Here is a 263,048-nt window from a genome sequence, read left to right on the forward strand (position 1 = left end):
TTGTCTGAAAAGAGTTTCAGTTTGAAGAGCACCCCCTGCTCTGGTATCTGATTTTAATTTCTGTGTAGGGAGCGACGGGTTGCCCATCACAGGCAGCGGTGCTCCGTGATGGACAGCCGGCTCAAAGGAACGGCGTGCTTAATGGCGAGCTGCAACCGCCGAGAGCCACGGTGTGGCAGCTCCTGGTGGGGCAGCATTATCCACGTCCAGGCAGCCTCAGCTCGGGTTGGATTGGCCCGGGAAACGTGCTGAAGTGGCAGGACACGCAAAGGCCACGACAAACAGCTGAATCAGCCCCTTCGGGTGGAGCTGCATTCAATGGGGAAATGACGCCAACTCCAAGCTGGGACAGCTCCGCGGGCCACCTACTTAGATTGACCAGCTGGAGATAGTCATCGCATCAGATATGGGAGCGGTCAGTGAAAAGTTATTTTATTTGCAAGGCCAGCCGTAGCGAAATATTTTTAAAAAACATATCCTATCCTATCTAAGACTTGCCTTCAAATGGTAGCGAAAATATAATTAAAGTTCCTAAATCCAACTGCTGGCTGGTGAAGTGTGCGATAAGATTAGCTAATCGGCACACCGAAGTCGCCGCAAAGCATCGTTTAATCAGCCTGGTGCAAGATAAATCAGCTGGAGGTCGGGGACGAGAGGACACCAGGACACCAGGACGATAGGACGCCAGGACACACAGTGTGACTGAAGGATAACCTGCGGCTGCTGTCTGTCGATTCGTATTAAGTCCAGTGACCAGAGCCCAGAGCTCTGAGAGTTGATTCGATTTGCTGGACATCATGTTCATGGACTCTTATGAGTGCCAAGAGAGAGATGCGACCTAATGCGATGCAAGGGGCACAATGTGCATTGCATGGGCTCCATTGGGATCTCACACTGATTGCTCCTAAATCAAAGCAAGGATTAATGCGTTGGTCGACAGTGGCGGCGGCAACGACTGCTACTCCCAGCCAGACATATACAAATAGAGGGCCAGGACCAAACCCCCACACACACACATAGAGACATATACGCACACAAACGACGAGAGACAAAGTCGAGGCAGGAAGTGGGCTAAAACAAGCCTCACACATGGGCGGGGCAAAGACGTGAGGTGTGACAGCGCATGCAGCCGGATGGATGGTCAATGAGACACTTCCGGTGTAGGAGGCCACAGCAGCAGCAGCAGCAACAACAGTAGCATTGATGTAAGTGAAAGCCGTTTCGCTTAAGCCGGGCACAATGGACCGTGCGCACTCCGGAAGCACTGCATCCACGATGGGATTCGATGGCGGAAGCGGGTTCCTGCAGGATGGCTCATGGCGCAGGAAGGGGAATGGGAAAGGGAAATGGAAAGGGATGGGGGAAATGGAAATGACTGGCTTCACAAACCCCCGTCTCGCTGGACAGGATCGTTGAGCAAACTGTTGCACGCCTGTTGGACATTCAAGCAGCAATCCTTTGGGCACTTCGCTCCCCAGTGGGCAGTGCAACCAGTCTAGCTTTTTCTCGATATTTCTAAATTTTTTAAAATTTATATCTATACTACTTATATTTCATTTGGCTAGCTCTTGCAAAAGTCCTGATCCTGTTGAGCTGCAATTTAGCCCAGGCTATCTGTTTATTATTTCAACAAAGAAGAGATTAAAAATACAAAATACAATAAACTACAAAGGCAAACAAACAAACAAAAATGAACTGAAGTGTGTGAAATATATTTGGCATAGTACTGTACTATGCCACTGAAAAATTGTGATTTGCTTTTATTTTAAATGTTCGAATAAACCACGTTGGCATGAAAACCAAAAAAAAAAAAAAACATGTTTTTTGTTTGCCAACTTTAATATGTTGTTAATTAAGTGTTTTTAGGTGTTCCATGGCAGCAAAAAAGTACATTTTTTCCGACAGCTTCAGAGGCTGTGACCCTGGGCAAGGGATCCACCCACCAAATCCCAGTTTTGTGGCGAAACTTTGTGTGAATCGAAATAGCGAACGAATAACGACGAATCGTTGCGGTGTCAGTTCGCTTGGAAATCCGCTCGAAAGCCATTCACAAATGTAATCCGCTGGCCAGCTCAATATGCGGGTATGTAAATAATTGCCACCACCGTTAGTGATTTGTCCAATGCCCCAAAGGGGCACTTGATCCGATTCCGATTCCGATTCCGATTCCGTGCCGCCCATCGCAATGCTGAACGGATGGTAACCAGGAGGACTCTGGGTCTGCAAAAGGAATCGCGACAAGTTGAGAGTGTCGGCTCAATGAGCCGACGCGTTGATATCAAATAAATAAAAATGTTAATTTTAAAACTGCGCTTCGCCACTGGAAATTACAGTTATTCGCTGTACGTGTTTAATTATTTTTAAATCACGGTTTCACGGCTGGAGTCCTTCGACAGGACGAGAGGACAACTGCAGGACATCGACGAGCACAAGAGCACGGCTATTTTTGCAGGCTCATCACGTGCCGATTGTCAGCTCTTCGAGAGCATTCGATGGTGGCCCACAACAGTCCACTTAAAGTATTATTTCCGCAGCTGGATCCTTAATTACAAGGACTATTTCGTGTGGTTGAGTTTTGCGTGTTTTGTGTTGATTTTGCGGCCCCGAATTATAAATAGTAATTATGATTTCTTTGAGGGTCGGCAAACCGGCGAACTGCACATGACACAACTTCAATGCATAACAAATAAGGCAAGTAATGACTTTAAGGCCCAAGACAAAGAACTTTCGTTGGTTTCATTTGCATAACTCGGCGCAAAGTGAAAGGGCAACTTACACACACACACATGAGTGAGAAGTCAAAGGTCAAGCCCAGGAAGAGGCCGTAGCTTTGAGGACTTGAGCCGCAATTTATGTTTTCACACAAACAGAGAGACAGACAAATGGACACATTTTTGGCCGACGGGCAAATGCATTTGCCGTTATGCAAATGACGCACTCACTGACCAGTGACCGTAACCTGATGTCCGTAGGATGTCCGGATGTCCGGATGTCCTGATGTCCCGCTGTCCTGGTTTCCCGCCGTCCTGCTGTCCCGATTTCCTGAAGTCCGGACAGGAGTTGATTAATTTGCTGCAGCCCGTCGTTTTTGGGGGGCACTTTCTGTTTGTGTTTTCCTGACTGCATAATAATGAAACCTTTTGTCGAATTATGATTTCATTGTCTTTGCTATTTATTAATTAAAACGAAACGTTTTATTTGAGTTGCCCAAAACAGGAAGAGAACAGGATGAGGGTGGTTTGGTTTACATCATAGCGGTTTGGCATCCACCCTCTGTTTTTTGACTTTGCCCAATCTCTTTTTGGGGTTACTTTGCCAACATCATCATCGAATCAATCTCTTTTCGTTTTCAATCAAATAATTAATTGCAAATTTGCGGTCCAGTGCAATCAGTTTGCCTTTGACAGTCCCTATCCCCCGAATTTTCCCCCCATTTTCCCTCTTTTTTACGTTGGGTCCTTGTGGGCCTGCTCATTTCTTCCTTTTTTTTTTTTTTGGTTGGAGCGGCTGGCCAAGGCCAAGCTCCTTATGCAAACTGGGTGACTGTTTCTATTCTGGGCAAAAATATGTATCTCCGTGTACATATGTATCTCGTGTACATTCATTTCTTGGCTCTTTCGCATTTTCCACTCGACGGTGACGTCAATGGCAAGTCACTTGAACCAAATCGTAATCATGTAGAGCTCATTTGCCTTGAAAGCCGAGTGCAGGCAATTGAAAAGTGGAAAAAGAGGCTAACAGGATAACAGGTGAACGCCTTCGCTTTTGCCTTTGCCTCCGCATCTAAATCCCCAACTGCTCCTGCTACTCCTCCCACTCCGCATCCTCCAGCTGGTCGTCATCATTATTGGCAGCGTGGAACGTAATGGCCATTCGTGTATAATGTTGCCAGGAATCAATTGAATTATGGCGCTGCTCAAGGACTGCCAATCGAGAAACAGCCAGCCAGCCAGCTAGTCGACAAGACAATCGAGCAGCAAATTGCGTAGCCCGAAACCGAATGCTTCACTGGATGTGTCTACCTCCGCGCTCTGTTCCTCCCCAGCACCTGGCCCGCCTTTTGAGGATGCTCCTCCAATTCGCTCCCAGCCGCACTTATCTCGGCCATTGTCTTCCCCAAATGCAAACGCCATCCGAGCATATTGAGCATATTGAGCATCTTGAAGAGCTTCTGGCCACCACTCCTTCTATTCCTGTAAGCGCCTTTGCTTTGTTCGATTCTCTGCTCTACAGGTAACGCAAAACTCACAAGGATGCTGCAATTATATGATTATTATACTCTGAAGTGAAATACATAATGCAAAATGGGTAAACTAGAGGTAACTTTTTAATTATTTATATATTTCATTTATATGTATATTATTGAAAGTAGTTATAGTTTTCTATGGTTTCTCGCTGTGTACTGGGTACTGTCTCATAACGTGCATCCGTGTCCTCACTATTTGCATGCCACGCCCCCCGCCGCCCCTCGCTGCCCCTCGCTTCTTTGGTGTTGCGCTTCAATGGTCTTGTTGTCCCTCGCACCGGAATTGTATGTTAAATCCTTTTTGCGAACAAATTCAATTGTGCTTGTGCAATTTTTGTTTGATAACTGCAAACCGGTGTGTCTAAATCTTTGATTGCCTGTGCGAATATATATAGTATATAGTCGCATAATAGTATATATACTTCACATATATGTATGGACTAGGTCGCATTGTTGGAAAATACTATATGCGATTATGAAAATGCCTGATTGCACCTTTTGAACTGGCGTATTTGGAAGCCGGCCGAGAGCTCTAATGCTATTTAAAGATTACCCGCCTCCGACGATCGATCCCCAGGACTCCTCTCGTGTGCGAAGTTGGGCGAAAGTTTACAGCTTAAGCAGGATGTGCCAGGATGCGAGAGTGGATTGCCGGATTGCTGGATTGCTGGCTGTTGCCAACTTAGCCACAGTCAATTAAACGCGAAGCGGGGAAAAAGAGCGCCCGCAAGCGAATAAAACGAAATCTAAATAAATAGCTGGGGTAACAGCTCAGTATGAAAGTAATACGAGAGTCCTTGGGGTCCCTCCTGGCGCGCCCTGCACTCCCATGTCATTGCACGCGTTATCCTTCAAGGAGCCAAGCAGCCAAGGAGCACAGCAGCCATGGCGAGCAAAAGGAGTGAAGTTTCCGCCAGCAGCTGTAGCAAAATTAAATAGAAAACTGGAAACTAAACGAGATTATCGCCATGGCACAGCGATACTCGTATACTCTGCTGCGGCAAGGACCTCGCCTCACAGGATATCCGAGTGACTCAAAGAGCTCGTCCGAGCCAAAATGCTCGGACCCGAAAGCCATCAAAGTCGCAGCACAGATAAATGACGGGCGTCTATATATAAAGTGGGGGTATACACACACACACACTTACTTACTTACTTACTCACTTACGTATGTACTTGTGTGTGTGTGTGGATGGGCAAGTGTGTTGGCTGGCATCGAAGGTCCTTGCAAAGGCAAAGGGACATTGCTCTGCTCATTGAACTGCGGCTAAGAATGCAGGGCGCCAGCTCCTCCACTTGGTTATGAAAATGACAAATGTGCCGCAGCTCCAGCTCAAACGGGAACTGGAACTGGAGATGGAGTTGGAGCTGGAGTTGGAGCAGGAGCAGGAGCTGTTGCTACTGCTACTGCACTTATAATTAAAATATGCAAATGCTACCCGGTATGTCAGCGGCAGGACTGCCACATGTAAATATTTATGCAGCACGCCGCTGTTGCACATAGCGCATTTTATTGCCACAGAGAGAGAGTTGGCATAATTTGCATGTAAACGCGCCATTTTTCTTGAGGTCGCCCACCGCAGCTCGGCGTTTAATTATTTTGTTTGCCTGCTCCGCTTCACTCCACTCCACTCCACTCCACTCGCTATTTATGCAAATGCAAATGTTTTCACATCAATTTCCAAGACTGCGGCCCTCATTAAGCCGGCTGTCCTGTGATGTCCTGTTTCCCCCCTTTCCCTTTTCATTCCACTCCTTTCCATTCCACTCCTTTCCATTCCGATCCATTCCATTTGATGGTAAAACGCCCCCGACCGCTGCAATACAACGATTATAATTGAGTTCCGCCAAGTGTTTTGCCGCTCAATTGATTGCGCATACGCAGCGTGGTACAATATTTACGCAATGCCAATTTTTTGTTTTTCCCGCGGTTGATTTTGGTGTTGTTTTTTTTTTTTGTGCACCCGGCTTACCAACATGTGTTGTTGGTGGGGCATAAATTACGCAATTGACTCGTGCGTGGGCCCAGCAGTGGCCTTAATCAAATTAACCAGTACAGATGTAAATTAACTTTTCATATCAATTGCAATTCAATTAATTAGCATGAAACGCAGTCCTCCAATCTCGGCCGTGGGGTAACCCAAAATCAGGATCTGCATGGCCTTAAAGTGCCACACGGCCATGGAAAAGTCATTAAGCCCGGCTGTCAGACTCTCACAATTTTTTATGGCACGCACTGATCTTAAAAAAATAAAATATAAAAAATAAAAAAGGCGAAAATAAGAGAAAGAAGAATGGTAGCACGAGGAAAAACCTGCGAAACACCTTGCGACGTGCGGGCAGTGAAACGTAAATTACAATTAATTACATTTTAATGACGCTTGTTTAATTCAGCGTTTACAATTACATACACAATTATGGTGCCGGGTAGGAAGCGGGTAGAAAGCGGGTAGAAAATGGGTAGAAAATGGGCGTTAAGATGCAGGACACTCGCTCATTACCCCACTCGCACCACTGCACTTGGATGGCTGCCATTTTTATGCACTTGCCGCCATTGAATTTAACAAATTTCGCCAGCTTTCTCTGTTGGGCTCCTTCGACTCTCGGACACGCAGCCATATTAACGACTCGGGGAAATATTTTCAGCAACTGACCCCCAACCAACTCAGCAGCCACCCCAAACCTTACCATTTTCAGCCAGCTCTTTCATTCTCGTTCTCAGCGTAATTAACTCGGACCGGCACTTTAATTAAAGTGCTCGCAGAACAATCAAAGGGAATTTAAACGGGGGGGCCACACAAATAAATGACAAACCGAACTGGCGAACGACGACGACGAAGGAATGAGCCATTCAGCGATCCGGCAGCGAACAATTTCCCTGAAATATAAGCACATTAATTCACCGTGGCCTCGAGAGGAAGTATAGAGATGGAGATGGAGAGAGGAGCTTGGGCGAAATCAGACAACAGGCAAATTAAGGTGCGAATCCATAAACACACAAGTGCGAAGCTATAAAACGCCGGCATTCGGCGAACTGCGCTATGGTGTCTGCTTGCCAATGGGGCGTATGCGTAATGCAGCACCAGCTGATAGCGGCTGCCGGTCCTCGGATTCTCCGACCCTCCCCCTGCCGTGTGAATTGTGGCCATTGTGGCAGTGGCGATACACTGAAATAATTAATTGAGCTCATTATGCAAGGGGCTGTATTAATGAGATGACAACAAGGGGAAAACAAGGGACAATCTTTAAGTCTTTAAAACGATTAAAAACAGAGCATTTCCAAGATATAAGTAAGTACTACTTCTAAAGCAATACAGATCTCTAGGCTAGTGATTTGATATTACCCATAAAGCTATCTTAAAGTCAGTTAATTTTTGGCCTTTTGGATACATTTACCATATGTTGTTTTTATTACAGTGTACGCATCAAAGGAATGGCAACAAGGCATGGAGCGCCGGGAAGGGGAAACAATAAATACGCTTCAACTATTTGGCAATGGCGGCAGGCAAGTTTAAAATGAATCCAACAAGAGCAAGATGATGTTGTGGAGGCCACAGCGAGAGCAGACATTAAATTGCAATTTATGCCAATGAGTTCTTAATGTACAGCGGCGTACGGCAGAGCAATTGGTTTCCCCTAATGGCCGCCAACTCGCTTGTAATTTATTTGCAAATTATTATTAAAAGTTTGCCTTGACTTCTGCCACAACTGCTGTGCTTCCTCCGCTCCCCCCGTTCGACCCACAATGCCAGGACAGTTCCTAAATGATTCGCACTTAGTTTGCTGTCAGCCACAAAGGCACAACCGCAGCAATGGAGGCCATAAATCAAAGTGGAGGCCCAGGACTTTGCTGACCTTCACACTCGTCCTGTTTACACACGATACACGGGAATTCCCTGAGTTTCACTTAGAGCCCATATTACCGCACTCGCAATTAGTTGCCAATTAGTTGGCTCTGGGAGCGCTAATCCTTGTCCTCAAGTAAGTGCAGGTTTGGTTTTGTGGGCGGCAAGCGAGCCGATATGTGGGCGCTGATAGCTGACATCGTGCTTATTCAATTAAACGCTCGGCAGCAGCTCAATTTCAAAATCACATTTATCAAGCCATTAGTGTTGAATAATCGTACATTCCAATCACGGCGACTGACGGCTGCACAGCAAGAAATTAACTATGACTTCGGTAGCGTTTCATAAGAAAGGGGCCTATTAATACTTAAGAAATGCTCATAGATAGTCCCTCCTTTAGAAAGGACCTCCACTTACTCCTACTTTTCTGCGGTGTAACGAAATTGAAATGGAGGTAGGTGGTTGGCTTGGAAGGCACTCGCATTAAAAGCAGTTGCCGTTTTGCTGATAACAAAATTTGCCTACCATTATAAGCAGGCTTGCATTGCCATTGACAATCCCGCTGGCTGAGACACAGAAGCTGAAGATGGCCCAAAGGATGCGAATGCGAATGCGGATGTGGATGTGGTTGTGGCTCTGTTAGTGGCACCAGAGCACATAGATGAGGAGCTCAAGCACCGACGACGAGTGCACTCGAGGCTCGCAGACGAAGGGCGATGCGATGGCAGCAGAATAACCCAATAAGGTGGCACAGGATAGGGACAACGACGAGTGCGAGGCGCTGCACAAAAACCAATTGTTGGCCCGGCCATAATGCACGGCAGCAATCGCATTAGAAATAGTTGGGAAATCAAAAAGATTATCAGACCGGCTCGAGAAGAGCTAAGGAAGGAAAGACGACTGGCTGGCTGGATGGCAAGAAGAATGGAAAATGAGGTCCCATCCAGGCCACAATGGCGTGTGCCGCACAATGGAAGTCAATTTGAAGTGGTGCGAAATCCCTGGAATTTAAATTATATTCCCTACCTATGCCGTAGTGCATATATTCTTAATAGATTACAACTGGCGAGCTCAGAAAATGGTTACTTCCACTAGCCATATAACAAAACCACCGAATATAGCGAAATAGTTTGAAAAATAAAATGAATAGATAAATGTAGGCATTAGGTAAATTTGTATGTGGTAAGTCTCTTAATGAACACACCAAATAATTAAACAATTAAAAAGAACTGGCATATCAGTGTCCTAATTGTCCTGCGCAATCGGTTCTATGGAAATTGAACTAATGCGGAAAACAAATAATTGACCCGCTCGAAGTTCCATTCAAATCTGATTGGGAACTTTTCAGCGTAAAATTGCATTCGCAGCCATTGTGCGGCCGCAGATCCGTGGAGCCACCAGCGTTTGCCACCGACCGCCATTATGATAAATGCGCCCGGAATCAAATGATGCTGAAAAGTATGCTATGGTTTATAAGGCAGGCAGACAGCCGCCGGATCCGCAGGATGGGCTCTGGCCCATTCGATTGCCTGCCTGCCTGGCTGTGGCGGCGACTTGAACTCAGTGCCAGTGCCAGTGCCAGTGTTAGTGCCAGTGCCATTGCCACAACGAATTAGCGCCGTAAATCGCATTTAAATCGTAAAATTCCCCCAGCCAGCAAGTCGCTTTACATGCAGCCAGGCAGGATTGGAGAAGCGAGCAAGGGGAGTGGAGTATAAGTGCAAGAAAGAACGATGACAGGACGAAGTCAGAGACCGAGATATACTAGTAGATGGAGCATGGCAAGGCCCAAAGATTTTGATCCTATCAAGTAAATTGCATTTGGCAGTTTGCGAAAAAACTTTTCGCCACCCCGCACGCCATAATTTCAGTCAAATTCCCGCCGATCTGGGAAAACAATGAATCACAGACAGTGCTGAAAATCCAAGGATCCAAGGGGTAGAGGGTAATGAAAGTCAACGGCATCGACTTGGCCATTGCACGCCTCAGTTGGCCAAGAAGATGACGTGACATCGATATCGGGGCGATGTGTTCCGTAATTAGGTCGATTGCCAAAGCCCATTAAAGTTTACGACATGTCTTAGTAAATCGGCAAACACTTAAACTTGCGATTTAACCCAACAAGTACCTCTAACTTGAGGTTATTGGCCCTTAAGCTGCTTAAAGCAAATTTCAAGTCCGGTATTAAGGTACTTCAATTTTATTTAAGCTAATTTAATTGTTATTCGAGTAGATCAACACACAACAAATATTTTATTATTCAGCACCTAGAAAGGGTAATTTTCCATTTTAATTTTCTTTGATTTCTAATCAGTTCTTTCCTTACCAATCCCGGGCTCTTTGGTGGCTCTGCTGATTCAAAACTGGCCTTAACTGGCTGCTTCTGCTTTTGCAGCTGCAGCTGCAGTTTCCAATCGATTGCGCCATGTTCGCACTTCATACGATAATGTTGAAGTTTTGCAATTTGCGGCAGTGGAAAGTTGGTCTTTGTGCCTGGACGCTGCTACCTCAAGATTTATAGAATATTTTTTCTTCGCTGCCGTTCGTTGGTTTTGCCGGCAAAGTTCTCTTTTTAGGTACTTATTTTTTCTATTTTTTTTATGTTTTTTTTTTTTTGACTTTGGCAAGATTTATGCGGCAAAGTCGCCAGGAGTTGTGGAGTGTGCTTGCGCATGTTTCGATAATTTGCGTGATTTTTGCATTTATCCGGCCCAGAAACGAGCAGCGCGAGTGCATGTGAAAGTGGATTTGGATGGGGCACGGGTGGATTGTGGAGGATGGGGCATCATTAAAACTTGCTGCCACTACAAATGTGGGCCAGACCCATTCCCACTTCCCTCCCCCCCCCCTGCAGCAGCTTGCTGCTGTACACATTTTAAATAATTTTATAATGATTCCGTATTTATTTCAGCTGGCAATTAAAACCGGCTTGCCGCATAAAATATTTACTTGCAATTAGAGCAGCAGCCAAAGCCACTCAAGTGCAGCTCAGCCGCGCCTTCGCGGATGCTCAGAGGATTACGACGGAGGAGGTGGTGAATGAAGTGGGTGGCGATATGGGGACGCAGCAGGAGAAGGAGCAGGGGGAATCGAAGGGTGGCGGGTGTCCGAGGGCCGATGGGATCGAGGTTCGAGGGTCGAGGGTCGCCATGACAGACACTAATTATGGATTCTGCAATTTGCAACGTGCAGCTAACCGCAAGACATGGCAGCGACACAGGAAGGATGTGCCACAGGACACACCTCACTGCCATTCGCGTTGCCATTTTGCGGTTCTTCGAAGGGGATTGGCCGCCTTGCCCACCATCCCACCATCCCCCTCGCGTCTTGGTCACGGGAAGCCCCTGCAATGAAAAGTTTGCCGGGCTGCACGGGCATCGAGGTGCACGGAGGGAAAAACAAATAAATATTAGGTAGTCATCAGGGCGAGCTTTAATTGGCGTTTTTGAGGTCAACTCACTTTTCATCTCCGCCGTAAACGAGACCAGCTAGAGATTTCACTTTCGCGCTCTATGATTTACTATGTATCTATTAAGTATATGGGTATCTAATACTGTAGCTGTTTCTATAACTGCAGCTGTATCTATTACTGTATGTGTATCTATTACTGTATGTGTATATATTACTGCATTTCTATCTATTACTGCATTTGTATCTATTACTGCATCTTTATCTATAACTGCAGCTGTATCTATTACTGCATTTGTATCTTTTACTGCATCTTTATCTATAACTGTAGCAGTATCTATTAGTGCATTACTGCAGTTAAATGTATTGATTGTGCTGGAATTTCGCACAGTGCACTTAGTAAGAAAGTTCAGCGGCTGCCTGCTGGTAATAAGCAAATTGAGATGACAAAGTTTATTCTTGATTTTGTGTGGCCGCACACTCGCGAGTCCATGCTCGGTCCCTCTCATTCCCGCAGCTCCCCCGCTGCCATCACTTTCTCTTTCTGCCACTCCTCCGCTGGGGACTGGGCCCCTAAATGAGTTATTTAAGTAGCACTCGCGCCCCAGTTTAAATGCGCTCGTAATTTGCCTTTGTGCCATCAAAGTTTCCTCCGCATGTGTGTACATGTGGCATGGAAACACACTTGCACACTCCTGTGAATGTAAGCTATTAATGCGCCTCCTTGGGAGACGGCCTCGAACCAACCACCCAACCACCCACTGGTATCAGCCCACAAAATGTGGAGTGTACAAAATGTGCGGCGTACTTGTGAGCTGCTTTCATTTCGGGCTCTGTGCTTCTGGGTCTCTGCGCATGTATTTTACTTCGCTAAGTACGTGATTTGATTAGCGGCCCAAAATCCTATTCCTCCGTCCCGCTTCTCAGGCCAAATCCGGCGAAGTTAAGCCGGAGAAACATGAGCGTTCAGATCCGACGTGGATATTAACCCTTGGTTGGGCATAACTGCGGGTGTCCATTTCAATTCAATTGTATATAAGAGGTTGCAAAATTTACATTAATATTTCATAGTAATATATAATATAAGAAGTGAAATATTATCCTTAACATAAAAACAACTTTATTCGGAAACCACATTCAGTACCATTATAATACACACATAATTAAAGGCAGCATTAACTTTTGAAAGAATTTATAAAATGTATGGCCAACCTTTTTAATATTTTTCAATTGAGAGCATACAGAAACAGTTTACATGTTTTTACCTGTTTTAAAAATAATTAAATAATTAACCATAAATGGCCATGTAACTATGCGAATACACATGTTCACAACACTTGAGAGTGAAATAAAATTAGCGCTTTGTCTAGCGAGGGGTTAAATGAAAATCCTTTGTGATGTGCTGTCGGAAATCGCCTGTTGATGCTGCAAATTATAGCGGGCAATTTCCCATTTCATTTTTCACTCGGTCAGTGTCCGATATATAACACCCCCGATGTCCAATGTCCCATGTCCGGTGTCCTTAGTCCGATGCTATAGCTCTTCAGTGCAGTGGAATGTCAACAGCTGAATACGTGAGCAAACATAGAAATGGCTGCCATTGACATAACACACACAAATACACAAATACACAGATACACACACACACATGCAGTGAGAGTCCTGGGAAGAAGTAAACGAGACATTAATGCTATTACGCTTGTGTGTGGGTGAGCGTCGCTTGTGTAAAAAGCAACTAATGAAAACGGAAATAAAAACCGCTCGAGAAATGCTGATGACTCTCCAAGGATGGTATTTAATATGCGTAAATGTGTGTGTGTGTGTGTGTGTGTGAGCGAACTAAAGAGTGTGTAGCTGCTCGCTCCTTTGAATTGTGTGTGAAAGTCTCGTGTGGGCAGGAGCTCCTCCTCCAGCTGCAGCTCCTGATCGTCCTGGGAAGGCATGGGAAGGCACCATGCCAACCCATTTCGCACGCGCACCCAAGCACTTAGCATCAATTTGGTGGCTCGTCCATAAGACTCGGCAATCTGGAGTGGGGGAATATGGGCCAACTCGCCGCAGACAACTAAGTAAAAGCATAAGTAAGGCACATAAATCAAAAATTCAGTGCCGCCGCCTCGCAATGCTGCCTGTCAGTGTGGCACGCACAAATACTCACTCACTCACTCACTCCTGGCCAGCAATCCAGCTCCTGCTGAACCTCCTGAACCCTCCTGAATATGCCGCTCGTCCTGCGGAATTCCTGGCCATTGAAGCCGTAGTCCAGCCCTTGGGCAGAGCAATTACCAGACAAGTACAGAGGTAAGCCCACGGCAAGTCCAAGTCCGAGCCGAACACAATCGAAAACCCAGCTAGCGTGAAATATTAAGGCACAAGCGGAATAAGTGCACTGCTAGAAACTCAAATAACTTCCAAATAACTAGATAATTGTGAAATTAAAACAAATAAACATATAATTGTTTATTATTCAGTTTATCATTGGCCACAAACTGCACTCAAAGTGTTTGTGTACTGAAGAGATAAGCACACACATGTGTATTATTATAATGAAGTTTGCCATAAGCTCAAACAATATGCTAAATAATAATGTTAATATTCACAAAATTGGTATTCCTGTTTTCACAGACTGCTTTTTTGAGTGTAGCCAAGACCTCTTCCCTTCACACCTGCCATTATCCTGCAAAGGACTTTGACTCGGACGGCGCCATCCAACGGGACAGGACAGGAGGACCGCTCCTTGGCATCTGGCGGAGACGGCACCTGCGGAATGCCGCCAACGCTCGCTGGAATCTCTGTGAAAAATATTTCTATGCACTGCTCCAGTCTTAGCTCCAGCTCCTTGTGGAGCTCCTTTTACCCCAAGTCATGGCCATAACTCTGCCAATGCGGGGAGATATATAAATTTGCTGTGGCCAGAAAGGTGTGTAATTTATTGATTATTCCGCTAGATATGCCACGCCCACACTCCACACCCCACACACCCCACACACACACACACACATAGAGGCACACATACACTGGCTTACAGCCGAACTCCCACTCACTTGTTTAGACATTTTGTCATCTTCAATTTGTGTCTGTCACTCCGGGCCTCCATCCTGGCGGCATTGGATCGCTGGGGGGGAGGAGGGGGAGGAGGGGGAACTGGGTGTATGTGCGGTGCATTTCCGAAAGTGGATTACAAGCTGAAGGCACTTGTAATCGCTGTGTTAAGCCAGGAGAAGATGTGGGCTGGATTGGATGCTATTGAACCGAGCGCAAGTGCCAGTGGCAGTGGTGGTAGTAGTGTAAGTTCCTTCTTGCCTCAACTTAGCAGTGGATGACTGGCTGGCTGGGTGGCTTGGCATCTTCATTTATTTGCCCGGCTCTGGCAGGCGGCGTTTATTGAGTTTTAATTGGATAAGTTATAGATGCTCATGTTGCATAAATTCCGCAAACTCCTTTGTTTTGACACCACCAATCCGAAGGGCCCGGCGCAGCTGCAGATCCTTGGGCTGCTGGGCAAAATTGTGCGGTCGTGCGTCAAGTGCTGGGGAACGTGCAGCTCATTTACCTGACCGGCGACGCTTGAGAGGATGGGGGCCACCAGTTCCAAACCCAACGGGGGGACGACCACTGTCATCTGCACGTCAGCACAATCATTGAAAGTTGGCCGGGAATCTCGCTTAATTAATGCCAACTAAGAAAAGCGTTTGCCAAGCTCATTTTCATTATATAAACGCAGCCACTTTGATTTCCATATAGCGAGAAGCAAGGAGCAAAAAAAAAAAACGACACCAACAAGAATACAGCAATAAATACACAAAAGCTGCGAAAAACAAAAGCGGCGAAAAGGGAAAACAATGGGAAAACATTTTACTGGCTTGTCGCTGTCTTTATTGCCGCCTAATCGCAATGGACCGCGCCGAAGTTGTTCTTTTTGCCAGGCTGCACTAAGGCGGCATCATCAGTCATGCTACTTCATTATTATCGCTGACATTGCCACCCCATGGTATGCCCTATACCATACCATACCATCCCATACCATGCCATCCCATACCATACCATACCATAGCATCCCCCAAAAGGACACACCCACTCCTTAAGCATCCACTTCCGCGCCCGCTTGTCGCTTATAATTCATTTCTATTGTGCCCCGTCTCTGAAAGTCCTTTTTGATCCAGCAGACTTATTTGTCTTGAGGAAACTCGCAGTAAAATTGCTTTTCCTACTACGCGCTCACTTCCTGTTGCCGCTTGTTGCGCTCCGCTCTCGAGAGTCTGGAGCTGGAGCTGGATGCTGGAGCTGGAGCTGACGCAACTTTCCCAGTGCCATTGTCTTGCCGGCTTTGTGCGGAGGCCAGGGTCCAAAGGATCGGTGTTAATAGACGCCTGGCTGCTGCTGGCTGCTGGACTCGCCTGCAACACGCCGCATCAGCAACAGAAAACAGCGGCGGGAGCAGCGTCAGCATCACACTGCTCAAAAAAGCTATCTAACTACCTTTTACCAACAAATATTATTTCTTTTTCTATCACTTATCAAAAGGTTAGCACTTACTTAAAACAAACATTTACCTTTTAAACGGCATAAATTTATATAAAGGAAATCTTAAGGTACGAAAATCTTACCTTATACCTTTTCACTTCCAGCTGATTTTTCTCAGTGCAGCAACGTCGGCAGCGAACGCTTCAAGTTGGCTCTTCATTTGTCGCTTTGTGCTTATTGTCATTGCGCCCGGCTTCATTTTCTTGTGATTAATGTCGTCATTAACTGCAATTAACTTTTTTAGTTGCCGGCCGCGACAAATCTTTGCCGTTTTTGCCTGAACTTTGGTCGCCAACTTGACTGGCATGTTGAGCAATGTCAATTTGAGTCGTCCTCGTCCTCGGCATCCTTCACTGGACGCCATCACTCATGTATGCCAGTGTGGGCGAAACTACGGGCGACAACTTAATAGTTTTTCCCCTAATTATTTGTCAAGCATTCCGCTAATGGCCTGGGTCGACCTTCCACCTACCACCTACCACCTAAACACCCACCCACCCATCAGCATTCCCAAAGTTCTTCGGCAAGAAAACTGAAAAAAGGAAGCGCTAACGAATCTCACATGCACTCGACAAGTCATTGGGGAAATTGCTTCTGAACGGCGGCTTCAATGGGAATTCACACATGATTCAAGCTCGACTTGCTCCAAAAATAGAGAATGTTTACTAATTTTAGCTATTGAACTTTAATTTTTTCAATCATCATATCTTTGTTTAATCATATAATTTGTAATAGTAATAAATTGCCGAAAGCGTGTCTTAAAACTACAAATTCTTATGGGCAAAGTTCAAAGCAACTTTAAATGTGATACAGCCAAGTTTTGTGCCGAATCGCGAGCTCTACGCGAAAGTAATTCCGCTCGGGGCAAGTGCACGAAAATGTCCTGCTAAGTACGAAATAAAAGCGTTACGTGTGTGTCCTGGCGTGCACTTGCCGGAGCCATAAACTGGCCGACTTCCAGAGTTTCAGAGTTCCAGAGTCGCGGACTACATATGTATATACATATGTATATATATGGCGAAACTACAACTGCGACCTCGATGAACTTATGTATTTACAACGTGAACGCACGCGTGCTCCACTTGCTCGCCGGCCTAGAATTATGCTACAAATTTTATAATTTCACACCTAGGGGAAGCGGAAGAGCAGCCGGCAGCCTCCGCCACCCCCGAAAACGGAAATGGCTCGTAAAACAGCGGCAAACGGCATTGAGAAGTTTTGACACGGCTTTTGTTGCTCCTCCGCCTTCCCGGCCAGAAATTTCGCCACAGGATGGGTGCCTTTTTGGTTGTTTTTATATTTTTGGTTTTTTTTTTGGTTGCCTCCTCGAACACTCCACACACTCAGCTGGGACTAGTGGCTTGCATTTTTGTGTTTTAACTTTCTTACAATAAAGTGATGTTATCTTGGTGCCTGCCAGCTACTTTGCGGCTTAGGCAACAGGCATGTGGGCGGGCGTCTCTCGTGGTCTGGTGGGCGTGGCCAGGTGGGTGGAGGGCGGTTGACAGGATCTAGGGGAAATTACTCTGTGCTTTATCGTGCATATAAATCTATTTGCTCAGGTGTTTTTAGCTGCTAATATGTTTGTGATGACTTTATTTTGCGTTTACCGCCAGCTTTGCCTTCATCTGGCTTTTGCCTCCCGGCGTCGCCTTAGCCAGTTTTCTTTACTTTATTTTTCCTACGGCCCGCCCACGGACGCATTCTTCCTTCAGCCACCTTATTTAGATTGGTCTGGGCGGCACCCCAAAAAGCTTAGCCGCTTTTTTTTTTTTGTTTGTTGTTTTTTCTCTCTTGTGTTTGGTTCCACGAAAGTTGTAAAAAGGTTTTTTGAGCCAGGCCAGATGCGCTGGAGGCTTAGGGAGCCGCACTCTGTCGAAACGCGAAACAATTCCAAGGTTCGCTGTAATATTTCTACAAGCGGCCAATGCGACCAATGCGGCGTATGCGCAATTTGCGTAAATACGTGACGAGGCCCGAGCAAATTAAAAGGGTCGGGGCATTAAGCTAAATGTTTAAAGCACTTAGCCAAACGGCATGCATGTTGTCATCAGGCGGAATGAAATATTCATACTGGGCTGGGCCAATATACGTGTGCTTTGGTCCTTCAAAAGGCTCGGCAAAGCTCTTAAGCCTTTTTTTAATGCCTTAACTACAACTAGACCAGGTTGTGCAACCCATCATCCTTACGCCCATTTGAACACACACAGCACACACAGAAGACGCACCACACGACGATGTCGCCGCGACCACACAGCATTTGCTCAGGGGATTAACTCTAAAGATCTTAATGCCTCTATTTCGACGGTCTTAAGTAAACTTCCGACCAGGCCGTTCTCCCAACAACAATGCGTGACAAGTCAAGCAGTAGCGAGCCATCTCCTTACTCCTACCTCCAGTGCGTCCTTTTTTTCCAGGAGCAGGAGTAAGCCCACACCGTCGACTACCTCTTGGTTTTTGGCATTTTATTTGTGTTTGTATTTGGCCCAGTGTTTGCTTTGCCCACTGGCTCCACTCATGTCGCCTGCTCCAGCTGCACAGTAAATAAAAATGTCAGCAAATATATCTTCATTATTAAGTTTTATGCTTGTTAAAGAAAGCTGTAATATTACATCTTGGGATATATTGAAGTAATCTTATTTACAGCTTTAAATTTTCAGTTTTTTTGAATAACATAACTTTAAACAAAATATTTCTCTCAGTGCGGCTGTGATTCCAGCGCGGCTGCTTCTGCTGCTGCTAAGCCTCAAGCAGCACTTCCGCATCCTGGTTTGTGTGCGCTTCTGTGGCCATCGGGCCTGCTCCTCATACCGGGCCACATATGCACATTGTCATTGCCAAGTAGCACTAATATTATTTACTTTTCGTTAGGTTGTGTTGTGCCAGCTCAATAGATAAACACGTGTCGCCATCAGCCATTCCCGGCATGATGGGCCATGAAATGGGCTCTGGGGGAACCCCCCCACCTAATGCCAATGGCAACGCCTGTCATTCGATGAAGCTGGAAGCCCGGTGGCAACAATTATGCCGAATTAAGTGCTGGAACTTTGGCTGCATGCTCCATAAGCCAAACTTTTCCCAGATCGTAGGAACGGAAAATAATAAAACGTTAAAATTGAAAAATCATGCGCCAGTGCGGAGCAACAAGAAGCCAACATCCAGATGGTGCCCACGGCCAGCGGACGAGGCCGAGAGTATAATTGAAAAATATAAAGTATCGCCGCAATCTGATTAAAATTACATTTAAATAATAACAACAAAAACAAGGCGGTCAATTGGGTGGCAGAGGGTAGCAACGAGCGAGCCACAAGCGAATATTCTGTGATGTGCGTCAGGCACGAAACTTGCAATTACAGTTTGTAACGCGGTGGCAGGTAAAAAACTTTACAAAACTTTGCAATTGCTTTTCATTGAATTGTTATCGATAGTAAAGAGAATGGAAAAAACGCAGGGAAAAATGGGCAAGGAAAAAATAGAGGAAAATGGACAAATATACCTGGTTGAAAGCCTGAGGTAAGAAATTCTTCAAAGGACTCGCCAAATCCGTAGCATACTTTCCAGCGTTCCTTAAGTTTCATGCGCTGCGCTTTAACCAATTTAAGCTGGTAGTTAAGGGAAGCTTTGCTTCGTTTCCGCTGTCATAGCATTGTGATTTATTTATACAGTTTGATTTTACAAAATATGGTTAGATTAGGGGCTAAGGCTTTGATTTCTGATGGGCATGATATACATATTAACAGATGTATGTAATGCTTTTGAACTGAATGCCTGCCATGGTGCACGATGGCAGCTCAACTGATCTTGTTGCGCAGATAGTACTTGATGAGCTGAATGCACACCTCGGCATCCTCGGCACTGTCGTGGCCGGCCTCTGTAAAAAAGGAAATTATTTAAACAATACACATGAAGAAATAGACTCGACTAACTCACCATTCTCCTGTATAATCCGCTTTAGGTTTTCGATGCACAGTGTTTTCAGAGCTCGCTTCTTTGGCGGTCCCATCTTGTGGGGAAATAGCACCGAGGTGTCCACCACAACGTCGTGAATGAGTTTCAGTGCCTTCAGATCGCTTTCCAGGCTGTGGCCAACGAGCACGGATTTGGCATGAAACATGGACATCAACACCGCCTGCACGTCCCGTATGCTACGCGTCTCGTTGGAGAGCATCGCCTCTGTGATGCCCGAGTAGCTGAAGTAAAAGCATTGCAGATTAATACGAAACAATCGAAAAGCTATATTCACGCACGTCGTATTGTAATCCACAATCTGGTTGTCCGGCTTGACCAGAGCATCGTAAACGGTGCGGCCATTTATGTCCACCACCGTGACGCGGGTTAACTCTATTCCGTGTGTGGTGTAGCACATCTCGCAATCCAAGGCAAATATGTCCTTCTTGGTGGGCACCATGTCTTCACCCCGCTCGATTGTCTTCACAAAGCAGGTGAGCTTGTCCGGATCGTAGTAGTCGCTCACGTGGTAGTTGGCATAGGTGCAACCCGGTGTGCCCGCCGGTTGCTGGCAGCATCGATGCTGGTTGTCCGTGAATCCTCGTCGATATCCCGTGCTTTTCGGATGGTAGTTACACATGTCAAAGCCCTGGTGCTCGTATATATCCAAGCTGAATACCTTGCCGCAGCGGGAACAGTAGCGCTCACTCTGGTTGGGTCGACGGTTGGGCCGGCAGGCGCGTATCACTGCTGATCCGCGCTTCTCGCCCGGACGCGGATAGCCGTTCTCCACCAGCTGCTCTTCCGTCAGGCGCAGATCGAAGACCATTTCGTATGCTTTCTCAGCGTCTAAAGCATCGAAAGGCTCGCCATTGCCCAAGGAGCCAAGTTTCCTGCAAAAGATATTTATTTAAAGTTTTCTTAGCTAAATTAAAGACTATTTATATGCAATTGAGATGTTAGTAATACTTGCAAGTATCATAAAAGTTAACTTTTATGACTTCCCGATTCAAATGTGATGTCATAAACAGAATTTATGTTTATGCTTGTGCCCAGGGGCACAATTAATTTACAATTAAATGAGAGTCATCTTATAATGTGCATATAGATAATCAATGTAGCTTCAAATACAAACCCACCCCTTTTTCTCTACGCTCCAGGACGTAGTAAGCGCCCGCTTGCCGCCCAGCATCATCTCATGCGACACCGTCTTGCTGGCCACGCTCGGCCTGTTTCCTGCCTCGATAGCCTCCTTGCGGAGCTTGTTAATCGCCAGCATGCAGCTGTTCTTGTAGATGGCAGGCGTGTTGCACTTCTTGAAGACGGCTAGTTCCTCCACCTGGGCGCGCTCCCAAGCATCTGCCAGCTGCGGATAGATCACGGTGCAGTGCCTCACCATCATCTCGTAATACTGTATGCGCACGTTGTAAGATATTTTCGAGCTGCTGGGATCTAGGACGGTTGGCTTCTCCGCGTTGGACACAGGAGCAGCTTTGTCTAGCGCAGCAGTGGGCTTGTGCGCCACTCGGCCGGCGCCCTTGAAGGATTGTGCAGGCGTGAAAGCTGGCTTTTTCTCGGCCTGCAGCTCTTCGATCTTCTTTTTGGCCCGAGCGATGGCCACAATGTTGGCCACTGGTGCTATGCTGCGCGCTGCCAATAAAAATTATTAGATTTGTATATTTTATTATATATTTCAAATGCTCACCTGAACGCACTGGTGGTGTCAAAGCACTTCGCGGAATAAGCGGCGTGAGGTTGGAGTTGACCTTGGCCTGTCGGAGCTCCTCCTGCGCTTGGCGCACTCGCTCCTGTGCCTGACGTAGCTGCTCCGCAGCGGCTTCGGCTTGCAGTTTCTCCTGGCGCCGCAGTTCCGCTCGCCGGTCGAAGATCGCCTGCATGGCATTACGGATGTGATTGGGTTTGCGCATCGCCACCGAAGGGGCCAAATGTGGCTTGATCTTGTCAGCGTTCTCGTGGGCCACCCGGCGCTTCTGGAGAGCCGCTGTGGCCGCCTCTGTGAAGGTATCAATGTCGGGCGAAGGAGCTTTGCGCTTGCGAGAACTCTCCGGGTTGGCGTCGCCGCCTTCGTCCTTGTGCATCTGCGCGAATTTTTTTTCCATCTCGTCAAAAATCATCTCACACTGACGAACAATTTCTCCTTCCGAGGTGTCTGCTTCAAAATCGAAGTCCAGGTCATCTAGATCATCCTTTGGTTCCGTCGTTGCCAGCGCGGTAGCTTCAGCCTCCTTATCTTTATCCGCCTCCGGGTCGCTCTTCGAAGTGCTGGTGCTCTTGCTTGATGACGAGCTGCTCTTAGACTTGGACCGTGAACTAGAGGAACTGGATTTGTGATGATGACTCTTCGAGGCGGATGATGAGGAACTGCTCTTGTGTCTGCTGCTGGAACTTTTCTCGTCGCGGTGCTTATCGCTGCTGGATGACTTTTTGCTGGAAGAGGAGCTGGAGGAAGACTTGTGCTTAGAGGAACTTGAGCTCGAGGTGTGCCGCTCCTTGGAACGCTCTTTGTCGCTGTGGGATGACTTTCGCTTATCCTTATCCTTATCCTTTTTTTCCTTTTCTCTATCCCTGTCCTTATCCTTGCTCTTCTCTTTGTCTTTTTCCCGATCCCGATCCCGATCCCTGTCTTTGATCTTTTCCTTTTCCAGCTCTCTGACCTTTTCCTTTTCTTTATCCCTTTCCCGCTCCTTGCTCGGCTTATGTTCATTTTTGTGGCTGTCCTTGACATCCTTTAGCTGCTGTTCATGATCTTCCCCCTCGTTTTCAGCCACCATTTCCATTTTCTCTTCTTCGTCGTTGTTTTGGTAATGGTCCTCGATCTCCACCTGCATCTGCTCATCAATTTCCTTTTCGAGAATCGTCTGCCAATCGTCATCACCTTCACCATTTGCAGCAGATGGCTGGCCGGGAACATATTTGGGGGCACTGTCCACGACCGCCTCCGGCTTCTTCTTCGCCGGCGAGGCGTTCAGAGCCGGCTTCTCCGGGTGGTACTCCAGATTGGACTTTTTCCGGGGTGCACATAGCGTTATCTGGGGCAGTGGGAGAGAGAGCAGCTTGGGCGCCGGCTTGTACTCGGGCACGGGTGGGGGTTCAGCAGGCGGTGCGGCCTCCACCTCGTCTGTAAACCGGAAGGGAATAGAATTTCGAGTGAAATTAACTGGACGTAAATATCTCACCTTTGCGGGCATGCTTAAAGTGACAAAAGGGGCGCTTGCATGTCGCCGCATCCTGGCCGTCAAAGTACGGGCACAGGAAGCCCTTAAAGAGACCCGTGGATGGCAGCATTTCCACCTATTGCTGGGATTAGATGTTTATTAAAGCCGCTTAAGAAAGCAAGCGTCCCAAATTTCTTTCTTTTCTTTCTGCCTGTCTCTTTCACTCATTTCGTCAGATGTCAGCTGTTTCAGCTGCTGGCGGCGTTGCCAGATGGGCGGCAGCTTGGATGCTATGACTGGAATTAAATAATAAATTTGATTTTCATTTTTAAATAATTACAAAACAATTAATATCTAATTTAATTAATATCTTATTTTTTTTAATTCTCTTTATTTTTTGGCATATATTTGTGCATGTATAGCAGCTGATTGCATTAATTCTGCTTGATTATATTTGGCGGCTTGGAAATTAAAATCTGAACTTTGATTTTCAAAAGTTATGCTTTACAATGTATAATGTCACCTAAGGAGTTCTTGTCGTATAACGGTATACACAAAGAGGGCCAAAAGTCTGGCAGCTCCTGCAAACAGGTGTTCGTTGCGCAAATTTCCTATAGGGTCGTTCGCCGCTTGTAAACAAAAACGCAGCAGTTTAAAAATAAAAATAATTGATAAACCTAGTAAATCGTCTACTTATCTAGCCAAATGAACTTGATAGCTGCAGAATCGCCTTAATTTCGATCGAGTGCACCGCAAACCGAAGTTCAGGTGCAACATTCAACTGCCGCCCCATTGAAGGTTTGTGTGGGTGTGTCCGCTGGCATCTATTATCTAAAAATTCATATGGAAATTCAAATGAAACCCGAACCTTATCGGTGGCCGACTGTCTGCAGTTTGGGTTTGATTGGGTTGATATACTATCAAACTGAGTCAGTGGACGCGGGTGGCGGATCCCACGGTGCGATAACTCAAGTGCTCCTCCCCTCCGGCGAGGTGTGCTGCGATATGGAACCAACCTATGGATTCAGTCGTATAACGGCAGTCTGGCGGTTCGGTTGTCTCCGGCAAAAGTGAATTATCCATCGAGTCCAAAGGTCAGTGGGCTAGAAATTCGCCTATGATTTCACCAGTGCGCCCGGGAATATAAATATTTATAAAGCTCCCCAATCCGGACTTTGTCCCGCTCGTGGAGATTGGTGCAGATAATCGTCTAGTTGCAGTCCCATAAAGATTACATTCAACTTGGAGCATACTTCGCACATTCGTTGCACATTAAACTGTGTGATATTAAGTTGCACACCATTTTCATGTGTATCCTTCGCTGAGATTAATTGGTTTCCGATGTGAATGTACTCTGTAATTTATTGAGCGAACTTTGGACCCGATGAATGCTATTCCCGATATGATTATTGTACTAATCTAGCATAGGCCTATAGAAAGCAACCACACGCGCAGAATGATATCAACGATTCCAACTTGTCCCCCGCAGCTAAACCACCATGGACCGGGCTAGCCTATATTTCATGAGCAAAGATGATAAGAACACCTTCGACTTCGACGAGACTTTACCCTCGCTCCCGCTGCCGGAACTTAGGGACACCATGGAGCGCTACTACAGCTGCATCCAGCCATTCGGGACTAAGGAGGAGTTGGCCCAGGCCCGCAAGACTATTGATGAGTTCCAGAACGGCGTGGGCGTCGAGCTGCACGAACAGCTCAAGAAGCGGGCGGCCAGCATGAGGAACTGGCTGGGCAGCTGGTGGGAGGACTACGGATACCATCTGATTCGTATGCCGCTGCTGCCCTACCAGCTCATGGTCATGCCCGCGCAATTGGAGATGGTGGGCGTACCGGAGACACCCGAATACATGCTGAAGGTAAGTGGTCCGACATTACAAGCTCAATGGGAACACTTTATGTTATCATGTGGACTCTTATTTGCTTATCTGCAAGTGCAGTTGACTTTATACCTCTTGCTAACAATGTTTAAAGGGTTTCCTGATTGAGTGTATGATTTTCGCAGAGTCTGGCGCGGCACATTTACCACACGCTCGAGTTTTGGGAACTGACTAGAACGTCCAGCATCAAGCCTCTCTCCTCGAACGGCGGCAAAATAAAGTACTCCTCCGCGCTGTACAAGCACTTCTTCTCCACGTGTCGCGTTCCAGGCGAGGAACAGGATCGTATAGAGAAGCATTTCCTTACCAAGGATGAGGGTAAGACGCCGAGTCACATCCTTATTTCCGGCAAGGGACGCCAGTTCATCTTCGATTGTGTGCACGAGGACGACACTATCCTATCGGCTCCCGAAATCCTTGTGACTCTCCAAAGACTGCGCAGCATCCTCGACTACGAGCCGTTGGGCGATTGTGTGCCCACCCTGAGCCATGACGAACGTTCCACGTGGGCACGCAACCGCAACCGGCTGAGGGAAATCTCAGATGCGAACAAGGAGACGCTGCTGTTGGTGGAGAGCGCAAGCATGGAGATTTGCTGGTACGAGCAATCGCCCAAGGACTACGAGGAGTCCTCCCAGCTGGGTCTCTACGGCGATCTTCACTCCCGCTGGGCGGACCGCAGCAGCAGCATTATCGTCTTTCGCAACGGACGCTTCAACTGGGCGGGTGAGCACAGCTGCTACGATGGCACCGTCAGCATTAGTTACGCCACCTTCATGCAACTGAGCTTTCTGGAGGTGCCAGAGCCCGACTGGTCCGAGGCCGAAAAAGGCAATGTTATAGAGGTCAAGGAGTTGAACTTTCAGCTGGATGACACTCTCAAGAGCGAGATCAAGCGCGTACAGAAGGATATTGATGATAGGGTAAGATAGTCTAGATAGAAACCTATTGAACTAGTTAATCCTTCATGTGTTATCCTCAGGGTGTTGACGTTACTGTGACCTTCACTGCGTTCGATGACTACGGCAAGGAGTTTATGAAAACCCATCGACTGCATCCAGACTCCTTTGTTCAGGTTGTCATGCAGTGGGCCTACTACCAAATGCATAAGGAGTAAGTTCTGCTCTGGACTTACTAGACATCAATTTTACTCCATGGATATCCAACAGAATTGCTCCCACATATGAGACCGCTCTGATGCGTCAGTACTACAATGGACGCACGGAAACTCTGCGATCCTGCACCGGCGCTGTGGCGGAGTTCCTACGGGCGTCCTCCAACAAGCAGGTTGGCGATATGTCACTGGCGAAGGCTTTCCGTCGGGCAGTCGATGAGCACAAGCACTTCATGAACGAGGCGCGCAAGGGACATGGCATCGATCGACACTTGTTTGGCCTGTGGTGCGCAGCGTACGAAAGCAAAATGGACATTCCCGCCTTCTACGATGATCCGTTGTACACCAAGAGTGGCGGTGGGGGCAACTTTGTGCTCTCGTCCAGCACTCTGGGCTTCACCGCCAACGTTGGCTTCGTGGCGCCCATGGTCTTTGATGGCTATGGCGTCTTTTATTCCATCACCTCTGAAGCGTAAGCTAAATGCTTATCTTTCTTGAATTTGTTTTTTAATTTCTCTCATTGTAGTGTCTTCATTAATACCACCGCTTATCGCGATAGCCAGAAGACAAGCGCCCGCAAGTTCAACGACATTTTTAAGGACTCATTCCGCCGCATCAGCGTACTCTTGGAACAGTTGGCCAAGGAATCGAAGCTTTGAAGAGCTCACCTAGTATTAAGAAGAGATTAAATCTTACTTTATGTCGTAAACTGGAACCCAACTCTCGTTAGTTCCGATCAGAAAGTACATTTTTGGATTCTTTTACATTTTGTTCTACTATTTACTATTATTTTTAATGAGCACCATTAATAGATGAACTAGATTTTAACAAACAGCAATTTTAAACATTATTTCTTTCAAAATTGGATCCCTTATTCAACCCACCTTTGATCGGAAACTAAACGAGAACGCGGACTTTGTAGTTAGTTTGTAAGTTAGTGTGACAGAAAGGGTGTGCAGCATTTGTAACTTCGTGTTAAACGTTTATTTAAATTCAATGATCGATTAGTTTATGCAAATACATTTCTCTCGGTAATTCTTTTGTTTCAACTCTAAAATGCGGCTAAATAAGCTAAGCGCCCAGCCGCTTCAATACGTTCAACACTTGTTCACTTTTGACTTAATAAGCGAGCGCCGCAGCTGGCCCTAGATACTACGTACAAATTAAATGGAGCTTACGCCGGATTACAATATATATATTTATATACTCATCTATATACGAAAACTTTTCGTTAGTAAGTTCGATTATCTGGGAGCTAAATGCTAATTACAAATGGTTCTCACTGCGTGTCTACAATTTATGCAGTGCTTCGGTGTCGCGGACCCGAAGACAGAATGGGGAAAAAAAATCGTCGGATGAGCTGAGTTTGGAGCTGGGCCGTCCGCACTAGTGCGGCGGGGGCGGAGGTCGATAGTAGCCAGCGTGCGGCTGCAGCATTGAGTAGCCGGAGGAGGGCGGCGGTGCTATCCGTTGGCCTCGTCTCTGCTGCTGCTGTGGCGGCAAGCCGGCGTACGCCTGCACTCATTCCTGCCCAGTGGCCGGAACTGGCTGAAGGTTCTGTTCGGTAGCCGGTGGGGTGGCTGCCGCCTCGTCCTTTGCTCCCCCACCTGGAGTGGCACCCTCGCCGGTGGCCTGGAAGGCCGAAGGTCGCTGCACGAACATGTTGTCAATGATGTGATCTATGTTGTCCGAGATGCCCTCCTCCTTGGCTCCGCCCTTGGCCTTATGCTTTTCGGAGGGTGGGAGAATGGGAATCGCGTTGGTGGGACGACGCTGGGGCAGAGCTGATGGTCGGCTAGTGGTTTGAGCAGGCGGCACAAAGTAGGTGGTGCCACCGACTGTGTTGTAGTTCTGATACGGCTGAGCCGGCTGTGTTGCGGGCGGAGCCTGTGCCGGCGGCGGTGTGGGTTGTGTTACGACCGGAGGCCCTGATTGGGCGTACGCCACGGCAGCCGGCGTGGTTGGCAAGTAAGCGGCACTAGCCGGATTCACATAAGGTGCCTGGGGCACTGGCACTGGAACAGTCTCCGTTCCGGTTACATAGTAAGGTGCCGCCTGTGCTTGCGGATATGCGGCTGCCGGTGGGGCATGTGGCTTTGGTGGTGTTGGCACTGCTCCTGCGGCAGTTGGTGGTCCCAGTTGCATGGTCTGCAGTTGGGCCTGCAGCTCCTGTTGCTGATAGGCGATCTGCATCAGAACATGTGGGTCCTGAATCATGATCTGCGATTGTTGCTGCTGCTGCTGCTGTTGAAGATGCAACTGCTGCTGCATCTGCTGTTGCTGCTGCTGCTCCGCCAAGTGCTGTGATGCCTCCTGCTGGGAGCGACGCAGGCTGGAGTAGCGCTTGGGCGCATTTCGCTGTTCCTGATGCAGTGGCTGCTGCTGCTGCTGGGGCGCCTGACTTTGGTTAGCCAGCGAGTGCATCTGGACACTGCCCACATGGCTGGGATCGTTGCGTTGCTGCACCTGCTGCAGTCGCTGCGAGAGGTTCGACGTAGAGAGCGGCGTCTGTGGAGACTGCTGCTGCTGGGACGGCTGTCGTTGTTGCTGTGGCTGTTGCTGATGCTGAGGTTGCTGCTGCTGTTGTTGCTGGTTGGAGCGTGGAGTGGTTTGCTTCTGGTTACGGTTGTCCAGTTGGTCTGGGCCTCGCTCCCGCTCTCGTGGCTGCTGTCCACGGCTGTTCTTCTTGAACTCCATGCCATTCTGACGTCCGGGTCCGCCGTTCATCCGCCCAAAGTTGCGATTCTTGGGCTCACGATCACGTTCCCGCTCTCTTTCCCGCTCCCGCTCACGCTCCTGGGATCTGTGAGGATTGGAGCCACTGGCCAAGGGCTGTTGCTTCTCTGCAACCAAACCTCCAGCGCCGACGGACCGTCGGTTTTCCTTTTCTTCACGCGAGGATGACGTTCGTGGACCACGTGGCTTTCTCTCGTTGAGCGCCGGGAAGTCCTGTGGCCTCGGCGGCTTGCGCTCCTTATTGCTTGCTTTGAGGTAGGCCTGTTCGTCCTCCCAGTTTCTTGAGTATTTACTAGGCCCACGCGTATATCGCCGGCGACGTCTGGCTCTGGGTGGTGCGTCCTCGTTTCTAATGTCATACCCGTATGTCTGCAGCAACTCTGCCCGGGATTTGGGAGCCTGCTCCGCAGCCTCAAAACGATCGTGGGACCAGCGATCACCGCCTGACGCTGGCTGCCATTTGCGCATGGTCTTGGATGCCTGTGAGATCTGTGGCGGTTGGCCAGTGGGCGTGGCGCCGGCTGCCGCTAGTCCATTGAGTTCGCCATTTGGCTCCGCCGCCGCCTGGCCAGCACCGTTTTCCGGTTCAATTAGGATTTCACCCTCTGTCTCCGCCGTTCGGTCGTCGTGCTCGTAGAAAGTGCCTCGCTTGGGGATGTACTGTGGATTGCTGCGGTCCTCGTCCACCTTCTTCTGGGCTTCGCTGTCGGCGACGGAGCGGTCCAATGCCTGCTCCCCGTCGCCATCATCCGTCTCGCTGCCCACCTCCTCGTCCTCGTCGTCCGTCTCAGATTCGTCCTCGCTGCCACTGCCACTGGCGCTCCCGCTGGCACTCTCCTCGTCGTCGTAGTCCTCTCCGCCCTCCAGATCACTGGCCGTGTCGTACTCGGAGTCGTGCGGATGCGAATTGGAGTTGGGCTCCTGGGTGGGCGAGGTGCCCGGCTCTACGTCCACGGTGGCATCCGTTGTGGGCGTTACAGTCACTGGCGCCTCGCTGGCAGTTGGAGCCGTGGTCTGGGGGATGTCGGTCGGGGGCGTGGCCGCCGTTGGTTTCTCCACTTCGGCCATCGCGGGGTCTCTTCGGTTTTCTGCCTCGCTACTGCTGCTGCTTCTTCTGTGGAATGGAATAGAACGGGATTCTAGGTGTAACTGGGATAGTCGAGCCAGAGCCCCGTGTATCAACTTACGTGCGAATTCTTGACAAGGACTGACTACTCTAGTAAGCGTGCTCCTTGCTACGAGAAATTGTGCAGAAAAACCAATAATTTCGCTGAGTTTTCTCGACAACAACGCAATCAGAAAATAGAAAGTCTAGGGTTACCTTTCTCTCGCCGCAGAGATGCCACACCGCTGAAAACGTAACGACAGGGCGAGCTACGTATGCAATGCACATACGTAATGGGTATTGAAATACTGGCAGCTCTGGTAGTTACCGGTTGAAATAAGAAATATTCTTTTCTATTCTATTTATTTAGTTTAATATATTGGAATAAAAGGTTTAAAGCACTTATGAAATATGAAATCAAATCTCTAGTATACCTTTGAGTGCCTGTGCTCCATAGCGGTTATCGAAAACTCTATCGACGACTGGTCATCCCTGGCCAGCTGTTGGAGGGGAAAGAAAGAAAGCGCAGAGCGGAGTTCGAAAAGAGCGACAGACGGTTAATTAATATCACTTGGAATCTGAAATCGGACCAGAAGCAGAATCCGCAGAACAGGAAAAGATGTCGAAGTTTCTGGGCGTGCCGCTGAAGAAGCCGTCGGAGGTGGACGTGATCAAGCCGCTGAATAATCTCATCCAGAGCACCTACAACGGTGCGTCGGAGGAGGAGAAGGGCAAGTACGCAGAGGCCGTCAACGAATTTTCGAAACAACGCAATACGGCGATTTGGAAATTCTTCGAAAAGTACGAGGCTTCGCTGGAGATTGTGTACTCGTAAGTAAAGACCAAGTCTTTGTGGCCATTTCCCGGGGAACTCCGGATGAGTCACTCGCACAAAAGAGGCAGCTAATCACACCCGCTCCATTCAATTCAAACAGCACCTGGTGCTTCTGTATTAGTGCGGTCGGTAGTGGTCAGACGTAAACAAGCTCTCAGATGACGTAGTCGTTAACTAATGGATATTGTTTTGCCTCCGGGTTTTGTTGCCTCCTCTGTATTTCCAGCTATTATGACCAGATCTGCGCGCTGGAGACAAAGATATCGGTTAGCGAACTGCAGATACCCTTCAAGTGGAAGGATGCCTTCGACAAGGGCTCCATTTTCGGCAACAAGATCAGCCTGAGTGAGTGATACACTGCCATGTGCCAAGTATATTTCACCACTAACCTGACTACCCATCATCCACAGCTCACACCTCCTTGCTCTACGAGAAGGTATGCGTGCTCTTCAATATTGCCGCCCTGCAGAGCAGCATCGCCGCCAACCAGCCCCTGGATTCGGATGATGGCCTTAAACTGACCATCAAACTGCTCCAGCAGAGCGCCGGGATCTTTCAGTACTTGAAGGGAGCCACGCCGGCGGCAGTGCCCTCGGAACCCACGCCCGATCTCAGCCAGGATTCGCTGACCGTGCTGCAGGGTCTGATGGTGGCCCAGGCGCAGGAGGTCTTCATTTTGAAGGCAATTAAGGGTATGTAGAAGCTATTCAAATAAGAGCACAAACACCATTCATAATCAAATGCTTATCTATGAGCAAAGTTTCGCTGTTTACATTGGGCGATAAAACTATTTTATCAGTTAAAATCATCTAAGTAGAAGTCCAGTGTGAAGAAGTCTCATATACTTGGCATACAATGAAAGTCCTCAATGTAATGTGATTATTCAATAATATTAATTTGGTTTCGCGGGTACATGACCCGATTATTTCCGTTCAAATTATATGATAAGAAGAATTGGAATGAATCATTCAATTCAACAGAGATAAAGTTCCGATCACTGTCTCAAAAGAAATCGAACGTAAGTCTAACAATTTAAAGCATTTATATTCCGCCAGATAACATGAAGGACCAGATCATCGCCAAGCTTTGCTGCCAGGCGGAGGAGTCCTACGCCGATGTGCTGCGCGCCATGCAAAAGGAGTCTGTGCGCAGCCTGTGGGAGAAGGAGTGGATACCTACGATTGCTGGAAAGCAGGCTGGCTTCCATGCCCTCACCCAGCTTTACCAGAGTCTGGTGTGCCGTGCCGCCAAGAAGATTGGAGAGGAGATTGCTCGTTTGCGCAACGCCATCGATCTTTTCAAGGCAGCTCAGACGCGTGGCGGAAATGAGACCTACTTGGATGAATACTTTAGCCGCGCCAAGCGCAACTTGGCCGAGTCCACCAAGGACAACGAGTTCATCTACAACGAGATCATACCAGATCTGAGCACCTTGACCCCTCCTGGAAAGGCCCAGTTGGCTAAGCCACTGGCCATCGCTGTCCCCATGGCTGCCAACTTTAAGGATATATTCAGCAGTCTAGTGCCCGTGGAACTCCATCGCGCACTCACCGCATCCGATATGCGGCGCAATGAGATCGTCAACGTTGAGATCATGAAGCTGCGTGAAGCCACCCAAACTCTGAACGCCGTTTTGGCCAGCTTGAATCTGCCAGCGGTCGTAGAGACAGCTGATGGCAACAGTGGTCTTCCACCGTCGCTAAAGGAGAAGGCCAATGAAGTTCGCCAGAAGGGCGGCATTGAGAATGTGCAGACGCTGCTTAAGGATCTTCCCGAGCTACTAAACCGCAACCGCGAGATCCTCGACGAAACCGAGCGGCTCTTGGACGAAGAACGCGACTCTGATAACCAGTTGCGTGCGCAATTTAAGGAGCGCTGGACTCGCATCAGCTCCGACAAGCTAACAGAGATGTTCCGCACCAACGCGAAGAAGTATCGCGAAGTCATCACCAATGCCATTGAAGCCGACAAGGTGGTTCGCCAGAAGTTCGAAGCTAACCAGAAGGGCATCCAACTCTTGTCCTTGCCACCCGATCAAATCCAACAGTCTCTGCCCTCGGCCAGTGGCAGTGTGGATCCCAACTGCTCCAGCGTGCAGCGTCTCAAGAAGCTGATGGACGACGTGGAGACCATTAAGGCAGAGCGTGAGGCCATTGAGTCCGAGCTGAAGGGGGCCACGTTCAATATGAAGGACGAGTTTTTGATTGCCCTGCAGAAGGATGGTGCTATTGACGAGCCCGCCCTATCGTTGGCTCGCATTGGCCAAGTACTCAATCCTCTACAACAGCAAGTGCGCGAGAGTGTGGAGCGCCAGCAGTCTTTGGTCAGCGACATCCAGAGCGCTCATGGTGCCTTTGTCTCTGAAACGGGCAGCTGCGGCAGCTCGCGGGATACTTTATACCAGGAGCTAGCAACCGCTTTCGATAGCTACATCGAACTTTCTGGAAATCTACAGGAGGGCACCAAGTTCTACAACGACCTCACGCAATTGCTGGTTATATTCCAGAACAAGATTAGCGACTTTGTGTTCGCCCGCAAGACAGAGAAGGAGGAGCTGCTCAAGGATTTGACCACAGAGTCCAGTCGCCAGGCTTGTCCGGCCACCCCGGCCCTGCCCTCGCACTATGCATCCACATCGGGCAGTGGCAGCGGTAAGTGAAGCACCTAAACCTAACTAAACACGATATCGAAACCGTTCTTTGCTTTCAGATATTCCACCTGGTTCCGCACCCAGTGTGCCGCCTGTCGCAGCAACGGCCAACATTCCGTATCCGGCTCAAGTGCAAGGCATGCCCATTCCATATGGAGCCCAACCAGGTGTGCCCTACCCCGCCTATGTGCCCGCTCCGATGCCACAGAGCTTCAATCCGTACGCCACCTTGCCGTATCCTGGCAGTAAGTTACCGTCCTAGTTTTACATGACTCTTCAATAATGCTGTTCATTTTCTGTAGATTATCAGTACCAGGGATTCCCGCAGGGACCCCAACCCGGCCACTACGGAACATACCCAGGCAGTTATGCCAACCAGCAGGGCGGATATCCCAACCAGAAGCCACCTGGCTGGTAAACGGCGCTGTAGCTAAGCAAGTTCATGTCCACATGTGCGCAGTATGTTCCGCCCAAGAGTCAATCGCATGGCAGAGCCTCAGATGAGTCTGGATGGTGGGCAGACAAGATGGGTGGTATTCGGCATTTAATGCTCCGTGTTCTGGTTCTGTTTGGAAATTGTATCATACATGTTGATGGCTTATTGGATTTTAATCTCATATATGCAACCATATTATCACGTATCACAGTAAACGTTCTTACCCTACCCATGTGCGTTTAACTAGAGGGAGTTACATTTTCCTAGCCTGCGAAAGAACTCGCGCTTCATTGCGGCAATAACCCGTGGAGCACACATGCTGCTTACTAGAAGCTCCCAAGTGGAACTAATGGGAGTTGTCTCTGGTGGGCTGGCATCTTTTCGGAATCTCTTGGAGTTGGCGCTGAGGAGCCGCTTGTATTCATCATCAGGCATCACTTCCAAAGGGCGCACTGTGTGGTTGATACCATTCAACAAAGTTTTCCAATCCGCTTGGCTGATGTAGTCGGTATCGTAGAGCTTTCGGGTGTTCTGGCTACTCTCCAGATTCTGCACCGCCTGCTCGAACTGGGCGTAAAGGTCGCTGGGCTTGGTGGTCAGGTTACCCACCTGGTTGGGATTGAGCAGGTACTGTTTTATTTGATCGCTCTCGCCCTTGACAAAGCTCTCCACGATGTGCATGACCAGGAACTCGTCCAAAACCAGGTCCATGTCCACTTTAAGCGGCACCCAGTAGTTAACACTCAGCGACGTGGACATGGCCTCAGCGTAGTGCCACCAGTTGCGCGGCACGATTAGTACTTCGCCCGCCTGCAGGTTGCAGTGATAGGCCTGCCGGCCCAGATGCTCGTAGCTCTGCATCTTTGCCGGATCCGGGGCGTAAAAGTTCTCCAGGCAGTAGACACTGGACTCCTCGTACGGAATCCTGGTGCTCTGCAGCGGCGTCTCAGGCGGAAAGAGCAGCCACGACTTGCTGCCGTGCACCTGCACCACTATGTTAACGCCATAGGTGTCGTAGTGGCACGGCGTGTTGGCCCCTTCCGATCCCAGCCAGAAGCGAAAGTCGTCTCCGATGTCCGGGAAGCCGAAGCTGGAGAAATCGATGCCTTTCCGGCAACTGGGTGGCACTACATCGGCTCCTTTGTACTGGTACGCCGCCCAGTGGGTTTGCTCCTCCGTCAGGACGCCGTACTCCCGCAGGAATTGCTGCATGCTGAGCCTAGTGGCTTTGGTCCGCTTTCGCTCCCACTGCGGCGTACTGCTGTCCGCCGAGGCCATCAGCTCGAAGTCTGGAAAAGGGCTGGCCTCCTGGTCGAAGCGCTTGCACCAGTCGTGGAGGGATCCCTCGAAGCACTCCCATTCCAGCGGAAACTGGTCCAGGACCAGCGGCACGTGGGTGTTCAGGATGAGATCCCTAAGTTTGCAGTTCGCTGCCATGTTTTGTTTACTTTCCCATTGGCTAACAAATACATATAACTTTATTGCGCTATGGTCACACTGCGCCAAGAATGTTTTATGGCGCGATTATTTAAATTAAATGAAATACTCAGCTGCATAGTTTCTTTTTAGTAAATTCCTAATTTAATCTAAGGTTTGCTATTTCCTCTCTTAAAAATGGATTAAAAATTCAAGTAGCCTGGCTTTTTCAGCATTCAAGTTTATTTGATTTCCTTTAAAATCACATCCTTGGCTGGTGGATATCTCGTGGATCACTTGGTCATCATCCTTTGATAGTGTGTCCCCTCAGGCGTGCGGCTGCTGCACCCAATGTGGCTAGGAAGAGGATTAGTAACTTCATTTTGGTTAACCGAGTTTCGTTTGGCCGCCTTATATGTACATATATCCAATACATTGTAAGTGGATATAAATAATTCGCTATGGATTATGGTGCTGTGATTAAGATTGAGAACTAAGCTGTCACGCCTATTTATTATTTAATTACAAAGTAAATTATACAATGCAAAATTATGAATTTGTATTTAATTTACGTTTAAGGTTTCAAAAGCGGAATTCATTGTTCATTCAATAATCGCATCCAAGGGCTGTTTTACCCAGCCTTCCAAATTCGCTCTCTTGTCCTTGGGCTTCCTCCTCCGTCCTTGCCCGGATGCGACACTTGCATAGATGACCAGGACGAGCACGCAGATGATGGCCAGCCTCATTTTGGTTGGCTGTGGGTCCAAGTGCTGACTTTTAAAGGCGGAACACATTAAGTAAAACCAATCAATTTGATATTGCAATTTGCTTGAAATCGAATTTATATGGAATTTAGTTTTATATAATTAATTACCACCTGTGAATAATCGAATATGCATAATTAGAATGTAGATTATTTGTGCTTACAAATTTGAATTTTATTAAAAAAATTAACTATTTACTTACAGACACTCAATGGGCTAACAAATTTACCATACTTGACACCCTACAACGATCTTATTGATTTGTAGCGTGTTTCTAGTGTAAATGCGATTAGGCGAAATGTTGGTTTAATTAGTAGGAATTTCGAATTACATAATTGCAATCAAGATTGCGTGAGTAACTTGTTCTGCAGATCAAGTTGTCCAGTAGTAGTTCCCGATAGAAGAGCCCCAAACTGCTCCGCACGCAAACGAGTCTTGTTTTCAGATCGGTTTGGTATGGTTTTTGCTGTATTTCGTTGGATCCCAGGGATCTCCCGAGCAGAGCCAACACTTTGAGATAATTATTTTGATATGACGGGCGGAAATGGCGTTAACAAGTGGCTAGAACTGCGACAACGATGGCCCGGAATCTGTTGCACATTTGGCCAAACTGCTTTTGGCCAACATTTGATTGCCAGTATGGGAGTAAGGGAATGGCGCATTCCCTGATGACGGCCGTAAAAAATCGATGAGAAGGTACCATCCTCCAGTTGTCATAAAAGTGATTTACGTCTCAGTCGCAGAACCACAAGTCATTAAGTCCACTTAAGCCGCGCACTCCATGTGCCACGGATACGGAACACGAAACACGGGACTTGGGACATGGGATACGGGTGAAAAGTTCAACGCTCGTGAGTCAGCAGAGTTGCTGGCAGAATCGGAAAAGCATAAGCTGCAAAAACAATTATGCGCCAGAGTCGCCAAAAAATACACACAAATAAAAAAAAAGCGATAAAAAAGCAACGAGAAATGCGAACTCAAGAAGGGAAGAACAAACATACAACATTATTTATGCGGCAGTTTGGAGGTGCGCCATCGCCGTCGTCTGTCTGCCAGATTTGTTGTCATTATGGGGCTGTTACTTCTGGCGACTTGGTGCTGTCTTATAAAAATGTATCTGCATCTGTATCTGTATCTTTAACTGTAGCTGTATCTCTATCTGTATGTCTGCGGCTTTATCTGCCGAATGAGAAACTGCGCATGCGCACGCTCGCCCCGCTTCCGTTTTGCTTTTTTTCTTCTTTTTTTGAGGCGCAATCTTAAATCTTCCCATAGGGCTTAGTCAGGAACACGCTCGACATAGCCGCTTATATAATTAGCTGGCATTTTTGGTGTTTTTGTTATTTTTTGCTCCGCTGAATGGGCAGCCAAATTTGCCAGACACCCACCTTTCCACCTTTCCACCGACCCCTCCTGGCCACCTTGCTTCACCTTTGTCCAAGTCAATAAACTCGCAGCAGACAGTTCCGCCCCCCTATTTTGTTTTTCTTTTTTTGTTTTCTTTAGCTCTTTGTCTGCTTGCGACTATCAGCTCTTAAAGGGGATTGCACTTAAAAATCAGTCAATATTTATTTATCAAAACAAAACCGTTCATGCACTTAAACCTAGCTTGATTATGCCATAATTTATTGCTTGCCGCAGTTGCTTAGCTAAATGCAGTTTGGGCTGGTCCTTCGGCTGGGTGTCCTTCATAAGGTTCGGACTCAAGGATTTCAGATGGAAACGATATGTATGAAGGTCAATGTAAAGTCCACAAAAAATTATACTCGAGTATTTCAGACAGATAAACGTATAATCTGCCACAAAGCTGATTAAAATTTAGGTATAAAATTTAAGTGTAAAATTTCAATTAAAATTTCAATGTACAAGTATATAATCCGATTAGTTTCAACTAGTCAAATCCCAACTCAGTCTGTTCTGTTTTTACCATAGTGAATTTCTAAGCATTAAAATCTCAAATGAAAGGACAGCGTATTGACCTCTTTGTGCTGACATGGCTGACCATAGATTGAGATGAGGTGCACCCACCTTGGACCAGCCCACCTGTTATTGTATTCATTGCCGTTGTATAAAAATAGAACGCACCCATCGCACTTGTTAAACAGCTGCTCAGGATGCCATAGATGTCGCCAGGAAAGGAATTCGAGTGGAAACTGGACGGAAGAGGAGTGGATCTCCCCGCTTTAGAAGATTGAAAACAGAACGCCCGTCACCGCAGTCTTTCGAGGATGCAACCAGGTGCACCATGGCCGCTGGATTACGAGATGATGTTTTGGTAGTACTGCGGCTTCTTCTGGTGCTCCTTGATAACATAGAATCCCTTGGGCTTGCCATTGCCCGCAAAGTACTTGTGGAAGCTCTGCTTGCTGACCGCCTGTGCTGGTGCATAATATGTGGGTGACTTGGGCTTCAGAGATTTGCGGTACTTGGCCTTGCCGCCGCCCGCACTGAAACCCTTCTCGGCGGTCTCGTTCTCCCACGGCTGGCGCCAGGTGGGCACACTCTGGATGTCCAGCAGCCTATTGCGATCCGCCGCCGAGACGTGGGCGAAGTGGGGCTTCTTGGCCAGCGCCTCCTTCAGGACGGGCAGGTTCCAGTGGTAGATGCGACCGGGCCGGCCATTCGAGCTGAAGGGAAACGAGACCTGCAATTGAAGCGCACTGATTAGACAACATTATCCGTGCTCTGCGACTGGCGTCCCATAAATCAGCCGTGCTCCGGCGTCTGCATCGGGAATGCCACGCACTTGCTCTGCACAAGTGGATTCCAGTGGATTTGTGTCGAGTGGAGGAGAGTGGAGGGGAGTGGAGTGGGGTGGTGTGGTGTGCACTGGAGTGGGGTGGCTCAAACAAATTGCATTTTTAATTGAGGCTCGGACTTGGTTAATGGCCTGCATATTAATTTCTGGTTCAGCCGGGAATGGAGCAGCATTGGGGCAGCATTGGGGCAGCATTGGAGCAGAGGTGGAGCACCGGAGTCGTGAGAGCGTAATAATTTTCGTGCCACTGCTTGTCGGACATCCACTGACATTGACACTTGCCGCATTAATTCACAAAGGCCATGTATTACAGCTCGGAATGCTGTAGAGCACACGGATGGCACTGGACTCGCACTAGATACCCAATGCTCTGCAGGATGACCCTATCGAAGATCTATTTATAGGACAGCTGGCCGGGGCCGCAGCGCATAACCATTTTGGGGCATTGGGGGTAACACGCATATAAATAGCAACTGCGAGTAGTCGATCCCCCCTTTCGTGGCTACCACCAACTGCCACCATAAAATGGGTAATCCATTTCGCTTCCACTGCCACTTGCAACTTGCAACTGCCGCTCCTCCGCTTGCCAACGAGTGCAATTTTTGCAATTTGTTTTATGCGCATGCGCGGCGATGTTTATCGCGGTCTAGGTCCAAACCTGGCTGAGAGCCAGTTCTGGTCATGGCCAGAAGGGGCCAAGCAGCCAGTCAGCCAGCCCGCCAGTCAGCCAGTCAGCCAGACCCAGTGCATTGTGTGTGTCTATGGTGTAACCTAATGGAATCCCGTTTACCTTTTTCCCGTTAGCTTTCAACGCCGACGCCTCGGCAACTGGCGATGTTGCAACTGCTACGGATGCTGCTGCGGTTGATGCTGCTGCGGTTGATGCTGCTGCTGATGCGGCTGCTGCTGCTGCTGCGCTAGTTGTGGCTGTCGCCAGTGTCATCTTGCTGGGTGCGTTACCTTTGTGGGCACCATGGCCGCCATGGCCACCAGACTTGTCCTGCTGATCCGCGACGGAATTCTTCGCACCGGGTCCAGCATAGTAGTGCATATTTGGCGGCAATTTGATGATGAACATGTGTGAATCATCGCGCGAGGAATGGCGTCGTGACTCAACCGCCAGTCGCTTCCTGTTGTGGCTGTTGGGCGCCTTCACCTTCATGAAGCCCATCTGGCTGCAACGACCAAGTGGAGTTGGTGTTATGCTACGGTTGATAGTGTCTGTCTGTCTGGCGAACATGAATATTTCACTACACAATTTACGGCTTACCAAGGGGATTGAGTTGAATATGGGGCTTTAATTAGGCCCAAAATAAGGGGCTGTCTAACTGGGCAGTGAGAGAGAAGTGGCTTTAATCTTCGGCTCTTGCTATTCAACTATGCAAACTCAGATGTGCGTACCTAAGTTGGGCATGTAACCCCTATACCATTTCTAAGCCCCTGTAATCGTTTAATCAGACAGCTTAATTGGGATGCAGCTTGATGGCTTAATTAAAGATGCAATAGCTCAGCACTGAAAAATCTGTGCTCTTTAAATATGCATATGTAGTATTAATCATAGTGTAGTAGTACATTGCGTATGATTATTAAACATAGTGTAGTAGTACATTGCGTATGATTATTAATCATAGTGTAGTAGTACATTGCGTATGATTATTAATCATAGTGTAGTTGTGCTTTGCGGTGCTACCGTAAAATAGCCCTGATTTGCCCTTAATTAGCGCTATTAAACAAGGGTTCTTTAAGCAAATTATATTGAGGCTAATTTCATTAATATTTTATGGCTACAAACTGCTTAAGTTGTTGGATGTTGGCTCACCTGAGCAGCTTCTTGTTGAGCCCGTGAGCACTTCTGGCCAGTTGCTTGGGCTGTTTGATGGCCGTCAGAGGACTCGAACCCGCTCCTGATCGCCTGTCCAGCCTCTTGGGCCTGTGTGCCATGTGTGCCACATCCTTGGTGGATGCAACAGATGCAGCGGATGCAGCTGATGCAGTGGCTCCCGAATTGCTGGCACCCTGGGCCATCGCGGCGACGCACAGGAGGCAGTAGAGCCTGCGGAATGGAATGGAAACAGCTTTAATGGACAGCATTTTATGGGCCAGCACTGGCAGTTTTTATGTGCGAAATTCTATAGGGGATTAGGTAGCCTGCGGCTTTCGATTGGAGCTACAAGGTTCAGGGTCGTTGCAGCGGCACTCCCTTTGACAGGTGAGATGGCTCGAGGTCTTGATTTCGAGCTGGTTTTTTTCCTCTTTTTTTTTTGGTGTTGAGTTAGTAAAGTGCTGAACTTTAAATAGATGTTGCCCCTGCCCCTCCTGCACCCTGTGTGAAATTGAAAACCACTGAAAACTACACTCCGTTGCTCGAGTGTCAAGTGGTAATGAGGAAGAAAGTGGAAAACAAAGCAGATAAAAATGCAAATAGGCACGTACAATTACGGGTACCCATCCCCGTGTGTGTGTGGCTATCATGGGTGAAAGAGCTGGGAAACCCAAGAGCCATGGGAGCATTAGAACCATCTCCATCTCCAACTCCGGTGGGTTGTTGCAAAACCCAGAATGCCACAATACTGCTATTACAGCTCATTCTGCTGGACTTTCAGCAGGTCTTGAGGTCTCCAGAGAAGATCGGCTCTTGGACTTTGTCAAGCGAAATGCTATTGACCGACTAAGCCACTCAGTACACAAAGTTCCACAAAGTACCACATACTAGCAGTTCCTCATTGGAGTGCAGCCCCTTGGCGGTCCGGCGCTCGTTACAAATTATCATGGAAATTGGCCGGGCTTTATGCAATAAATGTAACCGAAGGCCAGCCGACGTGCCCGGCATTCTGAGCCAAGTCTTGGCCTTCCAGCTACCAAAGATAATGCATGCAAACAAAAATCAAAAAAAGGAAAAAGCGAAGCTCAAAAACCTTAGAAGTCAAAGAAGCTGCATAAATTTCGAGTGCAGGAAGGCAAGGAAACTACGCCTCCGGGCGGGATTAGAGGCCAGTCAGGAGCAGGAGCAGGAGCAGATGGAGGAGCTGGAGCTGGAGCTGATGGACGTTTATATGGGTATATGGGAATGGGGGCCAATCGATTTTGCGGATTGCAAATCCATGGGAGCCCAATCGAAAGCGCCCAAATCAACACGTACTTAGCAGTGGCCACCACATGCTGCCATCGTCTGGAGTGCTCCATCCACATCCGTGGAGCACACACATCCCCATCCCCATCCCCATCGCCATACCCATCCCCATCCCCATCGCCATACCCATCCCCAACCACATGGCGATGCAAGCCAAACAAACACCCCAGGCGGGTAGCTCCTACTCCTTTGTGTCCTCTTGTCCTCTGTGTGTCTGCGCTGTGGTTTTTGTGGCCATTTTCATGTTAACTCCGTATTGATAAATTGCAGAATAAGTGAATGCATTTTTTTTTTCATTTACGTTCGTATTTATATTGTAACTGCCGTCCTGGTGCTGAACACATATGCGGCATTTTTGAATTATTAATGAATTACCAGGCACAAAGGAGCCCGCAGCCATACAACATCCCATACAAGTGGCTGTATGTGCAACACGAGGTTGCGTGTTGCGTTTGCGACCAAGGACCAAAGACAAGGGTTTCGTGTGAAAATTTTGGCAATAGCAGCGACTCACATCATGCCACCTTCGATAAAGCTGAACTTGTGTTTAATAATTCAGAAGCTCAAACCTCAATCCCCTTGGAAATTACTGTACAGAAACGTTCTTGTCAAAATTATACGTTGTATAATATTAAAGGAAATATTGTAAGCGAAGATAGAGAGGCATACTTGTATTCAAAATGCGCTTTGATCTGAAGGAATTGCTGCTGGTTTCCATGTCCAGCAGTTCAAATGGAGCCATATGTCGCCACAAGAGATTCAAATTCGGCAAAGTGAGCTACCTGGTGCACTACGAGCTGCACCAGGGAAAGCTGATTATCCGCCAGGTGAAGAGGATTCGACGCACTCCCTCCTTGAGCAGTCGTCTGCAAAAGCGGCGTCGTCGTCTGAACGGAGGAAGTGCACCCACAGCGGTCGTCCAGCCACCACGGCAAGTTGCAGGAGAAGATGGCACCCATCGTAAGTCCATAGCCGTGGGCATGGAGCTGCTGATGCAGAGCACCACCAGCCAAACGCAGCACCAGGAGTGGTCCAGCAGCCAGGTGGACACCTCGGACCTGGTCAGCACAATCTCCAGGGATGCCCAAACCCATGAGCCCGTGCAGCAGCTCTCAAGCATAGCTGTGGGCACAGAAGTAGAGCTGGACAGCAGCGCCAGCCAAACGCTGCTCCAAGAGTCCACATCCAGCAATGTGGACACCACCGACTTGATCATAACCATTGCCAGGGATCAGCAGACCTTCCATCCCCACCATGTGACCCTTGCCAGCCAAACGGATACACACGACCAGCATTGCAACACCACCCAGACGGATCTGTGCACCAAGACCTCCAACACGCAGACCAAGCTGGCCAAGCTGTCCTGCCTGGGCACCCAAACGATGGTTCACTGTACCACTGCCACGGTGCAAACCAAGAGACATCGCGAACACATGGGCACACAGACCATCGACGACGAGGAGGAGCTAATCAAGCCCCATCTGCAGGCCCTGTACCTCATCCATGATTCCATCAAGAACCAGAGCAACCTCATCCAGAATGAGGTGCTGGAAGCCGTCAATCAACTGGTTGATATCAGCCTGCTCCAGGTGAAGCAAATGCGCGTGGAGTTGGACCTGCCCCGGGAGGCGTCCTTGGAGCCAATGACACCCATCCCGTCGAGCCAGATCGGGGATAATCCGCCAAAGGAGAGTTCCTCGGCCAAGAATGACTCATTCAAATTGGAGCCCAAGTACAGGATTATAAGGTAACTAAAATAACAAGCTAACTGAACTGCAATCCAAGAAACTTGCTTATACTAAATTCTTACATGGGAACTTCTAATATTGAGGAGAAAATTTGTTGTGATTCAGCGTGGAAATTAATTTACATATTCAGCATAATAGCCCAGCTGCACTTACTACATTTTCACAATTTTTCACATTTCAAATCACTTCAGGGCAATTTCGTCAATTCATTAGTTATAAGAATGCCTAGTTATATGCCATAAATGCCATAAAGAAGAGAAATATTTTTATAGATTTGAGAAGAGCTGCGCGTTTCTGCGTTGCAGTTTTGCCGAGCAAATAACAATAAAAGCAGCAATAATTTAGCAGCCAACTAAAAGCCAACATTCCTCGACCCGCAGAGTCGTCAAGGACAAGAGGAGTTCCGTGGGTCGCTCGTGGAACTGTACGAAGAAGTGCAAGGGCTGTGGTCTGCACATGCACCGCACCAGGCACCGGGTGACCAGCGAGTAGGTGACTCACAACTCCTCAACCAATACCTACATATATTTATATATCCCACCAGAAACCAAGAAACCCAGACGGAAGTGGAGACGAAGGACGCGGTGGTCAGGAGCGAGGTGGCGACGCAGACGGAAAGGGAGCGAGCACGCTGGACCATGAAGCGCATCTAGAGAGGATTGCGCACAGTCCTGGGCACTTACCCCAGCAGCCAGGCCGCCGTTCTCATCCAGCTTGGACTCATGTTGATGAACTGGTGCCTTCTGATTGACACTTTTAGCATGTGGCAAGCGACGATTTCAAGTAAACGCAATCGAATCACAATTGCAATGTCTTTTCGTTGTGGCGCCACACGTTGAAAAACTGCATCTAAACTCGCGTTAGTTACGTGCGCGGCTTTTTCAATTCGCAATTCGGTAGAAAAGATACTCGGATTCGGATTTGGATTTTCAAGTTCGCAATTCGACCGCAGTTACGTCCGCACACGATAAAATCTCGCCAAAGACTGAATGAAGCGGGCCGGTCGTCGTCGCAGTTTATGCCACAGCAACAGAACGAAGCCACCGATGGGATTCGGGTACTTCAGCTGGGTGCTGCACCATGTGAGTGGCCATGCCACTGACTAACCCACCACATGGGTTTGACCCGTGCCGAGTGCAATCACTCGGGTTCTCGGAAGAAAGTCCCATTCGGAAATTGGAATTTTCGAGTTGGTTTGCAAATATTTATTTACAGCTTTCGAGTGTGGGAATTACTAAGAAGTCTGCCATTCACTAAATTCTTCTGTTGTCTTACTTCCTAAATTACTTTAAAATTTTAAGCTTTTTTATTTTACATTTTATGATTTAAATAATAGATAGTAGATCTCTTTCAGTAACCTCTTAAATATTTTTCTTTGAATCAGTTTCTTTAAATTTTACAAAAAATAGGTAAGTTGCGAAAGGGTATTCAGCATTCAGTGCTTGCCGCACGATTCTTGGTTCTTTCTTCTCCGCCTTTGGTGATTCGTCGAGTGGCTTCGACTTCGAGTTTGGAGTTCGGCTTTTTGTTTACGTACCCATACCCCTTGCCTCACCATATTTTACCCATTTTTCCGACGGTATGCAAAAAGCAACAAACAACAATAACCAAAGTCACGCTTAACGACTGTGACGTCGCCGCGACTTGGCCTGGTCCAAAACCCCCTCCTCCTCCTCCGCCCTCCTCCACGTTGGCACTTTGTATGGACTGTGTCCAGTCTGCAGATCGGGACCGGCTTCTAAAAGCCAGGCCAAATAATAAACATGCAAGTGCCGCATGGCGTGGCATAGAAAAGAATAAAGAGTGTCGGCCGAAAAGTTGCAGTCGTCGTCGTCGTCGTCGTCGTCGTCGTCGTTTGTGGAGTTGGGGTGTGAATGTTGTACGGAGACATCTGTGACATCCCATGGAAACTTGGGAGTAGCCCACTGTTCTGCTGCTCCGCTGATTGATTGCCAGGATGGTACAGTGGTCCATCGTCCACCGTTCATGGGAAACGCCCCCGTGGCAAAGGGGTTGCAGTTTAATTGAGATTTATTTATGGTATGTGCGCGGTCAAAGACAAAAGAACCCGCTCTACCCAAACCCAACTTAAAACCCAACCCAACTCATCCCAGTGCCAAACCCAACCCAAACCCAATCCGAATCCCAGGTCAGGTTCCCATCAGGAGCCACGTCCATAATAACGAGCAAACAATGCGCTACGTTCCCGGGATCTCTGGCAATATTTGGACAGTGGGCAATTGGAGAACTCCAATTGTGCCCAGTTGGCTGCTGTTTCAGTGGTTGTTATCGATGATGTTGTATGTTGTATGTGGCCTTCCCGGCCACTTCACAACTCCGCCACTTCAGCGGGCCAAAAAGCAACGGTTTGGGTTCAAAATTGGGTGGACTGGCGTCCGCCTGCTTGTTATTGTCAATTGTTGGCTATGAGTGGCATTGGTTTTGCTTTTGCTGTTGGCCTTTCTTTTGCAAGTGGCAGCCTTTGTTTTGGACAAGTTAACAGATTGCATTTGCAATTCCAGGTGGCCAGTGGTCGAGTACTCGAGTGTGTGGGTGACATTCTAACATTCTAACTGTCTGGCTCTGGCCTGGAATTCCTAACTCCCATTGCCCATAACCATGTCCATAACCATGCCCATGCCCATACCCATACCCATATCTATCATCGATTGCCAGTTCGGGGCTAAGTGGCATGTTGCGGTCCACTCATACAGCAATTTTGGGGCAGCTTTAAGTGGTGCAGGCAAAGAAATGTGTGAGAAAACCCAACAGCTGAACGGATTGTGATCAAATGCAAGTTGCCCGAATTGTTTCCAGTGCAGAGCCAACTTCAAAGTGAACGCCCACCTCGAGTTCAGCTCGTTAAGCCCAATTAGGCATTCGCAATTTCTGGCTGGTCAGCTCCTCGTTCTATAGTTCCATGTATATCAGAGCACAACTTTCACTTTAACTGCGAACAATGGCCACAAATTCGCAGACATGAGCGGACAAAAACTTTGCCAAAACGAAGGCAACATGGCGTCTGTTTCCTTCCGGTCTACAGATTGAGTTGCCAAAAAAAAAAAAGAGAAGAAAGAAATGCAATGGAGAGGAGACTTTGGTTAGCCTTTTTGCCAGCTGAAATAGGAACCTGTGGCCTCTTGGCCGTAAAGTAAACCACCTACCATAAAGCTGCCATAAAAAAGTGTGCTGAGAGGCAATCATTTCCATTTCCCAGAAGTACCAGAACTACCAGCTATGCCAGGTACCAGGTACTTGCAAATTTCCGCAAGCGGCCGCAAATGATTAATGTCAATAGACGTTGGCCGATGGAAACGATGGAAAAGCGCTGGAATCATTCAAGAAAGCTGCCGGGTGCTGGGGAGCCAGTGGCCATGTGGGTCGTGAACCCAACGAATCGAGGACAGCGCCGATCCGCAAGCGTCGTGTGGGTGCACAAGTTCAAGTGGTGCGGTGGCCCAGGTGATTCAGCTGGTTCTCTTGGCTCTGCTGGATCTGTTGGATCTGTTGGATTTGTTGGATCTGTGGGTTCTGCTGGTCAGGTGCGGCGGTGGATAACCTCGATAAGTTGAAAATTGCCGGGCAGAGGCATAAATGGTTGCACTTGGAAAAGAATTCTGAACAAGATAATTCAAATTCAAAAGAATTGGTTTAAATTTACTCGTGTTTTGAAGAGTTTTTAAGCCGTATAGTTTATTTGAAAAAAACTCATGGGAAATGACATTACTCGATTTGAAGTTGGTGGCAAGTTCCTCATTTTTCTGAGTATATACAATATAGGTGTTGCAATTACGCTCGCCATGAGACAGCAATTTGGTGTGAGCGAAAATCGTCCACGCCTCCCAAGCACAATAATTAGCTGGGCGATCTAATGAGGAATTGGAAAGTAGCAACGCCTGCACCTAGGGATGTTGTTTTTTTCCTTTTTTTTTTTTTTTGTCTATCAACGTCGTTGTTTTTTCCACGCTTTTTTCACTGTTTGTTAGCCATGCCAGGCATGTCCAGCAATTTCACCGCTCGTTCAAACGGCGGCAGCGGCGGCATTTGCCTATGGCTTATTTTATTTGCCACGTCACTCGCGCCGCACATGCGCATTGCTCAGCTCAGCGAATGTGACAGGTGAGCCAGGGAAAACCTTTTGGCTGGGAAACCAGGGAAGCACGCGATCCAAACCCATCCGATCCAAAAGTAATGGAATGCTCAGCTTCAAGGGTCATTGTCATCGCATGCAGACTGGAGGGAGGAGTGACTCCCGTGTGGCGGCGATTCTCTAATTCTCCAATTCAATTCAATTACCGACTGCATTCTCGACGGCCCCACACGGCCACACACGGCGTCACCACCAACTGCATCTGCAACTGCAGACAATCCCACTCAGCTGCAATTTAGCTAACGGCGGTTCTGCATTAGGCCATATTTGGCTGGATCCGGTAAATGCTTTCAGACGCCTTGATTGACAGCCCAAAGAAATCGTGGCAATTGAGGTGTTGACAGAGTGTCAACCGAAAAGGATCTGGCGAACCCAAATTAATCACAGGGGTTCAATCTATTGAGCATGCAAGTGAACTCGCTAGCAAACCAGACGTGTAAACAGTATCGTGTTTTTTGTTAATTTTATGTATATGCATATGTGGGTATTTTACTTATTAAGTATTACTAATTTGTTCAACCGAAATAAAGGAAACTAATGAGATTAAAAACTTTAAGTTCTACGTGTTGTAGCTGAAAATGATTGTAGCACGTGTTTAACAGACTTTTTTGTATAATACAACATATTAATAATACAAAATAGTAATAATACTTCTCGATAACCCACAAAAAAATTTTCACACTCCTTAAACTTATGTTCTAAGTTTACTAAATCTTAGCTTAAATAGGGAAAGTTATACCATTCAAATGTGTAGGATTTATAATTATATAACGTCTCTTTTTTTAAACGCAATAAACTTATGTGCTAAAGTTATACCATTCAAATGTGTAGGATTTATAATTATATAACGTCTCTTTTTCAAACGCAATAAACTAAAAAACTTATGTGCTAAAAATTTTAAATTTTCGCGCCAAGCAATGAACTAAAATCTAAAAATACCAAACAAGAATACCCACTGCATTAGTTGTAAGGCCTTTCTGCGTGGTGGTATAATTGATCAACCCAAGTACGGTCACACTGCAAACTAATTTGGAAAATCTGAGCGAAAATTTTCTAAAAAGGGTTGTTTGTGTATTGAAAAGCCTCAGAATTGGTGTGAAAATGACGTCGCTGGACCCGGCGCCAAACAAAACGTGGGAGCTCTCGCTGTACGAGCTGCAGCGCAAGCCGCAGGAGGTGATCACGGACAGCACGGAAATCGCGGTGTCCCCGCGGAGCCTCCACAGCGAGCTGATGTGTCCCATCTGCCTGGACATGCTGAAGAAGACGATGACTACGAAGGAGTGCCTGCACCGATTCTGCTCTGACTGCATTGTGACCGCCCTGCGCTCCGGCAACAAGGAGTGCCCCACGTGCCGCAAGAAGCTCGTCTCCAAGCGCTCCCTGCGCGCTGATCCCAACTTCGACCTGCTCATCTCGAAGATCTACCCCAGTCGCGAGGAGTACGAGGCCATTCAGGAGAAGGTGATGGCCAAGTTCAACCAGACGCAGTCGCAGCAGGCGCTGGTTAACTCCATCAACGAGGGCATCAAGCTGCAGTCCCAAAACCGGCCACAAAGATTCCGTACCAAGGGCGGCGGCGGCGGTGGTGGTGGTAATGGAAATGGTGCTGCCAATGTCGCAGCTCCCCCGGCACCAGGTGCGCCCACTGCTGTGGGCCGCAATGCCTCCAATCAATTGCACGTCCACGACACAGCCTCCAATGATAGCAACAGCAACACCAACAGCATTGATCGCGAGAACCGGGATCCGGGTCATTCGGGCACATCGGCAGCGTCGGCCATTACCAGCGCCTCGAATGCAGCGCCCTCCTCGTCGGCCAACTCGGGCGCCAGCACTTCCGCCACCCGGATGCAAGTGGACGACGCCTCGAATCCGCCCTCGATGCGGAGCACTCCCTCACCGGTGCCCTCCAACTCGAGCAGCTCTAAGCCGAAACGCGCCATGTCGGTGCTGACTTCGGAGCGGTCCGAGGAGTCTGAGTCGGACTCACAGATGGACTGCCGCACCGAGGGTGACTCCAACATCGACACAGAGGGCGAGGGCAATGGCGAGCTGGGCGTCAACGATGAAATCGAGCTCGTATTCAAGCCCCATCCCACGGAAATGTCGGCTGACAACCAGCTAATACGCGCACTCAAGGAGAACTGCGTGCGCTACATCAAGACCACGGCCAATGCCACCGTCGATCATCTCAGCAAGTATCTGGCCATGCGGCTCACACTCGACCTGGGCGCCGATTTGCCAGAGGCCTGTCGCGTGCTCAACTTCTGCATCTACGTCGCTCCACAGCCTCAGCAGTTGGTCATCCTGAATGGCAACCAGACATTGCACCAGGTCAACGACAAATTCTGGAAGGTGGGTTTCGCGCGCTTTATTCTAAAAATTATTCATTCTAATAATTTTATGATTCTAGGTAAACAAACCTATGGAAATGTATTACTCATGGAAGAAAACCTAAGCCGTACGAAGCGTTTTTAGTATTAGACCGTTTATTTCTGAAATGGAAATATATCTAGCTGTAGAGCTTAATACGTATAAAGCATTCATGTAATACAAAATATATTTAATTGTAAGTAAAAGGTTTCACTATTGAGTTTTTCGGAATCCCCTGCATAAATCCTCAAATGATCAACATCAGTATCGGTTGCATTCAGCATCAGATTTATTTCTGAATAGAAAACAAATTCCTAGTGCGTAAAAACATTACAAGGCATACAATATGTAAACAACTATAGTTTTAAATTAAGTAAAGAGTTCCGTATCTGTGGGTTCGGTTTAGAGAATGTGAATGTTTGGTGAGCTTAGGCTCTAGCACGACTCGGAATCCACAATGAGATAGGAGGACGGTTTCCGTTTCTTCGTTGTATGACTAAGAGTTAACTGTGGTATTATATTTGTAAAATTGTGGAGGCCTGCAAGGCACTGGGATAGGTAAAAGGAGAAGCTGGGTCTAATGCGGTACTCCAGAAGGTAACCATGTGACTTTGGTTGGCGTTGCACAGTGCACACAAAAACATCCAATTGCACCGACTGTGTGTATCATTTTGGCACCCGACGCATCTTATCAGCAATGGCGTCCCTGAAGTCACGAAAGTCGCTGCTGCCCTCGATTTCGTTTCGACATTTGCTCTGGATGCGATAGAGCCCTCTGCTGATATCAGTCCGATCTGCACTGAGCATGCGCCTGGAGAGATCCTGCTCCAGGTCGCGGGGCAGGCCCAGATCAACCAGTTCGTCCACCTCGTCCTGGGTGAACGTGCGCTGGTGCTCCGCCAGGAATTCGGCGCACTTCTCGTAGATGTCCAGGTACTGCTCGGCCTCGTTTTTGTCGCCGGAGCGCCTCGTCTCCATGAACTTGCGTAGCAGTCTGGTGGCCTCTGCATCCAGCAGCGTCTCATGCACACTGTTCGACAGAGTGTAGATCCTTCGCACCTCGGCGACAGTCATCTCACTGCATCCGCAGAAGCACCTTATCGTCTGCAGAGTCTTGTTCTAGCGATAGGATATAAAAGACCAATGACTAAGTGACTTCCTGTTTACCTTTTCCTTGATTCTACACACCTTGCTCGACTTGCTGCCCATTTCGAATGGATGGTGTATCTGCGTCTAGAATTGAGTGAACCTATTTCTAGAATATGATAACGTGACGGCAGGTGCACACACCAGGTTCAGTCCCGACTTCCTATCTTACTTATATTGCATATAACCGGCAATACTCTTTTTTTCCACAAATTTTATTGGTCAACAAAATGGGCAGTGTGATTGCGCAGGGGTGTGCCGAAAATTCCACGATTCCCAGCCTTTGATGGACTAGCTCTGGTCAGTCTGAATAAGTTTGAACTGCGAACTTGTTGCCCGCGCTATTACAAAATATCATAATATCATAAATAAACAATATCATCTAAACAAAGATTATTCCCTATCAAAATTATTAAGTTATTTACCCCCTTTTTTTTGAGATAGCAACTATAGTAGTAATCAATTAATTATTCGATAGCTGATTGAACTTTTAAGGAATCTCATACTTTATTAGGAAAATACATACATAAATGAAACGCTTGTAAACAATAGAAAAGTCTGCCATTTGATGGCGCACCTACAGCTTGGACTTGAGGGCCTTCATTAGCTTCTCCAGCTTGAGGGCCTTTTGGAAGTCGCCGCTGATCTTCAGCTTGCCGGTCATGTAGGCGGGAGCCGCCTTCAGTTTTCCGGAGAACATGTCGAAGAAGTTGTTCGAGTTCATGGTGAGCGTGGCGTCGGGAGCGGCAGGTGGTGTTCCGGCACCGCAGGATCCAGAGCCGTTCTTCAGGTCCAGGAACCAGGTTCCCTGCTCAGCACCGCTGATATTGAACTGGAAGACAGCCTGCGTCTTGGAGACAATCTCTGGCGAGAGGAGAGATTCGATTTTCACGAACAGCTGGGGAATCTTGGCGTCTCCTCCACTCGCCGGCGCAGCAGCAGTATATCCTGCCGCATCGTCAGTTTCCACCGGAGCTCCCTTCTCCTCCACAAAGAAGTCAACCATCAGCTTGTCGGCGTTCTCGCGGAAGCAGGCGTAGTCCGTGAGATCGGTGATACCCGCCGATTCCAGCACCTCGTCGTCCACAAAGAACTGACCTGTGGACTGCCTGGGCTCACGGGTCAGGATTGCGTAGGCCGCATCGGCCATGATCTCCGGCTTGCGTGACCACTGGGCGGAGTCGGGACCCGTCAGCATCTCGATGGCCGCAGTGTGGATGGCAGTGCGCGGCCACAGAGCGTTGACGGAGATTCCCTGGTCCTTAAACTCGGCTGCCATACCAAGCACACACATGGACATACCGTACTTGGCCATGGTGTAGGCCACATGGGGTCCAAACCACTTGGCCTTCATGCTCAGCGGCGGCGAAATGTTGAGGATGTGGGCGTGGTTGCTCTTCTTCAGGTACGGCAAGCATACCTTGGACACCAGGAAGGTGCCACGAGTATTGATGTTGTGCATCAGGTCGTAGCGCTTCATGTCCGTGTTGGGGGTGTTGGTCAGCGAGATGGCGCTGGCGTTGTTGATCACAATGTCGATGCCACCGAACTTGGCCACCGCGGCCTCCACGGCGCTGCGCACCTGTTCCTCATCGCGGACATCCACCACGCAGGGATACGCCTTTCCGCCGGCCTTCTCGATCTCCGCCGCAGCCGTGTAGATGGTTCCCGGCAGCTTGGGATGCGGCTCCGCTGTCTTGGCCGCCACCACAATGTTGGCTCCATCGCGGGCCGCCTTTAGAGCAATCTCCTTGCCGATTCCTCGAGAGGCTCCTGTGATGAACAGAGTCCGTCCTGCTAGCTTTCCTGTGTTGATCATCTTGTTCAAAGTTTAAAGACCGTTCGCCGCGAGATCTGGATTCCCACTGGTAACGGTGACAGTGCTTGCAATCGCAGATCCCAAGAGAAAGTCCAAAGTGCAGATTCAACCGATTTGATCCATACAACAAGTTGCCGCTAGAGATGGTCCTATGTCGCTCACGCACGCGCATTTAAATAATTTATGACCGATTGTATATTTTGTTAAATTTAAAAAACCCTAATTAATTTAAAAATATTTTATATATTATTAAAAATGTTCAGTTAAAATCGCCAATATAAACGTAAAACTAACAACCATCCTTTGTGTCATCGAAAACACGACAAGTGATCACATCTCTGGCTCGATACCGATTGGCAACACTTATCGATAAGCAGTGTTATCAAACTTATTCAAATTCTGGCGCCACTTGTTACATCGTCAGTACTCATTATCAATTAAAAAGTGGAGCAACATTTAGAACGGCTACCAAGTACTTTTATTAGTTTCTAACTCTACCTATCATATACAAAAATGGCACACAATGGAAAACAACGATTCATCTATAAAACTCAACACCCAACAACTACCTTTTGCCTGTTTGACTACTCCTGACTACAAATTCCTGTTAAATTAGTGGAACCACTTGGGTTCTAAAGTTCGTAGGCCCGGTCGCCGTTCTGTGATTGTTAAATGAGCGTGTCCTCGTCCTGCCCCTCGAAGACCATCAGAAGCGAGTGCTGCGAGGGTGAGCGACCCAGGGTCAAGCCACCCAAGGATCCATCTGGCGAAAGCAGACCAGTCTGCAGACTGTTGTTGTCCCGATAGCCGGAAGTCGAGGACGTCTGCGAAACGGAGTCCCAGGATATCTCGCCCAGGGCCTTTGCCTGCGCCTGCGGTACCTGTTCCTCCTGCGAGGTGACCTATGAAGAACGTATGTATGAGGATTTCAGGGCCAAGTACATTTCTGCATCACTTACAATGCTCGGTGGCTCCATGGGCGTCAGACGACTGCGCTTGAGCCGGAAGGTCTTTCGACTGGCCGCCTTGGAACGCTGCAGGCGTGAGCGGGTATGATCCCCGGAACTGTCCTCCGCCGGGCTTTCCGGCGAGAGCGGTGTGGTGGATGTCTCCCCGGATGAGTGCCGGAACTCCACGGACGAAACGAAGCGCAGCTTGGGCGGCTGGGCCTTGAAGGGAGCCTGCTGCAACGACTGCGAATGCGAGAGATGCGAGGGCACGGCGGAGGCGGCACCGGTACCAATGCCACTGCCCGATCCATGTCCCGATCCGCTCGGCGTTGGCCCCACCAGCGTGGGCGCCGATCCTGCGTCCGCCTCGCCGCTCTGGCTCTCGCTGGTCGTCGTGTGCGGATCCCGGCCCGTGGAGCTGCTCGAGAGCGACTCCCGCGGCGGGTGCAGCGTCTGCTGCGACAGCGTGTCGCTGGGCGTGCAGATCCCGCCGGATCCGCTGCGCGAGTCGATCGGCACGGCGGAGACGTGGGAGTGCGAGGCCTGGCCCGTGGTGGTTCCTGTGAAGATAGATATAAGTGAAGGTCTTTGCTGCGACTTGTGTGCTTCAGCCGCACTAGTTGCCGCCGGAGTGTCGCTCTTCTTCTGCTCGGAGCTCTCGCGATCTGTGGAGACTGAAACATGAGTGGGTGTGTGGAGCAAAGATTGGGTTTCCGTCCGTTCCGGTCCCCTTACCGTAGCGTTTCTCCTCCAGCTCGTCGCGCAGGTCCCGCAGCTCCCTGGCCAGTTCCAGCAGCAAAGCTCCCTTGGACTTAATCCCGCCCTGCGGCGGAGTTCCACGCAATCGCTCCCGGATGATGAACTGCATGTGTCGCTCGTGATCCCCAATGGGTGGTTGCGATATCTGGAAGATATGAATCGTTAATGTGGTTCGATTTTTAAACGAATTTAGGAATATATTCAGAATGGCCAAAGGTCATAGGGGGGATTGCTTTTTGCGTATAAGTCATAGAAGTGCAAGTCGGAAAACTACTTGGTTAAGGCAGATATGGGTATCAAAGGATATTATAATCGGCTTACGGATATGCATCATAAGAAATTATAATATTAAGTAATCAAAAATGAAAACTTGAAATTCAGTTAGGGGAACTTGGGTTCATGTTACCCAGACACAACAAGCCTCTTGCCGCTCTAAATCACAATTTATCATCATTCGACTAGTTATCCCTTTAAATACGATCACTGCAAAGATGGTTAATATGTTTGGGGTCACCAGCTGTGACCATACACCCAAGGCAAATTCCATCGTTGGGGTCACCAAAGTATAATGGAATTGAAAAGACCCCGTTTCTTACCTTGTGCAGAATGAAGGGCAGCAGGACAATGTAGAGGGGCGTTCGGTGGGTGACCACAAACTCCATAAAGCTCCAGAGATCCGGGGCCGCCTCATTGCGCCTGCCGAGATCCCTCATCACCCGAACGATGCGGGGCCACTCGTTGGAGAGCCGGCTCTCGAAGCAGATACAAACGATGCGCAGGGCTAAGAAGGCGGCCTGGTAGAGGGACCCGGAGATGCGGGCTGGGCGCTTGGCATCCCGACTGCCGGTGAAGGTGAGTGAGCCGGCGCGTAGGTCGCCGGTAACCCGGTTGATTTGGGACACGGCCTGCCCGGTACGACCCGCCGGCGGACTCATCGCATTCAACACGGCAGTCAGCAGGAAGGAAACGTCCGACATCTTCAACTCGCCCACATCGGAAACGCCGCGGCCCGAGCAAACCTTCAGACACAGTGGCATTATCAGATGCATTAGAAAGCCCTCGGCCTTTTCCTGCGTGGCAAACTCGGCGCTACCGCCGCATATCTGGACCAGGGAGAAACAGTCCACGGGGCTGACCACCTGCAGGGCCACCAGACGCACCACGGCCGAGCAGAAAAAGGCCGGCGGATTCTGAGACATGAGCGCTGCTCCTGCGCTGGAGACGCCCTCGGGAATGCCGGGCTCATTGACGATCAGATTCTGCACCGTGCTGATGAGCGTTTTCATCTGCTGCCAGTGCAGCACGTACGAGTGCCGTATGATCGTCTCGTGGATGCCCTTCAGCAGTCCGGCGGCCGCCTCCCAGTCCGTATTCCTCCTGATCGATGGCTTCTTTGAGATCTTGAGGAACACCTTGTCGATGCGCCGTAGTATGGTGACCAATGCGTTGCGCAACGTATCGTTGGACCACTCCGCCCGTGGCAGAACCGCCTGCATATAGCGCTGCAGTCCACGACAGGCCATGGACTCCGGATCATAGGGCGACACCTTCAGCAGGGAGTGCGCGATGTCCGCCAAACGAATGTGGCACTTGGCGTCCAGCACCTCGGTGGGTTTCGTATCGCTGGGCATCTTCTTGGCCAGCTCTGCTAGACGCACGGTGGATTTCGTGAGGAAATCGGCCACCACGGAGAGTAACACGTCACGTGGCCTTCGGTACTCGGTGCGTATCATTTCCGAATCCTCGGCAGAGTCCATCATGTTCTTGGTGCGTGCGTCGGTCATGTATTTGGGATGTGTTTCCTCCTCAAAGTCCAGGCCGGGTGAGCAGGGAGGTCCTCGGCTGCAGTTGCGCTGCGAGGAGCCCTTGTGTTCCGGACTGTTCCGATACGGCCCGTTGTAGCTCTTGGCCAGACCCTCGCAGTTGTGCACCATGGTGCGTATGGCCACCGCCAGCTGGAGGATAATATCGCGCTCCGACTTTCCCTGCAGCGGAATATAGCTGGGCGACTGGATCTGTTGCAGATAGCAGGGCAGAATGGCCTCCAAAATGATCTGAAAGGATTAATGGTTAGTGGGATTTCTATCTAGATCATAAGTATGGACTCACTAGCATTTGGTATCCCCGTGTGCTCTCTGCGGAGTAGGACACGACCATGACACATAAGGTAATGCAATCCAATACCGTGACATCGTCATCCTCGTCATGGTAACAAAAGTCGATGGCCTTGAGGGGCTTGGGTTCCTTGACCAGCTCCGCAATGTTGAGAGGATCCGGCGAGGGATCTTCGAGACTGAGGAGCAGGTTGAACAGGCAGCTTGACTGCACTTTGTGAGCTTCACCATACGTGCCATCCTCATCCGTATCGAGAATGGCGGAAACGGAACCAAACATTTGCAGGATAAAGGGCTTGCGGTTGAGCAGATAGAACTGCTTTACCGCATACTCAATGGTGGTGGTGATCAGCTTGTTGGTCTGATGCAGGGAATAGACTTGCAGCAGGGTGGGCATAATCATAAAGTAACCGTTCGTGGAGAAGATGTTCTTGAAGTTGAAAGCGGCGTTGATGAAGGTAGCCATCACATAGCGCATGATGCACGAATCTTCGGCGTGCAGAATGGAGGCGCCGGAAAGGACGTTCAGAAAGAGTTGGATGTCCGCTGAGTACGCAAAATTCCCAGCCATGGCCTCGAACATGCGGGCGATCAGACGCACCCACATGAACTTGTGCAGGACGTCCAACCCGAGCAGCACCTTTCCGTACTCGCCACCATGGTGCAGATCCAGATCCACCTCGAGTGCCTTGCGCGGAAAGGAGGGCAGCTTCATCAGCTCCTCGTGCAGGAACACCACCCGCTGCACCACCATGTCCACATTTTTCAGAATGGCCCATGTCAAGTGCACCTTGCCGATCTCCACAAACTTCTTGGTGAGCTCCTGTTTCTGGAGTGCCAGGAAGGACTCCTCCGGACGCATAAGCATAAGACGCACCTCGGGGTATTGCGATCTCTTGAAGAAGTACAGATCACGGATGTACCAGTTGGGGTTGAGGATTTTACCTGAAAGATGTCAAGAAGTAACAAGTAACTTCCTTTAAAGATGATCTCACATCCAACTTACTGCTCTTGTAGTCCACTAGACAGTAGTGAGTGGTGTTCTTTTCATCGATGGGATAGTAATCCAAGGCCTCCTTGAGCAGCTGACAGAAGAGAGTATCCTCCTGGACGGGAAATTGAGAGGGTATGTTGTAGTCATCGTCCGCTGGTCCGTGCACAACAATCTTTTTGGCTGCGGGCACATTGGCCGTTAGCAGAATGGATGCATCGCATTGCTCCTTACGCAGAATCTGCTTCAGATCCTTGAACATAATTCCATGGACCGAGTGCACCACCATCCAAAGCACCGATAAAGCTGAGCCAACAAGCTAAAAAGAGATGTTTCATGAGTAAACCATTTATATGCATGAAATGCAGTGCCCACCTCTTGCTTCAGTTCGTTGGAAGATCTGACGTAGAACATGATGTATCCTATAATCGAGTTGTAGAGCGCAAATGCCGCCTGTTGTGGCAGACGGGGCACAAATCGGATGAGGTGTCGCAGGAGCTTGAACATCTGATCCTGGCGATCGCGCGTCAGACGCTCAAAGACATAGCGCAGGAACAGAGCTGACTCCTCCACCAAGCAAACCCAGATCACCTGGTAGGCAATCTCATATACCGCATTGCCATCCGATCCAATGGCCGCGTCGTCCAGGCAGCCAACGATCTGCATCACGGAGGAGCAGAGAACGGAGGGGAAGAGAGAGTGGGCGTGGTGCAAGTGCGAGGACATGCGGGTGCCATCGAGATCCTCCTCGATCTCATGGTCCTCCAGTTTCTCCATTCCGGGCTCATGAGATGCCTGTTGGCTGATAGGTATCATGGTGATTAGGAAACTGTGGCGCTCTGCCCGCTGTTTGTCCCTCTGCTGGCGCAGGGCATTCCGGATGGCCTCCGTCTGCTGCATCTTCCGGCTCTTGGTTGCGGTCACCAAAGATCGCTGAAAGGTAAAATGGCATTAGACCATTAACAAAGATACCCTCCCGACTAGTACATAACCCAGGGTCTCCGCGGCCTTCTCACTCACATGTCTATCTTGGTTCAGGGTTACGTCCATGTCCTTTGTCTGCTGCACTGGCATCCAGGGTGGATCCACCACCGGCAGACTTTCGATGCCAATCTTGGGCGAGGGCAGTGTGAATTCGATGCCACCCGGTGGCACCTTGAAGGTCACATCGTGGGCATTCTCCTCCATTCGTGGCCAGACATGGAAGCGGCACTTCCACAACACCAGATAGCGCTGAATGGCCCCAATCCTTATGTCCGGATCCTTGTGCTTCAAAGCCCTCTGCATGATGTCGAAGGCAAAGTTCTGGGCCTTCACCGAGCCCATCAAAAATACAGCGGCACTTGAGGTGGCCGTATCGTGATTGGTCTCCAGGAGCAGTTCCCAAGCGGCGGGCATTGCCTCGATGACCATCTCCTCGGTGAGCACAACTGCGCCCTTTAGCAAGGTGGCCAGCGGAAAATGGAACAAGTTACGTATATGAATGCGGATAAACTTCAGGATGGGTGGTTCCTCCTGCATCTTCTTCTCTTTTTCCTGTCGAAAAGCTTTGGCCAACTTCTCCGCCATTTCCAGGTCAGGATCATCACTAATCCTGTAAGCACTTAATTAGCAAAACATTCGGATTACATATGGATATCACCTACCGGTCTTTGCGAGACAAGCTATCCTTTCGCTTGGACGGGGATGTCTGAGTGGAACTCTGTTCCGATACCTTCCTAGTGGAACGAGCTCGAGAAGTGTGTGGCTTACTGGACGTGATAATTGTGGGCTCGACATTGGGATGATCTGCATCGAAGGTGAATCCAAACTCTTCGCCATAAACCTAGCAAATAGTAAAATGTTTTTAGCTCAAGTTAGACCTCCATCAAGGATCTCTTACCTTTCTGGTGGCTTTGACCAAGCGAGTGCAGGATCGCATGTGTCGTTTGTAGCAAAATGGATGGCAGTATCCTTTGTGGGTGCAGTAGTAGTTATAGCTGGACATAAGATCGATGATTGCTTTAAGCCATGGCATATTCTTGGCCGTATCATCGTTTTCGTTCGAGTCCGTGGGCGACTCCGGCTGCTGATCGTCGCTGAGAATGCCCGGAGATTCCTCGCCACCACTGATCATGCCCTGCTCCGAGGTGTCACTGCGATCGGAGAGCGAGGACACCTTGCGACGTGATTGCATATTGACTGTAGGTATTTAAAATAATAAGTTTAAGGTAAAATAAAATTATTTCTAAGAGTTACTTACAATCGGTTTCGATGTCCTTGCTGTCCTTGGTGTTGCGACGAAGCTTCAGCGAGCGGCGCTTGAAGGATCCTCCCGTTGTGGTGGCAGTGCCCCTTCTCAGCAGGAATGGACGAACAGCCGATGCAGTGGGTCGACGTGCTGGGTATAAAGAATAATATAAATGATTGATATATGCATTTAAAACTTTACAGATGTTACCTTCCTCCCCCTCCTTGGTGAGCGTTGTGTTGCTGCTGTTCTCCGACTCATTGTCCGGTTCGTGGAGCACGAAGGATATCTTTCGCTCCGACTGGCCGGCGCCATCGTTACCGGCCGCTATCGACTGCAGGCTCTGGGCGGAGGTCTGCGAGTGACCCATGGAGCTGAGGGCCATGGACCAGCGGCGATTGGCCTCGCGGTACACCTTCTCCCAGGGCGCCGGCTTGTCGCGATGGATCAGCTTCGATGTCTTTGGTAGCATCAGGTAGGTGTCCCTCAAAAACGCAGTGATCTCGAAGAGAAGCACACAGGCGATCAGCTTCAAGGAGTGTGGGCAATCATTGCCGTGGGGATTCACCGATGTTTCGTCCAGAAAGTCCTCCTCCTCGTCCTGCTGCAGCAGCTCGCGCTGCTTCTCGGGATCCGTGAGACTCGCATTGACCGCCTCGTACTGCAGTCGCTCCGTGAAGAGGATCTCCTCTAGCCGAGCGCCCACCATCTCTGCCCACTGGTGGAACATCTTGCCGGCTGCCCGTTGCAGGATGTGGGTGCGTCTGGCGCTCGTTTGGCTCACCTGCTGCTTCATCTGATTGAGATTGATGTTTGCACCCGAGGCCCGGTAGCTGCCCACGTTCTGCTTCATCCAGGCGGGCCACTGACCCTTGTTGCACAAGTGCACAAAGTGGGCGCACTCCAGCAGAAAGGTGGCCCTGGCCACGAGTGGAGCTTGTGGCTGCGGAACCAAACAGAAAGTTGATGAAGTGACACTCAACGAGGAGTGGTAGGCATACTGACCAGATCCAGAACGGCGGCCACCAGCTGGGGATCGGGAAAGGAGCCGGGGGCACAGGTCTCCAGCAGGAAGGAAAGCCGCAGCATGCCCACGCGCACCGGTTCGGTGGGCACCAGCTTGCGCTCCTTGAGGATGACCACCTCCGACTCCCGCGGACCGTCGCACATGTCCGAGGAGCTGCGGCGACTGAAGTCCGCCGTCTCCTCGATGCCGCCCACCTTCTTCTTGCCCTTCACAATGCCGCCGAAACGGTTCAGCCGCCGCTCGACGCGTCGCTTGGCGCGCTGAATGGACCGCCCAATGCCATCGCTCGACCGGCCGCGCTGGATCTTCAGCGAGGCGTGCCGCATGAACGTGGAGGAGATCTCCGGATTGAGCGACCCGATCTCCAGATCGATGGACGATGCCTCCTTGGGCGTGCCGCGGAACCAGCGCACCAAGCCGCTGAGCCGTCCCAGCGAATTGCGTTCCGAACTGGACGTGGAGTCGGATAACAGGGCGCGTTCGCTGTGACGCGGTGTCAACGTGGGTCGCACTCCGGTGGTCCTCCGTCGGAAGTTGCTCAGTGGCGATTGGCTGGTCTTGTAGTGCTCCTCGCAGGCCTCCGTCTCCAGCAGGCTCTGAAATGTACGAGGCGGAAATGAGCTTCAGATTGGGATTTAGGAATGCTGCTCACCACGGCGCAGGCGGACGAAGTGCTGCGTTTCTTCAGGAGAAGACGACGTTGCGAACGATTGTCGTCGTTCTGCAGACTCTGATTTGCATTGGCCTGCGGAATGTGTCTGCAAAGTATGGATTTGAATAAATGAATCTTCTACTATGTGATTTTGGTGACTTACCTGATCACACGAGTGGTCTGCGCGGAAGGACCCTTCTTGTGGGGCCTTGGAGTGACGGCCAGGATGCCACTGAGGGCCACCAGGCGAAACGGACCGCCATGGGCGCCCTTCACATAGGTGACCAGCTGCCGGATGTCGCAGTACAGGGCTATATTCTCCGGACCCTTCAGATCCTTGCTGGCCTCCACAAAGCGGCTGACCAGCGGCTTGAAGACCGCACCAACCACCTGGGCCTCGGCGCCGCCGCTCATGCCGCCGCTAAAATTGGTCGAATAGCCGCCCTGACCTGGTACGCCGCCAATATCGGTGTTAGCATTTTTAAATCCACTCTGTCGTTTATGAGCTATTGCATCATCATTTCATACATACATACATATATATATATATACAACGTATTGGTGGTGACAGTCAAAAGAATCGGGAGGTACAACAACTCAAAAGCATTAGCAAAATTCTTGGCATGCATAATGGGAAAATGGAACCACAAACAGCATGGGGGATGCGGATTCCGGGGCCGGAAGAGCAAATCAAAAGGCATAAGAGAAGCCCAACACAAAATGGCCAATGGAACTCATAAGTCTGGTTGGATCGAGTATTAAATATGGGGTTTTTTGGTGCGCCTACAATTGGTTGGCATCCAAGCCCAGCATTTGCGGTCTAGCCGTTCTGGCCAGCAAATAAGTGAACACTTACTCAGTGGCGACAGCAGCGAGCTGGGATCCACGCAGAAGGCCAGGAAGGCATGGAAGTAGTCGATGAGCTCCGGCAATGGGGATGTCTTTACCATCTCCTGCATGAAGCGCTTGGTCCTTTGACCAGCCTGCCGCAACATCCTGGACAGGATCTTCTGGCATTGGTTGCGCAGGAAGTCAGCAGGTGGCCCACGAACACCTAAAAAATATATTAAATATAATTAATTGATAGTGGAATTCATTTATAGCTGAGTAGGCTCGACCTACCATCATTGCAACCGTGTGGACATCCCAGGACCTGCAGAGCTCTCCTCGTAATGCTCATCGAGATCTCGTGGGCATGCTCACCCAACTTGAGCACACCCATTTCAATCAGCAGCTCGCAGATGTTCAGACCCGCTTCCAAAACGCGCAGTGAGCAAACCTGTGCCGGATCCCGCTTGAAAACATTGCTAATGGCCAGCAGGATAATCTCGTAGTCAATCCCACCATCGCGGGTTATGTAAAAGGAGGAACCCGGCGCCTCCGACTCATCCACGCCCGTATAATCGATGTGGGAGTCCGTGTGGGAGCGCAGCATTTGGCCACGGTAACGGGTGGTGGTGCTGCCCATGCCCGTACTACCATTACCACCTCCGTTTCCAGCCATGCCAGCTATACTGCCGCCATTACTCAAGGCATCCAGCTGGGAGTCAATGGAGCCCTGTACGAAAATAATTGGGTCTCAGCAGTAGTTCATTCATTATCACATCCTTGAGTGCAAACTTATTTTGCCAAGGACAAAACTTGCATAACAATGATGATGGCTCACCTGACGCTTCATGTAATCGGGCGAGGGTGTGGGCGTGTGCTCCGTAACCGTAATGATGGGATTCCGGGGATAGAAGGCCGTGGAGCGCGGACAGGTGGCCTGCGATGGCCGTGGGGCCTTGGGTGGCTCAACGTATCTGTAAAATCTTGTATTTTGTAGGATACGTGCGAGAAAGCGTGTGTGTGTCATTAGTCAAAAACGGCGTGCGGCAAGCTGAGGGATCAGGGGTGGTTACTAGTGGGATAGCCAGGTGAGATAGTTGGAGAAAGATAGTTGGGTGAAAGGTGAGAACGTAACAGGCTTGGACAGGTGCCAAAAGGTTAGCATACAAGAGGTGGTACTAGTTAAAGGAGGAAAACCCATCATGGGCATGGAGCACATAAAGCATAGAGTGTTTCTTCGAGATCCAGATACAAATCATAGTCAGTTAGCTTGGTAGACCGAAACTCACCCGCTATCAAGCAGACAGCTGGTTGTTCATTGGAGAAGAGTAGTACAAGGCATAGGGTATAGAATATATAGCATTAGCAAATAGCTCGACAGCAAAGAATGAGTCTCTGAAGAGTGTGGAATTTCGAGAATCGTTTGGCAGTGTCACCTGTATGGTATGCATGGTATGGCATGGTATGTGTGTTATTGGTGTCTGATGTTAGAAGCCTGATTAAGAGTCAGTCGTATTCTTTTGAATTTGGCTAGCTGGGTGATTTATATATTTACCTGAGACTGGGCATGGACTTGCCCTTGATCAAGTTACTGGCTGGTTCGCGACTTATCATCGAGGCCGATCGCGAGAGCTTCTTCTCACCCGTGTCCAGGCTGCGATGGTACTCCTATATGATAACATAGAACAATATTACTATCGATCAGTGTGCATTTTGGGTACATTTAGATAACATTCAACTCTCAAGCCAAACAAACACCATTTAAAGTGTAACATTTATATGGGGATTATAAGCGGGAGCCAGGCAGAAACACTTAAGAACATTAAACATAAGTTTTTGCTCCGCTTACTGCATGTTGCAGTGGTGTCTTGCCATTGGCTGAGTTTGTATCGAGGCCTACTTTTTCCAAATTCTTCTCCGACTTCGAGAACATCTTCGTCTCCACGAAAGCCCGAAGATCAGCCATCTTAACGCGTTTCTTCTTCTCACTGCCGCGTCTTTCCGTAGTGCTGGGTGCACTTTGAGGTTCCTCTAAAGAGTTGGGTTTAAAGTATATATAAGAAATGGTGATAGAACCAGTAGAACTTATAGCTTACCTGCCACACAGGCTGTCACCGTGGGCGATGGATCTGGTATTTCAATGTAATCCTTAACCACAGAGCTCCCTGGACTATCGCGACTATTGCTGCCGGGTCCCTGGTACAGTGAAATCTCGATTTGCGGTATGGGCAAGGAGTTCGAGCGCTTGCGAGGTTGATTCAAAGTGATGGCCGCCTCCTCGCCAATGTCACTGAGTCTGAAATGAAATCTAGGTAAGGTTTACCCTATGTGTTAGTTATTCTGAGATCCCACCGATTGTATAGATACTGCAGGCTCCAGAAGATGCCCTCCTCCTGCCAATGGGAGATGAAGAGGCAGCGGAGCACTGCCACATCCAGGAAAGTGGCCGCGGACACATCTGCCTTGATACTTTCCGACTTATCCGAGTCCGTCTCCTTTTCGATGGAGGCACTGCGCTTCTCCTTCATCGAGGCACCGCGCATGAGTTCCTGCTGATCAAACTCGAACTTGGTCGAAGGCATCTTATCCTTGTCACGGGAGTTCATCGACTGGCGACTTCCTCGGCGACTCTGCGATTGTTGCTGTTGCAGCAGACTGGCATCGGCCTGATAAACAAGATACTCTAGAGATTACTTACTAACATCGTTTATGAGCTTACCGTAAAGAATGAGTTATCCATAAGTTGCGGCGCCGAAGGCAGCCTGAATATGACCACACGTTCATCCTCCACGCTGGAGGCTTCTTCTGGTATGGTTTCGGGAAAGGCAAACTCCTTGGGCGAAGAAACCCAGGAACCCTAGATGTAAAACAAGTTCACAAACAATCAATTACTTCAAATTTGTTATAAACAAACCTCCTCGTCCTGCCTTCCATAGTCGGAGATACCGCTCTGTGGCGAATCCGGCTTGGGTGACATGGCATCCGCACTGAGTGAGTGCTTTCGTGCTGGGAAGACATCAGTGGATCCTTTTGGAGTGGGTGCACACAGCAAGTTGCGAGCCTTGGGCTTTACGGGTGCTGTAAAACATGGAGCTCCGGGTGCACGGTTATCCCACATTCCCTGCCAGAGCTTAATGCCATTCTCCAGGCGAAAGTTCTGGAAATCCGATTCCTTTAGATGGTGTATAATAGGTGCAAATAGGTACACAAAGAGCTGAAAGGAAAGGGTATTAATTACGTCTATATATTAGCATAGTTTTAACATACCGTTATAGTTGGCACAGAGAACAAGTACTGATCAATGGACTTCGACTTGGGTTCCGCCGCATCTCCCAAGCCCAGATCCTCGCCGCCTTCATCATCGGCACATTCCTCGGCGGCGTAGAGCAGGATCCACTGCATGGTGTAGAGTAGTTTGGTCTCCACAGGACCAATAGCCTGCATGTCCTTGACGCGATTGTAGAGCAGAGCGGCACAGGCATGCATAACATGTGGCAGAGCTCCTTGCAACAGGCGCCATCGAGGAATCACACCCAAACCCTTTGTGAGAGGCGGTGACAGCCCGAATTGTATGTTCTGCACAAGCACTTTCTCAAAGGACTGCCAAATGGGTTTCATAAATAATAGATTACAAACCTATTTATTCTTAGACTCACCTTGCAGGCTTCCTTTGACTCCTGAGCATCGAAAATAGGGCGGAGAAATTGTTAAATTTATAATAAAACACCTGAAGCGCATATGTTTTAAAGCTACCAAGTTTACAGCAAAATAAAGGGGTTTTCAGACAAACGAAAAACAATCTTAAACATAGGTACATAAAACATTTAACATATACAATATAAAGGGTACAAAGCTTTTAACCTCAATATTAAACATATTTTTCATGTAATATGCATTTAGTTAAACATTGAGCAAACAAGCTTGAGAAAAAAAAGGGGGGGTTACTCACTACTACAAACATTTATAACTTACATGGTGTCCCGGTGCATGTTGACAAAACTACATTCAGATTCAGACAAATTGCGAAAGATTTTACAATGTTAATTTGTACAGTTTGTCATTGTAGTTGTGGTTTTAGTTGGGTTGTGTATAAAGCATACTGAATGTACTACACACAAGCGCAGGAAAAGTTTCCAAGCCTACATTAAGCTAGGCAAAAAGTGTAGCATACTTTTTTGGGCGGTCATTAAATCATTATGTTCTTAGCTGTATGAAACTTTTCCTGGCCTGGTGGAAATGGAAGACAGGTCTGTTGTTCAGTTCGTGGAAGGTGGCCGTGTTAGTAGTTGTTAAAGAAAAATAAATCGAATGCAGGAAAGTATATAAAACATCAAACATCAAAGTTGGGGCTCAAATTTGGCTTCCAATTTTCCATGATTTTGGCTAAGTGAAATCAAAAGTAGAAGACATTGAACACAATTTTTTTGTTGGTCTTTAATACGAATTGCTTGTGCCAATCTGAATGCCAATTTGGTTTTGGGTTTCGTTATGTTACACAGTCCATCCTTACAACAAACACGCATAGCGAATATACAGCACCCATTCTTGTATTTGGGAAATTTGGTTCCTTATTCTTGGCCATCTTAGCTCTTTTCGTTTTCTATCTTTGGCAATTGACTTGGATGTTGTTGGCAAGCCCTGTTCAAACTCACCAGACAGGTAGACTCGTGCAGTTTGCCCAACTTGGGCCGGATGAAGGGTGCTATTTGCCGCCAGAGGAATGTTTGCACGGACACCGGCAAGCCGAGGTCCTGCAGTCCACTGTCCTGGTCAAAGTCAAAGTCATCGTTGTTGTTGTTCGCCGCATGGCTGTTGTTGTTCGTCTGCAGGTTGTTGTTGTTGGTGGCGTTGCTTGTTGCTGCTCCCGTTGCGGCTGTCCCCGCGGCATTGGTCACCATGGTGGCCAGCTGGAATGGCACAAGGACACAAATCAAATGGCGTGCAACAGCTGGCCATGCCAAGCCATTCATAAATCCAAGCTTCGCTGGGGGCATTAGCATATATGTGCAACAGGTGTTTGCGTGCGCAGGCCCAACACGCTGCTCCTGTTGATTTCCATTTTCTATTTTGCCCAGCGACTAGGTCAGTGCCACCCATGGCAACTCCCCCGCTGCCCAAAAAAAAGCCGACCAAGATTTCGGTCCTGGGACGCTGCGCAGAACGCAGACTCCGCATCCGCGGCGAGAACGAGGCGACTGGGTTATAGATACAGAACTGGGTTTCTGGTATACATGCTAATTTGGGGCAAAAAATTTTCACAGACTTATATAACCCGAGCTGGGATTGTGCAAAATTTCACTTTTTCCGCGTTTAATCGCTGTCGCACTGTCAATTGTTTGCCACTTGGCACACACTCAAATCAAACGTGGCCCACAATTCGCTTGATTGGCGCCGCACCCACTGGAAATCGCTTCTGGCCATCACTTCTTCACTTTTGCCAACTGGGCTGGGCCCCTTGGACAGCCACTAATTGCAGAGCCTTTCTGGCACACGAACCCTGCAGCACTTTTTGTTTGATTTCAATTTGTGTATTTTGGCCGTTTTTGCCCTTTTCTTCTGCACTCCAAACTGTTTTTTCTTTGTGGTCCTGCAAGGACTTACCTTGATTTGCGCGTAGCCAGTTGCGGATAACGTTTACTGCTGGAGCGTTCGGATGCAACTGAGACAAGCGTCGTTAACTGACGAGCACTGAGCTCCCCGTCGTTGTTATCCTCCGTTGGCCATCGTTTCCAATGCCGACAGCAGCGGGCCAGCAGTGCGTATACAGGATATTTTGCCGAGAAACCCACACACACAAGCGCAGAGAGTCATACCGCACCACCCGCACTCGGTATTAAGTATACGCACTGTATGGACGACAAAAAGGCTGCTCTCCGTGTACGGGGTGTCCTTGCACTTGTTAGGGAATGCCAGAACACAGTGTCCCATCGAGACACCCTGTTTCTGAAGCACACTTATCAATGATAACAAATGCCAGAGGGTGGGCATTGCGTATACGCCGCGGGGTGGCCATTAAACTCCTTTGTCTTCGAGCCTCTGGGGTGCGACTGCGAATAAATAGTGTGGTATTGAAGTAGTAATGGCCAAACATAAGTCGCTGTCCTTTCGGACTTGAGTGGAAATGAAATTTATAGCCTTGCCTTTGCTCCCTAATTAATCTGCCAGCTGATTAAGCACACTTTGTTTTACACTGGCTAAGTCCTTTCTAAAATGCTTTATACTCTTCCTATTTTGTAATTTAACATTGGTAAAAGAAATTTAATGCTTTCTAAAATGCGTTTCTATTTAGTAGTTTAAGCTTTGATATATATATTTAAATAACTTAATTACCAGCGCACAAAGCCCATAATCCAAAAGTTGTTTACAGAAACGAGTTCTATAAATACAAGCACATGATTTCAGTCTCAAGGGCCTATTTATCAATGACTTGCGCACATTAATCTGCGCAGATTCGTGACCACAATGGGCTGCTGATAGCAGCTGTTCAATCAAGGACCAAATCGGCCTAAATACTCATGCACCAGTTACTGCCCCGGCAACAGGTGGCCCCAAGGAGTAAACAATAACAAAGCCAGGGAGGCTGCGCGGCCAAAAGCCGAACCGAAGGCTCAATGGATTGAGAAAAAGGACGAGAGGCAGGATGTCTCAGAGAGTGGGTCTGATGAGCATCAGCCGGATGCTGGGCACACAGCTGGGCTCGAAACTGGGTCAAAGAAAGGCCTGTCTGAAGGCACAAACACGTACGTGTGTACATGTACATCCATATAGAATGTCAAGGACATGGGTACATGGAAATGGGATGTGCCGGTAGTGCCAATGGCCCGCCTGGCTTAATGGCCACTTCCTTGCCAGATTTGCCGCCTTTAAAGCACCTCGCTTACCCTTCAGGCTTGATCGGTCATTATATATGTGTGTACCTACCACCACCCATTTACCTATGCAAACAATTCGAGCATTCATTTAGTTGTTGCTGTACATTTTTGCTCTGAATACGCTTCGTGTATCTGTGTCATAGTTTTTATAAATAGCACGCATTAAAATGTTGTTGAGGCGGCCGCACACAAGAAGAACACAAGAAGGCGCCTGAGGGGCCAGTGGTGCGCCTTCTATGTAGATGAGATTGCCAACGAGGAATAGAGCATTTTGGAGCATGTATAATGTATAAATATTGAAAAGGCTTTCAGGTGTTCTGGCGGTCGGACAAACAAGAAATCGGGCATTTAACACCCCCACATACTGGCCGGCTGACAAAACATTTCGAATGATAACAGGCTAGAAAATACGTACACGGGGCTTGCCAAAAAGACGATCAGGGTCGATGAGTGTATAAATATATACATGTATAGGCCAAATTTATAGTTTAGTACATAGTGCCATCGAAACATCTGAACATCTAAACATACCCCGTAAAAATGCCAGCATGGAGGAGCAATCTATTGCGCAGCGCTAAACAATCAGTTTCCATACCCAACCCTCCTGAGTGTGAAATGTTGCCCAGAAAATATTATCTGCAAAATCATCTGTAACATCGAATGATATTCAACACTATCCGGCTGGGAATGCCACTAGCGATTATTATTTTGCCTTCACGAACGAAATAAAATAGAAGCTAAAAAAAAAATCCACAGAATTGCCGAAAAAAAACAAAATGCTTAAAAATAGACCGCCTAGAGAGCGGACAACAAATGGCTCTGGCTCCATAGGAGAGCCCCAATATCTGGTGGTCGGTCGATGGTCCATGGGATCCCAAAAAAAGAGAGAGGTGGCATTCGAAAAAGTTCCCCAAGATGAAAGTAAATTCTTGCCATCGCACATTCTACTGCGTATATTTTGGTGTGTGTGTATAGCCTTGCGCAGGAAAAGAGCGAGCGTTTCGTCATCCATTCGTTATCGTATTCGTATTCGTATTCGTTTTTGAATTCGTTTTTGAATTCGTATTCGTAGCTACAGCTGTAAATGTATCTGTATCTGCATCTGTATCTGTAACTGAGTGTTCGGCGATCGGCTGGTTGGCTTTCACCTCAGAATTACCTTGCCGTACTGCCGCTGACGAATAACGTTCAGTCGAGACCGAGCTCATCCGCGATACAGTTGATTTTCGCATCAAACAGACAAAATGGTGAGTGCCCCAGTCGGCCAAGGAATCTTCACACATCTTCCACCAATATCCAGTGATATATACTGTGTATATATGCATCAGTTGAAAACGCCACCCTTTTGCACACTCGAATTAATGCCAAACTCTCAAATCTTTTTCGATTCCGTTGACAGGCTGATGTTCCAAAGCGTGAAGTTGAAAGTAAGTTAAAAAAAAACCAGCACAAAAAGGATTATCTCTAACCTCAAACGAAATCCATCAAAGTTAAACCATTAAATCAAATTCAATGAAAGAGGTAACAGAAAACCTAGCAAAAAGGACTAAAAACCAGCGAAAAAAAAATATCCATAAAAATACAGATTACATAATGTGCGCGTGTGAGATACACAACAAAGAAGTACACAAAAATCGGTGAACATATTTCGTAATCACTTGGAATATATCGCATACATATACGCGTGCCTATATATAACACTATGCGGAAAATTTTCATTAAGGAATGCCATCGTCTATATGCATCGCCTGATCTATTTTCATCGATCGTCGGGCGACAGAAACCGGGACGGATAAAGGTTGCCAACACAATTCCGGTAGCGAAAATCTAGTGCAAAGTTAAGTTTATCGAGTTTATAGAAAAGCCGCGGAAAACAATGAAAATCGTGTGTGTATATGTCGCGAACCCGAATACGCGCGATCGTCATCGAGCCGAAATGCTGGTCGCTTAGAGATCTAATTTTGGCCAAGTTATTTCTTCAGATTTATTTTCGATCAAACGCACAGAGAAAGAGAGGAGAAAACTACGCGACTTTGTGTGTATATATGCGCCTATATACTCTATATACTGTGTATATAGCGCAGACGAGGGCGAAGGCGTTCGGTTCGGGTGTCGGATTACGTATACGTAGTGTGTTCTTGGGGCTGGCAACTCTCCCAGATCCCCGATCCCCAATCCCCACTCACGCATACACACACACACACCGAGTAGGCAATGCCCAGCCATGTCAAGATTTTCATGATGACCAAAAATGTGCGTACCAGAAATTTCAGGGTTACCACATCGACCCCGTTTTCGAACTGAAAAAAAGGGTGGTCAACACCCACCGCTGCTAAAGTATTTTTACAACAATTAACGAGGCAACCTAATCAAAATGAAAAAAAAAATATATAAAACAATAATTTAATGGGATTTACGTTTGATGACTTACGATCATGCAATGCAAATGCTAATCGAGTTCCTTTCGCGCAGATGTCGAATTCGTTTTCGAAGTCATGGGCTCCCCCGGTGAGGGCATCGATGCCGTCGACCTAGGTGATGCCCTCCGCGCTCTGAACTTGAACCCCACCTTGGCGCTGATCGAGAAATTGGGCGGCACCAAGAAGCGCAACGAGAAGAAGATCAAGCTGGATGAGTTCCTGCCCATCTACTCACAGGTCAAGAAGGAGAAGGAGCAGGGCTGCTACGAGGACTTCATCGAGTGCTTGAAGCTCTACGACAAGGAGGAGAACGGCACCATGTTGCTGGCTGAGCTGCAGCACGCCCTGCTGGCGCTTGGTGAGTAATCTACTTGGATATATAACCCCTAGGATATCCCGCTAAATTATTGTATTTCTTTACAGGTGAGAACTTGGATGACGAGCAGGTGGAGACCCTGTTCGCCGACTGCATGGATCCCGAGGATGATGAAGGATTTATCCCCTACTCTCGTAAGTATTCGTTCCTTGAACGACCCTGATTTGATGTGTTTTTTTTTATTTGTTCATATACGATTTGTAAACGCCGTTTGTCTATTCCACATGTCACTCTTTGTCTGCGCACAAACCAAAAAATCCCCACCATACTGCACTGTGCACTTTGTATCCACCAACTCGACCTGAAAATCAAACCAAAAAATCCAAAAAAAAAAACAAAAAACCAAAAAACCAAAAAACCCAAAATGTGTGTATCCATGTTTGCGTATCCATACCATCCAACTCCCGAATGTCAAACGTATGGTCTCTGCACGGTGATTGCGTCTTGTTTACCCACCGTTTGTCGTCGATCCACTTGAAATTGAATGCAAACAGAGTTCGTCCAGCGCCTGATGAGCGATCCCGTCGTCTTCGACTAAACAGTAAGTAGGGATGATGGCTGATGGATGATGGAGCCCCAGGCCCACTCTTATGATGTCCGGATGTCTACTTGTCCAACGAACTTGTAAATTCACATGCTGATAATGCCCGTTTTTACCCTTTCTAATCCACAGCATTCCTCGCCAGAATGTGTGACAGACCTGATCAGCTAAAATAGTTGAAAACAACAGCTTCAAACCAACTACAACAACACCAACAAACTTTTAGCGACAACCATTCTCCATAGATGTTATATTCATCGCTAACTCTCTCTATCTCTCTCGTATATTATTTTAATTAAAAATTACTTCTGCTACTACAACTGCAAAATTGAACTTCAAGATAATATTATTTTTTAAAAAATAAAAAAATTTAAATTATAAAATAACGAAAACAAACAAAAAAAAAAACTGAAAAATATTCAAAGTTTTGTGCACCATCATTTTTTGTTATGAATTATTTTGTTAGTTCAGCCAAATGCAAAGCAATAGTTAATGATGATTTTATATGAGACGTGAATAAACCACATAGCAAATAATATAATGTTTAGGCAAATTCAACATCCGAAAGCGCCCAAAAAGGCAGTTAACAAGTCAATTGCGGCCTTTTTAGCCTTCTCAGTTTACCATGTGAATGTGTGAAAGTGAAATAAGTCAAATGTATTTAAATAAACACTAAGAATAATTGTGCCGCCTGCCTGTAAGGTGTTGCACAATCAATATACAAGAAAAAGATCAGGGTGGTGGAAAGGTTGGGATAATCCTATAGAAACGGTCTATTTAGGGATGCAAATATTTATATATGATTTCACTTGCTTGTTGATTAAAAACAAGAGCATAGAATTGAACAAAGTATTTTACAATAATTTTACTCAAAAGGCTGATATTTAACATTGAATCCATATGTTCCGCAAAGAAGTATCTAGATATTTTCGCCGTAGACTAAACCGACTTGTTAGCTGGGACACAAACCAATGAGAAGCGGGCGGATAAACAAACGATTTAAATACCGTGTACTAAAAAAAGGTTTGAGCTTTTTCTCTAAGAGAGAGCTTTTGAAAGGTACATTAATCTCCGAGCTTGGTTGGTTTTAGTCCTTACTTTTTTATTAATTATTAATTTATTATATTTAAAAAGAAAGTGTGAAAAGGGTGGTGGTACTCGCATCCTTATGTCCGCCTTTCTCGTTTATTCAACAATAACAATTATTAGCTAAAAACAATAATAATTCGGGGGGTTGTGATTCCGCTGAGCTTTTGCGTCGACGGCGATTCAAAAAAGTGTCAGAAAAGTTTCGGTTAAATGCGACGACTGCGAATCAGTTGAAATCGAGATAACAAGCCGACAAGCCGACCGAGCGGGTGCTGTCTCGTCGATTTAAAATTTGCACTAGCAAAAATCCAAATAAATTAGCAGAGTGCCAGTGAAGTGAGTGAGCGTGAGTGCACCGAGTCGAAATATAAATATTGTCATTTACGCCGTTTCAAATTATATTTCTGCGAGCATTTTCTCAACGCTCTATTAACGGCCAATCGAAAGTGAACCCAAAATATATTATTTCACACGCTGAACGAGTGTGAAGTGAAAAGGACTAGCCCAAAAATATACACACACAGAAACATACCGACAGATCCTGAAGTCCTTTTCGAGTTTTTCCGTGAGTGCAACAAATACACACGCAGCATACATACACACACACACAGGCACACGCACACTCGCTCAACTTTCAATATGGCGGATGTCCTGGAGAAAAGCTCACTGCTGGATGCTGTGCCACCACTAGGCGACCCCCACCCACCGCTGCCCCACCAGCAGCTGCAACAGGAAGCAGCAGCACCACCAGCAGCAGCAAATGCCGCACCACCGCATCAGCAGCAGCAGCCACAACAACAGCAACTGCAACAGAAGCCAGCAAATGCGAGGGCTAATCAGGATCAAAAAGGTGAGGGCGATACACTTCATACACAGAAAGGAAATTGTTTACATCTAACAATATATAGAAATAGTTTATTAAAGTATAAAGCTAGTTAAATGATAAGAAATGATGTATAAACTTTTCTATCTATAACTACCTTCCATATGTGCACAGTACACCTGAATTTAGCACTTAAAGTGACTTCACAGCGCATTACGCATACGCCGTGTGTGCTTTAGAAAATCAATTAGGAAAGTTCAAGGCACGCCTCCGTAGCCCAGTTGCATATAGCTGGTGATAGCGATAGCTATGGCTCAATTAGGCAAATTATATTGCCGGCACACCCCAGGACATTGATGGTTATGTCAGGCGAGCATGCAGAAGGTAGACTCACGTCATGCCCCCCATTACATTATGCAAATGGATTTGGGCCGGTTCAGTGCTCTGTGTGTGATCTGTTTGAGTAACCGCTTAGACCGGCAAGTTTACGGCTCAAGGGGGCTCGACTAGCGCCGGCAGGATGTGGATGCGGCTTCATTGTGCCCCCCCAGCTCTCGGTGTAATGACCTGCAACTGTGGCAAGCCACCACCCACACGGCGACCGAGTGCAGCTTTTAATTGTTCCTTATGCCCGGTGCCTTTGCCTCCAGTCCGCTGCATTGGCTACGTGTGTATCTATCAGATACATATACCATATACTGTGTATGAAGAGATACCGATATGGCCGACTGCGATAAAAGTTATCAGCCATTTGAGCCTGTGCACTCGCAAAAAGATTATCCCTGGTCTTAAGGGTGTCATGCTGCACTTGTACCTTATAAAAATAAGCAAAGCTCCATAAATCGAACTTTAAGTCTTTGAATCTTCCTTGACAGTCTAAAAACAAATGCACAAAATATCTCATTGTCAAAACATAAAGTGGCTATGTAGCTCTAAGTATGCAAATTATTAATACAAACCGAATCAAGTGTGCTGATTAGCTACAACTATTTTTCTGAGTGCACTGCTGCTGTGGTTGCTCTGCATTTGACCTCGTTTCAATTCGAGCTGTGTGTGTACCTTTTCATACGGGGTCGTTCAGTCTGCAAAGTTCAGCAGCATCAGCTGGCTGAACTCTATATTGAATTTCCTGTTGAATAGGGTATGCCGCATGCGACTTGGCTCCATTTCGGACTGTTCTCTAAAACAGTTGACTTCATTAGGGCAGTGTGATGTGTGTGCAGCGAGAAGATACACCCCTGCCTCGTCGGGTGAATATTAAATCAAGTGTGTTCGAGTCAAGAGCAAACCGGCTCTGCTAAATAAAAACAATAACAATGCGCTGCTGCTGATGTAGCATTGTTTAGCGCTAATAATAAAAGTAAAAATATAGTTGTTGATTACTATCAGAGCTGTCAGCTACATGAAGTCACCCGCTCTACATCGGCATCTAGATTATATGAGCCACTCGTGTTGATAACAATTTCTACCTGACTGTTTTGCACTTTCTTTGGCAATCATATTTTCTACAAATAATAATATTAATCATCGTGTGACGTAATGGTGCTCAATTGAAAACAAACAAATGTGTACTGCGCTCAGCGATTTTATAAATAGCCCAGAATCGCTGCAATTTCTGTCACCCATTTCGCGGTGGCTTTTCAATTATCAGAAAACGCTGCCAGTTTCGTTTCTCATTTGCAGTTGGCGCTGCAATTGATTTTCTTCTCTCTGCCTTTGGTTTTTCCTATTGGGGGCGTGTGCCAGATACCTTTTTCTTAACGGAAAGCTTTTAAAACTCTGCTAATTGTTAAGGTTTCCGCTTTGTGAAACAATTACCAAATATTTGGAGCCATATTTGTGGGGCACACCCATGCACAAACTACTCAAGCAAGACGAACTTGGATTTTGGCTTCTGATTTTGTGACTTTGGGATACGCATGGCCTGTCCATATGGTCTTAATGATTAATTAATCAGTTCGCCAAGCGATTCAAGAATTTGTGTCCACCTATCAGTCGAACAGCCAACCTTATGGCTAATTTGTTCACTGGTTGTAGCTATAAAGTTGTTAATGTGTATCTGATGGATGCATCCGAGAATGCGGCACAGTTGGGGCTTGATTAATTAATTTCAAAATTAAAAGTTTGATCAATAAAGTTGGCAAGTGAATATTAATAAAGTACTGCCTTAGCACGGGTGTTTGCCTAATTGTTTTTCCGCGAACAAAGTGTCGCTAGACACGCGACATGCAAATCCCTTTCGATCCGTGTTACCCTCTAATTAAAGCCACAAAAGAGTTGTCAAATGGCTGCGGAGCGTTGGCACCTTCAATTCCAGTTCAATAAACTCGGCCAGGGAACTGAACTGGCTATGATTTCGATTTGCTGCAATCTGCCCGATTTTCCACGACAGTTTTCACTTTCCCCAGCAGAAGGTGGTATCTTCAGCTGGATGGGTTACCCAATCCAATCCAATCCGATTCAAACCCAATTCCATTAGCAATTCCCATCCCAGTTGGCTTATACCGCTTTGGGCAGACGCCGCATAATTTGTTGTTCTGCTGGAAGTTGTAGCCAAGTCCATATTTGGTATAGCAGCCCGTTTTGGGCGACGTATCGTGCGTGCGGCTGCCGCACTGACAATTGCCACATTTTGTGGCAGGCAATCAATAATCGAAGTGCGTCAAAAATACAAATGTTAAAGTTACCAAACCGCCTGCCAGTTTGGCCATAAATACGGCCATGTTCGACACGAAATGCGCGCCACCAGAGGTCCTAGTCAATATAGCCATAAATTTGGCTCTTGATTAATTGATAAGGTGTCGTATTCAGCATGGGAATATGAAAATAAACTGGTGCATATTTTACTTATTATACCATCAAACTGTAAAACGCATTTACCTGATTTTAAACAAAATATCCTTGCTAAGAGTGAGTAGGTTCTTAACTCAAGGAATATACACAATTTAAAAGGCATATAGAAATACTCGGTATATTGATCTTAGGGAAAAGTTTACTTTTCCATTACTTTATTTGTAGTAGCGAGAAGCGCGACCAAAACCGCCACGATATTCCACCTGTCCGCTTCCGGCGCCCACATCGCCTTTCTTGTCCACTCCATCGTCGAAAGGAGCGCGTCTGTAGTTGGATCTGTCCTCATCGACTTTGGAAGCGCCTCCAAATCCACGAGATCCCGATCCTCCAGGGCCGCCACGCGGACGCACTGTCTCCGAGTGAGCAGGACGCGTCAAAGTGGAGGGCACAATCTCCGGGGGCAAGTGCAGATAGGTGCGCAGCTCCTCGATGCCCTCGTTGGTCAGGCACCAGTAGAAGTGCCTCCAGGCGAACTGCTCCGTGACCCAGCCACGTGAGTGCAGCGACTGCATCACCTTGATGACTTGCAAATTTGGTATTGTTTCCAGATCCGGGTGCTTCTGGATGGGCGAGTCCTTCTTCGCCACCAGCACACCCTCCTTGAAGAGGTACTCGTAGATGGCGACACGATTGGCTTTGGGAATGAACATCTTGAAGCTATTCGATTTAAATTGAAAGAATTCCGGAAGAGCGAACTTTGCTTGGCGAAAAGTCACAGAAAAAGAGAGATGGAGTTTAGTGTGGCCAGCTTAAATTTGTATTTCGAGAAACTTCCGTTTTTAAGCACTACTTATTGGCACTAGTGTTCATTAAGTGTTAAAAGTTTAAAAAGGTGTCAAAACAATCGAACAGCAACTAATAAGTTATTCGTTTATTCTTTAATTCATGAACTTGAGGGTTGGGGTGCCATCATTCTTCTAAACATAATATAATTTGATTAAGGTTTTTTTAAAGTTTATGATCATTTTATTAGCACCCCTTCTGATTTAAGAAGCGAACCTTTTCTCATATCCTGAGGTTGCCGGTGGTTTAAAAACCCCATTTATGTCAAAGTGTTCCCTGCATCTTGCCGGATTAGATGCGCTTTAAGCTCTCGCACTCCTGAGGAGGAGCTGTGATTCATCTTTTGCGTCGCAGGACATTCTGGCCAAACATGCGCACTGCGAGCGGCGGCAAACCACATGAGGAATTCCTCCCCCGCAGGAATGCCGAGCAGAATAATCAATGAGCGAAACGCAGACACAAATTGACCAAGGGAAGCCAACCAAGAGGAAGGCATGCCGATAGATACAACGTGAGCACACCACCCACCGACCGGCTGCATCCCCCCAAAAAAAAGCTAAGCAAATGCCGGATAGAAAGGAAAACGAAAGCGATTAGGGGGTGGCAAAACCACCCCCTTCGAAAAGTGTCAACAAGACGCAGTCGACCTTGCTTAGCGTGCGTTTCCGATTAAATGCACTCGCTTTACATAACATTTGAGTAATTTTCTACTAATTAAAATGGTTACCAAATCGATTATTCTATTTAAGTAAGTTTGTATTAACTAATAAGCACTAATGTAAAAGCAGTGATCGGAGAATATAAAAATGTAAATGATTTTTATTAGTTAATTTCAAATTCGAAACGGCTGTTAAATGCAAGCAGTGCAGGTTTGGATACTAGCTTTACGCCGGGTGGTTGTATTAGCTTAACGTGGACAGCAACCAAGCGGCAAATTGCATGCAAAGTCAGGCGAATTCGTTTAAATTAGCAGGAAATATATTTAAATCAGAAAAACAAAGACCTAAAATCTACTTACTAAAAAATAAAATATTTAAGTTTTTTTTTTTTTTAATAAAAGTATTTAAGTAATTATCACTTTAAATTAAAATCAGTTTTCTATTCTTTTCCAGGTTTGTATGCCATATGATTTATGGAACTAACTTAATGAAAACTTCAAATGGCTTCACTTATGGGTATGTTAAATATGAATAAGCGCCAAGAGCCTTGTAAAATCAAACTAACCTAGGCATTCAGCCCAAGCCTAGGCACCCATAACCTTGGCAATCGAAATTAGGCTACAGAACTATGCAGACATTACCCCAGGACCAAGCTCCTTCCACGTCGAAGGATTCTAAGGATGAATCCGTGGCACCCTCACGTCAGTTTGGATCGTCGCTGGTTTACTTTTATGTCTACGCATTAGAGCGCTGGAGACTTGCGTGCTGGCTGCTTGTAAATAAATAGACAACAATTAGGGGAACCTATGACAACAACACCTGGCTAATGGAAAGGTGCGTGGCAAGCGGTGCAAGTTGGCCCTGTATGGATATAAAAATATCCGTAATATCCAACCAGCAAAGGATTAGGTCTGCAAAAAGCAATGCACAAATGCGCGTCCACATGCCTCCCCCGGTGGGGCCATTAAATTAATCAAGTCAAATGAAATCTGCATATAAAATCAGCGTTATAGGGCCCCACAATTCGCTCATTGTTGGCGTGTTGAATTTGCATTTTTCCCCGGCGCCCCACTAATAAATTTGTATGTCAATAGAATAGGGGCTGCTCCACCAAAAATATATCCTGGCAGCGCTTTGAACTGCGCAAGGACACATTCTGTTTATGCGCCCCGAGAAGTTTACGAGCGGCCACGCTCCGCCAGACCAAGTTGGCGGCGTATCAAAACAAATTCTAAGTATTGTAATTCGAAATTTTTCAAAGCAAATAAAAGCAGTCGAGTTTTAACACTCGCGCCAAACACAACGCAGTGCAGAGAGCTGCCATCGCAGCTCCACCAAAATAACACAATAAATTGAATTAAATATCAAAATAAATTTAAAAGAAATACAAAGAATATAAACAAAATATTATTAAGCCATTTTGTCACAGTTAAAGTGTGTGCTAGTCTTAGGTAATTTGGCCCCACATCCTTGTGCTCCCTACAAAGTGCAAAGTGCATTAGCCTTCTCAGACTGTACGTGGCCAAGTTATTGCCCTCTGGCTAAGGAAAATCGATACAATTGCATGGCGCTGTTGTTTTATGGCCAACTGCGACTGCAACAATTGATAGTCGTTGGACTGTGTGTGATACAAATCGCTAGTGCCACTGCAGTGGCGCGAAAATTCAATTGCCAAAGGACCAAGTTTTGTTAACCATATTTCACCGAGGGTGAATCTAATTGAAATGCAATGCAGCCCAGGCTTAGGAAACTTTTGTGGTTGCACCTGTGCAACTGTTGACTTTCCACCCAACCAGCAAACCAACCAGCCAACCAACCAAGCAAGCAACCCATCCCATTGGCTGATAATCAATTTGGCCAAGACCATTTGGCCACAAATGACAGTTGAGTTGAACATTGTAGTGCGGTTGACATGAACATTGTGTGGAATTTCGGTTGATGTCAGCCGCGGGTAAATCACAAATCATTGTGGCCCTAATTTGCAGTTGCTGCCACTTTTGCCAGGCCTACTTTATTTTTTACTATTATTTTTTTTTTTTTGCTACTGCCAGGAAGTTGGCGATTCCGACTCTGAGTCGGCACAAGTTGCAGTTGCCTCTTTAGTTGCCAGTCGGATGTGGCACGTGCTGAGGTTACAGCTCCTCCAGTTTAAAGGATCCCTCGTCGTCCTGTGCAATTATATCGATTCGCCCCTCAAATGTAACACACCCAAAAAATACAAAAAAATACAAAAAAACATCAGAACTTAATGCAAAGGTTTTCGGTTTTATTTTCCCGCATTAAGTTAATTGCCAGGCAGTGCCGAGAACCAGGCCATATAGCACATAGTACCCAATAGTATCCCAATTCGAACAGTAACCCACTCAGAGATGAGTGATACCGATGCGGTGAGTTTTCAAGTACCCATTTCGAGTATATATATTTTGGAGCTGCACTTAGAGCACACAAATTCGCCCATGCACCAATGATTTATGAGCATAATTTGCATAAGGAATGATCCAGGTTAATGGATGTATTATTCCGCCGACCTTGCACATACATCATTGTCAGTGGAAGGAAAGAACCCTTTGCGAAGAACCAACCAAATCAAACAGCGATTTCTTGTGGCCCGTCGATTTTGGGCCTTAGAACTTCCAAAAAACTTTTGTTGAATCAATAAGCCACAAAAACAATTTGGGTCATGTTACAGCTGGCAACCGAAATTCATGACAAAATTCCCTAATGGTAACCAAAGACCAACCAAATACCCAACCAAATATCCTCGTATGTACATATAAACCCAAGTAGCTGAGAATACCAAAACAATAAAATGTAAACAAATGCAGAAAGAGCCATCAAATTTGAAAGCACCCACTCAATGTGAACTATATTGATACGTCTGCTCCGCCGATACACCGATACACGAGCTTTAGCTTCACCATTGCCACTTGCCACATGGCACATGGCACTTGGCACCCCCACAGTTTTGCAGAAGTAAAAGTAAGCCCACAACGATATATGGCCATACATATGCAAATGATATGGGCCAGTTTACCGGGGCAGGAGCATGCGGGTATATATCGATGGCATTGGCCACCAAAAAGCGACTCCGCCACGTATTGGGTTACCCGACACTTGCACATTTCTGCACCGACACCGCAGCCGAGAAGTTCTAGTCCTTCGCTAGGATGTACAGCACGGCAAAGGATCGCTCCAGCTCCAGCCAGGAGGTTTCTCCACAGGATTACCCAGTGCAGCAGCAGCGCGCTGAATCTGTAGATCGTCCTTCGCAACCCGCCCAGGACTATGTGCCTTCCAAGTCCATCGATTCATCTGTGGAACCAAAGAAAGAACCGCTAAGAACTCAGTTAAACACAGGCTATACCAATAGCAACGCCACTCTGGATAGCGCCTCCTACGGCTCAGATTCGGTGTCCAAACAGCAGCTACGATCTCAGCCGATTCCAGAGTACCAGAGCACTGCATATGAGGCACCTAGAGATGAGCGTAGCCAACTACAGCCACAAAGATCCCAGCCAGCTGCCGATTACTCCGCATACGAACGGCAGCAACGTCCGCCGCCGAGCACAATAGACTACACCACCGGCTATAATGCACCACCACCAGCACCCAAAGATCGCACCACCCTGTCACGCAGCAACTCGCGACCCACCCTCTCACTCAATCCCAAGCTCCAAACTCTACCCAATCCCGAGTATGTGCGTCCACCACCACAGAACTTTGTCTTGCCACCGCAGATGCGTGCCGCCGTGGGGCCACCACAGCCGCGTCCACCGTTCGCCGGCGCCAGGCCGATGGTCGGAATGGGACCACGTCCACCCATGCCACCGAACATGGCGGTCAGGCCACCGCCGCTGCGCACCACAGACAGCAAGAGCAACCTGCTCATGGGTCCACCGATGCGACCGGGCATGCCACCGCAACTCAATATGCAGCAGGCTCGTCTGCCCAATGCCGGCGGACAGCTGAGTCCGCCGGGCCAAGGACCACCAAGGCCACCAGGTGGATTTCCCTGGAATCCCGCCGGGGCACCGGGTATGCCACCAGGAGCACCTGGCATGCCACCTGGGGCACGACCTCCGCAGAATATGACGCGACCGCCGCCACCCACTTTTGCACGCCCGCCGCCGGGTCAGCCGCTGCAGGCACCCTTCAATCGAGCGCCCTTCAACCAGCCGCCCATGCAACCGCAACCGCAACAGCAACAACCACCACAACAGCTGCAACTGCAGCAGCAGCAACAGCAACAACAGCACATGCAACAGCAGCAGCAGCAACTACGCCCACTTTCGGCAGCCAGTGCACACAACAACAACGATGACGACGACGACGTGGTCATGGGTCCCGCGGTGACCCCGCTCAAGAGCTTCAATCCCAGGCCCGATCCCATGGGCGAGCCCCTTCTGGAGGACATGGAGCCGCCCTTCGAGACGAGCTCCCCAGCCGGAGAATCCAAAAAGGGGCTCGGCTTCAGTAAGACTTAGATCGAACAAAAAAACATAGACCATTTGTGAAGCCATTTCAGAGTTTATAACATATTAACTATTATTTTTGTAATTATTTTGTATTTCAAATTTAACTATCTCAAAAACATATTTCAATATTGTTAATATGCTTAAGTAACTAATTTGATTTCTTTGACTATTTCAGAGGGTGACAATGACAGCGGCGTTGATGAGTCCACTCAGGAGAAGGTGAGTTAATATGGGCTTTGAACCAGTTAAGCAGTTAACTAGTTAGCCATAAATTGTTACCTCTGCTGCGTCTCCGTTAATTGAGAGGAAATTAACTGGAACTGGCAACAAATGAATTTAATTCCGTTGACCGCCTCATCCGTCTGTCCCTCTGTCTTTTACCCCCGAATTGAGTTCTCAAATCATAAATATCTGTAAAAGGCCGGGGCAACCAGCGGGCGATCTGCGAGCCACAAGCTCCACGCTCCATTAGATCCCATATAGCCCATATAGCATATAGCATATAGCAGATAGCACATAGCATACGAGTATATCACATATGCCATATAGCATATTGTCTGCGACAGTTCCGTCGCTCAGTTTCCAAGTTGGCCTGCGTTCCGTGTGTTCGTGTGCAGACGCCAAAGTTCAGACTAAGTTTTGTGTTGGCAGACGGCAGTTGTTGGCGCGTCGGAAAAACCCACAGAAAGTGCGACAAAAGTCGAACAAATCCAAAGTATACTGCATATATATATTTGCACTACGTGAGCCACACAGGTGCGAGTCAAAAAAGAAAGCCAGAAAGTAAAAACAGGCAAATATTGCCCGAAACCCGCAAAAGAAACATACACAAAAAGCGATTTATATGCCTGATGATATCTGCGCACAGATAAGTGCCAAACACGAAAACGAGTCGTGAAATTCAAGGGGGGGTAAATCGTAGCACAAATATATACACATATATCCAAGCCGGAGTTGTTGTCTCTATAAATACCCATCCATATGCAAAAACGACGACACGAAGCGGCGACAATCGATAAAACAATGCATAAACTATAAGTCCTTCGTACCGAGACATCCAAATCGGCAGCCGTACGGCCGTACGGCCATAAATGCCATTGGCATTACGTTGACAGCTCCGGAAAGCCCGGGAGTGTTGAGAGCCAGTCGTAAATAGATAATAAACCCCGACAGCACAGCTACATACTGGCCAGGATGCATCTCGTTATAATGGCCGATACGACCTACTTGCTAGTAATCCATAATCCAAATGGAGTCATCATCTAACATCGTTTATTTACTCAACTCCGCCGTGTGCTTATTTCTTGGCAGGATCGCAACGGACCCAACTCGCCCAGTTCGCCCGTGAAAACGCCCACATCGACCTCATCGAAGCCGGACAAGTCGGGCACGTCGCGCCCACCGAGTGCCACGCCCTCGAACAAATCAGCACCCAAGTCGCGCAGCGCCTCCAAGAATCGCTTGCTCCTCAAGACCCCCGAACCCGAGCCAGTCAAGAAAGGTGAGCTATCTATCTCTATCTATTATATATATCAAATAAACCATATTTGTTTGTGTCATTAGTTCCAATGAACAAGGTACAAGTGGGACATGCGCCTTCGCCCAATCTGAAGGCGGTACGCTCCAAGATCGGATCCCTGGACAATGCCACCTATAAGCCGGGTGGTGGCCACGTGAAAATCGAGTCCAAGAAGATCGACATCAAGGCAGCACCGCGCATAGAGGCCAAGAACGACAAGTACATGCCAAAGGGCGGCGAAAAGAAGGTATGTTCGGATTGTCCACTCCTCCACCCTAGAGGATTAATCCATGGGCGGGATCGATGTATCCATTTCAAGCATATATATTCTGGTCCCAGCCAGTACATGACTCTCTCTCATAAATCTCTGTAAATTTCTCTCATCTACAAATGGCTTTAAAAGTACGAAGAAAATGTATCTTTCTCTAAGCGCAAGAAACGTAAAGTATAGTCGCGTAAAGTAAAGTATTGGCAGAATAAAAGCAATTTCACGGTCGATTTGCTATTTGAGATTCATGCCCATTATAGATGGGCAATCGTCAGCACGGTATTTTGTATCTTGTATCTTGTATCTTGTATCTCGTATATTGTTGTAGGAAATGCAATTACCAATTCGCAGCGACACTTAGCAGCATAATTCCGTTGCCTTATGTAGCGTATTCCAAACCCGTATCCGTATCCGTAGAACTGGGTGCGACTCTGACATTGAGGCGGATATCATCCGTTCGATCGATATTTTGACTTTCGCTTATAATCGTATCTATTGTATCTTGTATCTATTTACAACTTACGACCGAACTGAACCGAATCGAATCGAAACGAATCCGCACATTCTCGCACCAACAAAACACCACAAACCAACCAAAAAACAAAACACTGCAAATTCGTAGATAGTTACAACAAAGTTGCAGTGGAATGCCAAGTCCAAAATCGGTTCGCTGGAGAATGCCGCCCACAAGCCGGGAGGCGGGGACAAGAAGATAGAGACCCTGAAGATGGACTTCAAGGACAAGGCCAAGCCGAAGGTCGGCTCGACGGCCAATGTGAAGCATCAGCCAGGTGGCGGAGACATCAAGGTATGTGCCCACCATCCTCCCCCTTCGTGACCTTTCACCCCCCCTTTCCCCAACAGCGATTTCATGTTTGAGTTTGACCCAGAGACGAGAACGAGTTCATACATACTATGTATTGATTTTTGTAGCGGTTAAGCATGATTTCCGATTGCTGTTGGCTTTTGTTGGTTTTTTGGATACTCCACCTAAGTTACCAACTGGCATGGGCATATTCTATCCTATCTATCTGTTTCTCTCAGTGCATGAGCTGCAATGTTATGTTAGTTTTTAAAGTTTTAAACAGCATGCTGCCACGGCTAACCACCTGTGAAAGGTTTTTTACCATTAAGAAAGACAACAACCTTTAGAACTAACACTCAGAACACACAAAATACCAAAAACTTGAACCACTTTCCAGAGCTACGATAGGAAGATGAACATCATCTATGGCGAGGGCTCCAAAATAGTCAGCCATTGCGCCAATAACAAACGTTTGGATCAGAATTTGTATAATGAGGAGGAGTAGTATTTTAGTTGGGTAGGTAACATCTGTCTCAAAAATGGTGCTAAAACGAACCACACACACACCTAGTTTAGTTTTCGGGGTCAGCATTGTATATACATACGCAGATTAGAGGGAGAGCATTATGTTTAGTTCCTAACCATACCGAAAACCACTCTGAATAATTGAGAATAACTTATTGTTTCTCCACCCTTATTTTAACGAACCGAAACATGTATAAACCATATTTTGGAAACTGTATTTTGTTTTTAACTCAACCATTAATCAACGAATTCGAAGGATAACAACCCCAAGGATGTAAGTAGTCGTGATAACTCTTTCTCCCAGTGTAATCAGTGTGCTTTTGTATAGAAACCTAGATGCATCATGTTTTTTCTCCATATTTTTGATATTTTTTGAAACACCTAAGCAACACTTTTCCAGATCCCCAAGTCACTGCACCTTGTAGCGTATTTTTGTACCATTAAATTTATACCTAATGCCATCCATTTGTTAAGTTCTGTGCTCTGCTGTTTCTGTGTGTGAAAATTCCAAATTTCAGTTGTGTCCTTCCCCGATTGGCCGTTGTCGTGTGTCCATAATAATCCAAACGCAATGTCGCAAAACCTGTAAAATGGAAATACCCCCCATTTGCCAAACTCAATCTGAACTATGAACTTGCTAATTGATTTCTGTACGTTGCCGGTGCCGGTGCTACTTTTCAGATCCAAACGCAAAAACTAGAAATTAAGGCACAAAGCAAAGTTGGCTCTTTGGATAATGTAAAGCACAAGCCCGGTGGCGGTGAGAAGAAGATTTTCGATGATAAGGATTATTTGAAAAATGTTGAACACTCTGTTGCACTGACAACACCACCAACACAGGTAAACTACGTGTACATAAGCTCAAAGTAGTTACGTATGTATGTACTATCTATGTATCTAGAACTTAGCATTAACCCTGATTTATTACTAGACTCTTTTTTGTTCATTATGAAAGCAAACCAAAAGTAATCGATACAAGTATTTTCCAAACATAATACTAGTATATTAATCGCTATCCCATTTTGTGTTTACGTCGAGAAATTCATTTTTATGTAATCTGTAATGGCAATCAATTACGTTGCATTTTCGATTAACACTTTATGATTTCAGTCCGCAACTAACACCCTAGCACCACACCCCAAAAAGAGGCCCACACCCAAAACACCCAACCACCCACAGACACGCCCCACCCAAAACCGCTTTCAGATAACTCCCAGATAACACCCAAAAGATAAATCCTTTCATGGGGAACTGTGATCATGAGATAATAACTAACAATTGGACAAAGTATTCAGTATTTTGGCACATCTAGGCATCGTATTGTATTTTACAATGGGCATTCGTGAATTTTATCAGGGAGAGCCACCGAAATCTACAGAGATTTGAAACCATCTACAAAGTGTTTAAAGGTATGCTATGGAAAAGAGAAAGTAGTTCAAATTCGCTGCATACTTCTAGACACGTTGCAAGTGATTGCAAAGCTCTTGTAGTTGGTTAGCTACCTTGATTATTACAAGTTTTTGATTTTAGATGATTTATTGTATTATCCGTTAGTTTTTTTCAGTTCAGTTACACTTACTTTACATTTAAAAATGAATTTCTTTCAAACTCAAACTGAGATTCATTGGCAACAGCGCTTTCCATCCATGTGTTCCCGAAGAAGATGTTTGAAGATTTATAGTACAGTACACGCAATTCTCTTAACTATAATCTCTCTCTTTCTTTCTCTGTTCCCCCTCTCGCTCTCGCTCGCTCTCTGCCAACCCCGCCGGCTAAATGTAGTTTGCGGCACAAGGGCGCTTGATTGCCACGATCCATCTAGAATTCGGTCTCTGTAACTCAGACTGTGTGTGTAACAATATATTTGAGTCGCTTTTTAAATGAACTCCCTAGCTTTAACCAAGACATCCATCAACTACTGTACTAAACTACTGTACCTAAAGCCAAACGATTAACTGATGCAGGACTAAACCGAAAGCAAACCAAACTAAAAACTCAACTCAACTGAACACTAATCGAACTCAAACTAGAACTAGAAAAGCTCACACCGAAATCTCGAATGAGTTTGCAAGAGTTTCTATTTTAAATTGTAACCAATATACCTATACGCAAGGTGTATAGATGATGTAAACTGGCCTGTCCCTGGGTAAACTCCCAATGATCCGGTGTACATTGAATTCCGATCCTTGGGTTTGAGCCCACGGACAAGGACAGTAGTGCCCGCGAAGGGCCCAATGTTTGTTAACTCCTTTAGTATTTAGCGAATGTCCTTAAACAAAGTATTATTTTTATGGCGAACAGCCTGGAAACCTTACACTACTTAGGATAGTACAAATTTTGAACAATATACTGATCCGCAATTGCTCAAAGAACCCCAAACACACAAAACTCCGATCCTGAGGACGGTTTAGCAAGAGGCTGACCAGCATTTATATCATCTAGTATTGATCATCTAACAACAGTGCTTTGCTCGCTCACACTAAAACAGAATACCACTCAAACATCGACCTCTACTCTCACATCAGTTTTAAATTACGATTAATTATGTTCTTCATTTCTGTGCTTAATATTTCTATTCTGTTTATTTTAGGAATATATATAAAATTTTTATTAGGCTAGTCATACGAAACTAAGTGCATTAAATTCGAAATTCGTACCGAGTTACGTCCATTAGAGTTATTTATCGCCTATTGCTACTTATAACTACCACATCATATACTCGATGCAATCCGAATGCAATGCGGTTTTAAACAATATATAGATACATTCGATTTGATCACGCAAATCCTCCCGTAAGTTAATGTGCGTTGCGAGTCCCTCAAAGACATGTCCGTTGCGTATATAGATAGTTATATATACCTAAATACTTAACAGTGCTGTGATAGACTAACCGAACCGTTGGTACCGATCCAAGCCGATCCAATTGCATCCATACCGAACCAAGCCGAACTATATAGAAAGCCCCCTACCCAAAATGGTTTCATGGGCATTTGCTTGCGACTTCCCCGTTTACTCCACCGCATTCCAACCATACCATACCAACTCATGACTTTAATTCTAACCAGGCTTTTGGTTTACCCCATACTAGTTTACTTTATGATTTGTGCAATCGATACGCATTCACGTTTATATTTTTATCTTGAACGCAGAGTCCACTACCATCCATGACGGCTTCTGGCGCTGATGAAAATTTAAATCAACAAAGCTAAATGCCGAAATGCCCGAAATGCATGTCGAGCTGAATCTGAAAGTGTATCCGAATCCGAATGTGAATCTAAATCTGACTCTTTCTTTGCAAGCTAAGATCGAAACGAAAGTGAAATGAACACACTGAGCAAGCAGCTAATTTGAAATGTACTATCTAAGCAAAATCCACACAAAGCAAAACGAGAGTTATGCGATAATTCCCACACACCCTCACATGCCAGTAAATGCGATCAGATCATCGATCAGATCAATTCGATAGAGGTGCAAGCACGCAATGAGATGCAGATACTCGTATGTACATCTACACAAGCAACACCACCATCACCACCCCACATAGAAGCGGTATTTGGTATACAATCGAAAGTATATTTGACTAGTTGAGCAATGCACTCTTTATCATCAGATACCAGACATGAATTATATATCTTAATGTATTACCAGAACTTCATATATACATACAAATATATATATATACATAAAAGTATCTAAATATTTAAGCGAATTATACAAGAATCGTACGAGTAAACAGTATGCTTAGTTGAAAATGTTACCACTTGACGTCTAAATGTTAAACGACTAAGATAATGCAGCCATTTAGATACTTTTGCGACCAGTGACCAGTGACAAGAAAAACCAAAACCAAACCGAACAGATACAGAACAGATAAAACCACGTATAAGCGTACTTTTACTATTAATTTGTATCTTATTAGTCAAGCGCATCATTCTCACGATTTATTTACACCCTGTTACAAAATGTAAGAACAATGGCAAAATTTAAGCAAATAAACAAACAAAAAAAACGTTTTTTCATTTACCAAATCTCGGCGTTGTTGCACTTAGTATTTGAATTCCAACAGCCACCTACCTTTATCGCATCGGTATTGAGATAGACAATCAAATCAAATATTGGAGATACCCACAAGTATCTTATTTGGCAAAGTCACGCCCACGCCGCAAGCGTTCCAACAAAGCCACGCACGAGCACACATCCTCTACTACCTCATTGGATGCATTGGTAATCGAAACAGATAAATTTTGATCAAGCAAATTCGTAAGTCGCCATCTCAATCGAGCTATTGACCTGTTTTGCATCACACTTTCTGCTCCAGCGAATCTCTCGAGCTGGGGAATCTCTCTAAACACTCTCTTTCGATCCCCCGCAGTATTGGAAGGCGCCGCGCATCCAGCGGGCCACCACACTCACCTCGTCCATGTCCCTGCCAGCGGAGTGCCTGGTCCTATCCGTGTCCATGCCCTCGCTCAACTCGGAGCCCAAGCGTCCCAAGAGTGCGGGGCCCAAGAAGAAGCCCGGCCAGGCCGTCCACTCGAAGCCATTCCGCCTGTATTGATTAGAGTCAATCGAGCTCAGCCAGGATATGAGCCAGGAGCTGATCCACAAGTCGCACGAGACGTCACCCAATCGAAGCACTCAGAGATTTGTGCACAAGTTGATATCGCGGCACGCACTTCTAAAAAAACATACATATGCAGAATACAAACATTTTATCAAACCGTTGATTGTTTTAAAACCGAAAAAGAAACGAAACGTGGCATTTACAACAAAATAAACGACTAAATGAGAGGCAAAGTTAAGCACAAAATACAGCTGGTTTCGTTTGTTTCTTTATATAATTACAGTATATATTTTCGTAAGTATTAAATCAGTTTTACGGCTGCTACATCTCTGGAGCCAAACGGCCTTCGTTTACATTTCATTTACATAAGAATTGCGTTAGATTTATGTATAATTAGTACAAAAATTGTCCTGGGATTTCGTTACGTCTCAACTTTATCATCATTCTCATTGTGTGTTTGGAAAATTGTGTGCTTTTCTTGGTTTCTTGAGGTTTTTGTATTCGTTTTTGATTCTTGTTCCATCGTTTATTCGAGTCGCGTCACATTTAAATGCATTTGGTTGCCTTTCCATTTACATAATCCTTTTGCTATACTTACGCCGTAAAAGTTGTTTATACAATTCGTTTTTAAAGTTAGGGTAATAAATAGGTCATTATAAAATAATAAACAACAGTTGTTACATTTTCAAAAGACATTGTCAACTTAGCTTCCAGTGATTATGATTATGATTCCAGGGCCGAGTTAGTATAAAAAAAATGCGCATGCTTGAATATCATAAAAAGTGGCTTCTCTAGGAGCTCGTCGTCAAGTGAATTGGCCTGGTTTTAGATTTGCTTGCTGGGGATTGGCTGCCTTAGCTCATGGCTATATAACTATAATACATTTAATGGGAAATTAGGAAATGCATAGATGCTCGTGATATGCGAAACCAATGTTTGCTGCGAGTTGGCTGCGGTTCTAATAATTTTCTTTTTTCTGCCTGATACTATTCGTACAATACATTCGATTCAATTGACTAGATTTCTACATATGTAGTGCATTAGATTTATGATTTCTCTGTGGTTCCGATATTGTTAACAATGTTGTTTCAGTTGTTGCGGGAGGGAATCGTGGTTTGCCAAATGTGATACCGCAGCGATCCCCAGAAAGAGAAAACCCAAACAAAGAGAAATTTCATACGAATTTTGATGGCAGTACATTTCGATTCACAGAATTTCGTACGATATTTACCGTTTGTTTAGAGCTTCTTTCCGGGTTCGTTGCATTACGAGAATATGGAAAATTTTATAAATAAATACATGTAATTGATTTGTCGATGAGGGCGCTGCGTGAGTGTCAATGTGATGTGGCCATTGTGCCGGTGTACGTGTCGCTTCCGAGGAATCTCTATACTTTGCCAAAGCCAATAACATTCTACCTTATTTACATAACTAAACACTTTCGCTGGCGTCGCTTTAGCGGCTCTGGTCTGAGCACCGCGCGCACCGCTTCCTCGAACACCTGAATTTGCAATCGGAGTGGGGAAATCAGTCGAGAATAAGAGGTAGGTGAGGGTGTGCCGGGCACCGATGACTTACCGGCTTGAGACCGCGCTGCGTCAGGGCTGAACACTCCATGTATTTCACAGCGCGTATCTTGTTCGCCAGTTTCTGGCCCTGCTCGCGCTTCAGCGGCGTCAGTCCCTGCTCTGCCAGGCCGCTGAGTGTCTCTCGATCTTCGCGCAAATCGATTTTGGTGCCTGGAAAACGCCCAAAGATATATGCATGTTTGTAATTCTCGTTTTCTGACTACAGATTCACATCGCCTGGCAACTTACCAACTAGAATGATGGGCGCATCGGGGCAGTGGTGCTTTATCTCCGGATACCATTTCGAGGTGACATTCTCAAAGGACGAGGGACTCGCCACGCTATAGCATATCAGGAAAACGTCTGTTTGCGGGTAGGAGAGCGGTCTCAGGCGGTCGTAGTCCTCCTGACCTGCCGTATCCCACAGTCCCAGCGAGACCTGTATTGTGTCCACTTGCATGGGCGCAGAGTAGTTGTCGAAGCTGTGAAAAGATATCATAATAAAAGTTAGATATCGATCTGCGGTTGGTTGGCGGCAATCGAGGCACAAACTTACACTGTGGGCACATATTCGCCGGGAAAGCAGTCTGTCGTGTAGGAGATTAGCATGCAGGTCTTTCCGACGGTGCCGTCACCAACGACTACACACTTTATGGGCCTTCCGGTTGACATCGTGAGTGGCTGAGTGTGTCGATAGCTGTGTACTGTGTGTGTGCTGTGGGCAAAAATAAGATGGAAGATGAATGTCTTCGCCAGCTTAATTCAATTAATTAAGTTCTACTCGAGGCAATAAACCCGCCAGAACCAACTGACCGCAAATTATTTCACAGTCTTACTTCCTTAATAAATGAATTCTTTGAAATGAAAAATATGAGGCAATAAATTATCCTATTCGTTTTATTAGGTTTTTAAAAATAAATTACTACCAAATACTTTTTGGCGCGCAAGTTCATACGTTTAAGATAAACAATTGCATAGATTTTTGACAAGTTGAATAAATAGACAATACGAATGAAGATTTTTACCTATACCTACAACCATATGCTATCAATGGTTTGAATATTGGAGGAGCAACTAAAGTCATACTCTGGGAGTTTTTCCTACATTGTAAAGTGGGACTGTCCAAGTTACAAAAGTCCTACTGTACAGGGTGTAATGGCGAAGGTCTACGCTATATCTCTGGGATGATCAAAGGCAGGGCTCTCGAAAGGTGTGTCCCGGCCGCAAAAAGAAAGCAACCGCAATGGCAGAGGCAGAAAGGCCCATAAAGCCTAATAAAACGAACGAGGGTCTCATTTCGGTTGCGGTGGCACTTTGTTTTCGCAAATAAAATTTTCAAAAATAGATCATGATGGGCGACACAGACTGGGGAAAAACAAAAAGCATAAATGGGAGCAGCGGACCAAATGGCGACCGCCCCTCCAGTGGCGCCCCTTCGACGGTGGGCGGGGCCGACCGAGTGTTGTGGTGACGCGGAAGCCACCGGCAGACGCACCGCACTAACATAAAAAAGAAAATGGGAAAATGTACCGCCCGAAAATAGACACAATTAAGTTCTCATAACCGATTCAATTAAAGTTCAACACACAGAGGCGGCACATATTGCGCCACATGCAACGGGGAGGGGCGTGGCCGCGGGGGCGGCAGCGGTAGCAATGAAAATCTTTTGTTGTGGCACAATATCGAATACAATATTATTTTTACCGTTTTCACCACCTCCTATCCTTTTTCTTTGTCTGTCGGCAGGCGGCGACTGTTTTGTACTTTGCTTATATCACTGTGCAATTTCCTGCGGCCGTTATGCGTTCGAGGCGCTGGTTCATGCGGCGCATTTAAATAATTAATTCGCACTATTTCGCTGCGGTTTTTACTTATAAATATCTGTTTGAGGGACAAACGCAGCGTTCTCGAGCAATTTTCGTGTTTTTCCTTTTTGTTTCCACTCCACACAAACACACACCCACCTTTTTGACAGCGACGCTCTCTCCGCTAACAGTGCTGCCAACCTATGACCAGAAAAATAGCTATATCTGACGGGAGGTAAAAGGATATTAATATTTAACTTTCGGTAATGGAAACTACTTCTAATTAGTATTTAAACGGTTAAATGGTTTTATTGCTTTTTTAAATGGTTATGTTCCATAACCATATCCAACCTTTTTTTACTATTTGCACCTTGAAATCAGGCAGATTTAGCGGGGAAAATGAAAACTGGCGCTCTCTCGAAACTGACAAGCAGTGTTGCAAAAGGTGAACGGCAAAGGCGCATTTGGCGCTTCACAATACTTATGAGCATGGTTATAGAGAGGGGTTCAACCAATATTCATAAAATGTAAACAAAATTATTAATTGAATTGTTCTTTGAACAAGAAAGTCTCATAATTACTATTTAATTAAACAATTATCATTTACTCTCACGTATGTTCAAACCCTAATAATTGCTGCTCACTACGCTCATGCTGATTATGTCCACAGTTGTTGTTTTGAGCGACGCAATGAGCAGATTTGTTTATAAACTTTTACAGAGTGTAAACCAAACAAATTCAGGCTGCAGACTCCTATCTTTGTCTGCTGTAAGAAATGCGGAGAGGGAATCTCCAGAGGGGGTCCCAGCCCGTGCAGTTCTGGTGGAGAAGGACTCGCACATAACACTAATTGGTCTAAATCGTGAGCAGCAGCGCAATTCGATTGATGCCAACACCGCGGAGCAGCTGACCGAAGCCATCAGCCAATTTGAGGCGGATGATAGTTCACCGGTGGGTGTGCTCTACGGCATAGGTGGCTCCTTCTGCGCCGGCTATGATCTGGAGGAACTGGAGGCGGAGGCGCAACGCGGCAGCCTCAACTTTCTGTTGCGTCACGAGGGCTCCGTCGGACCAACTAGGCGACATCTCCGCAAGCCACTCGTTTGCGGCATCAGCGGATTCTGTGTGGCCGGAGGACTGGAGTTGGCTCTAATGTGTGATCTCCGGGTGATGGAGGACACTGCCGTGTTGGGATTCTTTAACCGACGGCTTGGGGTTCCTCTGAGCGATGGTGGAACTGTGCGTCTAGCCGCTGCAGTGGGTTACTCCAATGCCATGGACATTATCGCAACAGGAAGACGCATCTACTCCGGGGAGGCCCGCCGAATAGGTTTGGTGAATCGCGTTGTAGCCACGGGCACAGCTTTGGGCCAAGCTGTGAACCTGGCCTTTTCCATTGCAAAGTTCCCCATGGCTTCCCTAATGCACGACAGGAATGCTGTTATTGAAAATGCCAATGCCTACAACAAGCAAGGATTCCATGTGGCCAGCTACAATGAGGTCATGAATGTAACCTCAGCCATGATAACAGATATGCAGGAGGGCGTAAAGCGTTTCAAAAACTGTGAGTAGTATTTGGTGTCATTCAAATTGCCATATTAATTGCCTATATTTCTACATATTTTAGCTGAAATAAAAGGCGCCAAAACCGATTCGTGGAGCATCAAGGAGAAAACCATTCCCGATTGGGAAAAAGCCGAAATCGAGATCGAAAAACAAAATCAAAAGACATGACACAGCAAGCTGATATATAAAAACTTTTGTAGATCCTCTGGTTAGTTGCAATACTTTGTTGTTATTTATAAAACGAAAGCCTTTATTCACGTAAAATACATTTATTTAATGATTTATGTAGTTGACCGCCTAAATCGCTTACGACTCGCGCTTATTTCAATATTCACAACAATTACAATAACGAATTTTCCTTGAAATTAAGCCTAACTACAAAAAAGAGTTGAGAGGAAAAGCACAAAGTTCTGTATTCCTTGCTGTCGATCGATTCAACATTCACAATTAGTTTACACTTATAAAAAATATGCTAGCGTCAAGTAATCGGACTTGTCCTCTTACTTACAATGAATTTTTGTTATCAAGTGCTGGGCCAAGCGGTTTGCTGGTCTCGCCAATATGTCTTAGTTCTAGGAGTTAACAAAAGGAGTTATTGCACTTAAATCGAGTAAAGCGAGAAACGAAGCTCTATGCAAAAAAGGCTGCTCTTGTACAAACTAGTGTTAAAAACCGACTGATCGTTAATCGTGTTATAGTAGTTTGATTTAAAATACATCATACATTGTACATCGTCGTACTACGGCTAACATTTACACTCGGCTACACTTAATCCAAAAAATTTGTCATACAAATATTGCACAAAAATGGATCGGACTGTGAGTTTGCACACCCATGTGCGCACTCGTGTTTCAATGCGCTGCACATGGCAAAACCTTCAATCAAGTGGTGGTACGTGTTCACATACATAATCACTAAAGTACGGTGTTCGGAAACCTAAAGACCACAATACATATACAATATATACAAACGAAGAAGCAATTTTCGCTAACCATCCGTCCATCCCACCGTTTCTGGTATAAAAATATATATAGCGTAGGCCAAAAAAGCAATTGCTGCATTCAGCTGGCGACATTTTAAAGATGCGGTGCGATGTGATACAATGCGGTTTCTGATCCCTCAATCCCCGATTACTTAAGTCGCTGTGTCACATTGGCCAGAGCCACGGCAAAGGCCTGGAGGGCGGAGAAAGGATACTGGAAATCCAGGGTGTAGGCATTTCCATCAATGCGACCGAATTGCATGACCTGTAAAGTTGATTTGAATGTTATTTGTGCGCTCCTATAGATTGCTTTGTATGCTAAACACACCTGCTTGCCACGAAACTCGATTTGGAAGTTCTTGGCGGACTCCTGGGTAACGCGACCGCCAAAGTCCAGCTGGTACACCTGGCTCATCTCATTCCACATGGGCGCCTTATTGTGCATCACAAATTCACGACGCACTGGCGCCGGATTGGCACAACTAGCACTGCCATTGGGCTCTATCTTGCCGCGCTTCAGCTGTGGATAAAGATTTTTCCATCAAAATATTTTAAGTTTATTCATTAACCAGCTTACCTTCTGGCGCAGTTGGGCCTTTTGAAAGGTTTCCAGATCGCGATACTGCTTGCCATTGCCCGTGTTGTTGCTCTCCTCACCGGATCCATTGGTCTGGTTACCTTCATCATCGGAGCTCTCAATAATACTTTGTTTTTTGCGCTGACGCCGGTTTAAAAGCGGCGAATTCAATATGTGGCGAATGGGAGAGTTGCTCTGTTGCCGTTTGTTCTTTTTGCTGGCTGCCGGAGACGCTGGAGAACTTCGAGGCAGTCGTTGTGGGGTTGAAGGAGGCGTCAGACGACCCTCGTCCAGATCACGAAGACGGCTTATTATGTTCTCCAAAGTAGTGAGGGCCTAGCATATGAAATATGGGTTATTTACATTCAACTTTACAAGGACAAAACTCACCTGAGTATGCAGAGAAACGGAAGCCTTGGCCTCCACCGGTGTGGCCTCCACAGTTCCACAAGCTGCTCCCGTGATCTCCGGCTGCGGTTGCCGCTCCAAAGTACTGGCATTACTAGAACCATTAAGTTGCGCCTGGGCTGGCTGTTCCTTGCGCCTCCAACGCACCTCGGACAGCTGCTTCACAAAGCTGAAGCCATTGTCCTGCTTCCTTCCCAGCAGTGGAGTCGAGTTCTCCGTGCCCGACGTTTCCTTACTGCGGCCGATTCCAAATCGATGTTTCCTTGTAAAAAGGGGCGAGTCCGTGAAGCTAGTTATAACATCGAAGCGTTTCTTGGGCGCTGGCTTGGCCTGCACCACAGGAGGCTCCTTGGTCGGCTCCACAGCGGGCACGGCGGATGTAATCTCATCCAGGACGGAGTTCGCCGAGGGCTGACACCGTTTGCAGGCACTGCTGGGGCTCATGTTGTTGCGACACTTGAAGCACAATGTGTTGGCCGCACTGCTGCAGGCGCTGCTGTCGGAGATCTCCTGCAGTTTGCGCACCACCTGTTCGTGCTCCTTGCTGGACAGCTTTGTCTGTAGGGACAACAGGTCGCAGGAGTCCAGGCTCTTGGACTTCCCAGTTTGCTGCAGCTTGTGCCGCCGGGCGTCCTCCTGCTGTTGCCTTTTCCGGCGATTCCTTCTCTTGTCCACCAGTATCAGCCGCTTGTTTGGCGCATCCTTACGCAGAGCGGACAACGCTTCGTCGGATGGCGTGATGGCCACCGAATCCAGATATCCCACACTGCAACTGCGCGTAATGGAATCGGGCAGAGCAGGAGCTATTGAAACCACCGTTGGCGTTCGTTTCATGCTGCTGCTACTTGGCGTAGGCGTTGGCGATTGCGTCTCCTCATCGATATACAACATCTCCCGCCGCTTAGCTGTCGAGGATGTGGTTGGCGCCGCACACTTAACTCGTGCATCCATTCGCTCCAGATTTAAATTGAGGTTCAGCGGCACGGGATTCACATGACTATTGGCCGAACGCACTGGCTCCGACATTAGGGCATTCTTCACCTGAACCACATTATTGGCATAGTCCGCATTGCTCGAGTACGACATCAGGGTGGTCTGTCCAGCGGCTGGCACTGCTGGACGCTCGAAGATGATGTCCGAGGGAGCCACTGCATTCTTCGGACTCTGCAGCGTGGGCACTGCTCCATCGCAGTAGAGCGGCGAAATGGCGTGACGCGACTGGCAGCTGGAATTGGAGCTGGAGCGGCTGTAGCTGTTTTTGAAGCTGCTGATCGTTTTGGGACGCGTTATGGTCTTACTGCAGCTGGGTCCAGGACCCGAACCATTCGACGGAGCCTGATGTAGAAGTACAGTGGTTGACTGACTGGCTGCAGCTCCTGCCTCCTGGGATTCATTGGATGAATCATCATCGTAGCTCTCCGCCCGAGCCAAAGGACTTAAGCCCGCCGACGAGCCAGCACCTCGTTCTCCGTTCACAGTCAAAGAGTTCTTGTGTCGCGCCAGAATTCGATTTGGACGTGGTGACATGGGCGCTATCAATGGTGCAGATGCTCCATCGGTGAGGCGACGTTGCGGTATTATCGGCGGCTTTAAGGAAGCCCCATCCTGAGTGGTGATCACATTAACCTGCGGCACTGCATCGTGATGTATACCCTGGAGCTGGTGATGCTCGTCCTCGTCCTCGGAGAATATGTTTGGATTGAAGCTGGGATCGGGACCAGGTGGAAAATCGTCGCGCAGCTCGGTGATGACCAGCGTCATTTGACGCGGCTGCAAATGCAGTAGGGACGTCTTATAAGTTACTTGGCCTAAATTGGCTGGGACGGTTTTGGCAAGTCCATGGATCTTGAACTTGGTTCCCCAAATGTTGGAGGTCACCTCGACCAGCTTGACTTCCTGCTTGAGAAAACGAAAAGAATCAGTGATGGCGTGGGTCTTCTCTAAAAGTGAATGTCACCTACCTCCGGCAGTGTGTCCACATAGGCCAGTTCATCCAGGCTATCAGGATCGTTGGTTACGCCGCCACCAGAAGCGCTCAGCCGATCGCCCGCTTGGTTGCGTCTCTTTGGACGCACTCGCTTCTTGCGCGGAGTGCGTGGGGAGCCGAAGCGAGATCTCTCCTCGAAGTCACTGTCCGATGAGTCGGTGCGCCCACTGTTCCCCGTGGTGGTGGACTGGCTGGAGCCCGATGAGCTCTTGGCCTCGGCGGAGTATTGAAAGTACAAAGGGGAATCTGTTGGAAGAGATCAATATTAAAAACCATTGTCTATCAATACTTATTGAGATACCAACCATTAACTTGAGGATCAAAGATGACAAACTCGGGGCGAATCTTGGAAGTCCGCTTGCCCTTGAGCAGCGGCACCAATCCGCCCAGATACTCCAGATACAGCGTATAGCAAGTACCAGAGCTCAGATTGGAGTCGTCATCGTGCCGGATCATGGTGCAGTGCAGCCGGGTGGAGCAGAGCGGTGGTCGCGAAACAAAATCACGCAGCGACTTGAGGTCAGGTACACAGCACTGTATATATTCAATAAGTAAACCAGAAAATTGCGTTATAAACTGAACTTACTCTTATCGTTTGAGCAAACAGATTGCCAATGAGAGACTTAATCCTAGAAGGCAACGGCAGCAGGGGCAGCAGCGACTCGGATCCGACGCTCGCCTGGATCTCCAGGCGGCACAGCAGCTGCAAGGAGGCCACCCGTCTGGAGACCCAGGCAATGTGAACCTGTGTCCCCGTGGCGATGAACAGTCGCTTGTCGTTGTGGCCCCAGGTGATGGCCGAAACGGTGGCGGTGCTGCATGGAATGTGAGCCTGATACAGACAGGTGCCCGTCTCCGTGTAGAACTTCACCAGATTCGTGTAGCTACTGGGCGTGCCCATGTCCTCTGTTTTCGTTCCATCCACTCCCGTTCGCAATGTTCCCGCTACGGCAAGCAGCTCGCGGGAGTTGCTCCACTCCATGACCATGCCAAGGGCGCCGTTAAGGCATGTGTTGATATGTGCGGGTGAGACGTCGTCAAACGACTTTAGCAAGTAGATATATCCATTCTGGAAGCTTACTGCCAGGACAAAGGAGCGCTTGGCTATGGCAAGGAAAATAATGCGGGTTAACATAGTTTATCATCTTCCATTTGGGTCACTTACCCGCATTGGTTACACCGGGCTCCGCCTCCTCGCCCTCCTCCATCTTGAACTTCTCGCAGGACCAGGCCATCGAGGTAATGGGCACATCGTTGGACAGCTGAACCTGCGACACCATCGCTCCGTGCACGTCCATCACAATAACCTGACCCTGGGTGGTGCCGAAGTACACCTGCTGGTCGTCGGGCGTCCAAATGCCGCAGGTAATGGTGGACTCCAGGTTGAGCATGGAGGACCAATAACGCTGCCCAGCCACGGATCCCACCAGAACGAAGCCATCCTGGTAGCAGATCAGCGCCATGCGGCCATCGTGTGACCAGGAGAAATGGGTTACCGGTGTGTTCCGATCGTTTATCAGCTCGATGGACCAGCGACCCTCATACTTGATCCACACAAAGATGATGCCCGAGCTATCGCAGGAGGCCAGCTTCTGGTACGGTTCATTCCACTTGACCAGGATAACCTGTTGGCCAAATAATATCAGTTAAGTAGGTACTTAAAATCTCGGTATCTCGGTGACTACACAACTTACATCCGATCTATGCCCGCGCAGGTTGTAGTTGGTCCTCAGCGGATAGTCCATGTTCTTGCGGCAATGTGAGGTGGTAAAGGTCACGCCCACAATGCCGCGCACATTGCCCGTGGCCAGCCATCCCTCCTGGTAGTAGTTGGTGCGGTTCAGCTTCCATCCCTCGTCCTGCAAAAGAGTGAAGAAAAGAAAAGCCAGTTGAATGGGATGTCCACAGCTGCCGACATCTGCTTGGCAGCTCGCCTAAGCAGTCGCCAATTGCGAGTCAAGTGCCCATTGCTGGCTTCCAAAACGGATTACCGCAGGCTCGAGGTCCATCGTCCCTGGCCCATTCACACATTTGCCACCATCGACAGGCGGGCGGTTGGCTTGGTAAGTATGCTCCACTTTCCGACTGCATCGCTTTATTCCTTACTCTTTGAGCCGATCAACCTGCCAGCTGCCTATTTCGCCGCCCGAGGCTGGGCATTTTTACTCAACGCTTGTGGATTCCTGGGAACTTGGTCTCAATGGGGTATGCTCACCATGGTGATGAGGAGAAATTCCCTTTACTTTAGGCCGGTTTTACATTCTAGCTTCATTAGAAGCTTAAGTCAAACAATCCTTTTTTATTTCCTAATTAACGCAGTGAACCCCTTAGTGTAAGCCAAACATCTTGTTAAAGTACTTTATGTAAGAATATATGGGTACGATGCTAAAGCTCCTTTGCTTAACTACATTTAAACTCGGTTTAAGTTCTTTGTTTTTACAAAAATCGTAATTATATTCCTTGCATTGCTTCTTGTGCAAGCAATGTTAGCAATCAATACGTACGTAAAACGAATTTGCTTATATAAAGGTAAATGGGAACTTGGCACTTGTTTGGGAATGAATTGAAAGCAATTATGCCATCCAATTAACATTTCAAAAGCTTCCCACAGTCGCCATCAGTCAGTCAGTCGAGCATTCATTCTGCAACTTTTAACTGGGTTTGTTTGCCTGCTGGGCATTTTCCCGCTGCGGGCTTTCTTTGGGCAAACTCTTTGCCAGTTTATCAACTGCAGCAGCAGCTGCTCCCCATGCTCCTCCTTGCACCTCCTGCTGCCGATGCTGCTGCAGTGGCACTCAACCGCAGTTCCTCCTCCTGTTTTACAATTTGATTTGATTGTCGAGAACCGCCAACCGCCCAACCACCCAACCACCCGGAATTGATTGTTTTTCCGGGCGGGGCCCGCTCACAAAAGCTTAGCCTACATTTCGGCGCGCAGCCGAGGAATATTTCAATTTAAACCAAAATTCGGGCGCTTTCAGCATTTTGGCTAATCCCCGCTAAGCCGAATGGGCGTTTTTTGGCGCCCAAATCCAATTTGTTGGGCATAAATTAAAATGCCGCCGCAGTGGCAAAAACAAAAATTACGAAAATTTTTAATTTCCGTTTCGGACAGTGGGCGGTGGTCAGTGGACAGCGAACGCAGTGAACCTTGCTGGGCCGTTAGCCAAGTTAATTGCTTTATTGGCCTGATTGATTGGCGTGCATATGCTGATGTCCTTGCTGATTCAATTATATAATTGAACGAGCACACACACACACACTATCTGTCATTCAGGCCATCGAATGTCTCACATCCAGACGCTCACTATGGCTCATTATGGCAATTGAGCAGGGAAAACGCTTCATTGGCAACAATTATGAGCAGCCGGCATTCGTTATTCCGTCATTCGCCATTCGGCATTCCTTTGTGGAGTGTTATTAACCTTTCACTGGGCCACTTGAACCGGATCTGGCCCGTGCTCTTGGCCAAAATAGATGCACTCGAGAGCCACTCGATTTTGCATTTTCCACAGTATGCTCGACGGCACTTCAAGCTTAATAAGTATATCACGAAGCAATAAATTGCTACAATGAAATCGTTTAGAAAATGCCTGGCAAATCAATCGAATTAGCCCAATCTTTGCTTTAAGCATTCAACTGCTGGAAATTTCCGTTTTCACTTTGGCTAATGCCATTTCCCTCAAACGCTGTAATTTCATTTCATCGCAAACAGCAGCAACATCAATGTCAAAACTGTGACATCAAGGCAACGGCGCTGACAGCCTCACACTTTGGCCACGTCTTTTGCTTTGGGCCTTAAATGTTCAAGTGGCTACTTGTAACTTGTTAGCCGTTTGGCGAGGTTGACACATCCTCGAAACCCAGTCCAGTCTGCTGCATTCGCATTCGCTTGGAAAATGACCTGAGAAACGTCTGAGTTCTCCATTTGAAATATCTAAATTCGTTGCGACAAAGTTTATGGTGTGTTTTGGCCCGAGGAGAGAAGATGGCCAAAAAACCAGATGCCTGCCTGCGATTATGCTGCAGTTGTGGCTGCAGCAGCGGCAACATGGGCTCCATAAATTATGTTGCAGCCATTTGGCACACGAAGCGGCATTTCCTTGCCGCTCCATTTCGCAAATACACAGCACACACGCATTTAATTAAAAAGGCAGAGAACATTTTTAAGGCTAAAGGCGTCAGCACCTGACTGACCGACCCCATACATTTTCCTCATTTTTCCCAGTTCCCCCCCACTTTCCATTTTCCCACTCGCGCACGTTAACCATAATTGCAATTTATTATGCATGCCAATGGCAACCCGCGACGCATTCGCATCCGCTTCATTATCCTCATGAACACGGCACTAATGGCCCAAACTGCGGATAAACGGACAACTAATGCTAATAAGCATTTAATACATTAAATATTTGGTTCAACGCTTCACAAGTGGCCCATTGAACATCAGAATGCTGTCATTTATTAGCCTAAAAAAAACCTTTATAAATTATAAAGCGATTTTATCATATGAAAAGGCTATGAAAAGGCTCTTTTTGAACAGCAGAGCTAATAAACATTTAATAAACTGTTTAGCTAAGCGTTGAATAATAAAATGAACAAATCGATTTATACACAAAGCTCAATGCCCAAAAACCTTTGACCTGCAGCAAAATGCCCACAAATATGGCATACTTTTAAAATATATTTAATGAATACCCAATTATGCTTCTACCAAAAGCTTTTGATCTCCTACACTAAGCCAATAGAATTTAAACTTATTTATTGGTTTGTTAAATGCCGAGCAAGTGGACAGCACAAATTGATGAGCTTATTGCTATTTCCAAGAACACTTTTATTTATTGATAAAGCCAGAGAAAATTGTTTGAAAACTCTTTTGCTAAGCATTAGAAGGCTAATAAATAAAATATCAAAAAAACTTTAATATAAAGTGTGGCATTTCCAAAATGCCCCGAATCGTTGGAGACCGCATGACAAAGTCAAAGAACTCTTATGCAAAACAGAACACTTATGCCCATGTACGAGTATATATATAGAAGCCAATCTATATGTGTATCTTTGGGCTATTTTTGCACCTTTTGCAGCCAATTTTAAACGCCATCCCAAAGGCTGTTTTGGTGCTGCTTGTGGTCTTATTTTCGGGGTCGTTGACAAGGAGTTCAAAGTGTGGCCTGGAAAGCCATCGAATCCATATCCATTCGGGTCAAGTGCAGAGGCAACTAAAAACAACTTGCGAGATGGAAAAGAGAACTACCAGCTGCCGGATGGATGCCAAAGAGTTTCGAGAGCATTTTCAATTTTCATCAACTCGCCGTCGTCGTTTCGCAAACATTTTCTCTCGGCGAACGAAAGTGAATTTACGGAAAATAGCGGCGATCCATCAGCACTTGGCCTCAGTTGCCAAAGTTCTTTTGCGCCGTGCGATCGACGATCTCTCTCGTGCGGATACTTCTGAAAATGGTCCACATTTTCTAACTACCAAATTCGAAAACGTTTGAAAAACAGGCGCTGCAATATGTGTGCAAATTTGCTTTGGTTGGGCCTGATTGCCTTTGCGGTTTTGGCAAAAAGTGGCGACTCCTTGGCGACCAAACGCTACTTCGGAGTGGGCGAACGGGTGAATGGGGACCAGCTCCTGGTCAAGGATGTGCTCCATTCCCGTCCAGCCAGCGGCGGCGAGCTGCCCGGAATGACTTTCACCTACGAGGTTCTGGAGCCAATCACCTGCATCGAAATTCTATCGGACGAAGTGAGTGCGGGGTGAAAGATACAACTTTTATATTCTACAAATTATTTAAACAAAATACTATACTGTTTAATCGGAGGAAGTGAGTGCGGGAACATACAGCTTTTATATTCTACAAATTAGTTAAACAAAATATGAGTATTAAACTTTACTGTTTAACTACTTTTTATATCTCTAAAATATCTAAAAATATGAGAAATATAGTTGGACAGGCGAAAGAATAAATCGATTTTGTTGTGTACACAGCACAAACTTGTCATGTAAAAGAGATGCAAATTAGTTTCGAAAACAAAATGTAGACAGAAAATATTCCTGCATAATTAGTCAGAAATTGTGTATTTTGGGTTAGGAACAAGTGAGCTTTATGTGCGGATATTCTGCGGCTGACCCCTTGTTATTTTAATATTATTATTTTTTTTTTTGGTTATTTTGCACATGCAGGCAACGAAAATAGAAACAGAAATTGACATTTTTTTCGTCACAGCCAAGCGACAAAAAGTTTGGCCCATAGAAGTATATTTATATCCAGTGCGTTTGTGGCTGCCGGGCTGTGTTTACTACAAGTATATCTACTCGCTCGATATATTTTCATATTTTAGTTTATTTGCTTTGCCCTAAAATATGAGGGACTGGCACAAGTGAGGCGCACGTACTATTTCTAAAGTGTTCAATCTATCGACAACTGGGTCGATAATTGAAAATGAAATGAATAAATATGTACTAATACAAATATTATATGAGAAAATCGCATACTTTGAAGCTAATAAAAATAAAATAGCGTGAGGAAATGTGGCAATTTGGCAAAGCCGACAAGTTAAATGGGCAAAGAAGGTGGTGGGAAACGAGTACATATTATTTCTAGAATAACAAGAAAGCAAATGTGAGCTGAATGCATTTTCGATTTGAGCATTTCTGAAGGCAATTATGACGCGGGATTTTCCCTAGAAAATACACAAATTATTCGTAAATCAACTTTTGGCAAAGTACATATACGTAGATGTCCGTGAATTTGATTGTCAGACCGAGTAAACAACTCGGAAAAATGTGGCAATCGCTGATGGATGTTGCCGAGATGGTCGCGCCCGATTGGATCTGTCCAAATTGGCGGGGATTTCTAATTTGGCATTCGTTTTCCATTTCAGAACATTTCGGCGGAGGTGAAATTCAGCTTGGTGAATCGCCTCATCGTGGGCATAATCCAATTGGCTGCCACCAATCAAAGCGTTGACCCTGCCACTCCCGAGGAAGCCACTATTCCACCAACCACCGAATTCGATGTGACCATCATGGTGTTTGGCCTAAATGATACCTCTTCGCATTTTGATCCCGCTCTTTTCATCCATCGCGATCAGCAGTTTCAGGGCGAGATGGAGCCCTACGAGGAAATCTTCCCAGAACCGGATCAATTCGTCGAGGTATTTGACAACAACAGACGAGATGCTCTGGAGATCGACGAGGAATATGACAATCTGTCCGAGGAGGACATCGAGAGCTTCACGGAAGGTCCTTTCGTAACTGATTACTTCGATAGGCCAGACAAGTACATTGAAGTTGGCAAGAGGCAGGCGGGTAAGTTTATCAAGCACATAAGTTTATCTGCATATGATATCTTATAAAACGCGACCTCTTAGGAGATGAACTTCTTTACAATTGCTATCAGACATCGCCGGATGATTCGGAAACGCCAACCAACCACTCGGTGGTTTTCTACTACATCGACAATAATTCAATAACATACGTAAGGTTTTCTATACTGGATGTGAGTATTACGGGCTATGTCTTATGAGTATAAATGGACTTATTCAATTGGTATATTTTCAGCACTATGCCAATAGAAATATCTCAGACGCCGATTACAAAGCGCCCCAGGCGGAGTACAGTCACTATACGAGTGGCACCCTGAAGGCGGTGATTACGGATTTCGATTCAAAAAGCCTCTTCGTCCAGATGTACGTCTACGGATATCGAGGCCGTACGGCGCCTGAGAGCTATGAGCCTTTCCTGCCGCCGCCACTGTGGCAAAAGGCAATCCTGGAGTCCCGGACCAAGAGCAATGCCACTCCGCATCTGACGCCGCTGCAGACGCTGCAGTTGCTGCTGCTGACCGGCCAGAGGACAACTCCGCCGCCGGAAGCCTACAACGGCAGCGTGGAGGCGAAGGAGGAGCAGCGAAGCATTCGGCCGGAGGAGATGATGTTCGAGCGGATCAAGGATGAGAGTGAGAGTGAGAAGAATTCGGCACTGCGCCAGATGAACCAGAGCATGGGAATGAGCGCACTGCTAGGTCTGCTCTTCCTGATCCTGCACAACTAGGTAGCCGAGCCGGGGGGAATCATTAGTTAATCCATGGAAAGCTTTATGAGTAGTCTTTAGTCCAACATTCTGTCTATTGTATTTTACGAAATAAACTTTTTGCCTAAGCCAAGGCACACACACACACACACTCTTCCGCAAATTGAAAAAGTTGCGGCGAAAGTAGGTCATGGCGTTGGCTTGGCCCCTGGACACCCAACCCCCAACAAACCTTGCCCAAACCGCACCCACAAACACTCTCACATGCGCCAACCCCTGGCCCATAAACCAACTCCCTTGGCAAATTATCTGCGTCGGCGGTGGTTGATTTGGCCTGGCCAACAAAGGGGGAAGGGGGAAGGCGGAAGTACGGAAAAGCGAAAAAGAGTGGAAGAGTCCAACTGACGACAGCGGCCGTTTTCCAAAAACCCATCTATCCATCCATCCACCCACTCAGCCACCCATCCGAATGTGTTTATTTGCTTGGACATTAAGTCGGACCCAAATGTGTCCTTTGCCTTGGCAATTTATGTGCCTTGTATTTGGTTTCAACGCAACAAAGAGCAAGTAGCAAAAACTGGGAAAAAAAAGGGCAAATTTGTGTAACATCGGGAGGCGAGAAATCAAGAGTGCCACATAGCAAATAATCCTTTAGGCGCTTAAAGTGTTACAGTATGGGCTCCCAACTCGAGAACACAGCGGTTGTCAAAGAAATCTAATAACTTTTATTTCAATTTCCGGCTAGCAATGGCTACATATCCATGTGACAGCATGTGACAGTCGTCCTGCGGCTGCAATGCTATTTCGTCCTTTGTTCCATGTCGTTTGCAGATGGCAAAGTACAAAATATAAAGTACAAAATACGTAATGCTACCTGGGCGTCTGCAGAAGGAGCAGTAAAAATGTCACTGCCACACCGAGGGACCAAGATGAAACCGTACAGGGATAATGGCTTTCACATGGGAAACGGACGCAGGACGCAGGACGTGAACGACTGTCCGGCACAAAGGACATGTGACTGAATGAATGACTGCACCGGAGTTGGAGAGCTTCGCAGATTGGACTTTTACCGCAGGGGGCACCGAATGCCCGACAATATTTATGTTTAATTTACAACTGAAATTAAACAATATTTGCACCACTTGCCGCGCTTCCCACAGTCCAAAGAGGAAAACTTTGTGGCAACGTTTTGAGGAAAATCCGGGGCGTGGAGCCACCAGCTTGTGCGGAATTGTAAAAATGTTTCTTTTTATGCGTGCCAGCGCTTACAAAAGTTTTTATCCTCGGACTTATAATTCAGGAATTATACGAGTGTATACACAAGCAAATACTTGCTTAACACACTGTGGAAATGCAAGACCTTTAAATAAGCAATGAAATTAGGAAAACTTAAATGGAGATAATAGGTACACTACAAGATACACGGAATGAAAATGTAATGCTTAATAAATAGGAACATATTCTTCATTATAAATATATTATTATTTGTTTTATTCCAGGAAATGTACTTAGGGAATAGTTATTTGACTACTTAATATATTTTGTGTAGTACTGGGCTTATTTTTCAGTGCTTATAAGCGTGTCTGTGCCACAAGGCGTGGCATTGTAAACAATATGGATAAGCAGCGCACAAGTGTCGTCCGCCTCCAAGCACCCGGCAACATGGACTCAACTCGATATCCGAGGCAAGCCAAGGGCACCCAGCCCCAGTCCAATTCCAATTCCAAACCCAATCCCCCAATCCCCGTGCCGCATCCCACAACCCAGGGCGACGCCATAAGGGGTGACGTGAGCTTTTGTCAATAACTTAATAACTTAAAATATGGTTTAATGCTCACGTAACAACATTTTGCCACTTGTTCCGTGCACATGTATGTAGGTGTGAAAGGCTTGGATGGCTGGCATAGGTGGTGGTGGTGGTGGGTGGGTGGTTTTCGAGGAAGGTTGCTTAAGGTCTCATCGCACCACTCTTTCACCCAACCACACACCCCCGCCGCCTTCCATCCTTTCAAAGCCAAGGAAATATCTACCGACCAGGACGACCAGACAATGCCAATGGCAATGGGAATGGGAATGGAATTGGGTTTGGGAATGGGACTGACTGGCAACTGGCAACTTTTATGGGCGTGCGGAAAAGTGGTTCGGTTCCTATGGCTTACAAGTGTATACACAGGATATAGTCGTACTGTGGCGTACCATTGCTTATTCGCCTCCCGGCATTGCGCACGTGCTCCACCTTTTGATCCTTTTTAATGCCAGGCCCAAAAAGCGATATCGATTTTTTTTCTCGTATGTTATTTTATTTTTTTTTGCCGCCGGAGCTGCATATGTGTTCGCATTTAAAATAATTAAAAAAATACAGCACGTTGCAGAAACGAAAGCTTACAAAGAAATATTTTAAGAGGTATTGCAGTTAATGTGATTTACAAATAATTAAGCAGTAAGTTTTTCACATGCGATTTCTATAATATTAAATTAAAATGGGTTTAAGATGCACCAACTGTTGTTTTTAATTGGAAGTTGTATTAGACATGGAATGTGTTTTAGTGTATCCCCGGTATTTTTGGTTTTCAGCGAGTTGTCCTCATATGCGCCCCATGTGCGCCATTACCACAATTTTGTGGGGGCAGTCGCTTCAGTGCATCCTTTCGGCTCCAGCTGCACATAATACATTCCCTCTGTTTTTGTGTGTTTTGGAGACAAAACTCAACTCATTAGCGTTGGGGCAGAGGCGGTGCCGCATCGGGATCCCGTCGCCCCACAATGGGAACACGGGGCGTGGCATGTGGGCACATGTCTGGCTCACTGGTTTCTGCATTTGAATTTGCATTTTATTAAATTTCAAAAGCCCTTCACACATGCCCCCCATCTACTCTTGAGTGCCCACCTGAAGGCCCCATTGTTAGACAGGTGGGTGGTGCAGGGTGGTGCAGGGTGGTGCAAGGTGGTGCAGGGTGGTGAAAGGTGGTGGTGATGCCGAGTGCAAAAGGTTGAGCATTGCATATTTATGCACTTAATAACGCATTTTAGCATGCTCAAGTGCATCTCATCTTTTGTTACATTTCCCAGAAAAAAGAAACCGGGGCTGGGTTGGAAAGTGGGTTGGTTTTCTTTTTCGGGGTGGATGGAACAGATGGAAAAACGAGTGAAATACAAACGAGACAGAGCCAAATGAGTTTTCTCTGTGAGAAACAGGCAAATGCTGTCTCTGTGAGTTGACAAATGGAGCATGAGAGTCGCTGACATGTTCATATGCAGAATCCATTCTCATATTACATGAATGCTCCCAGTGAAATTGAAGCGAAATGTACACAAGAAAGGGAATAAATTAAAATGCATAAGAACAACACTGTCCACAGTGAAATATTTATTGTTGAATCTCAATAAGAGAAAACTCATATGATGCATTTTCCATATCCTAAGGCAGTGTAATCCCCCAATATCAGGATACTAATGCATTTTTCTCGTTTTGGAAAGTGTACCTACGGCAAAATGGAAAATCGAAAATCTCCACAAATTCGAGAGGCCATCCAATCAAATTCCGAGCCTGGGGACCACAATCAAATTTAGTTCCTGCATTCCTGGCCAGCGTCACTGGCATCACTCTGGAATTATGCAATAACAATGGCCAGGCAGTTGCATAATTGATTGATTGAATCCGTATGCAACAATTGGACAGAGACTCCGAACGGGAATATTGCTGTGGACATGTCCTTTCCGAGCGACCATTGTGGCCAAGTGGCAGGGACGCCAAAGGACAGAAAAGGACACAAAAACCGCAGCTCCTGGCGAAGGACTCGATCGAAGGCAGTGCAAACAAACAAACAACGAAATGCTGGACAAACCAATCAATGACACAACTGAAAGCCACAACGTCAGCCAAGCCAAGTGTGAAGAGCCAAGTGGGAATGATGGAGCAGTTAGACACTCGGAAAAACAATCTAGCAGTGTAATGAATAAATGGTAAATTAAAAGAGCCTCTAATAGATTTTTTGGGTAGCTTACGCAGTTTCCAAAGAGTTTTTCCTTAGAAAAAAGCGCTTAGAAATGTTTTCATCGTTCTTATATTGTATAAAATTTTTTAATTATTTATTATTATTTAATTTCTCTGTGTGTACCAAGGAGTCATCGCTCAAGACATGTGTGGCAGCATTGTGGGCACATTAAATTACAGTTTTCAGAGCCAAGAACAAACAATCGAAAGTGCAGACGCGCCTCCGGCAAAAAGGATGTGTGGATGTGACGTGGCCAAGGGTCGATGGTTTGGAATCGCACGAATCGCACAAAAGGAAAAGCGGCGCCAATCGGGAAAGCCCCACCGCCCCCGCCCTCTCGGCGAGCCACTGCGTCCTTGGCCACAATGCTGTCTAATTGAAACTGTCGCCGGCAGAAGTCTGGTCGTAAATCAGGGCCAGCACGCGAAACTAAGCCAAGTCTGTTTCGAGATGTTGCCGCTGCGTAAACAATTAAAAAGTTTTCAATTAACTTGCGCGCCGCTACGAAAATTGGCACTTGTAATCGGCACCTGTTCAACAAGCGTAACAGAACAACAGCGAGGCCTGCGGATATTTTCACAGGCATAGCGATGTTTTTCGGGGGTTTCTGTTCCTGTTTAAATTAGCCTAGAAGGGTGGGGGGGAAGGGGGCGTTGTCACTACCACAAGCAGGCACGTAATACATTTATTTCGCGTGAGCACGCCGTTCCCTGATGAAAATCTCTGTGCCTGTATGTGTGTGTGTGCAAATGAGTTTCCAACATTGCGTTGCATACTTTCGGGGTGGCAAAAGTTAGGCTTTAAAGAGCAAAATGCAAATGCCTGTGCTTTCTAGTGGCTTGGTGAAAAGTATAGAGCTAGCAGAGGTACTCACATTCCGTATACTTAACCCTTCTCTGCTGCTATAAATCTGTATAGAAAAGTGGTACTTTAAAGCATTTCCAAACAAAATGAACACTAGCTATGATTTAAAATAACTTTTTCATTTAATTTTCCTCTATGGTTAAACATTAAACATACATACTCCTCAACAGTGTGCCACATTAAACCCCTTTTCCGGGGCACACACTTAAAGCGGAAAAGCGGAAAGGTGGCAAAAGCGGGCCATTATCCTGATCCGGTGGAAATTAACTTAGAGCACGCAGCGCCAGCACAAAATGTGCGACTGAGAGCATAATGGTCTGCTGCACATAATTAGCCAGTGGCTGTCCATTGCAAAAGGCCATTCAAGTGGTTTTGTGGTCAGTGACCAGCTTTCAGCAGTCGCAGGATCCCTCAACTGTCGCTGGGATTGAAAAGAACTCAATTATTTTTTACTGCGCGTAATTAAAACTCAGCAGCAAACACATGGAAGCAGGGGGGAGGCGAAGATCCTGGCTACAGGATTGCCCAGTGTCAGTGGCACTGGCAAATATTAATGATGTTAAACCCTCCAGCAACTGCTAATGATGATACTGCTACTGCTACTGCTATTGCAACTGCCACTAATTCCAACGTTCGTCGACTTCATCAGCAGTTGCCAAGTTAATTACGCTAAGTGAACCATTCCAGCTAAAAGCCATCATCTTCAGAGCTTCGTCTTCAGTAAGCGTCTTCAGTAGGCAACTTCAGCTCGAGTGGAAATTGTTATTCTTTTTGCATTATTAAAAGTTTGGCAAGACCAGGCAAGTTCATAAAAATGCGCCAAACTCCTGGGCTTGCTATAAATATGCAAAATATATATTCCCACATTCAGCTGAAACTTTTAATGCCTCTTGGGCCCCACAGAATTTTTAAGCATATGACTGAAACGCGAGTGTATGAAAAATTCATTACTTTTTAGGCTTAAGTTATTACACTGCCCAGTTGAAACATTTAAATATGATACAATAATCTACAAAGAATTTCAACCTATTCAAGTCCTTAAGAAAAGTTGTCTCCCCAAAAGTGTGAACAAATTTCCACTTCTTGCTATCGTTTCATCATTTAGTTATCATTAGATTTCATTTGTTATGGATTTTGCATAAAGCCCAACCCAGCAGAGATGAAATTACGATGTTGAACCCGGGGATTTCCCATGAAAAAGGCGACATGTGTGTCATGTGCCAGGCTATTAAATTTCATTTTATGCTTTCAGTTTTTGGTCCTTGTCCTCTGGCATGCCAATTTGCTGCCTCAATTTATGCGAAAATCCCGCGACAGTTGTTCAACCCTTAGAGTAAAGAAAGAGAAAACCAAAAGGAGTCCAGTCTTTGTTTGAGAGGTCCTTTTTCTTCAGAAGTGCGAACAAACAGAAAACCAATACAGCAACAAGCTACGCCGAGGATGACGCACTTCATCATAAATATTCTATTAATGGCAGTGCAGTTGTTAAAATATTATGATGCCATGAAAAACTGGACTACTTTTTGGTGTGGGACTTATGGCGGGTACTTAAAAAATCACTTCGAAATATTTCTCGCTTGTTTTAATACGCATTTTTTCGCTGAGATGATTTATGCGCAAGGGAAATGGAAATGAGGATAACTCCCCAATGGGTTCGAATTTGTTTGCGTTTGGAAGGAGGCGAAAATGTCTGCTTATCGCTCGTAAATTTCTGAAAGGCGTAACAAGAAATTAAGCTTGTGGCTTAACGCACTTGCAACTGAAATGGCAACGCAATCGGAATGGAAATGGAAACGGAAATCGGTTTGGGTTTGGTTTTCTGTGTGGCGGGGGTGGCATTACGAGGGTAACGATGCCACTGACACGCGTCCCTCACAAACCTCGACACGTGTCCAACTTAACACTAGCTGCTGGTCACGAACACCTAAACAAACTGGTTGTTAGTCCTGATTTTTACTCATTTCCTATATTTTTTTGCATCTCTCAGTTTCTTTAAGTGCACGCGCTCGAGTTGAAAACAAAATAGAAAACAGTTAAACAAATCGCAAACGAGTTTATTGCTGGAGAGTGATGCGCATCGCGGCACAAAGTAGAGGTCCATCCAGATAACCAGCCTAACCAGCACATTCCACTCAGCCAACAAACATATCCCACTCGACCAACTCGACCAACTCATCCAGCATATCCTGCATATCCCGAGCTGAAAAGGACCGCAGCCAGACGAGGATCCACTTGAGGCTGCGTGGGCGGCATTCACTTAACTTTAATTTTGCGCTACAAAACACAAGAGAGGATGGAGTCAAGGAGCCGAGACAGACGTGATTGGATTTTTATATTCAATATAAAAAGGATTATATGGCATTTGTTGTGCAGCGCAGCCATTGAAAGTTCATAATGATTGGAAAAGTTAGGGCCACGCAGACGAACCCACTTCTTCCGTTTGAGCTTTGGCCAACACGTGGCGTGTAAAATCAATTTTAAGACCGAAATGAGTGCAACGTGGCCATTAGGGACTCCTAATCCAGCGACACCTGCCATGTCCTTCAAAAGGCCCAAAACGGGCATACAGAAATAGCTTCTAGCGATGGTAAAAGCCAACGGGGTTTTTCGGGTCTAAGCACTTCCGGTGTGAAAATGTTTGGCATGTGTGAAGTATCCGGTGCCTTGTGAAGATTATCTAGATTATATGCAGAGATGCCATGGCATAACCAAGCAGAAGCCACTTTCCAATTTAAGACCTTACCACCAACCATCCTTACCAACAACCATTCCGGCTAATGGATAATGGCCAGCGGTCGGTCTTAATAGTTTCGCCTGACAGTTTAAAGTGCCGGACAGTTTAATGGACCTTGTCCAGTATTTATTGTATTAATATTGCCATCGCACAGCCTTCAAGCACACTAAGGAAAATTAATGGCACTTGAGAATGGCTGTACTCTATAATTAAATTCAATGAGACGTATTCGATGTCTTTCACGGATTACTTTTTGGATTATGAGGAAACTTTTTTGCAAGTGTCTAAGAGTATGCCACAGTGTTGCACTTGCTTAGAAAGATTTTTATCATTTTAAGCTCGGCAGACTCTCCAATTTGGCTTAGTGAGGCCTTGTTAGGTTCCATTTTTAATGGCCAATAGTTAATGACTGCGTACTCACCTCGGGTATATCATCTGGCACCTTTCCCATCCATGATAATGAGAGTATCGTGCAGTCGCATTTTGTGTTGATGTTTCGCTCGAAGTGTAAATGCATTTTATGGCCCAAAAGCGATGGCCAACTAACTAGATCCTCAAGTTCTGGTTTTTCAGTGATAGCTATTGCTGCTCAGCGCCGATTTAAGCCACAAACATGTTGCTAAAATGAAAAGGGGGAGAGAGAAGAAGAGGAATGGGTATGAGTTTCATTATCGTTTAGTATAACATGCCAATAACTAATTTACGATGAAAGCGAAATGGAGTATACTCGTTGGTTGCCGTTGTCGCTACTCGTGTTGCCAATGTTGTTATTATTATTCTGGTTACTGCTGCTGCTGCTGCTGCTGCTGCTGGTACCTTATCAGGCTAAAACACACACTAGCACACGACCGAGAGAGCTGCCTTTCGGGTCATTGGATGTGCTATGAACGGGGATTTATTGATGGAACGGAACGATGTTCCGGCATATGTTCGCCGTGCTCCCCCTAAAACGCTATCAACTTCATCGTGCTTCTTCAGGGGTTGACAAATTGCACCACACACACACATACACACACACATGCACACGCTGCCGTACAAGGAGCAAACACACACCCACGTATACGACATAATTTGAAGCATGCTTTTCAGGGCACACTAATTGGTATTAGTGGGTAAGTGGTTGTGTCCTATCTTCCTTTACTTTGCCATTCGCCAGGATAACCCACTCACACATACACACATACACACATACACGCGCACACGGATCTCATAAAAATCCTTTTTACCAAATGGCATACATGCAAAATATATACATATATGTATACATCAACTGGCACTCAGACTTTGAAAACTTTATGCGGAAGTCGAATGCCTCGGTGGCCAAAGTTTTTGAATTTGTTGATTTTGTTATGCTTGCTCTTCGAGGGAAAAGTTAAAGAGCTGATAAGCTTGCTGCAACAATTAGAAATAATTTAACTTTTCATAAATTAATTCGCAACTCAAACCGCTTGGGAGATAGGATAACTGATAAAAAAGATACTGACAAATTTTAAGTTTTAAACGACATATTTCAATCTGCCAAAAACACAATGCGCCCCTATTTTTCAAATATTACAAATGGTGAAAGCCAAAGCGTTGTCAAAACTTCTCCATCACTTTCGCAACGGCACTCATTTAAATAATTTAAAAAGTTTTCAGGCAAAAAGTCGAGTAAAGTCTTGCTGGGCCAAGAGCTCTGGGCAAAAGGAACACAATCCCTCGCTGAGCAAAGCGAAGCAGAGTCCTTCAGCATGAGAATGTTTCAAATTATGCTTGAATAATTGATATGGCTTGTTGCTGTCTGTTGTCTCGTTTGATGGCTGCTTGACTAGCCGGCTTCTCGTTTTCTGTACTTCGTCTAGGCAGCATGGCTATACACTGATATAAAAGGAGCTCCTTCAATTGTATGAGAGTGAAATGTATAAGAAAAGCAACTTTGCTGCCTAAGAAGACTTATTCACTTTGAAAGAAGATACATAACACTTCTATAATTATGTGTTATAATTCCCCATTACATATGATTTTTTTCAGTGTATTGCCTGCGGCTGAGGGAACTTGAGGATGAACACAAGAAGTAGGGTGGCCGTCCAGAGACAAAAGCACACACGCATTTGCTTCAATTATGTCGTGAGCATTGTCTGATTGAATTGGATATGTGATATACCATTTTTGATTGCGTATACGCCCCGGGGGCGAGCCATCATCAGGGTGGGCATGTGAAAGCCAACTAATGGAATCTTTCGGCAAGGATTTGCCCTTTGCCTGCTTAAATATTGATAAAAACCCAACTACAAGTCGCTATAAATTGAAGAGTCCTTTGAATTCCATTTCAATAACACACAGAGAAAGACACGCAGACAGAACGGTGAGCGAAAAAAGAAACACATACAAAATGGGAGGAATGCATTCTCGAGTAGTTCACGAGATGAATGATTGCACATTCACCGTGGGGCACATACCGAACGTGTTACTTTCGCCACTCAGCGATTGCCAGACAGCCATTGTTCGCCCGCTTTTAAATTGTTCAACGTGCCGCATTTGGCAGCCAACCTGCACATTGCCACCAACCCGACCCCCACCCTCAGACCCACCAAAAAAAACCACCGAATCCACCTGCAGCCTTTCGGCGCTTTCATGCGACACTGAGCACTTTTTTAGCCATGTGCGGTTCATGGTCGCCATAACGCGTCAGAGGTACGAAAATAACTGAGGCGGCGTTGTCGGAAAAGCTGTCGAAATGCCAGTCAGACTTTGGCTGAAGCGAAAGCGGCTGCTTCGAGTTCGCAGATGGTGCAACGGACACGACAACCTGGGCCAGACATCATGAAATATGCATTTAACCATCAACAATGGCAAGCAGCCTTGGTAATGGCCATCAGCTGGCGAATAAATTGAGCCAAAATTACTCGGCACAGGATTACTTAATCCATTGCAAATGCATTTTTGCAATTGCACTCGATTTACTGCACTCAAAGGCCAACAATGGCGTTGTGTAAATAAATCAACTAAACAATTGATTCAATCATCCATCAATTTGCCATCAAAATTTCAATTTCATGTTGTTTTCCTTTGTATTTACTACAACACACTTTACTCTATTTTCCCAAACAAAACCCCAAAGCGTTCTACCTCTGCCTGAAATATACATATATAGGATTTGTTTCGGCTTTGCCATTAAAAGTTGATTAGGTGGAAAGAAGCAGAGGCGGAACACACACACAGTTGTTCACAAAGTAAACATTCGCACTCTCTGCCTCCTTCTGTTGCAATTAGCCTGTCGAAATTAGATTGCGTATACGCTCCATGGTACACAGTTTGCCATGTAAGGCGCTTAACTATTATGTAGTCGTAACTGCAAGCGCTGTTTGGGGTAAAACTTTTGCGCTTCGCATTATGTTGACAGTGGTACCAGATATAGTATTTACATTGATACATTCTCCTAACTTTATTGTTTTATATGTTTTTATATAATAATTAATGTATCTGAGCAATAGTTCTGAATATTCGTATACCACTTTATAGTCACAAGCTTATATTCACTTATTACAAGCTTAAAGTATTATGATATTGCCATCTCACATTTACACTGTGCACCAGATTAACATTCGCCCCCACTTTATAAGTAATGCATAAATGTATATTTATGTGCGGGCCAGTGACTTTCCAAAACCCCCACTTAATACGCTAAAATCCTGATTTACTTTTTTATCCTTCGCGCATGTCCCTCCATTATGTCTGCGAATTAATTGTGGCAATTTGCTTTTGATCCTTGGGGCACAGGACGGAATTTGAATGCACGCAATTATTTCATTTTCATCATGCTTTTCATCTACCTAACGAGCTGGCATTGTTCATATTTTTCTTGTCCCTCGTTTATGTCTCGGTTATATTGCTGTCAGCGGTCCGGGAATGCCCTTGAACCGCCTGAAACTAGCCCAGCTCGCTGCTCCTTTCTTTTGTATATCGTATATCGTATGGTGTGGCACGACATTATATATGTATATAGTATAGCGTAATGGAAGTGCAGCGGTGCATGCAACAAGAGCACCAAATACAACAAGAACCACGCTGCAAAGTCGAGTGGAAGGAACGAGCAACTTTGTGCCCAATTCGAATTTTCTGTGTGCGTTGCCCTCGACTCGCAAAGTTTTGTGACGTCGGCCACAGGAAAATATTCCACATACCACACAACACACACCACATAGCGTTCACATGACGACATGTATCGGCGAGGTATTTATGCCAGCCTTTGGTTTCCAGTTTAATATTTGGGGTGCAAAGGCCGCTCGTAAATCAAGAGGCCTGTGTAGTAAAGTGCCCTATATGGCAAATAAATAATTTGAGGCTGTTTTGGAAGTTACTCTAATTGCAGATCCTTTGCAGTATCCTTTTAACTAAAACTCTGATGGATTTAATGCACTTCCATCAATTTGTAGTGGTGTAGAATGAATTGAAATTATGATTAAACTTTCCAAAGAGTTCATATTAACACCGAAAAACTAATGTAACTTATATTAATTTAAACGAGATTAACTTACATATTTTTTTTAAACCTTCAACTACAATTATGCGGCTAACTACCGCTGTGAAAAAGGATCTAATCCTGGCTTCGGTTTTCAGTTTCCCCTAATTATGTGTGTCCGCTTTGTTGTGTGCCGCATGCCAGGCAACCAGTGGGATTGAAACAAGTTCAAAGCCCACCTAGCACCACCCACCACCCACCAACCACCAGTATTTTCGTATGCCCCCAATGGGGGGAAAGTAATTGCTGGGAGCTCAGTTTCCACTGCCCGTGGGGCATTCGCTTTAATTAGCCACACGCCAGCAAGCACAAGAAATGCGTTTGAAAAGGACAAAAATCGGTGGAAAAAAAAAGCGGGAAACAACAAAAGGCGACACCAAATAGGATGTGCATGCATTTAATTGGCAAGGTTTTCCACCCAAAAACCCCCTTACCCTTACCCTTTCCCTTAACTCTTGCTGTGCAATGGAAAGCCCCGCGGACTGGGAAAAAGCAATAAAATTTTTGCATAAATGACGAAATAAATGACAGCCAAGAAAAGCAACATTGACAAATACGCACCCCATGGGCCAGAGGGGGGTGGGAAAAACAGCTCTTTGGGGTGCCGGCAAAACATCGAATGTCTTTCTATATGCGCACTGAGCTTTAATGGTGGAAAAGCGATGGGGAAAACACTGGGGAAAACGCCATAGAAAAGCTGACGCTGTGCTCCTCACCCAGCTTTTCCCTGCTGCCCTCCATTGTTCACTGCCGCTTGTTTATTGACGTTTTACTGGGGGTTGCGGGCGGGGGGCAGTTGGGGGTGTGTGTGTTGTATAATTTGTTTCTACTTTAACCTAACCCAAACCACCCCATCCCCATTTCCATTCCAATTCCGATTCCCGATCCCCTTCCACGTTGGAAAACATGCTGGGGAAAATTGTGCGCCTCAGTGGCGCTACGGAGTTACAACTACCCAAAATGTATCTGGGTTTTTGGGTGCGTTTTTCCTTCTCCTTGGCAATATAAACAATTTTTCCATTGCTTTCATGCCGGCGCTACTGCCGCTTCAGTTATGCAAAATAATCAACATGGCAGCTAGTCAGAGATATTGGCAAGGCAAGCAATAACACAAACAATAACAATCACACAAAAAGCAACAAAAAATTTAAGAAACAAAAACAAAAGCAAAGGCAAAGGCAAAGCCGCCTGTTGTCAATGGCGAAAATATTGGCAAAACATTCGGAAAAAACCGCAAATCGAGCAAACTGCACTTGAACTTGCCACAAAGAGCCGCCACATCGTCCTCCCGACGTCAGCTCGAATTATATAATGCAAATCGCGACAAAATACAGTCAAGCAACTTTAGCTTGAACGGCTAACCTGAGAGGAAGAAAGCTGTAAAAACTATTTAACTTTTAGATCATCGCAAAAATATTAGAGATAGCTGCATCAAAATCAATGAAATCTTACAAAATATTAGAAACTTTTCTTATGATCGCACTTATCGCGAGCGCACTGTACTTGCGAAATGGGGGGCAGGGGCAACTGAAACGCAGCGAAATAAGACAAAATGTAATGACCTTGGCATCAGCGCTAACACACATTGCCACTCACACACCCCCGCATTCGAGCACTCGCAAACTTAAAAATAATTTCTCAAAGAGAAGCGCCAAGAACAAGAACAACAACAAGACATTGGCGGTCATGCGTTGGCGTCGCGGTCGCAGCCGCAGCTGCAGTCGACGTCAACGTCGACGCTGGCAGCGGCATCTAAATTATGCATACTGAGAAATTGCGGCACACAAACACACACAGGCACACGCACGCACAGACCGTCCAGATGTCGCCCCAATGCAAATGTAACGGTTATGTGCTATATGGCTTATATGCTTATCGTCCCGGCTGACCAAACCAACTAACGGAATTTCAATTTCGGCACGCATTTTCCACGGGTTTTTTATAGGCGTGTGCTCCTGATTGCCCTTTTTCTCCGGCCGTACTTTTCCCGCCGGAGTCGTATCACGATTAGTGCACAGAAAGAAAAACTTACTACGATTCTGAAACGTTTCCAACACTGGTGCGTTTGTAACTCAGACGAGTAACTCAGTTTGAGTGCTAGCTTATGATGAATTTGATAACTTGCCCAAACAAACACACAAACTAAATTGAAAAAAATCAATTATCTCCTGTTACAGTTTTCTGTTTGATATAGACCTCGGATTTCAGTGCAGGGAAAACATAACACATACGTAGTAGCCAACTGTGAAAGCCAATGCCGATCGATTTTCACTGTCATTGGTTGTTTGATGCGGATTAATCGAAAACGTGCGTGGGCAGCTCACTCAACTGAAACTAGAAACGAAACCGAAACGCTGGGAATTTAATTCGTGTGAGCTGCGCAAATAGGGCTGATAAAAAAAAAAGTTGTAACCAAGGCAAGAGTTCTAAGGCATCAAAGCACCTGTAATTAGCCCAGAATTTTGAAGTTTTTTGTGGCGCCCGAGGTGTTGTGCTGATGTGGCCACAACAAAAACTTAGCCACATACGGTGAAACTTCCCTAGGACGAACCATTCTCCGCCCTGGATTTGCACTTTTTACATATTTTTTAGCTACTTGGTAGCAATAAAACAGTAATATTTGGTCATTCTGAAGCAAAGCATATGACAACCTTATAAAATATATATTTATAATTCTGAAAATTTCAAAGTCTTAAAAAGTCAGCTTTGACCAACTAAAATTTCAACTATTCACTTCATTAAAGACCTTAAATCGGTTGAGCTTAGGCAGTTTGGCCTGTAGTATAGACATTCGCAGTGTCCGTGGCTTTGGGCCAATCCACCACCAAGCGAGAGAGGCTAAAAGGATGTTTGCCAGCCATGGGACAACGGAATTCCGCAACTCACCTGTGAAATCCCCGCCCCCTTCGCGGCTGCTCCTGCTGCTAGTGCTGCTGCTTGAGGTAGCGATGAAAGTGCTGCTGCTATGGGAAAACTGAATTGATCCAATCGAATTACTGTCTTTCAAGCGAAAAATTGGTGCAGCGCCAACGGAATCGAGTGTGTTCTTGCAACTGTTTTTTGGGGCAGACGTTCCCGTTACTGTTTCCCGTTTTCCTGCGATTTTCCTCTTCTTCCTTCTCCGCTCACACACGCACACAGATGCAAACGGGGAACGCACATGCAGCGCGGTTGGAGTACCGTTAGCACACACTGCTTGCAACGACGCCCGAACGTGGACTGTCTGAGAATTTGGATTCCGGAAAGTTGGCAGGCAAACAGCGACGAGGATAAAAGGGGGCACGGGGGCGCCTAGAGCGCGCCTGCGCTCTCAAAAGTCCATCCGCATCGTTCTTATCAACGGAACTGTCAAACTGACGGAATTTACGCGCTCCGGTTGTTGTTAACGGGTATTGATTTTCTGGTTACTGTATTAACTTTGTATTAATTCTTTCTGCTAATTCTAAGTTCTATCTATTCTTTCTATGACTACAATTCCTACACTTTTTATGTTTTTTTATAAACATTACTTTGCTTTCTACATTTATTAATAGTTTTTGAATAAACAAATAAACAGCAGTCCTGCTAACAGAAAGCTGTAACTGTAACTGTGCTGTTACGATTGTAACGACTGCGAGGGCTGCACTGCTTGCAGAGATAAGATATCGATTGTACGTGCTGCGTCTCACCTGTCCTTACTAAAAATACACCGAAATATCGATATCTTTTTCGTATTGTTAATATAATCTAAACGTAATTCGTGAGATGGGAAAAAAAATTTGTATAAAGTTTTACAGTTTTTCCTCTTTTATTTACAATTACATTACATTCACAATTAAATTTTACATTTAAATTACATTGGATACTTTTAAAATAACTTTAGTAACAAATGTGTGCCGCAGCTAGATTGCTGGTGCTGTTAACTCCTAAAAGTTAAGCTTTTTAAAATAAAACAATTGTTTATAATAATAAAATAAATATATATTTATCTACTTCTTAACATATATATAAGTTCCTATACCAATCTGTAATTTTTTTTGTTGCATTTTAATAGTTTAATTTTTTATAATAAGCTCTGTTAGATATCTAAATCTTTTCGATACCAAGAACAAATTGACAACCCTGATAAGCAGTGCTTGCAACGCCGAAGCAGTGCAACGCTGTGCAGCACTGGACCCCCAGCAGATTTCTCGTTTCGTTCACAAATAAATTGTCAATAACTTTGCCAGTCGCTGGTTGCAGGTTGTTGTTTCTTTTTGCCAATATTGTTTGTTGTGCAGCCGCGTTCGCGAGTGTGAGTGAGTGTGCCAGTGTGTGTGTGTGTGTGTGTGTGCGTTTAAGTGCGGGGCCTTGGGTTGCCCCGAATTGCAAAGATTGCAAATAGAAAAGCAAAGAAAAACGGCCAGAGAGAAAGGCCCACAGGAAAATTGTGCAATAGTCGCGAAAATCGAAGGACTCACTGCAGGACGACGACGATGTGAAGCTGCAGGCGGGCGGTGAATCGGAATTAACTACGGAAATCATGTGCCTGGCGGCGGAGCCACCGCAGAAGCAACCGAACCGGAGCAGCACCTCACCCACATTCAATGCCAAGTACAGGCGAAAATGCCTGCTCCTCCTCACACTGCTCCTCTTCCACGGCTGCTTCAGCGGACTCCATCGGGCGGCCGCCTTCAACTGCACCGCCCACGGCGGCCGTTGTCAGAACGATGGCCAGTGCCAGGAGGACGGCCAGTGCCTCTGCGCCGACGGCTGGCAGGGTCCGGAGTGCCAGTTCTGCGGCGGAAAAGTCCGGTAAGTGGTGGTCATGCAGCTGGCCACAAACATAAGGTCACATAAATACAGTAAAACCTGCATATTAGGTCACGCAATTGACCGCAGATGGGTTAGAACTTTCACCACCCAGAAAGATCAGCTTCTGTCCAGTAAGAAATGCCATCAATTTCATATCAATTTTTCATTCTGTTTGGTTACACGCTATTCAGTGGGATCTCCTCAGTCTTTTCGGGCCGGCCTATTTGTGTCAGGCAACGGTTCAGATTCATCTGGTCGGACGGGTTCTTGGCCGGGTTTATCTCGACTCTGCACTGCTCTCATCCACCGTCTCCAATTTCTCCCATTCCCGTCCCCGTTCTCTTTTTCCCTCTTCCATTTCCCTCTAGAAATTCTTTCACCTGCTGACTGCTTTCTTCGCCTCCTCACGCTTCCAATACGGATTATTCAATTAGTTTGCTTTGACTTTGAACTTGTTTGGGGCAGAGGCTAGTGCTTTTGGCCACATTAGCTTCTTCGTCAAATATTGTGATGGAACAGGGAAAACTTTAGTTCAAGCTTATAGTTCAGATGATATATATACACATATGTATATATATATATGTATATACCTGAAAGGCAATTACAAATTCATAAATGAAAATCTTTATAATAACTATTCGTCATGCGTTTTGTATGTTATCGGAGTCAGATACAAAACGCTTTGATTATCTACTGTACAACTTCATTAAGAAGAGCCAAGTATCTAATAAGCATATAATGGTATATTAACGTATAAAACCACTTTATCACATAAATCCCACGTACTATTCTAATAAAAACATGTTTGATTCGCTAAACATTAGTTAACAGTTTTTTGGCATGCATAGGGTGATACTTTAAAGTGGAGGGCAAATGCTATACCTTATATTATATAGATGATACTATGTGAGAAGTCGCTGGGCCAGTTTGGTTGCTCACGCTTACGCTGGCGTCATAAAGCTTTTGAAATGGTTTGTTTATGTTTCTTAACAACGGCTATTTGCTCGCGGAGCCCGATAAGCAAGCGTTCTATCTTGACAATAATTAAACCCATTCACCTGCCGTGCTGCTGATGATGGGCACCTGGAATTTGCGCACTCGAGCATTGAGGTCGTCGCTTCACCTGCCCCATCATCCAGAAACCAGTTTCCGGGCTCCACCGAGACCCCTGATCCCGGCCAGCAGTTGAGCGATGGATCGTCGGATCGTAGCATTTAGCGGGCCATAAATTCCGGGGCCACACACATGTCCGCTCAAATTGAGCAGTGATAAGGACTGGCCTTATCAGCAGTGAGTGTTCGCTTATCGCCTGTGAATTTTCAGTCTTTTCGCTTCTAGTTAGGATCGAACCGCTGCCCACGATTCACCAGCTCAAATTGCCAAAGAGAGGCAACTTTATTGCCGGCTTTCTATGCAAAAACTGGGCGCATTCAAACTGGTTTCTCACTCACTCACTCCAAATGCATTCCAGCCCAGTGGGCACATGACGAGGGCGACTATTCACCTACTCCGGCTCCCGGTGCCGATCCCCCAGCTATGTGGCTCCATATATGTGGCTCCAGCCACACCATCTCCAAAGCTGTGCGTAAGCTAAGCGCTCGAGCGCACAGCGTGACTCACCGGCTGCCAATGAGTGTGTAAATCTATCTTTGGACGACATTGATTTTTCGTGGCTATCGTTTGATATGGCCCCAGGCACGGGCTGCATCCCGGCTGGACGAGTGTTTACTCAAAGTTTAGAACTGGCCGAGACACAACGCCCACACAACGCAGTCTTCTACAGATGCGGTCGCCCAAATAGGGGTTTCCGGAGGGAACAGCTTTGAAACATCTAAGAATCTGCATGGAATTTTATGTTCTATTTTATATGGGTGTAATCAAAGTCAAAGCTTTTTCAGAACTACTGAATAATATGACCTTCCAATTCCCATAAATAAGTTTTTACGTCTTTCTGAGTGATGACACAAAGCTAGAAACCATAAACCTAAAAAATTTCGTTTAACGAGCTGATCTATTTCATATTTTTGACAAGCCAATATAATAAAAACATGGTGACCATTGACGACAAAAAGCTAGTCACCGCTTATATGGGGCCACAAGCCAAATTGTACTCTTAAGATAAGCCCCTGTGATTATCGTATAGATTAATAGGCAATTATTAGTGTAGCCACACGGAAAGTGTTTTCCACTAATCAAAAAATGCCATTAGTCCTAATCTTGTGGCCGCAACTGTTTGTGTACTATGCGCAGTACTTATCGGCACTTGCTTGTAACGTGAGTCGCATTTAGAATGCGGAAGGCTGCTGATTCCACTTTCTCCGAGTACACTGGCTTGGCTGTGTGAGTTAATTGTTAAAACTAGAACAAATAAACAACTCAAAAGAGTGTGCAAAGTTTCTTCAGATGGTAAACCATATGTAGGGTTTCACTTAAAGCTCTGGAATATTGCAAATCACTTAAATATGCAACTTTACAAATTTAACTACCCATTTATAATGATTTAGGGACATTCTGTCGGTTTTATCTTTGCAAGCTTAGAACGATTTTTTATCTTTACAAAGCCTATAAAGAGTGGTTACTTACTACTATACCATAATCATATAATAGCTAAAACTTGCTTAGAATAAAACGGTTCAAAATTTATCGAATGAATATTTATTTTCCGGCAAACTTTTTGTTGTAATAGAACGAGTAATTGTTCTTTTGACCTTTTAATTTAAGAAACGAAAGAAACGACTATTAAACGGCTGCTGCAAGTACAGGGTAACATTTAATTATCATATAGATGAGCACATGAGTATGTAGAGCGCTGCGTTTTGTATTCGCACAGCTGTAAATTGAAATCAGAGCGACTAAATCAGGGGAAAGCAGTTATTTATAAGCGGATGTGCAAACAAAACACCAAGAAAATAATAAGACAAGACAAACAAAGGATGACTTTGGCAGGCGACTGGCGGATACCCTACTCGAGTTTCAAGCTCTTAACTTGTCACATTCCGTTTTAAACCGTTCAAGACTGTCTTCCAGACATATTTCCACTCGTCGTAATCCCCGTTCAGAGAACAAAAGCCGCGGGAAACAAATGCCCCAAGAGTGGAAATTGCACAGCGACTTGTGGCCGGTCAACAGTTGAGCGGCTTCAGTTCGGACACACATAGTCCACGCAATACGGACGCTGCTATATAGCAAACTATACCATCTCGCATACACTGTACCCATATCAATTGTTGATTGCAATTGTGCTGGCCGGCTGACCGGCAAATTCAATTATCTGCTCACAGCATCGGACTATTGCCATCATTTGCATGTGCAACGGGCGCAGTGGTGCACTCACTATCGCTAAATCGATAGAGGAATTGATTTATATTGCCACCTCGACGAAGCTAATGGATTCCGTATCCACACTCTCTCTCTATTGCCATCTTTCAATCCTGCAGCATGTACCACCCCATGGGCACGATACACGACGGATGGGGCAACTATTCGGTGAGTGTCAAGTGCAGCTGGCTAATCGACGCCAGGCATCCGCACTGGAACCGTCGACATAACACCAATCCGTCGCGAACCGCCAACATACGAATCCACCTGCGAGAGTTCGCCACGGAGTGCGGCTGGGATCACCTGTACATATACGATGGCGACAGCGTGGACTCGCCACTGCTGGCGGTGTTCAGGTGAGCATCGTCCGTGCTTTGGTAACATATTTACACCATGACCAACCATTGGCTTTCCTCCATTTCGTTCAGTGGCCTTATGTACCGCGGCAACTTCTCCATTCGCCGAGTGCCACAGGTGATAGCGAGATCCGGCACGGCTCTGGTGCACTTCTTCAGTGACGATGCCTACAACATGTCGGGCTTCAACCTCACCTACAAGATGAATGGCTGTCCCTCGGATAGCGATGGTACGATTATTGTTTACCTTAAAAAGGGAGATTATAATTACTACTTACACCATTTCAGAGGTGGAGTGCTCCGGCCATGGCAAGTGCCGCGATGGCGACTGCATCTGTGATCCCATGTTCAGGGGTGAAGCCTGCAACATAGCCGCCTGTCCCAACAATTGCTTGGAGTCCAAGAACCAGGGCCATTGCCGCCTTGACCAGGAACGGTGAGTTGGCTCTATATATTGTACTCTTAATATTGTTTATTTTGTGTTTGCTTTACATCGTGTTTTAATATAGTATTTGAAGTGCCCTTAACAATATTTTGTATTGTTTTTGTTATATAACAAACTCTTTACCGGCTATCTGTAGATAACTTGTTGTCACTCGTTTAAATTTAGAATGCAATTACATGCCTGACTAGCTTAACTGAGTGTAAACCAGAAACTAAACTAGAAAAGCGATTAAATACCAGTAGAAACTAATCTATGTGTAAAAAGGGCAAATGGCTTGTTGTGAATGTGCAATTTCTCATTAAATCTCGTACTTTCTTACAGCTGCTCCTGTTACGAGGGCTTTGCCGGCGACGACTGCAGTCAGATCAGCGCCCACGGCGCCTGGTCCACGGTCCACCCGAAGCACTCCCCGGCGCCAGCAGGCAGCGCCTCCCATGGCGCCACCATCTGGCAGGACAAACTGCACATTGTGGGCGGTGAATCGTACGGACGCGGCGAACTAATGAGCACCTATGACTTCAATGGCAACGTATGGGAGACTGTGCAATCGGAGGATGGAAGCGAGGCACCTGACAAACGATACGGCGCCTCAACAGTGATGTACGGCGGCAAGATCTTCATGTACGGTGGCGTGGTTAAGGGTCACGGCATCTCCAACGAACTGTGGGCCTTTGACGTCTCGGCGCGAACGTGGGCAAACATCTCTGTGAGAGCGGATCCTTCGTGCAACGCCACTGGAGGAACCACCGCTATGTGCGGACCGCTGCATGTGGTGGGTCACACAGCTACCTTGGTTCCCGGTTACGGGGACAAGAACAACTACCAATACATGGTTGTTATCTTCGGTCACTCTCCAAACTACGGCTACCTCAACACAGTTCAGGAGTTCAACTTTGCGTCACGCGAGTGGCGCATTGTGCCCACCACCGGTTATGTGGTGAAAGGCGGCTACGGACACAGTGCCGCCTACGACTTTCTCACGGAGAAGGTGTACGTCTACGGTGGAATAGTCTCCGAGAGTGAGTCCAGTCAGGTGCTGAGCTCAAGGTTGTATGCCTATGAACCGGCCACGCGAGTTTGGAGCCTGCTGTCTGCGGCGCCAAGTGCGCGACTGCTACACACGGCTAACTTTGTGAACCAGGGACTTATGATGGTCTTTGGTGGAAACACGCACAACGACACCTCGCAGAGCTACGGAGCAAAGTGCTACAGCCAAGACCTGCTCGTGTACGATGTGTACTGCGACTCGTGGCACTATCATCCGATGCCGGGCCACCTGCAGGCGGATCTGGCCCGCTTCGGCCACAGTTCGGTTGTGTTCGAGGACTCGCTGTACATTTACGGCGGCTTTAATGGCCAGCTGCTTAACGATATGCTGCGCTACCAGCCGGGATACTGCAGCTACTACACCAAACAGGAGAAGTGCACGGCAGCGCGACCCGGAGTGAAGTGCATTTGGGATGTGCAAAAGATGCGTTGCATCGCCATTACCCAGGTTCAGAGATCAGCGATCTACGGACGCGAGCAGTACGATTACGTGGCTTGCCCGTCAAAAAGCCGACTTACCCTTACATCAGAGTTACTGCACGATGTGCACCGTTGCCAGGAACTGGCCAGCTGTCAATCCTGCGTGTCCACCGCCTTTGGTTGCACATACTGCGGAAACGGAGTGTGCAGCAAGGAGCGGTGTCGTGAAACCACCTCAATGGCTTCGGTCTTCTTCGAGTCGTCCACGCAACTAGCCGTGTCCACGGTTAGTCCGCCGCTGAATGCCAAGCATCTGGACTCGTGCCCCATCTCCGAGGAATACCTGGTGTCCTCGGTGTGCGAGCAGCTGCACAACTGTCGCGCCTGCTCCGCCAACCTGGCCTGTCGCTGGGACTCGGAGCACAACCGCTGCAAAAGCTTCACTTCCACCGGTGGAATGGCTTTCAACCGGACCCAGGATGAGGTGGCCTGCTCGCCGTCCTGCGCTTCACTGACCAACTGCCAGAACTGCACCGAAGACGAGTGCATCTGGTGCCAAAACGAACAGCGCTGCGTTGACCGCAATGCCTACACGGCCAGTTTTCCTTACGGTCAGTGCAGAGAGTGGACCACGTTCACAGCCAAGTGCCGTTCCGCTCCCATTCAATCAACGGCTCTGGCCGTGGGCAGCACTACGGCACTGTCAAGTGCTCAATGTGGCTACTACAACAGCTGCCAGATGTGCCTGGACGATCCGGCTTGCGGGTGGTGTGACAATGGCTCCAACACGGGTCTGGGCAGGTGCGTGGTTGGCGGAGCACTGGCGCCCTACGATGAGACGGAGTGTGCCCTGAAGCACTGGTTCTTTACGTCCTGCCCGCGGTGCAATTGCAATGGGCATTCGTATTGTAATGATCAACAGCATTGCGAACAGCCGTGCAACAATCTTACGACAGGAGCCCACTGCGAGAAGTGTCGCACGGGATACTGGGGAAATCCCATCAACGGAGGAAAATGCCAGCGATGCGATTGCAACGGCCAGGGCGTTTACTGTCATCCGGACACGGGAAAGTGCTTCTGCACCACCAAGGGTATTGTGGGCGATCACTGCGAGAAGTGCGACTCCCAGAACCATTACCACGGCGATCCGCTTAAGGGCTCCTGCTACTACGAGCTGACCATCGATTACCAGTTCACGTTTAATCTTTCGAAGAAGGAGGATCGCCACTTTACGCAGATCAACTTCAGGAACTCACCAGGAAAGCCGGAGATCGATGCGGATTTCACAATTACGTGCAGCGTGCCGGCTAAAATGGACATTTCGGTGAAGAGGGCTGGCTCGCCGGACATGCTCATCTTGGTGGGGGTTAACTGCTCAACGTTCCGTCATCGGTTCCCCAAGACGGACTACCAATTCGGGCATTCGCCCGATGACAACAGCTCACTGACCACGTTCTACGTGTTTGTGCACGACTTCCAGCCACCAATCTGGATACAGATTGCCTTCTCACAGTATCCCAAGCTCAATCTGCAGCAGTTCTTCATCACATTCTCCTCCTGTTTCCTGCTGCTGCTGCTTATGGCCGCCGTCCTGTGGAAGATTAAGCAGAAGTACGACATGTTCCGTCGACGTCAGCGATTGTTCGTCGAAATGGAACAGATGGCGAGTCGACCGTTTTCCCAGGTGAGTTCTGAAAAAGGAAACTTGAATGCGTAGATGTTAATCCACACACATTTTTTGCACAGGTGCTGGTCGATATCGAAAACCGCGAAAGTATTGATCTGAGTCTGACGCTGGAGGGCATTGGCCACCTGTCCAAAAAACGCAAAAAGGTAGGCGAATCAATCAAAAAGAGATTATACAAAGCAAGACCTAATTTGGCCTATTGACATAAACAAACTCTACAGTATGTTGTATCTTAGAAACTCATTGTATTTTCTTACGCAGGAATGCCCTAGTCCCATCGCTTTGGAGCCTTGCAGTGGCAACAGAGCCGCTGTGCTCTCGCTTCTAGTCCGGCTGCCCACGGGTAAGGATGAATACTCATCTTGAACCATATATGTTTCTAACCTATGAATCGCTGTATCTGCAGGTGGCCTTTCGCAAGCGCCTTCTGGCCAGTCCGCCGGTCTGGCTGTGGCCAGCGCCTTAGTCACGTTGGGCAATCCGCGTCGTCCGTCGATCGATCAGCATCCCAAGGAGCCAAAGTCGAAGCGCAAGCAGAGCCAGCACCCAGACAGTTGTACATAATAACCGTAACATTATGCTTACCTACATAAAGAAATAATGATAACGATAATGATAATAATTATGATAATATGTAACTAGCGAATAGGTACGAGTATATAGTATATTTGCCCCGACTTTCTTCTACTAACCACACACAAAAGGCCAGCTAGCAAGTTGATAATCCGCAGTTATTATTACCTTAATGCATTAGACTAGTAACGAAACGAGAATGAAAGAGAGAAACAAACAAATAATAATAATTTTTAGCAAAAGGACATATTTATATACGGTTATATACAATTTGATATAGTTGATAGGTCGAGTAGCGTTGCAATAGTTATAAATGTTTAATTTATTATTTATACCGCGAACGTGCGCTCAGTTCGATGGCAACAGCAGCTGTATTCAAATTATTAATGTATTTTTTTTACTTAACCACATAGCCTAAGCGTGTTGTTAGAATTTATTTATGCAAATTTTGTGAGTTGCCTCGGCAGCAGCTGCACCGTATGCCGCAACAGAAAGAAAGTCAAAAACAAAAGACATTCAATTGATCTTAGCAAAAAGTGATGAACCGAACAAGATGACAGACAGACAAAAGCAAAAAAAAAACTTGTAAAAGGAGAAGACAGAGCGAGGTGACGAAGAAATGCAATACTGTGTTCAATAATAGAAATATTTCTGTTTTTAATATCCGTGCAAATATTTACAACGCAAGACATAAGTGGATCAAGACATAGACAAGACCGAAAAAAGAACAAAACAATGCAAGTGTAAATAATATACGTAAATTACTAACGCTATTTAGATAGTAGTTATACATATACAAATAGCTCTTGATATGAGAACGCGCCCAAAACAAATCAAACGATTAAATTGTACATGCAATCTAGATGAGATCCAACATTTACCAAAATTCCAATTAAATCACAAACTAATCGTAAGGTTTCCTCTTGGCAGCAGCAAACAAACAAACAAACAAACAAAACAGTTGACTACAACAAAAACAACTCACACAATTAATTAACTCTATAATTCAAACTAAGACAAGTCTCACCAACTAACTAGATGCACTCTCTGATATACAAATCCAGCAATGGAACAACCTCTAGAATCAAAAGGCACTCGTCGAAAACTTTAACTAACACCTAGAGATCTTTTAAGAACCACACCTTTTAAAGTACACAATCTCCAGTCGAGATGTTTTGACGATCGCTTTGGTTTAGTAGGCAGACAATTGTAAATCTGTTTCATTTTATAAAGACAAACTAAAAAAGTCCATTTACGAAATTTAATTTCAATTGTAAAATGCGTTCAAAAAACATACACCTAATATATAAAGAAACAAACTTGCCAATCCAGTTCCATGCCCCCCCTTCAAAAAAAAATCGGAAATAATCAAATGCAACAAAAAAAAACATTTGCGAACTTGTTTGTTATCCCAGAACTAGATGACCCCCGACCGCAAACAACAGCAGCAGCAAGATATACATAGATAAAGAATCATATATTAGTTTATTAACCAATAAAAAGACACTCCAAATGTAAGCAAAGTGAAGTGGTATGGTTTTCATTACTTCCAACTATCCCATGCATTTCACAGAACTTTCACTTTCGCCGGCTGGCGAGGGGGACTCCAAAAGTTGGGGGCGCGGCTGCATGGCCTGATAAACCGGGTAAATGTGAGCTGAATGTGTATTCAGGTCGAGGTTCGATTGGAGTAATTGTGGAGCTCGGTGGTGGCTCTCTTACACGTACGCGGATGTTGTGATTGGGGTGGCCCTTTCCTGTTTCTTTCTTTTACGGATTGTCTGTTTGACTGCTCTTTATGGGCCCATCATTTTCGAAGATCTTCGGCAATTTGTGTGGCTTTTGTGTCACGATATCGCCAAGCAGCGCATTTAATTTAATGATGACGATTTTATTAATGAAATTAAAGAAGAAAGCCGACGGCAGCGAACGATGGCATAAGCGTGCGAAATCCGAAACGAAGCGGAAGTGCTGCCCACCAAAGATCTCCATCAAAACATTCATCAGTGGCATTCCACGCCCTTGCCTGCATTGACGTCTTCACTAGCAAAGCATATATGTATTTTATATATATATATTGTGCATATCCAAGTTGAGTCAGTTGATGTGCGGGCCAGTTAATTCGGTTTTACCCACTGCCAAGCTAATTCTGGCCCGCGAAGGCCAACACGCACTAGGTTAAGTGAACTATGTATTGCGCTCCATGGCAAATGATAATCAGCATTAGCCGATCGTTATGAATCAACGCTGGAATGCCCAGAGTTTAAGCCAGAACCAAACTGTTTGGAGTGGAATTGGAGCATGAATAAGTGTCCACATATGGGAGGAGCCCAGTGAAACCCCACCAGCTACGCAGCATATTTCAAAATTCCCCACTAACAGCAGCATAACAACTTTACGAGCCCCAGACAAAGGGTCACACATTAGTTGCTTTGTGTTATTTCAGGCCTGGTAATTATTCCAAAAAATATTTAAATTAGTTGCCCCTATAAAAATAGCACTGGTTGCATTATTTTTAAATTGCTTCCTTATATTTTCTACCAATAAAAAAAGTGCCACCTTGACTTATCTTAACTTTTCAGTGTTCCTGGTTGAAATGGGAAATTTGTATTGTTTTCAGAGAACTACTAACTTATTGCCAGAAACCAATTAAACAGTCAGTTATATATTTTACTATAAATAATTTGTTCGAAACTCTTGTTAGTTACTATACATTACAACTGTTAATCTTAAGGGGCATACCTTCGAATAGTTGGTAGCTAAAACACCGGCCTTGCAGCATTACCCCCAATGCGTCAGAGGCTTTAAATTCAGTTGGATTGCTTGGGTTTCGGATTTTGGCAGTCGCAACATGTTCGATCGAACCGCTTGGAGCCGTCTTGGCCAACTGGGGAGCTACTAGGCCAACGCGAAGACTTGCAAAAGCTCAAATGCGCAACGCCCGCCGTTGAGGTTGCACGCGAATTTGAATTGCCGCCGCGGATCAGTAAAAATTTCAAAAACGCGAGAGAGTTTTTTGCCCAAGTGATCGCAGTGAAAACCGAATTTGGCACAATAAAAAAAAAGTCCAACTCTGTGAGCCCAGTGAAATTCAGTGAAAATTTGCTAATTCCATAGCATTGGCCAGCTGTGCACCTGGATTAACGCACATACCGCTGGAAATTGAAACCGAAAACGAAAACAAAAGCAAAACAATAACCGAATTCGAATTCCTAATCGAATAGTTTCACTTTTTATTGGATTAGCCGCAGCAGCATCCGAATTGAACAGGTTTGTTGGGCAACCGAGGGTGTGGATTCGTCCGGGGCTAATTGAAATTGAATCCGAGCTTTAAGTGCTGCTCATAAAGGTGTCAAAGGTGGCCAAAGCAGCAGTCAAATAGTCAAAAGGGGGCTTCAACCCAGCAACTCAATTTTAACGATTGAGCCTACATACGCTAATTGAATGCTCAAGGTGAACTATTGGCATTTACGATCGAACGTGTGGTGGTGGCTTCTCGATTCTCCGAAAACTGGAATAACCAAGTAAACAACGCATTCTGTTCAAATATTTTGCTCATTACGAAATTATGTCAGAGTACTGGGCTTTTGAGCCCCCGCACACAAAAGTTCGACATGCGCAATTTAAACGGCTCTAAAAACCAAAGAGCCAAAGAAGAAACGACATTAACTGCGCCAGTCCAAGCCGAACCGTTAGGCGTAAGCCCAAAAAAACCATTTCGCAAGTGTGGTCTAACTGAAGTTAACTGTAGCTGCAACTAAAAAGAAGTTGGCAATAAGCCACCAGCCAAGGGAAAAGAGCCAAAAATACCTGTATGACTCGCAGTTTGACTCTAAAGTGGAACATTTTCGCTTGCTGCGTTCCCAGGGGAAATGGAGATGGCTCATGGGTTCAGCACTGGGTCGATCCAATTAAAGATTAGGGAACTAACTCTACAGGCTGTAACCTCTGTCGATCTCTTACTTAACTGCCTGATTAAGTGCGACTGCGTTAAAAAGTTGGCCATAAAAGGGAAAAGGTCATGGCACAGGGCAAATATGCAGATAGATGAGTTTATGATGTCAAGGCCTAGATGTCGAGCTTTAAAAAATGTTTTATTTTTTTTTTTATATTATTTATACAATACTATTTGGCCATGTTCAATAATAATCGAGATAGCTTTAAATCTTAAAAATTCAGACGCACAAGTTTGAAATGGTTGAACTCAAATTCCGCGTTCCCAGGGAAATTGTGTCAAAAGTTGACTTGCACTCACATATGTAATAGGATTATAAGTGTTACCGTCTGAAGTGCGATAGACGCAAAGCCTCCATGAAATCCCTTCAGTTATGCAGTTGCCCAGCTCCGATCCTCCGCAGACTGACATGTGGCCTCATTTCACCAATCATTTAACTTTACACTCTAGTAACTTTGCACTGTACTCGGGCAGGGTCAAGACTTCCCTCGCAGGTCGGCCAACCGAAGTACCCACAACCCATTAGCCACACTTGACTCCTCCTCAATGACAAACGATAAGGCCGAGAGCCAAATGTTGAGGTTTTTCGAGCTTTTTTTTTTTGCATGCGAGGTGAAATCATTGGCAGGCGCGCCCAAGTTGGCCCAAGTTCAAGTCACCAGGCTTTCATTTCGCCTCTGTTGCAGTGAAAATGTGGCTGGCCTGGTTTTTGCAAAACACATGCAACAAGCCGAAAAGCATACAAACGCGCTGTTTTTTTTTTGGGCTTTTTTCATTTCGGTTTTTCCGCCGCCAGTTCCGTGTTGAAATTTTCATTGTGGACCGACCAGGTGTTGGCATGTTTTCATGTTTGGCCAATTGCAAATGCGGCCACCGGCCATTGAGAAAATGATTCACACAGTTTTCACCCAAACCAAAGTAAAAATCAAAAGACTTAGGCCACAAACTTTTTTTCTTTTTTTGTTTTGCCTGATGGTCATTTCGTAGCTTTAACCACCACGGGATGAATGCATTATATAATTGGCCGGGCATAATGAGGGAAAATCCTCGGTGTCATTAAAGTGGCCAGGGAGTTGGCCGCATCTGAGCCATTTTCAATGGACCGGAAAACGCACGCTCGCACACACGGCGCAAAAGTGAATTTTAAAGAGAAGTTAAAAAATAAATAAAAATAAATGATGTATAAAGTTGACTGGCTGTTTGCTGTGGGTTGTCTGTTTCGTTGGCCGTTTTTGTTGGCAAAGTGAAAGCGCAGCGACGTCAACGACAGCGGCAAAGTCTGCGCAGATTAATCACCCGGCCGTAAAGCGAAGACAGTTGGGCTCCGAAAAAAGAAGCCAGTATTTGGATGGGTTCGTGACCCCTCGAGATTATACCGAATTATACCCATTTTAATCCCCACATGTTATGCAATCAAATCGCTTCGAATTCTTTGCCGCGCCCCGAAAAGCAGATGCAAATGTATGCCTAGCTGATAGTGAAAGTGTTTAGCTAAAAATTCGAGTCTCACGGCTTGTGACGTCAAGCCATCGAGCTTAGCAACCATATACCACTCACGCACTCAAACGATCTCTCTGTCTTTCTGTTGATTTTTTACAGCAACAGCGACTGAAAACAGGAAATTTTTTGGCAACTCTTGGATGCCCGAAAATGGCGCACTATGATCAACGTTGGCTGAAACTCTTCTCCGGCTGCCTTTTCCTTCTTTTGCTGGCGCTGCAGGTTTCGGAGGCCAAGCGATCAAATGGTGAGTGCACAGCAAGAAAATGTTAAGTACCAGTATTTATAATTCTTATATAATATATGTATATAGTATAATAATATATAATTAACAAAACCCTTAGCTCTTAATAATTTCTTAGAAAAATTAGATTGTCAGTCAAGTTAGAAATTTTTGTGTTTTTTTATGTGTATTGCCAAAATGACGGGGTTGCAAGTCAATGACTTCTCGAGCCAGAACTTTAGCATTTTTTCTTTGCTCTTATTTTGGCCAAAAAGCAGTCATTGAACTCGCAACGGGCGAATGTGGACCATTTGGTGGCTCATCAAGTGGCAGGTTGCAGCTGCATACTTAACGTGACGTGTGGAAATTCGTAATTCGTAATTCGCAATTCGTGTAGAACTCGCTGTGTCTGGGTGGTGTGAAAAATGGCACGCCATCATTAAAAAGCGCTTAGCAGAAAAATGCGCCGACCACCGTTAAGTTGCCGCCAAAATAAAAAAAAAAAACAAAAAAAGAACTGCGGCAAAAGGGAAACAAAGCCAGTCGGCTTCTAAGTGCAGCAACCACTGTGTCAGTCGGTCAAAAGAGGTCCCAGACCCAGACCCACTCCCAACTCTGGCTCACAATAGGCCAACCATTCTCGGGGTGCTTACCAGTTTGCCGCTTTGATTTCGTTTTCGTTACGGTTCTGTCTTGAACTCGTTATACACGCCTGCCATTCGGCCATTCTGCCATTATTTTTGTTTTGCCGAGCGGAAACCAAACGAAAGACTTAAGCGACAAACTCGATTTGGCCTGGGTGGCGAGAATATGAGTGGCCGCGGTTTTTCTGCTTGATTATCATCATCATCATTGGCCAGCTTTAATTGCCTGCTGCCCCAGCGGCTTTTGCTGTTGTTTTTTACTCGCCACAGAAAACGAAAGCCATTTTCATTTCTTTTTTGATTTTGCTGCTGTCTGTTTGACCAAACGGCAAATACAAATTGATGGTCAACGCGAGCTGGAGGCGCTGCCAAAAAAACTTTCATTCAATTTCTAGCGAAAACTCCAGAAAAATAAAAGCAACGACCGACAGCACAGAAAGTCAGTGAAAAGTAAATAAAAATAAATAAATATTTCGGATGAGCCAAGGCGGATGTGCGGCGAAAAAAAAAAGAAATCCATGGTGATAAGTTCGGCGATTACTCAGCGGTTCCACAGCCGAAACTTGTTTACCAAATGCATGCTCGTATATACCGAAAAAATTACCTTAATTGAGGGTTTTTCGGATCTTATTTCATAAGGAAAACGAAACTGATATGACAAAAGCAACGCTGGCATTTCTCATAACATTACAGTGTCTTCTACACTAAAATACTCGTTACCCTTATTGCCTTATTGCCGTTGACAGTTGCATAATGATGCATTAAATATATATCGAAAGTGCATAGGAAGTGACCAGCAATAACGACTGCAATTGACGCAACCGAAACTCAGCTGTCGCAACCCCGAAGTCAGCGTTGCGTGCTGGACAGCCAAATGGAATTGGGGGGCCAACTTGGGGGAGGCATGAGGCAGTGGGGGCGGGATGATCACTCACTTTAATTGCATAAGCCCGAGACAAGTCGAGACAATGGCCTGGCTCTTCCCGCAGCAGAATGCTCAGAGCATCCAAGCCCATTTGAAGCGAATTGCTTATACGCCTCGTGGACAAGCTGTGCGCATACAAAACGCTCGATTCAAATCTGACCATGGAGCAGCCAAAAAAAAAAAAATTGAAAAACAGCTGCAAATGGCTGGCACTGTAACAACAATTTCAGCAATGCCGCCTTTGGGCACTCCATTTTGTATATTTAATTTCAATTTTGCAGTTTTCATAGACACCGCACGCGTCACGTCCTAAAAAAAAATAAAAGTGAAATTGTCGTCGCTGGGATTCGTCGGTTGAATAACACGAAAGTGTGTCAGACTCTTTTTCCTCTCTCTAAAAATAAAATGGAATAAAAAACTATAACATTTTCAGTTAGGAATAAAGAGAAAAGAGCCATTTCTTGAAGAGCTTCCGCTTGGATAGGAGTTAAAGTAGAAAATGTAGTTGAATAAATGAGATTTATGTACTGAAATTAATTCTCATTGTTCGTTTTTCGTACCTCTTTAGTATAAACCTAAAATTTTAAATATTACTGACTAAATGAATTTTCTTTTAAATAAATTTCCCTATTTTTATAGCCAATCTTACGGCCTGCCAGCACCTAAGGCGCTCGGAGTCGCGAAGAGCGAAAGCGCTGGAGGGATCATCTGTACGAGTGCCGCGATGCCAAAAGAACGGTGACTTTGATGCCATCCAGTGCCAGAATGAAAAAGCTGGACGGGATTGCTGGTGTGTGGATGACTACGGTGTGGAGCTGCCCGGCAGTCGAAATGAAACGAGATCAGGAGTGGTGTGTGCTGAGCCGAAGCATTGTGCCGCCTCCGCGTGCCGTATGTTCTGCCCCTCGGGATTCGCCAGGGATCCGGATACGGGATGTTCCGTGTGCCGCTGCCGGGATCCCTGCGATGGACTGGAGTGTCCTCGTGGCCAATCCTGCCAGCTGCAGGAGGTGCAGTGCAAATCGGAGCCATGTCCACCACTGCCCACGTGCAAGAAAGCCAGATCGCTGGCCAATCTCTGTCCCGCCGGATTGCCGCTAGCCATCGATGATACCGTGCGACCATTCCTTTGTGGCCAGGAGCCGGGAAAGCCACAGTGTCCACCACTCTACCAGTGCCTGGTGGAGTCCGGAAACGACTACGGAGTGTGCTGCCCCAGTGCGCTGACCTTCCAGAAGCCCGGAATCTGTCCAGCCGCCGATCACTCGCAGTACACCGAGCGAACGGGCTACATGTGCGGTTCACCCTGCTCCCACGACTTGGAGTGCCGGAACATGGAGAAGTGCTGCTTCACCAAGGGATGCCAGTTCAACTGCCAGCAGCCGGGCAATGTTACAGGTTGTCACCAGGCCAAGGCCTTAGCCGACATCCTGTCGATTAATGAGCGCGAAGGACGCGGCTATGTGCCCGAGTGCAATGGTCCTGGTGGTCAGTTCTCGCCAAGGCAATGCTCTAGGAATGGACTCGTCTGCTGGTGCGTAGATCCCCGTACCGGACACAAGATCAAGGAGACCATGGGAGCGGCCAACAATGTGAACTGCGATGGATGGGAGAACATGATCAGCAGGTCGTATGCCAGGAGTTTCCAGATGGAGCAGTGTGATACCAACATTTGTGCCGCCGTCTGCGAGTACGGATTCAAGGTGATATGGACTTAGTTACATAGTCTGGTCTCTTCACTAACCTTATCCTAATATCTCCCTAGAATGACCACAATGGCTGTCCCACTTGCGAGTGCTCTGAGCCCTGCGATGGCTTCAAGTGCTCCATTGGCTCCCACTGCGAGGTGGCCACCGATCCCTTGTGTGAATCCGGCTCTTCCCTGTGCGCTTCCTGGCCCGTCTGCAAACCTGATCTGGTGTACTCCAATCCCTGCGATGTGGGAACACCACTTTCGGACACCGCCACCGGTGAGGTGATGTATTGCTACGACGATCGTCAAGGACGCAGCTTCCAGCCCACAGCCTTCTTCGAAACTGAACCGGAATCGCAGTCAAAGCAGGGTCGCTCCATGAGCAACAGGATTATGTGCCCGGAGCAGTACAAGTGCACCAAACTGCATCGGGAAACGGAGAATGTGTGCTGTCCAGTGCCGGAAAAACCAAATCCAACTGAGGAGGCAGCGGGCACGCATCAGCAAACCAGTAAGCTTACCTCGGATTTCAAATAGCACTCCAATCTAAACGATATCTGTTTGCAGTGTGCGAGTATCTGAGGGACTTTTCCGAGCGCATGGAAGGCACCGAGGAGGGCATGCAACTGGCGGTGCCATCGCCACGTTGCACCACCGATGGCGACTACGAGGCTCGCCAGTGTCAGTTGAAGACGGTACGGGTCACCCGCGCCGAACAACGCAAAATTCTCGAGGAGAATACCATTCGGCGCATGAGGATGCTGCTGGCCAGTGCTACTCCCATCGCAACCAAACGATCTCGTCGGGATTTGGAACGCCTGAAGCTGTACCGCGTGGAGGACAGTGCTCTGAAAGTTCAGGTGGCTGCTCCCGTCATGGGTCGCAGTGCCAAGGTGATCGACATGGGTGCAGATCGTCAGCAGGGATTGGGGCAGCTCTTCGAGACGGAATTCAAGAAAGTGGCCTCGGCAACCAAGAGGCCGCCGGAGAACGAGAATGAGCTCGTGGAAATGGAGGTGGAGCAGTGCTGGTGCGTGGATAGCTTCGGCACGGAGATTCCCCGATCTCGTGGCTTTAATGTCAGCGAGGATACTTGCCGAAGTCTGAGGGAGGACTTGGACTGCCTGGATCTCACCTGCCGAATGGGTTGTGAGTATGGCTTCTCCCTGGATCCGGACACCCGTTGTCCGGCCTGCCAGTGCAGGGATCCTTGTGAGGGTGTGACCTGCGGCTCTGGAAAGGAATGCCGCGTGGTGGACGTGAGCTGCGAGGGTGAGTACTGTCCCCCAGTGCCCGCCTGCTTGCCCAGGAAGCCGGGACAGTGTCCTTACCTGGTTCCTCCCGGTCCCGACAACCTGGATGCCAATACCTGTGCTTATGAGTGCCGCACCGATGCCCATTGTGAAGGAGCCCGACGCTGTTGCTCCAATGGATGTGGCACCCAGTGTGTGGATCCTCAATTGAAAACCGCCTGCCAGCACTTGCAGGCCATTCAGCTGCACCAGAGTTCCGAGCTGGGAATCCCCGCCCGTCAAATGGCGGTGGCCCAGTGTGACCCAAGCAATGGCAAGTGGGATCAGGTCCAGTGCTCACCCGATGGTCACTGCTGGTGTGTGGATGAACAGGGTAAAATCCTACCCGGCACTAGAGTCAAATCTCCACAAACACCCAAATGCCAGGAGAACTCCAGCTTCGCGTGCCCAAAGACAAACTGCAGCCTGCAGTGCGAGAGTGGCTACCAGATGGACTCCAATGGTTGTGCCACGTGCCAGTGCCGAAACTACTGCAATGAGGTGAGCTGCTCCCCCCACGAGGAATGCCAACTGATCTCTGTGGAATGTGTGGACAGCCCGTGCCCCAAGATGCCCATATGTGTGCCCCGTCGGGCATCCGTTTGTCCCGAGGGTAATCCTCTCCAGCAAGGCGACCTGGACCTGAGCTGTGGACCCCACAATGAGCACGAAGTGTGCCCGACCACCCACTCCTGTCAGCTGAATCCGGTCAATAACCGGGGTGTTTGCTGCTCCAAGACCCGCGATGTTTGCTTCGAGTCCATGGACAATGGCTGCCTGGCCACTGGGAAATCGGAGAGGAATAGCACTCGCTACAGATTCAGTCCCAAGGCAAACAAGTGCCTGCCCGTGGTCATCGACTCCGAGGCACCCGCCTGCCAGACCAAGAACCTCTTCCACAACGAACTGGCCTGCAACTCCGTGTGTCCAGGTGAGCTAGTAGTCTCCCCTTCTGTTTTTTTAACTCCTTAATCCTTATATTTATCTCATTCCCAGTGCTAACTCAATGCGAACGCCTGAAACTGAAGAACAGCCTGGCTGCCCAGCGAACAGGACACTCCTCAGTTTGGTTCCAGCCGCGATGTGATCCCGTCACCGGCCACTGGAGTCCTGTGCAATGTTTGGGCAAGCAGCCCCAACCCACCGACAGGCACACGGAGATCGTCAGTCGCGCCTTTGCATCTGAACCAGCTGCATCCGCTGGCGAGGAAGCGCCCGGAGTCTGCTGGTGTGCGGACAAGAAGGGGGCTCCTCTCAAGGGAACGCTCACCCGGGAGAGCGAACCCATCTGCAACAGCCGACAGGCACGTAACCGCAAGGCATTCGATTCGGGAGATCCTCTGATGGAGCAACTGATTGCCCAGCTCACCCAACTGAATGATGTTGCTAGCGAGGATTTGGATTTCGATGAGCTGGAGGCTAGGATTCTGCCTGCCACCGCCAATGCAGCGGAGTCCAGCGTTACGGAGAGAGTGCTGGAGCTGGCGAACTCACTGCTGGACTCACAGCTATCCGTGGAGCAGGCCACCCTGAAGCCCATGGAGCTGAAGACCACACGTTGTCGTGCTCTGGCGGAAACGGCACCATTTCCGGTTAGTTGCGATGAGGCGGGTGCCTTCCGCCCGCTGCAGTGCAACGGCAGGAGTTGCTGGTGCGTCGATGCGGCTGGAAACCAGCTACAGTCCACCCACGTGTTTGGAGCAGGCGATCGCCGCTGCAGCCATGTTCCCATCGAGGCTGTGGCCATCGAACTCCATCTGACCAACAGCAGTGGCCGGAGTGTAAGGAATGCCTACGACACCATACGGCGGGAACTGCAGCAGCTACTGGGCGGCGAGTCCGTGGAAAACCTGCGCGTCCAGGAGAACTTCGATGGATCCGCTATCGTCCGCTTTGAGCTGCACAACGAGGCCAAGGTGGACTTGGCCTTTGCCATCGAGGCGGCCATTTCCGCCGGCGATTTCCGCCTGGCGGGCGGTCACTTCCGGCCGGACTTGACCCGCTCCCACTTTGTGCACCGCAGTGCACATGTTCCAGTGGCTCAGGCGGCCACTGCCCAGGACGAGTCCATCCAGCTGGTGCTGTTCATTATGGCCACCAGTTCCGCCTTCCTGGTCAGCATATTTGTGGTCTACGTCATGCTGAAGCGGAACAGGAACCTCAAGTCGGCGAATCCCTATTTGAAGGGTGAAGGCGGCGACAAGCCAGTGGACTACTCCGCACCCATCTTCGTGCTGGCCGCCGACATGGACAGCAAGAAGGGGTTCACGGCGTAGGGCTTTCGTTGTTGCGTTATCTAAATCAATTTGTAAATAAAACAGAGCAAATTTAAGATCTACTTTTAGGGGGGAGGAGGAGATTAGAGGCCTTGATTCTGCCCCAACTAAGCCAAAAGGGGAGTGCGACTAGAGGGAACCCACTTTCGAATACTTATCGCATATGTTCTAGCAACCTAAGACGATTAATTTATGAATAAAGCTTTAAAATCGAATAAATTGTTTTCTTTTCACATAGGAATAAATTCTTAAAACACTAATGAAGTATCTGTATCTAAAACCGTCTTCTAATGTTGATAATAAAAAGAACGAACGTGTCAGCAAACAATTTTTGATTTTAATATTTAATAATACAAGACATAATTGTCCTCCTGTATGGTATCTTTCTTTGTAGCTGCAGATCAAAATGATCGATCAATCGCTGTCATTACAATTAGCTTCATGAGTGCACACCTCTTGTGCTACATAAAAGTATAACATTAGTAAATTTTGGCTTCATTTCATACAACTCGAACTCAGTTTTGTGTTTTTTTTTTCCTTTGTGTATATATGTATGTATTGTGTAGAACAATCCCCGCAGAGGAAAATCGTTAGACATTGGTATAACTATATATTGTTCATATGTTTCTTGTATATGTGTACGTATGGTTGTATATATCGTATGCTAAGTGCTCACAAAACAGCCGGTCCTCAAATGGAATTTCGAGTTGCTATTCTTTGTGTCTTGTTAATATACTAACAAAAATTGTAAGTGGCTTAAAATATGTTCAGAGTTCAGATCGATAGATAGAAAAATGCAATACTCATGGTTACAATTGGAAACATCTGTTGATTTTTGATTTGGAAAATGCATTGCTTACATGTAGAATGGTTCGATGGACTTAAAACTTAGTTTATTAGCTGAATGCGGCTACGAGAATGTAAGATCGTTGAGCATAGAGAAGACTTGGTTCCGTCTATTGAGCAAATTGGATTAGTGTATTATCGGCTTAAACTACTTGCACATGCAATTAAAACGTTAATATCGTAAGACTCGAGTGCAGATTGTTCAATATCATGGCCAGCTCAAAGTCGAGTGTGTAATGAGTCATGACTGGATGAGTGTGTGCATCCAAATGGTAGTTTCTCCCTCTGTTCGTGTATACGAGGCCCTATACGCCCCTAATATTTGGTTACGTGGTTAGTTGCTATTCATAAATTAATGCATTTCGTGTACGTGTGTATATATAAATCTTGTAAAAGAACAAAACGTTTAGCAGCCAATTTCCAAAAATAAACGACTGAATAGATGGCCGCAAGATGCGCTTAAAACGAAATGAGTCAGGAGCTGCGGCCAGGGATGGATTAATATAGGATTGTTTGGTTGGACTCGCACTTTTTGGACTTTATCTCTACCCTTTACTTGCCAGCTCCGCCAGCTGAACCGTTGTTGTTGCTGCGGCTGTTGTTGTTATTGTTGGCGTTTCGGAACGGAATCGAGGCGCGTTGATCCTCCATGCGACCGCTCTGGACCTTCATGATCAGTGAGAAGAAATCCTCATCGGGCACGGTTGCTCCGCGACCGGTCTGCCCACGTGCGGCTCCTGGAGCAGCAGCCTCCGGGACGGATCGCGGTGGTGCCTCCGCCTCTGCATCCATGGTGACATTGGGGCGCGGTAGTTCGGACCGCTGCTCCTCCAGCCGCGAGCCCTGGCAGCGCATAAGCATATCCAGGAAGTCGTCGTCGGGCTGCTGCGTAGTGGTGGCACTCCTGACGAGCGGCCCATGTCCAATGGCTGACGGGTTCGCCGACGACGGCGACTTGAGGCCAGGCAGGTTGGTGGGATCCACGAACAACGAGTTCTGCTGCACAAGCGGCTTGCGTGTGGCGCCAGTGGCCAACGCCGGAGCTCCAGCGGGATTCACCTTGATCGAACAGCGCTGGTCATCCATGCGCTTCGATTGCGACCGCGAAAGCATCTCGAAGAAGTCGTCGTCTTTGGCTTTACGGGTCGCCTGTGCTCGTTGCTTCTCCTCCTGCATGCGCTTTCCATCGGGAGTGATCTTGATCAGGTCCAACTGCTCCATGCTCTGGCGACGAACGCGTACCTGGCGGGAAGCAATTAAAGTAATAAATATAGCTATGCATCTTCTCAGCATGTGTTTACGCTAAAAGTTTAACGATGTGTTTTGGTACACAGTATAAATATTTACCCTAACATAAAGGGGCAAACACTGCAAACAGCAGGTGTCCACTTCGAAAAATAGAACAAACTGAGTGCCGATATTGTTTATAAATATCTCAGCAATCATTCATAAAGCTCTATGTGATGTTTAAAATCTACAGGTTGTAAATATATAGCTTGTTTTTCTTACCATTCTTCCTTGGGAGTTCTCCGATCCATCCGACTGATTTCCGCTGGCCGAGTGATCGGAGGCGGTGGATCGAGCCTCCTCCTCGGTGGGCGATGGCTCCGAGTCGGGCATTCCCAGCAGTTTTCGCAGATCGGAGATGTTCACTCTGGCTGTGCTTTCACCCACCGGATCGTGAAGCTCCTTGGCTAGTTGAAGGTGCTGTTCCGCATACTTCAGGGCCCGCTCATGGCCACCGATGGCGGAGTGGGCATTGCCCAGTGACCAGCAGGCCCTAGCTTCGCCAATCCGATCACCCAACTCCTGGGCAATGGCCAAGTGTCGATTGTGATACTCGATGGCAGTGTTGAACTCGTGTAGCAGCGTGTAGGTGTTGCCCAAGCTGTAGCAACTCTGGGCCTCCACTTCGCGCTCACCCAGCTCCACGGCCAAAGACAAAGTGCGTTTGTAGTGCTCGGCAGCATCCTCGAATTGTCCCAGGAATATGTGCGAGTTGCCCAGATTACTGTTGGCCCTTCGCTCCGCCGCACGATCACCAAACTCCCTGGCAATGCGCAGTCGCTCCTGATGGTGCTCAATGGCCGCCTGGAAGTCGCCTAGTAGGTAGTAGGTGTTTCCCAGATTGCCACAAGCTCGTCCTTGGGCGCCACGATCACCCAGATCCCGCATGAGCTTCAGGTTCTCCTGGTAGAACTCCACGGCCCGAGTAAGGGCTTCCTTGACATCGTCGCCGAATTTTCCCGGATTTCTCTGGCCCAAGTGTTTGCCCTTGGCGTGGTAGACATTCCCCAGGTTGTAAAGGGCGCGTCCTTCAGATAGCCGATCTCCCAGCTGCCTGGCCAGCGTAAGATGCCTCTCGCAACAGATGGCCGCCTCGTCGAAGCGACCCATTACTTTCAGTGTGTTGCCCAGATTACCGGAGGACTTGGCCTCGCCCAGTCGGTCGTTCATGCTCTTGGCCAGCGTAAGATCGTGTTTGTGGTACTGCATCGCCTTGTTGTAGTCGCCCAGGTAGAAGTAGGCGTTGCCCAGCTGGGAGTAGATGGCAGACAGAGTGCGCAGATCCTCGGTTCCGGCCTGAATGGCCGCCTGGAAGAAAGCCACGCCCGCCCGGCAATCACCCGCCTTGCAAAGGCGTTCGCCTTCGAGTGCCAGTTCCAGGCACATACTGGATCCTCCGTCAGATCCGGAGCCCTGCTGGGAGTTGCCGTCGTGTGAATTGGCTCCTCCTCCGCCCGTTCCCAGTCCCAAACTGGACACATTCTCCGCGGACGCGGAGAGCGAGGACATTCTGCTGCGAAGTCTCGCCTTTTTGTCGCGATGCTCCTTTTTGAGGGGCAGGTGCTCCGAAAACTGGGAGTTGTCCACTTTGCGGAGATGTTTTTCGGTCAATCTTTGGGGTTATTAGCTAGCCTACAGCTGGTTTTCAACTGCTGATGCGTAAAATTAGCTGCGACAGGTGAAATTTCAGCAATTAAGCGATCTTTTGTACCGTTTTTTGACTAATTAGTGCGTTTCTGATTCACGACCAGTGTGACCGGACGGGTTCGATGTAAAATACCAATCGGATTAGAAATAAATACCAACTTCATATTGCATGCCGTTAGATTTAAAAACTTCTGTTATATATTTTGTAAGGTCTATTTTAAATTTCTTATAATTATTCCCCAAAAACAAAGATAATATGAAAAGAGCTAAACAATTGGAAGGGATTTTCTGCATGTTACCTTATGTTACAGCAATACTGAGTAGCCAAGCTCAAATACAAATTTATCATATACTTTTCTTCATTTGTTAGCTTATTATGAAAACCACTTTGCATGACGGTTAAAAAATCCCTAGATTATTTAGCAAACCATTAGAATAAAAAAAAATCTGTACAATTTTTGGAAAAGTCAGCTTAAATTCATGTAATATTATACATATCTGCAGAAGATCTTATGAGAATGGTTGGAGAAATTAAATGCTGCATGACCATATGCTTATAAGGCAGAAATTTTTATGAGCCTAGCTTAAAATAAACAAGTTTATAATAGTCTCTTGTTAATTTCATAACTTATTAATAAAATGACGGTTAGCGATTTGCAATATCTGACAAAAAAAAAATTATAGCTATGCGCTCTCAACTCTATCAAGCGTAGTCGCTAGCCAACACTTTTGCATGCGCGCTTTTCAACACTAAACGCTTCAAAGATGGCGTCACTTCTACGGTGTCTGTGTGAACGATTCTAGTTGCCGCTGGAGAAAATTCGTAATTCTCGCATAAAGCGCACCTGCCGGCTACCAAAATCGATTAAAAAGCGAACGTCCCATATTGCGGCGCGATAAGCGGGTGAAATTGTGGCAGTGCGTGCGCGATAGACCGCTAGAAAAGCAGTGCAAATTGGAAGTCCGGATACTCGAAGGTGTGTGTGTGCGTCGCTTTTTTTGTGCAGTTTTCAGCTGCAGTCGGCCAACAGTGCAACGCAAACATTGTGTTCTAAATTACATAAAGCAGCGAATTTCAGCAAGAAGGCAAGCGAAAAAAGGGATAAAAGGAAAAAATTAGCCACACAGAAGGAGAGAGAGTGGGACAGGGAAGGAAGGATTCAGAGCGAGCGAGAGGTCGATGACGATAGCCTTGTTTGGTTATCGCCCTCGATAGGAATAAAACACGGGAGAAAAACGAAAAGCAGCGGCGTCTTTCAGTACGCCGGTGTGCCCGTGTAGTTGACGGTATATTCCGGTATTTTCATGCATTTTTGAGACTGTAGTGTGTAGTGTGACCGTGTGTAGAAGAGAGTCGCCAGAATTGAGAGCGTGACGCGCAACAACAGTTTCTGTGGTGAGTTAAAACGAAACTCACCACGCTCTCACCCAGAAATCTGGCACAGTGGTCTCGAAACGAAAGCCAAATGAGTAATCGCAACTGGGGAATCAAGCTAACTATTTGCACCAAACAATTGAAAGTCAGCCAGAAGAAAACAATAACAATAGTAATATTATTTCCAATGCTACCAATACTGTGTAATACAAAGTAGGCTTTTAATTTGTGTGTGCCTGCTCCCTCTCGCGTATAGTATATACACATGTGCAAGAGAGAGCAAGCCGAAAAGAGAGCGAGAGTCGGGCGAAGGAAAAAAATATCGCCACAGTTGCCGTATGCCGCCTTCGTCGTCGGTTGCAAAAGATATAGAAATCTTTTATATACACACATACGCAGTCGGTTTTTAATAAATTCTGCAGCGAAAATTCCAAGCCCGAACAAGAAGGAGAAATAAAACGCAACTAAACAAAGCCGAGTGCAAAATTAAAGCCGAATTTCCAAGGCGAATGCAAATTTTTCAAGTGCGCAGTAAGCGGCTAAATTCCCAGACGCAATTCGGTGTTTCAAAAGTTTTAATAAATAAATAAATATGTAATTACACTCGCCAGCCCACACACACACACATACACGCACGCAATCGGTTAGAATTCGTATGAGCATATATATTTTTTACTTATATTATTTTTAGAATATCGATTTTGTTGCCGCGTGCGTGTGTGTGTCTCTCTCGCACCGTGTGTGTGTGTGTGTATGTTTGAAACATACATATTTATGATAAGTGTGTGTGTCAAGCAGTAAAATGTGTTAAGAATTATGTTCATATAGACACAAGTTACCTAATCTTACTGCAAAAATGAGGAAAAAGGCAAAATAGATGAAAGGAATCAACAAACCGAAGTGAAGCGAAAGATAGAGCAAAGGCAACAGCGAAAAGAGCCCCATCAAAACAGCTGCGCTCTCTCACCTTTTACTCATCCTCCCATCCTCTCTCTACCCATTCATATGAACATTCTTACGCTTCTCCCATTCTCCCATCCCGTTGTGCTCCCCACTCACACACGTACGCCATTAAAGATCTTTGTGTATTTTGCTTTGACACCGCATTTACATGTGTTGACCCCACTTGGACACCCCCCTCTCGCACCCGCACCCCCGCGCGTTGCGATGCGTTGTGCAAAATTCTCTCGTGAACTACAGTTCTAATTCAATTATGCCAACTGCTATACATCCACACATCCACAGTGAAACCCAGCAAGCAGCGCTAAAAAGCAAGAAACGCAAAGAATAAGCCAGAAAAAGCATCTCCGTGACGTAGGCAAACGCAAGAAACTGAAACTGAAAAACCGAGATATCGAGCAGCGAGAATCACAAACTCTGAAATCGAGAAAGGTATGCCAAGACCAACGGAAGTTGGCCCACAACGATTCAAATTCGATTCAAATCGATGCCATTTTGGGCCAAAAGCTCGCTCCATTTCCGTTCCATGCTTAACCCTTGGATAACTATCGTGCCATAAATATAACTGAATTAAATTCAAAATACTCACAAGAAACAGGTTCTTAATGGGGATAAAATAAATAAAATTTGCTTTGCTTTTGTAAACTCATTCCCCTTTTCAAAATTTGACCAATAGTTATTTTACACAAATAACGTAAAGCATAGTTTATATTATAAACTTAAATATCGAAATATCTAAATCTAAATGTGTTAAATCAAATAGAATGCCAATTGCCAATGTCACTTCAATATAAAATGTCTTTACAAATTAAATAAATGTGCCCAAGGGGTTAAGCTATAACCACCGATTGAAACTCAGACAAATAACTGGTTCTAATTGATTGAGTGATTTGCTGGGCGGCGGAGAAGTGGGGGATAAAGAGTGGAGAGTGGGGAGTGGGGGGCAGAACCTGCTCGGCAAATTAACAAGTTCCAATTGATATATACGTGTGGGGACACACGAAATTCGTCGAGCCTACTCGAAATTAGCATAAATGTGTCAAAATGGTAAATCAATTCGATGGAGTAGAACTATATAGTTCAGCTGTAGCTGTCATCGCGGTGACAAGGCCCTTGATTTGCCCTGGAATTAAGCAATTATAAATCAGCGAACTGATCAGTTCAATTGCCATAATCCACAAGGCAACCTAGGCACGCCCAGGCGTAAAGTTCCCAAATCGAACGTGACTAGGGTGCAATTAAGTGGCGATGAAAACCAGATCATCATTTACCTTTCAGCGATATAATTTCCAGTTTCTAGCTGCCAATCGCTTATTGTTGTCCGTTCAAGCGGGTTTGTCACCTGCCACCAACGGGCTAAGCACTACTGGCCCACTGTCTATCGCCAGTTAACTTGGCTTTGACGTCACTGAATTCTGGAATACGCCTCGCACTTGAAAGATGCAGCCCAGCAGCAACTCCTCTTCGAGTTACAGTGCGCAAAAGTAATTAAAAGTTGATGGGAAAACCTATAAATCATTAGCAGGTCGCAAAATGTTCAGTTGTAGATATAACAACTTTTGTTTAGCATCCCTATTGTTATTTATGTTGTTGTGGCTGGGATTTGGTTATTTGAATTCGAATACGTAACAACTGACAAACTAACTGACGAACTTTAGCTGCCAGTTGGCATATAAGATTTAACGACCTATTGCATCTATAAGAGCAAAGTTTCTAACCAAATGTGAGTTTCAGCAAGCGAGGTGGCCTATTCGATTTGTCTATATTTGGCCGGTAATTAACCATTTTCCCGATGACCGACTTCTTACCGAGATATTTTCTTGTGCATTTCCCTGGAGTCTTTTTAGCTTCTGAGCGATTTTAACGAGTTAACCGAGGCAGTCAACCCAAATAAGTGTCATGCCAGGCAGCGTGTGCAACAATTTGTGAGCTCACTCATTGTCTGGCCACTGGAGTTTTCACTGTGATGGAAAGCAGGGGGGGAATGTAATGCTGCCATAAAATGCCTCCGCATACAAATGTGCGCATATGAAGCGCTCCTCCTCGTGGAGGAGCCCAGTATCTGGTGAAAGACGAGAGCTCTATTATAAAATTACCAAGTCTCTGGGGCATTACTACCAGTATATATGCCATGTACGACCTGCTTTGCGAGTGTTCACCTTTTTGTCGGCTTTGCCGCTAAACGCAGAAAAGCCCATCTTGCGGCAGCTTTAACTTTTCTGCCTGGCCGGCGAAGTTAAAGAGCGTGCTCAGAGCCAATTTACCTTTTGACTCTTTCTCCGCTGACTTTCCTCTGCCTTGTGAAGCTTGGCAACCTAACCTAACCTCCTGATGACCACAAAAACACACTCCACTCGCTTCTGCACATTGCTGGCTGTCTGTTTTGACATAACTGACCTCACTGGGCTGTTTTCCCTCACATTTTCCCCACCTCGTTTTGTACATAGGGATTGCTATTGCTGGGCCATGCCATTTTCCTAAATTTCACACGGAGAAAAAAATTCCTCGGATATAACAAGATTTTCGTTGCGCAACTTGTTTCTGCTTTATGAAATTCAATAAATATGTTCTTCTTTCGGTTTTTGCTCTCTGAAGATGTATTTTACCAGCTTTAGTGCATATTACTTTGTATTTCCCAGAGGAACTCCACTCCCACTTTGTTTACCTCATTTCAGACGCTCACTTCTACTTTCCAGGTTGCGCCCGAAATAAAACCGAAACCCATATATCTTTCAAGTCATTTTGAATACGAACAGATTCACTTTAGCCGGGCTGTAAACAAAGGTATAAAATTGCAGTCAGCTCCCCTTCTATATTCTGTGTATCGAATTCCTTCCCATGCATCGAGTGAAAAAAAAACATCTTTAGAACGTTGGCTTCTCTACGAAATTCTCGACAAATCGCTTATTTAATCAATTTGCAATTCGAGTTTCTTGTGCTCATTTCACCCACTCATCTCTCGGGTTTTTTTGTGTTTGACTTGAAAATATTTTCGTTATTTGCGATGACCAGTTTGCCTGCCCGAAGCGAACCTACAGTCCCAGTCTGGTCAAAGCATTTTGTTAGATTGTTTGTTTGTTTGTTCTATTGGCAATTGAGAATCCGTTCCGTTGCAGGCAAACGGGGGAAAAAATCAATTTTATTTGCTAGTTTGTTAGGCGAATATATGCGAGTATTTGTACAATTTGCTATGGTGGCCAGCGGTGGCTAAAATACGAGTTACGAGTATATGCACATGTGGGCATATGCCAGGAGTACTCCAGTGTAAACATCGTTGGCGCACCGCAAATTAATGACCGTCTGAGTGGAGGGCAAATGTTTCTCTCATTATAATTAGTAGGCGACTGTCTGATTTCATAGCTTTTCTGGCGCTGAAACGTTTACTGGGCCGAGCCCCAGATCTTTTGCCTTTGTTTTGCAAAATGTTGGCATTTTTTTTACTTCGCACGGCTAACAATCAGCTGTAGCTGCCAGATGTGAGAAAAATTCAAAAAAGCCGCATATTTAGGCGATGAAAAGTCAATTAGGCACAGTAAGTTTATAAATACACTGCCTTTGATCGGCAAAAAAGCACGAACTAGAATTTGAACTCATAGGTTAGCAATATTGAATATATATTGTATGTGTATCAATGAATTTCCCACCAGAATGGCAGCCAATTTGTATCGTTACAACCAGATCATTTATTATTCTTAGTGAGTATCGAAGCGCAAATATTGATTTTCTGATTGGAAATGCGTCAGTGGAACATGTTGAACATGCCCATTAAATTTGCTATCTAACTATTTTAATTGATGACCTGCAAAACCTATTAGTTTTACATTCCACTTGTCAACAAACGTTTGCCAAACAAATTCCAAATTTTATTGCCAGCCAAGTACATTTCCGCTTTATTGACCTCGATTCAAACCAAATGACCAAATTCTTCCATTTAGCACATAATAAGCTGACAGTTGTAATCAGCCTAACATTTAATCGATATTGTTATTAATTAGTAAACCTTTCGGCAAAATATTATGTGGTTTGTACCACGATAGTACTTTTAGGAAATACAGATTTATTTGGCCTGCTGTCTAGCAGTCTTTGCAAATATTTGCACATTTTATGTCAGATTTGTTTGTTGCCATTTCTCTCTCTGGTTTTCCATGCCTTTTCCTCTGCTATTTTTCTTGTGCGGCAATTAATGACGTTTTTCACCGCACAGAAAATATAATTTTAGATGGGGGAAATTCGGTGGCAGTGAGAAATCATTTCGCTGATATTTTTACAGCCAGTCGAGTGGCAGGGGGCATTAAATAAATTTCCGTTTTGCCACCTATACAATATTCATTCCATTTGCAGTGCAGTTGGGGAGCGTATGAAATTTATTTTCAAAAAAAATATTCTTAATTTATTTTCGGGTGTATTTATAGCCCAGTAGTGGAAAGGCAGCGGAAAAATCTTGAACGCATGAAATCATTCGACCTTGAATTCCGTTTCAGACCAAATGGGCATTATTAATCCACTCTTTGTTTGTTATGGCCACCAACAATGTCCGATGGTCGGCGACCTGGTCTAAATCAATAAACAACAGTCTCCAATCGGCGACAGCTGCTGCAATTAAATATAATCGCATTGCACAATTAATAATTAACACTTGCGGTGTTGTGTGCCATCCAGGCAAACAATAACTATCGAGAGTATCTAAGGCATTTCGAAGCAATTCCTCGGCAGGTGGCAAGATTTTGTTTTCGCTCTGCGTATCTTATCTGTTTCACCCTGAGATAAATTTTCCTTTTCTTTTGTTTGTGTGCGCCGCTTGTGTTTATGCGACATTTTTGCGCTGATTTTGATTAGGCGGCTGCCACGCCCACCCACACAAAACGCCCGCTTATCACAGCTCAAATCGCTTAATTAAAAAGGCACAAAAATGAACAAATGAAAAACCGAAAAAAACTGAATAAAACGAAAGCGAATAAGAGAGAGGTGTGCGCTCTTTTAAATACAAAATTTTCCATGCTTTGGCATTGAATTTGCACTGGCACACATATTTTTTCACTAAGTAGCACATACGCAAATCTGAACACCAGACCCGCTTATATATTATATATATTTATATATATAAATAGAGAGAAATGCCTCTGTAGGTGGTGACGCTATAGGCAGGGCAACATTTCATTGAACTGAGCGGCGTCTGGCGCAGAATTTGCATTCTTTCAGCCTTATGTTTCATTCGGCTGTTTTCTTTATTTTGTATTTTTTTTTTAATTAGTCAACGGCTGTCGCATCTTGCTCTTGCGTCTTGCTCTTAATTATTTAATTAAATTGAGGAAACTGTTGTGACTGCCGCTGTCTGTTGTTTCTTTGCGTTTGAGCTCCACCTTTTGCGATTTCGTCATACGGTTTGGTTGCTCTTGACTGGGCTTTTGGGGCTTTGGGGTATGGGGTATGGGTTCCCCGTTTAATAACAATAGACAAAACATACAGCACTTGTAGCTGATGCAATTAGTTGTGGGCTTGTTGTCTACACATTGTCAACTAATTTCGTGGCACTTTCTCTTTTGCTTCCAACGCGGCAATAACTTAAATGAAATCTTACATAAAAACCAGAAGCACATGGCACCTGCATAAGTTATAACAGATGTGGTAATCAAATTAGAGGTGGCCGCAGCAGATAAGAATGCTCGGCAATTAGAATGCCACACTCCGGCGGAATTGAAAAGGAGATAATTTGGTGATAATTTATAGAGCTGTTTGTCCAACTGGTTCCGGTTCTACCAAAAAGGTATTAAGTTCTTGAATTCCACAAAAAGCACTTCCATGAATTGAATTGAATTCTACGAAAGTACAAGTCGCAGGACTACTTTAATAATAATTGTGAGAAATCGCATTCCAGGAACCATTTCCTTTGGCTTTGACTGGCATTGAAGTTTCCTTGAAGAGAACTCGCTTTTAGTGCGCATTAAACGCTTTTCTCTGGGCATAATTAAACACAAATACCAGGGCATCGCACTAATGCCACTGCAGCCAAAAGAAAGTAAAGTCCTTGGTGGCAAATGCATTGCACAAACACGTGCTCCGACCCACGCATTTGGTTAATAAAGGCTCAATTGCGCAAAAGGATGTTTTCTGCTGACGTAGACTGCTCACGGGTTCCGTGGTCCGTGGTCCGTGGTCCGTATACCAAAAATAGACGTATAGACTGTGGGGTCTATTTTTGTGGCCCATAAAGTGCTGCTTTTCCCACATTTCCCGCACGCTTTTCCTTTTGTCATTCGCGTGAATGTCGCATTGCGTGCGCTGCTTTCATTTGAACTTTGGCGAGGTGTTTTCACTACCAAAAAGCGGGGGTGCCTCAATTTATGGGAATTTTAGTTGTGGCCCAGCTAAGTGGGCTATCAATAAATTGAATCATGCTGTCAATTGAAATTTATACAGAGCACACGCGGTGGCCAGAAAAACGGCCTTGAACGTGGCTTTAAAGTGTGTGTGTGTGTGTACGCCATTGGGCTGATAAGAAAAGCTCTGTAGCTATTCATGCTGATGCATCCGACGGATGCATTTTATTTCACCGAGCTTTATTAGCTGACATCTGCAGAACTGAAATCGTTTTAGGCAAAGCTTCTTTTTATCTCCGCCACACACTCTCTCTTTTTGCCGCTTTTTGCTTTATTGCTAGCTAACTCGACAAACATCAATCGATAGTTTGGCCAGCCATTGTTTGCCTGCCATTCAACTTGGCCAGCAACTTTTTCAATCGAGTTGCCAACTTTGTCTTCTGGCCCAAGCGCAAGATGCTCCTACTTTCCGCTCCCGCCTCCGTTGTTCGCCTGCGGGATGTTTTCTAATTTAATTTATTACTGCTCTCGTTGTTCATCTTTTACTTGTTAAGTGTCCTGAATGTTTAATGGCGTTTTACATGTTACTACAACAAGTTGCTGCGATTTACGCAGTTACTATTCCCCCAAAGTGACCCAATTCCCTCGGAGATTTCTTCTAATTTCGTTGACTTGACTGGCTGCTGCCTCTCTCTTCTGTCCAGAAAACCAAACCCATCGCATGCGGTGTGTGTATCCTGCGCAAAAGTCAACCAAAACAAATCAAAAATGCAGCCCACAGAAATGTCGAGTGTTTGGTGGGGGAGGAAAGAGGTTCCTCCTCTGCTCATCCAAAAAGAATGAACAACAGCAGTCGTGGCTGAAAGTTATTTCCCTTATCCCCAATGTCCACTGACCATCCACCCACTCGTGACATTTGCAAGTGTGTTTTCTTGGTTCACTCGGGGAAAAGTCCCCCATGTAACCATATACGACAGCATTCTGGAAATGATTGAAGGCAAAAGCAACACAGCGAATGCTTATTTGATTTATGGCATTTCATATTTTCACCATGCATTCCATATCGTGAACTTTAACCTCATATTTTTTCTATTTGTTCAATGCTTTTAAATACAAATAACGAAATACTCTAAAAGAAAAAATGCTGAATGATTAAGTTTTCTGTTTTTTGGTGGAGTAATTGTTTAAAATTGTTTCTCGCATGCGTCACATATATTTTATTGATAAATAACTTAGGAGTCACGGCCGTTCCTTAAAACATTTTTGATAAAGGTATGGAATATTTCTGTTTAAATAGGGAAAGTATTGTTGATAATGAGCTGAACTAATGCACATAGACTGAATATAGCAACTTGCAGCCTGTGCGTTTCCCACTTCAGTAGGGTTATTGCTCATATGTGCGAGTTGAAAGTGGCAGTCAAGTGCAGACCCATTTCTCTCAGTGTGTGGCTGGAGATGATGGTCGTGGTGGACGTCTGGAGGGCGCACGCCGAGCAGACCGAGTGCTTACATTGTGCAAACTTTCGCCTCTTGTGCAGCTGATGCCGCTGCTTTCGGTACCCTGTTGATGTTTTTGCCACGGCTGTGTTGATGTTGCTGATGCTGCTGATGGGCTGGCTGGGGCATGAAATCTTATAAAACTTATTGTTCCATTTCCTTTCACTTTATGTAAATTAAACAGTGCATTATTCTTGCATATGCGGCGCGTGGAGGAAGGCCGAGTGGGAGGTGGGTGGGTGGTTATCCACCATGGAGTGCGTGCTACATGTGTACATGCAGATATTTGCATTTGGCACTTGGCACATGTGCCAAGTTATGTACTTTTTTATTCGTGTTGTGCCTCCCCTGTGTGTTGTTTGCTTTTCGTTAAACGATGCAGAGGGTCGGAAAAGCTGTTGCATATGCAAACCTAATGGCTCCGCGCTGATTTGATTGATTCCACGATATCAATGCCCAGGGGCATTGCATTGTGCATTCACTGCGATAAGGTCAAGGTTTGGCGGACAGGCCCCCTCGGTTTGTACTGAAATGACCCATATTTACAAAGAAGTTATCATTATTTTTTTGGCAGATGTGGTTACTAGTTTAGTTGCCCACATTTTCTACTTGATGGAACTTGGGTGTAACTTTTTCCTGTGCATTCAAGACCGCCCACGGCAACAGGCTTTCATCGATGATTACCGTTTAGAAATCAATTTCATGCTGGCAGCTTTAACGATTTCCCAGCTAGGCAGACACGCAATCAAACGCAGTTTATAATTTTTGCCACTAAATTTCGATGTGCATGCCAGTAATTTGATGTATTCGCATTTTCACTGTCATGCCTTGCTGGAGACGAAGATGCAGGCGACTGGAGGAGAATTCTCACCGACCATGAACTCATCTCTCGTGCGTTTCACAAAAGTATTTTGCCAAGTGGTGCCCCCCCATATACATACATATGTGTGGTGTGGTGTGTCTGTGCTTTTTAAGGGGCAGCATTTACTGCGTAGTTTTTCCACAGTTTTCCCCGCTTGAAAAGCGTCTTTCTCCACCGCGACTGCAGTCCCCGATTCCTTAGACACGTTTCAAGTACGTAGCGAAAAGCGAAAACAGTGCGCAATATTTTCACACTGGAGAAGAACGGGGAAGGCGACGACGTTTGGGTTAGAATGTGGCAAAGGGGGAAATTCTGCTTATCATAGTGTCACTTTGCATTACATAAAGCCGAAAAAGTGTGAGAAAACCCCCTTGGAAAACTGTGAATTTGTGCACTAGATAAACAGTGCTAGAAAAGTCATTTGGACTGAATTAAAATCCACCTTAAATGCAAAGTAAATCGAAGCATACCAACTGAATACCCAACGTAAACAAACGAAAAGCAACAATAGATTCGAAGGGCCACATAAAAAAATCAATACAAATATGCATTAACTATTTGCCAGCTACTTAATGCAATGGAATGAGGAAGTACAAACAAGAAAGCTGAATAACAAGCCAGTAAATATGAGAAGGGGTTTCCCAAAAAGGCGCACAGCAATTATTATTTATGGCAAACTAAAATTACGGCTACAGTTACTGTTGAGTCGAGGGTAATTTTTAGTAAGAATAACAAACTGAATTATAAATCGTCATTCATAAACAGTTTATAATGAAATAAACTTAATCATTGATAATGAAAACGATTACTGTGCCTCAGATTAAGATAGTTCGACGCAGAAGTAAACTTTTGCGTGCGAATAATTTGTGATTTATAAAACTTTATAGGAAACTTGGGCATATAGCAATCAAATAATATGCAAGTCGCCATTAAAAGCCCCTGATGAGAAATGCGGAACAATTTGGTGAAAGTTTATTGCAAGTTTTGGTAACGTTCGTTCAAAAGCTGTTCTCGCCCTCGAACATTTTATTTAGCTTATTGATTATGGCTGGGGAACCAATAGACATGCGTCAGATGCATACTTTCGAAGGAGGAGGCAGGATGAGCTACACTATATAGTACACGAGTGTATGTGGGGTTGGGTGACATTCTTGATAAGTGACAGAATGATATATTTTATCGGCATGAGCTGTCTTCTGCATAACGTATGGATTTATTTACTGTTGAAAAACTAAAGAAAAGTACAGTTTACCGAAAAGAATCAAGTATTTGATGCTTATCGATAAAGAAGCAACGATAAGTTCGATAGCAATATCGATTGGGCAGTCATCTAGCTATGCCACCTCCATTTTGGGCGGGTGGCTTTGGGTGGGAAATTAATTTCCCACCAATGAGTGGGCGAAGGCTGCCGACTGGCGCTTAGTCATTAGATGACCAAACGATGACTGTATTCCAGTGGTTGGGCGTCGAAAATCTTATAAATGCCAGCCGAAAACAACGGGCAAGCAAAGCACAGCAAAAGCAAACAGTAAAAAGCAAAACAAAACAGCTGAGGAGAACCGAAGTGAATAGCAGCGGACACAAAGCGAACTTGTCTCATTATTTTGTGAGCCGCCGCCTCCCTGGTCATTTGTTATTGTTTCCTACGATGATATGCTGGGGAATTTCGCTACCACTGTCGAGTAAATAATGTCATAAGGTCACACGCACAACACCACAAATTAAAGGGGCAACCCCACTGTACGGTGGGCCTAATGGTCAGCCATTGTGGCTGCTTTTTTATTTTCGGTCATTTGTCTTGGCACATTCAGCTGGGCTTTACTGTGGACTGGACTGGAATGGGCTGGGCTGGGCTGGGCTGGTCCCCGTTGATGGTTTTATATAAAATAGCATAATAAATGGCCAGCCCAGTCTTCTAGATTCGCTATCGCCAGCGCCACCGCCACTGCCATTGCCACTGCCCATATTAAATGTCACATCGGGGCCCACATTGTTTGCGCCCAGGTCCCGGGCCAAAATGAAGGTGATTGGAACAAATTAAGGCAAAAAAACAGTGCAGAAATTCAATTATAAACAGGGCATCGCGTTGAAAAGCGCTGGCCACTGCCACTCAACGTGGAAAATGGGTGGAAAATGGAAAAAGTGGCTATGCGTTCAAGGCAGCTGTGCAAACTTTTCACTCGCGCACCCACTGTCTCTGTTTACTCTTATTTTACCTTTCAGTGAGTTCCGGCTAGCCACTCACACTCAATCACACACATGCGTATTTTGCTTGGTCAGACACTGAAAAAAACATGAGAAAGTCTACTGAAGTTAGTAGTTAGTAGCTCGGTTTTTGTCTGCTATTATTTTATATTTTTATAGATTGCATTGATCAGAAACATACTAAACGATTCGAATGTTTTAAATCTATTAGTCAGTTTGAAACCCCAATTGTTGTGGAATTTTTTTTCAAAGTGTAGAGACGCCCACGCGTCTCGGCTTCCATTTGCACCGGCAGGCAAGCAGGCAGGCAGCTGGCCGAAGCGAAGTTGATCGCATTTACCTGTTTGTCACTCATACGCCTTGTGGTCCCAGTCTGTTTTATTTTCTGGCACGGCTCTTTTATTTTCTGCTCTCTTGCATGTGGGTGTTCCTGCCGCTGGGCGTGTGTGTGGTGTGTTGTGTTGTGTACGTGTGGTGTGTGCGACATGTTAAACATGTTTTCGCTTGGAAATCGACGGTGGGCAGTCGGTTTGACTTGCATTTGTGCAAATTTGTGTGCTTAACTGGAAACACTGAACAAGTTCCGCAATGTCGTCCTCGAAGTGAAAACTGTGCAGCAGCCACACACACAGGGACACACATGTGGCACCACTTTCCTGTCTCAGCCAGCCATTTCCCTCAGATTGAAGTTCAACCTGGGCCAGTTGGTAATTTCTCCCCCTTTGGAACGAGCCATGCAAATGAATGAGTTTTCGCAGCTTGTGCGGCGCGTCCTTCATTTGGCTTCATTTCCGTTGAAGATGACAGCGGCATCTAGTTTCCGGTCAATGGCTTTTCCGGGCTCGTTTTGATTTAATTTACGCGCCATGCTAAATTTCATTTCATTTAACAGCAGTCACAAGCCGAACACAAGTTGACCAAATTCTGGGCTTTGCGGTTGGCATTGTCCAGCTGGCGAAGTCCATTTGGGCCTCTCGGTTTTCGTGGTCACTCAGAGAAAGTTCAGCTGGCGGGAACGGAATTCAGGATTCAGCTCGCTCGCCATCAACTGCAATTGCAAATGTTGCACATGGGACATTTCCCTAGTTGCTCACTGAATCTATTATGCCTAGTTTCCAATATTTTGAACCTGAAACAAAAAGCTATAGCTGTATTATGAAATACAGCGCGAGTGCGCAGTGCTCTTGTGAATTTGAATGCTCACCTTGGTTTTCAGTGCTGCCACAGTCGCAGTGCCTGTTTTTTATCAGCTATCAGCGCTCTCTGTTATCTGGTAACAAAGAAATCACTGGCAAAGCCTTTATCTCCGAGCGCACATACAAACGCACCGGCAAAGCCAACGATTAGATACACCTGAATGTCTAATTTTATCGGACCTGGTGCTTGCTTTTTCGTGCCTTTCACTGCGATGTCAATTTTTTGAGTAATTTACACCGATAAGAAGCACACCAATCTGACCAAAGCCCATACGTTTCTGTTTCTGATTGCAGTGCATGTGATGCCAAATATCCATAAAACGCAACAAGGAAATCGGCAAACGCGAATTACTATGTGAATGCAGCAATCGGCAATCAGCAGTTAGCCAGCAACAGCAGCAGCAGCTCTCCCTCAGTTAACCAAATTGATGTGCCATTCAGGAGCAGCAGCGCAGAAAGAGGATCAGATCAGATTAGATCAGATCGGATCGGAGCAACGTAGAAGCTAAGCGAGAGTATTAACCAGAGTAAGGCGCATCGCAAATGCAACAATCCCTCCAGTAAACAATACAAAAATCAACAACACAAGAAGCAAAGTATAGCAAACAAAAAGAAACAGGTGAGTAGTTAACTGATAAATATAAGTGATATAAGTCACAGTGAGCTAATTGATTGCCCCACTTTATTCCAGTGTACATACAACTGTAACGAATTTAAGCAACAAGCAAGCGCGGCTAAAGGAAGAATATAACACATTTTAACGCCCCCGAGTAACCATTTGATAAATGCCAAGATAAGTCGTTACCGCTTTAATACCGCCGTCAACATTACCCAGCAACAAAAGCTGATCCAGCCACTCCAGCAGCAGCAGCAGGCGATCGCTTTCAGGGGGAAGAAACAGAAGCAGAAATTGCAGTTGCAGCAGCCGTTGCAGTTGCAGATTGGTCAGGAAACGAACGGGATTGGAGGAGGAGCAAGAGTAGAAGGAGTAGAGCTGTTTGGCTTACCCAAAGGTACCGAGAACAATTGCAAGACGCCAAACTCAACCGCAAAAGTCGCCAACATAACACATAAAATTTTCGGTTGGCTACGCAAAACACGCAACAAACGGCCAGTCGAGATCCTCAACAGCGATTTCGGCGAAGACGGCGACGAGGGCGTTGGCGAGGGCAAAGGCCAAGGCGCAGGCGAGGGAGGAGGAGCAGCTGCCAGTGCAGCTGGCGGTGCAGCCGATCAATTTTCAGTGGCAAGCGTTAAAAACAAAGCCGGCAAGCTGAATACCACACAGACAGCCACGGAGACCGCCATCGATTCAAACGAACCCAAATCTGAAAAGATGTCATCGGGCACGTTTGTGGATCGAATCGACCCGTTCGCCAAACGTTCGCTCAAGAAGAAGGGTAAAAAGAGTCAAGGTTCCTCGCGCTACAGAAATTCTCAGGATGTTGAGCTGCAGCAATTGCCGCCGTTGAAAGGTGAATATCAAATGCATTCCAACTTACTCTACCACTTTACTCAATCCAATCAATTACCTATTTCACAGCTGATTGCTCCAGCCTAGAACAGGAGGAGCTTTTCATAAGGAAACTGCGCCAGTGTTGCGTGTCCTTTGACTTTATGGATCCCGTTACGGACTTGAAGGGCAAGGAGATCAAACGGGCCGCGCTCAATGACCTATCCACCTATATAACACATGGGCGCGGTGTGCTTACGGAACCGGTTTATCCGGAAATAATTCGTATGGTAAGTATTCGTACTACCACAATATTATCAAACTGAACTATTTCGCGGTCAGCGATCTTATCTATAACTAGGTTTTTATTACTAAATAATGTTTGTTTTGTTTTAAACAGATTTCTTGCAACCTATTTCGCACGTTGCCGCCCAGTGAGAACCCTGATTTTGATCCCGAGGAGGATGATCCGACACTGGAGGCGTCCTGGCCACACCTCCAGCTGGTGTACGAGGTCTTCTTGCGGTTCTTGGAGTCGCAGGATTTCCAAGCAACTATCGGCAAGCGTGTGATCGATCAAAAGTTTGTCTTGCAGGTGAGTGAAAAACTACGCATAATTAAAGTAACAATTTAATCACATTTTTTTTGGTATAGCTTTTGGAACTTTTCGACTCGGAGGATCCCAGGGAGCGGGACTTTCTGAAGACGGTGTTGCATCGCATATACGGAAAATTTTTGGGACTGCGGGCTTTTATACGAAAACAAATTAACAACATATTCTTGCGATTCATTTACGAAACGGAACACTTTAATGGAGTTGGTGAGCTCTTGGAAATCCTTGGCAGGTATGTTTTAAACGTACACAGTCCTTCACAAAAATCAAATATTAATTAAACTCTTGTGTATTCAATCAGTATCATCAACGGATTCGCCTTGCCCCTGAAGGCCGAACACAAACAGTTTCTGGTTAAGGTCCTATTGCCACTGCACAAAGTCAAATGCCTGTCGCTCTACCACGCTCAGCTGGCGTATTGCATTGTACAATTCCTAGAGAAGGATCCATTCCTTACCGAACCGGTGGTGCGTGGCCTGCTAAAGTTCTGGCCCAAGACGTGTTCCCAGAAGGAGGTCATGTTCCTGGGCGAGATTGAGGAGATCCTCGACGTGATCGATCCGCCGCAGTTTGTCAAGATTCAGGAGCCACTGTTCCGTCAGATTGCAAAATGCGTTTCGAGTCCACATTTTCAGGTAAGTCATGTCGTCTGGTTTTATTGACATAGTACATAATAATATTTTGTTTTCTCAGGTTGCTGAGCGAGCTCTTTATCTGTGGAACAATGAGTACGCCATGTCGCTAATCGAGGAGAACAACGCGGTCATCATGCCGATCATGTTCCCGGCCCTATACCGCATCAGCAAGGAGCACTGGAATCAAACCATCGTGGCGCTCGTATACAACGTTTTGAAGACGTTCATGGAGATGAATTCGAAACTGTTCGACGAACTCACCTCCAGCTACAAGGCGGAGCGGCAAAAGTGAGTGCGACGCTGCAATGTTGAAGTGGCAAATGTTGATCATTTTTCTCCTCTGTTTTCAGGGAAAAGAAACGTGAACGTGACCGCGAGGAGCTGTGGAAGAAACTGCACGAACTCGAATCCAATCGTTCTAGTGGGCGCACCGCCGGCGGCAGCGCCACGACATCGAACAGCGCAGCTTCTGCGGCGTCAACGTCCCTGCAGCCACCCAGCTCCGCTGGACTGAACTCTCATCAGCAGCAGTCGAATAGCGGCAGCAGCGGTAGCCTATCCAGCGGCGGTGCCGGCGGCGACAATAATCCTGCGACCACAAATGCGAAAATCAAACAGGATAAGGCGGACAACTAAGCAACGCGAGGCGCGCCGGAAACTAACAATAAAAACCAACATCAGTAAAAGCGTAAGCGTAACGCGTTATCCGATATCCGTAAACGGCAGAGAGACAGCAAGCAACCACATCTAAAGGAGAAATAAATAGTTATACTAAACCACACATATGCTAAACCTTAAAACCAGAAAATATAAAACTAAAACGTATACTCGATTGACAAGACACCAACCAAGCTGACCCACAGCACGCTTGGGCGGCTGTTGAAGGAAGTAGAACCGAAATCTGGATCGGGAGCTGAATCAGATCCCAGGGCGTGTGTGTGTGCGCGGTAATTAAGAAGCTTGAGTGCGGCATAAAAGAAATCTTTATAAATAATGTATCTTACAACTACAGCAACTCACACACACACACACACACACACACCACACACACACACACGTGCGCGACACGTATAAATATATATTACAAAAGAAGAAAATAATTATTAATTACGTTTAAGCGAAAACAAGTTGAATAAAGAGAAATCATGTTAGTAAGTGAAAAGCAGCAGAGCGATAACTATAACGGATTGACGATTGTTGAAGCGCATTGAATATTATTAACTAAACATATTGCTAACTAGATCCTAGCATAGATCAGCCATCCTAACCCCACCCACGAACACCACAACACCCTAATCACCGAAATGTTCACATGCTAAGTAATTGCGTTCATTTGAAGATTGTAAAATAGTTGAAACTGCGCTGTATCCTCAGACTTTAATTTTTTTTTAAATTAACAAATTGCTCCATAGAACGGCGTGTCTTAGTGCAGACTTCCCACTGAATTGTACATAAATTATTCGAGAACTGTGCTCCCCATCACCCAGAATGAAACTTTGTTACTTAGCTTTAAGTGTTGCACACTCCGTCAAGACTTCTCGAAAACAGAAATTCCAACAATACCCGCTAAATGCCTGCGCAGTTACGAAGCCGAATCTGTATTCGAACGTAGACATGACAAGAAAAAAGAAAATAGTAAAAACAAAAGCAAAGCCAAGTTTTAGTACATTGTTGAAGTTGCTGCTAAACGGGCAAAGATAGACAAGGGAGCAGGCAAATCTATAAATAATTAAGAACACAATTGAATACCATACTATAACGTACGATAAACGCTGATCTATATAAATGTATGTAAAGTGTGCGCAAGATACACAAAACTATATCTCCCAGCTGAGGAATAGGCGCATGCGCGGAAATCACGATGTACTCGGCAAAAAAATGAATACAAATATTGAGCATTGTAAAAAGGTTAAGCTAGAGATACCAATAACCAAGCGAAACGATAGTTTTTAGAACAAGGTTATGGAAAATTCAGCTTGGCATAGTCTGTCTGTCCCCCCTCCATATAAGAAAATTGGCATCTTGCGAAACATTTCCACAGTCCACTCCAGGCTCGATGCAACCACAACACAGACTAGAAATTCCTTACCATAAATGTATATCTCTGCGGAAAGCGGTCCAGTGTCGAGTACCAAATAGTTTGCAAATGCCTTTCAGAATCTTCTCAATTGAATCAACTTATTTTCACTTCACACGAAAATGCGCACAATTGTCATTCGATTTGCTAAACAATACCTTCAATTGTAAATAATGTAGCTAAGTTAAAAAACGGGCAATACTTTGGGCCGCTTTCCCAGCATCTCACTCACTCACTCACACTTAGCCGCACTCATAGTAAGGAAATATATAAAATTTATATATGATGCTACAATATGCTATTCATATGTATGTTTGTTCATTCAACTCTCACGCCCATTACAAAGTATAGAAGCATGCATTATAGGAGCAAAACTATAGGGAAGCAAATAGGACGAGATGAAAGTATCCACTCCACTAATGAATGTTACTCATTAGGCGAAACCGCGAAAGTTCATATAATATTAATGATAATTGTGTCTGTGAATCGTGAGTTATTATACACATATATGTATACATATATTGCAAACAAAACTGAAAAATGCGAAAAAACTACAAAAAAAAAAACAAACAAAAATCTAAAGGAAACGTAAAAGTTAGCGTTATTATTAAATATGTTTGTAAAACGTCAACAATATGCAAGAAAGATAAACAAAAGAAGAAAAGCGATCGAAAGGCGCATAGAGGAGGGCATCAACTAAAGATTGGTCGGCTAGAGCAGAGAGTATATTTCGAAAACACAAATTGAACCTATGGCCTAAATACTAAGCAACGTGTGTAAGAAAGTTTTGCATCTTTATATTAGCGTGTAATTAAACAAAACAAATAGCTAAACGAAGACCCAGCCTAAACAGCAACTACAACTAGAGCTACTACAAACTACCAACTACCCACGAGTATCATCCACCCCCCATTAGTTCACAATAGCGATCAGATCGGATCTTATAGCCCCCGAGTTAGTTGAGTCTTACTGCCTTTCAAGATCCCAAGAAGAACACCAAAAATAATGCAACAATTAATAATGAAACAATCGAAAAACAGGACTGTAGAATGTTAAAACCGGAAGGCAGCATTTCTTGACCAGTTTGTTATGCCAATCCAGTAACACCAAACTCCTAACACCGATCCTAACTAGCAGATCCGCAAAACACAAATTACAAAACACACGAATAGGACCCATCTCTAGTTAAAGTTGATGTTTGCCTAGGATGCCAATCAGTAAAAACAAAAGAAGAACATATTCAAATAACGCAAGTGTAAAAACGAAACCAGAAATCACGTAAGCAACAAGAATAAGATTAATAAAATAAAAAATGTTGAAAAAGAATGCCTAATAAACGATAAAAACATATTGTATAAGTCAAGTGGTTCAATGATTATTGATTATTGCCTCTTCATCATTTTGTTTGTTTTTTGTGATCAACAACACTTCTGTTGCACTCTGAGTTAACCTGTTTAGTCCGCATTCAAATTAAATGGTAACTTTAACTATAGTTTCTATTATTGTATTTATATGTATAAACAAATGGAGCATGTTAATTCGTAACTGCGGAAGCTGCTTAGAGCCAGCTGAGCAAAGAGGTATAAGCAAAAGCAAATGCAAATGCAAAAGCAAAACTCGTTAAGTACTTTTAGAGAGAAAACCCTGTACTAAAAAGTGTACTACAAATAAAGTCGCATTAACAACGTTGCATCAGATCGATCTAAAAAAAAAAGATAAAAAAAAAGATTTAACAAATGAAAATGCCGAAAAAAAGGGAAAAGCTAGCGAAACAATTGCAGCAACAATAAGAGCAAAATAGTTAAAGCGCTTAAACAATATAAACACTATGGATACTAACAATGAAATGAGAATGGAGCCGATGAAAACGGATAAATATATATGTGAATCATGTATTTTCTTATGTTCTAGACTTGTAAAAAAAACCTATCGTATATTAACACACATGCTATTATTACGTTTAACTTTGAGTTCTTGTTCTGTAGGACGGTGTGCGAGGATTTCGATTCTTTTCCTTGGGTTAACGGCACACTGCACCCACACCACCCACTCACCCATACACACTCAAACACACACACACACGACTAAACAAAATCTTATGCTGAGAGTAAATATAAAGAAAGTAAATTATAATTACACAAACATAAATGGGAATAAATATATATAGGTATATATAAACATGCATATATATAAAAGGAAAATTATATATGGAAGAGCATCGGAAAACAAAGGTTTAGTTGATTGCTTTTCGAATCCAGGCAGAAAGTATGCGAAAATAAAGTAAATTAACTAATGGCGGAAGGCAGCAGAAAAAATTAAAAAAAATTGCATGGCGCAGGCAAAAACAAATATATAGCTGCAAGCAGAATTAACCAAAAATGATTAAAAACCAAGTAAAACATGAATAAAAAAAAACACACAAAAACTGAATGAATGAGTATGAGCAAACGGAGAGAAAAGAAGCAAAGAGATCAATCAACAATAAAAAATTAATAAATACAAAATAATTAACACAACGTGTTTGATTTTGAATAAAAACTGGGCAGAGTGTTTCAAAAAAGTATCTTCTAAGTTTTGGGAACGATGAACTTCAAGTAAAAAGTCAAGAAATTGACTTTAGATCTTACTAAGGACATCGCTGACTGGAAATAAGATACATTTTCAGCGTGTCTGACTTTTTAAAGGATAACTCACATAGTAGATTAAACTAAACGAAAGCGATTTGAAAACTGGTTCCGATTCGTCGCTGGATGATATCATGAAATGCGATGATATCATGAAATGTGTAGAGGAGTGACTTTATAGTTAGAAAGTATCTTTTTCAAAAAGTGAACTGTCGGTTGGCAATTTTAGCAATCAGCTTCTGTTCGCTGGGAAAGCTAGTGAGCTATTGCAACTGCAGAGCTTTGTTGCCCAGCCACAAAAGCTGCGCACTGCAGTTGCTTCGCTGCCGTCGTGGGCTGCAGTTGGAAAATCGCGAGAAAAATCAATTTTTGAAAACCCCAAGTGCTTGCAGAAAATCCATCCGTGATTTTCATCCATGAAGTGGGAGAACTATTGTGACTTTGTGGCTGGATGCTTTGGCGGTGAGTGACAGTGCTCCAGTTGGTATTCAGCCCATATTGGCCAGAAGTCTAGGCATGACGCAATGCAGCAGCCGACGATGATAGGCCACTTGTTGAGAGGAACTGCCGCAGCCTCAGAAAACGGGCGCCATGGTCAAGTTCACGTGCAGCGCCCCTGATCCAACGGATTCTTGGCAAGCGGCCGTTCAACATGTGTTGTTTAACTTTGTGGCCACAATTTTAATTAATTTATGCTGCATTTTCAATTTTGATACTTTGATATTCAGGTGCCTGTGGGGTGCTGGTGGCCCACCCACTAGACACCATCAAAGTGTGGCAACAGGCCTCGAACTCATCCGTTGTGAAGGCCATTCAACAGATCTACAGCCGCAACAATGGGGTAAGCTTTGGAAACCAGGATTACGTCTAGTTGGAGTTTTTTTTCTATTTTAAATAATTTCATAAACTAAAGTATTAGTAAAATTCGTAATGATTGAAACAAATTTTATATCATTTGATATATTCATTTGATTTAAACCAGTCAAAAGTTTCCCATCCATTGCATTGTTATGTTTTCAATCCCGACTCCGACTGGACGCAATCCTCTAGAGCGGGCGACTGGCTGGTGATGGGTTTAATCGATTGGAATCGCTTCAAAGGTCAACGGCTTCTACAGGGGCATGTTCTTCCCGTTCATCTCGACGGGAGCGATCAACTCACTGCTCTTCGGCATCTACGGAAATCACCTGCGGCAGCTGAGGAAGGTGTGCCACAGTGACTACCAGCGGGAGCAGCTGGAGTACCACAACATGTTCCTGGCGGGTTCTGTAGCCGGATTCGTGCAATCCTTCATCGCCTGTCCCATGGAGCTGATCAAAGTGCGCCTGCAGACAGCCACTTGTAGGTCATACTCCATCGAGTTTCTGTCCCAAAATGGAGGGTTAATGTGTGAAATTCCGCAGATTACAGTGACTATCTGTATGGCCAGAGAAGGACCGCCTTTGGCACGTTCAAACGGATACTCAAGACTGATGGAATCTCGGGCCTCTATCGCGGCCTTTTGCCCATGATGTGCCGGTGAGTTACTTATAGTGATTCCTAAAATAGATGGAACATTAAGTGGTTTCATGGTTACAGCGACGTCCTGCCTTACGGAATCTATATGCTGGCCTATCGCCAGGGCGTGGACTACATGGACAGGCGGGACTTTGTGCGCCGGCGACGCAGTCAGTCGGACGGATCCAGTGTGAACCTGCTGGTGACCACGCTGGCTGGTGCCTGGGCCGGAGTCATCTCGTGGGTGTGTGTCATTCCCTTCGACGTGGTCAAGACACTGATGCAGGCGGACGAGAACCACAAGTACCGGGGAATATTCCACTGCGTGCGGGTGCAGTACAGGGCCTACGGCTGGAGGAGCATCTTCCGCGGCAGCTGGATGCTGGTGGCGCGGGCGGTACCCTTCAACGCCGCCACTTTCCTGGGCTACGAGTATGCGCTGGAGTGGTGTCAGCGGTGGAATGGCACCTACGTATGACCAGGCAAGTCTGGACGAGATTAGGAGCTTTAGTTTGTATACATTGTACATTGTTGTTAACTGAGAAGAGTGATAATTACCTTCAATGCTGTATAACAGCATTAACAAATAGCTTTAATTGCCTCAATTTGTAAACGTTTTATCATATCAACCACTTGCTTGATATTTTCGAAATGCACCTCAATTTTGTAAGCTTAAAAAATGAAACAATGACAAATTATGTCCGAAAACCAAAAAACTCTTCTAGCCTTTTTTTTTGTGAGCAATAATACATAGGTTTGATTGTTTTTTATTTCTTAATTTTAAGTAGTTTTAAGAATAACAATTGCAACAAATTTTTGAACTTAGAAAACATTCGAATCGGTTTGAGTCTGCGCTATCAGAGCCATCAACCATTTCTATGAATACTGAAAACATAGAATTGGTGTGACCGCACTGTCAGACGCGAGTGGTTAAACTCCGCGGCTAAACACACTGCCCTCCGAACGGTCACACTGAGTCGAACGATGAACAACAACACAACATCGCGTCGCGTTCGTTAAAAAAACGAGATAAAACCAAATCGAAGTAACAAAGTGTACATACTGCGCGCGATTTTGCCTATTTTCATTGCGCTGCACTTAATGACCCGTGGCCAGTGAATTTATTTGCAGACTCGAATGGTCAGCGCGTTGAAACGCAGCGAGTGGCGATGAGCAGCCGCCGAAAAAGATGGCAGCGAAAATTGTGCAAGTGAATTAATGTCGAATTGCGCACAAATATTATTCATTTCACTAGTGGTAGTATGTGCAGTTGTTTGTGGCGACGCGAAAAGTTCGCAAAGTTCGCTGATTTTGCGAACAGGAGGCTCGAAATAACGGTGTACAGGAAGGCGAAGAGAAAAACAAACTGAAAAGCAGAGCAAAACGGAAAGCAGAAAGAGCAAAAGTCGGGCGAAAAACGCAACAGAGTGAATTGTATATCCATTGCTGCTGCCCCCCCCTCAATTCTGTTATTCCCCTTACCACACTCCTCTCGAAATCGTCCCCCCAAAAAATCAAATTACGTGGCAAGTGGTCAGGCGAGAAGAAGAAGAAGAACAACAACAAGAAGAACAAAACCTGCTGCTGCAAGTTTTATTTTTTTTTCGTTTTTATTTGGTTCCCATCTCTTTGCTTTTGGTTTACTGTACGTGCTGAAAACGCCCCCAAATCCGCACCACCCACCACCCACCACCCACCACCCACCACCCACCACCCAAATAAACAAATAACGGAGTGCTAGAATCCCGCGGAGCCACCACCATCGCAACTATCGAAATGTCGTCACTCAAGGTCGCAGTGAGGGTTCGACCCTTTAACTCGCGGTAAGCAACGATATCCTACGCCTATTTTATGATGATGTCGCAATTTCCTTGGCCATAGCTGTGTCTGAAGGCTATGGCCAAGGAAATAGCAGCCTCCTTCATAGAGCATTCAAACAGACGGACAAAGTGTTTAATCCAACAAAGAAAATAATAATAAAAATATTAATTTCAAAATAAACATTTCACATAAATGATCATAATATTCAAGATCGTGTGTGTCTAATGCATCAAAAATTGTATCTTTTTTCAATTCTCTTTAAAAAATAAACATTTCTGTTGGCTTTTGAATGTCTTCTTATTATTTCCTATATTTCTCATATATATTTTAAAAATATCTCATATGCATATGACTCAGAAATGGGCCAAATAAAACTATGCGTTATCATTATGACCTCACTTATCAGTAGGAGAATGTTTGTTTGCTGGGCGTATCAACTTTAAAACGCCCCTCGAAAAAGTTTGGAATTTGGTTGCGCATTTCGCTGGCAAAAGTATCTAGAAAACAAATTTCGTTACAAAAAAACCCCCTGAAATACAAGTATAAACAGTACGAATGAGCCTACTTAAAACCACATTAAACCTTTTTATTTTCAACAGCCTCGTCTACGATCGTTAACCATTTTTGCTGCTGCTTTTTTTTTACTTTTTGTGTCTTTATCTTGTCTATCTGGCGAAGCGGTCATTGCTTTTGGCACAGTTACTTGCGAATAAAACCGAATCGAAAAAAGCATTCGAAAGAAAGACGAACGCACCGCCGAGAAGTTGGCAGAACTGCCGCACAAAGAAAGATGAAAGATACACATGTACTAGTAAAGATACATTCCGTAATGATGTCATTCATCTCAGGCATTCGATATAAAAATCACATTAACCCATACAATACGGGCTTTGTGCGCTTTGAGTTTACGGCTGCCGTGTGTTAATTGTGCATGAAATAAAACAACATCATCAGCGGCAAATGCTGTAATTATAGTAGCAAAAAACTGGAGCTAACTCCCTGCCGAGTTGTGACATCATCGTTTTGGCTCAAACTTATGCAAAGCAGCTACTCATAATGACAGGGAACACTCGATAAGGCAAACGGATACATGTTCGATTTGTAGTCATTGCTCACTTAAGTATTGTCTATGAATAATAATCATAACAAGCATTGTGTGTTTAGCTTTTGGAAGACTATTTCTCCAACTGGAGCGTTCACTGTAAATATTTTTGCATAGTTTCTTTGGCCTCCGGACGGAAATTTTTAGCACATATTTCCACGGCTCGTCAGTGGACATGCAAGACTGACTGCTCGCAGTAGCCTCCATGCGAAAACAAAAGCAGAAATCTACTATAATTTCGTATAAGTGTGCTTTATAGGCACTGCACCCGAAAAAAGCAAACAAAATATGCTTTGATTTTGGCACGAAACTGGCCGAGCAAGTTCCACATCCCATCGCATCGCTCATGAGTCACAACGGCGAAATTCGTTGGTGTCCCGCATAAATATTTAATTGGGAAATGAATCAAGGCCTGCAAAGAATTTCCCGCTGGCGGAGTTTTGCTAAATGGGGCGATGGCTCTCCTCCCGTAATCTCCATCTGGATGGGGATCGCATCGGGCCAAAGATTAACGAATTAAAGCCACTCAAACGCAATGAGCACTGAGTCGACTTGAGCGGACTTGAGTGCAGCATGGCAAAGTGGAGCGGCGTAATCATGGCGGCCCATGAAGATGGGGGGAATGACCTAAAATTGTCGCTCGAAATGGGACAAGGCACTACACAGCTGTCATGGGATTAATAGAGCTCTACAGCCGCAGAGCAAACACCCTTTTCATTATTTGGGATAGAGTAAAAGTTTAACTGCATAATCATGGGAACAATCTAGCTTTCAAAGGTACAGAGAACAATTAGGGAAGGAATTAGTCATAATAATCCATGTACTCCAGTAATAACTAATTGTTCCGCCAAATCTCACGAGTCTTACCATAACTGGTTTATAATAGCGCCGCTTACAGACAGTAAATAAAGTTCTAATAACAATCATGTGATCTTTTTCTGTATATCTCGGTCGTAAAGCTATGATAGGAGTCCATAAACTACTAGATTCACGTTTTTCCTTGAATTGCCAGCTATCAGGGGTCTTCTGTTTGCTTAGTAGCGCCTTCGTGTGTGTTATTTTTCCAGCTGAAGTCTATATCCGCGTGTGGGTGCCCCTATGAACTCCAGTCAACCGGTTCGGTTCCATCTTTAAACGAATGTTCTATGCCCCGCCGCGAGTTTTTCCATCTCGCTTTTTTATTTGCGCCGCTTTTCCTTTTGATGTTGCAATCAAGTCGTTGGTTTTCTTCCTCATTTTAGTGCTCCCTCCAAACCGGATTTTCTTTTCTTTTTTCTTTTTTTTTTATAATTTGTAGCCAGCTAGCGGAGAGACGAGACGTCTGATCACAGGGCTGGCTAACATGTCAATTGGATTGCATGGGCCACCAGTCCATTTCTCGTCTATTTCCATTCGCTTCCCCGTGAAACGCCCCCTGACTTTTCGCCATTTGTTCGGGTCATGCAAAAATCGTTAATAGGAATATTTATGAGCAAGCGACTCGGTCTATTTATAATCCAACACGAATGGCCCCAGAAAGGGCGGGCTGTGCGGAGGTGTTTGGGAGAAATGCAAATACTATTCATTATATGTAACGTTAACAATAGACTGGCACGACGTCTGTCAGCCGGAGATCCATTATTTGCCACAAGCAACAGCACAAAGTAATAAATAAAAATGTCATCCTCACTTCCCATTGCAGCGAGATCGACATGGATGCCCAGCTCATCATGGAGATGGAGAACAAGAAGACGCGTCTTCTGAAGCCCCGTCTGCAGTCCATTCGCGATGCCGGGCGGGACAATCATCATGACTTCACCTTCGACTATTCCTACTGGTCATTCGATGCGGAGGATCCGCACTTCGCCACCCAGGAGCAGGTGTACAGCGATCTGGGCAACGACGTCGTCGATTGCGCCTACGAAGGTGAGCCAAGGTTCCTGGGGTCACAACATTCGATTACACAATGGTGACGCTTTAACCCCCAGCTAATTGAGCGAATATTGGCCTACGCTTTGGCTTTTAGGCCGTGTCCCACACTATGCACTGCAAAAAACTACATGTATCTCAGACTGTATAGCATATTATTATATAAATAATAATAAATATAATAAAGAATTTTCGTGTGAGGTTCCTTATGAAATAAGGAAAGGTAAAGAGTTCAAAGACAAATACAGCTATCCATTCCCTATAGATTTAGATATAACCTATATATCGATTGAATTTTCTTTGTTGTATAGTATTATACATATATTTATTTTCTGTGCACATTTTCCATTAGCCCCACAGTGAGAGCGTTTTTCCTTCATTCTGTTTTCCTGCACTCACCAGTTTGTTTACATTTTCCCTGTGCGTCTGCTTATTGGCTTTGATATTGGGTGTTCCTTCGCGTTTCCCAAATTTTCTTTTTTTTTTTTTTGCTTTGTAAACAACATTGCGGCTCTAAAAATAAAAACAGCACTAGAGTATACTAGAAAATACCCACACAACTGGCTGCAGACTGAAACGCTCTGCTGGCGACTAATTGTAAATGAATTTAAGTTTGTATGCAAGTAGGTGCAGTTAGCAATAATCATGCGAATTTCCTGCTACCGGTTGGATGACCGCCCATCCAGAGTTTTCCAAAATTTCGAGAAGTACCGGGAATTTTATCGACCGAACAAGTCTTGAAGTTTCGTTTTTTATTACACGATTAAGTACTTTACCATCTGGCATGACAGCGAAAATAGTTATTGCGCAATTAATATACAATATTTAATTGATTGGATTAATTCAAGACGTTTAATTAAAACCTATATCTGTTGCTCACGATTCGTATTTTGTTTAGTTAATAGTTTTCAGGCGTTTTTAATGCATTTCGAGCTGCTCACTTGCCATTTCAAAAATCTAGAGTACGTAATGCTTCGTGTGGCTCCTAAGTGGGCTTGATTCGATTGCAAGAGCTGGCCAAGAAAGTAAGTCAAACAAAACTTTCGCCCACAACTCAAGATGCCAAGCGAAATGGAACAGCTGTTTTTTGAAAAAAAAAACGCTTGGCGTTGCTTTGGCACGCTTTCAATATCAAATTACGAGCAGCCAAGAGTGGCAAAGTGGCAGTGGGAATGACAAACAGCTAACATGCATGCGCTATGCAGATAAAGCCAAGTCACTCTAATGGCCATAAACAAAGAGCGAGTGCAGTGGCGTCCAACTGACTGCCTGGCAATTTGAGTTAAAACTCTTCGGAAATGTGCAAGTGTGCAGAGCAGGAAATTTCAATGTTTATAATGTAATATTCAAACTTTTACAAACACGATTTCATTCAGAAAAGAAAACAGCTTGATACCTGATTATCATTAATGATGTGCAAGTAATGTGCATATATCAAAAGCTAGGCTTAAAGCGAAAAATTTATAAGTTGTATTGCATGTGGTAAACTTTGTTAGTTTCTTGCTGTGTAGCTTACTAAACGACGGATAATTTTTCTTCAGCTCTCAGCTTTGTCTTGGTAATTGTTGTTGCACCACCTGTGCGGTCTCGAGTGACGTCGAATGCAAAAGCAAATCTTATCTCACACCTGTCGGCCATCGAGATTGTCCAACGAGCTGCTGAAAGGCTTGAGCCATCCCCAAACCCATCTCTATACCCACTGGGTGTAATTCGAGCCGGAGGCACTGGATCCGATGGCTTTAATTGCTGTTGGCTAGGCGCCAACGATGATGTCGCAATTAGTTGGCGCTGCTCAAAGCTTTAGAGGGGTCATCGCTTGAGTCATCAAAGTATTGTATTGAAAACATTTCTTGTTTGTTTTTTTTCACACTGTCAAAAGTTCAAAGAGTTTTGTGCAAACAATTCAATGCTCAGCCATTAAATGGCACTTGAGACTGATAAGGGTTTAAGTACAGCTATAAAAGCAGTCAACGAATGGAAAATATCAATATTTAGCAAAGAACAACTAATTCAACTTAGGGAACAGAAGTTATTTGCCCTTCTTAATAAAACCAAATTGCCATATTTGGCGAATATATTATATAGATTGTTTGGCGGCAATCTTGCTCAACTTTGATTGTTTTTATTTCCACTCTAAATGTTATTATGTGTCACCGGTGACGGTGCATTCCCATTACTCAGTCACGAAAGGCTTGCCTCACTTTTGGGCGGTTCAGCAATTGCAGCATACCCTTCGTGACTGGCAATTAACTTTGGGTAGCACGATGCGGTCGAGTGGCAACCGCCCAACGTTCGCTTTCTATAGTTCTTTAACACAAAACAACGTAATGATCCATGGTCAAATTGCTATTAATAATCCCCAACACCTCTTCTTCATTCTTACCATCAACTAATTATACTGAATTTTGCATTTGCATTTTTTACAGGATACAATGCGTGTGTTTTTGCCTACGGACAGACTGGCTCCGGCAAGACCTTCACCATGATGGGCACGCCCAACAATCCCGGCCTGATACCGCGCATCTGCGAGGAGCTCTTCGCCCGCATGCGTGTGGGCCAGGAGTCGGGCACCGGCTACAGGACACATGCCAGCTATCTGGAGATCTACAACGAGAGGGTCAAGGATCTGCTTGCGGCACAGAGCACGGGCCACGGGCTACGGGTGCGGGAGCATCGTAGCCTGGGTCCCTATGTGGAAAATCTCTCCCAGCACGCCGTCTCTGACTTCGATGAGATTCAGGTGAGTTGGTTGCATTCTGTGTGTTCCGAGAACTCCTTACTCATTCACAAAACTGTGTTACAGGAATGCATCGCAAGGGGAAATGCACAACGCACCACGGCCAGCACCAACATGAACGATACGAGCAGCCGCAGTCACGCCATCTTCACGATCACATTTGTGCAGGCGGTTTTCATGAATGACATGCCAAGCGAGACAGTCTCGAAGATCCATTTGGTCGATTTGGCAGGCAGGTGCGTAAGCGTAGGCGTAAGCGGAGCATGAAGCACAGCTCTGGAAAGTAAAATCACACTAGAAGAAAAAGATTTAGTTCATATACGACAGCTTTTTGGAAACCTAATTGGATTCCGGGTGCCCTGAGTCAAGGGTATCTGATAGTCGGCGAACTGGACTATAGCAGTCACTCTTGTTTATTATTCATTTCAGTGAGCGCGCCAATGCAACGGGGGCAACGGGTCAGCGCCTGAAGGAGGGCGCTCACATCAACAAATCGCTCGTGACTCTGGGTAGCGTGATCTCGGCTTTGGCGGAGCAGACGGGTGGCGGTCACAATAGCAGCAGCTCCGCACTTGCCACCACACCGAATGGGGCGAGTAAGCGGGTGCTCTACATTCCCTATCGCGACTCCATCCTCACGTGGCTGCTCAAGGACAGTTTGGGCGGCAACAGCAAAACCATTATGATTGCCGCTCTGTCACCGGCCGATTGCAACTACAGTGAAACACTCAGCACGCTGCGGTACGCAAATCGGGCAAAGAACATCATTAACAAGCCGACGGTCAACGAGGACACCAATGTCAAGCTGATCCGAGAGCTCAGGGAGGAGATCAACAAGCTCAAGTCCATGCTAGCGGGCGATATTGTAAGAAGCTATCATCATATGGCATCATTCTAAACAGCAATTACATTTTGAATTCTATTCTATCAGCACTCTCTGCAGCCATCGCTTAAAGTATTGGCCGATCTGCAAAAGAAGGAGGCCCAAGAGAAAGTACTCACCGAGGAATGGACGGAGAAATGGAAGGTGGCCCAGTCCATATTGCAGGAGCAAAAGAGTCTGGGTCTGCGCAAGTCGGGTGTGGGCGTGGTGCTCGACTCAGAGATGCCGCATCTAATTGGCATCCACAACGACGTGACCACCGGTGTAACACTGTACAGTCTGAAGGAGGGTGAGACGCGAATTGGCAGTGAGGATGCAGAAGTAGATCAGGACATCGAGTTGGCCGGCGACGGCATTCGGGCGCAGCACTGCAGCATTTTCTTAAAGGGTGGTGTGGTTACGCTGCATCCCTGGCCCTTGGCCCAGTGTTGGGTGAACGCCCATCTTATTGACGAACCCAAGCAAATCTCGCAGGGCGATATTATATTGCTGGGCCGCACCAACATCTTCCGTTTTAACAATCCCGCCGAAGCTGCAAAACTGAGAAAGGATTTGAGTCGATCGCAGCTGGACATGTCCCGGCTTTCCCTGATCACCTCGTCCAAGGAGAATTTACTCACCTGCAGCATATACTCGGACGAGGATGGAGCATCGCCTTACAAGCGTCCAGAGCGACAGTATTATCCGCAGCGGCCCATGTCGCGCGACGATCCGGAATTACAGGACGAGAATAGAAAGATTCTGGATACCATTGAGAATGCGCTCAAGCAGCTCAATGTGGTAAGTGATTATTGTATTATATGTACATATATACTTGGTATTTAACGTCCCATACTTCCAAATCAGGAACGCGTCCAGATGCACGACCAATACAAGACCAAAGTGCGCAAGCTGACCGAAGAACTCATTCGCCTGGAACAAGAGGAAATGGACGGCTTGCAGTTGCTGAATTGCCGTGAACAGGAGCTGGTCGCCCGCAAGGACATGCTGCTGTGGGAAAAGAACAATGAGAAAGTTCAGGTGCGACATTCTGATCCCATCCGTTTGATTGCATGTCATCATTAATTGTTCCTGATATGGATGTATTGATTATTGTGCTTGTTTATTGCCTGTTCATATTTATTCTTTTTTTGTTTTGGCTTTACGTTCCTTACAATTTTCTGTTCGTTCCATTTTCGTTTTAGATCGACATTGTGTGTAGACAAATTTCAGCGTTTCAGACGCAGCTCGACTCTAAGAAACGAGATTTCTCTGAGTATGTAGCGAAAGAATTGCAGGAACTGCAAGATTGTGGCAAACTGGACGAGGTTTGTTTGTTTGTTTAGCATTTCTTTGCTTAGATTAGATTACAGTTTAGATACAGTTAATTAGATATACATCTTTACAATGACTAACAATCATATTTGTGTATTTACAGATGGGGATGAAGATCGAAGAGGGCACACCTCTAAATGATGAACTGCTTTTGCAGGTATCGGATTCTCTGGATTTATTTGCCGCGCAGTTTATAAAGGATACTGTGCGCAGAAATGTAAGCATCTATATATTTATTATAAAGAAAAGACTTTTTCAATTATATTTAAACGCTTTAAGAATGACGAAATCCGCAAACTGGACGAACAAATAGCCGAAAAGGAAAGAATACTCAATGCCAGCACTACGAAAATAGCTAAGGTCGACGAGACCATGCTGGAGATCCAGGCCCAGCTGGAACGCTTGCGTCTGGAACGCGCCGAAAGCGAGGCTGAGTCTCAGGCGATGCGCGCTAGGAAGCAGAACATGAAACTGCAGTTGGGCAACAAGTCGATGTCCACTTCTACAAGCACTAACGAGGCTGACGATGTATCCAAGTCAGATACTTACGAAACCTGTGATACCTTCCACACCGCTCAGTCCAACTTATCACTCGTTTCATCGCCCACAATTACGGAAGGCCAACAGTCGCCGCTCAGCAATTGTTCCTGCGATGCGGAGGATGAGGCCGAGGACACGCGGAAAGATGACCTTTCCGGCAGCAGCGAGGAGACTTCACGAACGTGTACCGCTGGTCCCAGCAGTGGCAGTGGAAGTGGGAGTGTAGGCATTGGTGGCTCGGGATCCGCGCCCAGCTGCACACCCAGTTCGCAGGCTATCATGAGTGACAGCGGTGTTTGCCTGGACAGTCGTAATCAGGCTATCATGCAGAATGGACACCTTAACAACTACAAGCAGGGTGTGCGCACCAGCGACGAAGACACCGGTTCCTGCTCCTCCTGTGAGCTGGGACGGCACTCCGATGTTGCTCGTCCGTATTGTCCACTGCACTCGCTGCGACGCAAGATTGCTGCCCAAAAGGCACTGATCATGAAGAACCTAGAAACGGATTTGAACAAGGCCCAGTTGGATGAGCACATTGCCGATCTGCAGGATCTGCAGCGACGCTATATACAAATGGAGCAGGAGATGCTGCAATCGGTGCAGGACTTGGAGGCGCATGCCCAATGTTGTGCTGACGAGCGATCCGGCATGGAACGGCAGTATGAACTAGCTAGCTCTATTATGCGTTCGAGTGTCATGAGTCCCACCAGCATGGAGGAATCCACTTCGCAGATATATTCACCCAGCATGACAAGATCCTGCCCATCTATGCGCGAGTTTCGTACGTAATTTGATATATGATTAGTATGTTGTATATTATTATTATATTCTATTTTTTTAGCTGAAGGCGAACACTTCATTACCATTCCGAGTTTTGTGATGCGGGGCGCCGGCAAGCAAACGCACTACGAATACGAGGTTCGCATCGCTCTACCCGATGGCAAGTTAAACATTCTGCGTCGATACAGTCGCTTCAGGGAGCTGCACCTGTGCATGAAACATTGCTACGGGGCCAAGGTAAATGATTGCTGAATGAAAAGTTTTTACCATTCAATACATTAATCAATTTCAAAACAGATATCTGCACTACCCTTTCCGCGGAGAGAGCTCTTCGCCTCAAACAGCGAGCCAGTGGCGAAGCATCGTCGTCGCCTTCTAGAGCTCTATTTGCGACGCCTATTCGTCGTGTGCTCCAAGATTCCGCAGTGTCCAATCTACGAGGGACCCGGCGGAACGGGCCTCACACGCGCCTCTCTCGTCCAGCTGTCGTCTTTTTTCAAGAAGGGCCTGTTCGAGAACGGCAAGCACGGGACGGGATAATAGTTAACCTACTGCTGAATTATCTCCTGCCTACAGTGTGTCTTTTTATTTACTTGTACTACCTGTTAAGCTATATGAACGACAACATGGACCTGTTTTGATTAGCTAGCCGAAACTACTGTGTAGATTAATTAGTTGTAAGCCCCTTAGCTATGTAAGACCACCAGTGTCCTTTCTAACACTCAAACATATGTGCGACATTTTTTATACCCATTGTTATCAACTGAATCGGAGCTTTATATTGAAATCACTGTAAATGTAACTGCCAGTGGCGACGTTGCAATCTCTGCAAATATATATTGTATCTATTAGTATCGAGTTGAAGGTTTGTTTAGATGGTTTGTTGGTGTTTGCGGCCAGTTTTAATTAGTTAATTATTTCCCTTTACTAGCTAATTATACGCATAGGTGTACGACTTCCAAAAAAGTTATTCCAGTTATTTAGTCTGTGATTGCCAACTGAAGTTATAGATCAGAATCCAAGGAAATGAGCGTAACTGAACATTTCACGTGCGAGTAATAGTAATCCAACTGACAACTCCATAGTTAATATCTCTTAGGCGTAAGCTACTTGTACAAATCGAACACTGAAGGGTCTAGGTGGGCAGATGTTTAGCAGTAGGTATTAGGTTCACTAGCTATTTAAGTTCTAGATCTAAGTCGATGCGTCGCAATTATACTAAACTAATTATGAGTACAATTCCCGAAAATGTAACAACATGAAATGTTCAATGTAAAAAGCATAGACTAAGTTTACTTATAGCAATATGCTAGTTGATATTGAATGGTGAAATTGATCGATCGGCGGATCGGTGGCAATAAGTGAAACAATAATAGCCTAGATGTAGCAAAACCTGATGGTTCCGCCCACTCAAATGGAAGTCCCTCAGGGACAACCGATTCCAATTTGACAACAGTGTGGCTGCTGTCTTAAAAAAATAAATACGTAAATATATATATGAAACTAAATGTTTGTTCTTTTTTATAATAAATTTATTAGTCGTGAACTAATGTAGAGCCCACCACTGTGCCACATGTACATATACATACATATGTACTACATGGTGTATTTCTACTTTAGCTCTACAATATTTATTTGACATCATATTGCAAAACCTTTTTTTTGTAGTGTGATAAAATATTTATTGTTTTTTTCAATTATGGAGTTGTGAATATTGTTCAAAACTTTTTCATTTAATCGGTTCCGTTCCAAAAATATTACACTTTCGTCGCCAGGTGTCGCTGTTGTTGAGTGAAGAAAAAATGTAAAATGTATTAATTTTTGTTTCTTTAATTTACGCGGTATTTCTCTTTAATTTCGGTCATGTTTATATTTTGCCTTACTTTCGAGTGAGCAAAAGTTTGAATTTTGAATTGCACGAGAATAATGACGTAGCCAAATAACGTGACTACCATCTGGAAGAAAGTTTAGCGTGCATTAGCTAGCTATTTATTTCACAATTCATGTCATACCCCTCCAAAGAACTTGAGATTGATGTCAAAGAGGCCGCCGCATGTGAAATTAAGCTTTAAATGTTCCATTTGCAGGGAATACTCCCTCAGTCCCATTTTTAGCATTGGAAAATTTTCGGCTGCAGGAAGGCAAAGAATTTGGTGAAGAACTCGTGGAATGCTATTATACTAATAAAAATACAAATATTAAAAAACATGTTAAAGGAATAGGCATACGTACTGTTTGAATGCAGAACTCGCTATATAAGCAGGATAGAAATATATTGATCGACAGCAAGAGGGAAGTCCCTAATCGCACTATATTTAAAAAATACTTGTTTTTAGGTAAAGTTTTTTTTGGTCTTGAAAACCAACTTACTATATTGACAGCAATCGTATGGATTGATGGACTTGATGAGAGACCAGTTGACAATGTGCAGAATGGTCAGTCCATTGTAGAGAAAGAGAAGCGTCAAGGATATGGTAAAATACAAACTAACCTCGTTCACCATTCCCCAAATGCGTCCAGCCAGCAACTGATTGCGTTTTAGGGCCACACATAGCTCCTGAACACTGTCGCTCGAGTGGTTACCCTCGAGCTCCACACCGATCTGCTGGAGGATGTGGCGCCCACGGAGAATCAGTTCATAAATCAGCAGCACAAACACACAATACTCTGTACACTTAAGTTGTATGATTATCAGAACGATTTCGGTGAGCACTTTATTTGTCCAGTGGAGGAAGGGTCCGAGTGCCACGAGGGTAAATCGTGGCGTAAGACCCACCAGCAACACTATCCACAATCCCACGGAAATGGCCAACCGGAAACGAAAGCTCCACCAGTGGTGTTGACCACTGAGACCCCTAGAGGCATTATTTAGCTCTATCTCCAGATCCGCAATATCATCATAAATCCTTGCCAGGCGCCGAAAGTTCAGCAGAATGTTCAGTTGATTCCAAACGAATATGGCAACCACCAGGACCTTTTGCGTATTTCCCATAACTTTGCTAAAGTCCTCGGCGTGAAACTGATGTAAATCCTTGTACAGGGCCACGATGTTCGCATAGCACTCATAGATGACCATCAGTGTTATGGCAATTAAAAAGCAGCCATAGCCCAATATTAGAATCCCTCTACGTCGCTTATGTAAGGTCCTGGTAAAAAATTGAGTTGGCGGCGTGAGTCCGAATATGGAATAAATCTGAATATAAGGACGTGCTGCGGTCAGCAGACGACTCCGATTGGCTTCCATGTCCTGCGCGAAGTTAAAAGTCACTGGAAATACTAGTAAGTCACTTGCTAAATAGCTGTGCACTTTCATTTTAATTAATTTGATGAGATAATCAGAGTTTTTATCAAATGGTTGCTGGCAAAATTATAATGAGCAGTTAGTGCTTGATGTATACCATTTCAAAATTGTATCATAGGATAGTCCTTGCAACTTAATATTCAAACGTCATCAACCAAATTGGATATATGAACTACCGATCATATCCTACTGTGGCGTAGCGGTAATATTTTGTATGTCACTCGTCCGAGGAAAATCCTGAATTTTGAATTGAACTATAATAATAATGTAACCACATAAGGTAACCAGCATCTGAAAATGAGCAGCAAAGTGTTAAGTGTAAACAAATATGGCACATTATACCCCTCCAAATAACTTGAGATTGATGTCAAATAAGCCACCACACGTAAATAGTAGCTTCAAGTGCTGCATTTGCAGAATGTATTCCTTAAGGCCCATTTTAAGCATTTGAAATTCCTCAGCTGCAGGCAAACATCCTATCTGATGAAGAATGTGTGATATGCTATTGTACTGCAAAGGTTTATAATTTATTTAGAGCACCACATGGTTTTTTGGCAAGGCTCACTTACGGTTTTTACGCAACACTCACTATAAAAGCAGGCCAGCAGAAGATTGATCGACAGAAAAGTAATAGATCCCAATCGACCTAAAATAAGCTTAGATAAAGTGGCATTTCTTGATGATATAACCAATATGCCTTACTGAATTGAGAAAAATCGTTTGGGTCGATAGATCTTATGATAGCCCAGTTGACAATGTGCAGAATAGTATGTCCATTGTAGAGAAAGAGGAGCGTCATGGACAATTTGAAATAAGTTCCGATCTCACCCACCAATCTCCAGATTCTTCCCATGAGCAACTGATTTCGCTTTAAAGTGACACACAGCTCCTGCATCCTGACTCCGCAGTCGGAGTCCTCGAGATCAGCCTTTATCTGCTCGAGGACATGGCGTACTCTTAGAATCAGTTCATATACCAGCAGAACGAATAGACAGTACTCAGGACCTTTGAGTTGAAGCATGATAAGAATGATCTGGGTGAGTACTTGGTTTGCCCAATGAAAGCGGGGTGCAGTGCGTCCATGAGTTAGTCGTGGAACAACACCAATGATGATCACCATCCACAGGCCAATGGAAAGCGCCAATCGGAGTCGGAAGCTCCACCAGTGTCTTTGTCCAGAAAAACCCTTTGAAGCATCATCTATCCTTATATCCAGATCCTGTATTTCATTGTAGATAAGTGCAAGGCGCCCATAGCTTAGAAGTATATTTAGTTGATTGCAAGTTGCCATGGCTACTATAAGAATCTTTTGCAGCCTTCCCATTACTTTGCTGAAGTCCTCCACATTGTATTGATGAACTACTCGATGTAGGGCCGCAATATTCGCATAGCATTCATAGAAAACTATCAAAAGAATTGCAATTATATAGATACTGTATCCTGCAATCCAACGGTTCCTGCGACGCTTGTGTAGAGTCCTGGTAAAGAATTCTGCTGGGGGTGTAAGACCAAATAAGGATAGGACTTGAAGATAAGGACGAGCTGTGGTCAGCAGGCGACTCCGTTGGGCTTCCATCGCCAGCGAGTTGTGAAGAGTCACTGGTGTAATGGTGCTGTCATTGCCTCTATTAGTTAGTTGGGCAAGATAATCAGCTATCTGTTTTAGCCATTAAACATTTAATTAAATAGAAGTCACTTTGTACACCAAGGAAGTTACATAATGTTTTGTTCACGTTATTTTAATAAAGTGATCTGTTTAGATATTGGCCTCTAATTGAATTGCACATTCAATCCGTCATTTCGGTAATGTTATTTGTTTCAAAATATTTTGTTTCGGCAAAACTCTGAATTTTGAACTGCACGAGTAATATTACGTAGCCAAATATGGTGACCACCACCTACAAAGTAGATTGCTTAAATAAAAATACAATGAATATGCCAATTAAGATTATACCCCTCCAAAATAGTTTAGATTTATGTTGAAGAAGCCACCGCATCTGAAAAATAGCTTTAAATGTTGCATTTGTAGCGAGTATTCCCTCAGACCCATTTTAAGCATTGGATATTCTTCGGCTGCAGGCAGGCAAACAATTTGGTGCAGAATTCTCGGGATGCCATTATACTAAAATATTTTCGTAAATTAAAATTACTATTTCCGTAGTAAAACCTACCGCTTGAATGCAGAATTCACTATGCAAGCAGGCCAGAAAAATGGTGCTAGATAGTACGAAAATAACACCAAGCCGAGCTATAAGAAATATGCTTAAGTACGTGTATAGTTGGTAACTTCAGCGTACTATACTTACAATATTGACAGCAATCGTTGGGATTTATGGATTTTATGAGAGCCCAGTTGACAATGTGCAGGATAGTCAGGCCATTGAAGAAGAAAAGCAGCGCCACGGAAAGACTAAAATAGCAGCTAATCTCACCCACCTCCTCCCAAATCCGACCCACCAGTAGCTGATTGGTTTTCAGCGCCACACAGAGCTCCTTAATCCTGTTCCCGCAGCTGCAATCCTGCAGTTCTTCATGGATTTGCTTGAGATTGTGACGCACCCGAAGAATCAGCTCATAGATCAGGAGAACGAACAAGCAGTACTCCACGCATTTGTGTTGCAGCATAATCAGGATGATCTCGGTGAGCAATTTATTGGCCCAGTGGAGATACAATGCCAGTCGCCGAAGGGTGAGGCGTGGCACAAGGCCTATGATCAGGACCATCCACAGACCAATGCAGAGAGCCAATCGGAATCGAAAGCTCCACCAATACCTTCGTGCACTGAAGTCCTTTGAAGCATTATCTACATCCAGTTCCAAAGCCGCAATACCCTTATAGATACGTGACAAGCGGCGATAGTTCAGCAGTATATTTAACTGATTGCAAATAGCTATGACTAGTACTAGAACCTTTTGGACCTTTCCCATTACTTTGCTAAAGTCTTCCACGTGAAACTGATTCACTTCCTGTTGAAAGGCCACAATATTAACATAGCACTCATAACAAACCACCAGAGCAATAGAAACTATGAAACAACCATAGACGGCAATATAGAGGCCTCTACGTCGCCTTTTGAGAGTCCTGGTAAAAAATTCTGGTGGAGGTGTGAGTCCGAAGAGGGCTAAAACCTGAAGATAAGGACGTGCCGTGGCCAGCAGACGACTTCGATTCGCTTCCATCTCCTGCAAGTTGTCGATTGAAACTGACAACCTTTTTGCTCATTACTGCAATTACTGCCTTTTATTGGTTTTAAAAGATGATCAGAATCAGGAAAGCTTAAATGTACCTTTATTTTCATTCGTTTAAAGAGGAAAATACCCTATATATTAATTACTTAACTACTCTATTAAATGAGTCTTAATCCGCTAGACGCCGATACTTGATTTGTATCTGTCCTCAGCAATCGCCTGCACTTTGAATTGTAGAAGGATTATGACATAACCAGAAATGGTGACGAGCAACTGCAAAAAGTTCTATTCAGCGAATTGTTATAACTTTTAAATAAATTGAAGTTTACCCCCCCAAAGTATTTCAAGTTGATGTCAAACAATCCGGCGCATGTGAAGCGTAACTTCAGGTGCTCCATTTGCAGGGAGTATTCCCGCAAACCTCTGGACAACATGGGGAAGTTCGGGTCTGCGGATGTGCAACGAATCTGATGCAGGATTCGTGGAATGCAGTTATACTAGAAAGATTTATATTTAAAAAAAATTAATACTCTTAATTTGAGTAAACTTACCGCATTAATGCAACGCGTACACAGAAGACAGGGCAGTAGAAGGTTAATTATCAGCGTAGAGCAGACAAAGAATCGTTCTGTAAGATAAGCAGCATAAGGATTGCTGATTGCTCAAGATATGAGATTAATTTCCCACCATAGTGACAACAAGGATCGTTGAGGAACTTGTTGATGTAAACCCAGTTGACCATGTGAAGAATGGTCAGTCCATTGTACAGGAATAGCAGCACCATGGTCGGCGTAAAGTAGATGCCCACGTCGCCCTCCAGTCTCCAGATCCGTCCCAAAAGCAATTGATTGCGCTTTAGAGCCACGCAGAGAGCTTGGAGCATGTCCTGCTGCTCGCAGTCCTGGAACTCCTGCTGCAGCTGAAGAAGAGTGTGGCGCAACCGCAGGACCAATTCGTGGATCAGGAGTACAAATACGCAGTACTCCAGACTCTTGAGCTGCTGCATTATCATGACGAACTCGGTGAGAATCTTGAACTGCAAGCTGACAAATGGACCCATGGCTGTCATTGTTAAGCGGGGCATTGAACACATCATCAGGATCATCCAAAAGCCCAAACAGCAGGCCAGGCGAACACGGAAGCTATATCGTTGCTTTTGTCCACCAAAACACTGCGATGCCTCGTCCATATCGTTTTCCAAACTGGCAATGTCCTTGTAGATTTCGTCAAGTCGGCGATAGTTAAACAGCATGTTAAGCTGATTGGTGATTGCCATAACCGAATACAGGCTCTTTTGTATATTGCCCATCACTCTGGTGAAGTCAGCCACATTGTACTCCAGGACCTCCTCGTCAATGGCGATAATGTTTGCATAGGTCACAAGGAAGGTCATCACAAGGATCGCGGCCGCATAGCAAACATAGCCAGTCATCAAGTACCATCTAAGCCGTCTATGTGTAGTGTGGCCAAAACTTTGGGGCGGCGGTGTGAGGGCAAACACGGAAAAGATGTCGAGATATGGAAAGACTGTGGCCATGAGACGACTCTTCTTGGACACCATGTTGGATGAGTTCTAAAAACCAACTGCTGACCAAATCAGCAGTTAAGCCAGGTCCTGTGATGGATGCACTGTACCTGTGGGTACCCAATAGTATTCAAACTATCAGGAGACTATTGTAATTTCATATTGAATTGTGTAAAATGGGGAAATGGTAAAATGTGCAATATGCTTTATCGAAAATACTTCGTCCTGCAATAGCTAATGGGAAAATGTCTGTAAGTTCCAATATGAATACCCTAAAATACCTGCTTACCCAGACGGGTTCAGCTAAATGTGTACCTTACCCATCACTGCCTACTCACTTACCTAATTATTCAATATACCGAGGCAAGCCCATTTCACTAATTAGGTACACAGATAAGATGGGCTGCTTTTCAGGTGTGTGGGGTTTCGTTGGTTGGTTCCCAGTTGGCCAGTTACCCAGTTGGCCAGGACGATTTCTATCTGCTGTTGCCTGGCCAATTTCCACGTCATAAGGCTGGTAATTGCCATATACCATGCATTCCATGCAAATGTGGGTTAAATTGTTTTTGTCTTTGGCCAGTCATCAGCATTGTCTTTCAACGATTGCATGTGCATCCACACATTTTCATCTCTCCATCTGTCGCTTTCAATTGCTCCACTTTCTTGCTTCATTTTCCATTTTGTGCACATAATTGCACTTCTTGTGAGCCAAAGTGGGCAAACATCCAACGTCATCCACCTCACCCACCTCAACTAACACCCACATCCTTGTACTCATCCGCTCGCAAGCTGATGCTCCTGCACAATCCAAATCAAACGAAAACACCCCCTCCAGCTCAATCCCCAACCGCCTGCTAATCCCGTGCTGGAATTTCACAGGATCCCTGGTTCCCAGGATACACATTCACACACGAGAATGTGGATTTCGATGTGGGTGTGCAGGGGGGTGGATGGCGCGGCGGCAAGACATTGACGGGATTAAGTGTCCTTTTTAATTTTAAACTACTCCACTTCACTTTGCACAGTCAATGAGTGCGCCACACCACCACACTCCACTCCACGTCCTGATCCTTGCGAGCTAACATGGCTCGGTTAGGCTGCCCCAAGTTTTTGTTTCTTTTTACTCTGGCCATGTATGTTTCTCTTTCGAGTCCTTTTCTTTTAAGCTTGATTAAGCACTTTGTGTAACTCTATGACATGGACATGCATTTGCATGCTGCTCTTCGTGCCGATGGCATTTTTAATTTGCCAAGAAACATATCCTGATCCTGGACCACTTCACGACAGTGCTGTCGATAAACTCACCCGAGGAGATAGCTAAATAAAATAAATAGAGTATTTTAACTTTCAGAAAGTGTAAATCTAGACATTTTTATAATGCTGTATAATAACCAGGAAAAGAGCTCTGCTATTTTATATTAATAGCTGAGTTGAATCCATCCGAAAAAAGGCCAAATAGTCATAGGTGCCAGGACACTCAGCTTGAAGAGCTGCGCAAATTGCATGCATTAGCAAGGACGAGGTGATGAAGTGGGTGGCGATGGAGGTCCTGGAATGTGGGGGCTACTCATTTATTATGCAGGTCAGCGAAGTAACAATGACTTTGGATTATTGTTTCCTCCCTGCCGCAGCAAACAATTGAAATACAATAAAATTAAATAATTTTTAACAAGCCACAGGAAAGCGGAAGTGCTCGTCCATACTCACACACCCATACGCTCACACTCACACACACAGTCGCAGATTTACACGGCCTTAATAGCCAATCTCTGGCATTGGCGAACAGATAGTCCGTATATAAACCGCTTTTTTCCACTGCATTTTATCATTCTTATTATGAATATATTGTGCATTGTTTAAATTGCATTTAACTTTAACATAAAAAATACACATTTATACGCATATCGATATATTTTATTCGCAAAGGTAAATAAATCCACACAAAGGCACTGTAACTGTGTGTGTCGCGAGTGTCTGCGAGCCATAAACAAATACAATTTTATTATTTATTATTTATGTATTCATGGCCATTAAACGGATATCCGTGGCCATGGCGCATTAAATTGCACTGCCTCCTGCCCCGCCAAATACTGAGGTATGTATGTCCCCTTACCTTTTCATCACCTACAAGGACCTCGCCAACTTCCCCTATTTTCAATCCATAAGGCGATCACGTGCTGTTGTCATGGAGACAGCATTAATGCTCCTCCAGTTCACATCCTGATGGGGAAATGGAACGTAAGGAGATGCTGAGTTGCAGTTGGAGTCACAAGGATTATCAGGAGGGAATTCGTATAGTTGATCAAATTTCGAGTGAATAAGGTTTATTTGCAGTTATTGCATTGAAAAGTAATGTAAGGCACATTTATCTCCTCGAGTTTTGTGTTTAAATCATTTGTATACCCTGAAATGTGGTAAGTCAAAGTTTAAATTCGATAAATTTCCATTTATGCACATTTTAAGTGCGCTGCAATACCTTTGTGTAACTGGTAAACCCGAAATATCTGGCCGATTAATGCGATTGAATATCTCTAATTAATATTTACCCACAACTTATTGCCACCTGAGGCATGTGATAAGCTTCCGTTGCGCCATAAGTGTTTCGTTATCCGAGTAGAAATCGCTTGCCAGGATGCGAAACAAATTTAAGGAAGTATCAATTGCTTTCCTGAATGGCAGCTTTTGCTGGTACTAAAGCTGGGATCTATCTATCCATTCTCCTCCACTTCTGCCGCTTGCGGCTGGCGGTTTTAGTTGACTTGGCACTGGGAGTCTGTCTTTCGCTATCAATATGTAATCAATGCTTTCAGATAACTTTGCCATTCGCAGCAAGGCTTTTGTTTTGTACAAATCGCAAGACGGAGCACAAGAACCGGCATCGGTTTGGAGTTGGGTAATGGCTTCACCTAAGCCACCAGGCCACGCGAAACAATGGGTGCCTTGGATGGGAATGTGGTTGGTGGTGGTGGAGCATGTTGCAGGGAGCTTGGAACACGGGATTCCGAGATGGCGTGTGTCGCCAGCCTGGGGCGCACAAAGGGGATTTCAATAATACGCGCACAATCTGTGCTGAAAGCTTAAACAATAAAAGTGAAAATTCCAACGGAGCCTCTAGATACGGGGGATAAGGATATTATTGGGAGGTGCGATCCGTGCGCAAGGGTATAAATAAGTCAGATACTGTAGACTACACACGAGCTTAAACTGGTTATCTTGCGAAATATATTTCATTTTTATCAAGAATACAATATATTGTGTTATACCCTCAGACTCCATTTAAATTGACCCCTTCTTAGGTGTTTTCTGTGAAATGTATTTGCCATTGTGCTCTAACTTAGTTTCTTTCAGTGTGTTTCGTACCCCTATTCAAATCACGAAGCCCACGAACTTGAAACATGTCCAACGCTGAAAGAACTTAAAGTTCCGGCTGAGAGGAACAGGACAATGTGACATGTGTAGCCGTGTATCCAAGTATCCAAGTATGCAAGTATCCTTGCCATCGAGCTCCCGATTGTCTGCCATGTGGCCAGCCAGACAATGCAGATTAGCCCCCAATAGGAGTCGGTCCGCCCACCCACTCGAGACCTTCTCGTGAAAGACAAAAGCACTCAGCTGGGATTTTAATGAATAACAACATGAATAAGTGCGGACTGGGTCGCCGGTGGTTCGAAGACATATCCACAGCACAATCCACATCAATTACATTGCGGTTAGCTGCCATTGCCAGGGACTCGTTCACAGTCACAGTCACAGTCACTGGGACAGTCATAGTCACAATCACATTCACAATCAGAATGGAGTGCCAGGAGCACGTTCGCATATGAATATGAAATGCAGGAGCACATGGTTTCGGCCATATCGATGAAAATCAATTCCACTGTCATTTGGGGAATCTCTCAATTGGTCGCAAGCAGCTGAGAAAGTTCGGTCTTCTGTCCCAGTGTGTTTGTGGCACACTGAATTGTCAATATCAGTTGAGCTCAAGTTGATTTTGCTCCATTATCTGTGCAATTTGGAACACGAATCGACGACGGCTGCAACTGTCGTTTGGGATCCAAAATACCTTTTTGACCTCTTCGCCTGCGGCTTATTGGGCAAATTAGTTTTGCCTGATTGCAAATTGTGCAAGGACTTTGCCTCCATGTTCTCTTTTTGACAGGACGTAAATTCAATGTTATATATGTTGTACAGCTTGTTGATACGTTTTAAACCAGGCCCACATGGACATATGAAGCAACCAACCAACCATCACCCATCACCAACCATCCACCAACCATCGCCCAACTGATTTATGTTTATGGGCTTGGAAAATATTTGCGCCACTTCAAAAGCATTATGATGATTATTAGCATTGTTTGCCATCGTAGTAAAACTGTCATACGTGTCTGGCTGACTGTTGGCCCAACATTTGCAGTTCAACAATATAGGAAAAAGTTGAAAAGAGCAGCGCCAAGTGGAGCTTCGACTGGAGCCAAAGCTGTAAATGTAGCTGTAACGGACAAACGTGAAACGTGACCGACGTGATGTTTATGCGAAAACATTTTCCCCCATCATCTGAATAAGTGCGATTGCGATTGCGAGTGTGAGCACTGGCATTAGCATCCGACATCGGGTTATACACTCCCAGTTGTTCCCAGTATCCCCACAAGTATGCACATCATCAGCGAACTCAGCTTTTCCCCCAAAAACGAGCGTCGACTAATCGACAAAGTAAGGCGCAATTTTTAGGCATGCCACTCGTTTAAAGTAATCCAGAATTGAACACCGCAGCCGGATATGGCCTGTTGAAAGGATCCAAAGCCCCCAGGAAATTTCTGCTGAAAAAATAGCAGACACTGAACAAATGGCGGGATCTGGGCTGCAGGATCTCCTGCTTCGAAAGTTCCTGAGATAAAGGCGTTTATAGGGACTGAAGGACGGACGAACGGACAGACGAACGGACATACGGAGGACTCGACTCGGCTTATGATCCTGGTCAAGAATATGCATATATTCTGTATATATTCGAAAACGCTTCCATCTACCGGTTACATACATTCAAAAAATATATTACTCTATAAAGATGAGTTTTAATTATAAATTATGAGAAAACCTTTTTTAATCTTTTACGTATTCATCGGCTGCTAGTAAAAGGCTTCTAAAACTTGTACTTCAAAAGTTTAAAAGCGTTGTATTAGGCTTTTTCCGAGTGCCCATATGTATTCCACTGGCAATATCTGGATTGGGAGCCCAAAGTCTCGCTACGCAGAAGACAAGTGTGTGACAATGCTCCAGGTCGAGGCCCCAAAGTAGAAGTGCCTCGCAAACTTTGTGCCCCCCCCAAAAAGGAGGAGTTTCTGGGCGAACTTGCCTCGCATATGGCTGCACCTACAAGGATACAAGGACAACGTAAACGACACGGAGCAAGACACCAGGAATCGCACCCTTGCTGCTGCCGCCGTCGCCATTTTTAGTGTAAATATTTAAACAATAATAAGTTGGCGGAAAAACGTGGGGAAACTCTTACGCTGCCAGCGCGGCAAAGTGAGGCAAAAACTTTTGTTATCTTTTCACCATGAAAATAGCACGAAATTGAACAGGAAAACGCCGTCGGAGTCAGGTGAGAAGTGCTGGTGGTGGTAGAAAGGTGGGCGGATGAGGAGGAAGGTGACAGGTGGCATGGGAGACTACACATCGACGGGCATTCGACAGACAGAGAGGCAGACAGACAGACAGACAGACAGTCGGGCTGAAAGCAGAAAGCTGAAAGCTGAAAGCATTGCACGTGCACTAATCATCACGGATGGCGGTGCGCACGGGGAATTTGGCTGGTGTATCGCCTTTCATGTTTTCAATTAGCGTTAATGTCAGTGCAGGGCCCGATGAGCTGGAACGGGAACCGAAAACTATAGTATCTCTCTCTCCGTTGGCCAATGTTTGCGTTTTGACAATACCACCCAGCCCATTCCAAATAAAGGCTTGTTAGTGGCCGCGCAGACAAAGGGATATCGTATCACCAAGCCACAGAAAGTTAAAGTTTGTGAAAACTTCATTGGTTGCATGGCCATTGAGCAGGGTGGGTATTATAAATATATTTTATAATTTTTATTGGGAATATAACTCGTGCTGTTCGAGACGTTTGAATTTGAAGTTTTGCAGAACTTTCGACTGCGTTTCGAGTTACTAGAAGTGGAAATTAATTTCCGACAGGCTCAATCCATCATTTATGCTCCACCCACCCACAAAGCCAACTGCTTTATTCATAACATAACTGCTCTATACGAGTATAGTAAATATGATCAGGGAACGAACGACTTGCCTTTACCCCCGAAAATGTCATTTGCATAACCGTCAATCATACGCCACGTATGCCGGCTCTTGCTGTTCCACCTTGTTTGTTTCTGCCCCACTGGGTGTGCACACACACACACACACGATGCACAGCCATCGGGAAATCATACCACCATCACCAACACCACCAGCACCACCAGCACCACCACCACCACCACCACCGACAACGCCAGATCCCTAACCCAGCATATGTTCGATGGCACTGAAAATTTTGCTTCTCGATTTGCGTTTGCGTTTTATTTTGAAATTGAATTTCAACACTGATTATATTCTTTTTCCACACACATCGAATATGGGAATGTGCGATGTGGACTTGTGGGGAGTCCTGAGAATCCTGTGAGTTCTGATGGGGATGCATTGATTGGTTGCGGGGGTGGTGGTGCCGCCTGTTGTTTGCCGGGGGTGCATAAATAAGTGCCACTCAATTATGCAGACTGTGGGCGAAGCAGCCATAATCCTTTAGCTCTCCTACCTGCGACGTGTCGATTTGATTTGCTTTGCAATTTATTTTTTGAATAGCGCTGACAAGGACACACATCCTGCACCTGGTATTTATTATATAATGTTTGCTTTGACAAAACGCTTTATAAGCTTTTTGTAGCGGTGCGTTCACAAATCCTCCTTCCCAAACATTTTTGCAAATGTAATTTCAAGTCAAACACATATTTACCTTAGCACTTCGAGGGCTTTGGCTTTAATTTCAAAAGGATATTTATTGAAGAATTTTCATTTGGCGTAAATTGAGTCGGCAATTAGCTGCTTCATAAGAAATTGGCGTTTTTTTTCTGCCTTTGGTTTGACTGCGACGTCATTAACTGGAATTTAAAACCTTTTTTGCCGATGGAAAAAGTTTGGGTCAATGCAAATATTTCATTTGAAGTGACACAGCGTTGGAAATTTGTCTGAATTCTCTGCCCCCAAACTGAGGAAATTTAAATGTGGCCCATTACATTTTATATTGCCATTTGCCTTTGAGGTTTTGTGTGTTACATTTAATTGCGAATTTCTGTTTCTGTTGGAAAAGTACCACTTTACCCTTCGTCCATCGTTCATCGTCCATCGTCCTTGCCCCTCCACTGCCACTTTGGCATCTCGATTTTCTTCCTTCATTTCGCATCGGTTTACTTTTTCGCTTGTACGGCTTCAAATGTTCAACTCATTAAAAAGTGAAACAAAAATGGGTTCAATGCTCAATGGGAGGGATGTTAGTCTATTTACCCCGGCACTGCACCAATTTCCCAGCTGTAATTGGCTTTAAATACGGCAATACGGAAATACGGAAAATTCGTGTATATACGGAAATATGCAAAGGGACAGTTGCGTGTAGTGCGGCGTACTCCCAATGGTTTGATAAATGTTTAATGACTCGACCACAAAAATTGATTGACATTTGATTTAACTGTTTGATATGCTCGACTGTTGACATTGCGACAGCCCAATTATATGTATTAATTACATTTTTACTGTTGCCCGTTGGGTGCAGAAATTAATTTAAATTAAGTCGGCAGTGAAATAAGTGACTTGAAGTGTAATTAAAAAACTATATAAAATTGTTTAAAAAATGAAAACCCTCGGGCGGAAAATAAGTGCTGTGGACTCCTCTCATAAAAAAAAAAACATTCCATTGATTGTGATGATCGCATTGATGACGCTTGAAAATCGTAGAGCGAAAGGAAAATGTCCTTGGCCACTCAAGTTGATGGAAAACTGTCAGCAACAGTTGGAGGCGCTTTTCGAAAATGAAAATATAAACGCTTTCACCGCCTTCACAGGGAATCAAATTAAAATTTCCATGTATATACATATGTATATATATACACGCTTATGCAATAAAGTATATATGCATCTATATGTGTGGTGCAGCATTGTACTATGGCTGGCATAATTTCAATTAAGTTGGCAATTGTTGGCCAAGTAAGCGGCCGAGGCCAGATCTGCTTCTCATATCGGGAATCAGCATATTTGCTGGACGTGGCTTTAACCGCCTGGCCGCACATAATTAGTGTCATTGGCAGCGATCCCGGCCAGAAATGTGGGCCAGCGAATGTTGCCGGGCGGGTTGAGGTAATTTCGAGGCCCGGGGCAAAGACAATTGCACTTTTGATAAATTGCGGCCTGGCGGCAACAGCTGCTGATCTTATTACCGATGTCGTTAATGAAATATTTCCCAGGACGTTCGCGGTGTTTATGTGTGTGTCAGCGCCAAGTATAAATGGGAAATATTGCGTATACGCACAGTTAACAGCTGAATTGTGTCAAGGCTGAATGTGCGTGGTAAACAGAAGTGACAAAAATGCAGTAAAGTGCAGTAAATGCTCTGCTGTTGTACATGCAGTAATACTAGGCGTTTAAACAATGCACAACAACCTGTAAATAATATATATTAATATTAAATCACTGTTTACCCAGCCTTAAAGCATCTGATATAATTAAATTATCAAAATACAAATTAAAGTTTTTTATCATGCATTTTAAAGTTTATTCGCTTTATTTGACATGCGACTAAAATTATTGAATTAAACGCGCATTGTTAGTTTTTGTCATCGCCTAAGTAAGCAACAACTTTTTTGTGCGGCTTGAGGTTCGCCATTTTCCCCTACTTTCCACGTATTGGTCGCTTCTGTTTTATTTTCCATTTTCCTCTCTCTCTCTGGGTTTCCGGGATTTTTCCGAATTTTTTTCGCCCAATGCATTGGCAATAAATCGAGACGGTCGTTCGCATTGAATTTGGTTTGGGTTTGGGTTTGGGTGGCTTGGCGCTGCTGGGCTGGTTGGTTAACCCAAATGGCAACAAATTAGTGCTCGAAATGTTTTCAGCGTTGTTCTAATTCTTCGCCTCGCTGCCGGTTGAAAAATCGAAATCACTCTCGCTGCCGCCCGCGGCTGGGGGCGTGGCAGGATGGGGGGCGGCAGGTCCTGGATTTGCGGCCTGGGTCGGTTTCGCGCTTGAGCTATCATCCGTTTCGCTGCTGTCAACGAAATTAACGCGCTTCTTCTTCTTTAGCTGCTGCTGCTGCTGTTGCGCATCATTAGGCGCCGCTTGTTTGTCTGTCGTCGTCGAGAGTATCGATGTGGGTTTCAGTGGCTTACTGGTGGCCAGTGGTGTTGGTGGCTCCGCCGGAGCGGCTGCACTCTCCTCCACTTCCGGTGTGTCTTCTGCTTCTGGATAGGCTTCCTGCTGCTGCTGTTGCTGTTGCATCAGTTGCTCCTGAGCTGGTAACTCCAGTTGCTCCTGCTGCTCCTGCTGCTGCTGTGGATCCGACTGCTGTTCGTAGGCGCTGTAGTCATAGTTCTGCACAGCACTGGCATCGTACTCCTGGCCAGCGTAGCTGCCATCTGCCGCATACTGGGTGGCATTGGGATCGGCTATGTACTGACCGCTCGCCTCATCGTATATATAGCCCGGATAGGCATTGGGATCATAGCCGGCCGCATATTGATCGGCCTCGTAGTTGCCGTAATCCATATTGGTGTACTCCTGCGGCAGCACATCGCCACCACCGGTGTCATCCACCGTAGTGGCAGCAGCTTCGGTTGCCACTGCTGCTGCAGGCACATCTGCAGCAACTGCAACTGCATCCGTTGCGTACGACTGATGCTGATAGTCTGCGGGATTTCCGATTTCGCTGTAAAGCGGCTCCACTTTTGCGTTTTGCATGGGCTGCAGGTTGGCGGAATCGATGCTGGCATAGATGGGCTCACTGGCATCGCCATAACTGCTGGCATCGTATTGCCCGTACCCGGACAACTCTGGCTCCACTTGCTGTGGCAACTGCTGCTGTTGTTGCTGCTGTTGTTGCTGCTGTTGTTGCTGCTGTTGTTGCTCCACCTCCTGAAGTTCCTCGGGCGATGGGTTGGTTGCCAAATTCTCTAAAAATCCCTTGGCTTGTACGCCAGCCATCGCCTCACCTGTTGTGGCAGCTAGTCCTGCTGCTGCTGTCGCTGGTACTCCTGCTCCTGCCACTCCAGCTCCTGCTCCTGTCAACCGTTCGCCGTAAATGGCATTTTCAATATTCTCAATCGACACACCGGTTTTGGGGTCCTGGCTGCTTGGCGGCGACAATTGATTACCCCTTGCCAGCTGCTCATCAACCGCAGCCGCTGCTCTTTCGAGTGCCGCCCGACTGGCTTTCACTTCGTCCAGCAAATCGTTGCTGATGCCAACTTTGCCACTAACCGCTGATCCGGCACCCACACCCATTCCCATTCCCATTCCCACTCCAAATCCAGATCCAGATCCAGAACCCAGCTCGCTGGAACGCACGTTCAAGGGGCGTTTGTCTTCGTGGGCGCTGGCTATGGGTGTGGGTGTGGATGGGGATTGGCCATTCCGCCAGGTTGACTCATCGATTTTCAGCTCACCAAAGTATGCTTCAAAGTCGTGGGAGGGCTGCTGCTGATGCTGCTGCTGCTGTGCCTCCTGGCCTCCTTGCTGCTGGCGTGGTATCTGTTCTGGCTGTTGTTGCTGATGGCGCTGGCCCGGTGGCTCATTATGGCCAACGACAGTTGGTGATTTTTCATACTCGACTTTAGTCACGCGTGAATTTGTCCAGCCATCCAGGTCGCCGGCTTCCCTTTGCGGTTGCCCAACCGCATCCTGGCCAGAAGTTGCCGCTTCTGCAGTCGGCAGCTCTGTTAACGTCAGCGACGGCGACGATGTCTTTGGCAATTTATCAAATGTCAGCGAGGATGTGGCCAGCGTGGAGGAAGTGCTGCTCAGTTGTCCCGCACCCTTCTCCTGGCTGGACAAAGTCGATGTGGGTGTCGCAGGACCTGCTCCTCCTGCTCCTCCTGCTGCTGCTGCTGCTGCTGCTGATGCGCTCGCTGTGGTAGACATCCTGCCGCCCAGCTCCGCCTGATAATCACCTGTCAAGTGGGGCTGCATGCGCTCCGGTAAATCGGCATTCTCATTATCAAAGGCGCGCAGTGTGGCGCGCAAATCGAACAGGTTCGAGGTGCCGAGGGGCGCTGCAGTTCCGCCAAAGAGCTCGGGATAGTAAACAGGATGGGCAGCCGGCATGGGGGATTGCTGCATGGGATGCATGGACTGCATGGATGGCATGGGCGGACCTGCAGGACTTGCTGCTGCAAACTGGGGCGTCAACAGCATGCCCGCCTGCGTGGGCGTGGCCATGGCAAACGTCCAGTTCTGCGGCGTCGACTGCGGATTGGTCACCGTCACCTGCGGCTGCGGTTGTTGCACCAGCACTGGTATCACACCGCCGGCGGATGGAGCCGTCGATGGCGATGTCGTCGTCTGCTGGATGCAACGCAATGTTTGATTCTGCACCAATTTCGCAAAGTACATTTGGTATTGCAGCTGTTTCAAAAGCGGGGAAAAGAAAGATTAAGATAGAGGCTGCGCGTGATGCACTTGGAAAATACACAGTTGATAGTTTGAAACAAACAAATATAAAAGTTATATCTGTTGCTTAGCTTTATACTGTTAGGTTTATAATTTAAATACATAAAAATTGGCTATGCTTGCTTTCCTATAATTTTACTTTTGGAACATTTTCTGTATTTTCCAAGTGTGATTGGCTTACCTTCATCATCTTAAGCCGCTCGCTCCGCTGCGACATGGCAGCCGTTTGCTCGTCGATCCGCTCCAGCATGTGGACCAGTTTCTTGTTGCGCTCGTTCCTTTTGACTTGCTCCTCCAGGAACTCCTGGTACTTTTGGCGGCTCTTGTGGCGCACCGACTTGTCGCTGCGGAGTGCAAACACATATCCGTTTACCTTTTTGGGGAACATGATGGGGAGGAGGGACAAAAGCTACTTACAGCTCACTGCGCTTCTGCAAGATTTTATCCAACTTGTGCTCCAGCTGCTGGCGATTATCCTCGCTGCACGGAAAGGAAATCGAGAAGAAAGTCGAGGCAAAGGACATGAATATCATTTGTAAGCTGCTGCACATGCACACGAAAAGCTTGGGCGAAAAGCTGACAAACCCAAATCAATGGCCATGGCTTTTGTGCCAAAGGGCATTTACAATTTTCCACCGAAATGGTATTTTATAACATTCAGCTATGATATAATGAATATACTATTTGTACTTCAGTTAACGTTAAATATAAGTAGTCTTCAAACTGAAATTTTCTACCTTCGTTTTTTACTCTAATGTTTTCTAGTATGCAGTTTTTATTTATAACCTGCGTTTTATGATTCACTTAATTAAATTACATTTATTTGAAACGCTTATAATGAAAACAGCAGTGTGATTAAATTCAATAACTGCATCATGAATAAATAAAGAAACCAATGAATAATTTAATAACTTAATCTTTTTTGTTGCGTTTTTGAAGTCTAGTTAACCGGCTTAATACTAAATAATGGCCTACACATAATGAATAGCCCATTATTAAGGACCATAATAACATCTTTTTATGGTTTGCTATTAATATTTTGTATTCCTGATCTGCTCACCTGCGCTGCAGTTTCTCTTGCAGCAGCTCCACCTGCAGCTTGTAGTTCTCGAGTTCAGCTTGGGGAAACATGGCTTGAAACGGAGTATCCTCGAAGTATCCTTGGGGTATCCTTGCGACAGCTGGCCGTTACCGCTGCGATCCTTGCCACTTGGCGGCTCCTACTCAACTGGCCATATGCAGAACAACTACTCGCTATTGACACAGTTTGTGTGGCACGGGGCATATTAATGCGACAGTGTGTTCTATTTTTGAGGCAAGTTTATTCGAATAGCCGCATTAAATACGCGTTTGTATGGGTGATTGGCATTTGTTGTTTTGTTGAGTCGCGTTGTCATGGCTGCCCGGTTTCTTGGCCCTTCGTGTCCCTTTGCGTATTTATTTTGGTGGTTGCTTGGCATTGGCCAGGGACACTTGGCCCTTATCGATTTCCCTCGTCGACTTCGTCGGCTTTCCCAACGTGCCACGCATTGAGGAACGCGGCGGCAACTAACTTTCGATTTTTCGCCCCATGAATTTTACACTTTGCTGTCGTTTTTTATGTTTTCCCTGGCCCGAGCCTGTGTGGTATACTAATTACACGGCCGGCAAGTAGGTCACTTCTTTTTGAACTCCGTCCAGTTTTTGTGTTCTTGGCCAAAAAAAACGTGGTGGGTCGTCTGGGGTCACAGGACCCGGCGGAGCCATTTATAATGCATTGCACGGGATTTGCCTGCACGAGTGGGCCCAGCTTCTTCCATTCCTGTTCTGATGAGTGTAAACACATGTTGTTGTCGCACACTCGCACCCCCAATTACACTGGCCAAAATTATCGCACATTTGTGCTTAAAACAGAGCGGTTTTTAAATGAAAAATTTTATATGTAATAATAATGCTTTCTTGGGCGAATTGCTACCTAATTAGATCTCATTTATGATATCCCTTTCTAAATTATTAATAATTGGCTGAACACTTAGAATAAAATGTATTGCAAATTACTACAATATGAATTTATACTTATATTATTATTAATAATATTTTTTTCCATTAATTTATATAAATGTTTAAATTTATTCTTGTTAGCTACATTTTTGGCATCTATTTTGACCTGTTTTTTTCAGTGCATTCGCTACCACTTGTGCTCGTCCAAGCGTGTGGCACCTGAATGTGAATTAATGGGAGTGGCGTCTATCACTCCCCCGGCCGCAGACAACAGCGCAGGACCTCTCTCACACGCTGACATATTCGCACGCTCACCACGGTGTCCTGCCTGTCCTCCATGTCCGCCATGTCCTGCATGTCCTGTGTACGTCCCGTATGTCCGCCTGCCATCATCAGCCTTCCCAGCGTCAGCAGTGACCACTCTCGTGCTCCTGCTCCTGCTTCTGCCAGCGACCCCAAAGCCGCAGCAACTCCGTGTCCTGCTTGACTTGCTCCTGGCTTTCGCTTTGGCGTTGTCGTGGCATTGGCTTCACTGCCTCGTCCTGGCTCGGCTCCTCTCCATGTGGCACACGTATAGTATATGCCGTGGTTGCGGGCCGCAATATAAAATTTTGGTTATTTACATGGGGGAGGGATAACAAACGGCCGGAATGGGGTCCTGTCATATGTGCGGCAGGTTATCTCCGCGGTTCCTGATGGCTCAGGGGGCAGGGGGATGGCTGCAAGGATCAGGGGCGCTGTTTATAGGGGGATATACCATAGCAGTTTGTATTTTCTAGCTAGCCTTGGATGTTGGAAACTAAGAGATGAACCTATGGCTATTTTTGGCATTAGCAAATATAACATTTTAGATCAAACCCCTTCAGTCGCCTTCCTTGACCTACGCAAAATGGCAAAATAAACTGGTTGCCAAGCGACCTGAACCACGGACAATTTATTCCTTGTCGCTACCAATTCGGTTAACTGAAATACGCGTCATTCTTTAAGCGTTGTCCAAAAATACTCAAAGTGCATTTATGAGTAGCGAAACCTCTTTTTGAGGTACAATCTCCGAGATACTTTGGCTTAAAATTAAACACAAGAAACTTAAGTAGAGAAAGATACCTGTTCCTGGCGAAAATCGACAACATGGCAGTTGAGACAATTGAGATGGCGAACTTGAGAGGCCGAGAAGTATTTACATATTTATTATTTAGCCGGAACAATTTGCGAGTAGGACCTTGAAGCTATTAATATCCTGGCAGCTTGGCATGTCCTGGCACCCAAGTAATTCTTTTGATTGGATATTGGCTGAGTGCGCACAAGGATATCAATGAAAAGTTTGTCATAATCGAGCATTTGCATTGGAAATGGTCGTCGTCGAGGGGGGAAAAGGGAACCTAAATGGAAATTGAACATTTTTTGCTGGTGGAAAATTTTGCTTGTGGCTTGTGGCGAACTCGGGCGATTTATGTGTTTGACTTTACGCTGCAGTTGTGCCAGAAAAGTGTATGTGAGTGCTTATCAGGCGCTGCACAGCGCACTCTTTTTTTGGGGGCACTTAATTTTGGCTGGCATCCTTAACATCCTTAACATCCTTAACGGTCCTGAAATGGCGGCAATGCGCGACCCGAGAGCTTCTTTTGCCGATTTGCAGTCAATGAAGTAGAAAACTGAAAACTTTTTCTTCTCGAGTCTATTAAAAATAATGGCAGCTGAAAGCAGAGCAGACCGCCAAGTGCGAACTGCTGCTCCCTCCATGTGTGCCCCCATCTCTTTCTTAGTGCCCTACTTCCCTCTCTCTCGCTCCGCTACTCGCTGTCTCTTTCTCATTCTCTATCTCAGCGTGTGTGTATGTGCGAGACATCGGCGGGCTTTAAATTAATGTCCACCCTGCCATTTTTCACCACGGCCTGGTCGCCAGACAACGCCGCCCGGTGCATTGACCACTTTCGGTGGTTTGCCTTTAAAGCGCTCTAAAAACCCCGCAGAGGATCAGACCTACTGGGTACCTATTACATAAGGTGTGTTTAAGATTTTGTTCATACTCATTGAAATAAAATATAACCATTACCTCTTAAGTTTACTTTTAAAGTTCCTAGATAACTAAATAATATTGAAATAAAATATAACCATCACCTCTTAAGTTTAGTTCTAAAGTTCCTAGATCCAAAAGGATACACGTCATAATTTCCCTTGTTGTGCACCCATAACCCAGGGTAATCGAAAGGTCATACCATAGTGTGCAATGCCAAAGAGGTCCATGTACTTATATTATTTTTAAACCCTGTCGCTGCGGGCATGCTGGGAAATCGGTCGTAAAAACAGAGTCCTGCGAAGAGCGAACGGCGAACGGCGTGCAGGTTTTGCGGTTAATGCGATAATTTAATTGTAATGCGGGTCTGGAGTCCTGTGCGCCAATAATTTAACTTGCAATCAGCGCGGCATTTATTGGGTTAAACATATAAGCCAAGCGAAGAAGCCGATGGGCGAAGACGCATACTTGCATGCCCCAAGGAGTGAATGAACCCCAAGGATACACGGCTCCAGTTACAGATACAGACACAGACACAACTACAAACACAGATACAGCGCAGCGAAAGGGAAAAATGAAAGAGTAGGACCCAAAGGAGCCAGAGGATGGCAAATAAATTCAACGATTTCTGTTCTGCGTGCAATAAGGGTTCTGACGCAGTCAGTTGGGCATTTTCGCACGTAAGCCACGAGGACGATGACAGCAATGAAATATGCAAGCCAGGTCCCGAACTCAAGCATTTTTCCAAGAAGGAGCCGGCGCACCATGAGTCACAAGCTGAAAGTCGGTTGAAAATCCGAGTTCATGTTGGAAGCCAAACATTTATAAACTTCCACAGCCTAGCAACTGTTGCTGGGTTGAGCTCCAGGGATTGGCTTCCAAAAAAAAAACCCTTGTCTCGCCGGGCAACACATTTCGGTATTAGTTGCCATGTCGCAAGGACACTCGACGCAGCAATTGCTGGAGCTGCGACGCATCCTGCTGCTGACCGTCTATAGGAACACATTGAATCAGCTGATCCTGCAGCAGCGTTCGCAGCGCTTAAATGCCCGGAAACCGCTTTCGTTGCCCGCTTCCCTGCGAAGGCGACGCAGTTCGTCGATGGGGGAGCAGGAGAGGCCGGAACGCGTACTCATTACGGGCAAGGTGCTGCCGCGACTGGAATCCCTGCTGGGTGAGCAGGAGAACGATGCCGATCTGCTTGATGAAGATGTCCTAGATGCGCTGAAATTCGAGAGGGATATGGATGCGCTGCGAGCGATTTTCGAAGTAGCCATGAATGATCCGAAGTTGGCAGAGAAAAGTTATCCCCAAGATCAGGATGTAGAAACTAAGGAGGAGAAAGAAACAAATGTAGAAGGTAAAGATGAAGATGAAGCTCAGCTGGATTTTGGGGGTATGAAAATTATGTGTCTGCAAATCAATGAACATCAAAAACCCTTTGAGGATGCACAGTTCGAAGTTAAGAAGGATGCATTTAGGGAAGAGAACGTGGAGTCCTTCGATGACAAGGACATGGCAAACCTTCAGATTGAAGTGATAGAAGCTCCTTGTCTCGATGATAAGGGTCTGGAAAACATTAAGCAAGCGATTGCCGCCTTGTGTGGCAACAAAAGTGAGGAGTCCCAGGCTGCCCAGCAGCTGCAGGAGGCCAAGGATGAACTAAAGCAACTCAAGGTGGACCTCGAACGCGAAAAGTGTGTGACCAAGGACAAGCTGCAGGATCTGGAGGAGCGCATTGCCGACACCAAGTACAAGCTGCGCTGTGTCTCCCGGGTCAATGACCTCGAGTACAGCCTGGTGCAGCGCTGGGAGGAGGGTCGCCTGGCCCAAGGAACCATTTGGGGTGAGAACGCCGAGCGGGCGTACTTACGCGACATTTTGGACATCAAGCAGAAGCTATCGCGCGAGGAGCGGGTAAGTGCCGAACTCCGCTCCTTTCGCCAGCGAGAGATCCTGGAGCTGCAGGCCAAGATTAAGGAGTGGCAGGAGCGCTATGTCAGCGAGATGCGTCGCGTGGATCGCGAAGCTGAAGCCTGGGAGCTGCGCATCCTCGAGCAGAAGAAACTGCTGCAGAAGCACCAAGAGATCTACGAGGAGCGGATGACCTATGTGCAGGAGTATCGCGCCCAGAAGGCGGAGGAGCAGCGACTCCTGGACCTGCAGATGCATCGCATTGAGTGCGCCGTTCGACTGCAATCCTGGTGGCGTGGCACAATGGTGCGACGCGGATTGGGTCCATTCAAGAAGAAACCCAAACGCGGCAAGCGGGGCAAGCCCAAGAAATAGGACACTAGCTACTCATTCTAGGAAGTTTATACTTAGCTAAATGTAATCTATATAAGTTAATTAATAAGTTGCATGATATCTTGTAAGCTTTCCATTTGACTTTCTCAATGTAGGATCGATTTTACTTTCAATTTGACTTTTTACATGAAAGATCGATTTTACTTTCAATTTGACTGTTTACATGAAAGATCGATTTTACTTTCAATTTGACTTTTTAAATGTAGGATCGATTTTACTTACAATTTGACTTTTTACATGAAAGATCGATTTTACTTTCAATTTGACTTTTTACATGAAAGATCGATTTTACTTTCAATTTGACTTTTTAAATGCAAAATCGCTGTTACTTCCCTTGCCTGTTTAACCCCCAGTTTTTCTTGTATTTTCTCGCCGTGCTTTTCTGCCGCTTTTTTTCTGAACTCCTTCTCTGAGCTTTACCCTTGCTTTATGGAAATTAACTTGTGACTTAAAACCAATTAAAAGTTGGACGCGCTGCAGTTAACACGTCAGCGGTTGGCTACTGACGTCGCCCTTAATGACATGCCGCCAGTGTCAACAGGCGCAACTCGAGAACTGTTTACGCGATGCGATAATAATGCTGGGACAGTGCTGCAGTGGAGGGAGTACTGTACTGGTGACCCAGTCGACGAGAGTGGGGGCAGCAGTTGAAGTTGCATCTGGAGTTCCATTGTTTCAGCATTTCATTTGTGTTGCCCGTGCTGTTCTTGTTGCTTGTTTCTTTTCTTTGCCGCATTTATTTATCCTTTATGCCGGGCAACGGCCAAAAGTGGTTTATTTGTTGCGCCGCATTCATTCATTGGCAACACAAATGGGCGGCTCGGCAGGCCCCAAGGGGGCGTGGCAGTTGTGCCACTGCGTCTATATGCATTTTGTTTTCGATGCGTGCGGAGGAGATAAACTGCGACAATTTGCCCGGTGAATGAGTGGAACTTTTTCACTTCGTTGTAGCAAAAGAAAAAAAAATGGGAGAGAGAGTGGGGAGAGACAAAAACAAAACTTTCCCACTGGAGTGTGCCAGTGTGGACATTGCAATTTAAAATATAATTAATGGTCGTTGCAGTAATTTATTGAATTTGCATGGCACAAGGCTGCATGGCTGTCATTTCTTGTTTGCCATTGCCGTTTGCCAGTTGGAGGTCCCTGTTTGGCGAATGTCCTTGCGCGACTCCGGCGAACGGAGTGTCTGCACATGCACCCACTTTTGTTTTAATGCACTCCGCCCGGTCAGTTCAGCTGGATCCTTCCACGGCATTGTTGCCGCCTGGCTGGCCGGTGGTGCAACAATAACATCCCGATAATGACTGCCGAAAGTCCATTTGGTGCTGCAAAAATAATGCCCGGTTGCCACTTGGACGCAAACGTTGGCGAACGAAAAGTCTTGCCAAAAAAAATATCCTACCAAAAAGTGTAAAAAAGAATGGACTGGCCAAAACTGTGCTGCATTTTCAGAGAGAAAATGATTTAAAATACACATTTATTCATTTACTAACAGTCGAATACAAAACAACTGGCTAAAAATCACTTGAATTTTAAAAATTCATATTTCACCACAATTAAATATGTCACTCGCAGAACATATAATGAAAATTTAAGTTAATAAACTACATTTTTGAAGCGAAACTAATACTATTTTTAGGCAATTTTTAAAAGCTCATAAAAAAGTTTTCCCTTTTAATTACAAGTGGTTCGTTTTCTTGGCTCCACTGACAACTTTTTTTGTACACCCAAAGAATGAAAAAAAATTACCAATTTTGAAACGGAGCAAAATGGACCATTTTCGGCACCAGCCAGCAAATGTGGCCACTCTGGAATGCCGGGCCTATTGTTCGGCCGCCATGGCGGATGAATTAATGGAAGATGGAACTTGGACTCGGGTTGCGATGCATGGCGAGAAGGCGAGAAAGAGGGCAACAGACAAACAATCTTCCACGCTTTTCCCCTTTTTCCCCTTTTTCCCCTTTTTCCCCTTTTTCCTCCCTTTTTCTCGCTTCATTTTCCGCAGCTATCCCAGCTATCTGTGGCCAGGTCTTTTGCTCGTTTTGCGCCTGGTCCAAAAGCAACTCATTCTCGCTTCCTGCACTTTGCATGCCCCGCACTATTTGCAACTTGAAGAAAATGCTCCAGCGAATGCTCCATAATGGCCAACGCCACTCCCCCGTCGACCATTTCCTTCACTATATATGTACATAACTAGAACTCAGGGCGTTCCGTGTCATGTGCGTTACTTAAAGCATACAAAATGGCATGGAGTTGGCCTTTTTAAGTGAGAGAGAGGCGCCATTGCATACCCGTGGGCTCACCGGTGGGGGGAAAAAGGACGCACCGAGGCACCCGAAAAATTTACATACAAATTAGGGTTAATGAGCAGTGAAATTGTTATTTAACTTCAGTTGGCCCGTTAAGCGCTTTAAAGTGCCGGCGCACCACTTGAGCCAAAAGTGTGTTCGAATATCTAGCGTATCTCTACGTACGTATCTACGTATTTGTGTACTTTGCGACACGTTTTCGAAATTCTCTTTAGAACCGGGCTTAAATGGGTGTCCTTTTAGCACTTTATCGCTTTGCCGCATAACAAGAGAGTTTAATTAATAATCTTGCGCATAATTCATAAATTGATTATTGCGCATACGCCACGTGTTCTTAAATTAATTTTCATTCATAACTTTATATATGCATAGCCATTTGTAGAGTTTTTACTGCCCCGCCGCGGCAGAGTGCGAGTTATATTTAAAATTTAATCAAACACTTTAATTTGATTAACAGCGCACGTCTTTCAATATAAATTTATGGCCGCACGACGCATAATCAGAGACCAGAACCGGAGCCGGAATGCCGGACTGCCGGACTGCTGGATTGCTGGATTGCTGGACTGCCGGAGTGCCGTTGAGCCGGAGTGCTCCAGTGACCAGCCGTAAAAAAGGGTTGACCACCGCCCGCATATCCGTACCCGCCCAACCCGCTTTCCATCCCCCTCGTCTTTCCCGGGCTTTCAACACATCAACGCCGTCATTTGATATGCGTACATGGAGGGGAATGGAAAGTGGGCGGAGCTGGCTGGGGTGACTAATAGCAGCACGTACGTTTGATAAAATATTTTATTGGCATGTATGGGTGGCGTCCTGACGGGCCCAGCGATTTTATAGATTTTCCTAATGCTCCGATGGAGGGCGCTTGCCTTCTGTTTAAAACTCGCCTCATTCTAGGCGCAGTTTGCAGCAGAGGCCAAGCAAAAATACTTCGCACTTTGAAGGCATAAAGCTTAAGAAAATCTAAATCTAAATTTTCCCCTCAATTCATAAATATATGAAATTGTTGCCTAATGTAGAAAGCCTGACTCCATCAATTTGAAGTACCATAGAACAAAGTTCTTACACCAAAAGCAAGCAAAGTTCCTATCTTTTATTGATTGTTTTCGCCATGCACTTGCCATAAAATTAGTGCAACGTCCGAACGGCAATTTGGCCGCACAAATCATTTTAGCATAATATGTATACAACTCTGTGGAGCTGTGGAGCTGTGGAGCTGTGGAGCAGGCCAAACGAACGAACGAGGATGGCATTTTTATTGGCCTACGTGTCTTTTGTGCCATGGCAGTTGCCACACAACAGAACACAACGCACTATCTCGTCATGCGAATCTGGAATAAATCTTTCATTTCATTTCTGGTGCACGGAAGTCACGGCCACCGGTCAGCAAGTTTTTCGCTTTTCGTTTATCCATTTTCATTTCTCGACTGCGAGAAATACCATGATGATATGAATGCCAAACAATCCGAGAACGCTGTCATCTTTGAGCGGATACTCGATTTTCGCTGCCGCATTCCAAATCGAATCGTTTGGCATAACTTCACAATTAGTTTCGAGTCATGGATGGTGCGTAATTTATGCGCATTCGAAGGAATGAGGCCGCGTTCAATGAACCTGTCCACATCAACGCACGACCCACTAAATTGAATTCTTTGTTTTGGCACCGAAAGCAGCAGCAGCCAGAAGCTACAAACTCCATGGCTGGAATGGCAAGAAAGCAAAAAAAAGAAGGAAAAAAAGCAGAGCAAAGTTTTTAGCAAACGGCAATTTTCTGTTATTTCATTTGTTTGCCTGCTTATATTGCCCAAAGTAGTTGTTTTTCTTGTTGCTGTTGCTGTTGCTGTTGTGGTTGTTGTTGCCAGGACGCCCGTTTGGAATTTTAAATATGGCGTCTGTTTTGTTTGAAAACGGAAACGAGTGTCTGTCAGTTTATTTGCTTGTTGTTGCCGTCGCAGTCCCCAAAAACGAAGTCAACCAACTTTGGCAAAGGAAATGCCGCCTAATGTGTTAGTTTGTGAGCCAGCCAGCAGCATGTGTATTATAGGTCGCTCTGTTTGTCCAACTTTTGCTGGCAATTGAGAGGCCGTTGCCAGCGGCTCTGTTGAATGGGAATATGCGTGCGTACTCACATATACATATGTATGTATATATATTGCATTCACCAACGTTAAGAAATGATTTTTTAGGGCTTAAGCAAACCAGGAGTTCACGCACAAAGAAAACAAAGTGGCATGACCCTTGGATGTCTGTAAAGTCTGGCTGAAAGCATTTAGCGGCTAAAGACAGAAAATCAGAATGAATGATTTTGTATGTTCGGAATGTATACTTTCGCCCCTTCTACAGAGTAAGTTGCCTCAAATTTCAAGCTCTTAAATGCTTACACACACACACACACACGCACGCACGCGCACACATACAAATGACAGAATTTTCGTTTGAGCTAATAAAGTTGACTTTACATTTTTAATAGTCTACTTTTCGGCGCATTAGTTTTAATGCTCATGACCATGCTGTTTCGCATGCAAAATGCACGGTTTGCTGGTGAAGTCATCCCCATTGGGCTCAACTCTTGGCCCGCTTTTTGAGAGCCATTAGAGCTGGCTTCCTGGCACCTGACTTGGTTGCCAAAACAAGATTTCTCACTCATTATGCGGGCCACAATAAATATTTGCCTATCATTTGGCTATTTGCATTTGCCAGCGAAATTGATGAACGTTCGCGGCACACGAGCAAATTGAATTGGCCGAGCCATTAACAAAACTGAATTTTGCTTATCTCCATTTGCAATGGCCCTCTTTCCCAATGGCCCTCGAAAAATGACACACACATTTGATATGTATGCAGATTTTGCCGCTTCTGCTTCTGCTGCTGCTGCCTAGTAATGAGTAGCAGATAAACATGGCGATAAATTACTGCATTTTTGGGCATTCATTATTTACCATGTGCCATACGCGCAGTGTTGGCCCAAAAATCGAATACGCAGTAAATGGCATACATACGAGTATCTACATACATATGCACGCACTTAAATCAGGTCCGTCCTTGCGGCTGTCATGGGTCTGCTTTATGGCCGCATTTGTCGGCCATTTCTAGAATTACAACAAATTTTAATTAAATACAATCTGCAGCAAGCAATGCGCATATGTAAATGCAAATGGCTCGAATGCTTGCGGGCGAAACAGGCAAACCCAAAAAAAAAAATAAGCAAATTTAATGCATAAAATAAGAGCACACAATAAAAAGACGTCAAAGTATTTAGCGCACAATGCAGCAGAATGCGACCAAAGCGCTGGGAAAAAACAAAAAAAAAATTAAACGACATGGCCAGACCATTAAGCGGCACTTGCTTCCTTTCCCCGCCCACTTTTTGCCCACTTTCCACCCACTTTCCACCCACTTTCCACCCACTTTCCACCCACTCTTCGCCCACTTTTCCAGCCTCCATTGCACCGCAGCAATTTAATAATTCTCCCTGACAATGCACTTGCTCATTTGCCATTTGCTGTGCATTCAAATTTGTTTCTTGCAAAAGCAGAAATTGTAAAACAAGTGGGAAAAACGCATTTGACAACCTACAAAACAGCGCATCCAAAAAAGTGCAGCTGGAAATCATACAAATTGCGCATGTAGGGTATGAAAAAAAAATTAAGTTTCGGATTGCTTGTTGCTGATGCCTGCCCGCTGGCTGAAAGTTGTTGCCGGTTGCCGTGACAGATGGGTGGACATTTTGTCAGCGAGCGACAAAAAATGGGCAAAAAATGCGAAAAGGATGGGCGATCTAGATTGAAACGATCTCGAAATACCCTTCTTTTTGCCCTTATAGTGCTGCAAAAATTTCCAATGTGAAAGGAATCAGGAAAACCACTTTGATTTTGGTACTGCATGCTTATGTATATGTACGTTTGAAAGTAATTTCCAAACTATAAATAATATCTTGTAATAAAAAGCCAATTAAAATATTTGAATATATAAAGTTTTGTCACTTTCTCTATCTATTTATTTAATAAACTTATAGATTATTAAATTAAGCTTAACTTAGCAGCCAGTTCGAGATCACTTGCAAGTTGATAAACTGAAGGGGAAGAGCTGGCCATTACTGGCTTTCAGCATAGCTACATTAATAATCTGGCTTGGCAAACTATATCATATAGTTGCCATTACTCCGACATAAGGCTCTTACGGAGTGGAGACAAAAAACAAATTGTTGACGCCAGATACAAACAATTTGCAATTCAACAGCTAAAGGGATCAGCATGAGACAAGCGCATTTGCTGCTGGAGGATGAAGATTGGAGTATGGAGTTTGGAGTATGAAGTTTGGAGTTGGAGTAGGGAGAATGGTAATGGGAGTGGTATAGGGATTAGGATTGGGACACTTTGGAACCGTGGTGTGCAGATGAAGTCAGAGGATTTGGCAATCCTACACATGTTTTGTGTCTGCCAGTTCTGTTCTGTTCACTTCAGTTTGGTTTTGTTTGGTATCTGGTACGATTTCTGGGCGTTATCAACAGCTGTCTATCTGTGCGTTCCACTTCAGTTGCTGTTAGTTGGGGTTTTTTTTTTCCATGTTCAGCTGGGTCTTACCAATTCACATCCATGCTCACGAAATGCATTTGTTTTTGTGTCAACGCATCGATTTTTTGTTACTGCTTCGGCTGTTAAAATTAATGAATTTGTTTGCCTGACATTTGGGGCCTCAGTTGCTGGTAGAAAATTCATTGGAAGACCTGAGACCGTAACGTAAGCTGGTCACCATACTAATTAGTCCAAATGCTGTGATTGTTCTTCCCCTGTTAATTGACCATTCAATTTGGCTCACCATCGACCTTGCCCTGGGCAATTAATGCCACATGTGGCAAACACCTGTCCCTCTGCCCCACGGGGGTCATTATTAATTACTAATTAATGAATATTGTTGCGTAACTGGCTCATTACGGTCAATCAGCAGGCGTCGAATTGTGTTTTCCTTCGGCCACTCCAAGCCATTTAACAATTCATTAACAATTTAGAGTACTTAAGTGTTTGGGTGTTCGGGTGAGCAGATGGGAGGTTGAGAACGTGGCTAAAATGACTGAAAAGAAAACACTTAATGAAAATATTACGCGAGTGCGAGAGTAAATTGAAAGCCAAATGCATTTTAATGCCGCGTTCTCAACTAAAATGAGGCACAAACACCAACACAAACAAGGGCGCACTCACACAAGCACACGTTCACATCCGCATCCGCCAACCGGAAGCCGCAATGTGCAATAAAGATTGCAAGGCGCGTGAGTGTTGGTGGGCGGAGCACTGAAGAGCAGGGGTTTTGTGCACTTAGAAAAAATGCACTTCCTACACTCGAGAGGAAAAGTGTTTTAATTAAAGCACTACACATGCGTTTCTTAATTTGGAAGAACAAACATCTGTTAGTTTCGGTAATCATGGTGAGTTAAGCTTAGACAGCTCTCTATGTGAACTGCCCAACTTTTCTCTCAGTGCTCTAGATGTGGCGGATGTTGAACGAGAAACTTTGAGGCAGCACGTAAAGATCGTTGCCATTGATTTATGCGCCGCGTGCCACTGCGAGCGTGAAGCGTGCAACAAGCTCAGCGCACAAAGAGCAGATTAAAAGGAGGTGGTGGCCAGAAGGGCTGGGATGGATGCTCGACCGACCGACCAGGAGATGACCATGGAGTTGGGCTGCCGTGGCCAGCTGGTAAATAAGTGTGTCAACGTGGGCCCTCGTCTCCATTTACAGCAGCATAACACCCGCCCACTCTCACTGACAGCGCAATAAAGCGCGCTCCAAAGTATGCTAAGATTCCGTTCGCCCCAAAAAAAACGTGCCGGAAATGCTCGAAAAGGGAAATGCTGCTCTCCGAGCTATTTTGCGCTACGAAATTTGATTAAGTCCACGCTGGCGATGAGTTCATTGCGCGTGCAAAATGATTCGCTTAACGGTGGCAGGTTTTTGCATAGAAACCGGACAGCTGAGTGGACCTACATTTGACTTGAGAAACTCTAAACTTACAATTATTTTAATATATCACTCATACGCCTTGTTGTCTACTATTTAATTGGCTTACTAAAATATTAATTACTTGCATAATTGTTCAATTGTTAGGAGCATTGTATTTCCTTCAGGCTTGTCAAAGTCAAAGTTACTTTTGTCAGTTTAAATATTAACCATTGTGGAGCAAGTCACAAAGTAATTAAGACAAAGTGAGTGGAGTAAGTGCAGTAAGTTAAATGAGATAAATAAAGTGAAATGGCAATTACTACACAAAGGTCCACCCCAAGTGACATGGGATAGCTGCAGGGCATGGACAGTTACATCCAGCAAAGCCACGAACATGTTAATTAACGAATGGTTCATGGTTCGAACTGGCTGCAACTACAACTACTGCCAACCAGGACCTAAACCAATTACAATTGCTGGCCAAAATTGCGTCTGTCAATGGCTTCAATGCTCGATTTTTGTCACACATGACATGAGTTGCAGTCTGACAGTGGCCAAAATGTAGCGGGGGCCACAAATCGAACAACGATTGTTGAACATGCAGCATCAGCGGGCGACAAGTCCGCAAAATATAATCCAGGTGGCAGTCGAATTTTCACAAAAGCCCCGAATGCTGTTGACATGGGGCTTTAAGTAACATGCAACTTGCTTCAATTAGCGGTGCACATCTATTTTTTTTGTATTCCTCTTACCCCTTTATTATTCATAACTGCAATGGGGTAATGAGCCCAAATGAATGATAAATTATTCAGAGGCGTTCAGAATCACAGCGCCATGAATGCCAAGTTGGCCAAGCGGTTACGGCCAGGCCAATTTGTACAAATTGTGCAGCTGTTGTCGCGGCTGCACGATTTGCATTAGCCACGCCCAGGGAACTTCGATCTGCCCCCTTTTTCTTAGACCATCAGCATGCAGTTTTTTTTTGGGTGCAGCGCATGTTGCACGTCATGTTCGCCATGTTGGCCATGTTGCAGCGCCCTGATTTATGAGCCCGGGTGTTTATTTGCTAGCCGTGGCCGAAAACTTGCCTCGCCGAGATTTATGGGCAGCCCAAGACAAACCGCACGCAGCTTCTTGAGTCGTTGGATAAACTGCACTAATAAGTCCGAGGGTTTAGGCCAAGTCAGCTGAGTGGCTGAGAGCTTCTGGGCTGCCAGAATTGCCACAAGATACAAGGCAATAGACAAAACAAATGTTGGCAAAAGTTCACAAAGTTTTCAGGGCTCGAAAGGCGAAGGCAGCATAAATCGTTTTATTGAGCGCGTTATTCGGACAAAAAGAAGTTGCAGCAAGGCAGCAAGGCAGCAAGGCAGCAATTTGCCAGTGCAACTTGAGATGATATAACCAGGCACAATAAAGCGTAAAACTTTTAGCCAGCACAGGAAATTGGCAACAGACGGTCAAAAGTCGCTTTTGTTGCGATTGTCGAGGCCAATTGTTAATGGCTAATTATTTGCAGCTAACGTTTTTCCAATTCTGCTGCTTCGCCAGACTGCGCCTATGAGAGCAAAAAAAAAGGAAAGACAAAAACCAAACATTTCTTGGCACATTTCACACTGAAGGGACAAAAGCGCACAAGAAATGCACATAAATTTTACTTAGCCAAGTTGCAAAGAGTTTCGCCTGCCAAGTGGCAGCCAAAAGAAGTCAAAAGAAGTGCAAAGAGCGATAACAACATTAAGTTGCAAGCATTGCTCGAATGCACAATGCAAGTGGCGATAGTTTGCCATAGTTCAGCCATTGCCAATCCCTCTACTTGCCCCTTTCGATGGCACGCCCATGGCTTTGATGAATCGCTCAATATTTCGCTTGCAAGGGAGGTGCTTTCTACCCCCCAGTCACACTTCAATTTGTACCTAAGATGCCTTTTTAGTACCCATTAGCTGTACAAACACTCTATTGCATTAAATAATGATTACCATAAATTTCAAAATTCCCTTTTACCGATCACTGGTATAATGAGGACTTATTTGTATAGATAAAAGGTTCTTGTAATCGAAATAAATATTATGTAAAAGTTCAACCTTTTTCCATGGAAAAGATTCTTATTTAATATACACTTTCGTCACACAACTGGTACCTCAACCCAGTCCAAAAGAAGTGAATCCCCTGCCATTCGTGGTGCTACATCCTTTTAGTGTCAGGCAAAATGGGAAGCCGCCAGTGAAATTTATGCGAGTTTAACAAGCAGCTAGCAACGGCAAGGTTCCGTTACACTTTCTTGCAGCAAATAGGCATAAATTTGCATTTAATGTAGTCGACAAAAAACGTCGGGGACGGGGTACAACAAAAAATGAGCAGCTCAAATGCCAAAAAAATTATTCTGCTATTTAGTATATAATTTCCTCGAATAGTCTTAGTTGGTGTGGTGTGTTGTGGTCTGGTTTTTGTGATCCGTGGTCCGTTCTGCAGTCGCCAGGTGCCATTAAAGCCGCATAAATTTTTTAAACTTTTGCCAATTTGCATTGCAAATGGCTAACACACACACACACATGTCCTTGTCTAACATACACATGTATATGATTTTGTGCATACATGTGCAAGCGTATGTATTTTCGCGTTCTGCATGTGGTTCCCAAAGCGTTTGGGTCAGTCTATTAAAATGCAAAGAGCCACAACCCCATGGCCCCAAACTCCTTCTCTCTCACTCTACCTCGCTCTCTCTTTCGCGCTCGCTCCTTTTTGGCGGCCGGAAGTCCATTTTGTCTTGTCGTTCACATCATAAATATGGACGGTCAAATGGCGGCTCTGTTTATGGCCAAGTCCTGTTTGGATGTGTGTATGTGTTGCCGCTTTTAATGACAATTTGTTGAGGTTTGCATAAAATTTCAACGAATTTCATTTGGCACACATTTCGACCGTCTTCGCTTTTAAGTACGTTTTTTTTTTGAGCCAGGCATAAATTTAAATAATATTCGCTTTTGACGCCAGTGAAGTGCTGATTTCGAATGTGTCTGTGTTTGTGTTTGTGGTTTATGACAGGTTCTGCTGGCACTTTACGATGGCGTGGAGTGGCTGAGGATTGGACAACTGTCTGGCCATCTCGGCTTAGTCTATTGAATTTTCAATCAATCTAATCATCATCAATACATTCCGGCTTTCGGTTTTAGCTCTGCACATTCCATTTGCCACATTTTGAATGTCTTATTCATGAGCCTGCGGTTATGCAATGATAAATTTATGGCTCAACATGGGTGCGCTCAATTCGTCTCAATGTCAACGCCCGAAGTTCTGCAATATTCACTTGTCATCAATATACCATAAACACACATATTTGTATTTGTTAAAATGTGAAACAATGCCACGAAATGACAGCTTTTTAAGCACAGATACATATTTCACCGGGGCAATGCTTTTATTTGCAGTGTGTTTGTCTCTCTTTTATTAGTTTATTACTTTCCACATGGCTGCTTCGACATGACGAAATTCTCTGGTCCCAAAAAACAACAAATAAATAACCAGGAACACTACACCGAGACGCGAACTAAGACTTCGACAAAGTTGTCGTCAGTTCGTTCTCACTGCTGGTCACTTAAAGCGAAAAACAATTTTTCTCCAGCTGAAGAAGTGTGCGTGGACATGTGAATGTGTATGTGTGTGGGAGCTATCTGAAAACCAATTTTCGTTGCTAAATTGATGTTTATAGCTATGTAGGAGCACGCCGACGACGGCGATGAGAATGACGATGAAGAGACGATGATGCGGCCGTCGATGGCTATGATGAGCTTGTTGCGGCCACCGCTCGTCGCCTGTGATGAAGACAAAGTGCCAATGCGAAAAACTAAACGCCAAGCTTCCGAGCAATCCAAGCAAAATCGAGCCAAGCAGGTGCACATAGAGAAAAGTGCACAAAAAACTGATTACCAATGCCCATCACCTAAATTAGCACCCTCTTGATATGGCATGGTCACACTGCATTGAAATAAGCTTCGTGTGTTGCTTTGGTCACACGGAATACACAAAGTATTCTAAGCAAATAGTTTGTAGAGATTTTTTCCCGTGTACTGCAAGTGAAACTCGCTTCCAGAATGCAGCAATGAAAATCCTTTTCAACGCGACTCGATTCAACGCCGCTACCCTTCCTACATTTGACAGCATTTTGATGCTTCCGCTTGTAATTTATGTGACACTTGCAGTGCCATAGATCAGGCAGCGGGGCCAAGAGATGAGACTGCTAGTTTCTGCTGGGGATATCCTCGTTTTTATTAGGTCCTTGATACTTGGGGAGTTGCTTGATTTCCTCGAGCAAATGTGATCAATTGAAACAGGCGATAAACAACGGGTGGAAATGACAGGTAATCCACATGCTGCACTCAGTTAATTAGACGGCATAGGAAGTGCACATAAATAAACAAATTGGGTGGCAGCAGATAACCCTGCCGTGTATATGCAATTGCTGCATATTAATTGAAGCTCACTCGCACACATCGCCTTCTTGAAGGCTGAACATCAGACCCCTGCAAATGCCATGTTCTTCCCCACTCAAATGACTGAGTCATCAGCCCTCGGATTTGCCCCAAGTTGGGAGTAATTTAAAACGCTCCTGCTCGTGAATGCATTTGAAATGCTTTTCTACCGCCTTCCACTCGATGCGCTCGAGTGTCGCACCCCACGAAGTGGAGGGCAAATGCATCTGCCAACGCCAACGCCAACGCCATTATCCTGGGCATATGTCTAAGTCAGATCAAAGCCATAATGCTGGCTGAGTGCAACTGGGGTGTAAGTGCGGATGACAGCGATATTAGGGCCAATTAGATGTCCGACTTTGCCAAAGTCAGCATTTCACGGCGAAGTGAAATGAATGGCCTTTATGGCACATTTGCTGGAAAATCAGCCTCAAGGAGATATGCAATTGGGAATGATTTGGATTGGCAAGTATGCAGTCGCACTTTCTTTTTGTAACACAACTTGATAACTAAATTGATAGCTAACCAATAAGTATAGCTTTCAAACTGTCCGACCAAATTTAACATCTTATCTCCTTACTATTCAACAACAAGTCAGTCATTATGAGCTGAGTATAACGCAAGATATACACCCCATAAAATCTTTCGCTGGAAGTAATAAAGTCGGTTACAGTTCAAAGAACCGATGCTTAGAGCTAAATTATTAATATACATTTTGACTTGTACTAAGTATTTCAGCATATATGCTTGATCACGTTCATGTCATAATTTAAATACTTTTCTAAGTCTACTTAACTCACGACACGATTCATTCATGAGTCAGTCACACCTGCGGCAAATGTCAGGTATTTGAACAGCCGTTTATTTAATTAGATTCAGGGTTATTGAGAATAATCAGATCGAGAGCAGCCGTCAAAAACGAAATGTATCCGCATCTTGTTAGACATTTGATCATATCTGCTTGTTGGTGCAGGATAGAAGAAAACCATTTCACACACAGGCCGTCATGAATCTGCTAATCTGGTTGTGCCTTCTCGGCTCCTTGGCCACTGTCCATTCATTTGGGCTCGACTTTCTTGGCGATATCTTTGGACTCGAAGACTCGGATAACAGCAGCCACAACAAAACCGCCCAGCAATTGCCGACATCGTCGGAATCATCGGGAATATTTGATGTGTTCGGAACAGCTGCAAAGGTTTTCAACAATGTAGTTGATGGCTTTTCAAAGGTAAGATGATTTATATTGTGGAAAAAAACCGAACTCTCTACAAATAGATATCATCAAGTTAAGTAGTCTACAACCTAATATTTGAGAGAATAGCAGCTTTCTTTACCGAGACAAGTGCAAATATTTGGTTCTTTTGAGGTTTTGGTAAAAGATTTTTTGTGACACTTTGAATAGAATTTAGGTTGCAAAGTTCTCGCAATTCAAATATTGTATCAAGTATTGTAGAAGTTTGTTGGTTTTAAAATTTTACTTTAAACTACTTTTAACTACTCTGAACTTCTGTTTCTAATTATACTTTTTTTTGCGTTGCACAGGGAGTTTTGGGACTACTCGGCAGTTTTGGCTCCGGTGATGATGAAGGCGAATCAACGCCATCTGGAAACACAGCAAGTGCCACAACCGAGTCAACTTCAACGACCCAAGAAACCACAACGACTAGAGCATCGACTAGCACAACGACGGCTACAACAACGGAATCCAGCACCGATTCGACGGTGGAAACTTCCACAACAGATTTATCCACGAGTACTTCAACGCCATGAGGAGAAATTCTGTCGCCTAACCTTCGCATCGGATATTGCTCGGCATTGTTTGTGTCCCAGCTGCTTTCTGACTGGGGTATTTAAACAGCGCGAATGTAAATATAAGTACCAGCCACAAGACTCTACGCAGCATGTGTGTTCATTATTTCGATATATAAGCAAATGTTGGGAAACCTCGACACGGGGATATCCATTACCAGTTCTTCACTCAACACACGCTGATCGATAATGTCTCAGCTTAGTAACTCCTTTTGCATCCTCTTCCTAACGATCCAATTGTCGGATTTCGTCCTGCCAGCTCCTACTCCAATTATTCCTTCTGATTCATCCGATGGCCTGGTGACTTTTAGGATGAGTATTGACAGAGAATTCGATCAATTGCTGCCCGAACTTGAGCTGAAGTTGTTGCAGGCACAGCAGCAGGAAGAAAGTAAGTTTTAACTACAGAATATACAAATTTATATAAATCTATTAAATTGGCTGCTCTTTAGATTTGGAAGTGGTGCGCATGCAATTGCTGCAGATGAACTTACTCAAGTTGTTAATCGGCTTGGATTGCTTCATCTTGTTGTGCCTTTGGTACTACGCCCGAGAAGAAAAGTATAATCCAGTGCAAAAAGTTTGACCACATTTTCTGCCTGCCTTTATCTCATAGCTAATATAGTTTTTAAAATGTAATTAATTCGTTGAAAAACAAAAACAAGTTCGAAGCAAAAAAATACCATTCTGTTAATTAATTTTCAAAATGTTATTGCTGGGAATATTTAGATTAGCTTTTAAATTGTAGTAAGGCCACCACCACCCATGAAGCCCTCTAATGGTGTGTTTTAAATAAACTGTTATTGAATAATTACGAGCCAATTCACGCCTGCTGTTTGTTTAGGCCCATTTGGCTGGCATCCAATGTATAAAGCCAGTAGTCGCAGCACACAAATTCGCCCACTGAAAATGCATCGTTAAATATCGACAACAGTTGGCTCTATTCGGCTGTTTGTTGTTTGAACTTTTAGTTCATAAATATTAACAGCTATTAAAGCACAAACAAACACTGCCACCGAGGTCTAAAAATTAATTTTAAAATTTAAAACTAACTGCATGCAATTTACGCGCAATTTGGCCAACGCCTGCAATGTAAAATGCAGCTCGTGGCAAATGCCATCAGGTGGTTGGTTGGTCGGTGGCTTTTTTGTGGGCTCAGCCTTTTGGCCTAATGTTCATTTAATTAAAAACGGAAATTGAGCAAGTGAGCCAGTGAGCCAGTGACCAAGGCGGCTGAAAAGCGACGAGCCGTGGCCAAAAAGTGTCCGAAGTGGCCGGGATGCTCGCTTTCTGCTCCTTCTGCAACTTTTTCCCCAAAAGACGGTGGAAATATTAAAAACGGAAAACACTTTGGTGCAAGTAATTCGCACAGGCTTCCACTCCGGCTGTCCTTTGCCATGTTTTCCTATTATTTTATACACCCAAGTTTTCCTTCTTTATTTTTTTTTTTTGGCAGCCTTCTTGGCCGGCAAAAGTCTTGGCAAAAAGGGCGGCATACCGAAACGAGTTGAGAGTTCAGCTCAGCTCAGTTTAGTTGTGTGGAGTGGAAGTGAAGTGAAGTGAAGTCGAGTGCCGAGGAAAAAGGAAGCAAGGCGGCGCAATTAGCAAGTTTACTGCATGAAATTATGAAACGCTTAATAAAAGCGTGCTTCGCAAGAAAGAAAAATGAAAAAAGGGTGAAACAAAAAAAAAAATGAGAATATTCGTACAATATATTAAAACACAGAGCTTCACAAGTGCCGGCAAGTTAATTAAAAGACTCGCATATTTGAAAAGTTTGCCCTCCTCATTTTTTCCATAGCCATCACAACACCATTACTGGTATCCAGTCGCCGCCACCCTCATCATCATCATCATCATCATCATCAGCGTTCGAGGCTGCAATTTAATCATGTAAGTGCTGGCAAATTGTTGGCTAAAATTAGAGGCAGACAAATATTGCGCATTCGCCTAGTATGCCAGTGTGCCTATATGCCTATATGCCTAGTATCCGCGTTAAAAGGATGTTCTTCATGTTGTTGATGTTGTTGCGTGGTTGCTGCTGCTGCTGTTGCGGCCACTGTTGTTGCTGTTGCCAAGTTTTATGCTAATGGTTTTCGTTTAAAGCCAAAAGTAATTTATTGTTGTCAGCGGGCGCCATCAAAAATGTTGCTGCACATTCATTATGCCTCCGAATTTGCTACGATGTGTGTGTGTGTGTGTGTGTGTGTGTGTGTATGTGTTTGTGTGTGGGTACTTTCGAGTGGTGTGCATTAAATTTTAGCCAGCCAAACAAAGCCGAAAAACTTGCATGGAAATTAAATTGGTGTTCTTCAGCAAGCAGACAGAGTCTTGCCAAAATAAAAAAAAATAATTTTCTCTTGCGATTTGCTGAAGCATGGCTAAATATGCCTTAAATATAACTAAATAAATTTGGCTCGAGCCAGTTTTTTCAGCCAGCTGGCCAAACAAACAAACGGCGAGTGCCTAAGCCCTAACTAAATTTAAATATTTTACTCCAGCCAGAAGCAGCAGCACCATTTTATTCTCTATGCCATGTGACACGTTCTCAAACCCACTAGCTGTGGGCGGGGAAAGCGGTGAAAAGCGGGGAAAAACTATGCCAGAAGATAAAACAGCCGCGAACTTTGCAACATGTTTACGGTAAAAACGTGATTTTCGGCACAAAAACGGAGCGCTTGACCAAATGTGGCCAGGATCTCTCGAACCCTTTGCCAACTGTAAATAAGTTGAGTTAAGCGGCGTGGCACGCGCAACGTGAACCGTCCGTTCGCCCCGCAAAACCAAGGCAAATGCCCGACCACAGTCATAAAAATTAAACATTTGTAGCTTTGTCACGTTTGTGTTGACACTTTCTTATCACAGTCGGGCGCAATGAGGGCCATCTGCCCATCTGCCCACTTGCCAACTTCCGTTTCCTGCTCTCGGCGAACACTCCACCCACTCAACACCCACGCCACCCACTCAACCCGGCCTAAATATGTGCGTGTGCGTGTCAGCTTTGACTGTCGGGGTGACCCACCTGACCCACGGCTGAAATAAAACTTCAGGTGTATGTGAGTGTGTGTGAGTGTGTGTGTGTGGGACTGACACCGACCTCTGACAACCACCCATGCCACCTGAACCACCCAAACCGCCCAGCCAACGTACCACGAGTGGAACGCAGCATATGCCAAGCGATTTCATTAAAAGCCCAGCAAGTGCGGCAACGTGTCAGCCTGATTCTGGATGTTGGATGTTGAATATTGAATGTTGGATGTTGAATGTTGGATGCTGAATACTGGGATGCTGGATACTGGATGCAGGATGCGGAGTTTGCGGCCAAGACCCGGCCGCATGCCAAATGCCAACTTGGCGGGTTCTAGTGCCAGTTTTCGGTGGCATAATTTGCGTTTTCTAATTAAATGCGATTAGGGCGACATCACCTGCTGATCCATGGCTAGCAACTGGAATTGCGTGCTGGTTTTACTAATTATTAATTATGATGTAGGTTAAATTGGTCTAGTAATATTAGCCAAGCAAGTATTATACTTTTTTTAGTACTTTAACAAAGATTGCTTCTTGCTTGCGTGCGATAATTCATTAAAACGATTTGGTAGAAAATTCTAGCCTTTTCACATATGCACCATAACGTGTTTTCTTTCCTAATTTAGGCAACTCCTTTTCAGTAAATGCGGTGAGATGGCAAACTAGCAATTTTCATTACGAGTTGAAGGCAATCCTCTCAATTCCCGAGCAGAAGTGATTTCAATGGCATTACCCACTCCCATTCGACTTGGCCAACATCTCAGTTTTTAATTCTCCTCCGTAGAAGCTGGCTCAGTTGTAGGCCGATATTTGCATGCGGTGTTGGCCGAAGTGCTGGTCCATATTTTTCGGTCAGAGGTTGGTTCCCGGATACGAAATATGCACTCTATTCCAACCACTTCGACCGAAAAGGACCAAGAGCTCCTAATGCGTTGCTCTTGGCTTCAGGATGGGCTTGATAATTTCATTTGCATATTGTATACGGGGCCCTGTTGCTACTCGCATGCTGAGATACATTTTAGGGAGGGGGTGGGGGTGTTGGGGGGTCTGAAATTTATGACATGCCATTTGAGCTGGGGGCTTTGAGGTGGTGGTGGAGCTGTAGTCCTTTGGGGAGTTTGTTGCCGAGGTGACTTGGCAACTTTGTTGCCATGCAACTTTAATGAGTTGACGCACGAGACCACAAAACTTGACACCCAAAGGCTTTAAATTGAAAAAGTTTAATGGGCATGCGTATTTGATAAAGGTTTTGGAATTCTTTTTAATCGTGGTTTCGGCGGTGCCTTTGTGCTCGGATGCAATAATGGCAAGTGGGTACACGGATGCACATTTATTGACAATTTCGTGTCTTCCTTTGACACCTGATATGTAGGCGAATGTTAAATAGATGGTAGAGGAAAGGTAGAGGAAATATTGGGGAAAGGCAGAGGAAAGGTTGAGGAAAGGTAGAGGAAAGGTTGAGGAAAGGGAAATAGCTGGAAGCGTATAATATTTGAATTCGGCTTGGGGCTTTACTCGCAAACTTTTCAGCTGTCCTTCGGCGACAAGGAAGTTGGAGACAAAAAGTCCTGTGGCTTGCTGCCTTTGCTTATTGCTGGCAATTCAATTAAATGCAGAGCTGCATGAAATGCCCTTTTCTGAGAAGGGGAACACACACATGTGTGTGCGCATCGGAAATCCATAAAATGCATCACATGCCATCAAAGGCTCAAAAGTTTTTCCCAAAGGTGCCGGAACATTTATTATGCGGCAGGCGTAGTGTCCTGAATTTTTTTTTTTTTCTTTTGGGCGTTTCAGCTCGCACAGCTCAGCTATTTGTCTCAATTGCAATCAAACTTTGTGGCTTTCACTGAGTTCCCTTAGCCAGTTTCGCTTTTCTTTTACCCATTTTGTCACGCAAATTGCACAAAAAGTTGGATTGACTTGGGCGGGAAATTAAGTTGATGCTTTCTACTTGCCAGTCGCAAGTCCTGATTCTCGACGAGTCGACGAGTCCTTTTGTCAGTTCGCCGTTGTGTTTGCTTTGCTCATCTACGCCATGTCATCGCCGCTTGCCTTGTACTTACTTATTTAACTTGCAATTTTGCCCAAATTTCGCAAGCATATTAAAAAGTTTTTCGGGCTAGCTTGTAAGTGGTGCACTCGTCTGAAATAATAGCTGGCTGCCGGCAAGGATGCACTCTTTAATTGCAGCAGCTTAACGAAAATCAAGAGTGCACACAAAACACAGAGCAGAGACGAACAAAATATCGCAGCAAGTATACGACGAGCAAGTATAGTGCGACTGAAACAAAACCAGAGCGCACCCGAAAAGTGAAGATAAAGCCGGGCCACAATGCACTCAAGCGCATTGACTTCCAACTAGCTTTGACTTGTGCCAAGCCAAGCGTGGATGGGCCAAAGTAGCTCGGTTGACAACCAAGACAGGCCCCACTGAGCTTGTTCTCGTCCGTCGTCCTTCGTCCTTCGTCCTCGTGCCACCGTGAAAATCAATTGGGCACTGCGCAAGATGCTGTCCAGGATACCCAGCTGGGCCACCAGGCTCCCCCGGGTGTCGCCTGTTTGTCTACACTGGGATATTGGCAAAAAGTTTTTAGCTTTAAAGCGACAAGGTGAGAAAATAGCATAGCATAAAGTATCGCATTGCTACCATAAAAATCTCTAGAGGCTTGAAAGCGTTGGAACATGAGTGTACTACACATAAAGTTCAGCATACTTTTGAACTTGGCATTCTTTTAAACCATGTTGTAATCAAATTTTAACAAGTAATGTATAATTTATAAGTGAAATACACAACTATTTTGCTCAGTGTAAGTGCATTCAGCCAGGAGAGATGCGGGCAGAGGCTGCAGCTGAGCTGGCTTTAGCGCGGCATTATGCATGCGTTTGTGCATGAATATACTGCTGAAATGAAAAAAAAAAAAAAAAAAAACGAAACAATGTTTAAGTCAACTTCCGTTTCCGGTGCTGCTTATGCTAACTCTTAGGCTGCTGCCTCTGTTTCTGTTTCTGTTTCTGTTACTGTTTCGGTTACTGTTTCTGCTATTACTATTACAATTTCTGTTTCCTTTCCGGGTTTCCTCTGCAACTGGCTTAATTATATATGAACTGCCACACTAATTGCCGAAATGGTTGCACGTTGCGTATGCGTATCTGGCAAATCCACCCCAGTTTTGGGCCAGCATCCACACATTACGTATACGCACCGTACGGAATGCGCCATTTGTGGCGCTCAATGATTGAATGGGTGTTTGTTGTTGCAGGGCGATTAAATTACGTTTTGTTTGACTCGACACACAAAACACAGAGACAGAGACAGCGTAGCGCCCGCAAAAGAGGCAGGTCTGCAAATCTAGTACATTTGGCATTTTGCATTTGCATTTTCCCCGTAACAGTTTGTTAAGCTTTGAACTTTTGCAAATTACATGAGTCCTGCCACAGGATGTATGCTGTTTACTGCCCTCGCTGTCGTTCCTGTTGTTCTTGTTGTTCTTGTTGTTTCTGTTGTTCCTTTTGTTTCTGTCGCCAGTGTGCGTATGTATGTACGTCTACGTGTTTGTCTGTGCTAATGTGTCACAATCTGCATTGGCGTTAAAACCTCAGCCGAGCAACGCCCTCAGTCGAACACACCTACCCAACCCAACATTGGGCCCAAATGCATTTGGCCAACGTCTAGAGTTTGGGTACTCTCAAATTGAATTTGTTATCAAATTAGTTTCATCAAATTACCATTAGGCGGCAATTTGATGCCCTACTTACTTCAATGTGTGTGTGTTAACAGATTAGGGTCTCTCAACTTCATCTTCTCTTGCTGTTTGAAATTTTGGTGTTTTTCATTGTAGTTTGTTTGACAGAATGGAGTATTGGACTTGAAAGTTAAGCTTGTGTTACCTATAATACGCAAGTATTTCTGTGCATGCATAAGTGGATATAAATGAGTATATAGCAGCACTGACTATCCACCAGAATGGCATCCCGAAAGGCAGCCAAAAACAGAAAGATTTGTTCCAATAATGCCTTCAGCCATACTTTGCTCGGCCATGGCTCCATTACATCCGCATGGTCCTCTGCATATCCATCCCATTCGCCGACTTGAAGATACAATGGCAATGCCAACATATTGCCGCAGCTGTCCATGGAAGTCGAGGGGGGTTTTTGGGGTGGCACCTCCTGAGAAAGAGGGGGCCACGCCTGCCGAGAGACAAGTGCATTACTACGTACTAGGTTATTGATGTATGTTTGCATAATGTAGACGGGAACTATATACCCAGTTATATATGTATGTATGCTGCTTGGCTGGCTGGTAAGTTGCTTGCTTCTGGGTTGGTTGGATGGATGGACATGGGAGGGACGAACAAGTAGCCAAGGAGTATGCTAATAATGTTTGTGCTTCAATCACATGGAAAAACAATATTGAAAAATACAACTTGTATGTCAGCCACGAGCAATCGTTTAGGGGCCAGAGCTCAACCATTGTTTATATTGCCCGACCCAGCGTCAGCGGAGAAAAGCAACCCAACACTGAACACCCAACACAGATCGACCATGTCCCTTATAAAGAGTTATGACAATGTTGTGTCAAAGTGTTATTGTGCCGTATTTTGTTGCGCCACAAAAGCAGCAGCAACATTGGCGCGTTTAGATAGCCTGCAAATGATCCAATTCGGTTGGGGTTAAGCGGCCCAGTCGCTGGAAATACAAGTATCCATGGAAGATGGAGCGATTTCAGCTATCTGTACTTGATTGAGCGGTTTGCCCATGTCCTTGGGGGCGCCGTTCTACTCCCTCTTCAACCGAATGCCTTTAACCCGAATGCCAATGCTGGGCTGATGTCCTTAGTCCTTATTATAAGACAAGCCATTCCGATGTTGTGGCAAATTATTCCGCACTTGGCTTTTGGCTTTGAGTGCTTTCATTTACACAGCCCGCAATGCAATGCAGAGATTCTTAATCTTTTCAAACGAATTCTTTTTTGTTGTAATTAGTAACCAAGAATTTCGAGTAATTTATTTAGATGAAAGCCAGACCATTGAGGCAAAGACAATTTGAAACCACAACTTCAAGTTGCAGAAATCTATTTGCAATTACACAAGAGTGTTCAACAGCAAACATTGAGATATGCTCGAAAGTTATCTCGGAATATCCAAATGCAAAAACTCGATTTGATTGCAAATTAAGTAAAAAGGCCAGGTATACGTATAAACAAATTGTGTTGCGAAAATAGATTAATATTTCTTTGCGTTTGGCCAATCGAAATATTGAAATTTAATGGAAAACCCATTGAATAAGAGTGCCCAAAAAAAAGATCCAACTCTTAAGTGCATTTAAAGCATTTTGGCAGCGGGTGTAGAGGCTGCATATTTGGATTTCGGCCAAATTTTCTATTTAGTGGTGCTAATGCTAATGGTTCTTGGCCAACCAACCTCGAAAAGCTAACAAAGCGAATGGTGTGAACATTTCCCATTGCCCCGGGCATAACTTCTGCACCCACAGACTTTGGCGTGGACGTGGGCGTGGGCGTGGCAGTTGAAAAGTTGGCAGGCTCTGGAATTTACGGCACTCCGGCACAGAGATCAGTTAACGATTTGGCCAACCAAATGCAGTTGCATGGTGACAAGTTGCTGCAGCCAGGTAGGTTGTGAGTTGCTGGGTTGGTGGGTTGGCTCACAAAACACAATGCCATTGTGAGTGCTTTGAAGGGCTGGCGAGGATTGAATGAAACAATGAAACATCAAGGTCCCAGCCATAAAGCTTCTTAGTCACTCAATCCCCTGGATATTTTTATGTCTGTTGAGCCTGCCAAAGGACGACAAAATGAACACATTCACGCAGTATTGTAGTTGCAACTGCAACTGTGATGCAGTGGGAAAATAACCCTTTTGTCTTTGTTTGCCTAGCAAATAATTAAGTACGTGATGTGTGTCTCGTGCTGAGACGTTTTTAAGCACTTTTCAGCAAACATTTGCACAGCAATTAAATGTTTTTGCATGTCTGTTTGCATCGAGCAAATACTATCACATGTCAATGGATTCGCATCGGCTTTTGGATTTGGTCTTGGATTTGCCACAGCATTTTGTCAGCTTCGCTCTTAGATTGCCAGCTTAAAAACAGTTCACGTGGCGCCAACATCGATGGCATTTGGAATTTTGGAATGTGCGACGTCAACAGACGGAGGCAAAATTGTGAAAAATGTGTGTCCCACAAATAAACAAATCAGGTGCCTCATGGAGCCCACTCCCACTCCTCATAATTTATGGCAATCCGGATGGAAGGGTCTCTGGACTCCGGAATACGGAATCCGGATCCCAAGGCAAGAATCCGAAACCAATCCAGTCACCGGCAACTAAGGAGCCTAGCTGAAATATTGGTCAACATTTTGCCCCACTCGATTTGTTTATTATTTTCACCCATTTCGGTTGGCAGAGGTCCAATCCAGGAGGCAGGAAACTCAGCCGGATCCGGACTTCGAAGACTTTTTGCGAGAGCACACTGGCACTGGCACAGTCGGGTTCAAAAGTAAAATGGCAGCTGCCTACGTAGCACCCTCGAGTGTAGTGGCAAAACATATATAGCCATAATACCCATAAATATGCCAAATCACTTCAGCCAATTCGCTGGTTGACCTGGTTCAGTCAGTTTCGCTCGGGGCATTGGCTAGATTATTGTTTTAATTACCGCTCATTCAGCGAATCAAATGATTATGAAAAGTTTGCGCAATGGTTCGTTTTTCTCGGTTTTTCTTGCTGTGAAAAGGTCGGGTTTTTCATAGGTCGACGCAGGCGAACATAGGTTGAATTTAATTAGTTATTTTTTGTAAGCCCAATATCATTGATATCCAAACATTGGTTAGTTTCCGCGACGCATTTTAATGACTTCTATGGTTGTGTGCACGTGCTCTGGTAATGCCAAAAGCAGTTTAAAGTTCCCTTTTTTTACAGTATAATTTACATACTTTTTTTAGATCTTTTATTAAAGTGAATAGTTAGAGTATGCTGATTTAAAGCTGTTGTACATTTTAATTGAATCAAAAATCTACTTTATTTTGTAGCTAGTTGTTGGTTCCCATGTAATTAGTTTGGCCAAAGCTTGTCTATGTAGTTAATTGGTATGTTTGGGGCATCGCGACCGTTGCTGGTTTTAGCCCAATTGGCTTTGCAAATGCCCGACAGTGGTTGTTGCACTCAAGCACTAAACCCTTTGAGCTCGAACCGAACCGAAACTCAAACTCAAACCGAGACCCCCGGCAAAATGGCCGGTGTGTGTGTAAACAATGTCTTTGGGCACATACACTGCTATTTGAGGCTTTAAATTAAAGCTCTGCTGCTGGCGGACCATTAAGGTATCCTTTGCGATGGCAGGTCCTGAATATTATCTAGTGCTTATCGCTCACTCAGCGTGCTCGCCCATCGATACATAATACTGCTGCAAGGTTGCGAGATTGTGGGTTATTTGTCGTTAATATGCAAACAGTTAACTGCAGCCACGCACACTACCGCAGCATGTAAGTGTGTGCCTGTGTGTGCCTCTGTGTGTGTGTGTTTATTGCATGGCTTATCGGCCCCAAAATGTCCTGCATGTCCTGTATGTCCTGCACGCCCTGCATGTCCGTGCTCGACTCAAATATGGCCGGGTTCAATCATAACCGGAAGCGGAAGTTAATTGTGCACATGTTTAATGCAGCCAATGGTTGATGGTTTAAGCACTACTTCAACCCTCCCATCCACAATGACAACAACAATTAGCGAGTGCAAATATTGTGACGCAGCCGAAGATTACAAAATCCAGGCCAAAAACCAACCGAATATTCGCCGCCTGCACAGGCAAGCTGACAAAAAAAAAAACAGAGAGAGAGGAAAAAAAAAGAAATGTAATTTGTCGCTAACCAAGTGTGTACTAACCTCATTTTACTAAAAGCATTAAAAATAAAATGTAATCACATGCTTCATAAAAGTAATAACTACACACACACACACACACACACTCGCCCATATACACGCACACAGAGTGAAGCTCGTTTCTGTCTATGATAGAGCTTCCTGCACTTCAAAACGTGCCTGACTACGTGTCGCTATAAAAGTCCCTCCAGCAAGTGTGCGAAACTGTGTGTGTTCTGGTTGTGTTCCACTCTCATGTCCGTCACTGCCAAGAAGCAAATACATACTGCGTTTATGGGGGAAATAACGAAGCAACGTACAAAATATGTGTCCTTGCTCTGATCTTAAATAAATTATTACCTACTGCATTGCTGCAAAGTTTCTTTAGACAAAAAACGAACATCAAATGTAACTATTCTGAAATAAATCCAGTTATAATCCTATGGCTGCATTATTTTTATATATATATATACTTAATTCTTAATTTATAAATTCCCCGCATAAACGTTACGAAACGTTACTGCCATTGCCGCCATTGTCTATGTCAAAGAACCCATGGCACTGGAATACTGGGATACTGCCATTGGCGTCTATGTGCATTAATGTGCGTGAGCACATCTGATTTTTATGAGACGATTATGAGTTGCCTTTTATTATTTGCCATTGGCTTGGCCAAAGTGTTGCGGCAAGAGCACACGAACATTTGCCATTCGAACTCCCTACCAATCAGGCGTTACAGGGGGCGACTCTTGAGCATTAATTAGTGTCAACACATAAGCTGACTTCGAGTTGGAAAAATACCCAAGTTGCTGAACAAAAACGTTTTCAGGTGGTCCAAAGCCATTGCAGCTGCAGTTGGCTTCTTTAAGCTGCCGTCAATGGGTGAAATGAAAATCCGAAATGACTTTACACCCTGGCTCGCACTGAAGACAGCCGATCACTGAGCAAAAACAGGGGCTTCTCTCAATACCTTGTACTTATAAAGTTAGGAAAATGGATCTGGAAATGCAAAGTTTATCCTTTAAAGAGCAACGATGTATATTCGAATATTTGAAGCCTGAAGCAAACAATATTGAGTTTTTTTTTTGCAGTGCATCTCTGCTGACACAAAAGCAGTGTAAGTGAAAGAAAATCTTCTAGCCGCTTCAGAAATTTGCCTGATACCCAATGTGTCAAGTGTCGAGGGAGCTCGTTAGAATCCTAAGTCGATTCGGAAGAAGGGCATTGTCATGTCGCATATGACAGCAAACAGTTGCAGTTTATTGGATCCTTCATCCTTCCGTCGAGGATTTTACTTTTTTCGCAAATTTAAAAGTGAATCAATAAAAAATTCATCCTGATTAATGAAGTGCCCTGCAAAGTTTGAGATTTGCCGCATGACCTGCAGCACGATTCTGTTCAACTTGACAACTCTACCCACACTACCCAGATTCAATTCGATTTATCATAGAGCGCCGGGAATTTCGCTTTAGGCCCAAAACTCAAAGCCTACTCGTGCGAATATATGTATAAAGAAAGTATGAGTATGAGTAATCTGCACGCTCACTTGGCCACGAATCTGTACGTGGCAGCCATTGGCTGAGTGGCAGGCTTCAAGGATGCTTACACTCTAAAATGTTGTTTTCCTGGAAACAATTATGAAGTGTAGAATTGCAACGTAACAGAAAGCTGACAGAGCAGTAAATTGTCTTTCGTTTATTAAAATGTTTATACTAAAGATTTGTTTTCTATTTTCCTTTTAAGTTGTATACAATGGAAATATAAATGGCCACTATACAAGTGTATCTTACAGATATACATTAGTTAACGTATGAACTCCTGACAGATTGGCCATGCGTGGCCAACAAGCCCCAGGGCTGAGCACAAGTATCCCCAGGACCTCCGTGTATCCTTAGTCCTTAGTCCTTTACGAACGGTCAGTGGCCGTTGGCAAAAGTTTATAATAGAATTTTTAAGCATGAATAATTATGTGAATAGACTTTCGGCCAGCTGCTGTTGCTTGCTGCTGCCTTGATTGCCCGTTGTCCATGTTTCCTTTTTTGATTATGCACGGGCAGGCATCCATTTTGCTAATTAGGTTAATTGACTTTAATTTAATAAGCACGCGACTAGACTGCCCAACAAATAATCGATTCAAAGACGTCACTTAAACGGGGGCACTTGTGAATGTGGTGGTGTTTTGGGCCATTGTCTTCGGGATTTTGGCTCTGAAATTGATGCTAAACTGGATGCAGATCACAATGTAGCTGATCATGCCAAAAATGAACTGAAAAAATAGATTTTTTCCATTATTCAAAGTGTATAGATAAGCTTACCTTTCCCAGCATTTCGGTGTTTATGTCCACCATTCCTGCGGCACTAAACTTGTATTTCTCCTGACTCAACTGAAGATTCAGACTCCTTAGAGCCGCATTTAGCTGACCATTACGTCGATCTGTAGTGACTGTGTAGAACATGGATCGAAACTTTCGCTGCATTGCATCGCAACGTGTGCAGACATAGCAGGGCACTACGATTTCCAAGAGTTTGATGCACTCATCCGTGGCGACATCTGTTTTAAATATATTGAAATATATATATATTTTATTGCTTATACTAACAGTGCTGGATGGAAACTTCTGTGTGCTGAACTCTGCTGAGGTAGAGCCAGTATGGCAGTGCCGAAGTGTCGATGAAGAACTTCATGAGCAGCGTGATCAGACTGAGTTGAAAGTAGCGCTCCAGACACCTGATAGCCTGCCACAAAGAGTTGTGGATGGCTTGCAATTTGGCCAGTTTCTGCAGTGTTAAACGGCGTATGGACCACATCTCAAATCGGGTTCTGTGCAGTTCATCCAGGACATTTGAACCGCCGACGATAAGTTCTTGGTAAAGAAACAAAATCACAGCACAGTACAGTGTGAGCTCGGAAAAACGCGCTAGCAAAACCAATTCCGAATAGGTGGCGTATAAGGTAAGAGCGCGATCACTATACACAGTGACTACGATAAATATTAGCCATCGTATGACTAGGGATCCATAGATCCAATTGCAATATTTCCGCACACGATCCGTTGTATTCGGTGTACCCAGTTGCAGTTTTATTTGGGTGTGGATCGACTGCAGTTGCCTATCCACATCCTTGCTGCAATTGGCCCAAAGTAGCTCCATCACGATGATCGCATGACTCACAATTAGGGCCACAAAGTTGCTCAGGTCGATGGTGCTTGAAAATTGATCATTCAGGAAATCGTAGTCCAATGCATAGTTAAAGCTGAAGCGCCAGTAGCTCGAAAATACCAGTGCCATAAAGAGTAGTACATAGCAAAATACTTTCGCGAATAGATTCTGACCAAAAGGCAGAATTCCCAAACACTTCATCAGTCGCCTCATGTGAAGCAACGAAGCAGCGTGCAGTTCTCCCGACATTTGTGCCATTACTGAAAATAAACTAAGGTCCTCTCTCAGTGGCTTGTGTTTTATGTTTTGTAATTGGCTAATTGCTATTATCGGTACAGGGGAAAAGCCAATTAATATCTTGGATGGCACACTTGGGAAAATTGAATATATTAGTTGTCAAAAAATCTCCATTACATTTATGAAAAATGTTTCAATTTGCCTGCCTGCCTGACTGCCTGCTGATAAGATCCCATTGTAATCACACGAAATGACACATTTCCCATTCAAATTAGCATTAAAGTGATGTTAGAGCCAAGTGGTAGCAGATGCCCCAGTGGCCATAAGTGAAATGATTTGTTAATTTCATTTCGCCACCACTCAGGCACACACACACAACTCTGGGGGGCGATGAAAATTGCTTATCAAAAATATGGAAAATACGAAGGGGAAGCGGGAAAGGAGCGGCTGGGGCTCCACATAAATTTGCATGCCTTTATTGCAACCACAACGAGGAGGACTGGCAAACAAACGGGGAAACGAACAAACACGCATGCGAAGCCCGTTGCCACAGAAGGCAGACACTTACATCCGCTTTACTGGCTTTTATATGCAACCACCGTGCCACTTTGTTTGCACACTTGTAAAACACCTGCAGAACGAACCAACGAACGAACGAACCAACGAACGAACGCCTTTGGGGCGGGAATATCAGTATGTGTTTGTGTACAAAATAATGACTTAATTGCCTCGCCCTTTAGCCACCCAAAAGCCCACCAACCCACCAAACCACCCACAAAACCACGTAGCAACCACCCAACGCGATTGATCCACCCGCGTTTCAACGTCTGCAAGTGGGCCTCATAATTCCGCGCAGGTGTCGAGGACGCTTTGTCTTTGATTGTGTTCGTCTGGAGTGACTCTAATCTCTGCCAGCCACACACCATCACCGGCAGGAATGTTCGAGGTATATAATCGTACTACCCGAGAATCGCAATATTGGGCTCTTGAAGCTGAGGCCTCTGGTCTGGTCTGGTCTGGTTTGGTTTGGTTTGGTCTGGGGTTCAATTGAAGCAATTGTGCGGCGTTGATTTGTATAATTTTGTAATTTGTATACCAAAATGGTGGCCACACATGTGCGCTGAGTTTGGGGCAAACCATTTCGCCAGTTTGGGGGTAAAAACGTGTATAAATAAATTAAAATGTATATGCGAGTGGGAGACATTTCATTTTTGGGGCGGTGCAAAAGTTTTAAGGATTAAATGTTACTTAGAAAAGGCTTCAAATATAGAACTATACTTAAAGAGATGCTGGTTTAATACAGCTGGTAAAGCTATAACAGCTCGTACTAGTGATTTGCAAAACTTTAAAAAAATTTAGAATATAAAAATGTGGAACTTATGTAAATTAAATAAATTGTTTATGTATGAGCATAAATTAAAATGCAGCTTTGTTCAATGCTAAACACTGACTTTTAATAAAATGCATGAAATTTTTGGTTTATTTAAACAGATTATTAGTTTATTTAATATATGAACTCACTCGTGTACTTCTCATTCTCCCCAATCGCCATAATGCGGCAGTTGCCAAATGTAATTATCGAAATTCCTGCCGTAAGATGAGTTGTCTATATGGTTATGATATGCCATATGCCATAGGCAATGGGATTACCAAGTACCCATACACGTGGCCGCGAGGAGTGCTGACTTTGAGATTCCTGGAAGTGGATGTGCGGTTAGTGGGTTTTGAAGATGCTCAGGGCTGTGCAAACTCTGGTTTTATATATACGAGATAGGAGATTCTAATGCTGAATGCTGAAAGCTGAACATTAGACACGCTCCACTGGAACAGATGCTGATGACGACTGGAGGAGCCCAACTCCGTGACTCATATGTACATATGTATGTGATGGTGGTCTAGTGTAAGTTAGAGCGAGTTATCTGATTTTAATTTGGCACAATTTCCCTTTTCGCACCTGTTGTGACCTGTGCTCCGCTTTCGTCAGCCCATTAAAAATATGCAAATATAAATATGCTAATTTGCAGAAAATTGATTTTGCAATTTAATTGAAAATTCCATGCCAGTGCTGTTGTTGTGGTTGTTTTGTGTGGTGGCACTGGCATTCAGAAATGGTGTGAGTGCTCTACATGTGTCTTGTAGCTGCGGTTGTTCGAGCAGCTGCCACAAATTGCATAAATACGAACAATGCTCGCAACATTTCCATCCTTCGCACATCATTTGCAACTTTTTGGGGCTACGCCGCTTTTAATGGCATTTAAATTGCCAAAATTACAACACGCATCGCACAGAGTACCGAACCGGAAAAAGGAGAAAACGAAGCGAACGAAGCTGCTGTGCTGAAAATCAATAGGTCAAATAACAAAGTTCAATTCGGTTTAGAGCCATTGGCACTTCCTGACAAATGTTGCGCCTGATATATGGCCCCAGACTGGCTCAATAAATTCCATGTCACTTTCTCCGTGTCGACTTGCAAAAATGTTCGCCCCTTGTTTTGTGGCACAGGAAGTGTGATAAATGTGCGGCATTTGGCGCGCAATGCAAACATGCCACCTTAAACTACAATCAAAAATAATTGCATTTTTCACCGGCCAATCATCATGTTGAGAGATGGGCGGTAGAAGAAAAAGCGCAGATGGACTGGACTGGACTAAAAAAGCACGGAGAAGTCAAAAATCCCGACAATCCCTGGCCAGACAATTGCAAAAAGTCAGCAAAGTGGCAGCTAACATGGCCAGCTAAGTGATAACAACATATACGCTTGTGGCCGAGATAATAGGGCAAGTTTATAAGAAAGTGTATATCAAGAGGAGTTGCAAACACGTAGGTATTTAACCCAATTATAAAGATGTCTTCAAGTATGCAGAGACTTTCTTAAATCCGCCCATTATGGATGTATACCTTAGGCAGCTGCTTAATGTGAGGAATTTCGCAGTGCTTTTTGATAATTTTCATTGCTATCAGGCTATCCCAAACTGTACGTGTGTGTTAGTTTGGCAACATCATTTATCTTGTCTTGGCGGCGAGTCGAAGTCGCCTGCAGTCCTCGGACTTGGAGCTCCAAATCGGACAGGACCGCGCAGTGACCGAGACAGCTAAAAATATATTTTCTCTATGGCTATAGATATTTATTGCCGAATTCGCTTTTTTTTTTTTCTACTTATATTTTGCTGCCATCGCAGACGTGGAATGGAATGTTTGGCTCTATTTTTCACTATAATTGGCAAGGTTAAACGGGGTGAGGCCTCGCAGTTCATTGATATCAAATGGAAACTCAAATTGTGTGTTTTTCTAATCGCATATTTGCCTCGGCAAAAGGTCACTGGGACAATTATCAAAAGTAGCGAGGACATGCTGGGGATTTGAAGCGTAATGACAGCTCGCTGTGTGCGTGTTTGCCTTTCGATTTCATACTTTGCGTTTTTTATTTTGCCATTTGGCTGGATGGCAGACAGCGCAATTAGGCCAGTAAATGTGGCGCAAGCTGCGAAATGGCCAAAATGAATGTCCTGCCCCCAGGCTCTCACATCCAGACACACCCACAAACAAGGACACTAGGACGCCGGAATGCCAGGACACCAGGACACGCCAGGACACATCCTTTGCCCTCTCTTTGGGGCAAACAATCGAAGATTTATTGCCCCTCGGCGCATTCTTTGGCACTGCGAATGTGCAAATTCGCGTTGAAAGTTGTGTAGGCAGCCCCGATAAGTGCGCTATACTTTTGCCACAAATCATAATCGATTCATTGACAAGTCGTCGCTCCATTTCCCTATCCTTGCGCCATTTGCTACGGTTTTCTTAAAGAGCTGTAATGCTGGATTAAGAGAAAATATGTATTCCTAACAAATACAAATTGCTCTTCTGTGTAACGTTAACAAAGTTTAGTCTGCGACTATTCATCATCAAAAAATTAAAAAAAAATAAAAATTGTTGTAAACACAGTTTAATTTGAAATTTAATTAAGAACTCAACGAGGTATGACATTCCATATTTGGAGCAATATTTCGAATGCTATGATCAAAATACTGATAAATATTTACGCAAAAAAACAGAAAATCGATTTTCGCCAAAATTTCAATACTTACGATTGGTATTTTTGGCATAAATTGGCTAAAAACGGTCAGAAAGCGAAAAGAATTACAGTTTTTTTCTCCTAATTACCAATACTAACCAACCAAATCACTTTTTGACCGACTCTGTTAAAATAATTTTTGGCCAAATTTTCGCATTTTTTGTAAGGGGTAACATCATCAAAAATTGCAAAAAATTTGAAAAAAAATATAATTTTTTTTGAAAACACCTTTCGATTGGAAATTTAATTAAGAACTCAACGAGGTGTGACATTCCATATTTGGAGCAATATTTCGAATGCTGTGATCAAAATACTGATAATTATTTACGCAAAAAAACAAAAAATCAATTTTCGGCAATAATCCAAAATTCAATTTGAACTCATCGAGGTATGACAGCTTACATAAAAGTTGCTAAAATGTAACAATCCAGTATTGTATGTAAGAATATATTACTCTCAAAGAATGTGTTTTGTCCATTACTTGAATCAAATATAAGAAAATGATTTAAAACTCAGAAAAAGTCATATCTAATGTATTCAAAACTACTCAGCTCGTAGACTTGATTTGGCATTACAAGGAGGGGACCATTTTGGGCAGACGGGATTAGTCGAATTAGTAAGTGCCGGTTCGGTGTTCGGTGTTTTCATCAATTTGAGGCCAAGGACAAGTCGAGCTTTTAAGCCGATTCCTTTTCGCCTGTCGGTGTTGTACACGCATGACGAGCTGAGCTTACTGCCTGGCCATTGAATATTACCAATGTGTATGAAATTAGGACTGAGAATACTTTGAGGCAACAAGCAGCTCAGCTGACTGCCAAGGTGACGGCATATCAGGCGGGTGCTAAAGACTTTTGCATACATGGGTATTAGGATGCGGAGTCCTTGCACAAGGACTCAAATCCGACGTGCACGAGATTCTGCCAGCGCAATAGCACTGCTTATTGCTGTTTACCATATTTGCGCTTATTTGTTTGTCGACTCTGGCAAATATTTGAATTTGAATTCAAACGTGCTTGACACATAATACTCCCAAGCCCCGAAGCCCCCAGTCTTCGTAGCCTATTTCGCTGTGCAAATATTTTATGAATTTCAATGCGCCAAAAGCATTGTGGATGTGAAATGGATTCAATGGAATGGGCATGGTGCAGCTCGGCAGGTGACACAAATGCGCCGGCTAATAAAAGGCAACAAAATGTGAAATTAGTTTGACACGTGTACCGGCGCAAGAGCAAAAGAAAAATAAAGAAATCGACCTCGGATCAGACAGCTGCAGAGATTTTCGCGTTAAAATAATGTCGATTTGGGCATTCGATGTTTGGAATGGAAAATCGCTGACAGGGAATCCTCTCTGGTTCGAGGATATATAAATATCCTTGAAATCGACACCAAACCTAATTATTTGTGTTGCTTGTGGCAAATAATGCCTTTAAGTACTTTAAGGCTGCCTTTCTGTTGTTCCTGCGAAAATAATGACTGCTTGTCGCAATCAGTGAAATAATTTCATTAAATATTTTCGCATCTTAATTATCCGGCCACCTTTGTATTTCGATATTGTATGTAATCGTATGCGTCTCGGGCTTTATTTAACTTTAAGCCTTGCCAGCGACCAACCAACCACACAGGCATATATGTTTTCAAGGAAATGGCTGTAAGAAAGGCTGAAAGCTATGGTATCCGTAGTCGGTCATGCCATGTAAGTAAATGCCGTCTGACAATCGCATCCGCACAAGCAAACACATCTCACCACAAATCTACTTAAAACGCAATTAAGTTGAATGCAAATACTGCTGGGAATTCGGTTCGCTGACGGGCCTGCAGGAGGAAAAGCGAAATCGAGAACCTTCCAGTTAAACAATGGCAGACAGAATAAAGATGCAGTTGCATAAGCCCACAGTCCCCACTTTCCTCAAGAGCTGTGCATGTGCAGGCTAACGTAGTTTTCACAATAAAATATTCCACGAAAGGAAAATAATAAAGATGATGCTACCGCGCTTGATGCGACTGAAAGAAAAACTATCAGAATAATCTGCGCGGTAAATTCCGCAGAGAAGTTATAATATTTGCACTGAAGAAAATGTTTGTTCTTATATCTGAATCTTATATTAGCTGTTCATTAGAAGCAATCTGATACTTTTCACTTTTGTAAATACTTAAGCAAGGCACTTGTTAGCTGAACTATGGCACTTTTGAGCTTTTTTTTCCAGAACGGAGTACCTATTTCTCTAAGTGCAGGAATCACCTAGGACTGCAGCATATGGCAGTTGCCTTGAGGCCATATCTTCCACTTTTCGCCGAGCTCGCTGATGACTTAAAAGTTAAATTTGTTTTTGAATAAACTTGAATCAACTTTTGGCCAAGGAGAAATAAAACACGCTGCAGACTGCCTGTTGAGAAAAAGGGAAAAGAGTCGAGCATGGGGCGGAGTTCAACACTTCAAGGTTGTTGGCAATTTGCAAAACATGGCCAGGTAATTGATACGAGTACAGCTGGCAGGCGTTGTGGGTGGGGTGAATAAAAAAAAAATAAAAAAAGTGAAAGCAGCTCGGCAAAGAAGTCTCGCAAATTTGTGGAAATGCATATGGCAAATTGTTTTCAACCGAGATGGGTAAGTGCGTGAGCTTCTTGCAAATTAATTGTGCGTGCTGCCTGTGTGTTGTTGGCCTTGCCATGCCGAAATGCGAAAGTTTTTGGCATTCAATTGCGAAAATTGCGCAGAACGCCTTTGTTGGGGCTCATTAGGCACTTGTGAGCCAGGCCCACGAGTGCGAATCTGAGCTGGCTAAATTGTGAGTGCATTATGGCCCGAATGCGAAGTTTATAAAGCCGTTTGTACACATGCCAAGTGTTGTTGTGAAGCCGACGTTCTATCCACCAGTTTGCTGCTGTTTGCAGCTTGCAGTTGGAAACTGGGAGTTGGTTGGTTGGGAGTTTCGAGTCTGGATCTGAGGACCAAGACATAAACAAACGACCGACCAGCAGTGCAGACCTGCTTTTTCGAGCAGAAGCGAAAGGAATTTCCTTGCCATAAATTCACTAAAAGCTTTTGCAACGAGAATTTGTAGCTACCTTCCGCTGACAACATGGCTCACCTGTACAGGTGAGTGTGTTCTGTGGGCTGGCTGCTTAGGTGGTGGCTGTTCAGGAGCCGCAGGTTACAGATCCTAGTGCCACCATCACCATGGGGTGCCCAGTTCGTTGCAGTCAGGCCATTTTTCTCGCCCTGCAGCCAAAGCGAAATTTACGCCTCCTACCTTCATTATTATTGCACTTGGCCAACACACACACACACACACAAACACACACACTTTGTTGTTGTTGCCTTTTTGTTGGCGGCTTTTGGCCACCGCAGACAATTTGGCAAACGTGCAAAAGAAGTTTCTAAATAAAAGTGCAAACTAAATGAGCATTTAGTGTGCTCGCGTCGTAAATTCCTGTTGAAATATTTCTGTCGTCTTACAATTTAGCACTGCCAGCTCACTTGACTTGTGCAGTTAGTGAAGTTCAAAGTCTTAAAGCTTTACCTTTATCATAGGCCTTGAATAGAGGCCAAAAACTAGTGGGAAAACTTGTTATAAAAATGTAAAGATAATGGAATCTTTATAAACCTTATTTATAGACATACCTCAAAGGTTTATATGTTTCATTATGTTAAATTAAATCCTTATGTTAAATTAAATATATTAAATATTTTTAAAATACTTCTGGACTTGTGCTGCCAGCTCGAACTCGAATCCGTGGCCTTTAAAGCGCCTTATGGCCACACGGCGTATGCGTTATGTGAGAGTGATGGCGAGCAGCCATATATGTACATGTACGTACGTTTGCATTTTGCATTAATTATGTGCCAGGGTGTAGGGCTTTGAGGGTGTTAAGACTGCCAGGGCATCACTCACGCTGGGCACAATAAAATAGGGTAATGAGGCGCAGCTGCCACTGCTAAATGCGGGCGTAGGCACACAAATACACAAATGCCGACCAACTCACACGGGTACACCTTTTTATGTGTCTGCCGGTCGTTTTGGCTGTGGATCTGGATCTGGATGTGGTACCCAAAAACTGCTAAAACTGCTAGCAAACCATGCCATATCGCAAATGTGTATGCCTACATACCGCACCGTGGCGCATGACTTCATTAGTGTAATGAAAACAGAAGCTGGCAGCAAAAATGTCAAGGTTGATGCCCCGCCTCCTTTCGCCTCCTTTCGCCTCCATTTCGCCACCATTCAACATTCACCATTCGCCATTCTCCGTTTGGTGTGCAAATCGTCGCCAATCCGACGGCTGGTCCATTTTCGAAGGCTTAACGTGGTCCTGGGCAGCGGAAGGAGGCCGGGAAAAAGGTTAACACTTGCAAAATGGCTAGCAAGGACGTGCCCGAGCTTCGTTTTGAATAACAAATTTAATTAGAATTAATACATGCGGGCCTGAGCTAAAGCGAAGTCCAAACCAAAAAGGCAAATGGCTGTGGAGCGGAGTGGAGTGGAGTGGTTTGGAGTCCTGTCGTCCTGCCGGTAATTGGTAAACGCTGAGCCCAGCAATAAGGATAAAAATGCTATCAGCATATGCAATGCCAAACGGGTCGCTTCATTATAGTATACACTTCCATACAATCTATAGATATTTGGCAAAATGGAATTGGGAAAGGAGAACATAATAACTATGAGGCAGCTGTTATTATTATATGATTATTCGCTTTAAAGTGTGTGCCTTTTTTAGAGTGCCTCCACCTTCAGATGAATGCCGCCTTTAATTCCGAGTAGAATTGCGGAATGAGGATCGAAGATCAATGGATCTGGAGTTGCTGAGCAGGGGGAGAACGAGAAGTTCGAGTGCGAGTCCAATGCGAGCCTGCATCTGCCCAAATCTCAGTCCAATGCAGTTGCGAGGACCTTCTCCAAAAGGCAGCCAGGCAACCGAAGGACGTTTGGCGCATTCCTCTGGGGAAAACCTCTCCGGCCTAAACTCATTGGGTTCGAGATAAATACTGGGATCGTGATGTATGGCGGATGATGGATCCCTAACGTCCAGGATGGAGTTCTCCGATACCTTCCCGTGCATCACATCCATAAATTCCTCAGCCACCGACGCAACTGTCGGATACATGAACTTCATTTTGCCGGACGTGAAAGTCGAGGATAGTTTGCTTCTGAGCAAACGCCACTGGGGTCCATCCAAATTAAAGAGATGCGCTGACATGGGATCATCTTTTTCGTTGTAGTATAGTCCCTTGTCGGTGAAATTGGAAAAGTTCTTGATCAGTATTTGTTTGGCCAGCTCCAGATCGATAACAAATGCGGCGGGCTTCTGGAACAGGTAAAATCCCACAAAAGGTGCCTTGCTGTTGGTGGATTTCGTGAACGGTCCTCGTTTTCTTATAGCCCTCCATATTTCCCTTGATAGGGTGGGGTTTATCATAGGGAATGCCACGCCGCTTAAAATATGTTAGTTTGCGGTGGAGTATATAGGTCAGGATCGCCAGTAGGGCGACTGCCACTTGGAAGAGAAAGTATGTCAACGACATATTGCAGACGATGTTTGAGAAATACTAACTAGAGACATGGACAGCGAATACTTATTAAGTGACCGTACTTTATCTAATGTTTACGGACAACTATAAAGCCGCTATAGACAAAGGTTTTATCAGCGCATATAAGTCTATAAAAGCGTGTATCATATCGCAATTAAGATAAATCTCTTCAGATTGTGGTAACCAGAAAGCCAATTGCACTTTAGGTTTCAAAAAGTAGCTTGTCTCTGTTAAATTATAAAATCTCTATTGGAAATGCAACCTTTGGAGTCTTCTTCTGCAAAATATACTCTAGATATCATCATAAAGGGGGAGAGTTGTAGGCTACAGTAAAAACTGATAACTAGCGAAAATTCCGTGCTACACAAATGTTGTGTTTTTTCTTTAACAATTTATTTACTTTTCTTGTTACTTTATGGTGTAACATACAATATAAAAGAAAGCAATTTAATACGTCGCTTTTTTCATAGCCACTACCCAGCTTTGAACATTTGTCACAGCCACGCCAACAAGACAAATACACAAGAATTTAAGTAAACATGTTAAAACCATAAAAATGCAAGTTTACAAAGAAGCAGCTGGAAAAAAGTTAGTCTTAGTGCAACCAAAAGTCCAATGCAAAAAAGAACGCTCGCTGCTGAAAAACAAAATCGGGTACAAAGCCATGGCTTCAGCGTGTAAGTGTGTGTGTGGGTGTGAGTGTCCTAGGGACTTTCTCATCCTTAGAAAGCACACACACACACACAGAGGCAATTTTTTGTGCCAACAATGATGGGTGGCGGTGGGCGTTGTTCGAAATATGTGAAATCATGAATAAACTGCCATGTGCACAACATTCAACATTTTGCATGCTTGCAGCACCAGCAGCACTGCTTCTCTTTTCCTCCGAGCTCTGTTTTTTATTTCTTCTGGGCTCTTTGTTACCGCTTTTCAGTAAGCAAAACGCTGCGCCCCATTGTGTGCGTTCACTTTCCCCTTTCGCCACCAGTGGGCGTGGCATTCGCTCGACTGAGTGCCCAGCCAGCTCGTGATTGATAATCGATGCATTGGACGACATTTCGCATTTTCTAACTCACGCACGAGCAGTGCCGTTGCTGGTCCGGAAGGTGTGTGACACATTAATATTGACTGTTGGCATCGAACAAAGAGCTTTTTGCTCGGAAATTTCCCTACCCATCCACTCGATGCACGCAAACTTATTTGCACTCCGAGTGGCGGCGACACAAGCTGCCAATTCAGTCACATCATTTCACTTCCAGTTTGGCGGTAAATCATCACCGTTTTGCTGGGAAAGCACTGTACAATTGCTTTGGCACATGCCAAAGCATGCTTTGCGAAAAGCAGCATTGATACCCTGCTGAAATAACTTACTGTTTATTTTTATATTAAACAAAGAGACTTCTTTACAGCGTAAAAACTAGTTCTGATATCAACTTGTGGCACGAATAATGAGTACTTATTCAAAAACATTGTGACACAACAAACTTGAAAAGATGATAATAAGACTGCTTTCAAGGTAGTCATAAAAAATCACTATAAAAATGCTTGCACTTGAAATGTACAAATGAATCCTGGATGAGCTTAAGAAAATCGGTATTTCAGCTGGCAATTTAGTTGGCAAGGGTATGCCCGGATGGCTTTCCATTCTTTTTTCCGCAGTCTTTGCCATTTTCCGGTACTGACTTTTCTCCTTTTGCTGCTGCACTTTTTATGGCTTTTTTAGCTGCCGTTTTGGTCTCTCGCTTCTTTTGCTCGCCGCATTTGTGCTCCAGCTGAGCTTTGGTGATGAAGGGTGCAGCTTAAAAATGAATCATTTGACTTTTTCTTATTAAATAATTTATAAGAATTAGTTGAGATTTGCATTTTTTTGCCAGCTAGACTCCGGTTTCGGTATCTTTCGCCAACCCATAGAAAAACCCAGCCCACTGCACAGTATTTGACTGTGCAAATTTCTATTTAATTCGAAATTTATTGCTAGCCATTTTCTTTTTGCCCGTCTATTTTTGTTGGAATTTTCATTCGTGTTCCGCAGTGCTGGCCTTAAAGTGCTCGTAGTGCTACTTGGCTGCCTGGCGGGCAATTGAATTGCAGTTTTGTATCTTGAGCAAGGCGACCGCAGTCGAAAGTTGTCGAAAAATTTCAGCTGCTGGTGTTTGTAGTTCAGGGTTAGCTGGCTGTTGCCGTTTTGCTTCATTAGCCATGCAGAGCGGAAATAACAATAATAAGAGCAAGGAGCCAAAAACAAAATCCCTCTTAAATTGTATCCGAAAATTGTTTTTTTTTTTTTTGCATTTGCAGTTGGCCTGCGGGGGTTTTGTGCGCCAAAACGAGAGAAATGCACGTTAATTTTCGCTTCCATTTGCATTTGCATTTCAGCTGACGAACTCTGTGGCAGGCTGGCCTTATATACAAATATATATATATATATTTGTATATGTAAGAGTGTATATTCGAAAGGGGCGTGGTCAGCTGTTTTCGGTGGCATCATTTATATTTGATGTGGCCGCTTTTGTTGCATCTTAGGGCAGCTCAAGTTGCCATTAATGCCAGAGTGAGGGCTTGATTCACTCTACTACCCCTGCATTTCTGCATTTCAGTTGCTTTTAGTTTGCTAAGTGAGTTTTGCTGCGAGTTGAAGCGAAAACTCTTAAATTATTGTAGCTGCACACAAAGGTCATCGTGAACAACTCTGTTGCTCTTTAAGCCGCCCAGTAATTAATTAACTTTGCTTGCTTAAGAAATTAAATACAAATAGCTTTGATATTTGTTTACCAAACCGGATTACACATCTCATTTTGCCGTAAACGTTGCTTAAAATTCCACTTTAACATGGCACACAAAGCTATCATACGAGTATTTAAGCCAGGTCACTGGGCTTGCAGGTTTCCCAGTTTCTCAGTTTCCCAGATGCCCAAATTGTTTGCTCAAATCTGCACATGTAAATTTTGCTGGCTGGCCTGTCAATTTTCTCAAAACGTAAAGTGTAATTGCCGTCTGAGCGTAATTAATGTCTGTGTGGATTTTCCATATTTTAATGATTGAAAAATATTTGAGCCTTCTTCAACTACACAGGTAGCACATAAATTAGGCCAGTTCATTATGCGGCCTTATATTCTTGTAGAGTTCTTAGCAAAGCAATTTGGGTTAAATGCACTTTGTTTCATTTCGGCATTATTGCATTTCGATAGGGCGGGCAATAATTTTTGCAATGAAATATAGGAAATATACGATGTAAGGTGAGTCGATTGGGCAATATTTGATAAATCTTTTGAGCACACACAACAGACGGCAGTGGTTTATCCTGCTTACGCCCACTTAACAAACAGAATAAGGCAGGACTTTCGGAAAACTCAGGAAAACTCATAAGAATGATGGCCCATGGCTTGGGCAAAAACTGACCAGATTGTTGCTGCGCTGGTGCTTTTGCTTTTGCTATTGGCTTGCTTTCTATTCATTTCATTTCAATATGCATTTTATTTGCTGAAAATGTTTAATCGATTTTATGCAAATCATTGCCATTTCTTTGGCCCCGGCTTTGTAGTGTTGTGCCGTAGAGCTACTGCTACTGCAAACACTTGAAAACCATTACAAAATAATAATAATAATAAAAATCTTGGCCAGCTCCTTGCCGCAAATAAATTATTTCTGATGGAAGTCCAGAAAACTGTGGGTGAATACTGTGGGCTGGCATGGCGAAGGTTTTGGCTGAGGCAGAGGCATGCAAATGTATGCAAACAAAGAAAACTTCCTAATGGAATTTTCCACATGTCGGACATATGCATAAAACCTTCTAAACAAACCCCGTCCTCTGTCCTGCAGAGCTGTGGGCACTTTGCTGTGACCATTTTGTTTGAAAGCACTTCACACACACGCACGTCAAAAACTGTGTCCTGCATCCAAAAAAAAAAAAAAAAAACTTAAATCTAAAAAGCAAAAAAAAAAAGGTTGAAAGCTAGAGAAAAAATTGGCAGGGATTTGGCTGTGCAAAAAGATGGCGTCAAGCTGTGCAATTTTGCCAGCGTTTCGATTCGATTCGATTCGATTTCGTTTCGGCCATCCCTTTGGCCGTATCGTTTTGGCTATTGGGCCAAAAGGCGGGTCAAGTGAGCGGTGACCCTCCAGCATAGTGGTGACCCACACACGCACACACGCACACACTGGCACACTGCCTGACCCCTGACCCCCGACCACCTAGATATGTGTAAGTAATTTTCGTCGTTGTTGCTGCAACTCTGCTGTGGGATATGCTGCATTGCGGTTTTGGTGCAACAAGCTAATGAGTTTGTGGTTGGCAGGACACCGAGCATAATTGCTTTTAATTGCAATCAGCAAATTATGCATACTTGTAGTTGTGGTCGGGTGTGGGCAAATGTTTTCAAAAATAGCCCCAAAAACGCTAAACGCTTCTACTTGCAATACGCATCTACATGAGCTTAATTAAATTCCTTCTTCATTTAATTGCAATCCAATAATAATTTGCATTTTAAATGCATCTTGACTCGAGGGTAAATATGGAAAAAGATTAATTGAAGATTTGTTGTCTGATATCATAAGCATCTGTGACCCAATTTATAAAACTTATATGTACACAAATACACAAAGTAATATTTATTTTATTCAACTAAGCTGTGCATTAAACATAAGCCATGTGTCTGTTTGAAAATGCATAGCACATTTTATGTCATCTTTTATTGGCGACATTCATTGCGATCTTATCGAGGTCGCCCTCTAATTGAAATTCCGTTCAATCAAATTAGCCAAAAGCAATTAGGCAGCTAATCAAACCTTAAGTGCGGCGACCTTTAAGCTGCAGAAAAACACTCAAATTGCAAAGGCCAGCCGTCGGCTGAATTGGCCAACTTTTCGGCAAGTCGAACAATTGAAACAATGCAATGCATTGCAATGGGGGTGTCCACCATAAAGTTTGCCAGCAAACAGTTTGCCACCCATCCGTTGTCAGTTGAGTTTCAGCCATGCGATTTAGCCTCGTAGCGTTTTACCCATAGAGTTTGAGTAATGGAACTTCAAAAACGCAGCCGCCGCAAAACATGAAAACTAAAGCCGCTTTTCTCCATGTGTGTGTGGGTGTTCGTGTTGGTGTTGGTGCTGGTGTTCGTGGTGTGGGAATTCGCAGTGTAAGGTATAAGGTAGCTTACTTGTCGTGGACCTACCGTCGATCTCGGCCTAAAAGTAGGCACGTTAATTAGCCGTTCTAGACGACGAGAATCTCCAACTGGTGGATTTTGGTCAGCGAGCAGTAGAGTGCATAGTGCGTGAAAATTCCTTCCTTAAAAAGTTATGATTTAAAATAAAATCATTTCCGTCAAAACGGATTCAAAACACAGATCAAGCATCCGCTGCACGGCAGCAGTAAATTACTTATACCGATTTAAGTCCTATACATAAAAATCATTTGGTTTTGTTTTATATTATTAATATTGTAAAGAAAGGTAAAACCTATTATTTTTAATTATATTCATGTACTCAGCATGTTTTGTTTATTTTTAAGAACTTGTGTAAAGTATGTCCAATTTTACTACAAATGTATTTGTAAATTAAAAGTTCACTTAGACTTTTAGTTGTGAAGTTAATAAAAGTTAATGATCAAACTTATATTAAAATATTATTTGATATATACAGATTTCAGATGCTAGTTTTTGCAAGTCTCTGTGCAACCTTTAGCATTTTTTCGCTTGTGTAACTGTGCTTTTGTGGTGTTTATTCTTGTCGTAGCGACATGTTTTATATAAACATTACATTTTTATGATCCCTTAGAATAATTCAAAACAATAATATTTTATTTTATGCGTTTATTTTATTTATTATATTTTTATAGAATTTCGGAAAAATTGTAGATTTTTATTTTTACTCCATACAAGCCCGACCACTGTGTATGGCTTTCATGTTATCGCCGTGGGAGTGGGATCGAAATATTTCCCTTACTTTCCAGGATTGTAATAACACCTTCCCTCACGCCAGCTGGGATCATTTTTCTGGCAATGCATGCCACCACAGCAGTTTCCTTGCGATCCATTTGCTCCAACACACTGCGCAGAACAAAAAGGATAAGAATACATGTATTTATAACAGATTTGTATTACTTACAGGAGAATCATGACCTTGGCATGCTGCAGCAAAATCCATCACCATCACCAAAGCGTAGATGACGAGGATAGTGTAAACCAGGACTTTACCCATGTTTGTTAATTGTTATTATTGCGACGGTTTTGAAGTACAGCCACTGTATGAATTTTCTGCATCGCTGCGCTGAGCTTTTATAGTAGTCTCTAGCTCTCTCATCCTCTCAAAGGTCAATGTAGAGCAGGTTTGTTTGTTTTTCTTTTTGTAGCGCCTACCTTATCAAGCTTGTAGAACGATTTTTTTTGTTTGCAGGCCCACCCAATTAGCTCAGGGGGTGATAAGGTCCACTTTGCTGTATCAATCGAATGCGCAATTCAGCGAAAACTGCATTATAAATGTCAGGTTTTTCCGTTGTCATGTACCACTTGCCGTGGCATTGGAATCTTCACCTGACCGGTATATATATTATCATAAATGCCGGGAAATTTGAAATAAAAATACCCAGCGAGATTGGCAGCTGACCCCTTTGTACCACCACCCTCACCCCCACAGCTGCAATATATGATGCAAATAATTAAGCCCTCACTCGATCTGAAAGCCACATTGAATTTAATTTGTAGTCGCGTGCCTATTACGAAGATGAACAAGATTTATAATTAATGCATACAAAACAATTAAAAGAGAGAATACATTTCTGAGAACTAATGCTAATGCTGCTATGCCAGTATTTCAAATGGAAATGAGGTTAAACTGATAGTAACCCGCCTCTGTACCCACCCTCCAATGATTTACATTTGGCACGATATGGTAAGTCCCCTTTTTTATTTATCAAAACATTTTAAAAATTTTATTCGTTTAATAATAAGATAAAAGATAGTACACAAGGCCATGTTGTCTAGTTGATAAAAGTAAACAAATTAGAATTTAATTTTAGTTAACCTAATTTCATTTTATTCTTTTTATCGTTATGTTTACATGTTCCATTTTTGTTTCTTTAATTTCAATTGAATTTTCGGTTCCGGGTGCTAACTTTAATTGAATATATTTAATACCGATTTGTTTTCTTTCCTAATTAATGTTTTTAATTTTTCTTTATTTCTTTTTTTAAATTTCTGTAAATTTGTTTAATTCTATCTTTTATTTCTGTTTTACTAATTTAATTTCACTAAACTTTTGTGGAATGTAACTTTCATTTTCTTGTCTTTAACTTTTAATTTGCTCCTCTCAATTCTTTAATTTCATCTATTGATTATGTATGTATGGATTTGTTGGTATATGTTCACATAAGCAAGTTTAAATAAAAAGAAAATAATAAATTAACTTACCCAAATCCATCCTATGGTCCCAGAGAAATTGTTGTTGGGATTTAATTATTTTAATTTAATTTAATTGACTAAAAAAATGTACACTTGTGCACATATATTTACATATATTTATAAACCTATGTAAGGTGTGCCTCGCACAAAAACAAAAACTATTAAAAATAATGACTGGCAGTCGCTAAAAAAAAATTGGCAATGCCAGAAATAAAAATAATCAACAAATAAGAAAATTAAAAAAAAATATTAGAAAAATAAAATCAAAAGTATGAAAATATATAATAAAGGCCAGTTAAACTAATTCCTTTTTGTGTTCCTTCTCTAATTTCTTCTTTTTCTAATTTCCTCATGTTAATGCTTCTTCTGTTTTTTTTTATTTCTTTCTGCATTATTTTTAATATTTATAGTGTCGACAGAACAGCTGCGAAATAAATTTATTTTGGCCAAGAAGCATGCTACAGATCATAAAAGCTTTGAGCCGAGCTTTGGCTTATATGGAATAACGTAAACGTATTTCAGTCTAAAAGCCAGCAACATTTTAAAGCCGAGCTTTTAATGCATGTGCATAAAATTCGTGAGCTTCATTTTTTTTATTCGAATTTTTGGCGGAACAAAATTTAGGGCAAATATTACAGATAGCTCATATCGGCGCCAGGGAAGATCTGGAAAAACTCGTGTTCCAAGTAGGAAATTTTTGCTGCTGTTACTCCGAACGGCATTAACCTACATGGCGTTATGTGAACTTTTGCTGAAACTATAAGCTAAGAATAATCAGAAAACTGTCTTTGAAATCACAATTATAATTTCTAACTATTTGAGAAATTCCAATTTAAATTTAAGTAAATTTTAAAGTTTATCTGGCTCAATGTCAAGGATAGGGTAAAAGAAAATGTCTCTTTATCGCATTTGTTTAGCCCAAGAACCCCATTAATTTTCAGTCACCTTTAAGGGAGATCGATCTTTCGCCGACGGACATAATGTGTGAGTGTTGATAATAAAACCATTTTTTTGGCCCATACGGAACCTTTAAAAGAACAACGCGGTATCGCCGTTTACGAGCATTTTTTCGCTTGTGCAACTGTGCTTTTGTGGTGTGTATTCATGTCTTAAATAAAAATGTTTATGATCTCTATGAATAATTCAAAATAATAATATTCTAAGAACGTAATAAAAATACAAACAAACTCAATATTTTTAAAATTTGTATAATTTTTAGTAGGGGGCGTTTTAAAAAGTTTTTGGAATACAAACGATTTTATGCGTTTATTTTATTTATTATATTTTTATAGAATTTGATAAAAATTGTAGATTTTTATCTTTACTCCATAGAAGCCCGACCACTGTGTTTCGCTTTCATGTTATCGCCGTGGGAGTGGGATCCAAATATTTCCCTTATTTTCCAGGGTTGTAATAACACTTTCCTGAAGACAAGGTTGGATTATTTTTACGGCAATGCATGCCACGACAGCAGTTTCCTTGCGATCCATTTGCTCCAACACACTGCGAAAACAAGAGTGATAAGAATATCTCACTATATATGTATTTATAACAGATTTGTATTACTCACCGGAGAATCAAGAGCTTGGCATGCTGCAGCAAAATCCATCACCATCATCAAAGCGTAAATGACGAAGATAGTATAAACCAAAAGTTTACCCATGTTTGTTGATTATTATTATTGCGTCAGCTTTGAAGTATAGTCACTGTATAAATATCCTACATCGCTGCGCTGCGTTTTTATAGTAGTCTCTAGCTCTCTTATCCTATAAGGTCGATGTCCCTCTGGTTTATTTATATTTACTTTTTGTAGCGCCAAGTTTATCAAGCTTACTGTACGATTGTTTTTGTTTACGCCCCACCCAATAAGCTCAGGTGGTGATAATATATATCTGACCGCCTTTTATTACATGTCGCTGCTTTATATTATATTTGCCATGCTGAAGCATTATACCATGTTAACGTTAATTTAAATAAATGATGAAATATAAAGCATTTCGCAGAATTCTCTAAGTTCTGTAGAATTTGCCGTTAATAAAAAAAAAAATGATCAAACTTATATTAAATAATATTTACAAATTATTTAGTGTACATTTCATTTATTGCAAGTTTCTGCACAACCTTTGTGGTGTTTATTTATGTCGTCGCGACATGTTTTAAATAAAAATGTTTATGATCTCTTAGAATAATTCAAAACAATAATATTCTAAGAACGTAATCAAATTACAAACACATTCAATATTTTTAAAATTTGTATAATTTTTTGAAGGGGGAGTTTTAAAGAGTTTTTGGAATACAAACAATTTTATGGGTTTATTTTAATAATTATATTTTTATAGAATCCGAGTATTGGATCCATATATTTCCCTTATTTTCCAGGGTTGTAATAACACCTTCCCTCACTCCAGCTTGGATCGTTTTTCTGACAATGCATGCCACCACAGCAGTTTCCTTGCGATCCATTTGCTCCAACACACTGCGCAAAACAAAAGGATAAGAATATCTCACTATATATGTATTTATAACAGATTTGTATTACTCACCGGAGAATCATGAGCTTGGCATGCTGCAGCAAAATCCATCACCATCATCAAAGCGTAAATGACGAAGATAGTATAAACCAAAAGTTTACCCATGTTTGTTGATGACTATTATTGCGTTGGTTTTGAAGTTCAGCCACTGTATGCATTTTCTGAATCGGATGCTGCGCTTTTATAGTAGTCTCATCCTCAAAGGTCGATGTCCCGCTGGTTTATTTCTATTTTCTTTTTGTAGCGCCACGTTTATCATGCTTATGGTACGATTGTTTTTGTTTACAGCCCCACCCAATTAGCTGAGGTGGTGATAAGGTCCACTGTGCCGTATCACTCCAGAGGAATACTATAAGCGAGAACATTAAATCTTTTGCTTTGCGTCACTGCCGCTAGCTTCTGCACCATTGTGTGGTCTATTAGCCAGCAACAGCCACACATTGTTATCTTTGATTGACCCCCACCTATTGAAATTAAACGAAAAGCATTAAATTCATTTGGCTGTCTCCAGTGCGAAATTTGTTGTTTTCGCTGGCTCAGCATTCCGCGCTGACAGACAGAAAAACGCAAAGGAAAAATGCTCTAGGGGCGGGAGGGGCGTGGCATTCGAGGTCTATGTCTGGGACTGTTTTTTAAGTTTTTAAGGAGCGGAGATAGAAGCATTGTTGTGCCCCTGCTGCTGTCTTTGTGGTGCGCGTTGAAAATGTCACAGCGCATTGCATACTTATTGGCGCGCCGCAAAACATGAAAACTAAAGCCGATTTTCTCTGTGTGTGTGTGTGTGTTCGTGTTGGTGTTCGTGTTCGTGTTCGTGGTGTGTGAAAGCGCAGTGTAAAGGCAATTAAGGGGAACAGGCAAAACCACAATAGGATTATCAGTTTTGTGCAACAGCCAATAAAGAGCGATGAAAGATCAAAAACGCATATATTGTCGTAGTTTGCTCATGCAAACAATTGGATAGTAAAAGGTGGCTTTGACAGCTTATAGATTAAATATTAACTGGATTGGAATTGGAAACATGAACTTAAGGATATCAGCGAAGTGCACTTCATTTGTTTTTCCAAGTGTAACGATAAATTAAAATGACACTGAGTACTTCTGTGTGTTCATCCATTGGCTTGGCATTCGATTTGCGCCTTTCTTGGACTCATTAATCGTCTTTCGATTCTTTTTCGCTCACTTGTAATTGCCACTCATTCATCATATTCAGCGTCAATTATTGCGCCGCTGCAGTGGCCCGAAATGCATCTATCTTCATTTGCATCAGCGCATTACATTTGCCGCAGCTGCCCCTTAGGATTGGCTGGCATAAAAAACAGGGGCGTGGCAGGGCTAAAAAAGTCCTTAATACTCTGAAGCTTAATCTGTTTTAATTGATTTATCGTATTGCGCCTCAACTGCAGACAATTAAATTACGCGGGCTCAGGAAAGGCAAAAAACCCAAAAAAAAATGAAATCTATGAATTTTGCCATGTTTTGTTTGGCCTTTTGTTTGCATTGGGGTCGCAGGCCAAATCAATTGCATTTGTATTATTGTTTTAATGCTGCAGCTAAAAATTTATGAAGGCAGGATAATGGTGGAACAAAGGTAAACAAAAAAGTTATTCAAACATTTGCAGTGAAATCAGGAAAAGCCTCAAATAAGACCAATGCCAATGAGTGCTGAAAAAATACGTGAAATCGATTTCATTTTGTTTCCTGATTTTTGCATGTTAATTGTGTTGCTTTTTGTGAAAATATTTTGATTATGCCTGTCGAATGGTTTGCTTTTCACGCTTTTACCCGCTTTTCCCCGCTTTTTACCGCTTTTCACCGCTTTTACAACATTTGCGCGTTGGCTTTGCTGTTGTTTAAACAAAAAGTGTTTTTCTTTCTTTGCGTTTTGCCGCTCTGACATCCCGGGGCATTGACATTTGCATGTGTGATAACAGTTTGTTTGCTCGATTTTCCACCAAACTCTCCAATTGAATAGAGTGTATGGTAGTTGGTTGTTGTGTATGGCAAACATAAATACACACCTTCACACGTCCGCACAACAAGCCAGTGCTTAGTTCATAAACGTTGACAATTAATTGAGCAAAATGCCAGCCATTCAACTAATTGGAACAGCTCAATGTGAATGCGAAACCAAGGCCCAAAACAGGACTATCCGACTAATGAAATTATGTGTGGCAATTATATGGCACCCAAGGGTGTGTTGTTGAGCCAATAAAACGATATGGGCCCACGATAAAGTGCTCTCTTCTGGCTTATTTATTTAACGATTTCTTTTCGAAGGCCTCCTGGCAGCACTCCATCATTTGTCCAGGCTTTACGTACTCCAGGGAGGGCACATATCGATGGCCGGCAGCGATGATGGAATGCAAGTAATCGTTGAATACCTCAAATGTCGGGTAACGCCACTTGGAACACTCGCATCGATGGTGATGTCGTGTGTCCGCATGGTAGACCCACTGCCGTTCCAGGGGCTTCTGCATGTGGAGCGGTTCCTGCAGCGGCGATGTGGGATCCAAAAAGTTGTGCGTGATCGCAAAGGACAGACCCAGATCGATCATTGATTTCACTTCCGGAATGTTCAACAATTCGTGGAATTCCGCATCCGATTGTGGAGTTTTCAAACCAGTAATATACCAAGACGGCATCAGATTGAAGCGTATGGCCTGCATTATACGCACCGCAAACTCCTTTCGTTTGGGCCAGTCGTAAAACAACCACCTGACACCACTCATGAACATCTCCATTTCGGAGTTCACACACATATTTATGTGACCCAGCATCTGGCAGACGTGATTCGGCTCCAGATCGAGATACTCCTGCGTGGCGACGACCAGCAAAAAGTACTTATGGATGCGACCCAGCATCAAATCCTGCAACACGCTCGCATTGCAGGGTAAACATTCTAAATACAACTTAAATGCTTCGAGGCCATTGAGCAACTTGGGATTGTCCAAATGACTCCATATGTGTGCATTCAGTTCCGTCATGTCCAGGTGACTGGCGGTCAAGTAGATCTCCACAATGTGTTTCCGCGCCAGCTTGGTGTTCTTGTGCGTAATCCAATGGTAGGCCATCTGAAAACCCCTGGGTGTGACCACGTCCGGGTTTAAGGTGACCACATCCAGTCGCTTAAATTGCAGAAAATAGTTGGAGCTCTCTTGTAGGATAGGCAAGTGGCAATGGAAGGTTCGATCGCGCACTTTGATCTGCAGATCGGTGCATTCCCTATTCTCCAGCAAATCGGTTATCCCATCTATCATGTACTTTCTGCTGCAAGCGAATTTAAAGCGAATATCTTCCTGTACTTCCAGAAAGCCCATCTTCTCCAGGCCGCATTCAGTTAGTTTTTTCACGGATTCGTCTTTGTTTTTTGTAATGCTCTTGATAATCTCATCTCTGGTTTCCTTTTCACTAGGGTAACCCAAACAATTTAGGCAAACTTAGAGAATTTTATTAGTGGGTAACTTACTGATTACTCACATGCATAAATCCAGTTCATCCTCGACTTCGTGGCCACTTGGCGGCTCGTAAACGGAACTGCTGGATAGCATATGCCAACTCATGGCAACGATTTGAATTTTGGTAACAAAAATAGATTTGTGTTTGCCGAAAAAGCAGAATGCGAAATGCGAAAATGGAAACTCATGGCCCACTGATGTTTGGCACTCGATTTGCGGCATTAAAATGATCATTTGCGGCTGGCAAAAGCCCGTAAGTAGTCGGCCACACACTTAAACTACATTTAAGGCTGGCACTAGCTTCCTGGGATTTGCGATTCTAATGCTACCTACCTGGGCAACTTTACGTTTTAAGTGGCCGGAGCTCAAGGGCTTAGCCCGGGCGCTTTTCGAGTGGGCCTGTTTATCTATGCCCGTACAGTTTGGAGTGCCGTCGGCTCAACCTTCCCCCAAACCGGGTGGTATTCCGTATCCGTAGCCTTTCACCTCGGGCCTCCATATCGGAGCTGCCGCAAATGCCAGTCATTACATGCAACGATTGTGAGTTGGCCAAGATTGTATGTGCCAACAACAAACAGACAAGGTCCAGACTGATGGGGCCGAGAATTTCCCGAGAAGTTCGCTCGTCGTCCGTCGGTGGCGGCAGGAGTAGGAAAATGGAGCTTAAGTTGCAATTAAGCAATTGCCGGTCCGCTTGGACTGGCATTCACCTGCTGATGCTGCTCCCTTCTGGCCCGGCTAATAGCAGCAAGCAAACTCGAGTGGCTGCTAACTTGGCTTTCGAATTGCGGCAGAGCAATGGACTGGCGGCGATCAAGCCCCAGTTGCAAATAATGCAAAATTGCAATGAAATGCGGCCAGGTGCATGAGGTGAACTTTGCTAAGGGAATCCAGCCACCTGCCGCCCTTTTCCCGTTCCAGTTCTCGTTCTTTTCTATTTATGTGCAGTTGCTTTCCAATCACCAGCCAGCAAACTTAATACAATATTTAAGCCGCAAACGTAGCACAATGTAAACCAAAGTAATCTCGAACTCAGCTCGGGCTGTGCAGCAAGCGGCAAGCAGCTCGGTTTGGCTTTCCTGTGGCAAGTGGCACGACTTGCGGCCGAACTGCAGCCAAAGCAGCCAAGACTCGAGAGCCCAAGAGCTGAAAACCAGAGCAAGCCAGGCGAGCTGGCGGTGCGGGAGCTTCAACGAGGTTCAACGCAAAAAATAAGAACAGAAAACAATTCCTGCATTGAGGCAACTTCGCGTTTTTTAAGTGGCAAACTTTGGCCCTCACATTTGGCCATGGGGCATGCTCGTTGCAATGAAGCTTATAGCCAAGACTCAGATGCTGCTCAGATGTGACCAGTAAATTTTCCATGGTACTGGGTACTAATACTAATATTTATAGTCGCAAAAACTAGAAAAACGATTTTCGGCCAATATTCAAAAATCATCATCAAAAATTACAAAAAAACACAGTTTGATTGGAAATTTAACTACGAACTCAACGAGGTATGGCATCCCATATTTGGACCACTATTTCGATTGCTGTGATCAAAATACTGATA

General features: G+C 45.0%; 35 protein-coding genes and 2 long non-coding RNA genes across 68 annotated transcripts; 16 read left to right on the forward strand and 21 right to left on the reverse strand.

Moving 5' to 3' along the window:
* Positions 1–19,651: 19,651 nt before the first annotated feature.
* LOC120453360 (RNA exonuclease 1 homolog) lies at positions 19,652–23,371 on the reverse strand. The gene is made up of 6 exons (XM_039638032.2): positions 23,169–23,371; positions 21,677–23,110; positions 21,111–21,621; positions 20,271–20,864; positions 19,954–20,213; positions 19,652–19,894 (listed from the first exon to the last, which is right to left on the reverse strand). The coding sequence occupies exons 1-6, from the start codon at positions 23,275–23,277 to the stop codon at positions 19,815–19,817; spliced, it is 2,988 nt and encodes a 995-aa protein (XP_039493966.1). The 5' UTR covers positions 23,278–23,371; the 3' UTR covers positions 19,652–19,814.
* A 382-nt stretch (positions 23,372–23,753) lies between these two features.
* Positions 23,754–26,923, forward strand: LOC120453363 (peroxisomal carnitine O-octanoyltransferase). Of its 2 annotated transcripts, none has more exons than XM_039638037.2 (6): positions 23,754–23,945; positions 24,637–25,024; positions 25,171–25,968; positions 26,028–26,158; positions 26,215–26,631; positions 26,686–26,923. In XM_039638037.2, the coding sequence occupies exons 2-6, from the start codon at positions 24,647–24,649 to the stop codon at positions 26,816–26,818; spliced, it is 1,857 nt and encodes a 618-aa protein (XP_039493971.1). In that variant the 5' UTR covers positions 23,754–23,945; positions 24,637–24,646; the 3' UTR covers positions 26,819–26,923. The 2 variants fall into 2 exon arrangements, with proteins under 2 accessions (XP_039493971.1, XP_039493970.1); XM_039638036.2 differs by lacking the exon at positions 23,754–23,945 and adding an exon at positions 24,093–24,241.
* A 205-nt stretch (positions 26,924–27,128) lies between these two features.
* On the reverse strand, positions 27,129–30,251 carry LOC120453362 (protein CASC3). The gene is made up of 2 exons (XM_039638035.2): positions 30,083–30,251; positions 27,129–30,009 (listed from the first exon to the last, which is right to left on the reverse strand). The coding sequence occupies exon 2, from the start codon at positions 29,961–29,963 to the stop codon at positions 27,681–27,683; it is 2,283 nt and encodes a 760-aa protein (XP_039493969.1). The 5' UTR covers positions 29,964–30,009; positions 30,083–30,251; the 3' UTR covers positions 27,129–27,680.
* A 182-nt stretch (positions 30,252–30,433) lies between these two features.
* On the forward strand, positions 30,434–34,149 carry LOC120453361 (programmed cell death 6-interacting protein). The gene is made up of 6 exons (XM_039638033.2): positions 30,434–30,831; positions 31,062–31,180; positions 31,246–31,527; positions 31,891–33,486; positions 33,545–33,730; positions 33,788–34,149. The coding sequence occupies exons 1-6, from the start codon at positions 30,620–30,622 to the stop codon at positions 33,901–33,903; spliced, it is 2,511 nt and encodes an 836-aa protein (XP_039493967.1). The 5' UTR covers positions 30,434–30,619; the 3' UTR covers positions 33,904–34,149.
* LOC120453364 (lysine-specific demethylase 8) lies at positions 34,076–35,370 on the reverse strand. Its single transcript, XM_039638038.1, has one exon. It carries the CDS (start codon positions 35,356–35,358, stop codon positions 34,165–34,167), a length of 1,194 nt encoding a protein of 397 aa, XP_039493972.1. The 5' UTR covers positions 35,359–35,370; the 3' UTR covers positions 34,076–34,164.
* A 447-nt stretch (positions 35,371–35,817) lies between these two features.
* Positions 35,818–37,353, reverse strand: LOC120451961. The gene is made up of 2 exons (XR_005616426.1): positions 36,304–37,353; positions 35,818–36,214 (listed from the first exon to the last, which is right to left on the reverse strand). It is a non-coding gene; the product is annotated as an uncharacterized LOC120451961 (long non-coding RNA).
* Positions 37,354–37,651: 298 nt separating this feature from the next.
* On the reverse strand, positions 37,652–41,114 carry LOC120453135. The gene is made up of 3 exons (XM_039637686.2): positions 40,679–41,114; positions 39,650–40,034; positions 37,652–38,745 (listed from the first exon to the last, which is right to left on the reverse strand). Exons 1-3 carry the CDS (start codon positions 40,948–40,950, stop codon positions 38,359–38,361), a joined length of 1,044 nt encoding a protein of 347 aa, XP_039493620.1. The 5' UTR covers positions 40,951–41,114; the 3' UTR covers positions 37,652–38,358.
* Positions 41,115–42,545: 1,431 nt separating this feature from the next.
* Positions 42,546–44,541, forward strand: LOC120453134. Its single transcript, XM_039637685.2, has 3 exons — positions 42,546–43,736; positions 44,118–44,225; positions 44,282–44,541. Exons 1-3 carry the CDS (start codon positions 42,670–42,672, stop codon positions 44,388–44,390), a joined length of 1,284 nt encoding a protein of 427 aa, XP_039493619.1. The 5' UTR covers positions 42,546–42,669; the 3' UTR covers positions 44,391–44,541.
* Positions 44,542–48,878: 4,337 nt separating this feature from the next.
* LOC120452854 (E3 ubiquitin-protein ligase RING1) lies at positions 48,879–50,419 on the forward strand. Its single transcript, XM_039637295.1, has 2 exons — positions 48,879–50,245; positions 50,304–50,419. Exons 1-2 carry the CDS (start codon positions 48,989–48,991, stop codon positions 50,346–50,348), a joined length of 1,302 nt encoding a protein of 433 aa, XP_039493229.1. The 5' UTR covers positions 48,879–48,988; the 3' UTR covers positions 50,349–50,419.
* A 109-nt stretch (positions 50,420–50,528) lies between these two features.
* LOC120452855 lies at positions 50,529–51,654 on the reverse strand. Its single transcript, XM_039637296.1, has 2 exons — positions 51,452–51,654; positions 50,529–51,382 (listed from the first exon to the last, which is right to left on the reverse strand). The coding sequence occupies exons 1-2, from the start codon at positions 51,470–51,472 to the stop codon at positions 50,930–50,932; spliced, it is 474 nt and encodes a 157-aa protein (XP_039493230.1). The 5' UTR covers positions 51,473–51,654; the 3' UTR covers positions 50,529–50,929.
* Positions 51,655–51,891: 237 nt separating this feature from the next.
* LOC120453076 (hydroxysteroid dehydrogenase-like protein 2) lies at positions 51,892–53,366 on the reverse strand. The gene has a single exon (XM_039637602.2). It carries the CDS (start codon positions 53,226–53,228, stop codon positions 51,987–51,989), a length of 1,242 nt encoding a protein of 413 aa, XP_039493536.1. The 5' UTR covers positions 53,229–53,366; the 3' UTR covers positions 51,892–51,986.
* Positions 53,367–53,665: 299 nt separating this feature from the next.
* LOC120451352 (protein unc-80 homolog) lies at positions 53,666–68,465 on the reverse strand. 13 transcript variants are annotated; one of them, XM_039634979.1, is made up of 31 exons: positions 68,381–68,465; positions 67,432–67,686; positions 66,752–66,778; positions 66,436–66,456; positions 66,047–66,379; positions 65,694–65,993; positions 65,499–65,636; positions 65,132–65,445; positions 64,876–65,075; positions 64,629–64,810; positions 64,335–64,447; positions 64,069–64,086; positions 63,618–63,762; positions 63,074–63,509; positions 62,808–63,005; positions 62,115–62,457; positions 61,955–62,057; positions 61,278–61,895; positions 60,483–61,215; positions 60,285–60,422; positions 59,925–60,223; positions 59,689–59,867; positions 59,063–59,636; positions 58,418–58,975; positions 58,058–58,361; positions 57,047–57,996; positions 55,534–56,991; positions 54,914–55,082; positions 54,796–54,843; positions 54,188–54,738; positions 53,666–54,130 (listed from the first exon to the last, which is right to left on the reverse strand). In XM_039634979.1, exons 2-31 carry the CDS (start codon positions 67,675–67,677, stop codon positions 53,897–53,899), a joined length of 9,930 nt encoding a protein of 3,309 aa, XP_039490913.1. In that variant the 5' UTR covers positions 67,678–67,686; positions 68,381–68,465; the 3' UTR covers positions 53,666–53,896. The 13 variants fall into 13 exon arrangements, with proteins under 13 accessions (XP_039490913.1, XP_039490911.1, XP_039490916.1 ...); XM_039634977.1 differs by having other exon boundaries at positions 54,796–54,852; XM_039634982.1 differs by lacking the exon at positions 64,069–64,086 and having other exon boundaries at positions 63,618–63,753; positions 64,680–64,810.
* Positions 68,466–70,770: 2,305 nt separating this feature from the next.
* On the forward strand, positions 70,771–73,709 carry LOC120453015 (myosin light chain alkali). 2 transcript variants are annotated; one of them, XM_039637530.2, is made up of 6 exons: positions 70,771–70,898; positions 71,051–71,078; positions 72,124–72,429; positions 72,495–72,581; positions 72,942–72,988; positions 73,121–73,709. In XM_039637530.2, the coding sequence occupies exons 1-5, from the start codon at positions 70,896–70,898 to the stop codon at positions 72,983–72,985; spliced, it is 468 nt and encodes a 155-aa protein (XP_039493464.1). In that variant the 5' UTR covers positions 70,771–70,895; the 3' UTR covers positions 72,986–72,988; positions 73,121–73,709. The 2 variants fall into 2 exon arrangements, with proteins under 2 accessions (XP_039493464.1, XP_039493465.1); XM_039637531.2 differs by lacking the exon at positions 72,942–72,988.
* Positions 73,710–74,300: 591 nt separating this feature from the next.
* LOC120451093 (microtubule-associated protein tau) lies at positions 74,301–91,554 on the forward strand. 14 transcript variants are annotated; one of them, XM_039634491.2, is made up of 10 exons: positions 74,301–74,927; positions 79,631–79,648; positions 83,846–83,889; positions 84,982–85,171; positions 85,234–85,436; positions 86,080–86,265; positions 87,044–87,061; positions 87,469–87,627; positions 88,570–88,635; positions 91,160–91,554. In XM_039634491.2, exons 1-10 carry the CDS (start codon positions 74,717–74,719, stop codon positions 91,343–91,345), a joined length of 1,281 nt encoding a protein of 426 aa, XP_039490425.1. In that variant the 5' UTR covers positions 74,301–74,716; the 3' UTR covers positions 91,346–91,554. The 14 variants fall into 14 exon arrangements, with proteins under 14 accessions (XP_039490425.1, XP_039490426.1, XP_039490428.1 ...); XM_039634490.2 differs by lacking the exons at positions 74,301–74,927; positions 79,631–79,648 and adding exons at positions 81,507–81,582; positions 82,933–83,668; XM_039634492.2 differs by lacking the exon at positions 79,631–79,648 and having other exon boundaries at positions 74,302–74,927.
* Positions 77,845–78,511, reverse strand: LOC120451095 (40S ribosomal protein S10a). Its single transcript, XM_039634500.2, has one exon. The coding sequence runs from the start codon at positions 78,401–78,403 to the stop codon at positions 77,909–77,911; it is 495 nt and encodes a 164-aa protein (XP_039490434.1). The 5' UTR covers positions 78,404–78,511; the 3' UTR covers positions 77,845–77,908.
* Positions 91,555–92,368: 814 nt separating the features above from the next.
* Positions 92,369–94,875, reverse strand: LOC120451094 (ras-related C3 botulinum toxin substrate 1). Its single transcript, XM_039634499.2, has 5 exons — positions 94,624–94,875; positions 93,476–93,634; positions 93,169–93,401; positions 92,930–93,090; positions 92,369–92,852 (listed from the first exon to the last, which is right to left on the reverse strand). Exons 2-5 carry the CDS (start codon positions 93,589–93,591, stop codon positions 92,775–92,777), a joined length of 588 nt encoding a protein of 195 aa, XP_039490433.1. The 5' UTR covers positions 93,592–93,634; positions 94,624–94,875; the 3' UTR covers positions 92,369–92,774.
* A 362-nt stretch (positions 94,876–95,237) lies between these two features.
* On the forward strand, positions 95,238–96,574 carry LOC120451325 (probable enoyl-CoA hydratase). 2 transcript variants are annotated; one of them, XM_039634898.2, is made up of 3 exons: positions 95,238–95,337; positions 95,395–96,288; positions 96,352–96,574. In XM_039634898.2, the coding sequence occupies exons 2-3, from the start codon at positions 95,415–95,417 to the stop codon at positions 96,456–96,458; spliced, it is 981 nt and encodes a 326-aa protein (XP_039490832.1). In that variant the 5' UTR covers positions 95,238–95,337; positions 95,395–95,414; the 3' UTR covers positions 96,459–96,574. The 2 variants fall into 2 exon arrangements, with proteins under 2 accessions (XP_039490832.1, XP_039490831.1); XM_039634897.2 differs by having other exon boundaries at positions 95,260–96,288.
* A 601-nt stretch (positions 96,575–97,175) lies between these two features.
* LOC120451322 (tubby-related protein 4) lies at positions 97,176–123,912 on the reverse strand. 2 transcript variants are annotated; one of them, XM_039634894.2, is made up of 11 exons: positions 123,263–123,912; positions 116,297–116,494; positions 101,939–102,103; positions 101,410–101,869; positions 100,831–101,348; positions 100,550–100,778; positions 100,219–100,490; positions 98,240–100,156; positions 97,850–98,185; positions 97,601–97,792; positions 97,176–97,537 (listed from the first exon to the last, which is right to left on the reverse strand). In XM_039634894.2, exons 2-11 carry the CDS (start codon positions 116,390–116,392, stop codon positions 97,421–97,423), a joined length of 4,302 nt encoding a protein of 1,433 aa, XP_039490828.1. In that variant the 5' UTR covers positions 116,393–116,494; positions 123,263–123,912; the 3' UTR covers positions 97,176–97,420. The 2 variants fall into 2 exon arrangements, with proteins under 2 accessions (XP_039490828.1, XP_039490829.1); XM_039634895.2 differs by having other exon boundaries at positions 98,240–100,153; positions 123,263–123,911.
* LOC120451324 lies at positions 105,632–108,427 on the forward strand. Its single transcript, XM_039634896.2, has 4 exons — positions 105,632–105,993; positions 107,133–107,559; positions 107,622–107,749; positions 107,812–108,427. Exons 1-4 carry the CDS (start codon positions 105,760–105,762, stop codon positions 108,301–108,303), a joined length of 1,281 nt encoding a protein of 426 aa, XP_039490830.1. The 5' UTR covers positions 105,632–105,759; the 3' UTR covers positions 108,304–108,427.
* A 590-nt stretch (positions 123,913–124,502) lies between the features above and the next one.
* On the forward strand, positions 124,503–134,260 carry LOC120451046 (attractin-like protein 1). The gene is made up of 8 exons (XM_039634401.2): positions 124,503–125,149; positions 128,587–128,823; positions 128,896–129,053; positions 129,112–129,259; positions 129,590–132,419; positions 132,482–132,568; positions 132,684–132,765; positions 132,829–134,260. Exons 1-8 carry the CDS (start codon positions 124,878–124,880, stop codon positions 132,984–132,986), a joined length of 3,972 nt encoding a protein of 1,323 aa, XP_039490335.1. The 5' UTR covers positions 124,503–124,877; the 3' UTR covers positions 132,987–134,260.
* Positions 134,261–135,940: 1,680 nt separating this feature from the next.
* On the forward strand, positions 135,941–145,700 carry LOC120453240. Its single transcript, XM_039637841.1, has 6 exons — positions 135,941–136,265; positions 138,550–138,697; positions 140,882–141,945; positions 142,008–142,446; positions 142,503–144,158; positions 144,224–145,700. The coding sequence occupies exons 2-6, from the start codon at positions 138,601–138,603 to the stop codon at positions 145,501–145,503; spliced, it is 4,536 nt and encodes a 1,511-aa protein (XP_039493775.1). The 5' UTR covers positions 135,941–136,265; positions 138,550–138,600; the 3' UTR covers positions 145,504–145,700.
* A 120-nt stretch (positions 145,701–145,820) lies between these two features.
* LOC120452418 (G-protein-signaling modulator 2) lies at positions 145,821–149,397 on the reverse strand. Its single transcript, XM_039636637.2, has 2 exons — positions 147,859–149,397; positions 145,821–147,591 (listed from the first exon to the last, which is right to left on the reverse strand). The coding sequence occupies exons 1-2, from the start codon at positions 149,143–149,145 to the stop codon at positions 146,902–146,904; spliced, it is 1,977 nt and encodes a 658-aa protein (XP_039492571.1). The 5' UTR covers positions 149,146–149,397; the 3' UTR covers positions 145,821–146,901.
* Positions 149,398–150,043: 646 nt separating this feature from the next.
* Positions 150,044–170,878, forward strand: LOC120454325 (serine/threonine-protein phosphatase 2A 56 kDa regulatory subunit epsilon isoform). Of its 2 annotated transcripts, XM_039639529.2 has the most exons (10): positions 150,044–150,260; positions 151,904–152,050; positions 163,990–164,314; positions 164,387–165,170; positions 165,239–165,438; positions 165,549–165,743; positions 165,803–165,993; positions 166,063–166,396; positions 166,455–166,684; positions 166,747–170,878. In XM_039639529.2, the coding sequence occupies exons 4-10, from the start codon at positions 165,032–165,034 to the stop codon at positions 167,030–167,032; spliced, it is 1,575 nt and encodes a 524-aa protein (XP_039495463.1). In that variant the 5' UTR covers positions 150,044–150,260; positions 151,904–152,050; positions 163,990–164,314; positions 164,387–165,031; the 3' UTR covers positions 167,033–170,878. The 2 variants fall into 2 exon arrangements, with proteins under 2 accessions (XP_039495463.1, XP_039495462.1); XM_039639528.2 differs by lacking the exon at positions 151,904–152,050.
* A 545-nt stretch (positions 170,879–171,423) lies between these two features.
* LOC120453941 (solute carrier family 25 member 45) lies at positions 171,424–173,310 on the forward strand. The gene is made up of 5 exons (XM_039638886.1): positions 171,424–171,559; positions 171,826–171,938; positions 172,198–172,438; positions 172,501–172,615; positions 172,676–173,310. The coding sequence occupies exons 1-5, from the start codon at positions 171,514–171,516 to the stop codon at positions 173,070–173,072; spliced, it is 912 nt and encodes a 303-aa protein (XP_039494820.1). The 5' UTR covers positions 171,424–171,513; the 3' UTR covers positions 173,073–173,310.
* Positions 173,311–173,551: 241 nt separating this feature from the next.
* On the forward strand, positions 173,552–184,540 carry LOC120451328 (kinesin-like protein Klp98A). 2 transcript variants are annotated; one of them, XM_039634904.2, is made up of 12 exons: positions 173,553–174,417; positions 177,199–177,422; positions 179,852–180,165; positions 180,229–180,398; positions 180,592–181,027; positions 181,094–181,825; positions 181,892–182,065; positions 182,230–182,352; positions 182,463–182,576; positions 182,639–183,683; positions 183,744–183,919; positions 183,980–184,540. In XM_039634904.2, the coding sequence occupies exons 1-12, from the start codon at positions 174,371–174,373 to the stop codon at positions 184,220–184,222; spliced, it is 3,798 nt and encodes a 1,265-aa protein (XP_039490838.1). In that variant the 5' UTR covers positions 173,553–174,370; the 3' UTR covers positions 184,223–184,540. The 2 variants fall into 2 exon arrangements, with proteins under 2 accessions (XP_039490839.1, XP_039490838.1); XM_039634905.2 differs by lacking the exon at positions 182,230–182,352 and having other exon boundaries at positions 173,552–174,417.
* Positions 184,541–185,926: 1,386 nt separating this feature from the next.
* On the reverse strand, positions 185,927–186,800 carry LOC120454277 (putative gustatory receptor 98d). The gene is made up of 2 exons (XM_044006340.1): positions 186,174–186,800; positions 185,927–185,991 (listed from the first exon to the last, which is right to left on the reverse strand). Exons 1-2 carry the CDS (start codon positions 186,756–186,758, stop codon positions 185,983–185,985), a joined length of 594 nt encoding a protein of 197 aa, XP_043862275.1. The 5' UTR covers positions 186,759–186,800; the 3' UTR covers positions 185,927–185,982.
* A 369-nt stretch (positions 186,801–187,169) lies between these two features.
* LOC120454279 (putative gustatory receptor 98c) lies at positions 187,170–188,559 on the reverse strand. Its single transcript, XM_039639448.1, has 4 exons — positions 187,686–188,559; positions 187,553–187,629; positions 187,326–187,493; positions 187,170–187,274 (listed from the first exon to the last, which is right to left on the reverse strand). The coding sequence occupies exons 1-4, from the start codon at positions 188,557–188,559 to the stop codon at positions 187,170–187,172; spliced, it is 1,224 nt and encodes a 407-aa protein (XP_039495382.1).
* Positions 188,560–188,770: 211 nt separating this feature from the next.
* On the reverse strand, positions 188,771–190,163 carry LOC120454280 (putative gustatory receptor 98d). Its single transcript, XM_039639449.1, has 4 exons — positions 189,290–190,163; positions 189,155–189,231; positions 188,938–189,105; positions 188,771–188,881 (listed from the first exon to the last, which is right to left on the reverse strand). The coding sequence occupies exons 1-4, from the start codon at positions 190,161–190,163 to the stop codon at positions 188,771–188,773; spliced, it is 1,230 nt and encodes a 409-aa protein (XP_039495383.1).
* A 186-nt stretch (positions 190,164–190,349) lies between these two features.
* Positions 190,350–191,733, reverse strand: LOC120454296 (putative gustatory receptor 98b). Its single transcript, XM_039639491.1, has 4 exons — positions 190,860–191,733; positions 190,724–190,800; positions 190,502–190,669; positions 190,350–190,445 (listed from the first exon to the last, which is right to left on the reverse strand). The coding sequence occupies exons 1-4, from the start codon at positions 191,731–191,733 to the stop codon at positions 190,350–190,352; spliced, it is 1,215 nt and encodes a 404-aa protein (XP_039495425.1).
* Positions 191,734–200,544: 8,811 nt separating this feature from the next.
* Positions 200,545–204,602, reverse strand: LOC120451903 (AF4/FMR2 family member lilli). Its single transcript, XM_039635912.1, has 4 exons — positions 204,453–204,602; positions 203,810–203,872; positions 203,574–203,736; positions 200,545–203,347 (listed from the first exon to the last, which is right to left on the reverse strand). The coding sequence occupies exons 1-4, from the start codon at positions 204,521–204,523 to the stop codon at positions 200,852–200,854; spliced, it is 2,793 nt and encodes a 930-aa protein (XP_039491846.1). The 5' UTR covers positions 204,524–204,602; the 3' UTR covers positions 200,545–200,851.
* A 3,714-nt stretch (positions 204,603–208,316) lies between these two features.
* LOC120454229 (dynein regulatory complex protein 9) lies at positions 208,317–209,675 on the forward strand. Its single transcript, XM_039639330.1, has one exon. It carries the CDS (start codon positions 208,317–208,319, stop codon positions 209,673–209,675), a length of 1,359 nt encoding a protein of 452 aa, XP_039495264.1.
* Positions 209,676–223,338: 13,663 nt separating this feature from the next.
* Positions 223,339–224,300, forward strand: LOC120451795 (cell wall integrity and stress response component 3). The gene is made up of 2 exons (XM_039635750.2): positions 223,339–223,633; positions 223,948–224,300. The coding sequence occupies exons 1-2, from the start codon at positions 223,412–223,414 to the stop codon at positions 224,173–224,175; spliced, it is 450 nt and encodes a 149-aa protein (XP_039491684.1). The 5' UTR covers positions 223,339–223,411; the 3' UTR covers positions 224,176–224,300.
* A 97-nt stretch (positions 224,301–224,397) lies between these two features.
* On the forward strand, positions 224,398–224,978 carry LOC120451796. The gene is made up of 2 exons (XM_039635751.2): positions 224,398–224,605; positions 224,667–224,978. Exons 1-2 carry the CDS (start codon positions 224,404–224,406, stop codon positions 224,798–224,800), a joined length of 336 nt encoding a protein of 111 aa, XP_039491685.1. The 5' UTR covers positions 224,398–224,403; the 3' UTR covers positions 224,801–224,978.
* A 12,283-nt stretch (positions 224,979–237,261) lies between these two features.
* Positions 237,262–238,532, reverse strand: LOC120453438 (putative gustatory receptor 98a). Its single transcript, XM_039638146.1, has 3 exons — positions 237,716–238,532; positions 237,431–237,666; positions 237,262–237,381 (listed from the first exon to the last, which is right to left on the reverse strand). Exons 1-3 carry the CDS (start codon positions 238,530–238,532, stop codon positions 237,262–237,264), a joined length of 1,173 nt encoding a protein of 390 aa, XP_039494080.1.
* Positions 238,533–247,206: 8,674 nt separating this feature from the next.
* Positions 247,207–248,104, reverse strand: LOC120452715 (probable cytochrome P450 6a18). Its single transcript, XM_039637077.1, is given in 3 exon segments — positions 247,207–247,410; positions 247,412–247,927; positions 247,929–248,104. Coding segments are annotated over 3 exon segments (807 nt in total). The 3' UTR covers positions 247,207–247,295.
* Positions 248,105–257,746: 9,642 nt separating this feature from the next.
* LOC120453937 lies at positions 257,747–258,181 on the reverse strand. The gene is made up of 2 exons (XR_005616575.1): positions 258,051–258,181; positions 257,747–257,983 (listed from the first exon to the last, which is right to left on the reverse strand). It is a non-coding gene; the product is annotated as an uncharacterized LOC120453937 (long non-coding RNA).
* Positions 258,182–260,273: 2,092 nt separating this feature from the next.
* Positions 260,274–261,727, reverse strand: LOC120451951. The gene is made up of 2 exons (XM_039635972.2): positions 261,516–261,727; positions 260,274–261,446 (listed from the first exon to the last, which is right to left on the reverse strand). Exons 1-2 carry the CDS (start codon positions 261,725–261,727, stop codon positions 260,288–260,290), a joined length of 1,371 nt encoding a protein of 456 aa, XP_039491906.2. The 3' UTR covers positions 260,274–260,287.
* Positions 261,728–263,048: the final 1,321 nt, after the last annotated feature.

This window comes from Drosophila santomea, chromosome 3R (genome assembly GCF_016746245.2).
Source record: "Drosophila santomea strain STO CAGO 1482 chromosome 3R, Prin_Dsan_1.1, whole genome shotgun sequence".
Taxonomy (NCBI): Eukaryota; Metazoa; Arthropoda; class Insecta; order Diptera; family Drosophilidae; genus Drosophila; species Drosophila santomea.

Bases quoted from the DNA above. Each gene is read 5' to 3' on its own strand.
- LOC120452854 (XM_039637295.1), top strand. From the start codon at position 48,989: ATGACGTCGCTGGACCCGGCGCCAAACAAAACGTGGGAGCTCTCGCTG. The intron at 50,246-50,303 runs GTGGGTTTCGCG...TTATGATTCTAG, and splicing joins TCAACGACAAATTCTGGAAG to GTAAACAAACCTATGGAAAT.
- LOC120451324 (XM_039634896.2), top strand. From the start codon at position 105,760: ATGTGTGCAAATTTGCTTTGGTTGGGCCTGATTGCCTTTGCGGTTTTG. The intron at 105,994-107,132 runs GTGAGTGCGGGG...TTTCCATTTCAG, and splicing joins TCGAAATTCTATCGGACGAA to AACATTTCGGCGGAGGTGAA. The intron at 107,750-107,811 runs GTGAGTATTACG...GTATATTTTCAG, and splicing joins TAAGGTTTTCTATACTGGAT to CACTATGCCAATAGAAATAT.
- LOC120453364 (XM_039638038.1), bottom strand. From the start codon at position 35,358: ATGGCAGCGAACTGCAAACTTAGGGATCTCATCCTGAACACCCACGTG.
- LOC120451795 (XM_039635750.2), top strand. From the start codon at position 223,412: ATGAATCTGCTAATCTGGTTGTGCCTTCTCGGCTCCTTGGCCACTGTC. The intron at 223,634-223,947 runs GTAAGATGATTT...TGCGTTGCACAG, and splicing joins TAGTTGATGGCTTTTCAAAG to GGAGTTTTGGGACTACTCGG.
- LOC120454296 (XM_039639491.1), bottom strand. From the start codon at position 191,733: ATGGTGTCCAAGAAGAGTCGTCTCATGGCCACAGTCTTTCCATATCTC. The intron at 190,670-190,723 runs GTAAGTTTACTC...AAATCTTTCTAG, and splicing joins GTACGCGTTGCATTAATGCG to TATAACTGCATTCCACGAAT. The intron at 190,446-190,501 runs GTAAACTTCAAT...AACTTTTTGCAG, and splicing joins ACTTGAAATACTTTGGGGGG to TTGCTCGTCACCATTTCTGG.
- LOC120451352 (XM_039634970.1), bottom strand. From the start codon at position 67,677: ATGGTGACCAATGCCGCGGGGACAGCCGCAACGGGAGCAGCAACAAGC. The intron at 65,446-65,498 runs GTAAGCTCATAA...CTTGTTTATCAG, and splicing joins TGGATAACTCATTCTTTACG to GCCGATGCCAGTCTGCTGCA. The intron at 59,868-59,924 runs GTAAGAGATCCT...ACTATTTGCTAG, and splicing joins TGGTCAAAGCCACCAGAAAG to GTTTATGGCGAAGAGTTTGG.
- LOC120453941 (XM_039638886.1), top strand. From the start codon at position 171,514: ATGAAGTGGGAGAACTATTGTGACTTTGTGGCTGGATGCTTTGGCG. The intron at 171,560-171,825 runs GTGAGTGACAGT...TTTGATATTCAG, and splicing joins TGTGGCTGGATGCTTTGGCG to GTGCCTGTGGGGTGCTGGTG. The intron at 172,439-172,500 runs GTAGGTCATACT...GAAATTCCGCAG, and splicing joins GCGCCTGCAGACAGCCACTT to ATTACAGTGACTATCTGTAT.
- LOC120454280 (XM_039639449.1), bottom strand. From the start codon at position 190,163: ATGGAAGCGAATCGAAGTCGTCTGCTGGCCACGGCACGTCCTTATCTT. The intron at 189,232-189,289 runs GTAAGTATAGTA...TATTTCTTATAG, and splicing joins CAACGATTGCTGTCAATATT to CTCGGCTTGGTGTTATTTTC. The intron at 188,882-188,937 runs GTATAATCTTAA...TCTACTTTGTAG, and splicing joins ATCTAAACTATTTTGGAGGG to GTGGTGGTCACCATATTTGG.
- LOC120451328 (XM_039634904.2), top strand. From the start codon at position 174,371: ATGTCGTCACTCAAGGTCGCAGTGAGGGTTCGACCCTTTAACTCGCG. The intron at 181,826-181,891 runs GTAAGTGATTAT...CTTCCAAATCAG, and splicing joins CGCTCAAGCAGCTCAATGTG to GAACGCGTCCAGATGCACGA. The intron at 182,066-182,229 runs GTGCGACATTCT...TTTTCGTTTTAG, and splicing joins AGAACAATGAGAAAGTTCAG to ATCGACATTGTGTGTAGACA.
- LOC120451325 (XM_039634897.2), top strand. From the start codon at position 95,376: ATGCTGATTATGTCCACAGTTGTTGTTTTGAGCGACGCAATGAGCAGA. The intron at 96,289-96,351 runs GTGAGTAGTATT...TACATATTTTAG, and splicing joins CGTAAAGCGTTTCAAAAACT to CTGAAATAAAAGGCGCCAAA.
- LOC120454279 (XM_039639448.1), bottom strand. From the start codon at position 188,559: ATGGAAGCCCAACGGAGTCGCCTGCTGACCACAGCTCGTCCTTATCTT. The intron at 187,630-187,685 runs GTAAGGCATATT...AGCTTATTTTAG, and splicing joins AAACGATTTTTCTCAATTCA to GTCGATTGGGATCTATTACT. The intron at 187,494-187,552 runs GTAAGTGAGCCT...AAACCTTTGCAG, and splicing joins GTGAGTGTTGCGTAAAAACC to TACAATAGCATATCACACAT.
- LOC120453015 (XM_039637530.2), top strand. The intron at 72,430-72,494 runs GTGAGTAATCTA...ATTTCTTTACAG, and splicing joins GCACGCCCTGCTGGCGCTTG to GTGAGAACTTGGATGACGAG. The intron at 72,582-72,941 runs GTAAGTATTCGT...GAATGCAAACAG, and splicing joins AGGATTTATCCCCTACTCTC to AGTTCGTCCAGCGCCTGATG.
- LOC120453076 (XM_039637602.2), bottom strand. From the start codon at position 53,228: ATGATCAACACAGGAAAGCTAGCAGGACGGACTCTGTTCATCACAGGA.
- LOC120451093 (XM_039634484.2), top strand. From the start codon at position 82,363: ATGTACAGCACGGCAAAGGATCGCTCCAGCTCCAGCCAGGAGGTTTCT. The intron at 85,172-85,233 runs GTGAGCTATCTA...TTGTGTCATTAG, and splicing joins ACCCGAGCCAGTCAAGAAAG to TTCCAATGAACAAGGTACAA. The intron at 85,437-86,079 runs GTATGTTCGGAT...GCAAATTCGTAG, and splicing joins CAAAGGGCGGCGAAAAGAAG to ATAGTTACAACAAAGTTGCA.
- LOC120453360 (XM_039638032.2), bottom strand. From the start codon at position 23,277: ATGCTGCCATCCACGGGTCTCTTTAAGGGCTTCCTGTGCCCGTACTTT. The intron at 20,865-21,110 runs GTGGGTTTGTAT...TATCTTTTGCAG, and splicing joins TGGAGCGTAGAGAAAAAGGG to GAAACTTGGCTCCTTGGGCA. The intron at 19,895-19,953 runs GTGAGTTAGTCG...CCTTTTTTACAG, and splicing joins GCGGATTATACAGGAGAATG to AGGCCGGCCACGACAGTGCC.
- LOC120453362 (XM_039638035.2), bottom strand. From the start codon at position 29,963: ATGGCCGAAGTGGAGAAACCAACGGCGGCCACGCCCCCGACCGACATC.
- LOC120451796 (XM_039635751.2), top strand. From the start codon at position 224,404: ATGTCTCAGCTTAGTAACTCCTTTTGCATCCTCTTCCTAACGATCCAA. The intron at 224,606-224,666 runs GTAAGTTTTAAC...GCTGCTCTTTAG, and splicing joins GGCACAGCAGCAGGAAGAAA to ATTTGGAAGTGGTGCGCATG.
- LOC120451094 (XM_039634499.2), bottom strand. From the start codon at position 93,591: ATGTCAACCGGAAGGCCCATAAAGTGTGTAGTCGTTGGTGACGGCACC. The intron at 93,091-93,168 runs GTAAGTTGCCAG...GGCGTTTTCCAG, and splicing joins TGCGCCCATCATTCTAGTTG to GCACCAAAATCGATTTGCGC. The intron at 92,853-92,929 runs GTAAGTCATCGG...TTGCAAATTCAG, and splicing joins CGCAGCGCGGTCTCAAGCCG to GTGTTCGAGGAAGCGGTGCG.
- LOC120453438 (XM_039638146.1), bottom strand. From the start codon at position 238,532: ATGGCACAAATGTCGGGAGAACTGCACGCTGCTTCGTTGCTTCACATG. The intron at 237,667-237,715 runs GTTAGTATAAGC...TATTTAAAACAG, and splicing joins AGAAGTTTCCATCCAGCACT to ATGTCGCCACGGATGAGTGC. The intron at 237,382-237,430 runs GTAAGCTTATCT...CTATTTTTTCAG, and splicing joins ACACCGAAATGCTGGGAAAG to TTCATTTTTGGCATGATCAG.
- LOC120454229 (XM_039639330.1), top strand. From the start codon at position 208,317: ATGTCGCAAGGACACTCGACGCAGCAATTGCTGGAGCTGCGACGCATC.
- LOC120453135 (XM_039637686.2), bottom strand. From the start codon at position 40,950: ATGCTGTCCATTAAAGCTGTTTCCATTCCATTCCGCAGGCTCTACTGC. The intron at 40,035-40,678 runs GTGAGCCAACAT...TGGTCGTTGCAG, and splicing joins CTCAACAAGAAGCTGCTCAG to CCAGATGGGCTTCATGAAGG. The intron at 38,746-39,649 runs GTAAACGGGATT...CTTCAATTGCAG, and splicing joins TGAAAGCTAACGGGAAAAAG to GTCTCGTTTCCCTTCAGCTC.
- LOC120453361 (XM_039638033.2), top strand. From the start codon at position 30,620: ATGTCGAAGTTTCTGGGCGTGCCGCTGAAGAAGCCGTCGGAGGTGGAC. The intron at 31,528-31,890 runs GTATGTAGAAGC...ATATTCCGCCAG, and splicing joins CATTTTGAAGGCAATTAAGG to ATAACATGAAGGACCAGATC. The intron at 33,731-33,787 runs GTAAGTTACCGT...CATTTTCTGTAG, and splicing joins CACCTTGCCGTATCCTGGCA to ATTATCAGTACCAGGGATTC.
- LOC120453240 (XM_039637841.1), top strand. From the start codon at position 138,601: ATGGCGCACTATGATCAACGTTGGCTGAAACTCTTCTCCGGCTGCCTT. The intron at 138,698-140,881 runs GTGAGTGCACAG...CTATTTTTATAG, and splicing joins GGAGGCCAAGCGATCAAATG to CCAATCTTACGGCCTGCCAG. The intron at 141,946-142,007 runs GTGATATGGACT...ATATCTCCCTAG, and splicing joins TCTGCGAGTACGGATTCAAG to AATGACCACAATGGCTGTCC.
- LOC120451903 (XM_039635912.1), bottom strand. From the start codon at position 204,523: ATGTTTCCCCAAGCTGAACTCGAGAACTACAAGCTGCAGGTGGAGCTG. The intron at 203,873-204,452 runs GTGAGCAGATCA...CTTTCCGTGCAG, and splicing joins CAAGAGAAACTGCAGCGCAG to CGAGGATAATCGCCAGCAGC. The intron at 203,737-203,809 runs GTAAGTAGCTTT...TGCACTCCGCAG, and splicing joins TTGCAGAAGCGCAGTGAGCT to CGACAAGTCGGTGCGCCACA.
- LOC120452855 (XM_039637296.1), bottom strand. From the start codon at position 51,472: ATGGGCAGCAAGTCGAGCAAG. The intron at 51,383-51,451 runs GTGTGTAGAATC...TCCTATCGCTAG, and splicing joins TGGGCAGCAAGTCGAGCAAG to AACAAGACTCTGCAGACGAT.
- LOC120454325 (XM_039639529.2), top strand. From the start codon at position 165,032: ATGTCATCGGGCACGTTTGTGGATCGAATCGACCCGTTCGCCAAACGT. The intron at 165,171-165,238 runs GTGAATATCAAA...CCTATTTCACAG, and splicing joins GCAATTGCCGCCGTTGAAAG to CTGATTGCTCCAGCCTAGAA. The intron at 165,994-166,062 runs GTATGTTTTAAA...GTATTCAATCAG, and splicing joins CTCTTGGAAATCCTTGGCAG to TATCATCAACGGATTCGCCT.
- LOC120454277 (XM_044006340.1), bottom strand. From the start codon at position 186,758: ATGGTCATCTATGAGTGCTATGCGAACATCGTGGCCCTGTACAAGGAT.
- LOC120451322 (XM_039634894.2), bottom strand. From the start codon at position 116,392: ATGCATTTACACTTCGAGCGAAACATCAACACAAAATGCGACTGCACG. The intron at 101,349-101,409 runs GTAAGTGACCCA...TCCTTGCCATAG, and splicing joins GCCCGGTGTAACCAATGCGG to CCAAGCGCTCCTTTGTCCTG. The intron at 100,779-100,830 runs GTAAGTTCAGTT...GAATATATACAG, and splicing joins TGTTTGCTCAAACGATAAGA to TGCTGTGTACCTGACCTCAA.
- LOC120451951 (XM_039635972.2), bottom strand. From the start codon at position 261,727: ATGATCATTTTAATGCCGCAAATCGAGTGCCAAACATCAGTGGGCCAT. The intron at 261,447-261,515 runs GTGAGTAATCAG...GGGTTACCCTAG, and splicing joins GATGAACTGGATTTATGCAT to TGAAAAGGAAACCAGAGATG.
- LOC120451095 (XM_039634500.2), bottom strand. From the start codon at position 78,403: ATGTTCATTCCCAAAGCCAATCGTGTCGCCATCTACGAGTACCTCTTC.
- LOC120451046 (XM_039634401.2), top strand. From the start codon at position 124,878: ATGTGCCTGGCGGCGGAGCCACCGCAGAAGCAACCGAACCGGAGCAGC. The intron at 125,150-128,586 runs GTAAGTGGTGGT...TCAATCCTGCAG, and splicing joins TTCTGCGGCGGAAAAGTCCG to CATGTACCACCCCATGGGCA. The intron at 132,420-132,481 runs GTGAGTTCTGAA...TTTTTTGCACAG, and splicing joins CGAGTCGACCGTTTTCCCAG to GTGCTGGTCGATATCGAAAA.
- LOC120453134 (XM_039637685.2), top strand. From the start codon at position 42,670: ATGCGCTTTGATCTGAAGGAATTGCTGCTGGTTTCCATGTCCAGCAGT. The intron at 43,737-44,117 runs GTAACTAAAATA...CTCGACCCGCAG, and splicing joins CCCAAGTACAGGATTATAAG to AGTCGTCAAGGACAAGAGGA. The intron at 44,226-44,281 runs GTAGGTGACTCA...ATATCCCACCAG, and splicing joins AGGCACCGGGTGACCAGCGA to AAACCAAGAAACCCAGACGG.
- LOC120453363 (XM_039638037.2), top strand. From the start codon at position 24,647: ATGGACCGGGCTAGCCTATATTTCATGAGCAAAGATGATAAGAACACC. The intron at 25,969-26,027 runs GTAAGATAGTCT...TGTTATCCTCAG, and splicing joins AGAAGGATATTGATGATAGG to GGTGTTGACGTTACTGTGAC. The intron at 26,632-26,685 runs GTAAGCTAAATG...CTCTCATTGTAG, and splicing joins TATTCCATCACCTCTGAAGC to TGTCTTCATTAATACCACCG.
- LOC120452418 (XM_039636637.2), bottom strand. From the start codon at position 149,145: ATGTCCTCGCTCTCCGCGTCCGCGGAGAATGTGTCCAGTTTGGGACTG. The intron at 147,592-147,858 runs GTAAGAAAAACA...GCTTCCCGCCAG, and splicing joins AGAACTCCCAAGGAAGAATG to GTACGCGTTCGTCGCCAGAG.